Source organism: Molothrus ater, chromosome 10 (genome assembly GCF_012460135.2).
Source record: "Molothrus ater isolate BHLD 08-10-18 breed brown headed cowbird chromosome 10, BPBGC_Mater_1.1, whole genome shotgun sequence".
In the NCBI taxonomy this organism is placed as follows: Eukaryota; Metazoa; Chordata; class Aves; order Passeriformes; family Icteridae; genus Molothrus; species Molothrus ater.
The window spans coordinates 21598981-21885224 of NC_050487.2; the positions used below are offsets into that span (position 1 = coordinate 21598981).

A 286244-nucleotide genomic window follows, 5' to 3' on the forward strand; every position below is an offset into this window, starting at 1 on the left:
CTGGGAGCATTGAAAGAACCAAAGGATAAGATAACAGACAGTCCCATGCAGGAAGATTACTCATATTTTAAATATTCTTCATTTAATGCCAGAGCAGAGTGGTTTTTATCCTGAGCTGCTATAAAACTAGAAAATCTTCAAAATCATTGGCAGTCCCTGTCATGGAAAAACTGGCTATGGAAACACACAGGAAGGAAGGAAAAAAAAAGTAGTCAGGGCTTGCAGGTACTCTGTTATTTATTGTACAGTATTTCACTGAAAGTACAAAGGCATCATCAGTACTCACCAGAATTGTATTGTAACGGGTACATTATACTGTATGTTAAAATGTGCTGCTTTAACGAGGCAAGACAGAACACAAACTTAGAGGAAGAAAGAAAGGAGTTTAAAAAAATGTAAAAATACATTTTTTAGTAACTGATCTGTACAAAAGAAAAAAACAAAAAGAAGAAACTGAACCAGAGGGCAGGGATTAGAGCCCCCAAAGTCATTTATAACTATTTAAAAAGGCACTGTTATCTACCATGTCATTAGGACCTTTGGGTTCTGTTTCCTTCATACTGATGACTGTGGGGGTGGGGGAAACACTGTTACTAAAATGATCAGACTTGTACAAAAGTATTTACAGAGAAAGGCAGAAAAATCCCCTCCTCTTGTTCCAAAAGAGAAACATTTGCCCGGTGGGAGAGGACAGCCTTTCTCCCTATCCTCTCTCCCCAGCCGTGCCAGACCTGTGACCTTGAGTGGGGGAAATCAAACAGTGAGGATGAGGGAGAAGCTGTCAGAGTCCTCCTAACAATGGGAAAGTGTCTCTCTCATTTCTGTTTTATTGCTTTAAACTCCTCTACAATCAGGGGAGCTAGAAGATAAACTAAAATCCCTAAACCCCACACCACATCCCCAAACCATCCTGGCTGCAAGAAGAAGATGGGGCAGGCGGTCAGGACAAAACGGTGAGGACCAAGAGGTAGGGCTGGCTGGAGCTGTCTTTCTAGAGAAAGGGGGGGAAGAGACGGGGAGAATAATGCTTCAAACTACCAGACATTTGTGCTGCTTTTCTAAATCTCCCCCTGGGAGCCTGACAGCGCGTCAGCAGAAGCAAACCCAGGGCGCACGAACCCACCAGCCAAAGCATCCGACGGCAGCCGTGGGGCGTCCCTGCGGTGTCTACACGTGAGCGCTCTTGGCGTGGGTGGGCGAGCTGGAGCCCGAGCCGTAGTAGAAGCGGTTCTCGCCGAAGGTCTGCGCGTCCCCCGAGCAGCAGACGATGACACAGCCGCCGAAGAGGCAGAGGGCAGAGCCGATCCAGCCCGTGTAGAGCGAGTAGCCGAAGCTCATGATGGTGGTCTCGCGGTGCGCGCACACCGGGAACCAGATGGTGGCCACCACGCCGCACATGGCTGGGGACAGGGGGGAAGGACAGAGTTAGGGCTCTGAACTGGAGGGAGGGACAGCAGAGTGTCACACGCGTCTGGGGACAGGGGGAAAGCCATCCCTGCTCCCTTCCAGTCCCGCAGTGGGGTCCAGAAGCAGCAGCATCAGGGCTGGGTCCAGGAGATCTCCAAGCAGGAGGCAACATGGGAGCTTCAGGAGTGAGAGATGGAGAGAGAACAGCCATTGCTCTCAGGCACCAGCGAGAAGGAAACACAACTACTGCCTGACACAATATAATGTATTTGTTAGAAGGGAAACAGATTTGTTCCCTAGAAATATCTTTAGAGGGAAAAATAAGAGTTATCCCTGAAATGGATATGCTGGAGAACTGCAGAATTAGGAATAGATTAGATATGAAGAGGCCATGAAAACCATATGGATCAGCAAGAGAATAAAACCTGTGGACCTGTGTGAACTGGTTTAAATCCCTATTTCCACATGACTCACATGCTGTGTCCTCAGCCCATGTCCCTCCTCATCATTGCAATGGCTCTACTGAGTGGTCACATAAACTTCACCAAAATCTCCCAGAAATTTAACGCAGAGTTGGGTTTATAAAATACAAGCAGAAAATGAGCAGGGACAAAATAAGCAGCAGTTAGGATTGCTGGGGTTTTTTCATGGAAAAGGAAATGTCTCGCAGCTCTGGAAAACAGATTCAGCTTCCCTGTGGAAAATTTCTATCAAGCGATGGGGGACAAACGCGGCAAGGCTCTCCAGACATTTACTGAATTGAATAAAAATGGGACCTGAAGAGTCTGCAGAAGCAAAAATGGGATCCCACCTAGGGACTACAGCGGGTCAAAAAATGACTGCAGGCTTCACCTTTTACTTGATATTCCATAGGGGTTTTTTCCACAAAAAGCCAGAGGCAGCTGCAGTGGTGCTGTGAGGTGGCATGTGAGGGAGACAGTCCCCACAGAGTCCCCACATGCACCGAGGGCAACGGGAGTTGATGGTGTTAATCACCTCCCAGGAGCAGGTCCTAAAACAATACTCCTTGATGGCCTGTACATCTGAGAAGAATTAATCTGTCAATATTTACTTGCCTCTGGGACAAGCTGTGCAGGACTCCATCCTTGTGGCTATCAGAGAATCAGAGCAAAACAATAACAGGACCATGGCAGCGTTACAGATTTCCACCGACCGTGTTAAAAGGTATCTGGAGGCAGTGTCAGAAAGTTAAGGTTGCAAGAGGGAAAAAGAAAGGGGTGAGAGTAAAAATAAAATTGTTTAGTTAAAGCAGAGAACAAACTGTAGCTCCTGGCCGGTACAGCAAAAAACCCATCTCCAAAGCTGCAGTTATTGTGAGAGAAAATATTTTCTTATGGAAAAGAGAAGAACATTTGAAGGATGCTTATAAAGCCAGAAATAATTTTGGGCCTCCTCAAAGGAAAGGCCCCGCAGCTTTGGAAGGAATTTTGGAGAAGGCAGGGAGGGGAGAAGAGCATTTCTCCTGCATGTGGAGTGGTCCTGCAAACAGCTCATGAACCTCCAAGGCTTTAAAACAAGAATGTATCAGTTGGGAATCCACAAAGCATTCTAATGGGCTCTGGGAACAAAGCTGCTTTGTTGTCCGAAAAAACACAATCATCTTTTCTTTCTCTGTCAGCAGTAAATATATATATATATATTTGTCTATAGACTATAAGAGCCTTATCTCTCCAGACCCTCCCCCACAAGACAGGACCGAAGAAAACACTTGCACTGGGGTGAGAAGAGCTCTCAGGGATGCTCACACAATAGCATCTCTTGTGCATGTGGCCCCACTACATGTAAAACCACCTTATTTTAATGCTGACAATAGCAGAAAGCTGTGAAACACAAGCCAAGGGCTTTGCATGGGTTCACTTGACCTCTCTGTGCTCAGAGGCTGCCAGCTGCCAGTGACCCTGCTGCTGAGCAAGAGGAATGCCCTGGAACAGGACTGGGCTTCATCGCCCTGCATAGATTAGGTTGAGCTGTAAATCCTCCGAGGGGATGGGAAAAGGACACTCAGCAATTGCAACGTCTTTCTGTGGGCTCAGATTTTATTCTGGTTGTGCCACAGGGAAAGGCTGAAAAAAAAGGTGATTTGACAGGAAACCCAAAGAGATTGGAAAAGGAATTTTAGGGCAAGTTTCAAGTTCTAAAATGGCTGCCCTTGTGGAAAAGATAGAAGTTGTTATCCTTTCTCTTGTGCTAATGTCAGGACACCCTCTGCCTCTCTCTAAACAAGAAATCCTCAGACTCCAGAGCTGCCGTAGCCAATATAGTCCAGCAGAAAATTAAAAGAAGGTCTGAAAAGAGAAGGAATATTTTATATTAGAGCAACCAATTTAGTTGGGAAAACAGACCTGTTTTTGTGTGGGAATCCTGCCTCCTTTTTGCAGCTGGAGTAGGCAATCTTGTAAAAGCCACTGTCTCTACCCAAAAAATCCTCTCAGCACTTCATGGCATGAATGTCCTTGCTCCATCAGATTGCTGTGAATCCACAGGGATACATCCCAGCTCCCATTGTTTCCAAGGCTTTTTAACTGTGGATTTGCAGTAGCTCAGTCTGCTGAGCTGAAAGCCTCAATACTCAACATTAGAGATGTGTTGGAGTCAGAAGGACGTGCTCAGAGACAAGAAGCACAGAAGGTGCTTGGGGAAGTGGGAGAGAGGGAACAGGATTGTTCTAAATCAAGGGACAGTGAGTCCCTGCCAAATTCCTTAACAGTAAGTTAAAGGCTTTTTGCAGAAGAAAGAATACTTTTATTTCACATCTAAATTTAACTATTCCGAATTGCTGACTCAAAGTCACACGGATTGCTCTTTCAAAGCATTTAGTTGAAAAAAATAGATACTATATTTTTTCTGTGTTCAAGGCAATCTTTTTATCTATGGTTTCACAAGTAAGCCTCATGCAGTTTTCAGAAAAACTCATTAACATCCTTTATTTAGTACACAATGGCTCATTTTGTAGTAGCAATTCCCACTAACATATATTTAATCTATTTTCCAGTGTCTGACTCCTTCTCCTCCATTGGGAAAATGCCCCCTTGGTTACCAGCAAGGGGTGCTCCAAATTAGTATCAACAACACGGGCTGGGCCAGGGTTTTTCCATCGACACCAAAGTGTGAAATGTTTTCATACCAGCTCAGAGCAAACCTCTGCTGACGGTTGTTTTCAGCCATAAATCAATTCTCTCAGTCAGATAGGATCAAACAAAGCCATAAACACATCAGCAGCTGAATAGCAGGGTGTGCACACAGGTTGCACTCCGGCAGCCTGTGATTATCAGTGGAGAGAAAAATCAATGGAATATCTGAGCCCATTGTTTTCCTGGCAACTTTTCAGCTTTTTATATATATATATTTTTTTTTTTTCTTTTTGGCTCTGAGCTGTGTTTCAGTCCCTGTTTTCCCTTATACCAAATCTCAATGACAAACTGCTATCCCTTCCCTGAGCAGCAAAGTGAAGTTTGCTTTGGGGCCAACACTCCTGTTTGCATCCCCACTCCCTATTTCTGCTGCATTAGGGAGTGTTTTGGGGGCCATTTTCTTTTAACCAGAGCTCTGGGTGTTGCTTTCCCCTAAGAGGAAAAATCTAGAGCCTGTGAACTTGTGGAAACCATGAGTGAGAGTTCAGTGGCTGAAGGGTGAATAAAAACAGTCCAGGGCATGTTACTTCTAGAATATAATGGATTTTAACTCAGCATTGTATCTTTCAGAGCCTGATCCATGCTTGTTAAATGCTCTGGAATGGTGACACCTCATCTTGCAGCTAACAGATCATTAATCAGCTTAAATAATGTCAAAGTCCTAAACTCTGTACATTATTCTTCTTCCAAATGGACTGTCTTGCTGATGAGCCTGGAAAAAAATGGGCTTTGTAAATATAAATGTGGGTTGGTTTACTCTTTCTTTTTTTTTAAAAAAAAGCAACCTAGGAGCAAAAGAAGCTTATTTATTCTTCATTTGTGATCTGACAAAAAGAGCATTATTGTAATTGTGACTAAAACATTGTGACCAGGCTGCTGATCCCAGCCCAGATCATTCAGGACATCAGTGACACCAGTAAATCATTCACCTGTAGGTGCTTTGGAGCTCACAGAGGTGAAAAATCAATAAGCTGTGGTACAAATCTGACCCAAAGATCATTTGTCTGCCAATGTCTCCGTGACACAAATGTGAGAGATGTGATCTCTCACACTTCCTTTCCTCACAGATCTTACCTAGTTGGAAAACTGTTCTGAGGCAAAGGGCATCCTGGTTTGTGGAGCACCACAACTCCCCATCATCCCCTCACATCTGCTGTCCTCCCTGGTGTCCCACTGCAGCATGACTGGGGTGGGATAGTGGCACACCAGACACCATACCCTGGTGGGGACACTGCAGCATAAAGGATTTCACTTGTTCCAACACAGTGATACCCAACACTGTCACTGCAATTTGTCATCTGTAAGCTGGTCCTGTCATCCTTCTGCCCTTTGGAATTTTTAGGGACAGTCCTCCTGCCTCCACACCTGCAGCCATGCAAGCAGGGCTGACCTGCAGCATATCTCTCCTCGACTGGAACCAAAATCTTGTGGCTTTTGTGGCAAAGTGCAGCTCTGCTGGGCAGGGCAAATCCGCCAGAGCAGACTACTCTGGCACTAAACTTTCATTCACAGGCAGAAAACCTCCACCTTCTCTTTCACTTCCCCAAGCCCAAATACGTGACTCAAGGTTCCAGGACAGGGATGAAGATCACATTCCTGTTCATGATTGGGATGTCCTAGACCAGCCCTATAAAGCTGATGTTAGGAATTCCAGCTGTGCTTTTAAACTTTATAGGCACCGATAGGGCCCCTTGGACCAAATCCTCAGATTCGGGATGTATGGACTTGTGCTAACCACAGGGTGAAGGAGGAGGGCTGACTTGCATGGAAGGAGCATCCAGAGGACAGCCCTTCTGAGTGCGCAGCTATATTCAGTGCCCACTTGAAAAAAAAGAAGAAGAAGAAGAAAGAAGACGGGCATGATGTCAGTGCTGGCTGCCAGCGAGCAGCAGAGCCACACAAAGAGGTCACTTTGCCTCTCCCCTCCTCCTCTGCCACAGACGGGTGAAAACAAGGCCCCGCAGGCTGGTGCTGAGATGACGAGGCCTCAAGAACATGCAGGTGTTGCATGGGGGACAATGAGCTCCACAGTCTGTGCTGCTCAAAACAATCTCCTCCACAAGCACCAAGGACGGGAAGAAATTCCCAGGGGAGCTTGGAGGCCAAGGGGGAGGCTGGCCATGCCAGTCCTCTCCCCGTGCCAGTGCCATCCCTCTTCCCATGTCTGTGCCACCTCCACGCTCCTTCCCCTCTGGAGGCCACAGCACCAGCCCCATTCAGCAAGGGCTTCCCCTCCCACATGCCTCAGCTTACTTTCCCTGGATGTCCAGGGAAAATTTGGAGGCTCTGCCTTCCCTATAAGTAGCTTGGAAGCTTAGACCCTTTCCCAAAAAATCACTTCCACAGTGAACCAGGATGATCCATGCCTGCAGGCACTGCCCGTGTGCGATGGCCTGCCAAGAGAAGCTGTGACTGAGAACTCCACAAGGCAAAGACAGAGGGATTCACAAAGGCAAAGACAGAGGGATTCCCTCTAACCCTGCTTCATCCCTGCCTCCTGTCCTTGTCCTCCCACTCCTGTCCCTGCCTTTTGCCCACTCACAGGCTGCAGCAATGCTGGAGAGCTCCAGGCCAGCCCAGCACAAACCCTTCCAGGAGAACGCGCCCCACCAGCCCGCAGGGGACGGGCTGCAGCCCCCCAGCTTGGCAGGTTCCTTACCCAGGAGGATGATGAGGATCCCTCCCAGCTGGGAGCGCCGGTACTTGGCTGCCCCGGGCTCGTGGCCCATGCGGATGCAGGGCAGCACCGTGATCAGCAGGAAGATGGCGGGCAGGCCCAGGACCGAGGCGGCGATCATCAGCGCTCGACACGCCTGGACATACCCTGCAGCAAGGCAAGGAGGAGGATTTTGTTATTTGGCACAAGAAAAGGAGAATTTGGAGGAAAGCTCGTGTTTGGTCAGAGCCCAAGACGTGCACAGAGTATGGGAAATGGGTTCATGCCTGTGTAAACTTTAAATCTTCACCAGGCACAAGGCAGTGAGGCTGCAGTGCAGTGGGGAGTGCGTGGACAGGATGGGATGTGCAGGCTCAAAGTTTCCCAACAAACAAACAGCACTGCCTGGAAAACACAAGCTCTTCCCAGAGAGACACTGAGAAATCGTGGAGCTGGAAAATACGGAAAGGGAAAGCAGGAGAAATTTCCTCTAGGAGGGAGTTTCAGTTTCCCTTTATCTTTCCATGGTGACAGTTTGACTAAAGAACAAGATTTTAAAATCTTCAAAATTAAATCATTTTTTAAAGTAATTTAAAGCCTCAAAGACTCTCCCATCATTCAGAGGGCTAGACCCACTACTGACACTGGAGGTCCATGGGATGCTGCCAGCAGCTGCCCCAAGGCAATGAGTACTGTTGACCTGGGAGGAGGAGGAGGAGGAAGAGGAAGGACATTCCTCACCCACAGCCACACCTCAGCACGGCACCCCAGGAGCTCCCATTCCTCCCTTACCTGTCCCTGTGCACAAAGCAACAGGAAACAAGGACCAGGGGCTGTGGGGGTGGTGGGCAGGACCATGATATTTCTGCCTCTGGGAGGGTCTATGTATCACAAGATATGATTTTAAAAATATTTTTATACCACATGTATACCTAAATTTTAAAATATATAATTTATATGTAATGTATATATACTATACAAAAATTGCATATAAGTAAATTATACCAGGTCATTATTAGCATGCAAAAGGAAAAGGACAAATGTCAGATTTGCCCCAGTGCCTGGTGACCTCCCCCAGTTTTCAGGACAGTCTCAGCACAGTGAGTGTGCTGGCTCTCTGTCCCCTCTTGCTAACAAAAAGAAGCTGTCAGATGCAGGCACAGAATTCCAAGATGCTTCAACCAACACCAGCAAAGAGGGGCCTTGAGCACACACATCCCACAGACATACAGGTATAACACCAGGAATGAGGATTTTACTATTTCTGGAAATGCAGAACTTATGTATTGTGTGTTGAACCATGTGTATTGAATATTTTCTTAATATTTTTCAAGAGGAAACTTAAAAAAAATGTTACCTGAGGCATTGAGGTCATAAAAGCAGACCCTAAGCAAAGGAGATGGCTGTACCTAGTGTGGATTCTGTGCAACCAATCCCAAGTAAATGAGAATAAAACCAATTCATTTTAAAGACTTGACTCAGACAAAGAAAGGCTCTAATTATATTGCAGCTATTGGGCACACCAGGATGAATTTCCTTTCATGTCAAGCTGTGGGTCTCACATAGGCTACAAGCAGAAACATCTTGGTCTGTGATTTGCTTCTGCTTGAGGGAAGCTTTGCTCTCTGCCACTGCAAGACCCATTCACTTATTTACTCAGTTGCATTCACTGATGTTTCTTTGGGGCAAAACCTTCCTCTGTTTTCTCTCCTGGATCAGATTTAACAACAGTAGCAGTAAGGAAGGCAAGCTTACTAAAATAAAAGTACACACAGAGAAGGGGAGAATGAGAGACTCAACATTCCTAAGCACTATGTGTCCCAGATCAAGCTCTGTAATGGAGAGAAATTCAGGAATTATCTTTCTAACCTCTTGTAAAATTATTTTCACGACAATTTAAACCAGTAAACAAGGAAACATGAAGGAAAATGACAAGGAATGGTCATTTCTATCCTGTCAGCTTTGAGAGAGGCACCTTTGACACGGCAGAGGAATTGCAACCTAAAACACAGCAGAATGAAGCGCTACAGATGGAACAGTGGTTGAAACTGGCAAGCTCACAAACTAAACTTACAGGGACCAGACCTCACAAGACTTTGGCAGGTTTCATTAGCCCAGAAGATGTATTAATGCTGATAAAACACCTTGCTTAATTTTTGCTTTTCAGTAAACTAGATGAAAGCTACTATATCATTAAAAAGTTTAATGTATCATATCAGGTTAAATGTAGTTACATCTGTTTGCTGTGTAAAAGTTCTGTCTTGCCTCGGAATCTGTGGGAAGCACAAGACCATCAAGACTAATGATGATCTTCTGAAAGATTAAAAAGCCATAGCAGCATTAATAATAGATGCTGAAAGATTCATTATGCTCCAAATCACTTTAAGGAATCAAACCTTAATATTTGTAATAGTTCACCATCCCCTTGAAGTGCTCTATTACACCTCAGCGTGCTCTGTACGTTTTGCAGTGCAATCCAGAGACAAGATGTGAGAGGAGCAGTGAGATTTTACTAAGAGCAATGATTAAACATTAACTGGGTTTTAGCAGCCACAGAAAACACGAGACCTGGCTACGATTAAAACCAGGTGTAAATCAATCAGAATCATGGTAAGAGCTATCAGTCAACTTCTTTAGCATTTAATGGACCATGTCCTGTGCTGATGAAGCTGAGGGAGCTTCCCCATCACCTCCTGTGACAGCAGCACCTGTGCTGCTCTGGGCAAGGCTTCAGCCCTCACTCGGGGTGAGAAGGGAGGGTGGGACACACTCACCTGGCAGTATGAGGATGTCCACGAGGGGTTTGCAGTGGTAGAGACCTGTTGCCATGACACAGTCTGCCCACAGCCCCTTGGATCCCAGCTCATCCATCTTCCTGCAGGTGGTGATGGTGTAGCCGCAAGTCACCACCCAGTCGTTGGTGGCCGTGGCCACAACCACCCCGATCCACCCCACGAAGCTGCAGACAAATCCAGCCAGGTGCAGGCAGGTGGCCACCATCTCCGTCCTGTGGTGGGGACAGTGACAGGACAGAGCCCACGGGGGTCAGCGGAGCCGCCCGGCGAGGTCGCGGCTGCTGCAGCGGGAGGATGGGATGGGCAGGAGCGGGTCCCTGGTCGGGCTCTGCTGCAAACACCCGGCTGCCTCTGCCCAGCTCCCTCCCTGGGAGGGGTCAGAGCCGCCTCCAGCCCCACGGCGCAGGGGAGGAGCGAGGGGGGAGCCCCAACTTCTGCCAGAGCATCCGGAGCGACCCGTCCGAGGGGAAGGAGGCTGTGCGGAGGAGGAGATGCACGATCGCACCCAAGCGTGCTTGAGAAACGAGCCGGAGGGGTTTATTCAAATCTGAAATAACAGCCTGAATATTCGAAATTTAGCAGAGAGGGAGAAAAATCAAGGCGGTGTCTGCCAGCAAACTTTAATAGTCTCACTGGTACATCCTCGTGGAAAGGTAAGGGGAGAAATGTGGTGGACAGAGTTACTCAAGAGGTGGAATTGATCACCTCATCAAAGCCACCAGCACAGCTGCAGTAAAGGGACAAAATCAGTCTTGAGTCTTTCCTGATGTTTCCAGTAATTGTAAAAATATAAAAGACCCACCACTGCCTCCTCTGCTGTGCTTGGGCTTTCAGAACTATTAACTAACACTCACTGAGTACTAAATATGTGTTTAACAGCACCACAGTCCCCATTTGAATCCCCAAATTAAAACGAGCAGCTTTTAACTCAGATTTTTAGTCCGAGTGAATTTACTATATGAATTTTAGTCCATTTTCTAAAACAGGAGCAGCTCACTTCAAAACGCCAGAGGTGGAGAAACTTCACATCCTCCCGTTGTGCATCAGGGGAAACAGGCAGGCAGGACATTTTCCTAGCTTCGCTCTGTATTTTCACTGCTCATACGCATGTTTTCTCGTGCCAGCACATCCCTGAGGATATTTCATGGCTGTGTCCTCCTCCAGCGAGGCTGGTTTTGGGAAGGGAGGGTTGGAACCAGGCGGATGCCGCATGCCTGGAGAGACCACTAGTGGAGAGCTGTCTGCGGTGCACGGGCAGGGAACGGGGACAAGAAAGGGACAACAAAGAATTCCATTCACTCCCAGAGCTGTCAGTGAGAAACAAATACGGGAAACGCCACTCCGAGTTTAAAGTGCTAGGAATTAAATGTATCCTGCTCCTCATCCAAGGGTGTTTTTTGCCGTTCTTTAACAGCTAAGAAGCAAAACACGAACAAGAGCATCCTATCATTTGTCTCCTGCTCCTTGGATCAAAATTCAAGGACATGAGGTCACAGTTTTCTGTCAAAGCTTCATCTGAATGCTGGAGCACTACCAGTATAGTTGAAAGTTCTTTTTCAAGAGAAGCTTTCCTAGTAAATATAATTGTTGTTTTCACATTTGTTTTATATTGTTGATTATTCTTAGGTTTTTTCTATACCTGGTTTATGGTATTTCTGTGAAGCCAAGCTGCCAGCTGGCCTTCCATGAAATTTCCTGATGTGATTCCACCTTCCTGCATGGCCTATCCTTCTACTGCACCCACCTCAGGGGGAGTGTGCTGTTACTGATATCCAGACACAAATTTATGTTGTCTAGGGCTCAATTCTAGATGGATTTAATCTTCCTCTAAAAACCATTCCTTCTTATTTATTATTCAGGAGATAAACTTGTAATCTCTTGGGTGAAAGTGGTATTCCACTTCTTGGACTGAGCAATTGTATTGGACAGACAAAGTGTCACCTCCTGAATTCAAAAGTACATGAGAGATTTCACCCCAAAGCTGAGGTTTGGAATCATTTTACACAGTGATAGTGCAGGCACATCCTAATGCACAATATAAGTATTTTTTAAATGCTAGAAGGTATTCATTGGCGTATACATCCTTCTGTAATTCAGTCTCCTACATTTTTGGTTTCCTTAACCACAAAACCTTCTTAACTCCATGCTTTCCTTCACAAATGTATTTATCAAGGAACGTGCAGGAGCAAGGAGTAAATCTGACACTTTGGTAACCAGCACTGTTCAACAGAACTCGAGCTGGTGCCCACAGGGCGCAGTGTGAATTATTTCATTAATGTCAATAGAGACAGGAGGCATTTACCATTTTGTCAGTGTTATAAATCACACCACCAACAGTTAAGTGAATTTAAGTTCATACAAGGCAAGTGGACAATGATTTACAAGATCAATAAAAGAAGGAACAAGAATGACTTGCCAGCTATATGCCAAATAAACTGATACACTTTGGGCAATAGTCTCAAAAGCTGCCTTTTTAAAAGCAAGTGTTACACAGGCATTTATTCCAGCAACAGTGTGAGCTCCTTAAAAATCAATCTTTTACCCTTCAGTCCCAGAGCTTTTCCTTAACCTGCATTGTTCTCTCTGACAAAAGACAGGCGTTGCAATTAGTCACAGCTACCCAAGCTATCAACACCCAGGGCTTTCTCATCCAAATGACTCACCTTGAACTTTTTCTTTACATTTTCAGCCTCATTGATTCCTCCCTGTTTGGAAATACAGCAGTATACAAAAGCAAGATGGGATGCAGAAATAAACAAGTTTAAGTGATACAGTCAGTTCTTAATTTTGTTCTATATTGAAGGCTGAGTTCATCATTGTAATTTTCATCTTTATCCTGGTTCATACTGCTCCTTTCTCTCTTTATCTGTAAAATACAGGTTTGCAATTATCTGAAACATCATCAGGATTTTCTGTATTGGAGAGAAGTTCCTTAATACAAGGACAAAGTATTTATGCACTGATTTGAGGGGAAGAAAAAATACCAAAAGGTGTGTGAATGTGCTTTCTTATGCATCAAGAAAATCTTCTCAGTATGAATAAAATCCCCCAGAAAATCTTCAAAATATTAGTTGTAGCAAAAGTTAAGGTAATATAATCACATGGTTTACAAAAACTAAGAACTCCTGAGAGTCACTCACCATCAGCAGTAACTATTTTTTCAGCAAATACAGCAAAATTCTCATTTCTAATTTTAACTTTGGATAATCTCAGCATTTGATCTGGCAATGTGTGTTTTTAATCTCATTTATTATTGGGCTATGGAAGAGAGTTGTGAACAACTCACACATTGCTTGAGCAGTGAAGCAGCAACAAAGCTGGGCACCAGAGAACTTGCCAAGTATGCAAGGAGTTCTATTTTCAGGTATAAACACCAAATTTATGCCAAGATACATAAAAAGCTTGGTGCCAATACTTTTACAGAATCTTAAGAGCTTTAGAAAGTGGATCCACGGAGAGGGATGGTTTTGATCTTGTAGATTTTGCTTAAAATACCTTTTAGAGAACTGGGGACCTGCCACAGGCTGTGGGAGCTCTAACAAGTTTTGGTGTAATCAGATTTTAATTTACTGTAATCAAAGCAAGGAAGGCTCTGTCCTTGGAAAAGCAGAGTTAAACACCCTCAAAGAGCCAAGTTTAGAAGTCAGTGCTCAAAAATACAACAGAGAAAAGTGTTCTGACATTGCAGTTCTTTATTTGTTTTTGAGTCCACGATCTATACAGGTATTTACAAGGCATGGAAATGGATAACAGCACAAAATACAATTGAGGTATAAGCTAAGAGCACAGTATGTCATGTTTCAATAAATATAATTCAAAATTTGTAAACTAAGTGACCAGATAGATGCATCTTGTCTACTAAAACCATATAAAATATCTGTTAAATCTCACGTGAGGTAGAGGACAGTTTTGTGTGTCATGTGATGCAACCACAGCAACGCTGACAATAAGACTGTACATCATTGGCAAAGTATTAAAAATTGTTGAATGCACTGATCATTTTTCACAGGCTTTTCTATGGTTTCAGAATTGTCACTCAACCTGTTGCCTCGAGCTAACACGGACTCAGCTGTTTTGCAGCTACTTTCTGTCATTTGAGAGAATTATACTGGCATGTCAACAGCAATAAATACTTTAGAGAGTGAGGATGAAAACACAAAAAACGTTCTGTCAATCACAGAAAGCAACGTGATGGCAACGAAATATTTCAGACCAACTTTTTATTATTTCCTAGAATTCGTTTAAATACAGTACAGCTGTGCTTTCCTTTAAGTGAGGTATCTCTTAGAAGAAAAAAAAATTCAATTGATATCGTTACACTTAATTAATTTTCAAATAGCAAAATTTTATACCGTGTTTGCTGTGCTTGATGAAGTGCTTAAAACTCATTTTTCAAGCATTTTCCAACTGAACCACTAACCCTGAAAAAACCAATTTGCTAAGTAATGGAGACACACTATAAAATCATCGTGCAATTCATAAGCAATAACTGCTTTCACAAAAGCTAAAAAAATGACTGCATTTTTTAAATAGATATATGCAGCAAATAGAAAATTCTACAAGCTTTCTGTAAAGAAAACCAATGAACACTCACACTACAAATGTAATGAGCAAAAAGAAAATTGAAATTTGCAGCTTTCTGCTGCTTACTATCAATGGCTTAAATAAAATTACCGAAATATTGCAAGCACAGGTTAATAGGTAGGAGAAATTACGTCTTTTGTAGACTTCACCATGTTATAGAAAACTCTGTTGTGTGGATTAATTACACAAATTAAGTGCAGAAAAAATACAAAGTTGTTATCTTTACTGACAATCAAAATATATACTCTACAAACAAGTGAATTCTAGGAAGCTGACCACAACAGCATTTCGAGGCCAACTTCCCAACTAATGCTAGGAAAGGTTTCCAAAAATTCCATAACACATTCTAGCTACCCCCTCCCCCAGTACAAAACAAGAATGTATGAATAAAACATTGTGACTTCTAAAATTCAGGCCAAGACTTATTTCTTTTCAGGCCACCAGTAGCTTTATGCTCCCACCCAACTTTTCCTACATCACTAATTGCATTTTGCCTTTACTATGTACAGATGGTTTTACATCTAAGCTATCAATATATTAAATACAGAATAAAATTAGTTTAAGAATGTGAAACATAACTACATTCATCTAAATACTCCAACTGAACGATATGTTTTACAAAAACTAAAACACAGACTTAACTAAGTTTGGAGATTTAGATAAAAATCTCTTTTGTTGAGGGACACCTGGTTACACTGTGAATGAAGTGTTTCCAGACTGCCAAAATTACAAGAGTTTTACCCTCTAAGTTCTCATATTTTATTGATTAAAATATACAAAGCATGTTAAATTTCTCTTTTATAAAAGTATAGGAGCAAATCAGGTATTCACTCCCAATCCTACTAATTCCAAAAGGTGCACTAGGCAACTTCCATCTTGGTGTAGGTGTTTAAGAACACAACTTTCAAATTATAGACAATTTTAGGGCTTTGTTCTACAGGTTTCATGTCACAACTACCTGGGAAAATTACTTCTTGCCTGAAAAGGTTAGCAAGCAATGACTGAAGGCAAACCAAATAATACATAAAATGAGCATGCTGTGACTAAAAGCAAAGATCTAATGACTGATTTAGTCTCTACCATTAAGTGTGCACTTAAGTGAGGGCCCTCAAGTGTGCATTCCAAGTTCCTATGTCAGGCTGTAAAATGAACCATTCAACAGAATTAGGATAAGGTAGCAAACAGAAGGTCAACATGTATTTTTTCTAAAACTTAAGAGCATTATTTACAATTTACTAGAAAACTATCTTTCAGAGACTGTGAGCACACAAAGGTCTATGGCACATTTATGTATACATTATTACTTAAAATCAGTATAAAATTAAGTCTACACATATGAAAATTGTTTATGTTACGTCAAGAGCCTGAAAGTAGTATTTAAGAATTTTAAGAGGATTACAATAATTTAAAATGCATTCTAACTTTAGATTAACTAAATGGAATATTTACAAAGCTACTTTTAAGGTCGTTTTAATAAATGTTCCATTGGCTTTACCAGCCAGATGTTCAAAAATAATTAGGAGGGCCTTATCTGCAATTGGAATTGGTGAAACTTCCTATAGCTGATGGAGTTCTTGCAACAGTGAAAATTTTGGTAAAAAGGATGGCCACCTTTTCATTGGTACAAAGGACGGCCACAGCATCTCCAGAGCCTCCAGCAGTGACCCAAGTGCTGGCTGAGGCACAGGAGCCTGGGCTGCACCAGCCCTCCATGGCCACTGCTGGCCAAGGGGAACATCTGAGCAGGACAAGAACACAGACAAGACCTGAATGGAAATGGAATATTCACTATCCTACTAATAGAACAATCCCAGCAGGGTTCCAAACACCCAACAGCCCAGCCATGAATACTGTGGTGCATCAGCTGTGAGAACGAGCTGTGGCTTTACCCACACCCACAGCCTGAGCCGGCCCCACCACCCCGAGAGGCAGCACAAAGGGACTCTGTCCATCCCTCAGCAGCACCCAGGTGGGACTGCCCCAGTTCCCAGCTCATCCAACACAGGATCTGCCCATCCCACTGGGCAGGCTCAAGCTCTGCTCCCCAGCCATCACACCTCCAGCAATGCTGCTGCCTGCTCTCCCTGTGCCCACGGGTCTGGTGGCCGGACAACAAAACATTCCTGGTGCTTTTAAAGCAAGTGGTGCACACACAACCAGAACTATTGAGTCAGCTCCTTTCCCTCCAAACCAAGCTGCAAAGACACGCCTTTTCTTTCTAGTTTGTTTTTTTTCTTTTTTTTTCTTTCTTTTTTTTTTTTGTTGGTTTTCTTTCCAAAGAAAAAAATTTGGAGATGGGAGCTGAAGAAGAGAAAAATATAATCCTGGTATTCTTTTCCAGCAGGGGTTGGAAGATGATCTTTAAGATCCCTTCCAACCCAAACCATTCTATGATTCTCGACACTGACAAAGAAAAATTTTTTTTCATCTAACTTGCTTTACTTGTCAGTGTAAATATGACACAGAGCTCATAAACAAAATTGTACAGTTATTAAAAAAATCATCCTAATACTCCATGTCATTTAATTTACCACCTCATTTCTCATTCAATTTAAAGATATGTGCAATTTTATCTTTCTCTGTGATATTTAGTCTTGTTATATCACTAATAGAGAAACAAAAAAGAACAGGAGTTTTCAGTTTTACTAGTTGAGGGGAAAAAAAAAAGATCAGTGTAGGCTTTTACTAGTGGTTTCATCCAAAATTAACTGAATTATTAAGAGAATATTAAACTTAAGTACCTCAAACCAGAAACTAAAAGTACAAGTTAAAATTATGTTGTGAAACACTAGAATTACTAAAATATTCCTATCACTGACATGATCAGCTGACATCTGCCAGCTGCATCCAATTTTTTGGAGAGAAGTGCAAAAAAAGTTTTTGTTCATCCAACTTTAGCCATGCATTTAACCCACTAGGAACCAGACTTCAGAAGTACTCAGACATTATATATACATAAAACAGTAATTCTGTACAATTACACATTTCCCAATGTTATAGCTTAACAAACATGCTGTATTTTCTTAATTCATGGTAACCCTACCATGCCATTCAAATACAGAGACTATCAAAATGATTTTTCAAAGTGCCATACCTCAGAATTTTATATTTTAAGCTATGATCACAATGTCAGTTAAGGCCTGTTCTATGTGATGAAAGAAAAATCCACAAGTTGGCAAGAAGCTCCAAGTGTGGAGGCTTAGGGTACTGAAGAAATTAATACATATTCCTTTATAATAAATATTCTTTTTCTTGAAAGCGTTAATATCTGAAAAACAGTTAAGTCAAGCTTTCTCAGTTTCTAAAAGGAAAAGCCCCACCTTTAAGCTTTTTATTAATGTTTCTTTCATATGTACTAGACAGAAAACAACAGAAGAAAACTTGTGAATTTTTAACTTCTCAAGATTCCACTGTAACTGCAATTTTTTTTAATTCACAAAACCAAAACAAAACAAAAAACCAACCCCTAATGTTTTCCAGCAGAGCAAGCAAGTGCTGGCTCTAACACTCCTTAGACTGATAATGAGTTGTTAAATAGACAATACTGAAAAGATCAGCTGACTTCACACAATGAAATTATGGGAAAAACTCATGCTGGTAAATCACTTTTGATACTCAATCATCAATCAGTTGTGGCAATTTTGAGCTCTGTCTTACAGACAAAAAGCTGCCTTTACTTTCCTCAGTTCAAGAATATTTAATTCTCACTGAAACCCAAACTATTTAAGACCTTGAAGAATTGAGGATATTTTAATGTACTTTTATAACTGGATGTGCAATTGATAGCAAAATAAAGATAGCCACATATGTTTTAACAGACAATGTTAAAAGGTATAGAGTCCTTAAGACTGCATTAGAAATAGACAGAAACTGGTCACTCTAAATCAAGAGTTTCGTATTTTTCATCGTTTGAGAAAAACACCAGTACAAATCAATGCAGATTTTCATTGGCTAGGAAAATCTAAAAATGTCTATCTCTATTTATTTATATCTATGTATATGTTCATCTGGACCTGTCTGGAAATAGAAATCCAGAGAGAACACTTTTTCTCAGCACACAAAAATTGTTCACAATCATTAAAACCAAAACACCCTGTTTGAAGGACACAGTCATGCTTCCTCTTCCAGTTTCTATTTTCCTTTCCCGTTTTTTGAAGATTTCAGGATCTGTAGCTTCAATTCCTTTATCATCATCTCCAGCTTTTCCCGAGCCTCTCGTTCCTGTCTCAGTTCATCCTGAAGCTCTTGTCTATCTGCCTCTGCATGATCCAACCTCTGCCTCAGCTCTGCCAGCTGGGAAACACAAGACACACAGAGGCAGAGTCAATTTTAGCAAACATCAAAGGGTCACAGATGGCCACTCTATGCATCCAAATATTTCAGTCCACCAGACTTATGCAGTTATAGACATTTTAAATGCAGATAAGTTGTAGCTATATGAACTGTCACACCAGACTGTCAATAACACACAGAATCTGTTGGGAAAAATTGTGATGATGTTTGCATTGGATGTGCCACAAGTCCCAGAACAGACTGCATTTTTTCATTTCCCAGGTCCATTTCCCTTACCTGACAAAATATTACTTCCTTATTTCAAAGCCCGAGTGTATTTCTAGAAGAAACAAAATCACCAACACTGTTTTCTGATATTCCTTAGTATAAATGAAATCAGAAAATTTTGAGCATAACCATCTCTGTGTGTATGCGTTCAAATATAAACCTGAGTCCACACAAATGTTTTTGTGATATATTTTGTGTTTAAACACAAAAATTAAGTATTCTTTTCCTCTTTGGAATACATCAAGGTTCAAACTTGCTAGAATGTCACCAAAGTTATTTACAGTGACATCTAGGAACATCTTTTCAAGTCTGGGAAAGTTCCTTATTGCTTAGTATACTACTTAGTATACTACCAGCAGTTAAAACAGGGAGAAGACTGGAAAACAGCTATCCTCTCTCCCATTGATTCATGGGCTTATTTCTTACTAAAAGACCATCCAATTTATTTATATGTTTTTATAATTTCATTCCATCTAAATTTATTATAATTTAATTCCATCTAAAAAAACCCATCTGCCTTTATAATGATAGGTGTACATCTGGACCTGATGAACATTATGACTAAGCATCCATCTCACTGAGAATTAGGAAGACAACTCATTTAAAGCAAAGAGCAGGAACATACAGGGTATTAATGGTGTTCACCAAGTGCTACAGAATGTACTGGGTAAAGGGATGGCTGTGCTGGTTTTAGAGAAACACCACATTTCATCCCCACTTCTTTAATCAGAAATATTTCAGCAGTTCTTAGCCAACAACAGGCTGTTAGTGCAAGTGCTGACTGCACAAGTGCTGCAGTGAAGTGCTGCAGTGCAACAGTGCCCACTGCCTGCATGCTGCAACATGTCTCTGCCTTTGATTTCCAGCTCTAAGGAAAGGCTCCAGGACTGGTTATTCTGCCTTCCTGTGACTGACAGGGTGAAGCAAGTATTTCAATAAGGAAGTCAAAAAAGGGGGCAAGACGGTGCATATTCAGACAGGCCTAGAAAGGAGAAGAGACTTTTAAGCAAGCTGCAAATACCAAATTCTTAATTCTGTTTAGTGCACAAGGATTCCTCCCAGTCCACAGTTCTGAGACAGAAAAGGCAGCCTGGGCAACTGCTTCAAGAACACATCAGATTAAGGCTTTTTTGGAATGCTGTATACACAGCTTGGGAAAGTTCTCTGTTCTCAAGACCTCTGTTTAACTCTGGTGCTTCTTGGAACCAGAATCTACTGCAAGATGTGATAAATAGGAAAAAAAGGTTCAAATTATACATTGTGAATAGATCCACCACAGAGGTAATAACAGAGTAAACTTTTACACAAGGAATGTATGTAGTTTTCAAAGTCTAACCTCAAAAGGAACACACAACCAATCTCCTTGGGGAACAATTCACAGTTTTCACCCTCCAAAGGGAGTGAGCTGCACCAGCCCTATAAAACATGCTGTACATGATGATCTCCATAAATTAGAACACGTTGTTACTTGCACTAACAGGGCTTGTACCAGATGTTTAGTAAATCAGGCCTTAGTCAGAGAGGATTATTTCTGTCAGCAAAGGCCAGGAATCAGTGGAGTGGGACGTCATGAAATTAAATTCATGAGAAGGATTTACGATGCGAGTCTCTGCCCTACTCACCAAAAATACCAAAACCTGTCTCTCAAGTAGTGCCTGTTTCTCAGTTTGAGTCAGTCTGAACAGGAAATACACACAGTTGTGAACAAAGGACCACAGAACTTTACTGAGCTCAAGTTTTAGATTTTGTTCACTTTAAAAATGAGCCTGTTAGGATTAGTTTTCTGTGATATGGTGTGAAATTAAAAAAAATTAATCATAACTACATCTGATTTTTTAAAGGGGCATTCCAAGGTTCCCTTTGTCATTAACTATATTTTTTCCCTTTGGAATAACCTCCAACATAAAGAAGCAATAGTAAAAGCTAAAAGGAAAGTGAGAGAAAAAAACAACTCCATAGGTTTTGACATATGAATCTAAGAGGCTAGAATGAGAGACACCAATATGATTTTCACTTCCAAGAAAAGTCTTGGCCAAATGTTTTGTCACAGCCCAGAAGGGGCTCATCAGATACTGCAGAAGGTTCTACCACCAAGGAACATGAGGAGCAGCAAGGTATGCTGCTATTCTGACAAAAAGAAGGTTCAGAGGTTTGGAATTATTTTTTTTACATAAAGTAATGATAATGTTTAAGTCTGTATCACGGGCAAGCCCATATACATTAAAAACAGAATTTGTTTTAAATGAGGGTGTGACAGACCTCAGGTTTAAGTTTAATATTTCATCAGTAATATATATTTCTGTAAGTTACATTCTACCTCAGTTTCAATCAAGGAACAGGAACATAAATATTGCTGACACTGACCTATTTTGGTATCTGTCTGTGGTGTCAGAACAAACAGAGAAAACGAAACCTTAAGGTGGCTGAACAACACCTTCACAATTTCCTGATACACTAAACATGTTTTGTTTGAAACAAACCTTCCCTTCTCACCTGTGCTGCATATTCAGCTTCTTTATCTTTTTCCAAATTGGAGTCACAGCTACATTTTTGCTTCATCACTTGGTCCAGTTTCTTCTCCAAGTCTCTCTGCTCAAAATAAAATTCTTCCATTCTTTGTGCATGCTCTGCTTGCAAACATTCGAGTTCTTTTTGTAAATTCTGCTGCTCTTCAGTCAATTCCTTCATAGCTTTAGAGTTGCTTAACATTTCCACTTCCTGTAAAGAAAGATCAAGATCACATACTGCTTCCTTCTAACACCAGAAAAGTAAAAAAACCTCAATTTAAAAGTGTTTCTGGAACCAATGAGGCCAAAAAGACCATTTGTAACTACCAATAACAACAGCCTGATAATGGTATTTATCTACTTATCAATGACAGCATGGAATTCTGTAACATGTATTCTAATTTTTAAGAAATTACTTTTACTTCCAAGTACATGGAGCTTTCAGAAACAAATTTGCATTTCCAGCAGTGAACCTCAGGAAGCAGAAGCACTGATTCACTAAAATATACTTTGAAGATGCAAGAAGTGTAGCACCAGAAAACAAAATCAAGTGTTTGATTTCTTTGTCCACTGACATTTTGATATTTTTAAACTCGTATTTTTTTTAAACTTATCTACAAGCTTAACCTCCAACAGCAGAACAACTTTGAAGTAGCAAAGGGTCTAGGGCCTTATCTGAGCTCCTAGATTCTGAGATTAACATTTAAATTAAAATAAAATAAATTATAATATTAGCTCTGTTCCATGGATGTAAGAAGCAAAGACAGTACTGCACTGAATTCAGAAAACAGAAATGTCACAAATGAACACCAGCTTTTAAAATAATCCATTATTAAAGAAAAGACTAAAAATAAAATCCCTAAAAGCATGGCTTAGCAAATGGGAATAGGAAAGTGGTATTCTTTTTTATACAGGGCAGTGATAAGACCATTCCTAGAATACTGATATCTGCATCTTTAAAAACCTGAAACTGAGAAATTTCAGAAGATACAGCAAAAGCAGGAGCTCCTTGGACCCAGCAGCTGCAAACTGAAGAGGCACCACTTATTAGTGGGCTCAAAACTCATGAACATAAGGGACACTGAAGATCTGGTGTCTGGATTTAAGCTGAGACAAAGATGATCAGTGTGCTCTGGTGTTTCTAAATGATGCAATCTGACTGAGGAGCCAGCCAGCCCACAGCAGCTCCCTGCTGCCCAGGGGGAAAGGCACTCGGACTGCCACGGTACCATTTGGAGCTGCTGCTTCCTCCGCAAAATCGTGTTCAGCTTCTCCTGCTGCTTGATGTAGGTTTTCATGACTTCTTCCATGATCCTTCCCTTGTCATCCTCACAGCTGATGTCCTTCATGAGCGTGGGGGACAAGGTTGGTGCATCAGCACCTCCCTCAGCACGGCCAGAGTCCCTGGTGATTTTGGAAGAAACGCGCTCACACTTTGCACCTCTCGCAGCACGAGCTGACACGGGAGGATCTACACAGGAGAAAACAAGAGAACAAGAATCACACGAAGTTCAAATTCCAGAGTGAAACAAATGCAAAGAAAACTGAGATTACAAAAAGGTGGTGGGAATTTTTGGAAACCTGAAGTGACATCACAAAATTCTAGCTCGGTGTAAAGCTTTTCAAAATTCTGTGGTATAAAAATCAAAGCCCTCAATATAATTCTCACTACTCACCTAAACGTTTATTTGGCTGCTCCACCCCAGTTTTCAAGTCAATTTTTTCCTGTTCTTCAAGAGAAAGCTCTGGATAGGAGGCAGCTTTTTTGTGCTTTCCACTACTGAGCTTCTTCTCTGACTGCCCAGGTGAGGATTTATTAACTTCTGAAGCTTTTACTGATGTTTTTGCAACATCCTTATATTGAGATGCAAGAGACACATTCGGGGCAACCACTTTATCACACATATAAAGGTAGTAACTGAAAAAAACAGCAGAAAAGTAAAATTCAGAGGTAAGACATAATAAAAGATGGCTGGTTGAGAGCAGAAAGTTTAATTGAACATGAGTTCAAACTGTGAAAGCATCAATGAAAAAGAAGCACGTAGTTTTTAATTTTTCCTATGCAAAAGGAAAGCCTAACAACCCACTTAAACTTTACTGAGTAGATTATCTAGATAAGGTTTTGAGGTTATCAAACAAGTAGATTTTTCAAAATGGCTTATTTAAAAAAAATTACAGTAAATCATATGAAGGCTTCATTTAAATGCCAAGAGTGAAATTAGAATGCCACTGAATCCAGACTCTCCAGCATTTTCCTAATCCTTATATCAGCAATGGAGGATGGGGAGGTGATCAGTGAAGAGGGAGTGAGCACCCCACTTAAGTAACAAAGCTGTGTTCTGCCAGTGCTGGGGCACATCTGAGACCAATGCTGGACCTTCCTTCCCAGTATAGTGAGCTGCCCATTTGGATTTTCACAGCTCCTGGGAGCATCTCTGTGTCCCACCTTCACTTCAGCCTAGTACAGAGGGAAGAGAGCCCCAGGTGTGCTCAGGTCAGTGCCAAGATCACCAGTGTCACTGGAGTTCCAAGTGATGTCTTCAACATTTCCCTTTCTCCTGGTTCTGAAGGAAGGCACTGGCAGAAACAGAACAGGAGGGCCCATCACAGAAGTTCCTCCTCTCCCCTCTCTGTGTGGGAACCAGTGTGATGTGTGTGCACCAAAAAGGGTCTGCTCTGACCCAAATTCAGGACCTGTGCAACCACAGGGGGTGAGGGCAAGAGGAGCATCAAGAAAAACCATTTCCCTCACTGCTGCAGGTGACAAATTGGGTAAGAAGTCAAGGAAATGCACTTGGTTTCTAAAACTAGGAAACCAGCCCACAGACAATGCAGCTGCAGTCCTTGTTCCACAGTGGGAGAAAGCCTTCAAACACCTCTTGGAAGTCTTTTCTGGAAGGAAATTAAGTGGTCCTCACGGTAAATACGCCCTGTGCAGCTTTTCCACATGTATGTATTGTATTACCATATGAAAGATACAGGTTACCTCTGTCATTTCTACTAAGAAAGGGGAAATTTTAATTACATTTCAATTGTATTGCCTGCTGAAGAACACCCACAGGTCACAGCTTGAGTCTTATAACAAAAAACACTCATAAGCAGTTCTTTAGTATTTACACTAAGAAATGCATAAAAATTTAGGGTTAAACTATTCCCGTGTGATACCTGAAGAGTTTTCCTAACAGTTCAGGTTGCAAATACATTTTTTCTGTTTGAATTATACTTAAATAGCCAAAAGTATTTGAACACTTCACAGTGCTTATTGTTCTATATAGGAAACTCAGTTACCTGGGGTGGAAAAAGGAAGGTGGTTGAGGATCAGTTTCTGCTTCTTGCTTTATAACTGGATACCACTGCGATAATTCCAGGTTCTGCTGTGGCTCTGCCTAAAGGAAGTAAAATAAACTGGTAATTGAAACATGGATACAGATTATTTACATTTTCATAAGCACTCCTCAGAGAAATGGCATTTACACCATTAATACAGGTACACCAGAGAAACTGGAGCACTGGGAAATGGGGTGTCTTTGGCAAAGGTGCAGGGTGATGCAACCCACAGAATTCTTTGATCTCCAATTTACCACTGTGGGCAAAAGAGCAATGAAATGAAAGAAAAACGTCTTTACAGATCTATCTAAAAGCTCTGCTGAGTTTCCAAAACTCTTCTAAACAAGCCTGGGAGAAAAGCAGAAACTAGGATTCCCAAAAGGTTGTAGGAGCCTTTTGTAATAATGTGTCTATATAAAGTAAGCAACTGCCAGATACTTTATTTCAAAATTAAATGGAACAGTGTGCTGGTGTTTCCAGGGACAGAACTTTCTTCAGTCATCACAAATTTTTATTACACAAGTAGGCAAAGCTGCTCCCAGTAGCATGAAAATGCCATTCCCTTTGCAGTAGCAAACAAAATTTACTCAGGTGCATCAGAATATATAATCTTAAAAACTTCTGTGTATTTTGCATTTGGAAAGCAATTCTTGTTCTGTGTGTCTCGAGAAATATTTTTGGAACTACTCTTTACTAGAAATTCCTGGTGATACTTTGTGTTCCCCTGCAAAGTTGCTCTTAATTTCAAGTGAAAGGTGTCTCACCATATATTTACAATATTCTCAGAGCTAAGAAATTGATTGGTAATTTCAGTGTATTAGAACAGCCTTGGGACATGGGGGTTTTGGGGTCGGGTGGTAGCAGCCTGTGGTTGGCTGACCCCAGGCAGCTGCCAGGCACCCACAGAGCTGCTCCCTCAGCACCATCCCCGGGGCACGGAAGGGAAAAGAGCAAGAGAGCTCCTGGATGAAGATAAAGCTGGTTTAAGAGGTGAAGGAAAGAGAAAAACACAAGTGAAGCAAAGGGCATGGCTCAGTCCCTCCCTCAGACAACTGCCCAGCCACCCTCCAACAGCCTCCACCTTGGATGCCAAACCCTCTTTCTCCTCCTTCTATCCCAGGTTTTATTGCAGTAGCCAGAACATTGGTATGTTAGCCACAGTTTTAGCCACAAATCCAAAGCCCAGCACCACACAGGCTGCTAAAAAGTAAGTCAACACCATTCCAGCCAGATCCAGTACCTTCCACAAGCTGCTCAATTAAAAAACAGCCCATAAAGCTAAAAAAAGTTAAATAATCTTGTATTGAAACCTTTATGTAGTGTTCTAATATCTTCACAACTTCTTATGTGCTATATAATCAGAGAAGTTTGTATTTTCCCACCCTGGAATAGACCTTTAGAGAACTTCATCCCTGGCAGTGACACCAGTGTGAGCTGAGCCAGGGTCTGCAGAATCCAACATCCCCAACCCTGGCAGGGACCAAGCCCCACCTGCCCCATCCTGACCAGAACTCCCACCCCAGGAAACTCAGCTCTCACAATGAAACTGAAATTCAAGCCCTGCAGCTCCTCAAATCACTTCCAACACAGACAGAAAGGAGGGAGGGAACAAGGAAGAGAAGCTCTGGAGTTGTAAAGTCATAAAAAGGCTTTAAATAAAAAAAGATTTGAATAATCTCTAGAAAAACGGCCTCATCCTGACACTTGGCAAGTTTTTTCTACTTACTCAGATCATTCCAATAATTTAAATAATCACATATAATCTACTTATACTGCAGCTAGTATGCAGTGATCTGATTTGAGCTTCAGATCACATTTGTCCATATTTCAGGACTCACATTTTAACATGCTTATATACTTACATATGAAATTATCAGGTCATCTCTATTTTCAAATTACTAGGTCAGATTTTTGCTTTTTTTTTTTTTACCTATTTCAAGTGGAAACTGAATTTACTATCTACCCATTAGGTGAATCTTGCAAATGAATTTCACAGCATGCAATCAAATTTTTTACTTAGGAAAGAAAATGAAATGTTAACATAAATAAATGAAGTCTTTTTCTAACAGGATTTTTCCCTCACCATTCAGGTAAATGAAATAAGGCATCTATTTATATATATATATATATCCATTTCATTACCCAACAATTTGTTTATTTTAGATGCTCTTAAATAATTCTATGAACACAATAAGTTGAATTGAATTGCTTCTACTCAAACTGTTAAAATGGTTACATGAAAAATTACTTGTTTTTCTTTAAGGTTAATTGGAGATAGCTGTTCTTTAAGGAAAAAAAAATACATAGTTAAGTAATGTTTCAGTGTAATCATTAAGCCAGTAGTTTTAGCAGAGATTGGATTTATAAAACCCCCACACTGTGACCAGCTCAAGGAATCAGCCTGAGAAGGAAAGCAAAGTTTTAGTGCAGAGATGATGAGAAACTGTCGCAAAGTCAAAGGGAACAAGGATCTGTCAGTGCAGGAATCAGCAGAGACTCGGTGACAGCTGTTCCATGAAGAGCAGGTGGATGTTGCACTGCAGCCTAGAACTCCACAGAAAATTGTGACAATCAAGCACAGATTACAGCTTTCTTGTTAGCACAAAGAACAGAAAGGAATTAATCTCAAGAGTACTTTGCTCTTAAAATATTGAAACAAAAGTGTATTTGCACTGTGAGGTGAATAAACTCAGAGTGAAATGCTAAGGAGGAAGGCAAAGCATGGCATCCAGGATGCTCCAAGGACTGTGGGATTTAATTAATTCATTATTACTAGATGGGGAAAGACCTAGCCAAGGGCAACTGTTCTTCCTGGGTCCTCCAAGACAAGCACAAAGGATGTGTCAGCACTTTTGAGGACTGACTCAGCAAAGGTGGTGAGGAGGTGACAGAACAGCAAACAGAACATCCTGCAATAAATTCCCTTAGGAGTGTAAGGAAAGGGAATGTCTGCATGTTGTACCTGATACCTGAAATGAGGAAAAGAAGTGGTGGCTGCTCCATCCCTGGAGCTGTTCAAGGTCAGGCTGGATGGAGCTGTGAGCAATCTGGTCTAGTGGAAGGTGTCCCTGTCCAGGCCAGGGGGGTGGAATGAGATGATCTTTAAGGTCCCTTCTAACCTAAACCATTCTGTGCTTCTCTGAAGCAGCCTAAGCTCCCCCAGGGCAAGGAAAGGGAAACTTTATCCACCACTGCCCTCTTAAACTTTTTTACTCTTTTCTACTTCCCACATGAATATCCACAGGATGAAAAAAACCCAAAACCTCCCTCACCATTGTACTTTGCTCAGGTTTTCACAGCTTCTGACCCTGTTTTCACACGTTGCTTTGTAAGAAAGAACTACAAAGGTCTGCAATGAAGACCTGCAGAAAGTTTTACAATTTCATGTGCACTAATCCAGTCCAAATTACTGCCACTACTCATTTCAGCTGGGTTTTTTTCATCTCTACAGATGAAACTGAAAGATCTCATTGTCTGAAATCTGCTGCTGTGGGAAGAAAAGCAGCATTTATAGGTGTGAACACAGAAGAGTATTTCCACTGCTGCATCCACCATGCTGTAGCTCCTTTCTTACACTGGCACTGCAAGAATAAAGACTGACATGTCTTTATCAGTTGAAAAGCAAAGTCTCTTTGCTAGGAGACTGCATCTTCAAATAATTCAGCATGTGGAAGCATGCCATACTGCAGACTTCCATGGGAATCTGCTGGTAAAATCTCTTCCTGCAGACTGGCACCACTGTAACAATACCTGTTACTACAGTCAGCCTTCCTGCAACACCAACTTTTCAGAAATTTGTGCTGAAAGGTGTCAGCTCACAGCACCCCTTTTTGGGCTCAACCATCTGTGCTGCTCTTGCTGCTATTTTGAAATCCACCACAAAACATCCAACAGGCAACATGGATTTATCAAACCAGCAGCCGTCAAACAGACAGAAACACTGAATACACGGAAAAGAAACTGTCATGGGGCAGAAACCATTAAAAGCCTATTAAAGTCTATACCCCAAAACTGTGTTTTCTATGAACATCTATGATATTAATGTTTCTCTGCTGCTTGTCCTATTATTTAAAGTAGCAGCTCTCCAAGGGACAAATAAGCTCTGTATTTTGGAACCACAGCACAGACTTGCAGCAGTATTTTAGGAAAAAATAAGATGTCTATTATTAACTATTGTCAAGATACCGGCCCACAGCTCATTACTTGGGCTGCTTAAAACCCCCTCTTTTTGGCATATTTCACTGCACAAGTGGTTTAAACAGAAAGCTCTTGCTGAACAAGCAGACTTTGGGCTTCTAAATAGCCATTTAGCAAAGCACCATTACCCTGCACACAAGTCATGAGATGGGTGGCCAGCAAGCCAGGTTGCCATCCAGCCTACGTTGCATGCTGGAGTACAAATAACAAATGAAGAATTCATTTGTAACACTTGATTTTCAAGCTCCTTTCTGCTTTGCTCAGCTGCTGCAGCACACGCTGCATAAAACCTACTCAAAGGTCAAATGGGAGAACAAAAATTTTCACAATAGCCTGAATTTTCCAGAGTCTGTACACCTTAGGACAGAACAAGAACCAACAAAGCCAAGCCAGCTCGAATGGTTACTTGCAGCCCAAAGAGGAAAGAAATTACCACCCCTCTTAATGAGAAATGTTATTTCCATGGTGAAGCTCTCACAAATTTAACTTAGGCTTGATGTGACAAGTATTCCCACTTAGAAAAGCCAAGTAATGTGCTTCTAAAACAAGTACTTATGTATGAGCAGAAAGAGATCTGGGAGTTTTACACCAGGTGAACTTACTTTGGACCGAGTTCTTTTCTGATTTTTCTCACTGAATTTCTCCTTCATTTCCTCCAAGAGGTGCTTCAGCTCTCTCTCCTCGGAAGTGCCCAGGTATTTTTGGTTAATGTGCAGGTAGCAGTGCCACTTGGCCGACTCAAACCCCCAGTGGCAGGTCCTCTTGTCAGGGGATCTGTGTGAATGCATCACGAAGGTCTGGGGTGAGAACATCCCGTAGCATTCCAAGCACTGGATACACGGGTCATCCGGGGCAAGGTAGAACTGAGGTGCAAACAACCCCTGGCACTTGCCCAGGCATTCGTGCTCTACTTCAAAGGCACTGCCAGTCTCTTTCAGCTGGGCCAAGGTGTTCTTACCAGGGAGGAAGCTGCCACTTTGGGGAAAAGTGCGAGGGCGCAGTAAAGCGTTGCATAGTCTCTGAGCGTCCGTCAGCGTGATGAGCCCGCAGGACGGAGCGTTGAACGGAAGAATTCCCAAAACCTTCAGAATGTGAAGCTGGTCAGAAGTGCACCTGGAGCAGTAGATGTACAGCTCATCACACACCGTGTTGATCTGCTGCAAGGAGAAGTCTCGGAGAACCGAATTCAACACTTGAGGCAGGCAAAGTCTTTTTTCCCCTCCGACTTTGAAACAAGAGATGGATTCCCCCTCCAGCAGGGTCTGCGTGAGTTCCGTTGAGCTGTCTGGAGGGATGAGCAGCGGACCAGAGAGGATTTGTGGTGATGGGAGAGGCAGGAAGACAGTGGGTGACATACTCTCCTGGGAATACCGAGCTGAAAAAGCTGCAGGGTCCACCCAGCGAACTCTGGCTGCTTAGGTGGAACTGTGCCAACGTGTGTTTCAAACCTGGATTTAAACTCAAAGGCTCAGATAGTGAAGCACTGTTTGCCTTGGTGGTTTCCCCATCAGCCTCCACCGGAGTTTCGCCATAGTCATCCAGGTTTTCCTTCTTTATTGTTGGCAACTTATTTATTACTACCTGTACTTTGTTATTTACATGCATTTCTGTCATTGCTTTTTTCAGTGGAGGACTCCCATCCTCTTGGATCCTGCTCCTTTTTTGGTCTGAGACCAGACCTAGAGGGAAGTTTATCTGTGGGCTTTCCATTGCTTAACACTGAGCTTTAATTAAGCCAGTCCTGAATGTGCATTTTCTTGCTTTTTCATATAAAAAATAGTTTCATGGGATCTTGGATTACCTCAGGTACACCAAGCTGCACGCTCCTTTCATTAAAACATTACTTCTTCAGCATCCAACAGTAAAAACTGTAACCCATTTTGCATGTACTACTGTAAAATTACTAATGGAGAGGTTACACTATTTTCTTAAGTTATTTGCTCAATTTTATAATATAAAAACCCCAATGCACTATGTATACAAAAGGTTTTCTTCAAAGCCTAGCCACTACTTTACACAGTAGTCTTGTCCAGCAATTCAATAAAAAACGATGCGCTGATGCATGTTCATCCTCGTTTTTTTCCTTTAAAAAATATACTGTCTTTTCAAATAAGTCTCTATTTAAATATTAAAATAGAAAAATGGGCTCAGTTAGAAGAATGTCAATCTTAACGAAACGTACTTTAAGTTGTGTGAAAATTTTATTCAGCACTTTCAGCTTCCAGAGATCAAACACAATCTTAAGGGCTTGCTTTATTGTGCTGCCAGCTTTATGATTTCACCACCACCACTGTGACAGCTACTATGGCAGTTCACAAATAAATCCTGAAATTAAAGGCTGATCCAGAGCGACGGCAAAAACTGAACGTCCCTAGAGAGTCACCTTTCGCACAGATGTCACTGGAGTGTGTCACAATTTTCCCAGCCCAAGTTATTAGCAATAGAGGTGAGATCCAGGCCATGGGCTGAATGCATGCCGTGTGCTAGCACAGAGTTCTGCCCGTCCTTCCTGATAACCTGTGAAAGAGAGAGAGGCCATCACAAGCAATCCCAGAGTCTGCTCTGTACCTAAAGGGGCTTCAAGAGAGCTGGAGAGGGATTTTGACAAGGGCAGAAGCGTGACCGGAGTCACAGGACAAGAAGGAATGGCTTTAAACGGAGAGAAGGGAAGATTTTGATTTGACACAAGGAAGAAATTATTCTCTGTGACAGCAGTGAGGTACTGGCACAGGTTGCCCAGAGAAGCTGTGGCTGCCCCATCCCTGGAAGTGTCCAAGGCCACGCTGGACAGGGCTTGGAGCAGCCTGGGATAGTGGAAGGCGTCCCTGCCCATGGCGGGGTGGGGGTGTCGGAAGAAGATGAGCTTTAAGGCCCCCCTGCAACCATCCGGGATTCCCTGCCAGAGGCAGGGTGCGTTCCCCAGTAACTCGCGGAACACCGCGACAAGCCCCGACCGACGGGCGCTACCGGCGGGGGAGGGGGCGGTCCGGAGCGGCTCTCCCGGCGTGCACACCCGAAAGGACGGGCGCTCCGGCGAGCCGCGGGCCGGGCACCGGCCCCCGCATCCCGGGCACCGACCCCTCGCCCCGCAGCCCCTCCCGGGACGCCGCACGCCGCCGCTCCCTCCCGCGCCGTGACTCACCCCGGCCCCGCCGGCACCGCTCCGGGCACGGCTCAGCCCTTCCCCCTCCCGCCGCCGGGCTCGCCCCTCCGCCCTGCCCGGCTCCCCGCTGTCCCCAGCCGTACCGCGCCGCTCCGCCGCCCCCGTGTCCCTGCCCCCCTCCCATCCCCGGTACCCCGCTCCCCCTCTCCCCACCGCCCCCGCGCCGCCTCTCCGCAGCCGCCGCTCCCTCCCATCCCATCCCCCGGCGGGCGCTCCCGCCCTTCCCCCCCGGCTCCGCCGCCCCGCTCCCCGCCGTTCGCAGTAAGTTCCCCGGCTGCTCACCCGGCGCCGCGGGGGCTCCGGCGGCCGCGGGGAGCGGAACAGGCGCCGCGCTCGCGCCGCCCACCCGTGACCTCACTGCGGAGACCGAGACGGCGGCGGCGGCGGCGCGCGGGCACGAACCCGCCGGCGGCGCGCGCCGGCCCCGCCCACTGTCTGGGGCAGCGGCGGGAGCGCCCGCCCGCCCCTCCCCCGCCCGCCGCCGCCTCAGCGCCGGGAAACCCGGCCCGGCCTTCCCCCCCCCCCCTCCACCGCCGCCGCCCGCGGGGAAAGAGCAGGAAGATAAATTAAAAATAAAATAAATAAATATATATTTGTAATATGCATTAAAAAGTGAATGTACATGGAAAAGTGTTCTTTCTGCCCGGGTTCCCCTCAGCCCGCCAGGTCAGAGCCTGCCCCGCGCCGCCCTGTCGCCGTTCCCTCGTCGGCGGCCGAGAGGGGCCGGCTGAGGGACAGGGACGGGGACGGGGCATCTGGGGCGGGGGAGGGAGAGCGGCCATGGCAGAAGGGGAAAAAGCCGGACTGGAGGAGGGCCAGGCGCTGTCGGGGAGCTGTCGGGCGTGTCGCTCGCCTGAGGCGCGACGGCGGCGGCGGCGGGCAGAGGCCGCCAGCGAGGGGCTCTCCGTGACCGTGCCTCAGTGACTGTCCCGCAGCGAGGCTCCCGCAAAGAGGGTCCCCCACTGTCTGTCCCTCAAAGAAGGTCCCTCAGTGAGAGTCCTTGAGTGCCTGTCCCCACGAGGGTGGGCTGTGCTCTGGCACCCCACTGCTGGGGACAGGGAGACGCGGGGAAGGCGGGACAGTGTGAGGGTGCCTGGCCCCGCAGCAGTGTCCTTCGCAGTGTCCTCAGACCGCTTCCTCCAGTCACGGGCTCGCAGGAGATGCTGAAGCGCAGGAGATGTTTTGGGAAGCGAAATGATCAAACCGCGGAGAGGCGGGGAAGATGCTCTTCAGGGACAGCTTAGTCGCTGTACAACTCGTTCATGTATTACAAGTTTCTTCTGCCTGCAAGAAGCCCAAAGCTTTTCAGTTTACATCTTTGTGAAGACAGCGCTTCAGCTGGGATTACGGCGCAATCCAATTTGCCGTTTCCTTTCATCCCACACAGTTACATATTTTGATGTGAGCACAAAAGCACAGCACATGAAAATGGGGCAGTTGTACAATCACCAGGCACCGCTTAGCACCGGCCAGCGCTGCCCTAAAGCCGTCCCAGGAGGATTATGGCACAGCCACAGAACCTGCCTCGCTGCTGAGCGAGGCGTTTGGTGCTCTTTAATCCTTGACTTCACACCTTTGATATGCTCAGGTTTCCTCCGGGCTGGCTCGCTGATGGAGAGGCCCTTGAGCATCACTGCAAAGCTGCTGCACGAGTCACCTCTTAACTCGCCACATCAGTTGCACTATCTGCAACAATATCTACAATTTCTTTGGATCCGAGTGATCTTTAAGGTCTCTTCCAACCCAAGTCATCAGGGTTTTATAGAAAAGCAAACATTTTTGCAAAGAATACTAACACCCACTACTTATTTATTAAGCAGATATAAGGGCTGCTTAAAAGCCACAACAATATGGCAGAATTAAACAAGGTTCCTGAATCCACCAGCTTTTGGAGCAGATTGTGAAAGATATGAACCTATGAGGGAATCGTCTAGACATTATAGACATTATAGACATTCCTGTCTGCTTCACCCTCTTGGACTTTATGACCTGATTAAAAAAAAAAAAAAGTCTTCAAATACCAATCAGTGAAATGCACTATGTCATAATCCCTTTCAAATTTACTGAAGAAAATGTAACGTCTAACATTGGAGCTGGACTGATCAATGTCTGTGAGGAAGGCAACATATGTAGGCAGATATTCCATCTTTTATTAGACCTCCTGATGTCATGGAAGCTTTGGATTCAGTGGCATTGTTTAATTTGTTGGGGTTTTTTTTTCAGGTTCTGCAGCAGAAATGTTCCATTTCAGGTTACAGATCTCGGTAACTATTGTGCTGTAATGATAGTGTTGCTATAGAGCTACAATAATCAGGCGGTGGAAGACAAAGTTTGTAGGTAGAGAATTGTCTAAAAAAAGGTGTTAGCTCTGCCTACAACTTCTACTGTGGACTGTGAAAAGCAGTTCTGAAGACACTGCACAATTAAAACCTGAGTTACAGACCTTTGCAAGAGGTAATAAAGTGCACTAATAGCACAGGAGGAATCTTGCTTTGATTAATAAAGTGTCTGAATTTTCAAGAAGTGCTGAGGCTCTGGGGAAGCTCACAAACTTCCCTGATACACAGTCCCTGAAGATACACAATTTAACTATAAACTATGCCCTCGAGAGCACAATTTAACTGTGAACAAAGATGTGCATTTTCTTCTCTGATGAGATTATATCGTGCTTTTTAAAGAAAAAAACGATCACTTTGGAAGTCATGTTTAATAGTAAGTTGTAACAGTTCAGACTCTCAGCTAATCTGTCATAGGAGGTTTCACTCTTGTAAAATAGATATCCTATTACAGGTTGTGTTTTAAGCACAGAAAGTTGATAGATTTTGGCAGACACCACACCCTGCAGGACAAGTCACAGTGGGGACAGTGCACAAAACACTTCAGCACCTGAAGGACTTGAACTATTCCTCTGGTGTAAGAGGAGATAAGCCCAGACACTTTACTCATCCTTAGAAGTCCAATGTGGACACAAGAGATTCCTGGTTTTATGCCTGAAAAAAAACACCTCTCACAAAAGCTGCACAGACCTGGGATGTAGATGCTGCTCTGCCTTCAAATATTCGTGGCTAAATGGTAAGAGTCCACCTTTCAAGCATTCAGTCCAGATGCCTTTATTATAAGCAGAAAAAAAAATTAAAATAAACCCATGGGGGATCTCTCTGCAAAAAAATGCAAGATGTGATAAAATCTGTTTTTTCTCAAAGGGGTTCCAGTGCCTACCTTCTCTCTTCCCAGGAAAACATCATTATTCTGTGGCCAGTTGCAGATACCTCTGTTGCTTCAACGCCTTACACCATCCATGCTGGAGCGAGGACGCCTGCTTAGCACTTACCAAGTGTATGTATAGATTATCCAAGCTATTAGCTTCCTCCATAGAGTGCCTCAGCATAAACAATTGCTCAGACTGAGGCAGGAGCAGCTGGGCACCCAACTGAACAGAAACAGGGAGCGTGCGTGGGGGGAGGTTAGCATGTAAGATATGCAGCCATCTGCAGCACTCGCCAGGACTGCCGACGCACAGCCGCGCTAACAGGCAAGACAAAATCTCTTTTAAAAGGTACTGAAATACAGACATTAAACCACTGCATCTGTGGCAGGGTATGAGCTAAGTGCCGTCACCCTCTGTGTCAGAAATGTGAGAATGCAGGGGAGGAGTTGCAGAAACAAAGAAATAAATCATGCAGAAGTAAGTGCAGCAGACGAGAGCATTGCTCTGAACTCCAAATCCCAGCTCTGGCAGTTAAGATGACGTTGTACGAGTTCCAGCTGAAAGAGCCCTTGGATGAACAGGCTGAAGTAGCATTTTGTATTTTCCTTTAAGATTTTTGTCTCTGTGCAGAGGACTGATGCCTCCCTGTCTCATCACTGGTGTTGGAAGGAAAGACAGAACCTACAAGGATGGTATTTTTCCAAAGGACAAGATGAGCATAAGGCTGAGGAATGACGCTGGAGCAAAACCTGAATTCTCAGGCATGTTTGGTAAATGCAGGGTGAAAAAGGCATTTCTTAGGTTGCTGTGGCCCATCCCAGTGCAATTTTCTACAAGAAATGAAAATATTAGAACAAGGCTCCCATGGGATATGGATAGTTTAAAAGGGTCAGATGATGATCCCAAGAAAAGACCAGCGTTTCACAGTATTTCTCTGAGATTTTAACACACAGAGGTCTAATATAAATGTTTTATTTAAAGTAAAAAGTGTGCACAAATAAAGGGAATGATTACACAACAACGTTCAAGACCATATTCCACATGAAACAGGAAAATAGTAGTGACAATATTAACTAGCAGAGCACCCATAGGAATCCAACTCGTGTACAAAAAAAGAGGTTACTCCACATAAATACATCATGCTTCTGATGCAGACATGTTCTCCAAAAAACAAAACCTACTGCACTGGAATGTTTACACCCAATGTCCCTTCTGAATATTTATGATAGTTGCTGTATGCTTAACAATGAAAAATAACAGTTAATATCATGGCACTTTGGAGAAAATTAAAGTGTAAAAATGGATTTACTGTAATTTAAGGTATTTGTCACTTTACAACGTTCTTAATGGTTAGATATGCAAATAGAAAATTTTTTTCTGTGACATTATTAAAAAAGTTAACTTTTGCTTTACTCTTCTGTGATGAATGGCAGAAATGTCCTTCCTTACATGAAGCCATTTCCCTTAATACCTTGTAGGAAATTATGCCACTGTAGAGACAAGGCTTTTCTTGTTTGCCTTAAATGATTCCCAGGTTTAGTATCAGTTATGCCCTGATGTCTAAACTGATCATGTGGGTACAGGAGTCAGAGGCCAAACAATCACCATTTTGAGCAGTTCACTTGACTCCATTAGCTACTCTTTAAAGGAAGGTTCACTCTGATATTTTACATTTGAAAAGATGCAACTTGAATTTAAAGAAACCTGATTTTTAGCAGTGAGGAGGTTACATGCTTTCCTGAAACTGAAGCCCCCCAAATCACTTCTCAGTTTTGGAAACTCAGCCCAATACTAAAGAGTCTCCCATTCACATTGCAAAGAAAAACATGAACTAAATCTCATACCATGACACCAGTGTGGATTTGTGCAATCTCTCTGCTTGCAGCTGACATGGAAGTGAACAGACATACACCAGAAAACTTGTGCTATGAAATTAGTGTTGCCATACAAGGATTTTCACAGAAAGACACTGGCCAAGCAAAAGTCTACTAAAAGCTTCAGATAACGTTTGCCAGCTTGGGCTTACAGATTCTCAGATCTGCTTTCAGTGACGCTTATCTTCTCTTACAGCTCTTACAGAACAGAGATTCCTTCCCTCAGTGTCTCTTAATCCCTTTTCCCCAAAATAATAATAAAAAAAAAGTGGTACATTTGGCATTTCTTCAGCTCAACACATTCATAACTATTGCTTTAGCATTAAAAATAAGAATTATCTGTGCTGTATATTACACTGCTTACTAACATGAAATGTAAGAAACACACCTCTTAGTCCTAGTTCCACCCATTCTTTCAATTGCTTTCCTTGAGCCTGCTACCAACATTTCAGGTCTGATTGTGAGTACAGATCACCATCTCTAAGGGCAGAAGTAAGGGAGTCATTGTGGACAGCACCTATTTTATTCTAGATATGCTTTTTCCACTGGCAAAGTGGAACTCATTCTCAGCAGAGTGGCAGTAAGATAAAAAAGGAACCAATGCCCTTTTCCAGGCTGTGGCTGTACCGTGTGCACTTCTGATGCAGTTAAGACAGCAAGTATAAAAGCAATAAATAGGGTGAGGTTCAGTATTAGCTGCCCATTACTGCTGAATTACTCTGTACAGATTTTAACTTCTCAAAGAGTTAACAGAATTCTTTCATTAAACTGACACTTGATGCCGTGTCCAACCCTGCTGGAAGGGCCAGGCTAGGAAGGCACTCTCTGTATCAGTGTACAATTCCTAGTGTGAGTGCTGGAGCAAAGTCTACCAATTCTGATATGGAGTTAATAGTCTCCTTCAGGGTAGGATCAATATTCCCCACGAAAGCAGCCAGTCTTGACCTATCCAGTGTAAATATCTGCTCTCCTTGCTGTCATTTCAGTCTGAAGGGCACAAATAAAGCTCTAATTTCTATGTCTAGAACAGGGAAATCAGATGTTCAGAGAGAAGAGATTTGGAACTACAGAAGTGATAAGTTCTTACTCATCTTGCTGAAAAATCTGAAATCCTTAAAGGATAATTTATTACATCACCTGATGCAATTTGTTTTCATTAAGCACTGAAAACCTTTCCTTGCTCAGAACACTGTACTGGCAAACTATACAGTCAGACCCTTTTTTCACTCAGGAGCCCCAGAGACCAACTCCTGTATTACAATTCAAATTTGGCAAAATTGTTAGAAAGTTCTAACATTTTAAATCTGGCAGCTGAAGGTTCAGCCTAACAACTGTCCTGGACAATAACCAATACAAAAAGAAAATTCACACTAGGTGGTGGCAAGGGCAGGATATTGAGTTACTCATTTTATGCAAGTGCATCCAAATGGAGAGATGTTTATCCATGCAGAAACAAACGGAGTAACAATTGGCACAGTTCAGAAATGGAGAATTCAGACACATTCCTCAGCTGACATCAAAAGAGGATTTATGTATTCAAAGCCTTCAAATTCAGACTGGTCAATCTTCTTCACAATATCACTATTAGGATTAAAAAACAATCATTAGTTGAGCAAAATTAAAAAGATAACATTAACTGATAGTTTGACTTAAAATTTAAACTGCTCAGTAGACTGCAATTGAGAAAATTTCCCTTCCCTCTTTTGTCCCTCTCTACCTTTACAGTTACCACTGGTTCTTTTAACCCCAGTAATGGTACCAAAACACAAAACCCCTCAAAAGCAGTGACTGGGCTTCACTCACTAACTCACAAAGCAGTCTGCAAGGTTTGCAGTTTCAAAACTTGCCCTAAACAGTCAGTTTTGTAAGGACCTGAAAACATTAGGATGTGATTGATGCTGCACCTGCATCAGCAACTTTTCTAAACATAACTTGTACAGTCTGCATTTAGAAAGGGATTAGGAAGAAGTTGGATTTCAGACCTGATTAAGGTGCATAGGCAACATTTAATATACACGGTTTATGTTTATATACTATATATTTATATGCTATGTTATATAAAACCCTATAAAAATTCCTAAAATGTGAACAACAAGCAGCTCAATCAAACTAGAAAGGTCCTTCCCTCCCCATCCAAATCAGGGCCTCTCAAGAGTAAGGAACCACAAATCCACTACCAAAATCAAGCACATTATCATGCATTTTATAAAGGCTTTTCAGCCAGGATAATCTCACCTGACTACTATCAATATAAAACACCCAAACAAGTTTAAAAAAAAGCTTCTTCTCCTCTCTGAACTTCTTCAATTCTACATTACTTACTCATCATCTGGAGTGAGCTGCACAGGTTCATTGGTGAATTGGGAATCAAAGTTATCCAGACCAAATTCTCCAGATATATTTGGTTTAAATGGAGGCACCACTTGCTTTTGCTCCATCTAAGAATAAATGCACTTAGTCACACTGAGCAATGAATTACAACCTATTGAATTATTTTTAAATAAGGCTGGAAATTACTATTAAGTTTATTTTTTATACTTTCTACAATCATTCTAATAATCTACTGCACTTATTGTGTGTAAAAGGGAAAAAAGATTGTGTATTGTAATTTTGGTACAATATAAATTAAGAGCTTAATGTTTTTGAGCTTAAGGTCCTCTCTTAGGCTCAAAACAACTTTGTCAAGCTCAAAACAACTTTGTCACTGCGTGCAAAGAACCTCAGGCAAGGCAGGGGCATTCACATACCAGATCCCAGTCAACGTTGCGGAAGAAGGGATGGCCCTGGATATCTGCAAACCCTGTCTGAGGATGGCAGCCCAAGCGTTCCTTTGGATCCTGTGCAAGGAGAAAATATTTCCAAATGAATGCCACAGCCTACACATGAATAAAATGCCAATGTTACAAATCCCATGAGAAATGAAACACCAGAGTTACAAGGAATGCTGAAGAACTAAATTAGCATTATTTATTTTGGAAACTGCTCAAATTTACCCTTTGAAATAGGGAGGAATATATGGAAGCCCTTAACTGAATTTTATATAACTGACTATGCTGATTTTCTTCATTTTCATTCAGACCTGATAAACATGCCATAGGTTTTAGAGCAGGCTTGGTTAGATTACTAACAAATTTCATTCTTTCCCTCCACCTTCCCTTGCTCTTCCCTGAACAGATTATGCCAGGAGATCACACTGCAGCTCCTGGTAAATACTGTGGAAAGAAGCTTATTTTAACAAGACAATTCCATCTCCAGGTACAAACATGCACACACTACCAGGGAGCTGTAACAGTGTGCAGTGAATGGTGTGACTTCCTTAGAATAATTTATCCAAAACTGGTTTCTCCTGTATCTCTTTCTTCCCACTCACATAACACTCACTAAAAGCCAGCAAGTGCACATCATCCACTACCACACGTGCACCTTCTGGCTCTCAGGCTAGAGAGGCCCCTGCAAGCAGTGAGCACATCCTGCCTCTGCATCTCCCTCCAGGTAGTCATCAGAAGCTGTCCAAGTGATTTGCTCAGCTGCTTCTCTCAGAACCAAACTAAATCTGGTAAATTTGTTCAATTCTCCAGGTTGAAGAAATCACTTGGAGCATTTCTATGCCTTTCACTTTCGAATTTACTTATAATCCCAGCTTGAGAACCAGGAGCTTCAGATTTTATGAGAAGTATCTAGAATAGGGCCCCCAACCCCACTAAAATTCTGCTTTAGGCTCTCACCTTTTCTACCCTGTTTCTGTATATGGCAGATAAAGTACATCAGCTCTTACCTTGTTAAGGAAACTCTTTAGAACACCTGCTGCTTTCACAGAGAGGGATCGTGGAATTCGGATCTGTTTTTCCAAAATCACTGCAAGAAAACAAGGTTCCTATCAGCCTTTGCATCTTTGAAGTTAGTTTAAAGGCTAAGTAGAAGCAAAGCACTGAAGTGTAGGAACACTGATGGAACTTACCTTGGAAGAGATAATCCTCTGTGTTCTGGTCAGGGTTATCAGAACTCCCGACGATGTCAAATGGTGACCGGCCCGCCATCATCTCAAACATCAGCACACCAAGGGCCCACCAGTCCACGCTGAAGCCTGGAATTCAAGAGAGAAAACACCACTGGAGATATTGCACAATGAAAATACCAACACCTCTGGGGCTAAAAACAGAGAAGAATAAGTTAAAAATGTAAGTGTTGCCAGTCTTTCCAATTAGCTGAATAAAGGAGATAAGGACTGCAGCAGACATTACGTGGATCATTATGTACACAACAGGAGGAGATGCTCTGCAGAGAAAATGCAAAGAGGTTAAAGGTTGGTGTTAAGCCCTTAACCAAGGTTTAGATAATATTTAAGCCTAATCATTACTAACCAACAGTGCATTATCCAGGGTGAGAGATAAGGCCAAGGAGGAACTGTGTGAGTCTTAATAGCAGCAAGTCAGTCATTCATGGAGCAAAGCATATCTCCCCTACTATTCACTGCTAAAGGAAATCCCCAGTAGCCAGGCTGGGGCTGATATAGCCTGGCTGGCCTAGAAAGCTTGTGATAAGCAGGAGTATCTGAAGGCAGCATGAAAGAAATATTTGATTGAAATAAGATGGTAAATTAAAAAAAAAAAAAAAAAAAAACGTAAAGGGACATCTACTATCTAGGCCTTTTTGCAATGAATTTGTATCTAATCTATCATCGCTGTCAAATGTAAAGCTCCAAAACCAAATACAATTCCAGACTGCAAGTATATCATCAGTAGTATCTAAAATAGTTATAAACAATAATAAATTTGGAAGACTCAAGCTATTCTTCAAGACTGTTCAAAAGAATTTAAAATGTGCAATGCAGAGTATCTCATTTGCTTTGTGTGATGTTTTCCGCTCTTCCTTTGAAGGCTTTATTTACTTTTTCAGACAGGATGTGGAATCAAGACTGATCATGTGTCTAATGGAGATTTTTACTTTCTACTGCTGAAACAACTCCAATAAGAAGAGATAAGGTGAAAGTTAGAAAGTAGCTACAAGAAATTCCATTTACCGTAATCCTCTCCCCGGAGAATTTCAGGTGCAATATAGTTTGGAGTCCCACAGAATGTGCTGGTTGTGTCACCAGGCCTCAGGCCCTCCTTTAGGAAAACATGGGGAGAAAATACTTTACAGTTAACTGAAGATCCCACACTCCTCTGCTAAGAGCTTCACTTTGAATTAATTAAGTCTTGAATAACCAGCATTATGGCAATTCCCTGGCAAAGTCAAAGCCGTGCTCCAGTGTCTTTGTAGTGACAAAAGTTTTCCCAGGGGAAATGGGCAGTGCCACAGAATCCAAACAGGAGCAAGTGACTGATCATTTCAACCTCTTTTGAAATCACCTTATCCTGACTATTTCAGCCAACCCCTCCCAGACAAGTTGATCCAGGAGCTTTATGTAAGTGTAGCCTCTGCACTCTGGCATTTGCCTTTTCTCCACATGTGGAAGTGAAATGAATATACACAGCCTGTGTGCACTGTGTACGAAGAGAGATATTGAAATTTCACTTTAAAAGGCTCCTCACCTTTTAATTTATAACAATTTCTTAATTATTATTTTTCTTGTTAGCAAGAAACTAGATCTTACCTTGCACATGCCATAATCTGTGAGTTTAATATGCCCTTCAGAATCTAAGAGCACATTATCCAGTTTTAAATCCCTGTAGATTATCCCTCGCTCATGTAAATAGTTCAGTGCTAGACTGATTTCAGCAGAATAAAACCTAGTGTAGAAAGAAATACTGATTAAGTAATCAAAACCCAAAAGCACAATAACACAGTCTTGGTAGTGTGATATTTTCTATACACAATCTTAAGTATTTTATTCTTCTTACACAGAGAAGTGGCAAATTGTTTATAATCATACAAATGTTTCTATGCACTTCAAAAGTTGTCTTTAGTTAATAGTAATGTCTCCTGCAATCATCCCTTTTATCTCACCATCTGAGATTAAGCATATGCACCAAGAACTCAGCATTTGCCTGGACAGCTGGTAGTGGTTGTTGTACAAGAAACACATTGATATCATTAGATATGAAAAAAAAAATACCACAGAACTGTTCTTCTAGAAAAAAATAGCAGACTGAAGTCATACAGAATAATGCCAATGCAAACAGCATCTAAATGCTTCCTACTACAGTTCCTTCTTGAAACAAAAACATGGTGGCTTGCAGCAGCAAAAGGAGGATGCAGTTTCACATTTCTTAAATCCTTAACATCTGGAGAGGATTTGCTGGCTCATCCCTTATAATCTCTGCACTGCTGCACTCTGTCAGAAAACCACTGTTTTGATGCAAGAAATCTGGAATGAGACACACCTGGCATGTTCCTCTGGCAGCTTCCTCTGCCTCTGCATATGGAACATCAGATCTCCTCCATTGACATACTCTATAACAAAGAATAACCTGGAACACACAGGATTGTTACCAATGATTGTGTGCACAGCTGAAAGAGGTGGGAGATGTTACAGGTCTGCTATAGAACAATGCCCATTCCACTCCTCCCATCTCTGGCACCACAGCTGGTTTTACCTTTGAATAAATTCCCAAGGTTAAAAATCAAGTATACAAAGCTTCTCTAGGTAATTCCTTCATTGCTAAAGGAATGTAATGTTCCCATATTCCTTATCCATTGCAGGTACTGCTTGTCATTACTACACACATGGCTGTATGGAGCCACATCAGTTTCTATTACTGTACAAAATAGAAAAATAATAATTTTCATCTCTATTGCTTGGTTTTCCTTTTGAAAACTCAGTCTATTTTCTGGGTCTTGCTCACAGATTTGTCTTCAAAGAATCCAGGCAAGTTTGAGACAATTATTCCTTGGTTTTTGTACTTTTGATTTTCATCTCCTCAAGCCTTTTTTTCCTTCCATTCTACATTCTCTTCTATCACATATTCTCAATCCCTTTTTTCCTACTAGGTGCACTTCTCTTCCTGTCCAGAATCCTTCCCACCACATCTACCTGTACTGTACATTTTCCCCATCTGAAAACCTCAGATGCACATGACACTTGGATCACAAAATACTACCAAGATTTACAAAACATCGACTTTGCTACCTAACACTTTATGCTGTAAATTTAGGCCTTTGAAGTGCCTGATAGGATGAAATGTTTTTAATAAGACTAATTTATTATTAATTTATGACCTTTACCTGCTTTCTGTCTGGAAGCAAGAGTGCAGTCCGACCAGAAAGGGATGATTTGAGGCCTGTTCGAAGACGTGTTTCTCTGTCTGAACCCAATCAATATCCTATTTTTTGAAGAAAAGTGACATTCAGAAAAGGATTGTTGCACTTCTTAGGCCAAGTATTAATGAAAATTAGCAGAAAGACATTCAAGGGCTTTGCTGTCCTTGTTTTACTTGCAAGAAATTAAGTATTCTACAGTTCTGAAATGTGAAGCAATAGCTGATAGCATACTTTTTATTTCCTGGATGTCCTCTACTCTTAGCCTCACTGTGGAAGCCCCTTGGGAATGAAAACACTGATCTATAAACAATAAACTGGCGCAGGGAAATGTAAAGTAGTACCAAGAAATACAGAAAGAATTAATGGTAGACTGAGAAATAAATGCAGAAGCTCTTGGACAGCAAGCCATAGTCACTCCAATGTTTTCAGAGTAGTCTAAAGAAACCCAAGGGAAATCCTCAATAACAAGAAGTTTTTAGCAGTTTAATAGTGCAATTTCTGACATGTTTGCACTAATCACTGTGCAAAAATTGCTAAGATAGGGGTCTTACTTAACAAGCAACTAAAATAACATGGTGAGATTCCTTTGTGACAAAAACCCAGACTTGAACATATGAAAATCAGACTCCACCTGGTGACCTGCCTCGGGAACCTCCTACAGAGCAGTACAAGAAGCCACATGTAGAATTCCCACTGAGGGCTGCAGCCCAGACCTGGCTCCCACCTCCTGGGGGACACTGGAGCTGTCTGGAAGAGTTGCCCAATTGACTGAGAACACCTTGCCCACCTCATCATCGTTGACGAGCTCTTTCTTCACCACCTTCATGGCATAAATGCGCTCGGTTTTCTTCAGCCGCACCAGCAGCACTTTGGCATAGCTGCCCCTTCCAATGACCCGGAGCAAATCAAAATCCTGCAGGCCCAGACTGGAGGAAGCTTTGCCACTTTCCCTAATGCTCATTGCCTGTGGATAAAGATGCATTGAAATGAGGAAGCAGCCTTGCTAGTGTCAGCAACTGCGAAAGTCAGCATTTCAAACAACATTTCAGAATTAAAATAAACAAGTAATTCAATTAACACTTGTTATCTTAAGACTGTACTGTCCTGGAAAGGAATGTGCTGGGAAACAAAGGAGGCAAAGGAGTCTTGGCAGATAAGAAATAAACCAAACGGAGAGAATTTAGAACACTTTCTCAATCAAAGCACATCTCAACTCAACTTTATTTTATTTCAAAATAAAGCAGCATGCAAGTCACACATGCACACATCTCAGGAGCAACCCAAATGTGCCCTCTGTGCTAATTTTCAGTTTGTGGCAAATTAAACTACTAAAATGTTGAAATTGAGACACACAGGCTTTAAGATCTCTGAAAATGCTCATGGGTTCCTTCCAACTTCAGATACTTTGTGATTCCATGTACAGAGTTAGCTTGGATAAGATATTTTACCTCTTTTTCTTCACCAACGTGGTCCAGGCTCTCATGACTTGAGGGATTGTATGGTATCACTGGAAGTGCAAGAAAAATTTATTGGACTGATGCAACACAACAGGATTTTCTTCTGCCTTAAAATTTCCACAGTCAAAGAAACAGTTTAAATGCTTCCATTAGTCAGAGAAACACAGTTAAAATGCTTCTATTGCAAGTATTCAAAATGGAAGGGTTGGCATTAGGACAATCACTCTGACTGCCACAAGAATACACGTTTGGTGTTTAGGTTTTTTTGCCTGATCATGGCATTTTAATGCTTACTAAATATAACTGACAGCATAAATTCTTCTTTGTTTAGTCAAGTTTCTGAAACTGGTAAGATGTGGAAAACTGGAATTTTTTATTTATATCCCCCTTATGATTAAGAAGCTGTCTTACTTTTCTTATTCTATGAAAAAGCAAAAAAGGGCTTTTAAAATAATTTTATTTCAAAATTCACTTTTCAGCAACTTATAGTAATTTAAAGAAAAACATTATTGATCTTACCTGTTTCTACACTATCTGAATGCACTGATGATGGATCCATAGGCATTATTGGTTCCTGCAAACATAAACAGGATTTTTGTAATAGACTGTCCAAGTATCAGACACATTATTTTAGAATCAAAAAATGAAATTAATGAGCCCTGAGGAATATAATCTAGCTACTTTTAAACTTGATTAGTCAACATAGTTACTAAAACATACACAATGAAATAAACAACCACATTCTTTATTTTCCCTTTTTTCTAGAAGTCATGATATGTTTCCAGAAGCTGCAGAAGAGACAAAAGAGAAAGAAATACAGCATATGAGAAGTGAGATCGAAAAACTCAAGTCCTTCAGCAGTATATATATTAGTCAAACAAATTCCCAAAATACAGACTTAGATCTGTTTGCTTTATTAAACCAGGAGTAGTAATAATCTCAACTTTTCTCAGAACTTAAGAATTGAAAATGATTTAATTTCTTGGGAGAAAAGTCAAAATTTCTGCTCTTCCTATTCTTTTGCTGTAAATGGGAAATAGTCCAATAATCTATATTTAGAGAATTTAATCCACCTATCCATTTTGAAGATGCAAAATAGCGTGTACATATATACAGGCTATGCAACATCCCTGTGAAGGATGGGATAAATGTCCCTTATATGTGACAAGGGAAATAATGTCAGACTTGCAGATTAGGCTCCTGTCTTGCTAGAAGTTGCAATTTTGCTTGGTGAACACCAAACTTTCTTGCAAAAGTCATGGTAACCATAAAAATTCTGTTTCAACTACTGTGGTTATTTGCAGGCTGCAGTTTGACAATCAACAGTATAAAATGAGGGGAGGGGGTTATTTGTTTGATTGGTTGGTTGCTTCTTTTTTGAGACAATTTATCAGGTCAGTTTTACTTACTGGCTGTAGTGTGTGTCGGCCACATTCAATGTTGACAAGTTTGTGACACTTCTTGTGAACGAGGAGTTTGCAGTTGATGCACTTGTAGCCCTGGCGCCCCAGGCCCCAAATCCGGTCAGTGCAGATGGCACAGTGAGCTCTCTGCAACCAGAAACCAACCAAACTCACTCAAGAGCAAAACTGAAGAATAAAAATATCCAGCCACATGTGCATTAACCAAGCTCATCTCCTGTTTTCTCTGTAGTGAGTCCTTACAGAGGAAGGCAGAAGAGGAGAAGCTTCAACAACCAGCCAATGCGAATGGGAAGGTCACCACTCGCTGAAGGACACTCACAAAACAACTCCAAAGATCCATGAAAACAGGGTGCCTATGGAGGCAAGAGTAGATTTAACTGATTTAACTGTGGTGCCTTGACAGCCTTTAACCCAGATGAGGTCAAAAAACAAGAACAAAAAAGCTGAAGTTAGACATGAGGATGCTCAAGATGAAGTTTAGTGGAGACGATCTCAAGCATTAAGCACACAATACACTAAGCTTAGAGAAGAAGGAAAGATTATTGAAGCTGTCAAGGGACCTGACTTACTCAAATATTTTGGGTTTGGTTTTTGCTGATGATGTTTTTAAACACAGCAGAGCCTTCTTGGTCCTTAGCTAATTATATTTGACCCTTGCTTCCTGAAAACATTCTGAATGGTTTGTTATTTTCAGTTGATTACATGGCACCAGGAACAGGCTGCCTGGAGAAACATCTCAGCATTCTCCTTTAAAAGTCATGAAAGAAAAGTCCATGCATCATAAGCAAGTTCAGACCATTTTACTCCTAGAAGCTGAAAAACTGAGTATCTACTTTTAGCCATCTAATACATTCCAGTTTGCCCTCTGGGAAGGTTTTAATGGAACACAGGAGCTTTGACATTATGCTTTCAGAGTATATGTAAAGTGAATTGCAACCAATTTCTTTTGTTTTTTTTTTCAAATTCAAGTTCCCGATGATTTAATATTGCTTAAGTTTTCTAAAGATACAGAATTACCAGAATTGTATAGACAAACAACAAAAAATGAGAATAAACTACCTGATAACTTTTCAAGGCAGTGGCATCATCGTTATGAAAATAAGACATCCCTGTATCATGGCTTTAAGTACCCAACAAGAGTCTCACCCTGTTAAATCGTTTGGCTTGGAAAGTGTGACCATTTGCACAATAGAGCTTTCGCCACCGGCGGGCGCCTCGGCGATAAATGGACTCTAAGAGGAAAAACACAGGATTATATCCAGACAAATACAAACACAGAGCTACAGCATCTTCTCCTGGAGGTTTCTGTGCAGACTAACTCACAGACTAAAGTTTCACTCCTGCTCCTTACAGAAACAGAGGAATGCTCCAAGTATCTTTTTCCTGGTTTTTTTTTAAAGATTTGGAGAACATTTGAAGTAGAATATCCTGATCAACTCAAAATTAACTCTGATTTTTCTGAAGTTAAAAGAACAGTGAGTCAAAAGAAGGTAAATTATCCAAACAATACAAGCACTTGTGTGCAAAGAATACACATACCTCAGCTCACCTTGGGGAGAAGCTGTGGGGAAGGGAAAGGAGGAAGGGAGGTGAATTGGGAGCATGTCCTGATTTATGAGATTGCTTGACAAATCCTCCAGTGTTTTAAATCCACAGCTGCCACTAATAATTTTTTTCTTTTTTTAGCTATTACTTTATTTTTCATTACTTGAGGCATGTCAGAAACCAAAACTGAAAACTGAGATATGAAAAACTACACTGAGCTGTAAATATCTTTCTGATTTTGTCTGCAACCTCATTTTTTAAATAACCAGCATTACCCATTCTGCCCAAGTTAACTTTTGAACATGCATTTGTAGATTGGATTGGTCAGAGATTTGGACACCAAGCTGACAGATGCTTGTGTGCATAACAGACACACCCTTTCTTATGAAACTTTAAGAGTGGGGGGAAATAACCTCTATAATGTCTAGAACAGTTAACACACTAGCAGTTTTTGGAGAATCCTCCTGATAACACCTAAACATCAATTTCAAATGAATTAACCACAGATGTGTAAATAGTGACATGACAAGTCATTACTATTGGTTACAAGCCTCTGCTCACAACTGTCAGCCAGCAATCTGGCAAATCCCCAAAAGACAGGAATAGGATAAAAAACTGTCATGAATGAAGAGGCAAGAGCAAGGAAAGCAGAGTGACATGGATAGTTAACAGGAATGTGAAATGCTTATTAACAATGATTCAGAAGTGAAAAACGTTATGTTTAGCAAGATTTCCTCTTCCTTTTAAATATTTGATTTTTACAGATTTGCAGTATTAATATTCATAAGTCTGGGATGCCAAACCAAAGAACGTCAAAATCTGCTAAGACAGGAAATCTGAACTGATTTTCTGTATTTCTTAGCTGAAATGTCTACTTACTATCTTCTCCTGGACAAGGCATGCCAGGCCTCTCTGGGACACAAGGAAACACTGCAAGAAAGACATTAACTTCTGATTAGCTTTCATTTCAGATAGAAAATATATATTTGGGTTCAATACAACACTCCTGAAAGGCATTCAACCATCTTGAGAACAGCACTGACTGCACTTCAACAAAACCTTCTTTAAGAACAGGTGAGCTGCAAACCACCACAAATCCTTTTTGCTGGGCATAGCAGTGACATACATGAGAAATACACTCAAATAACAGAATAAATGAAGCTATTTCTTGAAGACAGTAACTAGAAAATGTAATGATTTTGGTTTTTCATGTGGCCAATGTACACAGTTAGTCAAGATTTCTAAATACTATAAATGTCTTATATGACAGTGTCCTAACTGTTACAGAGGATGTTGACTATGTAAGTATTTTTTTTTTTCACAATTTATTTAGCTTCAGTAACACTACCCATCTTCTACAATTTATTTGGCTTCAGCAGCCATCAGAGAGAAGTATAAATGTGGACAGACAGCTCTGGTGCCAGTTTAATCAGAAGCTTATCAACACAAAAATTAACTGAGAAAGGGCAGATGAAAAATTCGACCTGCACAGAAGCAGGTGAAATCTATCTACAAATGGATTATATTCTTCCCCTTTTTAAAACTCTCTGTGGAAAGCTGGAAAACTGTCTTTTCCTTTCAAATGGGCTGATGATAAACTAGATATTTGGTATATTTTTAAGAACAGGAGCCTGTTGAGATTCTGTAGTGTAACACACCAACACTTCATAATGATGAATTTTCTGCTCTCATTTCTGATAAACCAAGATCAACCTTCTACTGCTAAAAAGTTACAAATAGCTAGAAAAATATTCTGGAGAAGCTGCCAAAATAGGGCATATAACCCTGAACAACGAAAATTGAGCAACTACACATTAAACAGGGGCATGACATTATTAAGTTTAAAACTGAAGTACTTAATTTTAGAAAAGTTGAACTTTTGATTAATCTGCCATCACAAATTGAGCTCATTAACGTTTTTCCCTAATAGAGATGCTGCTCTAAAGCACTTATTCATAATCAACTTCAGGATAATGTATAACTCTAATAAATAAACAAATTGTACTTTATCACTTCTACCATTCACTGCCAGTAAGTGTCTGAAGGCTGAATGAATGAAGAAACAGAGACTGGATTTCATGAATAAACTAACAGCGAATTATTTTTTTCTCCCTTAATTTAAAAAAGCAGAGCTAAAAGCACAGTGAATGGTTGTCAGCATCACTTGACAGGATGGCCACAGGCCTGAGGGGAGAACGGTGTGAAAGGCACAGAATGGAAGGCAAGAATTCCACTCATTCACAGGTACAAACATGAGCAGCAGTAAACTTCAGTAAATTTCACCTACCATGGATCAGAAGCTCTGAATCCTTGTTTAGTTCATACAACCTAAAGGCCTCTTCTAACTCCAGCTGAGAGGAAACAGTACATGGATCTCCTGTGGAAAGAAAATAGCACAAAACTCAACCCAGGTAATTCCATACCATTCAGTAGTTCCCAGTAGTTCACAGTTGGTTCCAGGATAATTGTTGTAGAAAAAATCCAATATTCTCAAATGTCTTAGTATTTATTCTTAACACTGTTCAAAGATATATCTGAAAATAGAGTAATATTGAATTGTTTCAGGGAAAATAAAAATATGGGATATTCCCAAGAGGCAAGCAGATCATAAGAAGAAAACATCATTGCTACAAGAATGGTTACACATTGTTTCAGTACAGGAGGTGCAGGCTGTATTCCAGCACCTAAAAGCCTTCTAAGATTACCTTTTATTTCTTGGATTTTTAATTAAAACTGAGTCAATTCTATTTTCACAGCTGCTTCAGCACTGCCAAGACTTGCACCAGGAGCTGCAAAAGCAGTTAGAGCTCAAGTCTCTCCTCAAACCTCAATGGAAACTTTTGACAAATAACATAATCTAAGTGCAGCACCCTGTTTTTCTCATTTGTAACTACTACTTTCACACTCACACAACTATTTGAAATAAAATTCCTTAAAGAAAGGACACCAAGGCAAAACAAAGGTGGGAGTTGGCTGGCTTTGTTTCTTATTTTTTTAATAAAAGAACTGCAGTTTTGTTGACCATTTGTGATGGTGCAGACTAAATGACATACCAAATCCTTGATGATAAAGTTTCTCAAACTTTTCTGTTTTCTTTGGTGCCGGATGCAGATTAGTAACATTATTAAAAAATTAGCCCCCTAAAAGAATAAGCCTTTTCCAAAATAATACTCTAACTGAAACATTTGAAAAACAATGTTGAGTCTCAATCATCACTGCCCCAAAGAAAGAAAATACTTCTAGTTATTAGTTTAACTTTTTCTCCCCCTTCACCTACACAAGATGTTCTATGTAAGAACAAGAGATTTATCTCTGCCTGCTTGTCCTCCAGCACGAGCAGTTCATTTTTAGCCCAAATACCATACAGCAAGTCTGCCTTTCCATATTCCTAATTTTCAACAGAAATAGTACTTTCCATGTCTTTAAGTGGCAAACTGGCTATGGGTAACCAAACTGGAGGAAGGCAGAATCATTTCCATCCCAGCTAAACTGGATCCAGTCTGGAAGTTTTACTGCTTTGAGTCCTCAGTCAATACCACAGTCAGAAAGTTCACAAGCAACAGACCATTAACTATTCTCTTTGTGTTTTATACTGCAAGGCATCTAAATTAATACAGCCACAGCTAAAGCTTTTCAGTGCAACCACACACCCAGCAGCAGGAAGTATTTCAACTCACCCCACAGAAGCTTTTCCAGAGAATTTGTTTTGTTTCTAATGTATCACAATGCATTTGGTCCAATGTATCTTCCCTCAGAACAGAAAGGACATGGACCTGTTGGAGCCAGCCCAGTGGAGGTCACCGAGTTGATTACAGGGATGGAGGACTCAGCTATGAGGAAAGGCTGGGACAGCTGGGACTGCTCAGCCTGGAGCAGCTTTGGGGTGACCTAATTGTGGCCTTCCAAGACCTGAAGGAGCCAACAAGGAATGTGAAGAGAGAGACTGTCTACAAGGGATGGACTGACAGGACAGGGGGAATGGCTTCACACTGACAGAGAATGGGTTTAGATCAGATATTGGGAAAAAATTCTTCCCTGTGAGGGTGGGGAGGCCCTGGCACAGGGTGCCCACAGAAGCTGTGGCCTCCCCATCTCTGAAGTGTCCAAGACCAGACAGGATGGGGCTCTGGGCAACCTGGGATTGTGGAAGGGGTCCCTGCTCATGGCAAGGGGTGGAATGAGATGATCTGTAACATCCTTCCAACCCAAACCATTCTGTGGTTCTGTGCATTCTATGCTATTGCAAAAAAATTATAAATAATAAATGCAAATGGTCCATTTTCAGAGTTCTGTCTTTATTGTTTCCTGCACATCAAACTCCTCCAGATGAGTTTTGAAGCCACCAGTCATTTTCCACCAAACCACTTCCCCCTAGAGCTGGACACCTGGACACCACAGTGCCCACCCACAGCACAAACTTACACTGTGCAGAGCAGGATGGGAGGAGAAGGAACAATTGTGTTTACTCAGACTCACTATGAGAATCAACAAACCAGTTTTTCTTCATTTGTTTCCGACACCTGTGCAAACAGTTCTGTGTTTCCTTTTGGCAGAAGCAAAAGAGGGTCTCAAGAACAAGCAAACTCAGAACAGAAGGTTTACAGACATCTCTCTCAACAGGCTCGAGTAGTACAAATTTTGTAGTCAAAGACAGCTGGGATACATAGGAAAATATTTACTTTTGAGTTATATAGTGAGAAACAACAGACTGAAGACACACACAAGGCCAGTGTCCAACCCACAGGATGTTTCAGAAGGCAGAGTGAAGCTGAACTGACCATATATGGAAGAAATAGAAATTTGTCTAAAATCAAATGAAGTTCATTGTATTTTCCAGTTGTATCTGAAGATCTGGAAATGACTCCACTCAATTAAATTAAATCTTTGTGTGCCATTACCTCTATGAAATCAGAGTAGCTACATGTGAAGCCCTCATCTTGCAAAGCCATTTACTATTTGACGAAATCGAAACCTCAGTGTCCAGGTAAATCCAGTTTAGTCAGGAAGGAGTGATGCCCCAGACCCCTTATCTTCTCTCAGCCTATAAAAACCATGAGTAACAGTTGTGTAACAAGTACCAGCCTACAGCACACATTTCCTCATGCTACTGTTAAACAGTGAACCTCAGGTTGGTGGAGAGGATGTGATAGAGGCATTTTCCAGTAAAGCAAAACAAGTTTCTAGAAAGAATATCAACTGAAAACACTACAGAGTGGTGCTGAGAGAAGAGGCAGGGAGCTTGGCAAGAAGCCATGTATTGTACATGCAGGAATTATTCACAATAAAGACAGGAGGATTTGCTTTAAACACATTCCTCATTGGCAGATTAACTTTTTCTCCACTAACATTAAACAGTAAGTCAATGATTAAAGCAAACATGGATTGCTTGTGAAAATCAAATCCTACACATGAAAATAGTTCAGGCAAACCACAACCTTCCTTTTTTAAATTAACCAATCTCTAATTAAAGAGCCGAAATTGAGACAGAACAAACTGTGACTTCAAGTAAATTACTAAATCAGTACAAAATGTTTATTAAATATATATATATATTTCCTGCTATGACTGACACTTCAGACTCCTCCACTGCAGTGAGGAGTCCATTATCTTCCTGATGATAAAACAACACAGCCAGTATATTATAAAGTAAATGTTCAACTCCCAGTAGCTCTGCTGCACAGTTCACCCATAAACACTGTTCATTTTACTGTACTGCATCTGCCTGGCATAAATAACTTTGGAATGACGAGGAGAAGAAAAAACCCCACCTGCTCAGACTCCCAAGACCATATAATCTTCAACACACCTGCCTATATGGCACTTCCAAAAGTCAACTTTGCTCCACGTTTAGCTTTAGGCTGAATGAACTGGCAGTGGCCCAATTTGAAACGGGAGGAAACAGTTCCATAAGCACCATTTATGCTGATGGCTGCATGCAAACACCAACCACAGCCAACAAATCACTGCACACTGCAGCCTTTTATGTACTGCATCAGCTAAAATAACTCCACAGCAATCTCATAATTCAGAGGGCTCTTCCTTGTAGCTGTAGCTCAAAACCTATGTGTGGGATGAACTAATTCCACTGAGAAAACAGAACCTACAAATAACCTTCAAAAAAAATTACTACTGTACACAGACAGCTCAGTGGATGACATCTGTTAACAGGGAGAACAGACTCTGGACATTTTTCATCCAAGGTAAACTTTAAGATGGATTATGTAAGCACTAAAGATGAGTTCTCAGTCAAGGCTGTCACTGCACTTTGATGAAAAGTTACCACACATCATTAGTATTTGGAAGAAGTTTTATTATTAGCTATATGTTAATAGATTTTAGGTTGCTAAAGTAACAGCTGATAATAACACTTGAGATATGATGTTTTTGGTTACACATACAACTCAACTATACATTAAATTATATCAATATTTTAGATAAAGACTGCAATTTGTATAACTTAATGTCCATTTAACTCTTTCAAAAATATAGGATATAAAGGGGATCTTCATCATTATAAAGGAGTACTTTCTGTTGCCTTCATAAGAAATCTAACATTGAATTAACATTTTCGTAGTCACTGAGGTCTTGTTTGGTTTATAAAGACAAGAGAGCAAGCTACGCACTAAGTAGTGTGAAACAAATACCTCTTCATTAAGCTCTACTTAAGAAGGCATTGGATAACTTATTTTTGGAGTCAATTCTGTGTTTTATAAGCTTATCTTATGAAGGCAGAGGGAAAGGAAAAGATGAAAGGCACAGAAAAGCTGGGAAGCTGAGCAATGTGCTGATGAGCACTGATTTACCTTCCTCATCAATCCACTTCATGGTGAAAAGCTGCTCGTTGTCAAAGGAGCACATGTCTCGAACTTCACTGCACAGGCCCTCAAAGGAGATGGAAGGCTCAAAATAGGTTATCATGATGTCCCTGGGAAAGAGAAAAATAAACTTCAGAAACTATTCCACTAAACATAACACTGATCATCATCTCCAACACCTTCCATACACCACTAATATTAACCCCATCCCTGATGCATTTTCCTCCAAAAAATAAAGTACCTAAGTTCCCTTATAGCAAAGTCGGGCTCCAAGTGATTTTTATTACTTGACATTTAACCTCCAGGTATCTGCTTCAGAAAAACTCAGATTTTATGCCCATACATAACTATGGAGTGAGTGCAGCAGACATTAACCACACAGAGAAATTAGATCTCTTAGACCAGTGGAAACTCAAGAATGAAATGCTGCAAATGTTTAACATATTTCTGGTTTTACTTCCTCTTTAACAGTTATTTAGTTATTAGTAGCAAAATGTAAAAACACATACATCTACTCCAACTAAATTTTGATTGTGTAGATGTTATGAAGAATTAATGACAAATACTAAACAGATTTCCTAGCAGATTTGGGGGCATGTGCAAATATTCAAAGTGCCTTTAAAAAAAGAGTGGTGTTTCACACTATGAAGGGGAAGGCTGACAGAGAGCCATATACTTAGAATTGAAATGTACTGCTTTACTGATATGCAGAATGGGTATTTCTGTGATAACTAAAAGTGAGTTAACCTGGTTTTAGTATGTTAGCAAAAAATGCTGGCCCACTGTATTGGCTGGGCCTTAAAGGGGTACAGGTGACAGGGCTCAGAGCCTTAACCAAAGGAGTTGGGAGACACAGTTAGAGGAAGGAGGAAGGCTGTTTACAACATACTCCTCAAACACAGCATAAAAGCTCCATATTTGAGCTACCAGTTCAATCTTCCCATGAAAACCTCCCCCAGCTGGATTTGCTCTGGTGGGTGCCAGTGTCCAGGATTACTTGGGGGAGCTAAAAAAAATAATTGAAACAACAGAGTTTTTATCTGGTCAGAAATCCCATCAAGGTTCCTACCAGACTGAAGTGTAGCATGCAGCAAGTTAAGTATCTTTAAATCATTGTGTGCATGGGCAGATTGAGATCAAGAAGGTGACTTAACATAAAATGCTGTGGTTATGGAACCGGAACAGTGCTCAGGAGGGGCAGAGAGCACACAAAAACCAAACTGCTTGCCTGAGGCTTCTCTGAGAGCAGCAGCAGGAATAAAATCAACTGGTAATTTCTAAGCACTGTGGAAGAACAGAGAGCCAGCTTCTGGATTTATGAGAATCATCAGTTGGGCTAGGTTTAGTTAGGGGACAGACTCCAGGAAATACAGCAGATGTGTGCCCAGGATAAACACAGCATCTCTTCAATAATCTGAATAAAGCAGTCAAAAAGCTGCTACGGATTTGGGAGAGGAATCGCTCCTCTCCACGTGAGACAAAATGCAAAACAAACAACAAGTGGACCCTGGTATTTAGACACAGCACAGTCACTTACAGCAAATGGGGCTTTATTTGAAAGACCCAGTCACATCCATCCAACCCAGCCAACTCTTCTCTCAGACCCAAAGGCCTCCCTTTGCATCTTTTACTAAAACACCAGCTGGGAGCCCAATGCCAACAAGGTGGATCTGACAGGATCTGACAGTGTGTCACTGTCACAGACACACAGCAGCCACCTCACAGCAAGCCTGGATTAGCAGGCAAAGCCTTAACCTGTATTTCCTGTTTTTCCGGGAAGGAAATCAGGCACTGCTTAGTTAGCAGCTTCACTAAGTTTACCATCCCTTCCTTGATTCATATTTTAGCACAGATATATTCACTGTAGAATATGTTCTTAAATAAAAAAATTAGTTCTGAAGAGTGCTGAGAAGCCAAAGTATTTATATTTATATATATTTACATTGCAGGGCTTTCTGGGATTGAACTAGCCAGTAGAGTTTGTTAAATGACTGCTACTGCCAGAAAAGCAGAAAGTTACAGACCACACTTTTTGAGATTAATCACTGATGCTTCAGCAAAAACTGAAGATTAAATTATATATATATATTAGGAAAATCTGTTCAGCACATTTTCAAATGTGATGATTCAAGCTCACTTAAAATAGACTTATTTGTACTGCAGCAAAAAGGAAAAATCACAATGTTAAGATGTACTGAACAGCCTTGGAATCTCTTCATATCTCTAAAGTAAAAGCCAGTACCAAATGAAAAAAAAACCCAAACTCTTACTCCTTGTTGGCAATTTAAGTAGCACACCAGTTTTCCTTCAGAAAAAGAGAAGAGTTTAATTATGTCAGAATTTTGAGCATGTTCTCTAAATTACTACTCTAATACCTCTAGCAGGCTATGTATCAAGAGTTAAAAAGCAATTTGGAATATCTCTTCTGCTATAGCAGACAGTAATCAGTCTTTCAGAGAACTCTAGCCAACAGCAATATTAAAAGAGAAAGATGATGTCAAGTATAAACAAGGTTCCACAAGCAGTATCTACATAACACAGGAACTGAAAGGTCACAGGTCTCTCTATTGCTTTATTTTGCCATTTGAACTCCCCTGATGACCCTGACACTTCTGCTGACACAGGTCTCACTTCCACAATGGTTCTGCTGTCACACTTTGGTGTCTCCACACTTCTTGCCCCCAACACAGCACTGGTGATGCCTTCCTTAGAAAAAAGCTGCATTCACACAAGCCAAGAAGAAGCTAAACTGTATTGAGAAAAAAGTTTGCATTTTAAATTAAAGTTAGTTGGCCAAATGAAGGGACAAAGGAAAGTGAATATGCACCATAGCCTGCTGACTTGCATTAAAGATACAAAATGTTTTCTGTTACTGAGATGTGAGGAAAATGTTCTTGACAATATCTTTCCTTGTGATGAAGATAAGGTTATACACTGCTTGGAATAAGCATGTTTGTCACAAAGCTATCCCAAGATGAAATAAATATCTTTGTTTGTCCCCTCTTGGCACACATAGGAAATCAGAAGAAAATCTGATTCAAGCACACCTTTTGCACCACCACATCTGGAGGTGCCAATTAACTCTTACTATGGAAGCACCAGACATTTTACAATTTGTTTTAGCACTATTGTAATTGGTCTTAATCAGGGACCTGTGAGTGGGAAACATGCAAATATACAAGACAGAACTTGTCCTGAATTACTTTCACTGCATATGCTATCACTTCTATCTTTCATAACTATTAATAAAGATCATTTATTCATACTACTAGAAGGCCTGTTGGAGTCAATATCCTGCAAAAACCAGAATCAGTAAAACATAAATCTTAGGAAGACTGAGAAAAGGCAAATGGTAAACCTAAATACACAAGAGAACATATTTTAAATACATATAGAAGACCATATTTTCCACCTTTCCTGAGATCAAACAGCTTTCCTCACTTTCTTTTACAAATCATCCAAGATCTGAAACATCCCTCAACAAAAAAAAGAGAACCATCCAACACAAAAATCTCAAAACTAATGCCAACAATTAAACACAATTCAATATCTGTACCTCATTTTTCACTCTGATCTTGAACTCCTGTGAGAGAACAACCCTGTAAGAACAGACACTACTGCTTTAGACTTTTCCACCGACAGCCTCACGTATCCCATATTATGTATGGGGGAATGTACAGACACATTACACATGTTACCTACATATCCACACATGCATCACACACCTGGGCCAGTCATTATGGCTTTGAAAAGGTCTAATTAGAGCTCCCCACAATGAGCCCCCACAGGACTCCTGGGAAATTCTGCTGTGTCAGGGTCATTTCTGTACCGTGAGGTGCAGCCACTGCCATTCACAGCCATTTTAAGTATTGCTTTCCCCTGTGCAAGTCTGCTTTTCTGGAAAAAAATATATTGTCAGAAAGCTAAATAAATAAATATTGAAACAGTAAGAGGGGAAAATGTATTCACAGGCTTAATTCAAAGTTTTCTTAAACTGAATGCTCTCCTACAAAGAACTTGATTGCCAACAGACAACAGAAGATGCTGTACTGAAAAACTGATCAAAAACAGTGCCCAAGATAATGAAAAATAAAAAGAAATTATGCAAGAATTCAAGAATCCTTAAGAAATTAATACCCTGGAAATCTTCATGGAGGTATATTTTGATTTTACAATTAAAATATATTTTCTCCTCACACTTTTTCCACTCATGTAATAAAAGTAATTAAATAATTAAAATTAAGAAAAGAAGCAGGTTTACCATGTATCATGAGAGGACAGTCAGGTGTGTTCTTCATTGAGCCAAATCAAACTGAAGGTGAGCAAAGCATTGGTATCAACCCCTTTTTATTAAAAATCTAACCTACATTACAGCCTACACAGCTAGAACCAGCATAAAATCTATGTCAGGCACTGAAACAACACATGCTGGCAGATCTAATCGTGACAGAAAAATGGTTATTGTAGCTGTTTGGTTTTTTAAATCAGCATGAATTCTGCAGGATTCCTTGAGCACGAGCAGTGAATTATTCCTACCTGTTCCCTACTCCTACAACAGACTTATGAATGATATAACAATTCTTGTAGTGACCTGAAAAGCATCTCCAGCAAACGAGGTAAGACAAAAGGTAAACTTTGAATATCATCAGAGTGCCGAAATGGTTGTAATTACAGATGCTGATTAGTGCCATACACTCGGAGCTGCTCTATTTTGTTATTGTATCAACAAAAATCCACCTCTGGAGTAACAAAGTGAATTCCTAAAACCCCCCCACGAATCTCTGTTACACACACTGCACAGATCACAGTAACTCTCCAAAATATGTAACACTATTTTAAGAATTTTAAACAACCAATCCTATGTGGAAGATAAGCACAGTTTAACTGAGAGAACAAAATACCTGGAAAAGCTCAGCTTAATGCCCTAATTCCCAAGTCTCTGGGAATTCCCCATCCCCTTATTCTCATGATCTGTGTTCATTTTTAGGAAAATTTCCCGTCTTATTTTAACATATTTCATGAATTTAAGATAAAGAATTACCACTGCAAGGTTCAATGAAACAAAGACTCTTCAAAGGGTCCTGTGTGAAGTCTTTGTCTTGGCTGAGAAAAGCAATTGGGCTCCCGGCCAGACCCAGCCGAGTTTTGGGGATTCAGGCTGGGCTCTTGGCCCCAGGGAAGTATCCCGACTATCAGATTCCCAAACGTTTCAAGAACAAATCTGTGCTTCTAAGTGGCTGGGTTGGGTAGGCTTGGTGGTTTTTTGTTTCTTTCTCTTTTTAACCAGAAACTCTTTTTGGAAGATGAAAAGACCTTCATAGCCAGACTTTCCCAATAACTTCTACAACCCACTTAAATGCTTCCATTAAAAGGAAATTAGGAGAGATTAACGCTTCCTGATTAACACTGTTTCCCATTAATTCCTCGACCCAGCTCTGAGACAGTTTATTTGAAGAACGGGGAAAAAGCTGCCTTTGGTATCAGCATTCAGTTCTCAGTCTCAGAGTCATTTCAGGGTAAGTGCTGGTAAAATGTTTGGCTTTGATATCCACTTGATAGTGCAAGTCTGAGAAGGGGCTTGAGACTTTCTGTTGTAAGAAAGTGGAGAGAATAATTTGCCTACATCTCAAAATAAATCACGACTAAGGCATTCAGCTTGTTAGTTTGTGGTATTCACAATGGTTAACCAACACCCTCTATGACTCAATGCCATTATTAAACTGATAACTGCATTAACAGATAAAAAGTCAATGGACAGACTCAAAAGAAACATTCCAGTGCCTGTGAAATTATTACCAGTGTCATGAGCCAGCATTCCTGCCCAATGCAGCAGATTTTTTTCCTCACTCCCACAACCCTGGGCTGATTCCTCCCTGTGCTAAAGCAAGAATCCATGTGATTGCATGTCGAAATGATCAAGATTAAAACTGACCCAGCAGAAGAAAAATAAATGGTTTTCACCCAGAGGAGTTCCGGTTTTAGTTCACTGTCTGACCAAATGAACACCTTTACCAGCTGATAGCCAGGGGCATCTTTGCTTCCTTAAGAAAAAGTGGATTAAAGGGACTGTGAAACAAAGAGCTCAGAATTTCACATACTTTGACAGTGTCTCACATGTCCTTTAAAGCCACCGACTGCGCCAGTCTCTACAGTAACTTCTACAGACTTCTGTCAAGAAAAGCCCTAAAGCAGACACAAGCCAGAAACCAAACACAGCAGCAAATACCAGATGCTCAGCATAGTTTCTCTACCTCTCCTTAAAGTTACACACCTAGAGATAGCAGAGAGTAAATACTGAAAATTATTACACCTCTTCTTGTGCTTAACACATATAACTGGAAGGAAGCTATTAAGAGCATCGTGTTCACACTTAAACCAAAAATGCAACCTACATTGTTTTCTGCTTAGATCACCTCCCCTCAAACTTAATGGCCCAATGAACTACTGGCAACCCCTGCACTGAAACTTATTAAGTCCTGTAACTGTTACTATTTAATAGCTGGCTGTGAATCCAAGCCAGAAACGTTTCTTTTGCTCTGTGTGTTATTGCTGGAGAGACACTGAATTAGGCACAAAAAATTCAGATTTCCATTTCACAGCCGTCTAGTATTTTGGGGGTTTTTTTAAGAGCAGAAGTATAATTGACAGTAGAGGCATCTGAGTTACCATTCACAGACTCCCCTGGAAATCGCTCGGTCCCTGGCAAACGGCCTAAAAACCCATGAAACAAATTTTCATACAAACATCCTCTTCCTTTAGTCCTGAACATCACTTAACATAGAAAGACCAGGACGAAAGCTGGATCCCAAACATCCTGGCGTGTGTTATGAAGGGATATGTACTTATTACGGGCAGCCAAGGCCTGGGGGTGAAGGGAAGCAGGGTGAGCAGGGCAGAGGCTGCTCCAGCAGCACATCCTTGCTCACCGGGACGGCCACTCCAGGAGAAGGGAAGCTCCGACTTCCCCCCGAACCCTGACACCAGCCCTGCACTTGACACCCATTTCAGCACGGCCGGTTGGTCGTGGAGTGCTTTTCCTCCGCTCTTTCCCTCCTCCCCTACAAGTCAGGGCATAGCCAGGGCTTGAGCCAGGAGCATTCCCGGGTGCCCTGAACAAACGCTGCTCTCCGCCCGGCCGTCCCCGGGGGCTGGGCGCCCGCACTCACCCCTTGTAGTAGGCTTTCACCCGGACCTGGTGGGCGCTGTCTCCGCCGAGGCTGCCCCCAAGGCCGCCCGGAGCCGACATGGTGCTCCCGGCGCCGCCGTCCCGCTGTGTCGGCATCGCCCCCGAGGCGGGCCGGGGCAGCCGCAGGCTCGGAGCGGGGGAGCCGCAGGGTCGGAGCGGGCCGGGGCGGCGGCTGCGCGACCCCCGCGCCTCCAGCGCGCCCCGCCCGCGCCGGGCGGCACCACGCGCGGGGGCGGGAGGGGACCGCGCTGAAGGAGAGGGTGAGCGGAGCGGTGCGAGGCGGCGCGGGAGGGCAGCGCAGGATTTCTCCCGACGGGGCGGAGCAGGCGCCCGGAGAGCGGCCGGGCGGCAGCTCCGCCGCCCCGGGATGCGGCTGTCAGTCCCGCGTGTGTCCCCCTGCGCTCTACATGGGCTCTCTCCGACGGGACTCCACACCTGTGGAGCGGGATGCTCCACGCCGCAACGGAGGGGGGGCAGCGGCGGCGGTGGCACCCAAGTAACCGGCAGCCCCGTAGCGGAGCCGCCGCAGCGGCCGCTCCCGGTCAGGCGGGTGAGAGGGCGCACGCAGGTCCCTCCGCTCCCGCCGCCGCGTCCGGAACCGGGGCAACACCGCGGTGTGTGTCACTCCCCCACCCACAGTTGGTACGGCCCAGCGCGAAGCATGGCGGGGCTGCGGGCGGCCGCGGCGCCGGCGCGGCGGGAGCGGAGCGGGATTCGGGCTGCGCGGTGCCTCAGCCACGGGTGGCTGCCGTGATAGGGAGCCAAGGAGGGAAACTTGTTCTACCCAAGTAGCGATGGGGCTGCTCCCCAGCAGCGTGGGCAGCAGGGGATTCTCCACCTCATACTGAGCACCTGCAGTGCTGGGGTCCTGCTCTGCGGTCTGCTCCATCCACAGAAAAATGTGCTGCTGCTGCTGGAGCGAGTCCAGAGGAGGCAAAGGAGAGGGTCCAAGAATCGGAGCTCCTCTGCTCTGGAGACAGGCTGAGAGGTTGTTCAGCCCAGAGACAGCAAGGCTCCAGGGAAACCTTAGAGCCCCCTCCAGTGCCTAAAGTTGTCTCCAAGAGAGCCGGCGAGGGACTTGGACAAGGACATGGAGTGACAGAACAAGAAAGAATGGCTTTAAATTTAAAGAGAGAATTGTTAGATTAGATATTAGGAAGAAATTATTCCCTATGAGGATGATGAGGCCCTGACACACATTACCCAGAGAAGCTGTGGCTGCCCCATCCCTTGAAGCACCCAGACTCACCAGGTTGGACGGGGCTTGGGGAGTGGAAGGTGCCCCTGCCTATGGCAGGGGGTTGGAAGTGGATGGCATCTGGGGCCCTTCCAGGTCCAGCCATTCTGGAACTGCCCTTGTTCTAAGGCTTAAAGAACCAGAGATGCCCATTGTGGTTGTTCTTAGGAAGCAGATGCTGTCCACCCAAGGACCAGGCTCTGCATCTGAGCTGTTAGAAAAAACCAAACCCATCCCAGCATTAGGAAAAACAGCACCAGACACATCCAACTATGCACCTTGGCAATCTGTTCACACCATGACTCCTCCACTGTTGTGGTTGCTGCCAAGCTAATTTGGGAGGTGACAGAAAATTCAGGATTTTAACACAAATCCATGGCAAAGGCAGAACACTGCCCTTTAGCAGCCAGCACAGAGCCGAGGGGCAAGAGGAGCTGTTCAGAGGCAATGGCAATGCCTTCCTTACAAAGACTGCTGACCAAAGTGTTTTCTGTGGGAATTCTGGAGACTTCCTGTGATGTGCACTGTCCACAAGACAATGTGTTAATTTCAGGCAAAGCTTTAATTCCCTTTTATCTAATGGCTGAGATGTTTTTAAAGAAAGTAACATGAAGGATGTGTTTCAACTAGGGGTGAAGCAGGATGGTTAACAAAAGGTATTTTATTAAAGCTGCAAATCATAAGCCACCTTATCACTGCAAGCAATCCTAGAGGATTTCCAAGACTAATTCAAAATGGGTCATCATTCTCCCCACACTTTTAACCTATGAAAAGTCTCCATTTTCTCCTGCTGAATTATGTCATATTTTACAGAAAGAAGGCATCCTCATTATACCTGTTGTCACTACTTGTCACAGGCATCTCACCTGTGCTCAGTGCAACTGTTTCACCTGTAAATAGTTTAAGCTCATCTCTAATGCCTTGGCAGGTATTTGAGTTTTGTTAGACAGTGCTGAGTCTCTTTTCTTTGCAAAGAACTTAGCTATCTCAACTGTTAGGGATCCTAGAACCAAAGAATCATTTAGGCTGGAAAAGACCTCCAAGATCACTGAGTTCCAACTTTTGATCAATTCCCACCTTGTCAACCAGAACAGAGTCCTGAATGTCATGTCCAGTTGTTCCTTGAACGCTTTCAGGGATGGGGACTCCACCGCTTCTCTGTGTAGACTCCATCAAATGGGCTTCCATTCCAAATGGAATTCCTAAAGTCCATTCTGGGATCCCCCGGTGTGGCCTCCACAGCCCTGACCCTTCCATGGGGATCCCGCAGCTGGCTTCTGTGGTGATGGCCTAAGAAATATCAGGATCATCAGGTGCAACTTTTAACCCTCCACAGGACATCTCCAAGAGCCACACCATGTGCATGAGTGCATTGTCCAGACACTTCTTGAACTCTCTCAGGCATGGCACGGAGGATTTAGCCTGAAGGCACCTCCCAAAGTCATCCAAATACAGACTTTCTGTACTTACAGTAAAGACTTGTAGGTGTGTATGTATCAGGTGCTAAAACAACAAGGCATGATGCAAGAGAGACCAGAGGTAGTTAACTCATATTCACACAATGCCTTGAGCTGGTGAGTGGCAGGAAGGATGGAAGGAAGCAAAGCCTCAGAAAGGAAAGAGATGCTCACACCGTGATTAGGATGGATGCACTGCTAACAGTGTCTGAGCAACAGCTGCTAAGTGTAGGAGGCACTTGAAAGAGGTTCCCTGTTTTGTTACGCAGGTAAATCGATAGGTTATTTGGGCTGAAAACACCGCACATTTCAATTCCCCGTCTCCGCCGCGGGTCTCCCTCAGCCCCGGCCCCTCACGGGCGCCGCCAACATGGCGGCGGGTCCCGTCACGTGCGCGGCGGCGGCCGCGCCCCGCGCGCGCGCGGCACCTCCCCCGTGAGGGAGGCGAGAAAATGGCGGCGGCGGCGGCGCCTTGAGCGGCGCGTCCCAGGCGAGTGTCCCGGCGGGGCGCGCGGAGCGCGGGCAGCGGCAGCCGCGGGGCCCCGGCCGGGCCGCGGGGGCGGGGAACCTGCGCCCTGACCGCGCCCCGGCGCCGGGCCGGGCCGGCCCCTCCCGCCCGCCTGCCTTTGCTCTCCTGAGGGGGCGGTGGCGGGGCCGGGCTGGGCGAGGCGGGGGCTGAGGGTGGGTCAGCCCGGCCTGGGCGGGGGGCGGCCGGCCAGGGGGCACCGGGGCCCCTGAGCGCGGGGCCGCTGCTCCGCGTGCCGTGGGGTGTATTCCCACAGAGCAAACCTTCGTTATTATTATTATTATTATTATTTTATTATTATTTCGGAGCTGTCTGTCAAATACCGGAATACATGTAGGGGTTAGGCTTGGTGGAAAATTTTATTTAATTTGGGTTTTTTGTGGTTTGTTCCCTTGGAGTTGCAGGGAGAGGTTGTGAATTGAAAAAAAAAAAAAAAGAAGAATAAACCATGTGGTGTGGATGGTTGTGGTTGTGGATGTGGGTTGTCAGCGGGGTTTGTTATTACCATGGCATTTACTGAAACTTTCCAAAACATGAGTAATGACATTCGTGTGTCCACTATGAGGGTAGTTTGTTAATTGGTATAGGACAGCAGGTATTTTTTTTACTTCAGGTGGTGTTTTGACCCAGAAAAATATAAAGAAACAAAACTTTGGACTATCTACCTTATGCACAATGTAACTTGAAGTTATGTGGTGTCTTGTACTGTTACTGCTTGAATAAATACACATTTTCAATAGAGTTTTCTGTTGTGCTTTGTATTTTGGGCTCACTTAAATGTGTAGTGATTGTTTTAAGTTAGTGTGTTTTCTTAAACTTACTTTGCATTATGGAGATTGTTTTGAGTTAACGTTGCTCAGGGAGCATCATTGCAAGGTCTTCATCATTAAACAAAATTAATTTTCTTACAATTTAGCATCTGATGCCTGCGCAAGGTGAGGTGTCAGAGGAGAGATGGAGCTGCTGAGCAAAAATTTAGGAGCTCCTTACTATACATCCTTTTTTCATTGTACATCTTTTGTGAGAACAACCTGAGCAATGACAATACTATTTTTTAAAATAATTTTGAGCAAAAGGATTAACAGCTCTCATGGAGTAAACTTGTGATGGAATAGTTATAAGTGGGATATGTTACACATCTTGCTTATAAGACACCAAAAACGTGGCTGAGAATGAAGGAAATGAGACATCTAATGTTGTTTTAAGCTAATTTAACTGATTGTATAACTCTGCAAAAACTAGCTAGACTAGTTGTAGGTGTAAGTATTTTGAGGTGCTTTTAATGTCCACTGAAGGAGACAGGATTTTTTTTTAATATATTTTCATTATGTGAAATTAATGTAAAGTGGTTTTAGAAATGATGCTGTGTTTATTGCAGTTGGAGTGGGAACCCAAGTATGTTAACTTGTGCCCTGATGTAGGTGCACGAGTGGCATCAGCAATGCACAACAGACCTGCATTTTTAACAGCAAATCCTATTTTTTCTTCAGTTCTAATAGCAGGCATCTCTGTGTTTAAAGCATCCTTGATTGCCACAAATTTTCTTTCATGGCAAAGTCCATGCGAGTGTCCAATACAAGGGTAGGCAAGAGGTGTTTATGTGGCCGTGTGTGTGTTACAGTTTAGTTGTTGCAGGTCCCCAGGAGCTGCAGCATCATGTGCAGCGCTCTGCTTGCAGAGCAGTTGTGTTTTGGGAGGTGAGGGTGGCAGCCTGGCAGTGTCCTGTTCTGCTTCCAGCTGCGTGAGTTGAAACTCCTGATTATATTCCCATTTGATGCAGCGTCCAATGGGCGGTTTGTTAAGAACTTGTCAAAGCTGCTTTTTTTCTAGGACATTGCAGCTTTCTCTTGATTATTTCTCTGAGCCCCTCTTTATGGTAAGAAGGAAACATCTTCTCAACCCTCCCTTTTTTTGGCATCCTTGGGAAAGCAATAAACAGCTACTATGTGATTTCCTGTTAATCGTAATACAAAGACTGAAAAAGAAACTGCAGTAAACACCCCCGTAACATACATTGAGGTTTGTGATTCATTTCAGTTATAAAGATGACATTTTGTGCTTTGCAACAGAGGGAAGCTGCATAAGGCTGGGGAGGATCATTTGAGGTGCTTAAATAGGTAATTTCTTCCTTGATTCTTGCCGTATTGTGTGAGGTATTGCTGTTAAAAGGATTTTTTCCTGTATCCTTTCCCTCTCTCCCCAGACACAGCATTTCAGTGGTGATTTTTGCCAAGAGCAGGTTTTGCTCAGTGTCCAGGGTCAGTCAGCATATTCATTCCTGGGCTGTGGGGGTGAGCAAGGTGCTACTTGTCCTGTGCAGCTGGCTGGAAATCTTGGATGTATTCCTAAATTGGTTCTTTATTGCTACTTTTGATGGATCTTAGATTATAACTACATCTCTTGAGATTGCATCAAGTAATAGCAAATGCTACAAACTAAGATTAGTTATTAAGAAATTCTTTACTATAGGATTGGTGAGGCCCTATGGAGGTTGTGGCTGCCTCATCTCTGCAAGTGTTCAAGGCCAGGTTGGATGGGGCTTGAAGCAACCTGGTGTGTTGAAAGGTGACCCTGCTGTGGCAGGGGGTGGGACAAAATGGTCTTTAAGGTCCCTCCAACCCAAACCACTCTGTGATTCTGTGACACTTGCCTTTGGAAATAGTCCTCTCAGCAAAACATTTTTTGCATTAAAATCAGCACGTTGTGGCCTTGCTTGTGAACCAGTTCTGTGTGACTCCCAGCAGGCTGGACAAACGCTGCACAGCTATGGAGAATGAAGCCAACACAACGACATGTTCCGCACCCACCACGACCGTCACCACCACCTCCACCTCGCGCACGCCGCTGCCGCAGATCTCCGTCTACAGCGGCTCTGACAGACATGCTGTCCAGGTACTGGGCCTGGGGCTGCCTCCCTGTCCTGCACAGAGCTCTGAGCACTGAGGGCACTTCACAGGGTTAACTTGTCATTCCTTACTGCTGTTGTCCTTCTCCATAGCTGGCTTGCTGGTTTTCAGGAGATGTTTACTGGAGGGCCTCAGACCACTTAGGGATAGTTCAGGGTAGGCCTGTCTCCCAAATAAGGGTAGGGGAAATGCTGTGATAGAAAGTTGAGTTTGTTCACCATTTGCTGAGGGGCAGATTATTAACATAAACCTTTGCAAAATAAAGCTGTTTGTTTGACTGACTTTGATTAGAGGGATCCAAGGTATTTGTGTGGATACGTCCTGCTTGGGATCCAGCTCCTTCTTGCTGTTCTTTAAATTATGTCTCCTTGAACTCCGTACAGTCCATTCTGTTGTGTTTGATAATTGGGTTTCTCACACACTACTCTGATCTCTTAAAAAGCAGAACATGATGTAGGATGTGTTGACAAGCAGCTGAGAGGCTGAGATGATGTGTTCGGGATGATGCTGTATTGTCAGGCTGTCCTTGAGAATGGGAATATGTTGATGTTGACAATATTCTGTGACTTGGTCAAGAACAGTGAGGGAGCAAGATCAGTATGACCTAATTGATGTGAAAAAATTTATTTGGCTTTATTTCCTTGTAAGGATAAAGTTAAATATCATGTCAGGATGGTGAGTGCTTTGTAATTGTAATTAATTACCTACTGATTCATCACAGGTTATTCAGCAGGCCTTGCATCGTCCTCCTAGCTCAGCTGCTCAGTACCTCCAGCAGATGTACGCAGCCCAGCAGCAGCATCTAATGCTGCAGACTGCTGCTCTGCAGCAGCAGCACTTAAGCAGTACCCAATTTCAGAGTCTGGCAACTGTTCCACAGGTGAGAGTGAAGATTGCTGAAAAAGAATCATGAATTGTCTAGAGCAGGACTACAGTCATTGTCAAACATTATAACAGCTTAAGTGCCTGAGCTTAATGCCTCGTGATAATTCACTGTTATATTTTAATGATGTTGTTACTTTAAATTGTATCATCCTCCAAACTGTTTGGAGGATTTTGTCCAGCGGTATAGATGCTCCAGTAGGCAACCATTCCATGCTTTATTGCATACATTATAATGCATCATGTAAATCATCAAGCAGTAATAAAATAAATATTAAAAATAGACTACTTCAATCTTCATCCCATGATTTTCTCTAAAAGTTGGTGGGGGAAGCAATGAATGGCATTCTATCTTAGTGAAATAAAAAATAATGAACATCTGGCATCTTAGTGTGTTTTGCCTCACATCTGGCTGCATTATAAGTAATGGCAAAATTAAATTTTAACCCTGAGTGTGAAAATGTAGGAGGTAAATGACATTACATATCTGAAACCCAGCTTTTAACATTAGTGATCACTGGAGGAGACCCATTTTGAATTAAATCAGTGGCAAGATTTCCTTTGACCTCAGTTTGCCTTGGATTGAGAGTATGATCTTGCAGAGAGGTGGTTGTTAATGATTTTACACAGGGAAATGCTAAATGGAGTTATGGACCTCAGGGATATGGCTGTTTGGTGTCAGAGCTGGACTGACTCATTTTTGCTCCTGGCTTTTTCTTCTATACCTTTTTCATTCGATTGTGGTAATATGTTGATTTGTCTTTTTTTGTTGTGATGGATTTCTATGTGGATATACAGTTACTGAGACAGAGCAAAGAAAATCAGGTCAGGAAAGGCTGAGAAGTTTTGGTTCTGTTCATACAGAAACCTAAATCACTGTCCCTGTTATTCATCTGAAGGGCTGGAATAGCATCCTGTGACAGACACTTGATGTGCATACATAAGTTACCATTCCAGAATATGAGGCTGTTCTGTACAGCATTTATATATTTTTAGAAGATTCTAATCACAATAAAATTATGACATGAGATCTAGATATTGCATTTTAAGTTCTGAGCACCACAGGTAGTGAAGTGATCACTTAGCTCCATCGTTAGCAGTTTGGCAGACTTTACCTCTGATCATTTTTCTTCAGGTCTTGATCTGAAAGAATTACATGTCTGAAATTTGGTAGGACTTCAAGGAACTTAGCACGTTGCAGGTAGCATTCCATAGTGCAGAGTGCACTCTATTTCCACTGAGTAAAGCATCTTACTGTTAACTCACAGAAAGGTAAGGGTAGAGAGGGCTGTTTCTGATGGTTTATGCAATAAAATGAACATCACTTAAGCACTTTCTGATTTCACTGTTTGACACATATTCTTGCTATTTAGGCAAGCCTGTCAGGTGGGAGGCAATGTACTTCCCCCACTGGGAGTGTCACTCAGCAGTCAAGCATGTCGCAGACCTCGGTACGTAACTGCACCAAGCCCTCCCTCCATTCCCAACCCTGCTTGGTTGTTCTATGGCTACAGGGAAAACCAGAAAATATGAGTAGCATTTCAGTTTGTATTGTTAAAATTAATGCTACAGACACAGTGAGCAGGATGATGACTCTGTAGTAAGTGCTGGGTGCTGTGTGTGATTGTTGGTGGCCAGTGTTGGCTTCCCAAGTCCCAGACCCCTCCTGATGCTCTGAGGGGCAGCTGCTCACTCCAGAAGCACCAGTGGCTGTACAAACTCCTGCAGAAATCACTCCCTGAGCTCTCATCTCTTACATGATTTCTTACTGGATTTTCTACGTTAGTTTCTTTATTCAGGGCACTACTGTAGGTGAAAATCATAACTATGTATCAGGGATTAAATAGCAGTAAATCTAAAGAATCCAAGTCAATGCTCACATATGTTTATGATAGAGATTAAATGTTTATAGTATTCATTCTTTTATTGATTATCATCTTTTATCATTCATCTTTTTTGCAGTTTCACTTCCCATGTTCTAGGCATGTGCTCAGGTTTCAGTTGTGAGCAGCTCTGTGTTCAGTTCATGCTGTATTTCTTTAAGTGCCATTGTCAGACATGCACGGTATCTTCTGTACAGTTTTACAGCTGTCTGAAGTAGGATTTTTTAGTCCTACAGACATCCTGCTTATTAATCACACCCTCAAGCTGTTCATGACTTCAGTGCATAGCTTCAGTGATTTAACTGTGTATTTTTTTAAGCTCTCATAGCTTGGCTTGGCTTACAGTTGTTAAAAGTAAAACCATTATTCATTGAATTTTGGAGGTAAATTCTATTAAGATGTCTGATGTTAAACTAACAAACTAATTGGGCTGGGGTTTTTCAAGGAAATCTTTTAAGTAAGTGATGAAAAAGAGCTGGGCACTTAACTCTGTTAGACTCGTTAGAGAAAAAGAGAAAAAGCAAAGACACAACAGCTTCTTTTTTTAAGAAGATGCTAAAGAGTGGTTCTTGAGCATTTAATAGGAAATTGGAGAAGGTTTTAGTCTTCAGTCGTTTTTCAGTGTGCATATGTGAAATGAGGATTGAAAGTCCATAGGTGGTGGCACAAAGTGTCCTGATTAGGTTGTATAATAGAAGATACCAGTCCAGGCAGTTAATATAAACACTTAAAGATCTTAAATATTAAAGTTCAGGTGTTTTTTTCTTAAAATATTGAAATCTCATTCTACATATTCAGTAAATGTGTATTTCTATGAGACATATTTTTCAGACTTCATATCAGTGTTTATACTTGTAACTGCTTATTATTATTTACTGCAAAGTGGTTGCTTGCAGTTTAAGAATAAAAACGTACAAGCTTGCCAGAATCCAATTTTGTGATGATTAGCTCAATATATTTTTGATATCTTCACAGTTCAGAGACTCCAACTGCCCCTGCCATTTTTGTCAAGGCTTTCTGGCTTTAGCCCTTAGGGTGATGGAATTTCCATGACAGAAGCAATATTTTTGTTTCCTTAGATTAACCTCTCCACCTCTCCTACACCTGCACAGATAATAAGCCGTTCTCAGACCTCCAACACCACCAGCAGCAGCATCACCCAACAGACGATGTTGCTGGGCAGCACCTCTCCCACCCTGAGTGCCAGCCAGGCTCAAATGTATCTCCGAGCTCAGATGGTAAGTTTTGATTACAGTTCTTGCAAAGTTTGCCTTTGATCTGTCCCTGTTGGAAGATCTAAGCTCTCTTTCTTAAGTATAGTAGATATTGGGCTGCTCTTTTGTCTTTTATTTTTCCACTAATTTGTAGTATTGAAGGGAAAGTCCTCTTATGTGCTTGTATGAAAGTTCATAGATGTGTTTATTTATCTCAAAGATTTTCTCGACATGCAGAACAAATATATTATATATATATTATTATATATAATTATTATGTATAATTATTATATTATATATAATATATTATATTATAACAAATATAAATTATATTATATATATTATATTATAACAAATATATTATTATATATATTATATTCTCTTTTGTTTTCTTTGTTTCTATTCTCTATTATTTTCTTGGTTTACTAAAATTACCATGATAAATAGTTCTTTAAATGAATTAATCTAAAAGTAAAAAAGTCAATCTTAGAAGCTGTACATCAGTATGTGGAAGTATGTATCTCTTTAAGATACATACATTTCTTTCACAGATTTTTAACATTTTAGTCTGTTAATGTGTATTTTTTTCTTGCTTAACAGCTTATTTTTACTCCTGCGACCACTGTGGCTGCTGTCCAGTCTGACATTCCTGTTGTCTCCTCATCCTCCTCATCTTCCTGTCAGTCTGCAGCTACTCAGGTGAGCTTGTCTAAACTTATTAAAGGTCTGCCCCGTCAAGTGGGACAAAACTGAAAAGTAAGGAAATGTTGTGCTTTAGTTTTTCTTGCTTTACTTTCACCCCAGACCAGAGAGCAGATGGGCTGCTGGGGTGGCTCTGCCAAACTCCAGCTGAGTGACCTTACCTTGGAAGGTGTGCTGAAGGATTTGTCCTCACTGTGGCAGGATGGCTGTAAATGCCTCCTGAATGCCAGTGAGGAAGCAGGCACTGTTGTCTTGGGTTTGAGTGTGCCCTGTGGTGACACACAGAGCAGTGAGAAGTGAAATGTAAACTGGCTGTTCATTACACAGGTACTAACTGTTGAGTGCAGCAGGGATTACGTAATCAAAATAGGGAATAGTGATAATAATTAGTCCTCTTTTTTTTGTAAAAGATGATGTAAATTAGTGCTACAAGGGTAGACATTACCCTTGAAAATGAAATTTTAGCTCAGCACATAGCATTGGAGATCTGGGATCATTATGTGCAGAATCTGGGTGTGGTAACAGCCTTCAGTGAAAATGATCCCTGACTGATAATACATTTCAAAAAGCAAACCTTTTGTTTCATGTTACATTGGAGGTGTCTTGAAAAAAAGAAAGGTCTCAGTTTTGTTAGCACACAGATAGCAGAGAAGACTCTGGTCCCACTGACCACCAAAGGCTCTGGTTTATGGTGGTGTCTGGAAGCTCACTCACAAACCACTGCACTTCTGCAGTGTCTGTAAAAATAAATTTGCCTTTGCTTAAGATGCCTTGTGTTACTTACTTTGAAGGCACAATAAAAGAGAAAAATGAAAGTTTTAATTCAAATTAATTAACAATTTCCATTTCTTTTAAAAATCCAAAAAGGGAAAAAAGACTTCTGTATTTATCACTGAAGTAATAAAGATCGCTATCCTCTAAATTTTATGGCTTTAAAGATACTTTGATATGCAGATTTTTAGCTTCTTGTGATCACATAGGATGAGAAGCATTACAAAATGTAATTTTTTTTTGGCTGGTTTTGCCTGATAATTATCACAGCTATTTATAGAGTTCGGGTCTTTTCGCGTTTTGCTCATTTCCCAGGTTCAGAACTTGACGGTGCGCAGTCAGAAGCTGGGTGTGTTGTCAAGTTCACAGAATGGCCCACCAAAGAGCAGCAGCCAAAGCCAGTCGCTGTGCCCCAGTAAGGCTGCCAGCAGCTCCAAGGGCAGCTCAGATCCCTCAGAGAGCAATAGGAAAGGGGAGAGCCCCGCCCCAGAGTGCCGCAGCACGCCCGTCACACGGACATCCAGCATCCACCACCTCATTGCACCAGGTGGGATCAGTGTGGAGCTGTGGGAAGCTATGGTTCTGTCAGAGTTCAGTGTTCTCTGACCGTGGTATTGTAGGTGTTCCACATGAACAGAGTCAAATTTTATTAGTAAATTCACTTATTTGTTGGTATTGGATGTTGCATAGGATTTTGATTAAGCAGAAGCAGGAATGTTCTTAAATCACAATAGAAGCACAATATAGCAACTGCAATACCCTGTTGAGTCACAGCACAGACATGATTCTCATTCCTGGTCTCTCTCTGTACGTTTATTGTCAGGACATGCCATCCCATCTCTGGGCAGCAAAATGTGGGCTGAAACCACCTCAAGCCTCTTGCTCCCATCTAAATCCATTTTATTAGTGGTTTGTTTCTTTTTTCTGTGTTGTCTGTGTCATGAGAATGTTCTTATATCAAGTATTTTTATAAACACAGAGGTAACGATGCTAAAATTTCAGTATTTTGTATCAAGATAAATCAAAATAACCTGTACTTGGTTAGAGAGGCACTTACACTGCATGCAGCATATTTGCATCTTAGCTTTCTTATTTTGAAAAAGTGATGGTAGCCTAGACCATTGGTCTGAATTCTGTGGAATGTAGCTTGGCTTAATGACAGCTTTTAGAGAAAGAGTGGGACTTGGAGGCAGACATTCTGGAGGTATTGAGCTCTAATGCTCTCAGAACTCATGTTGGTAAGAAAAAGCCCCATACTTAATAGCAGAACAAAAAAAAAAAAACCTACATAAATGAGTTGTTTCTCAAGTGGACAAAACAAAGCAAGAAGAGGTTTGCATGTGGAGGAAAATGTGTGTGTGCTGTAAGAAATGGCTGGTGAGTCACTGGTTCGCTTAAAGGTGATGATTTCTCTGGAAGCTGCACTATTTTTAGGTTTGTGCCTCTCAGTTGCTGTGTTCAAGTTCAGGCAAATGCTTTCAAATGGTTTAAATTTATACTAAACTCTTGGAATTTTATTTAGTCTCTTAGCATGGTATTATCTGAGTTTTAACCTAAAACTCAAATCAGCAAATCCTGTTGTACTTATCATTTCTCTTCCAGTCTGTTTCAAAGCAAAGGTTAAATCCATTTAAAGTTGTGTGAAATTCTTAAATAAGGCTGGATCAGCAATAATATTAGACCTAGCAGCAAAAAGCTAAATTTAGATACTTCTTTATAGAAAGTGTCTTTCTATATGTAAAAAGCATGGCCATATTCATTTGTTCATTGCTGCATTTTGCTTTGGAAATTGATATACTACCCTAATAAATTGTTCTTGTGTGCTGTCAAAGAAGATATTTTTAAACAAATATTGGAAGTATTAAAAATATTGTGCTGATCTTTAGGGTGAGAATTTTTGAGGTATTTTACAATATTTTCAGAATTTGAAGAAATAAATACTAATTTTAATAAATACTTTTTTCCCTTCCCTCGCAGCTTCATATTCTCCATTGCAACCTCATTCTCTAGTAAAACATCAGCAGATCCCACTTCATTCACCACCTCCAAAGATTTCCCATCATCAGCTGATCCTGCAGCAGCAGCAGCAGCAAGTCCAGCCGATTGCACTTCAGACTCCTCCGGGCCAGGAGCCGCCTCCATCCCAGCACTGTCTGCCCCTGCCCAGCCATGCGCTGCCTCCGGCGCCCAGCAGCGCCCAGTCCCACTGCTCCCCTATCCACATCCATCCTCCCCCTCTCACGCTCTCCCCTACGCCGTCCCAGTCAGCTCAGCAGTCAGTGGTGGTGTCCCCTCCGCCGTCCCACTCCCCGAGTCAGTCACCCACCATAATTATTCACCCTCAAGCCCTTATCCAGTCCCAGGCCAGCTCGCTGGTGCCAGCGGCTCTGCAGCCCGAGCCGGCCGCTCCCCAGGCGGCCGCCGCCAACCCCGCGCGGCCATCGCAGCCGCTGAGCCTCCCGCAGCACCTGCCGCTGCCGCCCTCGCCCGCCGTGCACATCGGGGCCGTGGAGCCGCCCAGCCTGGTTTCCCCGGGCCAGCAGCTCGTGTCCTCCACGCCACACCAGCAGTATCCAGCCCTGCAATCCGCTCCCATCCCTCTGGCAGCTCCGCCTCAGCTCTCAGCACCCTCGACTCAGATTCAACCGCTGCCCCTGCAGTCTGTGCAGTCTTTACAAGTGCAGCCTGAAATTCTGTCCCAGGGCCAGGTTTTGGTTCAAAACACTTTGGTTTCTGAGGAGGAACTTCCTGCTGCAGAGGCTTTGGTCCAGCTGCCATTTCAAACTCTTCCACCGCCACAGACCGTCGCAGTAAATCTGCAGGTGCAGCCGTCAGTTCCGATTGAAACTCCAGTGGTGAGTGCTAACATTGCATCCTTTATTCTTTCCCTGAGTCAGGCCCATTGACTTCAAAGCGACCTAAATCAGGTGCTAGACAGGGGACAAGAAACCTATTGATTACAGAACAGAGTTTTAAGAAAATCATAGACATTTTCCTTCTGTTTCATGTTTTGGTTTGGGGTTTTTTTGTTGGCTTTTTTGTAATGGATCATCAGTCAAGAATATAAACCAGGAATCATGAAAATGTAAATTTAAGATCTAAAATCTTGTTTCTTAATGAAATTGCAATGTATTTGAAGTTTAAAAAAGTAAGTAAACATGACAATGCTTACATAAAGAATTTTGGTAAATGTGACATGAGGACTGTAAACTTTTACCTCAATACAAATAGATTTTGATTAGAACAATCTATACTAGGTGGAAGGTGCATATCAGGTTATTAAGATGATAGGTTTCTGGATTATTTATTTTTTACTAACATAAAAATATCCTCTTCATAAAAGAATAGGGGAATTTTGATGCTGTTTTGGCAATTCTCATCACCACCATTTAATTTGGTCCGGTATTTGTCTCAGATGTCTGCAATTTGTAATTGAGGGTTTTGCCTTCAATCACTAGATTAAAATGATGTACAGGAAAATAAAATGTTTTGCAAATAAGGCTGACATTTAAGATGGTGTTGCTGGGCTTTAGTGGTAAATTGCTAATGAGATTAAGATGAGCAAAAGAATCAGCAGCTCTTGTAGGCTTTTTTGAGGCTATCAACAGGTTAAGGAAGGAGGTGTGCTGTTCATTTTCAATTTATTTAAAGAGGGTAATAATCTCAACTCTGGTATTTCATGGAGAAATTGGACAAAAGAGTAGGAGCCAGGTTTGCTTTTGACAGGGTGATGTTTTACATTTTAATCTGCTGTCAGGAATTTATGTAAATTTATTTCAATACTTCTGAGGGAAAGACCTTAAAACCTCTTATAACCACTAATGCTTGATAGTCTTGGTGTACTCTTCTGAAATACTCAGCTTGATTACACTGCTGTATAAGATAGAACGATCTGCAGACTTATTATTAAACTTGCATTTTGCAGATGTATTTAAATAGCATCAAATGTATGTGTAAATAAAAAGAACAGTAAACTATACACATAAGATATTGAAACAGGTTCTCTGCTCTGTTTGATTGGAGAACTGTGCTTCTTTATGTATTGCTGTTCGTAACAAAATACTTCCATTTTGCTGTCGTAGATATTGTGATGTCCTCAGAGTTTATTGTTTGGTATGCATTTTGGGAACTAGTATTTTATTAGAAGATGAACATATTTGACCTGGTAATTTATTTTTAAAACTGTATTTATGCAACTCTTTTAAGGTGTTAAGATAGAATGGAAATCTCTCTAAAGCAATAGTTTGTTGGATGCAGATTTACCAAGTGGAGAATGTGTGTGAAGAGGAGATGCCCGAGGACTCAGATTGTGTCCACATGGCAAGAACACCTACACCACCCACCTTGTCCCCACCAGCCATAACCTTGGGCAATGGAGAGGCTCTTAATTCAGAAGATCCTTTGTCAGGTGAGGACAAATGCCAGACTAAGATAGCTTTTGCTTTTGTGATTTGTGTGAGTAATTAATGGCCAACTTTGTTTGTAGCTAGCAGGTACTGAGTGAAGGAAAATGTTTGCATGAGGAGGGTGTGTTTGTGGAATAGTCTGTTGAGATAAACCATCTTGTTTTAAAAGTGGAATCTATACAGCCTAGGAAAGAGCCTGTATTAGGGGTTGATGGGTGCAGAGATGGGTCTTGGGGATTTATCACCTCTTACTTCCTGATTCTGAGCCAATGGTTGGACATAAGTGATAAAACATAACATATTTTGTTATTTTTTGCAGAACATGGGGGACTGCCTTCAGTGACATCATCAGTCAGTGCCTCAGTAATTAAATCTCCATCTGATCCTTCCCATGCCTCTATTCCACCACCCCCTCTTTTGCTTCCAGCAGCAACCACAAGGAGCAACAGCACAACCATGCCCAATAGCATTCCCAGCCTAGAAAACAAACCTCCACAGGCTATTGTTAAACCCCAGATCCTGACCCACGTCATCGAAGGCTTTGTGATTCAGGAGGGGTTGGAGCCATTCCCTGTAAGTCTAAATTTGCTAGGAATTTTTTCCTACTAATCTTTGAAATTAACTCTTGTAAGAATGATGTTATTTGTGGCTAGTTGATATTTAGATCTGGAATTATGTTTCAGATGTTGGTTTTGACCTTTTCTCCACTGATGGGTGACTTGAGTAGTAGGCTATATCTGGAGATAACTACAGCGAGTGGATTTAGGCTACCATTTGGAATAACTTTTTTACATTTGTCTGCCTCTTAGATCCCTCTATTTAAGTGATACCTTAATTTGAACCTCAGAGCTGAGTCTGTTAAAATTTTAAAATGCTACAATTTGTTGTTTCAAGCACTGGCAAGCTCTTAACTGGGCTAGGTGTAATTAGTGTGGTGGCTGGTAAGAAGTACTGTTGAAAATTTTAAATCACAAACTGACAATTTAAAGCCTGTCTTTCTAATTTAATGTGTGTCTCATTTCCCCATTCCTTCATTTCTGTAGATATAATGTGTTTCTCCCTTTGTTAAATATAATTGCAAACTGCAGAGCAGGAGTGAGTCTTAATTTGAAATTAGCTTTGTTATGACATAATTACACTTCATTGATATGAGGTAGAAACTGATCATCTTCTACTGAGAAGATTGAAAACAAATATTGTTTTTAATAATTCATTCTTGTGAATAATGTTAATTACCCACTGTTGCTTTGCCTTTATTGCACTAGGTCAGTCGTTCATCTTTGCTGGTGGAACAGCCTGCAGAGAAGAGATTGCTGGTGGAGGGTCAGATCATGAGTGTGGTGTGTGTTGAATCAGACTTGCAGAACACAAAACATGCAGACAACTCATCAGACACAGAGATAGAGGATATGATTGCAGAAGGTTTGTAGTTTTTGCTTAAATGCCCATTTCCCCCCTCCAGTTCTGTGTGCTATGAAATGGGAATCAAACTGTGGCCTGGCCCAGAAAAACCAAGTTATTCTGTGAACACACATTTTTGTATAAAATCATCTAAGATTTGAAAGTTCAGAATTTTTTAGCCACCCCTGGGTTTTCTTTCCCACAGCTTGTATCCTTATAGCATCAGAGCTGTTTTTGGTGATCTGCTTAAATTTAGTCTCAATGCAAGTCTTTCTTTAATTCTCTTGAAAGATTTCTATTCCTTCTTCCATATCAAAACTCTTTGCAGCAGTCATTTTGTCCATAATTTGTTTCATTAGATGTTAATTCAGTATGAGCATTATGCTGAGTCTCAGATTTCAGACAGCTGTCTGTTCTGTGGAATTATCCAAACACTCATAGTTTTGGGTTTAGTATTGGTTTAGCTCCTTACAGCAGGTGCTAGGTTTATGTAGAGAATTTGTAACTACTCATTGGATGAGCTGGTAGGTAACATCCAACATTGTGACACATCCACGTACACATCACGTGAGTAGAGGAGATTTTCTGATAGTAAGTCAGGGTATGATTGTGTGTGTGGCAGAAATCCCCTTCTCAGTATTTGCAGCTCTTTGCTGCACTAGTGCTTTTTGTAGAGCAGGAAAAGGGCCATCTCATCTCATCAGTAAGAGAAAAATACTCTGGAACAATGAGCTGTAAATTCGCAGATGCAATAATCCTTTTCTTTGTTGCACGCAGCTTTTTCATAGATTCAATAGATTCAATTCATAGATTTCAATCTTTTTCATAGATTGAATGTTACATATATACAGCATTCAATGTTTTCTTTGCTTTCACAAGTCCCTTTGGTTGTTAGCAGCTGTTTCTTCAAAGAAAGTACTTTAAAAGGTTAATTCATTATGCTGTTACAGAGAGTTTGCATTTTTGCTGTGAAGGCCTGATTCTCTTAATGAACTCTTTATGAAGCAATTCATGAGCAATGTTACCCTTCTTTTTTAATTGCTTGCTATGTTTGAGGGCAGACCTGCTCATGGGTGGCTTGAAATGCAACAAAAAACTGATTAGGTTCGTTGAAAAACTTAATTGAGGGTTCATTAAGGTTCAGTTTGCTCAAGATCTTTTCTAGACAGAATGAAATCTATGACTTGCTTAGCTTTGCATAATTGTCTGTTAATCAAAGTATTTAATTGAATGTGTTAAATATTTGAAGATCTTTTGCCTACTTGAGGTGAGAGATGTGAACATAATTTTGTGTCATTGAAACTGACTTTATTCCTCATTCCTTCTTTAGAGGGACTGGAGGAAATTGAAAATGATCTTCTGAAGTGTGAATTTTGTGGAAAAATGGGATATCCCAATAAGTTTCTGCGGTCAAAAAGATTCTGCTCCACATCCTGTGCCAAAAGGTAACTTTATGTAGTTATTGTTTATAATTATCTGGCTAATGGATTAATCTCTCCTGGTTAAGAGAGCAAGAATTCAGAGTCAACATCTGAATGCAAAATCTTCCATTATAACAACTGGAAAGTTGATGTTTAATACCATAAGTTTTAGAAATGGGGAATAGTTTCCCATTTCTAGTCACCACTTAGCTCTTTTTTGGCATCAGTGTGTCTGGACATGATCTTTCTCATATATCTGCTATGTTCCCATTTAGGTAGTGGGAATATATATGTTTGATTTGGTATTTCTTGGGACACCACCAGCAAAACAAAGAGATTTAGTCCTTTAATCTTAACATGGGATTTTTGCTTCTATCCTCCTTTGACTGGGTATCAGCTAGGTAGAGAAAATGGAACCAGAAAATACAATGTGATTTTAGGTTTTTGGTGGACATTTCAGAGCAGAACTGTACTATGCAATAAAATGTAAATGGGAAGGACAGACATCTTCCAGGGGTAATCTGGATGAACTTGATCCCACAAGGAGATGAGGGTTTTGATGAAATGGCCTTTGAGATACCTTTCTCTTGTATTTCTGTGACAGCTGTTGCTGTAATTAAGCAGCATTTCTACAACACTGTGATTTTATGGTTACTTTATTAAATTCAGTCCAAAAAACTACTAGTGCATTATTGAATATATCTTACTTCTTTAGGCACAGCCTTAGTTGCACTAAGAAATTTGGGCTGTTTCCATCAGACAAGACCAGTCGTTGGAATCGGAAGTCAGATAGCCAAAGTCTTGGGCGACGCGGGCGTCGGCCGAGCGGCCCTGAGGGGGCGTCACGAGATCATTTTCTTAGACAGGTCTGTGGAACATTTGCTTAAAACTATGGCACTGCTTTGGGAATTGCAAATAAAGCCTAATACTGGAGTTGCTACATTTTCCAGCTTCCAATTACTTATCCATCTGCAGAAGAAGATCTGGCTCCTCATGAAGACGCTGTTCCAACGGCCATGACCACGCGCCTGCGGAGGCAGAGTGAGAGGGAGAGGGAGCGGGAGCTTCGGGAGCTGAGGATGAGGAAGATGCCAGAGAGCATCGACCTCTTACCAGTGGTGCAGACTGACCCCTCAGTATGGACTGTCGATGAAGTTTGGGCCTTTATACATTCTCTGCCTGGTATGGAAGGGGCAATAACTTGTTCTGTTGGTTTTAACAGTGAAGTTCCTTGTTTTATAGCAGCACTGTGATGAGGAGGTGGTGTGGTAACAGGAGCAGTGTTAGCTGGTGATAGAGACTGGAATGTGATTTGTTTCCTCTTGCTTGTTCCTTCAGCACAAATCCCATGTTGATAGAACTAGTCCCACTTCTGCTGTTGCATCCCACCTGATGGAGATTAGAGCTGTTCCTTCCTTCAGTCTGACTTCTCTCAAGAGGTCAGTAGAGAGATCAGACACGCCTCCTCCCTGTTACACTGCTTTCTTCTCTTCCTTTCTCACTTCCTTCTTCTCTTTCTTCCTTCCTTGCTGCTTATTCAGTAGAAAAAGCAAGAGTAGTGTTCCTTCCCTTGATACAACTGAAAAGTTTGAAACACCTGTCATGATACAAGCCATTAAAAAAGAATAAGCAAGTTTCTGCTATAAAGTTAAAATTTGTTTTGCAGCTTTGCTCAGAGGTCTTCTACCTAGAAACTCAGCATACTGCTAGTCTCAGTTTGTTCTCAGAAAAAATAATATGGTTTTCCTTGTTCACAAACCTTTCCTCTAGATCAATATTCACCGTTACCTTTATGTCATCTTCAGGTTATTTGACATTTATAATTTCCTAACTCTCATAACCTTTAAAGCTTCACTCCCCACCTTTTCCCAAGGATGCCATTTTATGCAATCAGACACTGTAACCCCTACAGTTAACAAGGCAGATCTCCACAGTAGCAGTCATACCAGAATTTTTGTTGCTTACCCATTAAAACCTAGGCTATGTTTGTTTCTAGTTTTCTACTTTTTCTGGGATGCTATATCATTTTTTGTGAATCCATTAGACTATTAGCATGTAAGGAATATATATATCTTCACTGCTAAGTCATACACATGCATTATGACAGACAGTCTTTTGTAGTAGGTCAGGAAAAGAATTGTGTAAGAGATGTTTAAAATTGGCAAAAGTCATCCTTGAAGTATTTTTCTTCTGATAGTTTATTGCAATTCAGTAACACTGCTTCTGGGAGCCTGCAGTGATGGCTGTAGAAACAAGCAAAGCTCCTTAGGTTTGGGATGTGGTGATTCCTGTTTCTGTACTTGAGCTGTGTTACAGAGTGTAGCTCTGCCACTGCTGTTTTCAGTTACTGTTTTTATGGATTCAAGACTCTGGTTAATTCAATAACTAATCCTAGGCTCTCAATAAATGGTACTTCCTGTGCTTGAATAACTGAAGTGCCACATAAACACAATTCACTTGCAAGTATGAAACCAAAACTTTTATTCTTAAAATGTGGTTTCTGTTTTGAAACCATTACTTTTACAATATTTCACCAGCTGCTGGATCTGGTTTCATTTTTTGGATTCTATAGACAAGGTGATCTTTGATTTTAAACAAACTTATAGTTATTTGTATGTAATGGAAGTTTATTATAATTACTTATTCCTCTCCATATAAAGGCCTAGTTTCTCAAATACCTTTTTAAAAAAGAAGTTCAATAGATATTTAAAGTTATATTCAGAACCTGCCAGAATTTTTGTTGCTATGTTGCTGCATTTGGGTTTTTGGCTAATTTTGGGGTTTATTCTTTCCAGTATATTCTCAAGTCACTCTCTTGAAAAAATATTTTATGATATACTTCCACGATTGATTAATGCAGGAAATAATACAGATGATTTTCATTATGGCATTTTATATTATATGTCTACTTGGTGCAGTCTGTGCAGACCATCTGCCATGCTGCAGGAAATGGTGATTCGTCACTTTTCCATAAACATTAGGAACATCTGTTTTCATTTACAGCTTTCTGCACAGTCTGTAGCTGAAATGAACTTGTGTCCTTGTCAGGCTTTTCTGAGTTCCTCTGCAGCCTTTTGGAGAAGTCAATGTCCAGGACACTTTTTTGCCCTGTTGGCTGCTTCTTCTGGGGGAAGAGACAGAGCAACTTAAGCTGAGCAGAACTGTTCTCCTTTCTGTCTTCAGTTGCAAGATAAATGACCTTTCACCCGCTCTCCGCCCTTTTCTTTTGGCCAAGTTATTGCACAACAAGCAATTGCAAAAGTGCTTAAGAATATACCCAGATGGGCTTGGATGTGGGAACTGCAATACCTTCAACTTCCATGCTCTACTTTTCCAAAAATGACTTTGATAAAAAGTATTTAAGAAGTCGCACAGAAATTGCTTAAAGGAAAAAAGCTGGCAACAACAAACATCCAGTTTCCTATTTCAGTAGGACCAGTTTTGTTCCTAAATGTAAGAACTTCTCATGATCTCTCAGAGATCTGACAATCATGATATTCAGGTCTCAAATCAGACATGCCATGATACCTTTCCCAGAAATACTCAATACTTGACTTACAGATCGTTTATCTGTTGTCAGCACTTCAATAAGGAAACCTTTATGATGGTGTCAGAGCTGATTGTTGCATGAGGTCTGTTTAACAAATCATTAAGGAAAAAAATGTGCCTTGTTTGTGAAAAGCTAACTTTTTCCAACCTTGAATGTTACAACCTTCACACAGTAAGAATCCAAATGAATTCATTTTTGGATGTTGATACTTCCTTCCACATTTCCTTTTCATTTGCCTTGTGTACATTTGTAAATCCATCAGGAAATTAGGCTATCTGTTCTTTATGGAATTTAAATCTGAACACATAAGAGAATATTAAATGAGTTGCTGTCATCTAGGTAGAAAAGTTCTTCACAGTAATTTTATATCTCTATAATAGTGTGCTTTTTAAAGGAAAAATGTAGAAATGCCAAAAAATAAGCTTACTTGAGGAATAATTGACATCAGGAATGGAAGATGGAGCACAAATTCAAGTGTGTCTGAAAGGCTCTGAGACAGATGGACAGACTGCTGGGTTGAGAACACAAATGTATTAAAAAACCCCATTAAAAGCATGGCTGGGGGAATGAAGCTTCAAATAAACAACTGACAATGAGTGCTCTCATGGACGTTGTGAGAAGACATTTATCCATCTAACAGAGCTGCCATAGAGCCAGGCATAACTGGCTGATCCTGCTCAGCACATATCCAGAACATCTTTGGAGGAACCTTTATTTCCACAGTGTTCTTCAGTGGCAAGGGGCCCTCAGTTACCTGGGACAGTCCAACCCATGTAGAGTCTTTTTTTTAATGTTGTGATCTTCAGTAACCTGAAACTGGTATTTCATGATGAGAAAATGAGTTTAACTTGGGGAAAAAAGATCCAACTAGTTTCAAGTTGCACTTGTGAAGTCAGTTACTGCTGTGTGTAGAATATTCACTCTGATAACTAATGATAAATATCTTAATGAGATGGTTGTGCCAAATCCCATACATCAAAACTTTGTTTCCTTAGCTCAGTGGTGTAACACACAGATGGAATTAACTCCTTTTGGAAATTGTAGCTATTTGGATGTTCTCACTGTACAGAGCAGTATAATATAGTTATCATTTATAGCATTAGATAATAGTATCTTTTTATTGCTGGAAAGAACCCACTTGAATTATGTTCCTGATTGCTATTTCAGTGCTGTTTTCCCAATCTCTTCCAATGATGAGAGGTTGTTCCTCTTAATGAAATGAAAATTCTGTCTTTGCTGGGTCTTGAAATTCCCAATGAGTAGTTCTCCAGTAAATACAGTGTAATTAGAGGCTGTAGTAAAAATTATTTTCATATTATTTCAGAATTCCCATCATGATACTGAACTCTTGCATGTAATTTAAGTTCAACAAGCTTAAGGGATGAGCACTGGAAAATGTGTTGCTGAAAGGCTCTGGTGTGGACAAAATCTGCTGTGGACATTGGATCTAAGAATGGACATTTCTAAACCAGTAATCATATTTTTTATTGCCTTTAGGTTGTCAAGATATTGCAGATGAATTTAGAGCACAAGAAATTGATGGACAAGCTCTCCTTTTGTTGAAGGAGGATCACCTTATGAGTGCAATGAATATTAAGCTTGGACCTGCATTGAAAATCTGTGCACGTATCAATTCCTTGAAAGAATCCTAGGAGGTGAACATGAAGGTTTAACCAACAGTTTCTCACTGACAGAACCAACAGTAATATGCCAACATCTTCACTGTGGCATGAGTGTTACTGTGATGTTTTGTTAAGTAGGTGGGACTCTCCCCACATAAAGACTTTAAAATGTTCCTTTGATTATACCAGGAGTCCTCTGTAGTTTTCAACAACTAATAAGTTTGTAGTAAAGCCTGAGTAATGCTTTGAGTTAAAATTTTTCATGGAAAAACATGAAGTGAAATATGCTGTGGTAGGTTAGATATTCCCCAACATGTACTTCATTTTATGAGTTATGATTAGCACCCCAGTCCCCACCCCCATCTAGACACCATTTAAATCGTGTTGCTGTATTCTGAAAGATTTTGCCACATACAGCAGTGTTTGGACTGAACTAACAGAAGTGTCCACAGGCCCTGTGGAAGCACTAGTACCAGTAAAATGCTATGCATTTAGTTGTGCTCTCTGAGTTTGTTTTAGTCTTGAGCAAATTGTTTGTAAGGGGTAGGTTGGCAGCTGGTTTTCCTCATGTAGGCTTACCCTCATCTCTGCCACTATAGTATTTTCTTGAAGTCTGTAAAATACTATAAACCATGTAGATGTCTCATCAAAATCCTCATGATCAGGCTACTGACACTCCTGCCAGAGGTAACTGAAGCACATGTTACTTTACTCTTTGAATGCTGCTATGCACTAAGGGGGCATTAAGTGTTAGATTTGTAGTTTCACATGCTGCTAGTTAAGCTAGACCAGCAGTTCTCAAATGGGGGTTCAGAGTGGACCCTGAGGAAGAGTGTGAGCTCTTGGGGTTCAGGTTCCCAAATGCCTGGGTGTGAGGGGCTGAAAACTGCAGCCAGGACCAGCTCATGTTGAGACAAGTTGCTTTAGAGACTGGGGGTAGAGAAGGGACAGCATAACTCAGATGTTCTTTTCCTTGATACCTCTTCTAACATCTTTTTCTGTAGTGCATTCCCATTGCCTCACTGGAAGCTTCCAAGCACCTTTTCCTTGTCAGTGGCCAGTGTGAGCTGTGCTTGCAGTACTCTGAGGAAGGAGCAGTGAGGCCCCCTCAGAGCTTCTGCAGGAGCAGCTGCTGCTGCCATGAGGGAGCCTGGAGCTGCAGGTCAGCAGGAGGAATGCCAAATGTTGGCAGCTCTGGGATAATGTCCTGGTTTAGGGCAAATTTGGGAGGACCAGGACAGAGAAATATCCAGGGGCCCTGCTTTGTCCCTCTGGCAGGAGATTTTGCCTTGGATGCTGCAGACCCAAGGGGTGGGATTTTAGTGTCTCCCCCCATCTTCCCTCTCTCACACTCTGTGGAACAAATACATTTCTCCAGTTACTGATGCTCTTGGAAGCTGCCTGGGCTCTGAGGCAGCAGCACCTTCTTGGCCTTTGCTTCCCCACCACCTGTGCACAGATGTTCATGGATGTATTTTGTCCTTCTGTTCCCTCCCTTTTGCAGCTCCACTCCCCTTATGTACAGACCTGGATCCTTAAGCTCTTGTTTAGGGAAAGAAGGGTACGTGTGCTGATAGTCATTGTGTATATTTGAATTAAATATGTGTATGTGTCTGCAAATAATGTATTTTTTTGTATTTTATGCAAATTAATGCATAATATATGATTGTGTAGGGAGGTATTCAGGGGGCTGTACAGTATTCCTGAAGTAAAGAGGAAATGACCTAAAGTTTGAGAACTGCTGCCCTAGATCAAAAGGAGTCAATGCACATACACTGGCTAAAAGGCAGGTTTGTGACAGACAGATTAATATGTATATTATTTAACTGATGACCTTAAAGAGTAGATTTGAATTACAGAAAAATCTGTGCTTCATTTTCCTTTAATTAGACTATTGCTTTGTTTCCACTAACAGATTTTCTACCATTACCTTCTGGAGATCAACCTTAGAATCATTGTTCTTAATTACAGCTGTTTGAGCTTGCTAATAGCAGATGTTATTAATGTTTTTATTAACCACTGAAGCTGCAAGTTAGGACAACACATTGCAGTTGCACGCTGGTATGTGGTGAGAACCCCTACCCAAATGGCACCAAAGCTTTAGAGGATGAATTGATGCCTGGGTTTATTTTGGAGGGAAGTTGCTAAGCACTTTCTAATTTGGTTTTGGTTTTTTTTCTTTTTCTATTTTCGGTTACTGTTGTAAAATAAACTTCTTAGTTGAAGTTCCAATGTTTGCTAATGTTCATTTGAAAGACACTCAAATGATGGAGACAGTGAGTTCCCATTTGTAGCATTTCTGTAAGATACACAGTGTAGCATATCTGTAACATATGTTCTAAAGGATATGTTCTGTTTTGATGAGCTAACTGAAGACTAAAGATATCTTAGATATTTATCCTTTGGCTTTTGTCTTAAAGTTTTATTATTTTTATACAGAAATCTCACTGGCTAATTTTTAATCTGTCTTCTGATTGTACTGTTCTTAGGCAATGTAAAAAGTAGGGATACATAAATGTGGTTTGATAATGGCTTAAGGTGTACTAGAAAATGTGGACTTAGGGGTCTTGTTCAGACCTGTAGTTAATCAGTGTTACATGCATGAGAATTTCATGGCTGCTTCCATTTTGCTTTATTAGACAGTTTTCAGGAGAGCTTCTCCAGCTAGTGTTTGTGTCCAGCTCAGCCAGAATCACTGCCAGGTGCCAGGAGCCCAGAGCAGACCCCAGTAAGGCACATCTGGTCCTGTTCATCTGGTATGTAACATTCCCTGTGGGTTTGGGAGAGCCACAAATAATGAGTTATGCTTTAAATATTCATAAGTGCAACAGCTTAGAATGTGGGCCTTATGCATATTGAAAGTTTTGTTTTTTATTCTTCAGCGACTTTGGCAATTAACTGGAACTTAAAAGTGGACATAGCTATACCATCCTCTACTGATAGAAGTGCACTTGTGCAGGAGTGTTTGCCAGTGTAGCTGTGTCAATAAAATAATTTTTTTTTTAAAAATCACACTTGTATGTGAAAGTAGGCTGAAAAATTTCCAAGTGCAGCTGAAGTCTACTTGGGAAGCTTATGAATTTTCTCCAGAAAGCAATATAATACTTAGAGTAACAGTCCTCCAGAACCATTTTATGTACTGGCCACTTGCTGTTCAGATAGGTGAGGTTTTCCCAGGCTTATACTGCTATTTCCCATGGCTTTCCTACATGTTAGTACCCTGTACCCTCTTGCAAAATAAGAAGTTTTAAAGATTTGAAGTGTATTTTAACACTTGTTCCCCAGGATATGTCTACAAGAAATCTTTTTTATTCTCTTTATTTCCTGGGATTTTGCTCTCTGTATTCAGACTTCTGGTGTTGCAGGCTACCCCTCACAGTGATGTTTGCAGTATTTCAGCTTCTGTAGGAATAGGTCAGAAGGGAGATACATTCCATGGCTTTTTCCCTTCCATTTTCTCCATCTCTCTCCATCCTACCCTACTCCTTAATGCAAATTGCAGCACTAGCTCAGGGCAAGGCCCTTTTGCAGAGCACTGGGCTGAAGGTGTCTGTCAAGAGTTCATCCAATAGAATAGAACTGTGACGCTTGTCTCAGCTTCAGGGTTTGTTTAGAGTTTGAAAGAATGGCACATGAATGATCAGAAGGGGTGTGCAGCCTCCCCTGATCCATCTGGCTTGTACCAGCATCCCTGCTTTGCAGCAGGAGTGGGGCACTCCCCTGAGGAAGCTTGGCTGCCTCCACTGACTTAAAGTGCCAGTTGTTCTGGCTCCCCAGAGAGTGTCTGAAGGGGTTTTAAACAAGCTGCATTGTAAATCTATTCTTTACCCATTAACCCATCATATTTTTTTCCAGAAATGAAGTTCTTGATGGAGGGTAAACCTTTGCTAGATTTTTGTCAATGAGACATTTCAAATACAAGATTTGAGTCCTGCAAGCATCTATTTCCTCATTTTTTTCCTGTGAAAGCAGGTATTTACCCCTTGACTTCCACCTGTGCTTTGTCCAAAAAGGAATCGAGCCTTTTGGATAGAACTGATTGAATTCCTTTGTAACTGCAGATGTGGCAGGAAGAGGAAAGGATTAAAGGGTAAAACCACCTGTTTAGGCAGATCTGTGATAGCTTCTCCAATATTTCTGTATCTTGAAGAGGAAGGAAATATTCAGGTACAAAACCACTGAAGTGTAATTTGAATGGAAGTTCATTGTGAGACTGGGCTGGGTGTGGTGTGTCACTGCCTGGCATGGCAGCTACAGCTAATGCCAGTTTCAGATGGATATTGTCATTCTAATATCACAATATCCATGCAGAAACTTCCACCTCAAGAGCTCAACAGATTTCTTACACAGTGACAAATCCACAGCTCTGAGTGATCAAAGAATTCAGTGACAGCTGTGTTGAGTCCTGGTTTTGCAAATAATTAGACATCCCCATAATTTAGAACATGAGTAGTTCTGATTGTACTGAGACTGCTCATATTAAAACTCAGCATGTATAAAAGCTTGCAGTGTTATTTTCTCACCAGTATTGTATAGAAATGTCCTGTTAGCATATACTTAGAAATAGATTTGTCATCATTAACCAGGTATTTCTCATTGATTGTTCTAGTCTGCCAGATAATGACTGTGCAAAACAATCAGTCTAGGGTAGTTTTTTAATATGTACCTGAATTAGTTTATTAGAGATGAAGAGAAGCTAATATTTTAGTATTTTGTTTTAAATACCCTGTTCCTATTCAATGCTGAGTTGAACAGGTATGAGCAGAGCTATCAATGAATAATTTCACTGTAAAGTGTTAATTGTTCATAGTGAATTAATTTTCAAGTCACTCTTGCATAGTGAGCTGTAGTTTCAGACAGGAAATGCTGTAAGGAGAAAGAAATTTCAAATTCATTTAATGCTTAGTTCATTTAAGATGAGCCTAAATTAAATTAATTTTAAAAGAATTTGCCTTTAGTCATGAGAGGTTATTTAGACCTGAAAGGTTCTATGTAGTTACGTACCTGGATGGCTTTGCAAATGGTGACATTTGAAAAAGAGACAGTAGTGATGCTCCAGTGCCAGCTGTGTGGGTTTTTCAGGAAGCTGTGCCTGGTCTGAGCTGATGGAGTCAGGGCCTGGGCCACAGACTGAGCACCAAGGCAGTGAGCACACAGTTCCCTAACCCATGAGAATCAGCCTGGTTTGTTTTCACCATCTTCATCTCCTGGGAAATCTGACATTTCCTTCCCCACTTCTGAAAGTGGCATTTTGCTCCCTTGGGTGTCAGCTCTGGGGGCTGGGGAGTTTTGATCCTGCCTTATCCCTGGCTCTCAAGGTCAGCACTTCCACGTGTGCTCCAGGCCCCACCCTAAGCTGCTGTGCATGTTTGTGTAACTCCTGCATTAAAACACACACCTGCTCATTCACTTGAAGGTTGCATAGTATTTTCTAATCTCTTACAGCAAAGTGGAATCAAAAAAGCAAAGTTCAGAGATATGAATATGCTGGTAATTGCAGGTATATGGAGTAAGCTCACAGTCCAGCTTTTGTAGCCATGGATTTAACTTTTCTGAAGCACAGTTCTGGGAGCCAGTGTAATGAACAGATTTCAAGTTAAAGTTTTTTACATTTCCAGCAAGTATTCCTGTTAAATTATCCAGATAACTCTGTAGAGTAAGGAGCTAGAAAAACAAGATTTTAAAGGATTTTTTTTTCCGTCTAGAAGTAATTGTAACTTGAGCACAGTTGTGCATTTGTAGAATTGTGATCATAAACACTGTTTAAGTGCAATGCATAACACTGAAGGAGCATTTAATTGTGTTTATGAAGCACTGCTTGGGTACGTGGGGTTGTTGACAGGCTTGTGGTGTTGTTGCTGGGTAATAATCAGGGTATCTGTGCTGATTATGGGATTAGGCTTGAAGCACAAATGTCTTTGATTCATGAGGTGGATCTGCTTTGTGAGTGAAGCAGCTGGAGCCTGTGGTGTCCTCCACCACCCAGCCAGCACGCTTCCATCCTCTGGGAGCTTTTTGCAAATTCAATTTTGGAAAGAACAATGAGGGATTCTGCACACCCAACTTCCTTTCCAAGTGGTCTTTGTGTTATAGAATGAACAAGCCAGTACTGATGTGTGTAAAGATGAAGGGTTTTAGCATTGAGTGCCAAATACTCTGTTCAGAGTTGAAAACACATAGAATATCTCATTAAAATCAATGTTGACTTGTAAGAGATTCTTTAAATGATAAAAGTACAGAAGTCTCCCATAAAAGTTTAACACTTTAGCTGCTGTTAGCATTAGTATCAATACTGTAAGGTATTTGAATGGTGTAATGCCATTAGTTGCTGGCACAGCACAAGAAGTGATGTACAGAGGAGATGTAGCAGTGGTTATCTGTAGTTCTTTTATTTCAGGTATTTCCAGCTTCCTGGCACAGCTTCTGTCCTCTCTGGCAGTGAAACTGTCACAGTGTTCTAGAGAGGGATGGTTCAGGCACCAGTGTTGGGACTGTCCAGAAGCACCAGATTAAAAAAATGCAGAGGAAGAGACACAATTGCTAGGAAGGCAGTAGGATGGAGGTCACTGCACAGCTGGTGTCTCCCTCCATGAATGCCAAGGATAAAAGTGGGCAAAGAGAGTTACCATTAATATATTTTCAGTCATTTTGGCAGGCTCAGGCACCACAGCTGGATGTTGCTGGAGACCTGCAGTGCCACTGTTGCCCCCTTGATGGAGGTGATAGCCTAAAAGTTGATGCTTTTTGGCACTTTTCCACAAAAAGTAAGAATAAATTTGACAAGTGATACAGTGATGTAACATCAATCCATTAATATTTGCTTTGGCTCCATGTTGTGGGTTCCCTGTAAAAAATGTTAAAAACTTCAAGTGGCTTTAGGAGCACTGCAGCAGCTACAGGAATTCTGGCACGTTAGGGCAGATGGGGTTGTGTAAACTTTAATTAGGCCTTGGGAAGCTGAACCACACTGATAAATAAAACATGTCAGCAGCCTCACCCAACTGGTTGCAGTTCCAGCTCTTTGCATGTTAGAGATTCAGAAGGGTGAGACTTATCATGCAAAACACACCTGAAATGAACTTGAAAATAGCTTTTCCTTCATCTGCTGTTGAATGAACTTTAAAAGAGGAATTTCCCCCTGCCTGCCGAGTCAGTAGGAATTAGTTATTTCATGATTCTGAAATGCCTGGTGCATTCCTATAGTTGATGTATTTGCTGATTTTTAAATGGAATTAGGTTTTGTAAATATTTTTTCAGCCCCATTTCAGTGGGTGTCCAGTTTCTATAAAACCTGAAGAAATGCTGTGTCAAACCCCTGTGTTTAGCCATGGTTTATCCTATAGCATCTCCAGCACTAACTAACAGCAATTACAGTTTGAGGGAGCAGGAAGAGACTGCTTAGGGCTGTTTTCCAGTTAACATTGCATGTGTTTTCCTACTTTTAACATGGAAATAGAATTTCCTCCAAGTACATTTTCCAGCATAAAAAATGAAATAATTTGTGGTGCCAAACACTTCAAACTATATTGCTAAGCATTGCCTCCTCTTATTGCACTAGTTTTAAAATTCAGTTTTCGATCATTTACTGTGCTTTTGATGGCCTTTTAACCAGGATTTCCCCCAAAACCATTTTCTACTGCTGAAAAATGCTTGTCCCCTTTTGATCACAGAAACCTCAAAGAAATTTACCACAGATTGTGGGTGAAAGAAGCACTATGTGGGGTGAAGTAATAAATCAAAATAATCAGATTTGGTATGTTTCAGAAATCAAAGATTAATTTATGATCGAGATGTTATTGTGTATTCTTATGGAGTGAAATACTGGAATATTCTTTTATAAGAAAATTTAACCCATGTAGTATTAAATTCTGCAATTAAATCTATCTCTGTAATTGATATATAATAAAATAAATTATTACCCAAAATTTAAATTTTACAGTTGAAGAGCACACAATGAGCTATGTAAAACTATGATCTTCACTTTGTGAATCATTTTTTAAGAAGCACTTTCCTATTACCAACTAGCATGTGAATGAATTTTAGATTCTCTCATTTATGATCTGTAAAAGTGACATTTCTTCAATCTGTCTGTTAATGGGTGAATCCATCCTACAAATGCTGAAACAAAGCACCTTATACTATGCTGCTTAAACTTGCTTGTAATTGCACCTTTTGTTATCTGCAGAGTTTTCTTAATGAGTATTCTTGTGTGAAATCATTGTTCCCTGTGGGTCTGGGGGACAGTTAACCAACCTACAGCATCATTTACTTAGTTTCTCTTTCAATACAACATTGTATTGTGAGTTTAGTGCTTCAGAAATAAATGCTAATTTCATTTGTCTGCTTTGGTTGTGTATCATTTATTTATCTTATACAAAATCAAATCAAGTCCGTTGTAAAACTCTAAGAATTTGAAAATTGAGAGTATTTTTGCTAGAAGCCTGACTAATTCTTTCCTTGCTGAAGTAGTCCCACTTCATATTTAACTATTTTAAAGTAATTTTGGCATCAAAATAAGCTATTTTTTAATTTGAAACATTCTTGAACCTTGGGCATGCATTTATGTCTAGCAGCTAACCTTGATGCTTGTTGCTTCAATTATTTAATATGTTCATGTATCTTAGAGGAGCAGCAGCAAAGAAACAATGAAACAGCACCTCTTCTGAGGTTGTGGAAGGTGCACATCTTGCACTGGTTTTGTACAATTTTATAAAAATTTCTATTCCTGTAGGAGTCGTAACTTTAACTAAAACAAGTTATTTCTTGTTAAACAGACAGCAAATCTTACCTTCCATCCAGCTGACAAAAATCCACATTTTAACCACAAAACACACTTCTAAAAGTCATTTGAACCTTAGGTCAGCATCTGTATCTAACTCCAGCCTTCAAGCCGTTACTGCATTTTGTACTGTAAAACCTGAGATAATTCCATTTAAAGGAAGTGTAGAATTCTAGTCAGAAAAATGACTGAAAACTTGTCCCTATATAAGCAGTGTTTTTTTAAACATGTAATTTGAAGTTGAATTCCCTGGCCTGGCAGTGCTTGCAGTACAATATTCACTGGAGTATTGCTGGACACTGGACTTGTTTCTATGGAGTGAAGTTCTGCAGATGTTTCCTTGTGTTGTCTGCAAGGACCTGGCCACCCAACATCAGAGTTCTGCTTCTTTGCAGCCCTTTCATCAACAGATGACAATTACTGTGCCTGGCTTATCAGCTGGCTTTGTGCTTTCATTGTTGAACGGCATAAAGCAGAATTTCCAGCTGACAAAGGGGTCTGTGCACCACCCCTCCTCTGTCAGCTCCACATCGTGGCACCGGCACCAGTAGGCTGCTGCCAGGAGGAAGCTGTTGATGAAGCACAGCCAGGGCACGTTCATCTCCACATAGGCTGGGATCTGCACACCCAGGAGCAGAACCACCACCTGCAGAACAACAAGCGGTGCCCAAGTGCCAAGGAAGCACAGGAGGAGCCTGCTCAGGAGCTGCCACTTACAGCAAGTGCTGGTGTTGGGCTCGTAGGGGAACATCAGCACAGGCTGGCTGGAAAAGGAGAGGAGCCTGGCAGACAGCAGCATGGTTGTCACCTCCTTCCAGCAAGCCAGGAGAGCCGTGCCCAGCAGCAGCACCATGACCCACGACACCAAGGAGCTCTGCCAGCTGCCAGAGACAGGGCACTGGGAAGGGGAAACACTGTTCTGCATCTGCAGCTCTTCAGAGACAGCAGGAACTCGGACAGTGCAAAAAAACCCAGAAATCCATATAACCACCACGGCAAATCCATAAAGTAACTTCCGAGCTCTTGTAGGGAGCTGGGATGTGTGGGAGACAGTGCTGTAATAATCCAGAGCAGCCAGCAGGTACACTGGGAAAGGCACAAGGCCGTAGGTCAGAGAGCAGATCTGGGTGAAGAGGCAGATGTGGTACTCGGTGAATCGCACGCCCCAGAGCGCAAAGTCCTCAAAACAGAAAATGAAACACAGGCTCAGCAGCAGTGTGAAATCAAGAAGTGCCACTGAAACGCAGAAGTATCCCATAAAACTGACTTTCACAGCTCTTGGCTTAATTTGCAACATGAAGAAATCAAGGAAGACTTTTCCAAGCATAATCAGGACCAGTATGTAGCTGATTTCAAGACGTTGGCTGGTGTGGGTGCAGTGGTACTGACCAGAGCCATTTTCACAGGGCCTGGCAGCCATCCTCCAGTGGTGAAAACAGCAAAAATAAATATCACAGGGCACAGTGATTCATCTCTGAAAAGAAAAAAAAACATTTGTAGAAATTTATTTCTGTGTAGCTCTACCAATTAGTTCCATCATAGCAACTACCCAATTTGTCTGAATTTTTCAGGCTCCTGAATGAAGAGTAAAGAGCATCACTAACTCATCATTAAATTATCAACAACTGCCTAAATTTTGTTTTCTTTGAATTACATTATTGAGAGCTAAAAGGTCAACATAATTTACTTTCTAGCTAATGACCCAAGGAAAGGTTTAGGAAAAAAGGTTGACGATGTTCCTTTCCTTTCGAAGGCATGGAGAGGTCTTTCTGTCCAGCTGGCCAGAGGGATGGGGGTTTCAGAGCTCCTGCAGATTCTGAAAAAATTACAGGACAGAAATCGCACAAGACACTGCAGGAGATGCTGCAGCACAGCCACACAGTTCATTATGCTCATAGAATCTGTAGGAAATCAAGACCGCAGAAATATCTTGAAAGCAGAAAAAGCATCGAGAATCACCTCCTTTTTTGGTGGAAAAATCCTGGAACTCCGAGGCAATCCAAAGCACAAGGGCTTCATCAGTGAATTGGGCTTTTTTGTTCATCTCTAAGTACTACAATGACAGAGACCTCAGAGCAGCTGGTTTTCCCTTCAGACCTCCACAAGTTTCTTTATGATAACTCTTTTCCAAATATTAATTCCTAAGGAAAACGAGCACTGGGTGGTTCTGTGTATGTCAGCAAGACAGCATGGACAGTTTCATCTGATTTCTCTCTCTTTCCTTAAAGAATCAGGATGGTGTCTGTGCTCCCAGTGAGAGCAAAGAAGAGTTGAGGAGCCAAGGCAGCTGTAAAAGGGAACTGACTCTTGGGCTCTGTGTTAACAGCAAATTGTTTCCGTTTAAGCAGACACCTTGTGTTAGTGCACGTTTGAGTTCGTGTGTCCTGAGAGCAGAGTTAGAGCAGCTACAGGTCCTTGGCAGCACAACCTGAGAAGCATCCATGGAGTTTGTTTACGAGCCTACCTGGGCTGGGCGCTTCACTCTTCATTTGCACAATGCATCCTCTGAAACCTGATCTGTCTTTACAGTACGGCTTAATTCCGGTGTTTTGTCTTCATGTGCTGGATGCTGCACTCGGGCACGCAGAGAGGAGGGAGCCTGCACGCAAACAGGGTCCCATTCAGTAGGAATAATTACTACTACTACTACTAATAATAATAACAATAATAATAATAGTAAGGCGGAATCACCTGTCCTGGGCCGTGCGGGCGCAGCCCCCATCCTGCGCATGGACGACCCCGCGGCTGCCGGTCCCTCCCGCTCCTCGTCCCGGCCGCTCCCGGCGCGGCTCCCGGCGGGTTCCTGCTCCTCTCCGGAGCCGGAGGGAGGGAGGCGGCCCGGGGGGCTCCGAGGGGACGCCCGGGCTGTCCCCGCCCGGGCCCGGCACCCACCTGCGGCCGCCGCTCCGCGCTCCCGCCCGGCGGGGCCGCCACCTCCCAGCGCGGGGACCGGGCGGGACCGGGCGGGACCGGGCGGGCGGGGAGCGGCGGTGCGGGCTCGTGTGGAGGGAAACAGGGCGTAACACTGGTAACACGGCATATGTATAACGCATATAGCACACGTAACAGTGGGCTGTATACAATTAGGACTGTTGCACAAACTGGAGTATAATAAGAAAATGTTTACACCTTAAACGGAGGTATTGCAACTTCTGAGCACACAGTCCACCCACAAGTATCTGAATACTGATGCTTTCATAGTTGTTTTCTTCTTAGAGAAAAAAACAGACCATATATAATATGTAACAGCTATTAAGAAAATATATAATACAATAACATATAACACATAACACATAACGTTTAGCACCCATAAGTAACACATATAACACACATAGCACATGTAACACTTAACATTTAGCACACATAAATAACACATATAACACACAGAGCACGTATGGCACACAGTACATATAACACAAAATAACTGCCCTGGGGAGCAGGTTCTGTGTGTTGTGTTTGATCCCCTAGCAATGGGAGCTGAAGCAGCCTCGTGGTGCCCCAGTGCTGAGAGCAGCACGGTGGGATGCCCAGATCCTTATAAAAGTGGCAGATAAATATTTGGGTCCTAAATGCACGATGTGTGTGGGGAGAAAAGGTGATGGAGGGGCATGATGGCGATTCAGCAGGAGCCCTTGGGTCCCCCAGCATGGCAGGGAACACAGGATGCTCCCTCTGGGAAGCCCTGTGCCCACACAGTGGGTGTTGTTTGATGTAGCTGTGTGTACAAAAGAATCAAGTGGCTGGCAGGATTTCCGAAAGCAACTAACTCTGTAGACTGAAATTCAGATGTAAGCTGTGATTTTTTTTCCCCCCTATGTTTTTTTCTTGTCCTTCTCCTCTCCCCTTCCATGGTTCATCTTCAGGTTTAAAGAACTTGAGAGGGAAAAAAGTTCTGCAGTTTGTTAGGTTTGGGGTTTTTTATGGAAAAACAAGATGATCAGTACTCTGTAAAACCTGACATCTTAAAGTAATCTTCAGCAGCATTCATGCTGACCATAGTTGTTTATCCACACAGTGTTTATTAGGACTGTTGCACAAATTGGAGTATAATAAGAAAATGTTTACACCTGACAGAGGTATTGCAACTTCTGAGCACCCAGTCTACCCACAAGTATCTGAACACTGATGCTTTCATAGTTGTTTTCTTCTTAGCTCTAACCCAGGGCAAAGCAATGAAAGTGATTTTCCCAGTGGGAGCAAATGAACTGTTTGGATGTCTGGGTGTGTTTCTGTTCATGTCTCTTTCTGACTGCAGAATCTGCTGCACAGGCCTGTGTGAGGAGATGCCTGGATGTTGGGAAGGGGGAACCAGGAGGGACAGGGACAGTTTAGCCATTTTTCCTGCTGATAAAAATTCTAATGAGTGCGTGACCTCCAGACTGTGTCAGCTCTGTGCTCAGTGAACCTTCTGGGAGAGTTCCTCAGTGGGGACCACAGAGCACAGTTCTGCCCACATTACATCCCCTTTTTGTGTTGTGTCTCCTTCTCAGCTTCCCTTTTCTCCTCCACCACCTTGGGCTTGCTAGAAAGTTTGCTTGTAACTCACTGATGACTCTTGTTTTCTGCTCCTGAGTGCTGTATCTCATCTTCCATCCCAGAGAAATGATGCTACAAGATGGGATATCCTGGAAATCAAATACAGGGCTTGGTGCTGGCAGGTCCTTGCTAAGTCAGGAGCTCACTTCACGTTGGATAATGGCTGCCTCTTCATTCACAGGAAAACTTGCAGGTACTTGACAAGCACCATGTGCTAAATAATGTCTTGAGCCATCCTGCTTGGTTAAAGAGGCTGCATTTCTCTCCATGAGCAGCAATACAAAGCTTTAAGGAATTAGTTTTTATTTGCATGGAGGCAGCTGTGTGTAAAAACAAGACAGGAGATTCCTCCTTGAGGAGGGGGGTACATGAAATAATACAGAGAATCTCGTGTAAAAGCTGTGTGTTAAAAGCTCATGCAGTGGTTCTGTGTTGTGTGTTCAAGATATTTCCATCGAGGCTTCCTTCCTTCTTCAGGGCTGTTTCCTGCTGCTGATTGCTCACATTTTGGGTTCTGTTGTTCAACTCAATGGAAAGAAGCTTTCCTGTTTCCTGCTGGTCCTTTCCTTAGGGGAAAGCAACAAGAAAAAAGATCACCTCTTGTCTCGGTCCCTCTGGGAGCCTCTCAGGAGCCCTGGGCCAGTCCCGAGTGGGCAAACACCGGGGGGCAGCCCCAACACAGCGGGGAGACACTCTCTGTGTGTGCCCTGAGGGTGCTGAGGGCACCTGGGCTGGGGGGAGACACTCTCTGTGCCCCGAGGGTACTGAGGGCACCTGGGCTGGGGGCAGACACTCTCTGTGTGTGCCCTGAGGGTGCTGAGGGCACCTGGGCTGGGGGCAGACACTCTCTGTGTGTGCCCCGAGGGTGCTGAGGGCACCTGGGCTGACAGCAGGCAGACACTCTCTGTGTGTGCCCCGAGGGTGCTGAGGGCACCTGGGCTGACAGCAGGCAGACACTCTCTGTGTGCCCTGAGGGTGCTGAGGGCACCTGGGCTGGGGGGAGACACTCTCTGTGTGCCCCGAGGGTGCTGAGGGCACCTGGGCTGGGGGGAGACACTCTCTGTGTGTGCCCTGAGGGTGCTGAGGGCACCTGGGCTGGCAGGGAGACACTCTCTGTGTGTGCCCCGAGGGTGCTGAGGGCACCTGGGCTGACAGCGGGAGACACTCTCTGTGTGTGCCCCGAGGGTGCTGAGGGCACCTGGGCTGGGCGCCTGTGCAGCAGAAGAGACACCAGAGACATCGGTAGAAGAGAAAGGGCCGACTCTTAGCAGGGGTTAATCCAAGGTTTTATTAGGATCCCAAAGGAGCTCCTGCACCTCAGGGCCCTCCTGCCGAGAGACCCGGGAGATGTGCCAAGGTCACCTTTAAAGGGAGGTGGAAACCAAAAGTAGATAACACCCTACCAACCATTAAGTGACCCTAAGGGATGGGTACTGGGGGATGGACATTTAGGACAGCGTATGGGGCAAGGCTTGGGGGGCTCACCCCTGGCCTCTGGACAATCACTCGATGACTTGGACAGAAACTTCTGGATGGAGGGGATGGGATTCTGAGTGATTGACAGAGAGCCAGGGTGGGGGTTTGGGGATGATCTCAGCAAGGGAGAGGGATAACACAGGTAAAGGGAGGGGAGTACAGTCTGGGATAAACCATTTGGGAAAAATATGGGAATACAAAACAAAACTACTTCAAAATATTACAAAATATAAAAACACACTACAACAACCTCTAATTTCAAATCTAACAATAATTTTCTGAAAGAAGCAGTGACTGAACAAACTCTCCTCACTGAGCGGGTGTTGGGCTCTACCCTGTCCTCCCTGCTGTGCTGGAGCTCAGCACTGCAGCCCCATGGGTCTCTGAAGTCTCTGAGGAAGAGCAGCAGGGACCAGCAGAGTCCCCACATGTTGATGTTGCTGCTGCCTGAAACAGGAGGTTTCCTTCAGACAGGGGTAGGTGCAAATAATGAATAAACGCCTTTTCAAGGAGGTGTGGGCTGTGCTTCCTGTGCGCAGCTAGAGCTCAGGCTTTACTTTCCCCCTGCTCTTCCTGTTTGAGATGTGCTGGGCTTTAGAAGTTCATTGTCACCAGTCCCTTTATTGTGTTGAGCAGAGGAGGAAATTTAAACCTCACCTCTGTTCATTTCAAGCAATTTATGTTGGCATCTTGGACACCTTAGGCCCTGTGGGCAAAGACAGGGAGATAAATGCATCTTTATGCATTTTGGTGTCAGGTGTGGGGAAAGCTGCACACTGTGAACTCCTGCAGAGATGATGGTGATGATGATGATGATGAACATTCCCACTCCCAGTGAGGGGCTGGGGGTGACTCTCTCTGGAGGAGCATGGCCCCACGGCCGGGGGCACTGGGATGTCCCTTTGGAATGCTCTCTGGGGCACGTTTGTCTGTGGGGTGAGTGCCAGTCTGCCAGCCTGGCCTGCAGGCTCCCCTTTCCCTGGCTGTGCCTTTAACTGGGTGGAGCCCAGCTGAGCCTGTTTGATGCCCTGGTCGGGTTTGTGCCTTGTCAGCACTGGATTAGCAACCCGAGTTTTGCAGTGGTTGTGGGGCTGCTGGTCCTGAAAGGCTGCGTGGCTCAGAGAGACAGAGTTTATGAAGATTTTATAATTTTAATAGAATATTTAACTAATAGAATATGTAACACTAAACTGTTTAACCAACTTTATTTTTAACAAACTTTACTTTTAAAGAGAAAAATGCTTTACTGATGTACCATTTGCAAGATGTTTTATTTTTCCAGAACCTTTTAAAAGAATAGACAGTATGTGGTGGACCTTCATTTTGATCACTTGAGGTGCTCATCTTAAAAGCAACAAGTTTGTTCTTAGGAAGATCTTGTTGAGGAACAACAAACACATTTCCATAGTAATTTTAATTTGAAGGCTTTTTAAAAACAGAATTTTAATTGTGCTTATTCAGAGAAAATCCAGAAAATGCAGTACAGAGCTGGTGTCAGCCCTGCTGGATTTTCAAGGAGTGATGTTTCCTTGGTTTATGTCCCTGCTGTGTGCTGTCACTGCACAAGGTGTCCCCTTTCCTGCTGCTCATGATGTCACTGCAGTGTAGGTGGGTTTTTGTCTTTGACACAAATGTTTTTTCAAGGAACTGAAAAAAAGATGGTAAAAACAAGGCCCTAAAAACTGCATTGCATGGACCAGTAATTAAAAAAAAACAGTTTGTGGTTTACTGGTCACTGTAACACAAAACTAAAATTAAGACTGAAGCAAACGTGGAGTGCAGGGCATGATCAAACTCTCTTTGTGTTGCTCACAAACACCAAAGCAGAGCTAAAAATCTTTTGTAACCTTTTAGTATATTAGTATTTCTTGGTAGACTTCAATTTTAAGCAAATTTTGTTGTGGCACTTAAATTTAAAAGGAAGCTAAAAAGGGGGGAAATGTAATTTCAATCTCACCTTCAGTGTGAAGAATTCAAAACTCCCATCTTCTGACCCCCTACAAACAATCTAATTACTGGTTGAATACTCACAGGTCAGAAAGAGAAAATAAGAATTTACTGTGAAGGCCAGTGAGAGTCACCTGGGGCACTGTTCTGTGTTTTTATTGATTAGCAAAGATAAACTGCCAGTTTCTCCCTCCTAAGCACCTCCATCCCTCACTAGATCCAGGCTCCAGGGGACTTCCAGGGATCACAGGCTGAGCCTTTTCTGTGTTTGCCTGTTGTACATGATGAGGATTAATGGTTGTTACCACCTGCAGAAAATCTTTGATCTTTATCTGAAGCAGGATCAATGTTTACCCAGGACTGTTCCCTCCTTACTTCAACTTGCACTGAAACCGTTTGCACAGTGCTGTTGCTAACTCTAAAGTAATTTGTCTCTCAAAAGTCTTTTATCACAAAACATTTCTTTTTTCTGTGATCATTATTTTCCCATACAAAAAAAAAACTACACATGGCAAAGCAAATGCCTCTGTGTCAGGCAGGCAGTAATGGACTCTTTGTGGACACTATCAGGAAATGTTCCTTTTGTTTTCCTGCACCTGTTGCTGAATTACAAATAAAATAATCCACTGCTTTATTAAATAAAATGAGAAGCCCTAATGAAATTGTACCAGCCATTACCAGGAAGTCTATTGAAAACATTCAGCAGCTGCTTCAGTCTCAGTTCACTTACACTGACAGGATTGTTCCCCCCTTCTCCTTGTGCTCTGAGTGAGAAGGGCACAGTGCCTTGGACCACCTCACACCACCCTGCTCTCTCTCCCTGGGGAGGATTTGGTCAGTCAGTAATGAATGATGCTCAACAATTCAGTACCTTGGACTTGAAGAAGTTTGTTAGAAACCAGAGTCCCAAGCCTTGCATCTGAGTGTTTTGCAAACATCAGCTTGTCCTGAAAGTAATAAACCAGCTAAAAATCTCCTGGTTTATTCTGATTCTGTAGAGAGGGGTTGATTAGAAAGGTTGGGAATCAAATCAGTGAGTCCTTCTCATTAGACAAAATACCTCAGCAGCCTGAGGAACGCCCTGGAGTGAGCTGGGCTCAGCCTGGCTGCAGAGTTAAATGTCACCAACTCCTTCACTAAAGGTCTCCATGAGAATTGATCTGTCTCTGCTGTATTTAAAAGTCAACACATCTATCACAGCAGTGCTGGCGAGTAGGTGGAGACTCTTTCCCAGGACAGACTGTAATTCCTAGCAAGAGCTAAAAGGTGAGTCCAGCACTATTGTCTGTGCTAAGCCTTGCATGAAAACCACTGTAAAGTTGCATCTCAACTGCTTTGGATCTTGGGAAATGTTTGATACAGACTTTCTTATACAAAGAATGCAATAAAGAATGGTGTTCAAACATGCACGATTCAAGGTTTGGTTTTAAAAATGGTTCAGAAGTAGCTGGATGAAATGTCAGCCAAGGAGTAAGGGATACAGCCCTCCCTTCCCACTGCAGCTGGGAAAGGAATAGCTGGGAAAGGGTAGAAGGAGCAGAGGGTGGACATGCAGGTCCTGAGCACTGAGTGTGAGCAGGAAATTATCTCCAGATTCTGTCTCCTGCTCTGGTTTTGTGGTGGCTCAGATTTGTGAATCTACTCTGAATTTATCCCAGTACAACTCCTAGAAGAGTCTAGATTCAAATATAAGTAAGGCAAACACAACCTTTCTAGAACTCAAGGGAATCCTACAGATAGAACTCCCCTGTTGGAAGATTTGAGCTAAGTCAGGATAAGGCAAATTTTGGGGATGTGAGGGAGGGGAAGGATCAGTCCCCGTTTCAGACACCTGGGCTGTGTCATCTATAGTCCAGCCTATCAGGACCAAGAGCTCATTGAGGTGTCCCAGAGCCTAAAAGGTGTCTTTGTCCTCACCATGGCCTCTCCAGGGAGGGAAACAGGTGTGCACATACTGACACTCTTTCCACAGTTGTATTTTTTCCAGGTGTTCTTTTTTAGGTGTATTTTATTTCGTAAATTGCTTATGTTTGGAGTGGGATATAGAAATTTTGGCAAGGAGACTGCAAGGGGTGGCCAGCTCAGCAGCTGCCTGAGGGAGGTAAGGAGAGGAAATGGGATTGTTCTTCAAACTGAGCTGACTCGAACTGATTCTGCCAACAGGTCCAGGAGAGATTCTGGCAGGACTTCTAACTGCTGCCAGTCAATCACCTGCAGCTGGAAGAGGATGTTTTTCTGTTGCCCAGGGCTTTCTATGCCAGCTGTGAGGCTGGAACATTGCTTTGCTGTCCCTGTGACCCCATTAGGAGAGAATTACATCCTCAGAGGAGCTGCAGAGAGCCCTGGCAAGGCTCTGAGGGCTCAGTGCCACAGTGAGAACTGCCGGGGGTTGCAGGAAGGAACATAAACCTAAGACTGGCAGGTGTTTTCCATGTCTCCATTTCATTTTACATTGTCTACATTTAGTGTTTACATGGGGCAGATGCTTCTGCCACCCCTCCTGAGTCCTGGGAAAGTGTAATGAGAGCAAACTGAGGAACTGAGACATCTCCAGTTCTCTTTATCTGCCCTTCTTCCTGCAGCATGACGCTCCAAGAGCTTCACCCAGTGTTATTCCAAACAGAAAAAGGCCTAAATGAACTATTATCTATCTATCTATCTATCTATCTATCTATCTATCTATCTATCTATCTATCTATCTATCTATCTATCTATCTATCTATCTATCCTATTTTTATATGAAACACCAGAAAAATCTGCTGCATGATCCAGTAGGAGAACAGAAATTCTTCCCCTGATCTGCTGCTATGAACAAACTTTACTGTTTGAGAATTGTTTATCATCTCCCCAGTACTGTAACTTTTCCACAGATGGAGAAATAAGCAAGTTCATCAAACAATAATTTTTACTTGTTTCTTAATTGCTAGAGAAAGATCTGCTGTTTAAGGACCCCAGAACCCAACAGGTAAGCTGAGGTTCCTGTACCTGTACCAGAGCAGAGCACACTTGAGTGTAACATCTCTACTAAATACTGATCTGCATTAATACTCATTTGTGTTTTATTTATTTTTTAAATTATTTAGTTTTAAAGAATATATAGGAGTAATCATACCCTCTTGCAAAGAAAAAAACCCAGAAAATTATACTGGGAGGAATATCAGTAAGACCACTATTAAATTTTATTGCAGGAAGGACATTTTGGTAGTGTAGTTATTTGAGTAATTTTTCATTAAATATATGTTAATTTGTTCTCATGAGGTCACCATAGACTCTCAAAGTTAAAAATCAAAATTATTAAGAACTTTGAAATGCCTGATACAAAAATCTAAAGGTGGCCAAGTTTTGTGATTTCCTCTTTGGACAGGAAGTGTTTGTCGTGATACCTTGAGCACACTCATAATTTTACTGGCATGTTGTTCTGTCATAATGTTCTTTCATTAAGTTATTCCAAATTGCTTCAGAAGTACTTGGGGGATATTTCTAGGAAGACAAGTACAGTAATGAGTCATGAAGTTCTTTCCTTAACCACTGAGCAGATCTCTCTTACCCCACCTCAGTGATCAAAGCTGTTCACAGCAGATCAAGTGAGGAGTTAAGGCCAATTCGATTTCTAGGCTGCAGGAGCCTGGAACTCTGTTGAGGTGACAGCACAAGTGTCTGATGGTTAATTCTGAGACCCAGACACCTCTCTCCAGGTGGGCAGTGCTGGCACGTGGCACACACCCCATGAACAGGGAGCAAATAGCAACATTAGAGTTTTTATTTGACCATTTCCAATTGATTTGCTCAGCATGGCCCTGTTATTTCACTTGGAGGAGGAAACATACTTGAAATAACTGAAAACCACTGCATTAACTTCTTAAAATCCTGCTGAGGGCTTGGCTGCCCTGTCATGCCCCAGTGCAGGCTCTGCTCTCCCCATGACATTGTGCACGCCCCACTCAGGTACAACAGCACTTTGTTAGCTCTTAATCAGTGATAACACATAAGTGGCCAGGAGTCAATCTGTTTAGTTAATGGGTCCTTTAATTTTTTTGCTATATTAATAAAAAAGTGATCCAATTTATCTGTTTCCTTATGGAGTAACTATTCAGGATTTAAGAAGTAAATACACCGTATCCATGAACTGTTTGTCAATGCAACCATGATGATGTATGTATTTGCACAATCTGAAAAATTGGTATCTTCATCCAAAATGCCGACGCTGGAAGGATGGGAAGCAATTTAGGATAGGAAAAAAAAATTCTCTTACCCTCATCTTCTCTGAGTGGGCTGGGAAGACAATCAAATCTATAAAGTCCTTGAGAGGAAAGAGGCTGAGTTGTAACTTCTTCCATGCTCAGTGAGCCAAGAGCTCCAGTCCATCCTGCCCAGAGGCAGCGGCTCCTCCGAGGGATTTACAAACATTAATGGTCATTTCACAGCAGCTCTGTGAGCAGAGCAACACTCTCCTGCCTCTTCTGCTTAAAACTACTCCAGTTCCAGAGTACAGAGAGGTTTAACATTAAGGCATCCATACAGCTCTGGTGTTTGCTTTCATTTAATAAAGATCAATTTACTCAAATACATGGAATGTTGGCACAAAACTAAAGCTTCTGTGGAACAGCTACCAATCATACACAAATACTCTGTGAGGTCCTCTCGACTTGCATTTCTCTGATAGATACACCACAACATGGCTTCAATAATACAAACTGAATGCTGGATCAAATCTCTAAATAATAAGTAGCAGTTAAAGTAAATGGTTTGCTTTATTTGTAAATTATGTACAGAATACATTTGTTTTTAAATTATGATGGAGCAGGAGAAAGAAAACAGCCATCATTTCCAAACCATGCTGCTTCCTTCACCTGCTGGAGATGACATCTCTCTCTGCACTGGATGAACAAAACCAGTTTGGATTTCCTCAGTTGCTGGCACACAGGCTGGAGAAACAGAGAACACTGCAGCCAAATTCAGCACTACCAGCTCCTCTACTGTCAGCAAAATACTTCTGCTAAAACTAGTTTTCTCAGGAAAGTTCTCACAATCTTTTGAAAACAAAATCAAGAAAAATATCAAGAAGGCTGTGGGCTAAGAAGGGCTTTACCTAACTATCAGATGAGGATAACCAGGAATAATCTGAGATTTGGTCATTCAACTTTTACCTGGTTTACAAAAGCAAGTTTGAGAAGCTAAACTAATTGACCAGTTATGCAAGTACCAGAAAATGATGTTGTTCAGTATGGTTGAGGACAATCTGGGCAACCTATCAATCAATAAAAAACCTGTCAAATTGATAAAACTTCCGTAAATGGATATTAATGATTAACATAGTACCGAGTAATCGAGTTAATGGTTAAAAAAATGAAGGAACTAGATAAAAAACTGGTAACACGGATATTTCAGCAAACAAAGATGCTACTGTATGGTCTATGTTTTGGTGATCAGCCAACAAAGAAAATCCAACCATTTGCACATACTTAGTCCCAAACCACAGTGAGTTATGATTTTCCATGTGAAGGCCCACTTTCGGTATCTTCCTCCTCTTCCTCCTCACAATCCCCTTCATCTGTTTGCTGTTCCAGTTCCTCTTTTGTGATCATTTCAAAGTCGTTTCCATTGCCACTACTGTGCTGGGACCTGTCATCTTCGCGCCTGTCACTGTCAGTGTCTGAATGTCGCTCTCCTCCTGAGCCGTCTGTTCCTGAGTTCCTTGTGCCTTCTGTCTTTCCATCCTCCTCTTCCTTCTTCTCACTGTCTGATTTCTCCTCGCTGTCGTATTTTTGCTGCTTTTTGGATTCTGCTTTTTCCTCTTTCTTTAAGTCTGCTTTTGGTCCTTTGTATTCGTGTGTGTACAGGGGCCTGAAGGAGTCAATGAATCCCACATCTGCTGTAAGGTTTGGCAGGAACCAGAAGTGATGCCTTCCTCCAGTGATGAGCCAGATGATAAGGAAAAGGATGCAGCGAGCTGTGTGAAAACAAGGGAAAGTTTGGATTTTGTTACAGACACATACAGTGTACAACCATGCTGTAAGAGATGGTCACTGCTAATGCCCACCCCCAGCCAGGGACTGGGGGATGCTGGGGGGAAACCCCTCATTCCACAATAGCTCTGTGGAGTAGTTTGTTCTTCCCACCTCTCCTCCACCCCACTAACCATGGATCTTATCTCACATTTAACTTTTAAACCCTCTGCCACAGAAAGCTTTAAAATCCTGGTGACACCATTCTCACCTCTTAGTATCTGTGTGCAGTTGTTCCGCACTTATTTGCTTAAACACAGGCAGTAAACGAATCTGCACTACACAGGGAACACCGACAGGTGACACGAGCCTGAGCTCTCTCTCTCTTCCCGCGGCACAACCGTGACACCCGCTGGCCGCAGGGAAGCGCACACAGGACCCGCCCGGCTGCGGCCGAACAGCGTCCCGGGAAGCGGCACCGCCCAGCCCGAGCTCGGGGAGGAGCTGGGCTGCGCCTCCGGCCTCTCGGACCCGCCTGCCCACACTCACCGACGGCGAGGAGCAGAATACTGGCGACAAAGCAGCCGGCGCCCACGCTGAGGTAATAAACACCGACGCGCATCTCGGCTGGCCACAGCGGGAACAGGGTGGCGGCGATAACGGCAATCACTGGGCAGGGAGGGCAGGACAGAGGCATGAGAAGCATCATTAGTTTCTCCTGGTACATGTACAGAGGTTCCAGGCTTACTGCTCATTCAAAGTAGTGCCTTAGATTCAGTTAACATCTATACTATTTTAGATTTTCAAAAATAAAATTAGCTGATTTGTCTTATTCTACACAAGTTCCAGGGTTAGAAATGCATCACTCGTAACATATTTCTTATTTTACATAACCCACATTTGCCCACTGGACAACTCACTGGTTAGCTTAAAGGCAACAGAAATAAACAACTTGTGTATACTCTGACTTACCGAGTACGAGTCCCATGGCAAAAGTCTTAAAGTGAACAGGGTCATAGATCCACACGTAGACCTACAACAGAAATGACGTGGTTTACACTCAGAACAAGCTCTCTGATAAACATCTCGTGTATTCCCTCCCCAAACACTCACTGCCAGGCTGCAATGCTTGGTGCTGAGCAAAAGGCCTCCTGGTCAGCACCCGGGCAGGGCAAGGGCTCCTGATTCCTAGGAAGGGTAACTGACAGGTGATGTAATCCTGAGGAAAACAATCAGACAGCAGAACTGATGGGAAAATGAAAGATTCTGGAATCAAGGTTTGGTTGTATCTTTCTTTATTCATTAATGTTTTTCAGCATGAAGCCAAAAAAAAGGCAAAAAAATAAAAAGTTTCCCAAGTCCACTAAGTGGAAACAAAAAGTCTTTTGAGTTTTGAAAGGAAAACAGAGAAACTGCACACCTGGAACAAAGGAGGCAGCTGGAATGCTCACTGCAGGCCCTGTGCTGGGCTCAGATCAGTGGCCCTGCACCCTCTGTCCCACAGCACTGTTAGCTCTACATCTACAGTTGCAACTCTCAAAGCCAAATGTTTGTGTGAGAGCTGTGGATCCATTTGAATCTGAGCTGCTCAGCCATAAATGAAAAACTCCTTGGTAAAGTGCAGGGTTTTCTGAACTAGAAAATCTGTGATTTTTTTCTTAGCAAACTAAAGAGTTTGAATCTGAGCTTTAACTATGAAAAGAAGCTGCTGGTTACTAGAAACCAGCAACCCTCATTGCAGATGTGTCAATACCAACTACCAGAAGGGCACCTGGGAGGCAGCAGTGGTTCCCTGTGATGCAATAAATATTTCACATTCTGCTTCCCACAGGGTGCCAAAGCTGACTGTATTCAGGTGCAGCTGCTGCCAGACAGCTGTTCTGGGAGCCCAGGCAAGCTGAAGATGGTGACTGGTAATAAGTGTGTGATATCCACGTTTGTAAGTGCAAAATAATGAGGGAAAGGGAAAAACCCAGCTCTAATGCAAATACACAAGAATTGGCTCTAAATTAGCTACTACTTAAAAAAAAGCTTTTGTGAATTACAGGTGCTAAAAAATGCCAGCTCATTAATAAACAGAGAAGTAACTGATGTCAGGACAAGCAGTAAATACTGTGGTATTGCAGATACTGTGCTGCAGCCTCATTTGGAATGGGCACCTCATGTGAGACAACAGGGAGGATCAGAGCTGGATGTGATTCCACATGAGATGGGATGAAACAGAGCAAAGTAAGTGTAGAAGAACTGAGAAAGGTAAAACCAAGATACAAAGGAGAAACACATTTTCTGTACAAGTGATTTATTTACAGAATTTGCTGCCATGTATGTTTTATAACCAAAGGAACACAAGAACCCTGGGGAGATTCCAGTACAGCCACACACAGCATCAACACAGCACAGTAGAACTTACCACTTATCCCAAACTTGAGAAGCACAAATGTGACTCTGTACATTACAGAGCTGGTAAGTGATTAAATTCTTGGTCTTCCAGAGCAGCAAAGCACACAGAAGTATTTAAGGCCACAATTTCAGTGGTAAAGCCAGGATGAGCATTCAGGAATGCCAAAGGGTCGCCTGTCTGCTCAGATCACAGAGCCAGGCAGGTATTTTTTATTTCCCCTCCTGTCTCTGAACATGGTGTCCTGGAAGGACTGGTTTGGCTTAGAACAATTTTGGCATGGCAGTGGCTGTGGGATAAGCTGGGCTGGAGGGACTTCAGGAGTCTTTGTCCCACCCTCCTGTCCCAGGCAGGGTCAGCTCCACCAGCCCCTGAATCCACCCTGAGGACAAACACTTCACCTCATGGCTACCAAAGCCTCAACTACTGGTAAGGAAGTTTTCTTTGGTTTTTTTTTAAAGTTACTATCCTCTATTTACCTGTCTTTTACCTCCTTGAAGTATCTGAAAATCTGCTTTCAAGATCAGCCATCACATTGCCATTAATTTTTCTTTCAACATGTCAAGAAGGAGTTTGCAGAAATCCAGTGAATTACAGTATTGTCTGACAATAGCAGGGTGACACCTAAAGTTGAAAAGCACCTCTAAATCTTACCTCATTTCCATCCAAGAAAACCTGGTCTTCATGTGGCTCAAGTTTAAATTTCCTCTTAGTTTCCTTTTTCTTGGGTGTTCCTGGGGTGTCATCCTGAGGACAAACATAGATATTTTATCTATATTTTATATTTAAAAAATATATACAAACCATTATATATAAAAATTACAAAAATCTAATGTTTTAATTTTTATATTTCATATTGTACATGATCTTTACAACATATTTTAATTTAATTTATAGTATCTGTTAATATATTTAATCTGGTAACTTTTCACAAACTTAACATCATGTTCACACTTCTTGGGTTTTTTTTAAAGTAAAGATACTTTAATTCCTCCTGTTCTTATTTCACTGGTACCTTAAAAATCAAGGAAAATTGTAAGTAAAGAGAAATCTCATTTTTAGTGCCTAAGGACTAGACTATGACTTCAGGATTACACTGTGGCATCAGATGCCTGGCAAAGCTGGGCTGATACAGAAAGTCTGTACAGGGATCAAGAACAGGGAACAACACTTCACCATCACTGACTTTGGTAGAATTATTTGCTATTTTAGTGCCATATTTACCAAATGGACATCCTGGCAGAATCAGTTTCTGCCCATTTATTCTTTGTCCTCCTCAATCTCTTTTTGGGTCTTTTGCTTCCTCTTCTGTCTCCTGTTTGCTTCTCTTTGCTTACTTCGTTGTGAGAAATTAACTTTGTGGTTTTGGTCCTGTGTTTCATTCAAGTTCCTACCCACTGGCTTACATAATACACTAAATATCTGTTCAATAAATAATGATTAGTTTAAAAATTAACATACATTTAATAATGTACCTCCCCTGATGACAGTGGAATGGAGGAGTTTGTTACTTTCATAATCAGCATTTTGCAGTACCTCAGGGGTTGGGTTATCTTACACTGGGCTGGGACTGCAGTGGGATTGTCCTGTTTATAACCCTTTTTTTCACCATTTATGCTTCTCTGGACAGCCAAACCTTTGTAGACAGACTGTAACTCTCACTAGATGTGCCATTATTTCACTTAGGAATGTTTGAATGGGAGTTACTTTGGCCCACTATCCTACTAACTCTCACTATTCAGAGCACTGATTGTAGAAGAAACACCATATTCACTCATCAAGTTTCTCCTCAGCTTGCCAACATTTTAGAAATTCTGTTCTGGTAAATAATAAATAAGTAATAAAACCAATCAGCAGTGAGAACAAACCCAAACCACATTGAAACCTGTACCACAGTTGTAGTTTAAACTTGGAAGCTCAAGTGCAAGGAAGCAGGATGCAGGCAGTCATGGAGGCTGTTACACAGCCAGTTACAGGCCCCACATACCGAATGTGACATTCCAAACATTCCTGTTACCAAACTCTGCAAAACTCTTTTGTTTCACTGCTGCAGCTGCACTGCTTTGGATGTTTGGTCACATGTACATGTGTCATTCTATGGTGGCTGATGTACACAGCCTCCCTGCCTGCTGCCCCTGGAGACAAACAGGTTTTGATTAACTCAGCCCACATTCAAAGATGACAAGGTACACAAAGGCCAGCTGAAGCCTCTTTTTTGATCCAGACCAAGATAAGACAAATTCAAAAGGTAACAAAAAAAAAAAAAAAAGCAGCATAATTTAGAGATGGAAACAGGAAAATATGGCATGGCATATTTTAGAATAATCAACTTCTGAGCCAGTGCAATGTTAAAAATCTGCTGATGTATTTGTTACAGGTCTGTCTCTTCTCTTGCACACAGTACTTACCTTCTTACACTCATCTTTTTCACCATCCTTTTTCTTTTCCTTTTCTTTCTCCTTCTTTGTTTTTTCATCTTTGCCACTTTCCTTCTTGCTCTTTTTCTCCTCTTCTTTTCCACTCTCAGCCTTTCCTTTTTCCTTTTCTTTCTTTGTATCCTTGTCAGGTTTCATTTTCATCACTTTCAAGGCTCGATGAAAGAACTGTTTTTTCAGGAGTCTTAAAATGAAATAAGTTAAATGATTCATTTAAGTGCAGCTGGGAGAACAACATTTACACTCAATTATGTTATCAGACACCATTCTAGATTATCTTTCTAACATGATCATGACCAGCATGACTGAAAGGCAAGGTCACAATCATCTGCTCCATTTACAGCTACACACACCAGACCTACTTATCCCATGTCTTGCCTGTTGCTTTGCTTTTTTTGGTTCATCTGTTCAAAACTGGGTAAAAACTGTACTTTTTTGAGGCAGCATTTTGCAGATTTAAATGAACACACAAGATGTAGGATACAGCAACCCACCAGATCCATTTATTATCTTTCCCATTAATGCAATTCCTGCACTATTTATTTTCAAGTACATGTCAATGTATTTCCTAACAAAAATAAGGAAGTGGACATACAGCCCATCAAGATCCCTGGTAAGTGATGCACAATGAACAGAATGACTCTGTTGAAATTGTGGTACCTATGCCAAGGCTTCCCTTCCTGTCAGCTACAAACAGACCTTCTTGCAAGTGCATGTAGTATCTATTTATGTATGGAGATATAAAGATATAAATATATGGCAAGCAGGGCACCAGGATGTAGTACTTGGTATTCTTAAGGTTGTCAGCAACTAGAAACATCCTTGAAAGGAGCACAGCCAAATTCCCAACAGGAAGAGCAGCAGAGAATCCTGCTCCTCAGACAGCAGGGACAGAGATTTGAGAGCTCTGACCCTACTCACTTCAAATATTGGCAAAATTCAGGAAATTGCTTTGGTTCACCTTGCTGCCCCAAGCAGCGCAGTGAAAGCCTGGGAGAGTTCTGGGAACAAAAATAATGAAACTGCATCATTTCCACCCTCAAACACAGCAATATAAATCATTACAATCATTGTTTTTGTATACATCCTGAAGTTCTAGGATGCACAAAGCCCAAGCTACATTGGTTCCTAAGTAAGTGTGACATCTGGACAACTGCAGCCATTAATGACACTGAAGAAGCAGCCTGGGTCGTACCTGTTGCAGTAATCAACTACAGACTCCCGGGTTGTAAAGAGAGCCTCCTCTCCTTTCTTTGCCTTCGCCCATTTAGAATCCAGGAGGCAATCCACAGCTTTGGAAGCTAGAGGGGAAAAATGAATTAAAAATGCATTCAAATTAACGTTATTTTTAACATTTAGTCTATATTCCTTGAACAACAATGAGCAGTCTGTTCTGGTGATGTTCCACATCCTTTTAATCTTTCAAGTAAAACTAGTCACTATTCTGAAATATATTCCTCTTGACATCACACACCTTTAAACCACAGTGTGAAAAGTTGATTGCATTTACTCCAGGCTAGTAAGATTAATTTTATGGCTTCCTAATACCTAGCTAAGTTTTCAAAACCAAACTGTAGGATCAGTACTTATTAGATAAAGTACTATTAATAAAAATAAAACAGCCTCTCCCACCCTCCAAGTGCAATGTTAGAAGAAACCAGAATTCTCTGGTTAAAAGCAACCCTACCAATAAAATAATCAACTCGGTGGCCCATCATGTTGGTGGATTTTGTTGGACAGTTGAAGCGCAAGTATTTAGCAACAGCCTTCTCCTCCTTGAATGGCTCACCAACTTCCTACAGTGGGAGAAGTCAAAAGTTGTTAATACAGTTTTGAACACATAAGAAAATCACCCATTTGGGCTTAAAAAATCAGATACTGCAAAGTCTTGTCTTCATTATTTAATGGCACATTAAACAAATAAAACATAAAGGATGTGAAAATAGGTCAAGTCATTTTTCTGAGAACTTTCTGTCTACAGGCAGCAAAAAAGCAGCAAATCTCAAGTTGGATGAACTGAAGGTAAGGAGGACAAACTCCTTTAGCAGACCTGTAGAAAGAGCAAACTAAAGGAAGGCCTAAGAGGAAAGCAGCACATGGGAAGCTGCTTAAGGTACACAGCTGGGATGGAAACAGTTGTGAAGCTGGGAACAAAGAAACAGCAGAGTGAGGAATGAGTGTGTATGAAATGACAGCAATGTAGGCACTCTGACAGAGCAGCTCAGATTTCATGTGAGAAGGAGAAAACCAAGTTGAAAAGAAGCTGAAAGATTTGGCTAGAAAATTTCTTTGCCCACTTTGACTACAGCATGAGACTTCAGAGTACCCTTGAGGAGATTCTGCCCATCTACAGAGTAGAACATCAGGATGAAAGCACAGCAGGATGAAATTTAAACACCAAAACCAATGTTTTATGAGAAGGGAGCCCTTAGTCTGCACACATTCACAAATTCTGTGCTTTTACCACCTTGCAGAGAGGTAAGAGGACTCTGAGATGTGTAAGGCAGAAGGATGGAGATGGGCATTTTCATTATGTAAAATTTAGATCTAATATTTGCAAGCAGGGAAAGGAAGAACTTCCTAATGTTCATGCTTCACAAAAACATATCTATAGAAACCCATAGTTTGGGATATTAAACTGACTTATGCTAACTTCCTCAAAATACTTTTCTGTAAATTCTTTTAATCCATAAGGTTTGTCCAACCCCCCCCTGCTACTTGTGGCTCAGGAGCACAGGAGCACGGGACAGCTTTCCACACTGCAGAGCCTTTCCTGTGCCTGTTCCTCTGGTGTTGCCTGAAGAAATAGATTGTATCACCCACAAATCAGACTGGTCATTTACAGGAATAAAAGTTTCAGAGTCTATTTAAAGACCTAATATTCCTAAAGGTCAGTAAACATATACAACCTCCATGACTGCTTTTAAGATGTATAATCATAATATCACAAGCAGCATGTTAAATGGAAATGCAAGGTGAAATAGCTGTGTTTACACCAGAATAAAAGCTTCAGACGGTAAGAGTTGTTAATTTTCAACAGCAAACTTTCAAAACCAACTGGTTAATGAGTATCCCTCTAGAGGAGATTGTTGCTTTTCCTGTCTGAGGAGAATTTTAAAGAGAATAATGCAGACACAAGGTATCCAAATGACCAAAAGACTCCGTAGCCCTTAGTTCTGAGACTTTTTAAAAAATCCTCCATATGAAGAAGAAATATGCTCACTCACCAGGTAGTTTCAAAAATGTACCCAAATTAGGCCAGATGATCCTAACAGTCCTCAAGTGGATATTACCTCCTGCTGCATGTTCAATCCATTTTCTTAATTTTTAAATTTTAAAAATCTGCATTGAACATCAGATAAGAAAACTATTCCCTGACAGTGCCATGTATGCAGATAATTTATGTTCTGTGGTTTCAGGTCCTCTTACACTGTACAGCTGTACCAGTAACTGTAAATCAAACCAAGCCACCAAACTTGGTACCAGAGTAATTGAACAGCAACAAAAGGGGCTCCAGTGCACTGAAATAAAACAAGTGACTGTGTCCCATCATTGCCAATGGGATAAGGCACCAGCAGACTGGGAACTGCAGGCAGCAGCTGTGTGTGAAACGCTGCTTTTCTAGTAATTCCTGTCAGCAAATGAAATTTGGAACAGTTCACAGGGCAAATGCTCTTCACAGCACAGACAGTGAGACAGAGAAACTGCAGATATTCTCATCAGTGCTAATTCCTCTGCTAAGGTGGTTTTTCTCCTTCTTCCTAAAATATTTATGATCCTGCTGGGTCATGTGATGCACTACACAGGCAGGGGCTGGCACCAGGAGACTTTTTTTTATTGCTCCTTTCTCTCTATTGCTTAGTGAGGGGTAGTTTCATAACAGCCAAACAAAAAAAGCTTCCCAGTGAGAGAGACTGCCACAGTTTAACTGAGCTCATTCTGAGAAAGTGTCCCCTGCAATTTAATCCCCATTTTTCATCGCTTTGTTTGCAGAGCCAGGCTTCCATTAAAATGTGAAAATAAATGACTGACAGAAAATAACATATTCCATCAATAAATGAAATCAACCAAAGCAATGGTAAGTTCATTACCCTAGGCACAACTTTTAAAAGTTGCAGTTCAACCAAATGTTGTATTCATTTTTAAAAGTAGCCCGTGTTGTCACCAGACAGCATGTAAGATTTAGAGATTTACAATCCGTGGTGATTTACAAACTCTGGCCATTAAAAATAAAATCAAACCAAATTTCTTACTTGTCTAGACAGAACTCCACCTACTGACAGGAAAAGCAGTGCTCAGCCTAGTTACTTGCTAGAAATGCAAAGACATTTTAAATTTTTAAGAATAATTCTCAATCACAATTCTGTCCTATATGAATTCATAAAAGGACAATCAAACCCAGGGACCTTCCAGACTCACTGAAGTGAAGGGAAAGTCCTAATCAAACTTACCATTATCTCCCAAATCAAAGTACAGCACAGTCCCTGCTGGACTTCAGTGCATGGATGCAGTTCCCAGTTAATTCAACCCCCAGCTGGGACTGCAGCACCAGAGAGGCCTGAACACATCAGAATAACATCTGAACTGAGCCATTGAATTCTCCTCCTCAGCTCTACCCAAGCATGATTTATTCAGGTTTTCCTACTCCTGGAACACTCAGTGGATGACAAAAGGGCAGAGCACATTTCTGGTTTGAAAACTGCTATCATTTTATCCCCTCTTTGCATCACAGTTGCAAGAAGACAGGTATGACCCAAGACAGGCCAATTTCCTTCCACAACCTGGTAACATAAGCAGGGTTTCTGGAAAATCAGAAGAGAGTAAATGATGAGTGTCATTAGCAAGATAAGTTATTCCATATGCAGCCAAATGCTTTACAAGGACTTATGCTCCTCTGTTTCAAAAAGGTCATCAAAATTCTTTTATTTCAATGAAACAATATCTAGTTGATTTCTTTGCTCTTAGATTTTCAGAACACCATCCCTCAAAGCAGGCTGCTGAAGCCTAATAGTTGATACAGTTTTCAGATAAAGAACAGAAGAAATTTAAGCACATTTATCATGTGGTGCCTGATTTTCAAGCTGAGAGGCTACATCGAAAAGTGCCACTGTGTCAGGCCAGGTTCCATTCCATACCCCTCATTATAGAGACCCTACAGCTGCATCAGCCTACTCTTCTCTGACAGTGCTGAGCACATCACAGCTTGGGCTGAACTGCAGGATTATCTTTTCCCCTGCCCTGTGGACTGTCAGGATCTCAGAGTGGCTGTTCTGTGGCAGGTTACTGGGTGCTGCTGAGATATTTGTACTTTGCCTGAAATAAACCAACGCGCCATAGACAAAGAAAAAGCAGAGATTGGCATGATGGGAGTGGGGAGGGGGAAACAAACACACCAGGGTGCTAGGACTTGCTCTTAGGACATCCCAGCTTTCTTCAGTGACTAACAAACACAGACTAGTCCGACTCCTGCACTGATGACCAGTACAAGGACAGCCCCAGGTCTCTTAAAAGAAACTGTGGCAGAGCCATGTGGAGAAACCAGTTCTTCTGGATTACCGTGGCCATGCGCTGGCCACAAAACATTAACTTTTCTTTACAGAAAAAGATTAGCAGATGTTTTGCAGTCCATATCCTATGAAAACAGAAGTATCTGTTTTCTTCCCTCTTTTTTTTTAACCACTAATTTTTTTGAGCAAAACATACAGAACTCTGTAAGCATACAGAGTTCTAAAACAGATCCAAGGAGCAATGTACAGTGTTTTAAAGCCAAAACACACCAGCTTCAGTCCCCTTCCAACCCCAGGCCAGCTGTTCTGACTTTTTCCCTTCCCACCTCCAAAAATGTAACTCAAGATTTCCAAAAGACTGATTCTTGTTTTAATGACAACTCAGGCTGCTGCTTTTCATTCCCATTTTTCAGCTTTGTTTTGCCCCTTTGATCTTTGTTTCTTCCTCCTCTATCAGCTGATACCACCCAGCTTTCAAAGACATAATTTAACCAGTCTCCTTTGTTATCATCCCACTCATCTTTACTAGAATTTATGAAGAAAATCAAGCCAAATGACCAAGCTGGAGTAAAATATGCGTTACTGGAAAACCATTGCATTGTCCTTCTGCAGATCCTTTTCAGAGTCATTCACACAAAACTGCAGCACAGGAGCAGCAGTGCAGCTCTGCAGCTGTGCATTTTCCTTCCAGCAGAACCCAAATCATAACAGGAGCCAGCTGTAGGCTACAAGAGTTAATGATTAGTAGATGTCCTTCATCAGGAGAATCTCAGAACTCGAATCAAAGAAAAAAGTCAACAAGGAAAGTACCTGTCATTAATGACACCGACGCCACCTCAGCCATCAATCTGCAGCGAGACATTGACCCCCAAAGTGCCCAGGAGCTGTTTTCTCTCCTTCCAGGAGCAGTATTTACGTGCATTAACATTTCTGGAGTGCAGGACATAGCAACAAGGTGCGATGCCAAGCGCTGTTAATCCCAACGCAAAGATCAGCCCAAAACCTGACACGGGCAGACTAAAACCGTGCCCGTGGAATGCAGCCAAGGAAATGAAAACTTAATGCCTATTTAACAGTCAAACTGCAGAGCTGCCAGCACAGTGCCACGTGTTACCCGGCCCAAAGGAAACAACACTGAACCTTCTGTGGGTTAAGTGAATATTTCAGGACACATATGGAAAAAAATATAGTTCCAAGACATGAAGTAGTTTTGATCAGGTTGCTGGAGTAGCAGGCATTCAAAGGCATCTCCCATCTTTTGAGATGTATTTTGTCCAAAATAAAAAGATTAAACTAGCCATTAGACAACATATGTTGTTTTTCTGTCAGTAAGTCCTTTATACACAGCAAGCATTCTTGATTTCAGACATCTGAATCACGTGGGAGCCACTGGGAAGCAATCTGCATCCTACAGACCAGCCTCCCTTCACTCCTGCATGTCTGAATTAATCTCCCTGTTGATTACAGTTAAATTACCATCAGGAATGACACTTGGAGAATTTTACCTCTGAAATATCTTTGTTCAAACTTCTGAAGTTAAAATTTTTGCAACTTTTGTAACTTTCAGAGGAAGAGTCTAAGCTATGCAACACGCATTGGGTAATGTGTCTTTTGTTGAAAGTGCATTCCATGAAACACATCCTTCCTGTGACTGCTTCCGATGGGAAACGTGGAGCAGCCTAGACAGAACTTTGAACTATTTTTGAGCCTTTTTTCATGTCTAGCTATCTGACATAACTACCATGATTCTAATCTTGATGGCAGGCAGGAAATCCTACAAAAATTCATTCCGAACCCAGGCTCTGTGCCCATGGTTTTTCTAATTGAACTCCATTACATCAGCCTCATCTACAGCTAAAACCACTGATTTTTTTCCAAGAACCTCACTCCTGTCAAGAAATACAGGGTATTCTGATGTCAGACTTGTGTGCAGCACAATAAATAATCTCTTTAGGGGGGCAACATCACCTTAAATTAAGTACACACTGCTAAAACACTTGAAGCACCTACGAATAAAAATCCCACACTTGATTTTAAAAGAAGACACTTGCAGCATGAGCCTGAAAAACGTGATAATCATACTGCAAATATGCCAGTAAAGTTCAAAAAGCTTAAGAAAAATTAAATCCAAAACCCATGAGTTGTTTTATTCACTGACCACTTAAGAACACCCCTTGGGCATTCACCAGTATTCTTTGTCCACTGTCTTGTCTCCCATTGTTGTTGACCTGCACTAGGAACCTATGATGGTACACATTTATTTGCATAATTATATCACAAATTTAGGCCACGACTTTAAGTTTTAAAACCCAGACATCGATTTAATTACTAACAATCTGGGAAATACTTTTACTGCTAACAGGCTGGAAGTTAAGTATGTGCTTAACTACCTGCAAGACCACGGCTTTGGGTGTTATACAAACATTAAATTACGTTTAAATTTGGTTTGATGGGTGCTTTGTCATTCTTGGAAAGGGACAACCTATAAAAATCTTAAAAGGAGAATAATTATGTGATGTTTTGCAATAATTCATTGAATGCTGTGATGGATAGGGCTCGTTCAACAAGATTTTGATAATGACTCCTTGCATTTCTCCCCCTGCCTCGCTAATTGGAATTAAAGGGAAAAAAGGAACTTTTACAGGTATAGGCAGATCTCCATCTTCCTGGGGGAAGGGAAAGTGGGCTGGGAAAGGAAAGGCTGAGAAAGGAGAGGGGGCAGCCAAATAGAAGGGTGACATATGAAGCTTGCATTGTTGAATGGCTCTGTGATCTCTCCCGTGAATATTATCTGCTCTTACAGCAGAGCAATAAAGCCCAAACAAACACTATCTAGGCCGAGTGTTGATAACACATAACAGTAACGAGTGTTATGGTCACCGATACTGTAAGTACGCCCCAAACATGCATTTAAAAACTCTGTAAAACTCCATGTAAAAATTACACCTCGACATACCAGGCTCCCAGGTAAGTGAAAACACCAAAGCAGCCCTCAGTTTGTCTCTCAGTGCCACCACACAATTATCACTACATTTTAACACGATCTCAAAGCTGATTAGGTCTATTTATAGGTGTGCCTGTTTATGTTTTCCAGACACAAATTTCCTTTCCTTCCCGCATCATTTCCTGCTTGGGGCACGTTTGCTTTTAAGATGCTTTTACCATCTGTCCCACGTCTTCTGCTTACGATCCCCGGGCCGGACACGCCGGGTGAAGGAGCAGCTCCCGGGTGGTTTTGGTGTTACCCTCGCTAAGCTATTGTTCGACACTGGTAACCGGGAAGATTCTGAGTATAACACGGCGATGAAAAACTGGGAACAGCTCCATGTATAATTTTTTGGCCATGGAGAGACGAAGAACTTCTGAGGGCGCAGAGCCCATGGGGATGAAGCGGGGGCGCCTCTGATGTGCCGGGGGCCCCGCTGGCTGCCCCTCAGCCCCGAAACGCTCCTACTTGAGCTCCACCATTCTGCTTTCATAGTGTTTACCAATCTGCTAGAAAATTCTGAGGAGAACCTGCCAGCCCGGGCTCCGGCCCCGGCCTGAGGGGCTCCCGGCGCCCCGAGACTGAGGCGCTCTCACCGCGGGCCGCCCGCAGCCGCCACCTCGCAACAGCGTCGGGCGGGAAGGCCGCAGGGGAAGCCGCTCTGAGCACGGAGACGGGGAGCCACCGGGCGGGGAGGGAGAGATAGAGAGGAGGGGGAGTCTCGGGTACCTGGACGCGCTTCCTGTGCCTCCGCCGCTCCGCCATGTTGTCCCCGTCCGCTCCGCCGGTGACGCGCGCGGGGGGGGGGCGGCGGCCTCGCGAGAGGCGGCGGGAGCGAGCGGAGGGGCGGGAAGGGGGCGCGCCCGCAGCGCCTCAGCCCGTCACCGCCCCCCGCCCCTCGGCCCCCCGCCTCGGTCCCTCGCCGAGCCGTCTGCGTGCCTCGGCGAGCCCCTCGGTGCCTCACAGTGCCCTCTCCGTCTCTCAGCTCCTCGGCGAGCCCCTCGGTGCCTCACAGTGCCCTCTCCGTCTCAGCTCCTCAGCGACCCGCCTCGGTCCCTCAGCGACCCGTCTTGGCTCCCCTCTGTCCCCTTAAAGCCTCATTCTACCCCGGTCCCTCAGCGCCTTATCACGCCTCAGCGCCTCGGTCCATCACCGCCCCGCAGCGCCCCGACTCTGTCCCTCAGTCCCCTCCATCCCTCCTCGGTCCCTCGTTCTCTTCATGCCGCCTCAGCGCCTCCCCCAGCCCTAATCCCGCCTCAACCCCCCGCCACCTCCCTCAGCCCGCCCCAGCCCCTCAGCCCTCACCGCCTCCCCTCGGTTCCTCAGCCCCTCACCGACCCCCCTTCACTCAACCACAGGATTGTTAGAGCCGAAAGGGACTCTGGAGATCCTCCAGTCCAACTCCCCTGCCAAGGCACGGCCACCCAGAGCAGGTGACACAGGAACGTGTCCAGGTGAGTTTGGAATGTCTCTAGAGAGGGAGACTCCACAAACTGCCCGGACAGCCTGTTCGAGTGTTCTGCCACCTTCAATGTGAAGAAATTAATCCTCAGGTTGAGGTAGAACTTCTCGTGTTTTACTTGATGGCCATTGCTCCTTGTCCTGTCACAGGGCACCACTGAGAGCCCCTCAGTCCCTCTCCCCCCTCAGCCCTTGGCCTTGCTCCAGCTCTGGCTGTAAAAATCTGTTTAAGTTTTGATACACTGAAATAGGATGTAAAGCCTTAAAGATACTCAATACAGCACCTTTGTTAACTGGTACTTATTTAAACTCATTACTCAGACCCCATATCCTTACAGAATTAGATTCAGAAAGCAACCTATATAAAGCAGAAGGGCCTTTTGCCAGAGGTTGTCCCACATACTTGTGCTATGAGGTCACTGGAGTTAGCAAAGCGTATAATCATTTATCCTGGCTCTTGTTTCCAAACCACACCCTGGCACTTTGGGATGGAAAAGTATGTACAGTGCTGCATTGTCTTGTCCAGTCCCCTCAAACCTTGTTGCCCCTTTCTGTTCCTGTGATTTGGAACTCTCAGATTGAAAACTGGGCAACTAAGAACCTAAAAAAGCTTCCAGCAGCATATTTGCCCCTCAGTTTCAGTGCTAGGTTTTGTGCTCTTTCTGGTACGACATCTTTTTCTGTTGAATGTTTTCCTTTTGCTGTTGCTGGGCAGAAAATCTATACAAGTTACAAATTAAGCTGACTGACTGCAGAGTAAGTGAACTGGAAAAGTGTAATTCAAAAGATGAACTTCTAGGTAGAGGGAATTGAAGTTTTTATGGTTACAATAAAACAATGCCTCATAAAAAGCAGGCAGACTGCATTTATTAAAAAATACATGCTTTAAGTTGGCAATAATTTTAACAGTGATTTCATGTGCTTGACTTACAGTAATACAAAGCACATCTGACATGGAGGCTTTCTTGCAGAAGAAGTTTTAGCCATCTGTAACTTACAGATGCTAATCTTACACGATGGCTGCAGTAAGGGCTTTGGCATGGTGCAGCTCTGACCCCTCTGCTCTCCCTGCACAGGCACAAGCAGAGCCTCAGCTGTGAAACTCTCCCTGCTCCATGGGAGATGCACTCTGGCCTCCTACTGAAGGCTGCAATCACCTGATGGGTCATCATCCCTCATACTTCTACTCTTGGGCTCTTTTAAAGTCTTAGGTCTTACTCCTCTATGCCCTCTGTCTCTTTGAATCTATTGCTGATTCACAAACCCACCTTTAATGCTCAGCTATTCATTTTGCAGGGTTTTTTTTTGGCATGGTATGTTATCTGCAGTACATCAGGCTATTTGCTGCCAGAAAAGCACCTTGGATATCTGGTTAATGTCTCTTTTTTTTTTTCTCTATAGAAATTTTAATTCACTTTTGTGAAACACTAAATTGCAGGAGCTCTTCCCAGGACAGCTGGGCATGGAGCAGCACAGGGAGCAAACCCATCACTTCAAGCAGATCTCTAAGAAAGGACTGAGGGATGGAAAATGGGCAAGGGAACGTGTAAGGCTCTGGATGGTGAATTTTAACCACTCTGGAGTACAGAGCAGATCATGACTGAGTCACACATGGAACAAGTTTATTCTTTCAGTCATCAGAATGGCAGAGCAGGAGAGAAGCAAGTGGCTGAATTCCAAGAAAGCCATGGAGTGGAAGTGAAGGTTCTTACAGCTTGTGTTTAATGTTAGTGTGTCTGTCAGCTGTGGGGCAGGCTGCAAAAAGAAACATTGCAGAACTAGGCAGTGAAGACACAGCCCATAAAAGGCCAACTGCCATTGTGATGATCACAGATTCAGAATTACTGTTGAGAAGGATGTTGCATACAAGTGGAGTGGTTTCCTCTTTCAACTGAAGCCAAACCAACAGAATTTCATTAACTCCTTTTCCCTCTTCTTCACCCCAGCTGTGTGATCTAATACAACAGGATGGATGCTGGAAGCTTGGCTCAAAAACCAGCTGGATACACTGATGGAACAAAAATACTTAATGAACTACCATTAAATATAGACATCACCTCTGTTTGCCTGGGAGATAGAAGCCTGGAAATAAAGGAATTATCCTAAATTCATTATTGCTTTGTTCCTGTGCTCTAATTTAGGTATCTTCTCTTGGCCTCTGGGGCAGGACACTGAGTTAGGTTTTATTCTTTGTGGTACATATTTTCTTATACCCTTATATTCACTTCTGTCAATTTTCTGGCCTTTGTGCTATGTCTGATTGCTTTGGGTTCAATCATCCTGGATCCAGAAAATGATGTGGGGTTACCACAGCTACAGCTGCAGCAGAAAGACAAGGCCATGTGCTGGCAATGGAATTACTGGTAAGCATGTCACTAATTACAGGGCAAAACAGACTGGAGGGACATTCAAAGGCAAAGCAAGTGTCAGTTCTGAACAAACAAACTTGCAAGGAGCTTCTCCTCTGGACACACAGATAATCCTTAAGGATTTGGAGGAGGGAGGGGAGAATGCACATTGGAAAGGAAGGAAAGAAGGACAGGAAGGAAAGGAAGGAAGGAAGGAAGGAAAGGAGAAGGAAGGAAATTCCCCAGCAATCTGTTAGGAGCCTTTTCCTCAATTGTCTACAGATGGTAGCATCCTGCAGGCTCTGGAGTGACCTCCCTTTTCATCCAGTCAGCTTCAACACTGAATGGGCTCAAAATATGAAGAATATGGGCTTTGTACTGCACAGCATCACATACTGTCAAGAAAGGTTCAGATAAAATCCACCCACAAATACATGAGTCATAACTCAGAAACATATTCCAATGTAGACATATCTTGAGTCACTTCCATCTCAAAAGCTTATAAATATTTAGTTAGCCACTTTGTTTTTAATTTAGCAGAACAACAAAGGTTTATTAGACAAATGTCCATAATTATCTTTCACTAAGAAAGTTCTTAAATACTTCCACTCTTGCAAGTTCCTTCTCCTTTCTGTACAACCCAGAATTATTAGGTGCATATAACTGACAAAAATTCTAATTGAACTAAAAACTAATTTCTCTGGTTCTTTGTAATTTGCACCTATTTCTAATATCAGATTTGTTCACTGTAAGAATATAATTTCATTTAAGCAGTAACTGGTGAGTACCTGGATACGTCTCTCCTGATATGGGCTGGCACATCAGCTCTTTCTAAAGACCATTGTCAATCAGACCCTGCTGGAGTCAGTGAGGATGTACATGGACACATGAATGAAAAATACATCAGTACATTTTCTGGAAGAACCAGCTTATATCTGTGTTTGCCAGTGGCAGGAGGAGAAGATAAGAATTACAATATTTAAGGTATAGCCTTAAAAAACCTACCTGTTATTGTCTTATAAAATCATAAATTTGTTGTTATGATTGCAAGTGTTTGAGTTAAAAATATTTTTTATGTAAGGATGCAAGTTTTGAGTTTACATCCCTCCATTTAACAGGCTGAACTGGAAGCCAGTGAGTGCTTTACAGACCACCTTCCACTGCAGAGTGCTCAGGGACTGCTGGAGTCCCACAAATCCCAGCTGCTCCTCCAGCAAAGCTGTTGGAACCTTGGAATAGAAAGATTATCAGCAAAGATTGGCTGATGAGCCAAGGCTGCAGCAAAGAACCAGGTTGGTTTGGTGCTTTCTTTTTTTTCCATGGTCAGTGGTGCTTTTTCTGTTTTGCCATTTTGGTTGGTTGATCTGTATGTCAGTAATTCACACACACAGACACTGTATGTGGTTTTAAATTTTGATAAATCAAAATGTCTATTCAAGCCTTTGCTGTGCTGTAGGGAAAAATACTGCATGATTCTCCATATAACATAGACAACAGGTTCTTTACTCTGGACTGAATTAAAGATTTGCATCCTTATCCACAGGGAAATTAGTAGTTCAGGAAGTTTGGGAATAGTAGCAGAACTAATGTCTGTCTGGAAAAACCAGACTTGGGTAAACTTGGGAATGGACAAAGGAAAGGACAGCATAAGGGCCAAATCAACAGAGTCATTCTTGTGGCCTCAGTACAGGTGATAGGAGGAGCAAAGCCTTCCCAAAGAAAGAGAGGAGCCTGGCAACTGCAATAACCCCCCAAAGCCTAAACAAATGAGAAAGGAGAGGTGAGCTTTTCTCTCAATATAGCAAATAATATTATACTGAAATTGCCATAGCAATAAAGCTACAGCTATTTATTATAGCATGGAGAGCTAATCAAAACCAACCATCAGAGGCAGCTGAACCCTGATGAACACTGGAGTTTGGAACTGGATGATCTTTAAGGTCGCTTTCAACTCAAACCATTCTGTAATTCTATGAACACTCAGCCTCATAAAGTAGACTTGTTATTTTCCAGTGAATAATAAAGGGCTTGGGTAGAACATTACCGTGGCAAGGTACCAAAACAAGAGCTGTATCTAGTTTTGGATGATTTCCTGTAAAAATTCTGATGTTGAAGGTGACTCAAAACACTGCACAACCAATCAACATTGTATGAGGGTAATTGGGAAGTTGAAAATACAAAGAATTTTTAGAGAGTTTAAAAACTAGAGTTGATTTTAAAAACCAAAGCGGGTTATTTTTTTCTGTTTCACATTCAAAGGATAATTTAACATTCTGAAAACTGTCCTTTGGCAGAATCACAATTGTATAAAGTCTTGGAATATAAACTTTTATAAAGTAGCTGGTGGCATGGGCATGGGTCAGTTTGAAATACCATCACCCTGGGAAACTATGTGCCTGTTCTTTTGTTTGTGTGCTGGATTAAAGTGACTGTCTGACTTGGACCTGGTGAGAATTCTGCATGACTTTTATAATATTATAGAATTTTTTAGAGATTATTCACCTGGGAAATTGATCAGAGAATTATCTATTTAGGTCCCTGTGAGTTGTATTCCACGTCATAATCATCTGCAACCTACATGAGACCAGAAACCCAGGTTGTTGTAGGAAAGACAAGCCATTTCTTCCTCTTCAGGAATTTTCTAAATCTGTTTTTATGATACAGGACCATTTTGCAATATGTTTGTTATACCTTTTTATTAATCTTGTCTTTAACGTTGGCACTATTAAAAAAATAAATTTAAATTGAAGTCTCTATCAGGAACTTCTACAATACCTCTTCAAAACATTCTCTTCTCTGTTAACTGCATCACTGCTATGGACTAATACAGCAATAGATGTTAAATGAAACATTCCTAATGATGCAACATGTATTAAAACACATCATCTGCATCCCATTGTGATTTTAGTTGCATTGCAGAAAAAATTAATGCAGTGGTGGCACAGGCACCAGAAAGGTATTAGGAAGCAGAGTTCTGCTAGCTTTTTTAGGTACTTGTGATTGCTACCTGAACCCCCTTGCAGCTGGAATAAACAATAAATGTCCAAAAAGAACATGAGAATCAGTAAGGCTTCAATGTTTACTTATAAACACAATTCCTGAAAACACATCAACCTCTGGAAATATTGCTCTGTCTACTGATTCTGTGTACTTTTAAATTATTTTTACCTTTTATTTTCATTCTCTCTGAAGTGTTTGTAGGGGAGGAAACATTCATTACCAGTGGTATTTCCTCCATTAGAAATAGACTTATGTCTGTTTAGGCAAATCCCTTTCCTTCCTATTTCACTTCACAGCTGTTTACCGTTCAGGGCTTATTGCATTTTGGCTGCTGCAGCACATCTCCCCCAGTACAGGAAGCTATGAAGTAATTCCTTTTGTCATTTTGGGCAGTATGTGCAAAGGATCGTATGTTTGGTGTGTTTTTTGTTTTTTTTTTTTAATTGCAGAAGTAATGCAAGACTGCAAACTTTTCATTCCAACTTGCTCAATTTTTGGCATTGTTCATGTCTGGCCCATTTACAAAAATAATCACACCCTTCAGAACCACATTTCAATCCTTCCTCCCTGGCATATGGGACTTGAAGTCAATATTTTCTGCTGTTACTTTAGAAAAACAAGTAAAGTTTCTTCATATCGTTGCCCTTAACACGTCCCTGGTACTTCAGGTGTGCTGCGTTTCCCTTCAGGGGGACAGCGGGTGACCGAGTGGCTTTGCAGCGACATCTCCTGGCCTGATTCCCCTGAACAGTGTCAGAGATTCCTCTCCCAGGGGGAGAAGCTCTCCTGTGGATTGAGTCGAATATTTCACACAGAGAGGAGGTAGGATGCCATTAGAAAACCAAGTCATTACCTCTGTTTAATCAGATAAGTGACATTGTCAGCATGATTGTCAATTGTACAAAAGATAAGTTAGAAATTGTTTTCATATGCTAAAAAGAATATAGATATTTGCCATTTCTCCAAAGGCTGCAAAGTCTGGACAGCATGGTAAGATGGACATCTAAGGCTGCTGTTGCAAACATCACACATTATCTAGTGCACAAATATAACAAAGACATAAAACAATTCCTCTCTGGCTAAAGTAAAAAAAAATAGAATTTGGAAATAATTCCCCTCCTTGTGTTTAGCCACTCACCATCTAAACAGCTTCATACCTCTTGGAGTTTCAGTACTTGAGGCCACACAATCTAAACTAAGGGGAGAGAATCTAAAGTAGCAACATACAGCAGGTCCACAATCTACCAACCCTCAATTTCAGAACGAGATTTTGTCAAAGATATTTGTGTGTCCTCTGGAGTAAAGAAGAGTTCTTGAGGGAAGAGAGTGGAAGTGTACCAACTTCCAAAGCCTGCGTGGAAAACCAGTGTAGGACCAAACGCCTAAAAAGAGAGCAAGGATAGGTCACAACAGGAATCACAATAAATGCTGGGGATTTGTCCTTAGCTAAAAGCTCTATTTCATGTCCTTGTTTGCTGTGAGATAATGACTCATCAGTAGCAGAAGTGAGAGGAAACCATATTCTTCCAGAGAACAGGGAGCTCTCAGGCTAAACTGATGGCCTCTCTCAAAGTGAAGAACACTGAAGGTGCTGCTGAGGGAAGGGCTTTCCATGCTCACCCAGGTGAGCCGATGGGAAGGGTGCTCTGGCAGGTGGCTTTGAGCCTGCTGCCTGCAGGGAGTGTCACTGTCCCAGTGACTGGCCTTGGTGGCTGAGGCTGGTGACTCTTCTCAGCTTGCAGTCACGAAAAGCAAATTCCAGCCTTGGTGATAAGAGTGCTTTGGAATAATTAAAATTGCTGTCACACATGGTATTTTCATGTTCAATCTGTGTATCTTTATAAGCTGTATACCCTTGCCAGGCACTTCAAAAGGCTTAGTTCTGGAGCAGCAATGGATTAACTCAAACTGCTGAGTCTGGGGTATATTTGTCTATATTCTGTAGGCAGTTCCATACTGTCCCAATGAATTCCATATGAATGTTCTGTATAAATTTTGTTCAACAGAAGCAGAAGTCAGATATGTTTGGAAGCTGTGACCTTTCTCAGCAGTTTCTCAGCTGCCCACTGGAACACATTGTACAACATACAGTGCACTCTGAGTCTCTGACATCTTTCAGTGATAACCCTGGACTTCAATGAAAAAATCAATTTACCTGTTAACTCTATTGGTATTCTTTTCAATGAATTGCACTTGAAAGTAATTGCACTAACCTATAGCTGCACTTCTGAATGCCTTTCAGATACAACAGTTGCAGGCTGCATTGGCAACTTATTTCCTTCAGCCCCAGCCTTACAGAGGTTTCAGGCTGTAGCTTCTTCTTAAACACTTTGTAACTAGAGGTTCCTGGATTATTAAAAACATGTTATGTCCTGGATTTAGCTCAACTTTTCTGGAAAGCAATCATCTGGAAGTCAGCCTGGGATCCAGCTGTGTCACATGGATTTTCCCTGCTTTCTGAAACCATCTGTTCCACTGCTTGGGAGGTTTCTGGGTCCTGGGAGCAGGGACTGTCCAGGGTGTCACCGCTGCTGTTGCAGTGCAGAGGGGAGGCCATGTCAGAAGGCTGCTCTGAGGGTTTCCCTGCAGCAGGAGGCAGGGACACGGACAGAGGGACATTCATCATGTAGAACACATTGCCCAGACGTCGGGACACCTTTAAAGACAAAGGCACGATTGCAGCAATTACTTCTTGCTGTTAAAGCCATTAACATCAGGCCTGACTCTGGTGCAGCAGCACCAGGGACATCCCAGGCATGCCAAAGGGTTAGCAAATTCTTGTGAAAAAAATCTTTTCCATTTTCACTCTCTTATATTTTTCTAGGCCCAGGTTGTGGAAGGAGCTTGTCAATACCCAGCTTAGGGCTGTTGGGCCTGCCAGCAGGATCCTCCTGCTCCCAGGGTGCTGCAGCATCCAGGGGCAGAGGGGAGGCAAACTGCCAGCCAGGAGTGGGGCAGGTGGTTGGAATGAGAGAAGAGTGAGAGAGTACAAGGGGTTAAGAAAAAGAAAAAGAACGAGCAACAACAGAAACACAGAGAGAGTTTATATTAGTGGATGAAATTAAGGGCAGAAAACTGCAAACAGCAAGGGAGAGTCTGTTACTGAAAAATGTCATATTCCTTACTGTCTCTCTGTGTGCCATGGTAACATGCAAGGAAGCAAAAGAAAACTTTGCTGGAGTGATTTATTTTCTCCCAATATTGTGGCAATTACCAGTGGGAAAAAAAAGTGCTTTAATTTGCAAAAATTAAATCTGCCATCTTCTGGCACTTCTATGCCTCTGTGACTCACCATCTTGGCATACATTTAATGATCGTACCTGAGAGCGGATTTTTAATGCTGGTCCGAGTTTTAATCCCATTGTATCCAGGAGATGTTCCTCTGTTAGCAGTGGAAGGGTTTCTCCATCAATAGCATGGTCTTTAAATATCTGATGAAATGATAAAACACATCAACACGTGTGCTAAAATAGACTTTGATTGTTATTTTTCATACTTAACCCTGAGGCATAAACAATAAAAAGAAGAAATAATTTTATTGCTTTTCTTTGTATTTATCTTCTAATGCACAAAGAAAACTATACTCGTAATTTTAGGGACAATCAACTACCCTCCTACATTTACATTTCCTTGCTGACATTTAAATCTAGATGGTCCTAAAGACCTGAAAATGTGGTGAATGTTTATAATCACCTGGGCATAATCTGAGCAGCCTGGGAGGCTGACAATGAAGTTGTGCACATCATCAACTGTCCACTTGCGAATGTCTTCGACAGAAGAAATGTCTTCTCCATTCAGGATCAGGCCATGGGCTCCTTTTTAGGAAGAAACACAGAAGTAATCTTGGAAAAATTTTGCTGGCAAATGAGGAGGAAATTATTGTTGTCATGATAATTTTTACACCTTTTCAGAACCTAATGTATTAACAGCAGGGTGTAGCCACTTGCAGATACAGGAGTCCTAGACACAAAATCACCAGGTAATGAGAAGAATCTGGTTCTGAAGGGGCTTTTTATGTGGCTTCTTTTGTTTACTGCTGGCACTGTACCTACCAGTCACTACACATACAAATCACGCTGCAGGACTTCCTCTAATGGGTGCATTATCCAGTGCTTTTTCTTCTTTGGACTTTACTGTTACTATAATCTGACTAATATTTCAGTAGAACAGATCCAAGTCTTTGCTAGTCTGTGGTGCCTACTGTGAGTTAGGACATAGAGAATAGTTGTGGGCTGAAGAGACAGGCTAACTCACAACTTCATTCAGCAATTTTGATTTTTTTTAATTGAAATTCCTTTTTAAGACATAAATACAGATATTACTGTTTGCAGCATTAGAATTCTACTTTTAGTTGCAATGACTCTACAAAAATTCACTTAAAACAGAGGGAAGAATTGAGAGACCAAATCAATAAAACCAGATTATATCAACATATGACTCTGATTTGGAGATTTGACAAACCTGAAGGTAGCAATGGGTTGTTGGGCACTGGAAATCCATATGGTAATGCTGAGAATGGGATTGCAGAAGGGTACAGGTACTTGTCATCAAAAGCAGCACAGGAGCTGTTGGCTTCCTTCTCATTTGTGTTGCTGCAGCTGGTGGTTTCAGTAGGAATGTCATGAGTAGCACAGTTTTTTCTCAAGCCTTGTTCAAACTCTTTGCAGTTCTTGGCAACTACTGCTGGCTCAGTCTGGTTTTTGCTCTGCTCGTGTTTGTTTGGTGTCTCCACCTCTACTTCCTTCTTGTCCTCTTTCTCCTCATCCACTGCAGCTGAGGCAGAGTCGGTGGATTTGTCATCTGCCTGGTTCTTTGTGCCGTTGGCGCTGCCCTCGGCAGTTTTGTGATTTCCAGCTCTCCTCCCTGGGCGGCGCCCCCTCTCCCTTTGCAGGGTGGTGACCGGCGGGTAGGGGCTGCCTGCCATCAGCATGCTGTTGCCATGGATCTCATCCAGGGTGGTCCTGTGGACGTACAGGTCGTTGGCAAGGTGCCCTTCGGGGAGTCTGTGCCTGCCACGGAAAGCAATGGGACTCGCTGGCATCCCGTGGTAAAGGAAAGGGGCTTCCAGGCCCAGGAGTCCTTTCCGATGGGCTTTCTCCATTTCCTTTTGCTGAAAAATAGCACTCATCTCCATTTCCATTCTAAGAGACACACAGAGCATGAGCAGTTAGGGCAGCTCGGTTCCTTCATCACCTTATTTTATTTCAGCAGCAGAATAAAACTCAGATAAATGAATAGGCAAGAGTACTGCTTGTTCTGTCTCTCCCCTATATTGCTGTGTGTTAGAGGGTACAAACTGCAGATGGAATGGCAAACCTGGCTGTATTTAATGTGCTGTCAGATACAGATATTAAGCTAAAAGAAAGGGAAAATACATCTTCCATGTCATGGCTCTGGAAAACACTTCAGACAAAAAAGTGTTATTTGCATATTGGCAATCCAGACATGAGGATTATATTCACATTTGGAAAATAGTCTCCAGAGTCTAGGGGTTGAAGACTAAAGAAAATAATTGATTTATATTATCACTCAGAAATTTGTACCGAAAACTGCAGAATCCCAGTGATATTGTAAATTATAAAGAGCAAGAATGACATTATCTATGGAACCTATGCATCTATTCAGAGTAAGCTAATGCTAAGTCTCTTGAGTAACCCTCCACAGTGCCTGGCACCTGAGCATGGTGCCTGAGAGTGTGAAAGGGTGAGATCCTGGTGGGAAGTGTTCAACTGATCTCCTTCCTTCTGGATGAACGCTCCAGAGTCTGTGCCAGCTTCCTGCTCCTGTCATAGTGGATGGGAGGGCTTGCCAGTGGGATACAAAGAATACAAGTATTTGTATTGTATTTGTAATAGTAGTATTTGTCTCTGCTGTAGCAACCTTTGCTGGCATCACCTTTCTCTGGAGCCAGGCCAGTGATCAAACAGAAAGGTAAAGCTCCTAGAGGAGCTTTGAGGAGCTTTCAGTGGGATTTCTGCATCTTTGGAAAAGAGCCTGTGAAGTAAAGCACTTTAAAGTGCATTAAGATAGCTTTCTTAACACTGCAATGAGTATAACAGGTCACAGAGAGCCTGATCTTCAGGAGAGTGTAAATTTGTCAGGAAAACAATTTGGGCAAAAGCTATCTATACAGATTTTTGGTATGAGGAGGAATTATTTGATCACACCATTCAGGGCTTTTTCTCTGTCTTCTTTTAATCTTTGAAACAACCTCCAACTCATTGACTTTCTGCTTTCAGAGATACAGAGGAAGTGTTTTGTCTATGTACCGTGTCCTTGTACGTTTTGCCTATTGTCATTACTCCCACCCAGCTTTTGAGGTGACAATAAACAGCAGAAAGCATTACATTCCTGCCTCCTCCTCCAGCTGAGATAGTGTGTTCCTGTCAGGACCAGCAAAAAGAGCTTTGGGATGAGGCAGAGTCCCTTGGAGAACAAGAATTTGAACCCAGGTGCTCAGCAACACAGCTGCACCAAGTGCAGGAGCACTGGAACAGCTGAAAGGAGCAAGTGCAGCCCTAAAGGGGACCTGTGGTTCAGAGAGGACATTGTCAAAGTGGCAGAAAGCTGGGGTAAAAAGTTTTTAAGTTGTAGGTGAGCTGTTTCGTGTTGGAGTTTTGCTGTTTAGTGGGCTGAGGGAAGAGCTTGAACAGGTAGGACCAGCTCTGATGTGGCTGTGGGTGTATGACATGGCCATGTTTGCTGCTTGTGGTTTCACTTGTTTTTCTCAGGGTTTTTGCCAAGTGGCAAGAGCTATGGGAAATGCATTGCTGATGCAAATCTTGTGCTTGGAGGAGTTCAGTAATCAAGCTTTGCTGACTAAAGAGCTCAAAACACTTCCGTCATAATTTTTTTCAGATGAATGTACAGAACTTGGCTGTTCTTTGCTCTTACTCTCACTGTGTGAGGGACACTTCCACTGGGTAGTGTAGCTCAGTGCAAGGAGGGGCTGAGGTTAGAGCTCCTCTGTGGAAATGGTGTGGCCATGAGGAAGGGCACTGCTGGTCTTTTAACCAGCTACAGACTACCCTGAAACTGGTACAAATAACTGGACTTTCTACAGTCACTCTGCTATTCCAACTCTTTGGTCAAACTAGGGAAGCTGCCCACCCTGCTTGGGTGGAGACACAGCTGCTTGTCCCAAGGGCCCAGCTACAGGCCTGAAGTGTTGTGTGTGATATCACACAGCTGCAAAGTTTGAATTTGTTTCTGAACTTTTGTAACTTCAGGATGTTTGGATCTGCACTTCAAGGGCTGTGGCTGTGGCTTGTTCTTTTCCTTAACCAAGCCGAGGGGTTTGTTTATTTTTGTTACATCGTTTTAAGAATAAAAGCAAAATAAGGTGAGCAGAAAGTAGTAGCTTCAGGCCTTAATTGATAAGGGCCCTCTGCTTCTTTGGGTGACTTGAAAAACAATCTCAATCACTTTGCTGCTTTAATCCTGGCATGCACCTCAGAGCAAAGCTTGCTATTGATTACCTGGCAATATTTTGCTTTTGAACCAGTTCTTGTCTTCTGGCCACAGCTTCCATGGATTCTGGCTGCAGAAAGCTGTATCCTTAGAGGGAAGTGGAATAAAAAAATCTTTAAAATTCATTGGTTTCCTCATACAAATGCACAACCCCCAAAGCCGTGCAGAGACACTTTTAAAAACTTTGTAAATCTTCAACTGTGGGCTTCACCAGGAAATTGATAGGATTTCAAATTAAATCCTATTTGTTGTCATTGTTTTGGTGGCAATATGTAGAAAGAACATGAAGTCCATCATCAGGTGTTTTAAGCATCAGATCTGTAGTTAGGAATACCTGCCATTAACCACAAAGGGTGGTTTTATTTGGTGCCATATGCCTTTGAAGTACATATAACTACCCAGAAAATAATAGCCCTCTGTTGAGCAAAGCAAACCTGCTCCTTCAAGACTGCTTTGCCTGGAGGCTGTGTAATTTTAAATTACATTTCCTCTTGAGATCCATGTTAAGGCAGGGAAAGAAGGTGAAATCAGAAATTTTTCTTGGTGTATTGATGTGACATTGAAAATACATTCACTCATCTCAAAGAAAAACTCTTGAGCTCATTATGTATAAAGTAATATGTAAATTTTTGTGCAGCATGACATGAATGCCATTGTGATGTCCAGCCTTCCCCTTGGAGTTGTGCCCTCTAATTTTGAGCCTTTATTTGAAAGGACTTGTACTTGCCCTACATAAATTAAATGGCATGTGGTATTATCATTAGAGAATATGATCAGTATAAAGCAGCCAATACTCATATAGGAGCAAGAGTAAACTGTAGTGTAAGGTGTTGATGAGGAGCTATTTTTTTAGCTATAGCCTTTTGTTTGGGTGTTAAAGTGCTTAGAAAATATAAAAATAAAAGGAGGGAACAAAAACATGCAAAAGACTGAGAACTGTATTTAACAAAGGATAAAATGGACATGCTTAGACCTAAACTGGCACAGGCTGCCTCCTTTTAGTGAGACTTCTAAATAAAATAAACTGTTATTGACTCTACCAATAAACCTATGGAAAACTAGCAGGTACAGCCAGCTTTCTGATCCACATGGTCCCACTTTTCAGGATGCAGAGGGTGCTTTGTTACCTGGGCCTGGGTAGACACGGTTGGACAGCAGGTTTGGCATGTTGGGGTGCTGTGGGACTGTGGGCTCCCAGGTGGGATGCTATGTGGATTTGTCTGGGGTCAGCTGAGGCCATCATTTCAGTCGAAGGTAGCAGATCTCTGAGAGGAAGAAAACCCATTCAGATATGCAGAGGATATCGTTTAGTTAAGAATAACCAAAGGTCTTTACAACCTCGGGGACAGCACACCGCGATTAACTGCAGTGCTGGAACAGAAACCGGTGCCCGGTACCTGTCCACCAGTCGCGGCTCAAACTGGGCGGGGATCGCCTGCATCCTCTGCTGGCCCGGCCCCATCAGCTGCGGGTTTACTGCCATCAGCTGGTTCCTCATCAGCATCTCCTGCCGCTGCCGCAGTTCTGCAAAGCACACACGGTTCTGCTCTCAGAGGGGTAGGTTAGGAAGTGATTCTGGCTGCGGTATAACCTTACCAGAAAAAAAATGTTTTGTTTTGTTTCCTCTAGTGCAATTCACACCTTTTTTAATAGCAGCAACTGAAAACATGTTTTCACTGGCACCTGAACGACTTTGTTTAAATAATGTAGATTTATTCAATCAAACTGCAGTAAAAATAAATAGGATGTGCTCAGTCAAGTGTATCAAAGGACAAATTACAATGAATAATAATTTACATAATACTGTGAAACAGAAGATAGCCATGGATGTTCAGTTCTCTGCTTGAGAGGGTTTTAATTTCTAATATGGGTTCATTTTGAGAAAAATCATACTAGGTGGAACCTGTGTTGTCATGAGAAAGCAGCTCTGGAAAAAAAAGCCCACAGTGGTGAACCAGAACATCATAATGTCCAGCTGTGGCTTTTGTTCTGAGTTCTTGTGTGCCATTTACTTGTCTTCCAGATGCTCAACATCTCTTAATCAAATACTGAATTCCAAGAGCCCTGTGTGTTAATTTTAATTACCTTAACCAAATACTTCTGCAGTTACTCCTAAGATAAATTTGAAATAACCTTTTAAAGACATGAAACGTGCTGCTGGCTGTTTCTTGTACGTGGTAGATGCCAGCAATGCTGTAGCCACAGTCAGTGGGGCTCCTTGCTGCTCACCTCCTGCTGCCATGCCGCCTGCCAGCCGGTACAGGTGCTTTTCCTCCAGGGATCCCTGTTCCCCCAGGATGGACATCTTCCTCATGTGCTCCCGGGGAGTCATGCTGCAGGGAGACAGCAACAACTCTGCTGCTGGAAAGAACCAAAGCAGCAGCACCAAAGACAGGAATAAGACATTCAACAATGAGAAGCAGAGAAGGTTATGCAGGTTGTTTCCCAGCTGAGCAGGTCACTGCTGGGTCCTTCCATGCCCGTGGGTTGTTTTCCATGTAGAAATTTCCAGTTTTCAGGACAAGGCAAATATTGCCCTTGCTTACACTGACTTGTTGGATCCTACAATGCAAGGAAAATCAGGATGCTGGAAAATCATACCTGCTTAAAAGAAGGTAATTAAGCCCAAGCCTTTTCCTTTAGCCCCTGGTGTGTCTGAGAGCAATGATGTGCTCATACTTAGGAAGGCAGGTGTCTTTGGTTTAATTTCAGAATTGTAGCAGTTTGGAGCCCTGTGTACTGTAAACTAAGTGAAGCAGATGGAAATAAATTGTAGAAATTATCTGTTCCAAATGACATCAGCCCCTTAAGGCTGCCAAATTGAAGTTAAAAAGGTAAAAGAACATGCTTTGTAGTGATGAAAACAGTGATAAAACCAGTAACACTCAGATTGATTATATGTTTATATTAATTATTAAATTAATATATGTAATCAATATATACATAATTAATAATTGTAAAGGAAGCAAGTCCTGTAACCCAGAGCCAAGATGTTAAAAAGCTATCCTGTATGGAATGCTTTGAGTTGAGGAGTTGGCAGAAGGAGCAGGCTGGCTCCAAAGGCAGCATCAGGAGCATCTGCACATTCATCTCACACTAGACTTGCACAGCAAATGATTAGATTTAATTTTTTTTTTTAGTAAGGAGTTGAATTTCCATCCCCATTTAGCTCTGATGAAGTGGATTCTTTCTGTCTTCTGAAAGAAGAAAAATGTACTGCTGAAGTGTTCTCATCCTGCAGATAGAGAGTTACAGCTCCAGGAGTTCAGCCAGCATTTGGTAGAGGTAACAGTGAGGGAAATGCAAAGACAGAAACAATGTTCCTTATCCAAAAATGAGATAAAAGTGAAGTCCTGTGTTTCATTACCTAGGCCATTTATAAATTAGATGTATCATTATAACTTTGTTTATTGCCTTTGACCTATGGATGAGTTTAAAATAACTTAAGTGATAGATATCAATCTAATTCACGTGCCTAAGAAATTTACCATTTCTGTGGTGTGAGGGAGATGCTTGGTCTCAGAATGAGTTTACCAAAAGCTAACAAGTGAGTAATTTCAGCCGTTTACACTGAAAGCAGAGGCTGAACTTGGACTATACCAGCGGTGTTCCCTCAAAATAAAAAGTGCTTAGCATTTGTAAGAGTAGATGTTGGATTCTGTGCTGGCCAAGACTCAGGTCTTCCTGGCAACAGACAAGTCTGTCAAATCCCAGACTAGCACCATGGCCTTTGTTCTTGACATTTGTATCTGAACATGTTTCCATTGGCTTTTTTTTTAGGACACTTTAGACTTAAAGCGATTTAGGCTGCTGGGTGCCTCATGAAGAGCATTTGAGCTGCCAAAGTGCTTCTGAGCTGCTAAAGCATTTTAAAGCTCAGGACTAAAGCGATTTAGTGCTGGACTAAACTTTTCAACAGCTCAAAAAAATAGGTAACTGGGATGATGGTATTTGCCATACCATATTGTTCAGTGAGCCATTTAGGTGTTTTTCTTTTTTGGATAGAGACTCTGTATTGAATAAGCTGCAAAACAAACTGCAATGTTAAACTTCATGCTGCCCTTCTTACTGCCTGGCCTTTGGCCTTTATCTGGCCCTTTTTATCTGGAGAAACCTGGTCTACTTGAAGATGTCAGTGCTTATTGCAGGGGCACTGGACTAGATGGCCTTAAAGGTCCCTTCCATTCCAAACTGTTCTGTGATTCTGTGAAGGTGCAAAGAAACCATTAGAGGTTCAGATAGCATAATGGAAAAAAGACCCAGGAAGTTTTAACCTTTTTATTCTAGTAGATCAGGGAAAAAATAAAATTAATAGCGAGTTTTAATACCGACACATTTTTGTCTCTCGGATGATTGACACATTGTACCACTTTTGCATTTTAGGAACTGCTAGAATGTGCCAGTTTCCTGTTTAAATCAAAGTCATGAATGTGGTTTCTTTTCCAGAGAAGTGTCCCTTTGTGGGAAAAAGACACACAAGTAAAAGACACTTTCTTCATCAGGCCTTCCAGAACTTCTCTGCTTCCCCCTAAAATCACACTGGTGACTGAAATTATATGATGCAACTTTAAATTGTAGAATCATGGAAAACCTGGTGGGAAAAGAGCCATCTGTTCTGGCCCAAATCCCTCCTGTGGGATCCCATATACCCTGCCTGTTCTGACAGGCATCCATCCAAAAGCAAGCAGCAGCAAGTGGTTAGAAACCAGTAGCACCAGTATCACTGTGGTGTGCTCTGTGTAGTCTGTTGTTCCCAAAATAAGTTTGGATTTTGTGTTGGATGTGAAGGATGATACAGTGGCTGTTGACAGGCAGTCTAACACTGCCTCCTTTGTAACAACTTTCTTTAAAACTTCTATTTAAATATGAGGTTTTCTTTTAAATGTTGGCATTTTCCCCAGAATGTAGGGTACTGATAACAGCAGCATCCCCAGCAAAGTGATCCATATTTACTGATAATCATTATCCACCAGATGATCAAGATTCACAGGCCACCATTTCAGACAATGTGTATCAGATAAACAACTTATCCTTGCAAAGGGGTAGACAATGTGGTCTTTTGGTTTCACAAGGAAAAGATCTAGTATTGAAAAACTCATGGAATAATATGATTTAAAAGTTCTTTGAGATCTTCTTCTACTAAAGCTGTAGCTTACTGCTTCCACTGACCCAAGTTTTGAATCATCATAAGCCAAAAGGAAGGTTTGATTCCTTTGTGAGGTTTTCACTGGAGCTGCTTCATGAAATCATTCTGGTTTTTTCATTAGTGTGCCAATCAATCTTATCTAACTTATCTTGAACTTCTTCTCAGATACATAAAAATAACTGTGGTATTTGTGATGTAAAGCTGAGATATTATTTCCACCAAAATTCTAATCTTTCTGCAATTGAATGGCAAAATATCCATATGGTTCAAACTTAGTTTAAAGGACATGTTTTGTATGTGTGTGTGTTATCTGTATTAAATTACTTCTTTATTTCCCTGAATTTCCTGTTAGTGAAGTATTGAAATGATCAGGTGGGATAAATAGCTTAATAACCTAATATAAAGATTTGGATGTAACTCTGTGTCAGGAGGAAGTACTGAACCTGGCTAATCCATGTTAGTCCATTTGGAACAACATCTTTTTCAGTTACTTAGCTGAGGTTCTGACCTGCAGGTCAAATTTAGGGTAGTTTAGGTTCATACTATTTTCATAACAAGTCACATATTAGAAACCACACCAGCTGAGGAGGATCTGTGAGGGAACAGGGAAAGTACACTTCTGATACATTTATTAGCTGGGATTTGAGAGGAGCTCAAAATCTGGCATCAGGGTTCATATAAATTCATACACACCAGCTGTCCAGCGTTAGATTCATATATGGCTCTGCTCTGATCCTATTGCACAAATCCTGGCTGTACAGCACATTACAGGGATGAAGACAAGTTAATCTCTGCCTTTAGAGTCTTACCCTTAGCAAACCCTTCTTGACAGCAGGCAGAACCACTCACCCAGGACTAATTCTGTCTCAATTTATTAGATGAGAAGTGGCAAGACACGAACTTTATGAACCAGGAGCATTTGCAAATCTAATCATGCAACAATTTCAAAATGTCTATAGCAGTCTATGTGTTGATGTTATCAATTGCATTGGCAAAATATGGTTTAGTCATATATAATATAGACTTGTTGGAAGACTTGTTTTTTTAGTTAAATGCATTGAGATTTCATTTGCAAATACTGCTTTTATTTACATCAAACACGTGGAATTATCATTCTTTAAAGTCCATGTTTAGTGAACTACAGCAGTGTCTCCACAGATGGGAAGAAGCTGAGTATTGTCTAAAATGCTCAGGTAAGTTTGTGTCAGCTAAATCAGTCAAACACACAATATGAACATGTATTCATGCTTATGAGAGAAACCTGTGAATGAAGACATACATAATCTCATTTGCATTTTCATTGGCTTCCCTTTTAGAAAAAGCTGACCTGATTGCTTGAGAAATGAGGTACTGTTTTAAAAAATGGATAAATATTCCAATATTTATAATAATCTTAATGTTATTAGTTATTGGATCAAGGGTTCTTGCTCTGAATCTATGCTGAGGGTCATAAAACTAGAGATTGTAATTGTTCCAGAATCCACAGTCAGCAAAATAAATAACTTTTGGAAAGGAAAAAAGCAATTATGCTGGCATTACATCATATAGGAGCATGAAATATGTCTTAATTGGAGTAAGGTGCCGTTGGAGAGGCTGTGGGGCTGAATTCTAATCCTAGATATGTGGGCACAGACTGCTCAGAGACTGAGATTAGAGTGTAATCCTAAAACTGGATTGAGAACGATACATTCCCTAAAGAAAGGAAAATAACTCTATTTATACAGTGTGTGTCAGCCAGCAGTTTGTGTTGCATGCCTTCACAGTGGCTGGGAGACACAGACCTGCCTGTTCTTGAGCCACTGATTGGTAAAATGGTGAGCAGCAAGTCACTCTTTTTTTTAAACACACTCTTCTCAGGCAGTAGTCAAGGCTTAGTGCTGGCAAACTCAATCCTTCAGGAACTAAGCTGGGTTCATAACAAAAGCTCATCTTGTTCCCTTGGAATGGCTGTGGGCAAGGGGAGACTTATTCTGTGTGCCACTAAGGCAGCACTCAGGCTGAGCATGGGCTAAACCCAGAGGTGGAGGTGCTTTGTGCTGAGCACAAACACACAGGGAGGGCCTGCAAAGCCTCAGAGGGGACAGAGACAGACGGTGGAGGAAAAGGGAGCTGAATTCCTGCTCTTTGATGTGGCACTGGGGGCACAGAGGTCCAGGACAGTCCACAGCTGAGGTGGGAACCGTGCCGGGCGCTTCTCCCTCCCAGCTCAGCACTGTGACCACGGGACTGCTCGCTGCACAGCACAGGGCTGACATTTATTTGTGTTTGTGGCAGCACCCAAAGGATCCTCTGGGATCATTCTGAGGGCTTTAACAACTCCTGTTGAAAAACTAAGTACAACAGCTAAGCAAGAACGAATGAAAATAGTGTAGAAAGTGTGTGCATGCACTCAGAACGCTGTGCACCCACCCTGGATCCTGGCAAACTGGCACAGGGAGATGTTTACAAGGGATGGGTCTTCCTATTACATCAGTTATATACACAGAGATAAAACCATGATGTCATTTGTTTTCCTTGTGGATTTATTTCATAATTAGGGATGACACTTGAAACATTATCCTCTTTCTTAGACTCTTTCAAAAGCCTAGAGATTGCAAAATATGGCAAAAGCGGGGTCAGTTAAAAGGAAACTAAACTCTATGTTTTTTTACTTTTTGATAATTATTACTTTTAAAGCATTACAAATAAATGTGTTGCTTTTTAATTTTATTTTTGAATACTAGAAATGGAAACTGTGGGACAGAAAGCTTTCTCATCATTGGAGGGCCAGGCTGGTATTTCCAAATGAAACACAGTTGAATTTTAGTGGGATTTGTGTCTCACTTTTACATGAAATGTCAGTGCAAATGACAACTCTCTCAGTGCCAAAAGTAACCAGATAGTGGAAAGAGGAACGAGTTTTAGTTAGACTATTTAAAACTATTTTAATTTAGGCCATTCTTTAACTTAACTGGCTAACTCAAAGTTTGAATCTAGAAACTTTATACTGAATCATTGGTACCTGCCCTTTTCAGTTAGGATATTAAATACTGCAGCAATATCCCTTTCATTTTCCAAAACCTTACATTTGATGAGCCTTCCCATTAAGGTAAATCAAGATGATGTGGGTTTCCATCATTAACAATTTCAGGTCAGGTTGCTTTATTAAAAAGCAAAATACAGCCTATACACATCTTAAAAAATATTTGCCAGTATGTTAGAATATATATATGTAACAGATGTCAGATACTAAACCCACTATTATTAGCCAAATTCAGGTATAAAGTCACAGGTTTTAATACCAACTTCTGCCCCTTGTGAGATTAGCATGCAAAATTGCACACCTGACCCTGTGAACAGGCTCAGAAGTCAGCATCTCAAGCAGACTGAACATCTTCAGCTCCAGTCTGAAGTTTCAGACCATGAGAGAATTACTTGGGTTAGGATTGCCTCCCTCTCTTACTCTTTCCATGTTCTGCTGCACTGTGGAGGACTGGAAATTTACATGTTCTCTAACTGAGGAACTTGAATTTTTCAGTCCATACACAATGCAATAGTGCCCAAGCCTTTCTCAGTCTACAGCTAATTCTACCCACATAGTCAGATAATAACAAAATGTAAGGAACCCTTATTACCTTAAGATATTTTTTAAAAATCTGTCCCACTGTGTACATTGGCGTTCCACAAAGCTGCCAGCACTGGAGTTTGTTATGATGTCTACACACATATAGCCAAAATTTTCACTGGCTAAATCTAATATTGTTACATCAGACTAAAGCAGCCAAATATATCTTGTGATGATGGCCTTGATTACTTCTGATTGCGTGCTAATTAGGAAAATCTGCTGCACCAGGAAATAACTATAAAATATTGAGATTTTTCTGTTTCACTTTAAAAGATAAGTTAGCACAAAGATTAGGATAAATATATTAACAACCACTTAGCTTTTAAGAATATTTCGTCTTTATGGACAGACAAGACAGGGAAACATTTGTACATATATAACAAGCAATGCAATCTGAATCTAAAGTCTTCTAGAAAAATATTGAGTATGCAAGGACAAGCCTTCCCAAAATAAAATCCTCTGTTTGTGAAACAGATCTTAAAATATTTCTAAAATTTTCAAGTTATGTCATAAAAAATATGGTATTTGCACCTGAACACGCAGAATTATTTACCCATAAGAATACCTCTAGCAGATTGCTGAGAAACCAGAATAGACTTGATCACATATTTACACTTCTGTACCACCCTACCTATTCCTAACTTTACTCTGTGCGCTCAAGTGCTGCTCTTCAATTAAGTCACCACAAAGAAGTTTGCTTTGATCTGCTCCATTTCTGCTGTGAGAAATCTTTCCTATTTAATCTGAAAAATCACGCACCTTTTAGTATTATTTAGCAGGTGTTCCATCACCATTTACATAAAAACCCCAGCACTTTGTATTTCATATATACTTACATCTATTGTGCAGACGTTAGTTTTGGGTACAGTGAAGCCACCATGAACATCCAAGTGTGTCCCCTCTCTATGAGCCTTCCTTCCAGGCTGCTTCACTAATGTGTTTGGCAGCTTTTAAAACATCAAGATTAACATGTCAAAAACTGCCTTAACTAACGCTGACTTTACTTTAAATACAAACTGAACTTGTCTTGATTAGTCTCATCCCTGCTCCTAAGCCCTCCCCACTCTGACATCACAAGCTCTTCTCCAATACCATCCCCTAACCAGGCTGTAAAAACATAATTACACGAAGAGCACTACACTGAGCTGATAAACCTATTTCACATTTAACCTGCTAAGCTGTTGTTAGCTTTTAAGATGCTTGCTGCATTCACTTAAAATCTTCCTGTTCCAACAAGAAATACAAGACGAGGATTGGAATTGCATGGCTCTCCCCTGTTGTGTTGCCTATTTATACTGATTTTTAGAAAGGGTGCACTTCTGACTTGGCAAGGAGTCATCCCAGAAGTGTGATACCCCAGAGCTGTGTGCCTGATGGGATTGGGGGGAGCTGCAAGGTGGAAATCCTGTTAAGCATATTGTGAGGCTAACACAGGGATCAGTTGGTTATACTGCTCAAGCCGGCAATTTACTCTTTAATTCTCACTGGCCATCAGCTGGCTCTCAGAACCAATGCCTGGAAATGGCAAGTTTGGAAATGTCAGGGAGTGCTTGATTTCTTCCAATATCTGTGTCAATTGGTGGGTCTTTGTTAATTCTTAATCACCTGCCTAAAATTCATCAGGTGCTTGCTGCAACAACAAAATATTGCCCCTCTCTAAAACACTAACATAGTGCCTGAACCTGGGGCAAATGGGCTCATTCCTACAGAAAATCACTCTCAGGGAGGTGTTATCATTAGCAAAGGGACGTAATTCGGCTCTACCTCTGCACAACATCACAGAAAACAAATTCTTTTTTATAACACAAAATATATTGCTTTTAATATGTTATTATTTAAAATTTTTGAAGTGACTGTGACTCTAAATATTTTTGTTGCAAATCCCATTGTGACTATTTTGTTGCTGCCTGGACTTTATAGAGAAGAAAATCATCAGAAATATTGCTTTAGAAATCCACTACTGGGTTTTACAAAAGAATTTTAGGTCTTCTTTGAAAAAATTAAATTATTAGAGACCAGTTAAAATTAACTGAGAATACTTTTCATGTGATTGTCCAAATCTTTGCATGCGCAGGCAGACAAGGAAGCAAAGGAGCATTTTAGGTTTAAAGACCATTTTCATCTTGTGTTCAGTCTACTCAATTTGTAGCTGCCTGTGACTTGAAATGTAATGAGTAGATAGTCTTGAAAAAAGTTTTTTTTACTGGAATTTTTTCAGGATTGTCTGGGTGAGGCTGAAGCGAATGCTGTGTAAGGTGTGGAGTTGGCCAAATAAATAAAAGTAAAAACTTGCCTCAGCACCCATTTTTCATCAGATGTTTTAGTCCATGTGAATCCCATTTCAGGAAAACCACAAAAAGTTCATTATCAGAAAAAGTTACTTCCTGAGGTAGAAACAAACTCAGCAATATAATAAGGTTATATATTTATTTTTTCCTGTTTTACCTAGTGAGGGAATTTGGAGAGAGAAACACTGCTTCACAAGATCTCTGGCATGTAGCCCTTGGATTCTGGCACAGAAGCAGGATTGCTGCATGCTGTAGTGAACTGTGACAAACACAGTTCATGAAGATGCTTCAGTGGTTCCTCTCCAGGGAAGAGCAAGTTGTTCTTGCCTGGATGTTGCAGGCATCAGGCAGGAGAGCATTTCTGTATCACACCGTGGTCTGTGTGTCCCTCAGCATTCCTGCTCCTGCTGGGCATCTTCACCTGAGGAAAAATGGCACAGCACCAAAGGAGGGACAGAGAGACATGGAGGAAATTAGTTATGAACAGAAATTAATGAGTTTGGGGCAGTTTGGGTACTACTCTAAAGCTGAATTAAGAACAAGGAGATTCTCTCAATTAATTTCCATCGAAATGTCAACTGCTACCCATCTTTCTCAATTCCTGAAGTACCAGGATGTGCCCTTTGGTTCCCTTTTGACAAAATCTATGGCAGACATAGCTCAGCTGATGAGATTTATGGTCTTCAAAAATGGAAAGTAAAAATTGTATTAGACAATTTTATTGTCTTATAATTAATAATTGTCTAATAATTAATAGTTCAAGAATTATGTTGGTTACTAAAATGCAGTGCTGGAATGGATTTGTAGAAGTAGAGAACCTGCTAAACTAGAACCTAAGCAGGTTTTAATCCATTCTTTCTAAATGCTGTCTATCCAAAGTGAGGAATCTGTGGAAGAGTGATAATCCCTGTTTCTTCTTATCAAGTTTATTGGAGCAAGATGAAAATCTACTTATCTCCACTTTAATAGAGATATACCATGAAATGGACAGAGACAGAACTTGATAAATGGCTTATTTATCACAGGTCAGCCTTTTTCCAACCTAAAATCTATGTTCAGACATCAGATTCTTTAGCTAAACCTCACTTCCTTCCATGTTTCCTCTAGAAAGGTCTAATCTAGAAGAGCACAGTTGTCACAAGCAAAGTAAGGAGGGGGTGGTCTGATGGATGGGTTAGAGAGTCTGGGACCAGTTCAAGAATGAACTTGAACAGAAGCTGTGTGCTAGGATTAGAAACAAACACCAGACTTTACCTTCACACACTGCCTTAGAAATGGGGTCTTGGTCCACAAGAAATTGAAAACCAGAGAAGAGAACAGGCAAAGCTGTGTGAGTGTCACTGTAATGGACTGGCTGTGCAGAATGTCCTTCAGGCTGGAACACTCCTTGGGAGTTAATTTTTCCCCCAACCTCTTGGCTGCAGGGTATTTTGCTCTGTCCTGAGTTGCAGGACATTGAAAAGTGCCCACCTTTGGTGTTGCCCTGTACTGAATTCACACTGACAAGGTCAACAGACACTGCAAAGGGACCAGGTTGCAACATGATTGGTTGTTCAGTGGAAAAGCATTACATTTACTACTGTTCTTGAGAGAATTTGGAGAGACAAGGTGGATTACATAGCATTCTCATTCCCAAGGGAAATCTGGGAATTAATCAGGGAGAACTGGAGCCAAACTTTGGACAAAACTACTCAATTTTACTTAGTGTGGCTAATCTCAATTCCAATGAGTGAACCTCAGGGGTGAAATATAGCTAACTCTTGAAAATTTCATTTGAATTCCTTTGAAAAGTCAATTGACCAAACATTGTTTCTGGAAAGAATACTGGATTTTATGTGACCTTGGTTCAAAATAGTTTCGAAGGTCTGGATGTAAACCCATACAATTTGAGATTTCAAAGACCTGAATTTTTGTATGGCTACATGGTATAAAATGAGATTGATAGGTTTTGGTCAAAACTTTCAAACTGACCATTTGCTGAAAGAGAAAATGTATTGGTAAAATTAAATTTTAATAGAGGCTGCACTGTGCCATGTTCCTGTCATTTTTGGAATTTCTGGATATAGCTTTTAAATTAGAGTAATAATTGGTGAAGCAAATCACAGTACACATAATACCTTTAATGAAAGCTTTTTATGGTAGACATGTTTTCATATTTTCTTGTTTAGTGATTTTTTTCATTACCTTTTGTATGGATTTAGGGTATTTTTGGATGTAGAAAGGCAAGTTATGACAGCATTGGTATCACATTCAAAAAGAAAAGTGTTGAACAAATACTTTTTTGGAAGTAACTTTTGAAACAGCAACCAGAATACAGGGATTGGATGCTGTCATTAAGATGGCCCTAAAAATGCTTTATAACCAGCTCTTATATCTGTATAAATTTGCTCTCTCTGGCAACACACATTCAGGTTGAGGTTCCACAGAATGGAGTGGGGAGTTTTGCTGAACTATCCAGCTCCATTGTACCAGATGGTACCGTATGGAGGTAACACTGATCCTATGACTCTGTTGATTTGTAATTAGGTTTCTAGCAATTAATATAGTTTGCAGGCCTTGCATGAACTCTGCAGATTGTCCATTCATGTAAATGATTAACTGAAAGGGGATTAATCCTGGCAGAAGTTCAACCAAAAAGAATTTTTCAGGCTGAAAATCTTCTCTATCAGTCTAGTATCTTGTAATAGAGACTGAAAGTTGTTTGCATTTGTGTAGCTCCATTTTAAAAGGAGTATCCTGTAATAGAGACTGAAAGTTAAGTTTGCATTTGTGTAGCTCCATTTTAAAAGGAGTAACTTGATATCTGAGTGTTAAAAGTATCTGCACTGTGTGTATAAATGTACATTTTGTGCAAGAGATCTATAAGTCTTGCTTTTTATGGAATTCAAAATGCATATTCAATATGACTTAGTAGTCGGAAAAATCTACTTGTTGTCACTACTATTTAATAGGAGGTAATGTAAATTTTGGCTTTGAAAAAAAGAATATGGTTTAGAATTCTACAGTTCATGTTTAGCTGCTCATGCTGGAATATGCAGAGGTTGGAATTCTTACAGCTATAATAAATCAGTGACAACAGGGGCTGTCACACAGCTCTGCACACAACCAGCTCATCCAGCACTAGCCCTTGCAAGACTATCACACAATCCTAGAGTGATTTGGGTTCAAAGGGTCTTTAAAGCTCATCCAGTTCCAGCCCCCTGCCTTCCCCTCTCCCAGGTTGCTCCAAGCCCTGTCCAACCTGGCTTTGAACCTGGCCTTGTCCTGCCAAGTGTGCAGCCCCTCCAGGTCAGGCAGGCATTCCCTGGGGAATGGTCCTTCCAGCCCATTGTGTGTGCAGTCTGTTCTGAAGGATTTTGTCTGGCCCTAAAGCCAGTCCCTGTGGCTCTGTGGATCACCTGGCTATAAAGAAAGTCAACATCAAATTAGTGGGTGACACAGATGTTTGGCACAAACAGCACAGCATCAGTGCCAGCTGAGGGATTCCCAGCTGCGTGGGCAAGGCTGAATTCCCTTGCCTCAGATATGAGGAGTCAAAGTCAAAGGATGAATGGAAGGGACAGAGCAGGAGAGAGAGGATGGAGAGAGCTGTGGAGAGCACGGTGTGTTGCATGTGGCTGGGAAAGATGAGGGCAGCAAACCTGGTGCTGGACCAGGCCACTCTTCCCTTACCTTCCCTTGGCAGCAGCTCCTGGCACGAGTGTTCTGAGTCAGCACAGCCCAAGAATGTGACACCTGGAACTGCCAAAGTCACCATGGGGCAATGAACACTTTTCCAGCCCCACCAATTCCTTGCTCCATGCAACTTCCCCCAGTAAATCAGGCCAGGCAAGAGAATCCTGCAGAGGCAAAGCTGGGGAAGGGAACTGCCATGGAAGCAAAGAAGGCTCACAGTGTTGTTAAGTGCTGCAGCACTCAGACTATCAAAAATCTCTAACAGATAGATATCCCAAATCATTACATTCTATATAAATATTGGGCTGAGTGCCTCCCTGATGTAACTGTGATTGTATGACAGCAAGGATGGGCTTAGTCCAGTGTGTTTAGACTCTCTATTATTTTAACCAGATGCTTGGGGCTTTGTTTTCCTTTAGTGGATAACAAGGGCCATCCAAAACAGAGTTGCTGATTTGCTTGGGTTTCATCGAAAGAGACACTACTAAAGGGAGAGGAAATCCCCAAAATGATACTCAGTGATTAAGCACATAGAATATAGGATTTCAGTGTTTGCAAATCCTTTTTTTCAAATGAACTTGTGCCACTAATCCTCTAATGGCATTATTTCTTTGGAATATATGCCGGATTAAGGAGTCACAATGAGGCAAAGTACAAAAATCCACATTAATCTCTCCCCGATGGATGCTGTGTGGGATGCAACTTAAACTATTTTGTTCCAAAATTGGTTCTGTTCCTAACCTTGCCCCAGGTCTAGACAGAGGGAAGAGTAGATATAAACAAGTGTGACACTGAGCACTTGGCAGATGGTCACAGGCCATTTAACTGGATAGAAAGGGGAAGGCATCTATTATTTTTAAACTCCAAAAGCTAAGCCTGCCCTGTGCTGTCCATGACATGCTGTAGGAAGCAGACACAGGGCTCTGACAGGAGCAGGACACCTGTTCAGAAGTGTGGCAGGGAGGAGAGGAGCAGAGCAGCAAACAGTGCGTGGCTGGGCCTGGCTGTTGTAATGTTCACGTGTTCACAGCACAGCCCGGGCCCATTGCAAAGTGCTGCTCATGTTTGCAGCCTAGTGCAGCCACCTCGCTCTCCTCAGCCTGCTTTTTTGGGGGGATAATCCTGTTAGCACCTCTTCTCTCATAGCTGATGTAAAAAAATATAAGGATTTGCTTTTTAGGAAGTGGAGACCTGTTCACTGTGTTTCCCTTCTGACTGAATTACAGGGATGCTGTCAGAGTGCCCTGGGGTATTTGTCACTGTCATTCAACAGCCTCAAGGGGTGAAAGAACTTCTGAATTGGCAGCACATCACCTGAAATACTGATGTCAGAGCATGTGAGTTAGCCTGGCCTAACCACTGTAATCAGTGCTTAACATGCCTAAAGATTTCCCCAGTTTCACAGGACAGAGATCATCAAATATTCCCATTCCTTGTTCTCATTGAACTGCAGTGGGCATTGAGAAGTCTTGGGCCAGGAGAGCCCAGGACATGCTCACAAACACAGGGTGCTTGGTGTCTGCCTCATTCCCAGTCACTCTGCTGTTAAGCACAAGAAAAGAACTGTCAAATTAATTTCTTCACCAACAGAAATACTGGGATTTTCCATTGTCTGCATAGCTGAGATGCCTGGACACCTGAATTAGCACAAATTTTTGATGTGGATACACTCTGTAGTGAGATGCTGATTTCAGAAACAGAGACAAGACAGCCACTCCTCCTGTCAGAAAACCATAAAGTCAATTTGGAGATCCTTTTTGTTTGGATAGAAATGCGCTCTCCTTTTCTACAGAGAAAGATAGTTTATCACAATGCTTTTGTGCATTTCTAGCTGCTGTAAATGTTTCCCAGAGTGGTACCTCTCATGGGCAAGAGGATTTTCCTGCTGTTAACTTTTTCTTCTCATCTTGAGAAGAAAGATCCTGTTGACTCCTTGCAGCACCCTGTGCCTCATTCCACCCTGTCTGAATCCTTTGTCTAGTTTCACCCTGAGTCAAGCTCTTCCTCAGGGGCTGATGTCTGCTCAGCTGCTTGCAAAGGAATTGTTGGTTTTGTTTACCAGCTTTATCATTCCCCACCAAAATCACTCCAGTTTGCATATGTCTTTAGTGTATACAGACAGTGGATGGTCCCTTGTGTTTAAGGAAGTAGAAATTATATTGCACCAGGTGCAGACAAAGGTGAGCAGGAAATGATAAGGGAAATGGAGAGTTTGCCACAGGAGGGGAGAAGGATTTGCCTGGTTTAGCCTGCAAAGGCAAGACCCCATAGACTGAAAAAGATTATCAAGGCTAAAGAGATTCAGCAGAAATGGCTGTGAGTAGGATAAAAACAGAAATTGTGATATTCGCCATTGAGGAAATCAGAATTTAGGACAGACAGACAAAAAAAAAAAAAAAAAAAAGATGTAGTAGAGTTTGAAGTATACATAAGGTGTGTCCAATGATTGCATTGTAATGTTGTACCGTGGTGTTGCCCAGAAGATGGTTGTGACTTCTCTTGTGTCTCCTAAAATGATCAGGAGTGTCCGTCCTCCCTTTTTCTGACTGAGCTGTGCCTCCAGCACTTTGCTGACCAGTATGGACAAAAGGGGTGGGAAAACAAAGAGCTTTTCTTCAGGTACTCTTGTAATCTGATCTCTGCGGTGACTCAGCCTCTCCTAACAACAGCTGTCTCGGGGGCATGCAGTGGTTTGTGAGCAGTAGCGAAGATTTTGCTGCCACTTCCTGATTTCTGCCTTGAGAGCGATCGAAGCTGGGACATGATCGGAGCATTTAAATGGACTTGTCAGCCCCAAGACCGGCAGACTTTGGGGTAGAGTACAGAGGAATAGAGGCATCAGGAAAGAGCCAACAAACCACTTGTGCAGAGCTGCTGCTGCTGTCAAACTGATGAAAACAGAAACTTGTGAGAGAAAACTGCATGGAAAGTTCCTATTAAGGAAATGAGTGAGGTTTTGTTTGCATGCCATGGCTCACCTATCCCACAAAGCCTGAAAGTGCTGTAAAAACTGAAAAGTGTGAAAGGGAACCGCAGGTGTAGCCATGGAAAAGACAGGTATGTTCTTTGTTTAAAATAATGTCTCTCTACAGAAGGAAATCACAGCCATGGAAAGCAGGATTGCTCTACAGCTCAGTAACAGTGCATGTACATCAAGGTACATTGGCTTGTACCATTTTTGTATTTCTAAGGAATACAACTGTGACAACAGTTAATGCCAGATTTTCAACATTGCCTCAGCTTTTTGTGATTGTAAGTGCTCTGCTCCTGAACACTTGTGTCATGGCTATGATACATGGTTGGGTGGAGGAACGGTGGCAAATTCTCAGTGCATCTGCCATTATGAAAAAAGGTAAGCAAGAGTAAACATTACTAAATTCTAATTCTAATTCACACTTATTCTGTCTGCTGATCCCCTGAAAGATGACCAGAACTGCCAGGATAGACATGAAGAGGACAACCTGAAGAGTTCCCCATTTGATTTTGTTATAAAACAGTTCCAAGGAAAGAAATGTGCTCCTGAAAAAAGGAAAGAGCAGCCTTCAGCCATCAAACAGTTCTTCAAAGGCTTTGAGTTTGGGAAATCTGAAGGCAAGGACAGAAGGGAAATTGAAGAAACAGAAATAAGCAATGGTAGAAGTGATGATCAGAGTGAAAAGCAAGATCCCTCTGTAGAAGGTAATGCTGGTACAATAATGAAACACGTGTATTGTAAATATTTTAATTTCATAGCAAATCAGCTGTTTTCTTGCTAGCCAAAGTCCTGTATTTGCTGCCTACAGTTTATCCTCTAGCCAGGGTTTACTTCTGATTGGAACATTATCAAAGATGTACCCTCTGATTTGATAGGTGCTAAGCAAGGAGTTAGATCCACATTGCTGAGGAAGGGTAAAGCTTTTGGGTGACTTCTCTCTTGGTCTGCAATGTAAGAGTCAGTGCTGAAGTCAGCTCATTAGTTCCAGAGCTTATTTGTATTCAGAGCCAAGCTTTGAGCAGTAGCTTGGCCTGTTGTATTTAAGATGGGTCAGTGTCCTGCTGTCCTGCTAAAGCAGTCTGAAGAGAGCAGGAGCAGATATTTCCTATCACTTGGCACTGGGCAGGAGGAGAGGAAGGGAATGGGAATCCCTAATGGATGCTATTTTGCACACACAAGGATACTTTTTACATCCACTCCAGAGAAAATGGAACTATTTTTCAAAAGGAGATGGAAGGTGAAGCCTAGAACCCCGTCCTTTGTCCTAAGGGGTCTGGGTCAGTTTGGGGAAATGATAAGAGGGCAGCTACTGAGAGTGGATTGCTATTTTCTGTACTTTTTTGCTTTGCAAAGCTCAGAAAAGCAGGAACTACCTTACACAGATGTTGTATGAAAATGCAGGAGGACTTTTGTATTGATTTGATCTATAATGATCTTATCAGTCAGGTTGTTGGTCCACATTGATGAAAAATAGAGCCTGCTTCATTGTCAGATTTAATTAATTTCCTAAAGTCTTCACCTGGCAGCCTCAGGCAGGTTTTACACCTTGTGTTTATTAGCAGAGGTAACCAGGGCCCTATTTCTTTGTGGCTCAGATGGACTTTCACATCTCACTTCTGAAGCAGAGTCACCATCTGGTGAGCAGAGATTTAACCAGTTCATGGAGAAACTGGGGAAGAAACCCAGCAGCAAGAATCTGGATCTAAATAATTGTGCACTGAGTGCAGCAGATATAACAGAGTTGGGTAAATGCACATTTTATTCAACTAATCACTTCATGTATTTCTTTAATTTTTATTTGCCTGTTCTATTATTGCCTCTCCTCTTTTCCCTTCCCTTTCTTTTATACAGGCCATTTTAACATTTCATCTAATGGTCCCAGGTCCCTGAGAAATATTAATTAATAAATTATGTCAATTATGTTATGCATATAAATATAGAAATCATGCAGGTCTGTGAAGAAGATTATTGTCCTTACAGGGAAGATAAGAAAAGTGAGGTACAAATTGTCATGGCTTTATAATTCTGTATTGGTTGTAGAAAACATCTCAATATTAAGATGTAGTGATATCCAGGGTGTGCAAACAGAAAACCTTTTTCTTTTCTTTCCTTACAGCTTCTTTACTGCCATTTCTCCCAGAGCTGGAAGAGCTCAGCCTGGCCTGGAATGGTGGTGTTGGAGGGACTTTGAAAGCTCTCACTGTCCATCTTCAGCACGTGAGCCTGTTAAAAGTCCTCCGACTTAACAACTGCAGGCTGACAGCTGAGGATGTCATCTCCTTAGGTACAGGATTGCATTTACATTTACTTCTAGACAGCTTGGGGCTAATGTAATCCATCTCATCTCTTCCTACATCCTACTCCTGCTGCTTCCACACTGGGCAAAGTAAACTCCTGCTGTGAAACAGTAGAAACTTGGGCTTATGGGTGACCTTACACCTTTAGGTAACTGCAGAGTTCATTCCTCAGGGTGTGAAGCTTTCATACTCAGAAGGGAAGAGAATCCAGTCCTATCTGCAGGAAAGAATATTTTTAATTTGGATTGCATTTTTTTTTTGCCTAGAAGCAGAGTCAATCACAATAGGGTCAGCTTAGGTCTTGGAGCTGCAGGACAGGTGAGTGCTCATCATGAAAACCCCAATGGTCCTTTGGGAGAAGACTTAAAACCAGAAGTGCTGCCTCAGAGCTTTATGATTTGGTGTTTTTTCAACTCTGGGAGAAATTTATTCCTCTGCTTACTTCTTTGCTTGGAGTGCCTGCACCCTGCTTTCTGCAAAGTGTGAGGTAGAAAGGTTTTTAAGGTGGTGTTGCACAGTCAGTTTCTGGCACGGAGTCACCTCTGGGCCTGGAGTTTACTTCGGAGTAGATCTGTGGTTTGTATTTAAAAGAAGGACAAACACAATCAATTAGAAATTATAAAAGTCATTGCTTATTTTGAAAGTTCTAAAATGGGTCTGAGTTATAAAGCTGGGCTTTGTTTATGTCATTCGTATCCAAGCCTTTTCCAGGAAAGGTTCAGAAATAAAATTACATTTATGATGGTAGTTCAAAAGTGAGTCATGCAATCTCCTGGGGAGGAAATAAGCATCTCTACAAAAGCTGGTGAAAATAACTGTTCTGTTTCTGATGAGTTGGAAATCTGTATTTAATTTTCAATTATTTTTTCAAATTTATTTCATTCTTTTCCGAACCCTTCTCATAGATTTGGTTTTTGTTCGTTGGTGTTCTTTTTCTCCTTCTGAATTTTATTGGTTATTTTTGCAATTGATTCTTTCTGCCAGGTTCTTCAATGCTGTTTCCTTCCCAGTTCAGTTTAGCTTCTGCTGGGACAGACAGAAAATTGATCACAGAACTTGAATTTCCAGACAAAATGTGATGCCCTTGACACGTGGAATAGCAACAGTCAGTTTGCATTGATTTTGCCTGTGATTTTGAAAACAACTTGTGTATTTAGGCCAATCCTGGCTGTGTGACCTTGTCCACATCTCTCTGCAGAAATGTGGCCTCTTGTGGACTCAGCACATCCTGCTTAGAAATCAATGTCTGAAATATAACCATAATATCAACCTATTCTATGTAGTTGCTCAGAGCTTGACTGTGAAAGGTGACAGGAAACAATTCCTGGAGTTATATTCCTTTATTTATCTTCTGGGAGGAAAATGTGTCTGGAAATCTATGGTACTCATGTCAAACAGAAACAGGCAATGCTGCACTTCTCAACTGTAGAGCATTGCTCAGTATTCAACACCGAGGCAATAATTTAAAATAAATGCAAAAATAAGAATTAAAATGTGGCCTTTCCTCTCAAACCCGGATATTCACTTATGGAACTAATTATTTTTCTATTATAAATCTTTTGTGAAAAATTAATTATGAAAACCACACAGACATGAAAGGATGTTACTATTGAAATACAATTCTCAATTATTAGACTTTAGATCAAAAAAATGTGTATGACACTTTGAAATTGCATTTGCATATGGTCTGATTAATTGATCTTTCTTGGGAATGAGTTTATGCAAATATGCTCTCCCTCCCTCCTCTACAAAGGAAGTTAGGAAGCTGTATTTTACAGTGAGATGTCAGTATTTCAAATAAGCACTAACGCAGTTCACACTGACAGGTGTGCCAAGCCTTGAAAACGCTGATTTTTCTAAATGTAGTAAAAGTCAGTTCTGTCTGCCTTGAAATTATGGAAAAGTTAGTTTGAGTCAAAACAGTGCTCATCTTGGTTTCTTATGAAGTGATTCAGAAATTCCTGTCAGAAATGAAACTTTCATGTTTCAGAAATAGTTGTGAGAGGAATTCTTTCATTCCCTCCAAAATGACCTGTGGATGCAGTACAGAGGATGTTGGAAATCTGCCAGATAAAACAGAGCAGAACTCTACAGGACAGTAAATTCAGACTTGTCACTTGTACTGATTTCCCTCTAGACTGGACTTTCTGGTCCCAGCACAGGCCAAACAGCCTGAGTAGGGTTTGGGAACCTGAATAAATTTCTGGTTTGTGTGCACTGTGACAATGACTTGTGATCTATGTTGCTCCTTAGACAATGTGAGATTTTATACAACATTGCTGCAGAAGCAATAATTCATTTATTTAACAATTTTCCTGGCAAGACATTAATCATAAAGTAACTTGAGTATTAAGTAGCTAACCTTCCTCTTTAATATATTCCAAACCTGTATTTTGTTTGCACTGAAATTGATACATGGAATGACTCATTCTAGACTTCTGTTGTAGGAGAGGCATTTGAAATTGTTTCTCAGCTTGAAGAACTGGATTTATCATGGAACAGTAACATTGGTGGTAAACTATCACTGCTGACAAAAAAACTTCAGGAAGGATGCAAATTAAAATGTCTGAAAATGACGGACTGCAACCTGACAGCAAAGGATGGAGAATCCCTTGGTATGTGTGTCCATGGAGCTGGGCTAAGGCTGGCTTCACAAAAATTAAACTTATTTGACTTAGATAATGGCTGTACTGAGCTCAATATCAGTGAAAAGTTAATTTATTTCCAGCTCTGCGTTGTAACAGTATTTATGATGTGGGGATTTAGTGCACTTGCTTCCAAAGAAGAAAGTTGTTCTCTCTAATCATATGAGAGAGGGTTGAGAAGACCTAAACCACAGTCTGGCTGCCTCAGTGGTCCGGGGTTTCTGGATCTTTTGTGACCTTCAGCAAAAAATGTGTGCCAGAATTTCCAACACTAATTGCTCAAAATTAAGCAGCTGAATATGTAATTAGCCATAGGATTGGAAAGAAGGTCTGAGGACTGGGAATTTAGGCTGAGTTGGCAACCACTGACCATTCTGTCCTCTCACCATAGCAGCTTAATCCTGTGTGGTCTTTTTATCTCATTGTATGTTTTAAAAGGTGTTTACTGAGTAAAGAGAAGCCCCATGACTCTCATCTCCACTGCAGGAGGATCCCCATATGTAACAGACATTCCTATGTATTTTCATTAGAAAATTTAACTTCTGTTTGTGTTTCTGCTTTTTATTCCTCCGTATTTTTCTAACAGTCCCTGTATTTTTTCCACTTTTATTTTTATAAATGTTTTTCACAGATTTTTATGATTCCTACCCAGTCTTTATTTACAGTGTTGTTTAGGTAGAACAGGAACTTAGCAAGTCTAAACCACACTGACAGGCAAACCCTGGCCACGTCTTCCTGTTTATCATGGTGCTGTATTTTTCTAGGGTTCATCTTGTATGTATTCCAAACAATTACCAATTCTTGTTTTCTTTTCTTTTCTTTTTTTTTCCCAGCTGAACTTCTAAATGTGATCCCAAACCTCGAAGTATTAGATATCTCTATCAACAAAAACATTGGCTGCAGCATGAAGCTTATTGCTCAGGATCTGAGAAATGTGCCAGGCTTGAAAGAGTTAAACTTGCACATGTGTGGATTAAAGCAAGACAGCCTCCAGGGCTTAGGTTAGACCTTACCTTCAGAAAACTTTCATTCTGAATATATTGTACATCTGAAAACCATTTAAGAAAGGCAATGAGGTGGGATTTTGCTGATGGTTTGGCAGTATTAATGGGCAATCATGATTTGCTCTTTGAGGATTGGTAAAAGACTACAGGGCCTTTCAGCAGGAGCTGAATTTATCTCCCCTGAGCTCAAGCTTGTGAAAGTCAGTGGGGAGAGTCACCCTCCACACCATTTATCTGAGACACATCTGGAGCTGTGGCTCTCAGGACGTGCTTCCTCTTTCCCCAGACAGAACATAGACAAGGACACAGACAGGACAGCTAACTTTTAACAAGCTAATCCTGCTTTCCAAAGGAAATCCAAATTCACCATTACCACTTAAAGTGTCCAGTGAAGCCACATGAAATGGTCTTGTTATCTGTGTCTCTCCCTGGTGGATGTGGCAAAACACCTGGCATTAATGAGAACATCCAGCAGTAATTTCTGCAAAAGGCTGAGGATTGACTGGATGTAGGGGATGAGCTGGCCTCACCTTCACCTGCTCTCCCAGAGAAGAATGGAGCTGCATGGACAGGGAGGCTTTGCTGCATTACTGAATGTCTGCTGTGATTATACACTGCAGCTTAGCCCAGGAGCTTTGCCTGCAATACCTTGTGCAAACTTTGACGTTAAGTAAATAAATGCCAAAGCCCTGACCTGGCTGTTGTGGCAGACAGTGACCAGCCTGTTCCCTTTTGCATTTCAGACACTGCTTTACAGCACCTTGCAGAGCTAAGGAAATTAGACATCTCATGTAACAGAGAGATTGGTGGTGGCTTTAAAGCCTCAACAGCTCACTTGGCCAGCTTGAAAAATCTGGAAGTCCTTGATCTTCACCAGTGCTGTGTCACAGAAGAGGACATGACTGTTTTGTGTAAGGACACGTTGAGGAAACTTTTTAAGAATCTTGGTTTTGTCTTCTGAAAATATCTCAAAGACATAAAAGATTCTGCCTGGCAGAAGAGCTGAGCTCAGTACTTTTTTTCATTAGGCAGCTCTGAAAATGCAGTGTGGGGGAGAGCTTTCTTTGTCAATATGGAATGGTTTTTTTGCTGAACAAAAGGAAATCTCAGAGTGTCTGATCCCATGTGGAACTAAGAACCTGAATCTGCCATGATTCAGACCCACAGTGGGAATGTGGAAACTGCCACCAAACACTGCTTTTTTTTGATAATCAGTAATTTAGGAGATATCCAGGGACAGAGCCCCCAGGGGTATAAGTTGGATGGATCCATGGTGGGTATGTGCATGGAAATATAACTGCCTAAAACCCATTGGTGAGCTGCACACCAAGAAGAGGGTGATTTTAGGAGATGTTGCATTGCTGCTGCTGTGTGCTTTCTCCAGGCTGAATTGATGCAACTATAAACACTACTATGAAGAAAAAGGCATTTCCCAATCAATTTGTGAGACGGTTTATTTCTCTCTCTCCGTTATCATAACTTTGTTTCTACTCTTAACAAAAAAATCCCATGACTCAAAACCTATATTGCCCACATCCTATTTTCCATGACAAAGAAGGTAACTTGAAGATTTGATGATGATGACAATGAAGCTTTAGGAAATAATCAGTATTAGTAATATCAATTGTGATTTATTTTTAATTTATTTATAATAGAGAAAAATAACATTAAGACAAAGAAGTTTCACTTAGCAATGAAGACATTTGGAAATTCTCTACTTCACCCAGAAAATTTTCAGAAAGCCATGTTCTAACAACCTTCCATATAGTATGGAATACTTAACTGCTGAAACAGTTTTACTGAAAATGACAAGGCTATTTATGGTCTAAAACATTACTCACCATGAACTTGGGTGTAAAAACTTGGCTGGCTTGATCCAAACTTTTGGATTGATTTATAAAGAAAAGAAATTATGTCAGGCTACACAACAATTATGTCAGGCTATGCAACTACACAGTTGTTATGGATCAGTGACTATCTAATAAATATTTCATTTTATTGTAGCCCAGGTGATACCTTTACTCTCCAATCTTCAAGAGCTGAATTTATCCTCGAATAAAAATGTAGGACTCTCATCAGAACCTCTTCTGGGCAGGCTCAGGTTTTTACCAAAGCTGAGATCTGTGACTATCAGCAATTGTGGCTTAGGTGAAGAGTCACTTTCATCACTAGGTAGGAATGTTTCTTTAAAGTGTTCCCATTCTCTGTGTATCCCTGTAGGTCAAAGCATTCCCTTCTCCTTTGGCTGAACTCCAAGGATCATGGTTACCTTATACCTCAGGTCCTGAGTGAAAAAGCCTGTGATGAAACCACTGCTTTGTGGGACCAGTTTGCAAGGGAAGAGAATTGTATGACTTCCTCTACTATACCTGAGGGGATGAAGTTCTTTTATTGCTTTGTCTGATAGTGAGCTTTTATATACCCCTTCATTTTGGAGAAAAAGAAAAACATGTATTATGCTGTAATCATAGTTTGGATGTAACACTTCACTCAGTGTGGTGAAGTTTTGACTGAGAGTATTTAACCTTGCTGCAGGTGAAAATTTCAGTAGAAACTTTCTGGGGTAGAGTTCAGCATGGGGCAGTGGAGGAAATGACTGCAGGGGTGGAAAAGATATTGCACAGCTGTGAAGAAAAGTCCAGTCTAACACAGGATATGTAAATTCAGCCTCTTTTACCTACTTATTGCAAATCTCTGGATTAGTGGCCTTTGATAGGTGTTCCATATGGCACATGAAATCTTAGTACAGAGGGATCTCTCAGTTACTGTGTCTTGTGCACTTGTATTTCATACTGTGTACTCGTGACATTAAACCTGGAGTAAGACTTGACTGCCTCCAGCAGAAGCAGTAGCAAGCTAAGCTGGTCAGAGGTCCTTGCAGAAAGAGTATTATGTTTATATCACTGCAGTTATGTAAGAGTGACACCATGGAAATCAGAACTGTCAAAAGATACAAAGCATCTCACCTTAAACAGTGAGTTCACAGCAAAAAGAATTGCTGTCTTTAAATTGATATTAAATGGTTTAAAAGCAAGCTGTTAAATTAAATTAATTCAGTGCAACAAGGCCAAGGCAATAATGTGAATAGAAAGACAAAACCCCCTCTCCATAGAGTCCTGATAGATTCTATAGGCAGAGCCTTCTTATTTTCTTTTGTCTGACTTTTATTGAGATAAAAGAATTCATTTTAAGCACAAACATTCAGGCTGTTAGGATCTTACTTATGGGTGAATTGCAGGTGAGGTGTCTGTTGAGGCCATGTTGTTTTCTCTTAGTAAGCAGAAGTTGCTGGTCTTAATCTTTTCAGCTGAGGCTGCCCTTCACCTTCCTGAACTGGAGATATTAGACCTTTCTTGGAATAAGTGCGTTGGTGGGAACCTAAAGCTGCTTTTGGGAGCACTAAATCTTGCAACGGAGATTCGAGTGTTAAGACTGAGCAGCTGTAACCTGGTGGCTGAAGATTTGGCACTTCTAAGTAAGTATAACATGGTATTTACTAGCACTCAAAGAACTAGGGTGTTTAGACCACAATTCAGAAGGGGCTTGTTCCATGGGCTAAGCATGTTTTTGCATAAATCAAATGAAAACATGGAAAATACAGGAGTATTTTTCCCACTAAGGGCTTTCATTTTTCTGTGTGTCCTGGACATGCCCAATGGAAAAGCTGAAAAGGCTAAAATGCAAAGAATATTTAAGCACTTCTATCTATGAAAAAAAAAAAAAAAAAGCAGCATAACTTAGAAAATGTAGAAAATGTAGGGTTTGCATCTGTTTTTTATATCAAATATTTAAAGCTGCATCTGAGGAGTTTTATTTTGCTCAGATGCTGTTTTATGGCTCAGTTCTTTAGAGAAAATATCAGTGCTGACAGCCAGGAATACAGACACTACCAGCTCCCAGTCATTAGGTGGGTTTCTGGAGTCAGACTACTGGGGAAGAAGTAAACCAGAAATGTTTTCACCCACCTCTTAGCAGCTGCTAAGAAATACTGGAAAATGGGAACCTATAAAGGAATAAATTCTAGGATCCTTTTAAAAACTTGCTAATTTTGTACTCTTCCTTCTGAGTCTGTGGACCTGAGTCAGGGGTTTGTGTCTGACATTGGCAATAGCTGTGTGACAACTGTAAGGCCCTGGAATGTAAAATCTGGTGAAGTGAAGCCCAAATACTTTTGACTTCAAAAACCATCACCTTTGATGGGTGTCTCCTTTGCCAATCATGTGTTAAGGACCCCTTTAGGGTATATTTGGCCCTTCCACAGTGAGAGGTGGCTGTTGTAGTCAGTCACCTAGTTTTGCTTTCCTCTTTCTAAATCTCCCTGTAAAGCCTGTCTGCCTCTTACAATTGGCACTTGATGTAACCTCCTTCCATCTGACTCCAAGGTTTTCAGGTTACCACACACTTTTAACTCAGTACTTTGTTCCTTTTGAACATTTAAAGCCTGTGCTTTAAATGTTGTAAACTCCTTCAGCTGTCATAAAACTGTCTCAGATCAGCAGCAAGTGGTTTTATGTTGCTGAGGAGTTAAATCTTGCTGTTTGACTGCTGAAATGAGGTAATAAAATACAATTCCCTATTCTGAGAAGCTTTTAAAGCAGTTACCAGGATTTATTAATTGTGTTTGTGTCTGTCATCTCTCACAGCATCCCTGAGGCAAGATGGCCACTTGGCCAGATTGCAGAAGCTGGATTTGAGTTATAACAACACCATCTCTGATGAAGGCTGGGCTGTTTTCTGCCAAGGTTTAGGAGCATTTAAGGAACTCTCAGAGCTGGATGTGAGCCTCAGTCCATCGACCTGCCGGGACTGTGGGCCATGGTTTGGGGAGTTGTTGGCAGCACTGACACAGCTTCCAGCCTTGGCAGAGCTGGCCATGCAAAGATGGGCCCTTTCAGAGTCCCAGAGGAAGCAAATGGAAGGCTTTAATCAAGACAACAAAAGATACATTCGTTTTGACTGTTGATGAAGGTTGGAAGTGTGTGGAAGGCCTTTTGGGAGCAGCACATGAACCATTATGTGTCTGAGAAAACTGCAGTTTTTAATAATCTCTTGAAATAGTTTCACAGCTACAGAAAACTGTTATTTGACCTTCTGCAACATAGATCATTCCATTTCATAATGTTCTTTCAGATTCTCTGGGCCATGCTTACACTATTCAATCTTCATGTTGTGAATATTGCCAAGGCCACTGCCCACAGAGCAGGGCTGGCTCAGAGGGACCTGCTGCAGGTTTGGCCATGGAGGGAAGGGCTGGGGTTTCTGTCAATACAGGTGGGTGGACAGTGTGAATGTGGCCTCAGAAAATACCTCTAATGTGAAAATACTTGAAACCTCCATGTTTTATATGTTAATTTCTTCTCCCCTCAAAATTTGCCTCTTTGTGAATTAATTAAAACGTAAGTGAGAGATTTGGCATCCATCCCAACAACTCAACATTATAGATTAGTCCAGGAAGGAGAATACAGAAGGAGCTGGTCTGCTTCTGCTCTGGCCCTTGATGCCATCTCATAGTGTAGCTGAGTCCTGTGTAGAGAATCAGCATAAAATCAAGGTAAGAAACAATTAATTGGTGTCTTTGCAAGTCTTAGGGGAAAGGAAAAAGCTATGGTACTTTAAATCAGAGATATGTCCTGCTGCTTTAACAAGAATTTTGGTTGCAGAGCAGTCAATAAGTGCCAAATTCTGGCACAGTCACTTGTGTCATGGAGCATGTTAACCCACACGTGAGCTCCAGCACTGCAGTGGGATTATTCATTGGTAAGGTATTTTAGGAAGTAAAGATATTAGATCTGACCACTGAGTGAGGAGTCTTAGAGAAATCCTGAGGCAGCTTGAGGGATAAAGTACTGCTCAATTAGCTCTGAGCATCTCTACATGCTGCAGCAATCTCCTGGAGGAGAGGCACAACAGGATCATTCCTAACTTGCTAAGGCCCCCTCAGCAAGTTCTCCCCTGCAGATGCTGATCAATATTCAGCTTTCAGTCCATGCAACCCTTCCAACATCAGCTTTTTCCTGTTCAGGGCTATAACCAGCAGCTGAGTGTGCTGATATCTATAGATCATTTAATCCATAATTTCATGTAAGAGTCACCCTGGAGTTCCTGGTTCCACTTTCAGCTCCACTCGAGAAGCGCACTTGGCTCCCCTAGGTTTGAGAAATGTGAGTTGAACTGGAGTCTCTTGGTCAGGGGCAGCAGGGAATTGCTGTGTGGGATCCTAAACCTCTGAAATAAAGCAAAGAACCCCTGCTTCATTTAGGCCTAACAAGAGAGATTTTCAAGCAGTGAGTTAAGCTAGGACAGTTCTAATGAGGAAAAACCATCATGTCTGTTTAATAGCATCTCACCAACCTGTTCTATTTATCACTTGTCTTCATGCAGTTTTCCTCCTCAAATCCACCTTTGATCCAACTGGAAATTTTATCTTTTATCTGTTCTGTGAGAATTTCTCTGAATTAATCCTTTCCCTCTTAAACCTTTCTCTCCAGTTTATGTTTAATGTCCACTTTCTGTTGAAATCTTCCTAACTGAACTCAAGTTCAGTGTTGGGGTTTCCTGTTCTTTCATAGCTGGATTCCTCATTCTCAGCTCCAGAGCCCAGGACAGACCCACTGCTGGCAAACTCTCCCCTGCCCCCGATCCCCCTGCTCAGTCTTTGCCCTCTTATTATTCTGTCATGCCAATTGTGCCCCTAAAAAGCTTTTGTTCCTTTATCACCACTACTAAAAATCTTGTTAATCTGCCAATCTGCCCAGAAATCTCTCTTCCAATGGTTTCCTCCTTGGCAGTTTCTGATTCATCCTTCTCTCTGTCCCTCTTTGCCTTCATTTAGGGTGAAAAAATTTCAGTAGATGTTTCCAAACAATCAAAACAGCCTCAGTTACCCAGCAAAATGGAAAATCAGAACAGAGCCGTCCCACTTTGCTGCAGTCCCAGCTCTCTCCTGCCAGTGAGCATATTAATGAGATTTCAGTATCAATCAAGAGCCAAACAGAAATGAGTCCCATGCCCTGGATGCAGATTCAGAGAGCACTACCTGCAGATGGAACTCTGGTTCCTCATCAGCTCCCTCAGGATGCACCAGCTTCCCTGAGGCAAGGGGAGGGAGGGCAGCACTGCAGTTCTGACCAGCCAGTTGAACTGAACAAAGGGTTCTGCTCCCACCCACTCTGCATTTTCAACCTGCACAGTCTAGCTCGATGCTCTGTGTATACTGCAGATGAAACTCTGGGGCTTAAAGGGTATCTGAGCAGTACAGAATAAAAACTAGACAAGGACATCTTGTGTCTAGGACAAGCAGCTGTCTGCCTGTCAAGTGCTGTGGAAAGACATGGTTGCACATAGATTTGGCATGCAAGAATTGTAGCAATATTATGTTTGTCATGGTTCTTTTTAATAACAAAGGAGTTATGATGTGTCAGAACCAGAATCATGGCAGAAATTGCATCCTGCAGACCCACTGCTTTCAAATAAGCCTGCCATACACAGACACATCCCAAATGTCACCAAGCCATGTCAGAGATGAGCAGTACCACTAAGGCACTGCCAGCTTGCAGCCATTCAAAGTGCTGTAACTGCAGATTGTCAAAACATCAGTGAACAGTTTTGCCAAAGTGTGGAGATACTTTTAAACAGCTTTTTACAGCTCTGTAAGACAGGATGGTAATGCAGGTTCTGGTAGAAGTGTGTGGCCTGTCTGGAATCCTACTCCATATTTCCAAACATATTTCCAAGGTACTGATCGTTTCTGGAGGTAAAGTGCATAAGTAAGGTTTATAAACTGTGATGTTGTTGGGATCATTACTAAACACAGAGACAACAGGAGTTTTAGTTGCTGAGCTTTGATATTATTCCTGTTCTGACAGTTCTGGCCTGATGCTGCACCAGGTACCTAAAGAGATTAAGAGTGCCTTCAGTCCTGCATTTGGGAGCAGTTAGTCTGTGGAATTTCCATATAGCAGCAGAACAAGGTCTTGGCCCTTCTATTGTTCCTGTCTGCAATTTGCTTATGTCTTCTGGCAGATATTTAATTCCTTTATCTTGTCCCAGCTATAATCTTTCCAATGACTCCAGGAGAAACATCTCCTCTGGAAAGATACTGAATTTATTTTCAGAAAGGTTAAGGTATTTAAAATTTTCAGTTCCTTCACCTCCACAGGTATCTAGACACAGTCTTTAAAAAGATATATTATGTCAATTAAATAGTAATCTTTGGAATTTTGTTTTTAGGGAAGAAATCTCCTAAGAAAATTCTGTGGAGCTGCATTACTGTTGATAGATGAACACAGAATATTCTGCTCATTAATGTCACATTATACCTCACAGTATGGTGGAAATTTTGGCAAAGACATCGATGTTGTTTCCTGTGCTGGAAAGATTTCTTATGGGTTTAATTTTATTTCTTAGCAGAAACATTAGTTTGCTTTTTCATTTCCTTTGTATGCACAGTGCAGCAGAGAGCAATTTAAATTAATGAAATCTGAAAGTGAGTCTTTTGCATAAATTGCTACTTCTGTAAATGTAACCTTCAAGAAGAAAACTGCATCAGTGAAAAAAAAAATCTTTGGGAAAAAAGCATTGCATTACATAAAAAGGAAAGTGTATTCTGAGGCCCAAAATAAGGATGTCCATGAATACTCTTACACTTACCTTAGCCCAAGAGTGCATAATTGTTCATTATCAAATGAACAGCAAATGTTCATGGAGTTAAAGACATGAACAATATCACATCCATTTTTAAATTGCCCTTTGCTCACTTTGTGACATATGGATTCTGTGCAAATGCAGCTCCTATTTACCCAGCGTACACAGAAAAAAATGATGCAAAAACTGCAGCAGTCCCTCCAGTCAGGATTCCATCTTTATGATTCAACACAAAGGTCAGTGTTTCCATGTTCTTGCTTTTTTCTGCCTGAATTCTGAGATGCCAGCAATAATGAGGAACCCAGGCTTGGGCATGTACCAGTGCAATGTCCCTTCCCACTGTGGTAGGGAAAAGTGACACTTGGTTGTAATGGAGAACTTGGATTGTGCAAAAGGAGGTATCGATAAAATATAAAGTGAAACAAAGGAACAAATACATTTTTTATAGTGCACATTCCTTTAGGAATAGCATCCAAGCGTTTTTCAGTCAGATCTAGCATCCTGACACTGATTAACCTGGTGGAGGATGCAGGTGCAGTTTGTAACGTGGTGTTCCTCACATAAACACGGGAAAGGGAGGCCCAGCAGCAGAGCTGGTTGTGGGATCTCCCCCAGGCTGTCCAGACAGTCTGAGCGCCCTGTGTCAGGGAGATTCTTCAAACCTGGGGGAAGTTTGTGCAGGAGATTACGAGACAGACCCAGCACAGACAGCTCCTGGCAGTGCTGCAGTGCAGAATAATGGAACCCACCCCCTCCTGCCCAGGAGGGCAGCGGTGAAATCACCAGAGGGATTTATTTGCTGGAAAGGGCCAGCACAAGAATCTTTGAAGGAGCAGCTGATCCGTGTAACCATGGACAGCTTTACAAAGGTTTCTCGGAGACCAACTCCGTGCTCAGGGTCTGAGCAGCACCGGGGGCTCAGCCCCGCACAGGGGAGGGACCCGGGGGGCTCCGGGACACCCTCCCTGGGAGAGAGCAAGGGAGACCCTCCCTGGGAACACGCTGGGGACACCCTCGCTGGGAACGAGCAAGAGAGACCCTCCCTGGGACCGAGCAAGGGAGACCCTCCCTGGGAGCGGGCTGGGAACACCCTCGCTGGGAACGAGCAAGAGAGACCCTCCCTGGGAACACGCTGGGGACACCCTCGCTGGGAACGGGCAAGGGACACCCTCGCTGGGAGCGGGCTGGGGACACCGTCCCTGGGAGCGGGCTGGGGACACCCTCGCTGGGAGCGGGCTGGGGACACCGTCCCTGGGAGCGGGCTGGGGACACCCTCGCTGGGAGCGGGCAAGGGAGACCCTCCCTGGGAGCGGGCTGGGGACACCCTCGCTGGGAACGGGCTGGGGACACCGTCCCTGGGAACGGGCAAGGGAGACCCTCCCTGGGAACGGGCTGGGGACACCGTCCCTGGGAACGGGCTGGGGACACCGTCCCTGGGAACGGGCTCCAGGACACCCTCGCTGGCAACGGGCTCCGTTACCGAGCTCAGCTCGGAGCAGCCCGGTTACCGAACTCACGGCGGGCCGGTCAGCGCAGACTGAGCTGGGGACACGGGAGAGGTGGGCATGGCTCAGGTAAGGCCTGCGGGGCTCAGCTGCCACAGGGATTGCTTCTCTGTTAGCTCAGATATTTTTATCTCTGAGTTTATTACAGAGTACGCTGAGCTGGAAGAAGAATAATCAATTTAAACTCTGAAGTGAATGGCCCGCCTCGGTATAATTAGCACGGTGCTCTAACCAACTACAGCACATCGAAAACACACCCACGGTTTTCCTCATGCTTTTCCTGTATCTGTTACTCCAAAGCACAAGCTGTAACCCTTTCCAGACCGAGCCCACTTGTATTGCTATGCAGATCCCTCCTGGTTGCCAGGCTGCCAAAATGATACAATAACACTTGGTTTTGTTTTCCAGCAGGTCATGTCGGTTGTTGCAGATCTTCACCTGCATTACGTGCAGGCCTGTCAAAATTTGAGCCAGCCTGAAAACCCCTTCATTGCTCGTGTGCTTCAAGAAGCTGATAAAAAGGATGAAATGTAAGAAAATAACAAATGGGGTGTTTCAGATGGTTCTGAAAGCCTTAAATGGGGTAGCGGGATGAGGAATTGAAATATGACAAAGTTCATGCAGTTTCAGGCTTAAACACAAATCAAAATTAACATTTACTGCTGAAGTTCTGGTTTGACTCATCTTGACACCATCTTGGCAGAAGTTTGTAGCTATATATCCTTTCTGGGCAGCTTTACAAGCAGTGAAATCAAAAAAAGTGAAAAATGTACAGGACGGTGCCTTTCTGTCCCCTAAAGAAGCCAAATCCAGTGTTTAGTCAGCCTAACTCCCTTCTTTGTGTCTCACTCCTGTTTAAAAAGCCTCAGCTGCATCCAGTTACCTTCCAGCTGGTCATGCTTCCCTGAGTTGTCTCTGAATCCTGCCAAGTTATTAACCACCTAAATTCTCTCTCTTAAAGGGTCTGGGTACTGCTTCTTCTCATGGATGGTGCTGGGATTAAAGTTAATTGTCCTTTTTGAGGAAAAAACTGAGAAAATGAAATGGTTTGTGTCAAGTTTTGATTCTGAGGGCAGGATAAAGTAAATAAAGGAAAGAGGGCAATTAAAAAGAAGATGATGAGGTAACCTCTGAGATAATCTTTATTTCCATCTGCCTTCCCCTCATCGTGGTTATTCCTGTTTTCAGTGCTGAGCAGTGCCTTCAGAAAGGGCAGTGCTGAGGTGCTGCCTGGACCACATCACCTGTGGTGGTGTCACCAAAGCAGAGGCAGCAGATAACCCTGTGCAAGAGCTCCAGGGAGGGCAGGCAGGGGCACACCTCTGATCTGGAGAGAGAATTCATTTCTCTCTATCATTTTACTTCTCCCCATGTGCTTACATTTTTATGTTGTTGCAGAAGTACAAAAGGAATCACATTAAAATTAGCTGGAAATAATCACCTGGTGCCTGTGCCGAGAGTTACAGATGATGATCTTGCAGTTCTTGTCTCTGTCTTGGGCCAAGCTCCCTTAGTCACAGGTAAGGCTTTTCCCTGTGTGTTTGACATTGCTGTGCTAGTACAAGAAAACATCATCAGTCTTGATTTCAGCCTTAGTTCATCTTTTTTTTTTTTTGTTCAGAAATCAATGTAGATACGCATCTGTCACGTTCCTTATTCTTCATCTTTTTCAGGTTTGGATCTTGCCTATAATTTATTGACTGATGTTGGAGCAAAGACCATGGCAGTATTCCTCCAGGTGCCAAGAGATGTTTATCTTTCAGCAACTTGTAATTTATTTGTCCATAGTAATATTTATATTGGGGACAAGAATGAGCTGGTTCGGCAAAATTCCAATAACTTTGACTATCACTAGAACCTCAGATTGTATTCTCTGTGGAGATTTTTAATTTCTGGTAGAAGGCCTTTGGATATTTGGCTTTGGATATTTGGCTGTGGATATTTTCCTGAGAAAAGAATGATGGAATAAACTATGGGGCTTTTAGGCTCACAGTTCAATTCAACAAAGGGGGTAATGGTTGTGTCACGTGTGCCAGGGCCTTTGCTTCAGCTATTTTATAATCTCTGTTAGCTTTTTTATGGACCTAAACATAGGGAATTTTAATGCAGCCTTTTTCTCATTGTAAGCACTGGGATACAGGTGGAAAATAGTGAGTTGTCACCCGGTGCCTGTGTTCCTAGAATTTGAGGGGCACTGTTAGGTTCACAAAATGCCTGAATTTGTGCATCTGAGCTTGGCCACCTGCTTCATGCACAGGGTTCCTGAGTGGCTCCTCAGGCCCATGAGGGCTCTCCCCATGACAGAGTTTATGCCTTGCCCTCATCACCTGACATAATTTGGATTCTTTAACTACTTCTCCAACTCACGAACTGCCTGAAATGCTGCAAAGGGCAGAGTTTTGTATGTGTATCTCCTTTTTGGAAAATACAGCTGTGTTTTGGGAAAAACCTCTTATTGCTTCCTGCTTTGTTTGCTCCCAAGGAAAACTCCACTCTGCAGTATCTGAACCTGATGTTCAATGACATTGGCACAAGTGGGGCAGAGCTGATAGCAGGAGCACTCCATGTGAGTATTTGCCTGGGAGATTTAGGCAATGGCATCTCCTTTAATCTTTTTGCTTTTGATGACCAGTACTGGCTGTGCTGCCAACATCAGAGCTGGCTGAAAGAGCCTCTGTCTTTGCTCCATTCAGCATGTTGCTGTGTCACAGGGATTGCCTGGTTTCCCAAGGCACACTACAGAAATCAGATTTCACACAAGAGAAAGTTGCACTGTGCTGCCATTAACAATTCATTATCTAGAAAAAGACATAATTGTCTATAAAAAGCACAACTATTGTAGCTGGGTTTTTCTGTGTGAAAAATGCTATGCTACAGGATATATAATGCCATCATTTTTTCTTTTTTTTCCTCCAAAAATTAAATTAAATTTGCCTGTACTTTGACATCAATATTTGTCTTGATTCAAGATGTCTGAGACATGTTTTCAAAACTTTGCCTTACAGCAGCACCGCAAACTCAAGTTTGTTATTTTTAATGTGGTTTCCCAAGGAAATGAGGCTTGTTTGTAAGATTTGTTGTGTTTGTGAAAGGAGACTCACATGAGCTCTTTCTTCCTCCTTCACAGTCTTTGAACCCTGAACTGATTTCAACTAAATTTGACAGGCTTCCAAAACACTAAGGCTGTGCAGTAGATGTACAATGCTGGGCTCATACAAGGCTTACCAGATTTAAATTAGTATTAAGGCAATTTGCATTTCAGATGCCAATTTAGGAAGAAATATTTGCCTGGATTATTTTCATGAGTGTGATGAAATTCATGAACTTGGGAGAAACAGAAGTTTTCAAATAGAGGGGTTTTGCTTGCAGACTCTCATATTTGGTGCCCCTGAGGGGAGCCTGAGCCAAGAGCTGAGCCAGTGTTATCACTTGGACACAATTCTTCCAGAAGGTTGTTTTGTCTCTGTGTGATAACCAGCAAAATTCACATTAAAAAACAGGACAGTGTTGTTTTCCAGGCCATCTTAAAGGAATATATGCATTTTTAAAATTTTGTCTAGAGCAATCAAAGTCTTGTGCACCTGAGAATGACTGGAAACAGAATAGGAAACCAAGGTGGGATGTTTTTTGCTTCAATGCTAAAAATCAACTCAACCTTAAAGAAGTTGGATCTTGGAGACTGTGATGTGGTGAGTAACCCAGTAAAATTATCAGCAATAAGACATAAGTCCTTCAAGGGTATTACAAGGGTCCTGCAGTGCTTAATTAGGGGGAAATGCCATCTGTTGTCATTGATTTTGTGACAGCCAGAGGTAACAGAATATATAATATTGCACTGTGTGCTGGGAAAGGCACATTGCATAAAGCACCTGTGAAGTCAGAACTGGGGATATTTTAGAGCCACTGTGTCTCTCTAGGAACTCAAGTGCTTGGCTTGCACATTTTCTGAGGTTTTTTTCTGCTGTTCCTTTCTGTTGAGCTAAGTCCTATACAATTCATTTTGAAGAATGGACTTCTCATTCCCTGGAGAATCTTTTCCTTCTAAAGTGAGCAGTGCTGCAACCCCTGAAAGTCACTCATCCCATAGCTCTGCTGCTCCTCTCAGAGCTTGCCCATAAAGGACATAAGGACAGCAGTGCTGAATTGAATAGAAAAGCACCCAGTTTACTCTTGGACAGTGTGGTTCCTCCTGGTGCTGGGCACTGAGACTTCCTATACCGTGCACAGGGAGACTCACAAGGTTGTGGCTTCCTTTTAAAAGCCTACATTTGTCTCCTGGAAATTCAGAATTTGCTTCTGAGCCAGAAGGGGGAATAACCCTCAGAAAGTGTGAAGGTGTTATGAATACATGAACAAGGGAAGTGTAGGCAGTGTAGGATTTATTCAAAAGCTTGGTAGGGAATTGATAGAGTTAGTTTAAAATGAGATGGCTTTGGGTACAGCCCAGCCTACTTGAAAAGTAGCATAAATATAAAATAGATGGAAAATTAAAAGGATAGTAAAAAAATATCTGAATTTGCCCGATTCATATTAAATATGAATTTACATGGTGGATAAATATTAGGGTAACACACATTGCTTCATAAATCAGGGAAATCAAAATATAGGATCAATTGAGTGGACAAGGATTTTTCAGATCCATTATTCTTGCCTTTTATTCTCTGAGTTGCTGAGTCATTTGTGCTGCTTAGTCTAATTTCACTCTGCTATTCCATAGGCAGTTGGCATTGGTATTATCAGAAAATCTGTTATGTGTCTGTAAGCAGTTGCCTGCAGTAGTCCCATCTCTCTACCTCCAGAGTAGATGAAGGCAGAAATAATAGTAATAGCAATTTGGTAGCTTGATCTATACACTGAACATGTTTCTCTAAAGAATTTATTTTCATTTCTAGGGCCTGCGGTGTCTGATAGCGACAGCCATAGCCCTGACTCAGAACAAATCACTCAAAGCCATAAACCTCAATCGTCCTTTGCTATCCAGCCAACAGGTGTGTGAGTGACTGTGGAGTCAGCTCAGAGAGAGGGGCATAAGTCAACTCAGTCCTGATGTATTTATGGACATTTTTTTCTGAACTAAACAGGACAACTTTGAACAAACTTCCTTTGTCTTAGAGTGGCAGGACATATTTTTTCCCATAGAAGTCCTGTTTCTTTTGCATACAATTAACAGAACCTTTAAGGTTGGAAAAGATCTCCAAGATCAAGTAAAAACTGTGACCAATTAATTCTTGTATGAAATAATTAGCATCATTACAAAATACTTTCAAATGTTAGGAAAGATTGACTCAGTTTTTTAAGAGCAATAGCAGGGAGGGAAACTGATTAGACATAATTAAATGTTGATGCTTCACTGATATTTGCAGGGATGTGGACAGTACTGTAAAACTGCAAATATCTCTATAGTATTTTTCTTTTTTTGTTTTTAATTTTTAGCTTTAACATGTTGTTTTGTGGTTATTTTTATACAATATACAGAATAGAAGGATCAACACTACTTATGACCAGATCTTGCAGTTAGTTGCATAACTCCCTTTTACTGAGGCACAACTGTAGTATCTTACCCTAAAGTCCAGATTAATAAAATTGGGTGTATGTTTCTAGGAAGAGACCACAGTTCATATAGCTCGGATGCTGAGGAGTAATTCTTCTCTTGTGGAACTACATTTGGGCAAACATGAAATGAAAAACTTTGGTGTAGAGCGACTGTGTGATGCCCTGTATGAAAACTCCACCCTGAGATACCTTGACCTTAGCTGGTGAGAGTGATTAAATGTGGCACATTAGAAACTCATTTTCTTAGCAATTTGAAAAAAAAAAATTAAAACGTGCATCTTCTTTCAGTAATAACATAATCTGTGATGGTGCTAAATTTTTGGGAGAGCTACTAAGAAAGAACCAAACCCTGGAGATCCTGGATCTTGATGCAAACAGAATAGAGGATGTTGGAGCCATTTACCTGAGTGAGGCCTTGGCCATGCGGAACAGGACTCTGAAGGCGTAAGTACTGACACAGCTCCCCCAGAGACTGCAGGTAAGAAACCTGCACTTTGCACTGCCTGAAATGCATCACAGCTCTGTGTCTTCATGTTGATCAAAACAGGAAAGTCAGGAAGTCCCAAATGTTTTAGACAATTTTTCCTTCTTGGGGAAAAAAAGCCCGTGAGAGATTGGGTGGGATTTCTTTACTTAAGCATTGTGTCTGCTGCCGTTTGAGCTGCTCCAAGACCTGTGAGACACCCTGGGGTGCTGGAGGTGAGCCCCACGTGTGCTCAGAGCTCTCACAGCTTTCACAGTCACTCTGAGAGGGTGAGGCGATTGATCTGCTCATTCTTTCTGCGTCTTTGAAGCACAGGTCCCGGTGGTGCGCAAACAAAAACAAGAGCTGCAGGCCTTCAGAATTTTGAGATAATCAGATTCCACGCTGGGATAAGGCACTATATTTGTTGGTTCTGATCTTCCAACACTTAAGAAAATCCTCTGTTTAAGTTCGCTTCCGGGTGAACCTAGAAGAGCTGTAATCTCTCCATCAGGGTGTCTTTTGCAGCCGTGTTAAACCCCCGCCGGCAGGACATGAAAGCTGATCAAAGGTGTTACCTGAAGCCATTAGTTTTAAGTAGCAGACTGAGGAGGTGGCGGCTGCGAGGTGCCTCTGAAAGCCTCGCAGGTTCACTAATATAAAAATAACTGCCACTGCACAAAGATCAAAGCTTAGCCTGGATAAATGCCAAGGCTTGGGCTTCAAAGCAGACTAGAGATGAGACCTGGCCACCATGCAGCAAAGTCACTGACACTGAAGATCTCAGTAGTGAACAACCTGGCTGCAAGAGTCAGGAAAGTGCTTTGAGAAATAGAACAAGTCCAGAGGCCAGCTGCCTTTGGCAACCTGAAAAGGATATTAGAGTAGGACTGGCTTTGATACAAATAAATTATTATATTATAAATAAAAAGTTCTCTCTATATATTATATATAACAATAAGACTAATTCATTGTTAAATTCTTATTTTTTAACCCAGAGATGGGAATTCTATGGTTTGGCACACATTTTCTCTGTTTTCTAGGTTGTCCATTGTAAACAACAATATAACTGGCAAAGGACTTGTAGCTCTTGCACAGGCAATGCATTCCAACATGACACTTTCCCATATTTACATCTGGGGGAACAAACTTGACAGAAGCACCTGTGCAGTAAGTGTTTGGCTCTGAACTCATCTGAAAAGGCTGGGCTTCAATTGTTCTAATTTGTCTTTCTATTGTTGGGATGACTCCAGCAATTAGTGAACGAGACACTTGATTTATCTGGGCTTTTTAATGTGGTTATGATATGGTGGTGCTGGGATGAGCCTCTGGGAGGACGAAGTGCCATGTGAGAGCCTTCACCGCAGCCCAAAGGGAGCCCCGCTTGTTAAATCCCCGGTTTCCTCCATTCCAGGCATTCTCGGAGCTGCTCGCGGTGGAGCGCCTGCAGCCGGACTGCACGGACGTGGCTCCCTACAAGGTGGACGGGGAGATTCTCCTGGCAGAGCTGTCCCACGGGCTGGCCAAGCACCGCTACTGGAGCCCGCGCTGCGCTGCCGTGGCCCCCGGCGCCGCCAACGCCAGCCTGGAAATCGTCCCTGTCTCGGAGTATTTGTGAGCGATCCTGCACCCCGGGCACCCCTGGAACCCTCCCGGAGCCCTCCTGGAGCCTGAGCTTTCCCTACCTGGTTTCTAGTAAAGTAGGTTATATCAGTATCACACTTGCTGCATGTTGTTTCTTTTGAGTTTGAGTCTAGGAGGAATCTACACCTGCTTGAAATGGCAACAGAGAGAAAGTATCAAAGAAATGACCTCAAATTTGTTACTAAGTCATGCTCCTTCTATTAAAAGTCTGTAACTATGAAAAGGTTTGTACCCAGGCAGAGCAGACTGACAAAAGCAACACCCAGGACTGCTGCTGGGCAGCAGATCAGGTATCCTGCAGAGTCAGATTCCTGCTGAAGCTGAGAGCTTTGGGTAAATCCACTTGTTAGCACTGTTCTCCATGAACTCTTTCCTTTTCCTTAGCAATTGCATCCTTTTGATCTTCCAGTAGTGACATTTTTGAAATCCAGGTAAGTGAACTTAAGCACTAAGCCACGGCCATGCTAGAACTTTGAGCTGGGGAACCCACTTTGCTGGGATATACATAGAAACTTGATTAAATTGTAGCACGTACTTGTTTATTACACTACACATAGAAACCACCACCAAATCTGATGTCATCATTTCTTCTCATCTCATGAAAACTGCCTAAAAACATTTGTATCATTATAGCCCTGTGACAATTCCTACACGAGTAAGACAACACATGCATGTAATGGTAAACATTGTGTAATGGCTTGGACAGACTTTGTGTAAGTTTGGGAACCACTCTGCTGGTTTCCTTTTTCCATTCACTCTGCTCATTCCTGTAGAAGTGATTTAATTTATGTTCCTAAACAGAAAAAGTCACCAAACAGGGCAGCAGAGGTTTGCTCCAAGCCTTTCATGAATGCAATTCTCTGCCCCCCTAAATGTGCCTGTTAAATATTAGCATAAAGTACCAGAATGATCTGTGAGTGTATGTACAAGAGCAAAGCACAAGGAGAAAAATGTAAGAAAGTAATTTCAGTACAAATAACTGGGAAGCAGCAGTGTAAGTGCTGCTGTTCTGACTCTGCATTATCACTGTGGTAATGTAGGAAGACATTTGGACACCTCTTCCCCAGCTGAAATGACCAGGGCAATTCTGAGAGCTGGTGCAGTTGGAGGTTTGTTGTTGTTTGGTCGGTTTGTTGTTTTTTTTTTTCCATTGCCCCCACCCCAAACACAAATTACTCAGGCTCTTGCTCCAAGAGCCTGTGGTATCCTCAGGGATAAGCCCAGAGCAGGAATGTTTGTTCTGCACACCTGCACAGGGCCCTCCCAGCCTGCAGTCACTGTGTTGAGCACAAAGTCCATACATCACCCTGTGAACACCCAGCTCTAGAGAGGAGCTTGTATTTTAACTCTTGTTCAGCAGGAAGGATGCAGCAACAAGAACTAAAGTTGGGCATACACCAAACATGGTGGCTTGAGAAGAATCTCTGCTATGAGCAGATTTTTCCTAAATTCATAAAATAATTCCAAATTCCTAAATTTTGAAATAATTAGATAAGCCTGTGTTGGTACCTTTCTGTGTGCTGTTGCTCTGGATCATTGCAGGTGCCACTCTGACAGTGTCAGTACTGACACACTAGTGACAGAATTTCTTGCTAAAAACACCACTACAAGACTCAGACAGGTATTTTTTTCTATGTATCTTTCCTTCCCTTGTCAGGTATATGAAGTTCAGTCTAATTTCACTACTCAAATTAAGTCTTAATTTACTTGCATGAATGACATCTGTTAATCTGAGGTGGTAACAGGTACCCAACTCTACCAACAGCAGTATTTTGGTTTTAGTGATGTGATAAGATGGCAAAAATATCACAGTCAAAATATATCAGGTAAAATGGCATCTAAAAGTGCTGGTATATGTGTTTGAAGTATTTGCACTCTATCTGAACCCTTGTTTAACAGCAGCTTGTTCAGCACATAAAGCCCTCTTCATTACTGACAATATCCATAAAAACAGCTCATGTGTTACAGTTTTGATATTCCTTTGTAAGAAAGGGCTGCAGAGTTATTCCTACCAAGTTCTGTATAAACAGCTTCCTGCAAACTAAAACAATTATTTGTGCAAAACCCTGTATTGCTTAAAGAAGCCTGTGCCAGAGACTTTTATTTCTTCCTTCCTCTGACCCTGAAATTCTTAGAAGATGTATCTTGTGTTCTTTGGAATGAGAGAATTTGCATAGGCTAGATTCTTTTTGCCACATTCTTCTGAGTTATTCAAAGGCTAAAGCAAGCATAATCCTGCTCTGAAAACCAATTTTTCAGCTTTTAGACCTCGCTGTACCTTGCTGAAAGGCAGCATTTTCCCTCCAGTTTCAGAGGGGAGGCAAATGAAGGCAAGTGACTGATCCAGCAGGGCAGGGGTGCAGCAGAGGTCCCCCAAATTCTAATGTGGGCTCCAGGGGCCCCCCATGGTCCTCGTGCCAGGGTGGGGACAAGGGTTGTGTCTGACTGGTTCCCTCCTGCTTTTGTTGCTACCCTTTGCATTATAAACAGGAGACACAAGGTGAGGGAAAATTATAAAACAAGTTTATTAAAGTCTAACATAAAACACTTCAGGCTAAATATGTACAACTCCCTCCCTTCCCAGGGGATTATAAAATTGAGAGTTGAGGTATATACAAATAACAGAGGAAAAATTGTATATACATGGCAGATACTTTAAAAATAATTTAACCAAAAAAAAAATCAGTTATTAGTCCTTATCTGAACTTAGTTCTGCAAGGCTTATTGAGCCTCTCTGGGATCACAGCCCTGAAATCCTTCATGTGGGACTTGTCTGTACTTGAAAATTGTTTTGTAGCACATGATTTCAGAATGTGTGTCATTTGTGCCCACTTGGAGGCACTAATTTAGAAGTAAATGTGATACAAGGAGCTATTCTCACCTAAGTACTTCCAAACAGTCAATTTAGAGACTTAGAGATGCAGATAAGCTATTCAGGCAAAACTTGCACCAACTTCAGTGCAAAATTGACTGAAACAGCAGTGTGGCAAAACATGTCATATTCTTTCTATTACTCTTCATTGAATTATTGAAGTTCCTTCTTTTCTTTTGCAAGGATACATGCCTAAAAAGATTCCATGCTCTCCCATATGAATCCCTTACAGAAATTGCCAATACTGTTATAAGCCTTGTACTTCAAAATGAACCCAGAACCCTTAAGCCTAGGACTTACATGTGCAGCTGATTTCCATGCATCTATTGGCAAAAGGTACAGGTGTAGGTTCAGACCTACAGCCTGAACACACCTACAAATATATATATATATATATATTTATATATATTTATTTATTTAAAATCTATATTCTAGTAAATGAATACAGTTGGTAGAGATCATACCTCAGCAGCTGAGATATCTTCATGAAAGATGAGGATAAAAATCAAGATTTTCAGATGGGGACTCAAGAGTGCAGGGTCACTAAATTATTGCTCCAAGACAAAACTACAAGCCTGTGTATTCTATTAAGAAAGGTTAAAATTGTTGTCTTGTAAAAAATAATGAATATCTTCTTGTCTATAAAGAAAACTAAATGACTAATAAAGCAACTGTTACTGTTATAAGTATCTAAACAAATCCTGTATAAATCTAAGCACTGTATTTTTTAAAAAAGTCTGAAATCTAAGAATACAGTAATAAGCTATAATTTTAGAAATATAAAACCAGTCTAAACAAACACTGTTATGGAATGCATTTTCTATGTAGGAATGTAGTTATTGTTTAGGTTTCTCTCCAGAGCTATTCTCTCTCTTGGTCATTTATCCTGGATGTTTATCCTGAGCTGCTTTTCCTCAGGTATCAGCAGCATATCATTAGTTTGTCTTCCAAAGCTGTTTAAATATGCAAGTTATCAGTTGTACAGCTTTTTCTTTCTCAGTATTCATACTAAACCTATGTCTATCCCAAGATTTCTGCTCTACTTTCAGAGAGAGACAGCAAGGAGGAAGCTTAGTACAAGCTACACACAGTCAAGATCCCAATTTTGTGGTTCTTCAGTCTTAAAAGGCTGAGGAATCCCTCAGGGGCTACACCAACAACAGAAGTGAAAGAGACAAGAGGGAAGACAAAGGGAAATGCCAAAAATAAAATACCAGAGAACTTTATCCTTTGTCTTTTGCCAGCATTATGAACATCAGCTGTTCATAAGTGCTGTGGGACAGACAAGCAGGGGAATTAAAGGCCCTGCAATAACTATCTCCAGTGGGGACAGTGGGAGTGACTCCTCCATTAGGGATGTTCCTGTCGAACATGGCTGTACTCCTGCTGGCCATGGTAGGCTTCATCAGCAAATCTACCATATATTAAAGCATAAAATGTGACCAAGCAGCAGGTTATAGACATGCCCCATACAAAAATGATCAACACAAAGCAGCAAAAGGTCTATTACTTTACAAATACAAACATGGAGGAAGAGAAAAAAATTACAGTCACACTCAGGAGTCAAGGGACAATTTTCAGACTCTTTAAATGAGATCCTTCAAGAAATTTTTCACAAGTCTGTTTAATTAAGGTGCAAATTAATTATTACTCCACGTAGAATGGAATCAGTTAAGAGGTATCTTCTACGCTCTTCTATTTATCAGCGTCTGGACAAAGGCATCGGTGGAAATAAATGCTAGCACCAAGTAAATAACCAACAAAGGACAGCTTTAAATGCATTGTTGGTACAGTATCACGACTGTTTCATTACTGTCTGATGATTACATAAATAATGCTTACAACTGTTAATGGCACAAACTGGCAAAATGGAGTAGAAAAGTACTTCTATTGTCACCTAGTCTTTTATGACCCTACCAAGACATTAAAATGTTGCTTTTTAAATATGTCTGTTGCTAGTAATAAAGCCTGTCTTTACCTGGGCCTTGCTAGGTATCAGTTTTGTGCAGTTACTGTGGGCAAGTGACATGAGAGGTAAAACAACACAAAAGATTTTAATGAAAACAAATCGGTCAAACTCTAACAAAATCTTTCCTGGAAGAATATCAATCTGCTCTGTTGTATTATTCTTCAATGCCTCCTCATTTAGTGTTCACTTATTATTTTCACAGTGAAGGGTGGGATTTATCTCCTCTTTTGTACCTCTTGTCTAGCACAAGAAGCAGCACTACAGCAAAAAAAAAAAAAAAAAAGGATCATCAGCCTCTGATTCATGCCTCACTAATTAACTCACTGCATCTTTTCGCCTCATCTACTACATGCATGTCCCAGTTCTCCTTTTGTTGCTATTTGTGCCAAACCCACAGTGTTTTAAGGATGTGAAAAATAAATCTGGGACAAGATACAACAATATTGGATTCACTTCAAACAAAGAAACAAAGGCAATTTGTTGTAAAGAAGACCCAGAAGTATCCATGCCATTAGGACCCTCCCACTTGCCACACTTCAGACAAAAATTAACCCTCCTTTACTTTTCTTGTCAGGAAAATACACCCAAACCTTTCCCTCTGGTCAGGCTCCACCTGAAGATGGCACTTCTGGCAGCCAGCAGCAAACCTATGCAAGCACCTCAGCAGAGCACTGCCCTGCCTTCACCATGGACCACTCCAGCACCTTGCAGTGCAGGCTTACTAATACATCCAAATTATGATTTCTCCCTACACCTCTGGGTTACTCTCCCTAAACTATCAACTATGGCTTAAAATATCTGTTCTCAAATGACACTGTGACACATCAAATCAGCAGGAACATGGGAAGAGAACTCCAAAGTACATTAACATATGTAACAGAGAATTCTTAAGGCAGGTGTGTTGCCGGAATCATCTCCTGGAAATCAGTGTTAATCACAAATAGAAATCTGATTGTAGATTAGCACAGTCCAGCACTGCACAATGGAAATGCCTTACAGGTGTCTTTACACACAGGAAAACAAAGAACATGTCCAATTCAGAGAGCATGACTGGTTGTTTGTGTTCATCTTACCAAACATTTCCAAGTTCACTACCAAACTACCTGGATGGCTCTGCACTGCTCTGTCAGTACAACTGCTGCAGGAAAATGAACTGAGGTTCTGAATATCCTGTCACAGCAGATCTCAGTAATGTTTCTGATGAAGGGGACTGGCTCCCTGTCACGGGGAGCAGCATCTGATGGTCTTCAGTCCCAATGGGGAGAGGAAGTGCTAAAGACATCTCAGAGGGTTTCACATCTATGGACTCTGATAAAGGACTTTTCTGGCTCTGAATGGATTCTTGTTCGTTGAAAGAATTGTCAAGTGCAGTAGAATCAGGAGAAGTTTCAGGTCCTGTGGAAACAACAACAAAAAAAAAAACCCAGAAAGAAATGTTCAAAAGCTTGTGCAGAGATGCTGTGAATTCCCTTTCCAATGACTGTCAGAGCCAACACCTGGTGTGTCACAGGCTGCCTGGGCAGCTGGGATATTGGTGCTTCCATGTGCTGCAAAGCCAGGCCAGCTGTAAGTACAGTGTAAACATTGGCAATCACATCTGCTGCTGCTTGTAGTGTTACAGCTGGAAGGATGATGCATTCCAACCTGATCTCTACTTGGCATGATACAGAAGATAACAAACCCTAAACATCACAGTGAACAAAATATCTTTGGAGAAAATGTAATCATGGAAGTTTCCTGGAGATGTTCCTTCCACCCCAGAAAGTCTCCGAACCAGAGCCACATCCAAGCATTCTCCTTTAACTGAAACAGCAGTGTACAAAGTATCATTTGTCTGTAAGCTTCTTTGGAAGACAACATTTCTTAACTCCATGCCAGCTGGATGCATTACAGATTTTATCCAGTCACTTAAAAAATTACCTTCTACTCCTAATTGAAACCCTTTTAGTGGGTTCCTTGCTGCCTTTCTGCTGGAATGCAGCCAGCCACTGCTCCTGGATGGCTCTGTGACTAAGCCACATCAGATATCTGACCCTTCCTCTACCAAAGCATGCTCCAAAGCTGGTATTCCAGGGCTGAGGCACTCCTGGCTGCCTGCTGTCTCTCCACAAGAGCTGGCCTGCCCTGGCAGCTCTCCCAGATCACCCCTCCAGCTCTGCCAGGCCCTCTCCACACTCAGTGCTGCCCTGCCCTCAGCACTGGCTTCCTGCTGCACTGGGGCTTTCCTAAATTCCACACTGTCTCTGCACAGGGATCATTTTCTCACCCTCTCCCTCCCGGTCCAGATGTACACAGACACCATTTATTCCCTGTTCCATATGACACAGGCAAGGCATTTATGGTCAATACACAAGGATGGACAGAGAACAAGGAGTATGGAGCCAGTGCTGAACAAGGCTGGATATAGATGCTTTTGGCCCTAAAAACAATTACTATCCAAAATTCCTTTGTTTTCTAACTTTAGACTTGGATGAGCAAAAATATTTATTCAGCATGGAAGGAAAAAGAGCTGATGTGGTTTCTTAACCTTTCTTTGCACAAGGAACTCACCTGTGTGAACTTTTGTTTTGTGCTTCTTAAGATTTTTTATATCTGTGTAGGAATTTCCACACATTTCACAGATAAATGGTCTTTCACCTGAAAAAAATTGATTTGGCAGTGAGAACAATCTTGATGTTGAAAAAAAAAAACCAGTTAGAGACATAGGATAACAGGTTTCAATGTTCTACTTTGAAATACAACTTTGTAACTTTTAATTTGTTTGTGTCTCTATTAAAATAAAATTATTTCCAAAATAATAGTTTAAAAAAAAGCAAGAGGACACAAACATTTTAAGTAAAGCCTCAACCATACATCAACACCTACGCTGTGGCACAGATACTACTCTGAAGGCAATTAAAAAAGTTAATGAATATTTTCTTTACATTATGTTAACCCAGAGATACATAAATTAAGAAACTGTTCTACTTTCAAGTACAGACCAATACAGTGTATTTTAAAGGAAAAAGTGTAAAAGCGGATTATAATTTATGGTGCAGGAAGCAGCTTGTCTGAAAACTGACCTGTATGGGACCGAAAATGTTTATTGAGCTCTCCAGAGGAAATAAAACTCTTTTCACAAATGCCACAGATATATGGCTTCTCTCCTAAAGGAAACACAAGCACATTGTTATTTCAATACTGTCATGGTTTGACCCCCTGTGTTCTCAGAGGTGTATCCATGTCCTCAGTGGCCACACCAGGTGACAATATTCAAATCTGAGCACTGATTGGTTTGACCACAACCTCCCAAAAAACTCACTTCCTTATCAAACTTGAACAAATACATAAACCAGAACACACGTCAAGAACAAAACGAAACGAAACAGAGATAATGTCCAATGGGACAAAAACTGGAATCAGAGGAAAAACAACATGAGGAAGGAGCTGGGTGACAATGCCAAGGTGGATTTCTGGCTCGTGCCCCTCTCCAGGAGCCCTTGGTACCTGTGTGTTTGCGGGAGTGGGTGATGAGCGAGCTGGACACGGCGAAGGCTTTGCCGCAGCTGTCACACACGTAGGGCTTCTCCCCGGTGTGCCGCCGCACGTGGTACGTCAGCGTGCTGGCCTGGGCAAAGCGCTGCCCGCAGCGGTCACACACGTACGGCTTCTCCCCGCTGTGCTTCCTGCAACGACACGGAACGTGGCTGGGAGTAAAAATGTGGCAGTGGAAGTGGTGGGTGCTGCTGCCCATCTCTTGTCCCCAGCAAGCCTCTCCTGTCAAAAGGCTGAGTGAACATTCAGGCAATGCAGTCAAATCTCCACTCAACACTCACCGCAGCTTGCTCAGCCATAGAGGCAAGAAAGGCTCTTTTGCAAGGGTTTATTCCAGCAGGGTAACAGGACAAAGGACAAACCCAGGGAAAGAGGAAAACCCCATGGAGCAGGCAGTTTATAAAGGGGAAGGGGTGGGCAGAGGGGCCTGGACTCCAGGGGTAGCAGGGAGCCACCAGGGGTACCAAGCATTGACAGGGGAAGGAGAAACCCGAGGAAATTGCGACACCAAGTCCATGGGGAGACTGTTTTTCCCTTTGGGAGGGATGACTCCATGGTGAGGAGTTAATGTTTCCAGGGTTGAGGGCTTGGGGATTGACCAAGGGGAGAGAGTTCATGGGATGCTACACATGAGCAGCACCCAGCCTGAGGGACGGCTGCAGGGAGGGCTCTGTCCCCTGCTCCTCCTGCCACTGCTCTGGGGTACGGCAAACAGGTGACAAGTGAGCTTGGTGTGAGCGCGCCAGGTCCTGGGAGCAGAACTCACGGCACATCCGTGGCTCCCACAGCAGCTGAACTGAACCAAGGCCCTGCTCAGGTGACAGGAACTCAGCATGCTCTGCACTTTAGGGTACTGAAATGTAAGATGATGATTCCTAACATGGGAATATCATTCCTGCTCCTGCCAAAACTGCCAAAAGGCCCACACAGACAGCAGTGAGAACTTCCCTCACTTCCCACCACAGAACTCTCTCCTCTCTGGGGCTACAAGTGGTTTAAAAGAAGGATGCCAGACTCAGGCTGTACATTCATCCAGCATAAATCTCCTCCTTAATGAGCAACTACATCCATACAATTATTCTGTTAGGCATTGTAAGAGAAGTCCCATGAGAAAAGAAGCAGAAATCACACTGGAGTAAATGTTTCTGTTTAAATAAACCCAAGGATAAGCACTTGCAGGATCTCACTTGTGCCTACCTGGCGTGGATCTTCAGGTTGCTCGAGGTTGCAAACTGCAGGTTGCAGACATCACATTTGTAAGGCTTCTCCTCTCCATGGTGCATCCGGCTGTGGAACACCAGCTGGCACTTCTGGGCAAAGCCTTTGTCACACAGTTCACACTTGTATGGCTTCTCCCCTGGTGAAAAACAACACCCTCGTGCTCTCTGTATTTACATAAGAAAGCTTTGCAATCCATGACCTGACCAAAGCTCAGGTGTCTGTTCTAATACTTCTTACAAACAACATCTTGGAAAATCCTGTAATCAGTCCACTGAAGTGGAACGTGCTAGAACACAGAGGATAACAGGACTATTTTTTAACACGTTATGTTTGGGGGGGGGGAAAAAAGTAGTAATGTTTTTAATAGTGACAGCTTCTCCACATTATTTTAAGAATGCTGCCACTTCAGTTTCAGAGTCTTTGCTGGTTCTGTCTGTTTAACATTCTGAATATTTAAAATTAACAAATCATCTGCTTTTTCTTGCTTGTCCAACAGCAACAGGTCTTCAACATACAGTCTAGTGCTCCCTAATTTCTCATTAGTGTCTGGTGCAGAATGGTACTATTTATGGACTATTTATGTCCTCTTAGAGGTGAATTGTCTCCTGTAAGGGCTTGTGCAACTCTACAGTCCTGGAAAGTATAAAAATGCCTTTCTCTGCCACTCTGTGCAGTGCCCAATCAAATCTCATGAGTAAATAGGGTACATAATAACTTCAAAAGTAAAAGTGTAAGACATCTAGCATGCCATTGAGCAACCAACACCATGGAATTCTCTCCCCACTCTTGCAAAAGTTCCCAGGACAATACCCTCAGAGGTACAAAGTACAGCCAGCACTCCTACCAGCACTGTCCCTGAATCCTGCAATCAAGCTCCCCCTCGTGTGTGAATCTTTGCTTAGACCCTGTCTGACAGAATTTGAAACTCTCTCCCTAGGTCACAGGAAGAGCAGGATGTTCTCCTGCAGCTGTTCCTCAACATTTTCACAGCTTCCTGGAAAAACTGTGACCTCTGCTCAGAGCTTTCCAACATACAGAACATATGGAAAGACAAGCACAGGACTTCTCCCCTGCATCTTCCCAATTAATTGTTCATCACCTTTTTAAGTCAGACATACTGGATTAAAATATTTAAGTGCTCCTAAGTGATTTCTCTTGGATGCTTGATATGACATAAGCTCCTGGTAATGTCACTGAATGCAGAGAATATAACACCATCACACATTTCAGCTGCACATCTATGAAATAAAATCCCAAATGTTGTAGCAATTCAGCCAACCTCCTACCTTTCTGAAGACCCTATGGGACAAGTTATAAGACCGAATTTTTTCCCCACTCTTGTTCACAAACATATATTAAGTTTTCAAGTTTAAAAAAAAGCAACAGAAAATCTTGTATCAAGTACAGCTCACTTTTCACGCTCTACTGACAGTGGTTTTTGGGCATTCCACCACTCTACAGAGCTAAAGGGCAGCCAGCTCTCCTAAGTCTTTCCAGAAATCAAAATGTTCAGACTAATGAAGTCCTCTCCAGCTATTGAAACTATGATTTAGTACTGAAAAATGCTGAAACATTTCATGTTATTTGGGTCTACCCCTGCATGCACAGCGACAGCAGACAAGATTTCAAGAGGAAGAAGTCAGAATCTTTCTAGTCCTGCATTCCCAGGCTGTGTGTGATCCCAGGCCTCCACAGCCCACGAGACACGGCCAGTGGCTTACCTGTGTGAGTTCTTACATGTGTTTTCAACTGATTGCACTGGGTGAAGGCCTTCCCACAGAGCTGGCACACGTAGGGCTTCACCCCCTTGTGTATCCTCATGTGCCGCCGGAGGCTGCTGGCTTCGGAGAACACCTTCCCACATGTGTTGCACACCGGCTTGGCTTTGGAGAACTTCTGCTCCAGCTCCTCCCCTGAGCTCTCCAGCTGGTAAGTGCTCTTGTCACTGGCTATGTTGGACATGCAGTGCTCCTTCAGGGCACAGCTCTGCTGAGGCTTCCCCCGTTTCTGTTTGGCTGCCATGCTCTGGGCCAGGATGTCCTGTGCCGCCAGCGTTTCGCTCTCCACCACCGCTGCCAGCTGCAGCTCTGAGTTATCACTGCCCTGGGCAGCCTGCTCTGTTATGTGGGTGGCCAGCTTATTTGCATCTAAAAACATCTCAAAGGATGTGTTCTCAGCCACCTCGTTCTGATAGTGTAGGGATTTATTCTCCGTGCTTTTGGGGGGGCTGAAATTCTTCTTTCGCTTTTTGGCTTGAGGAGATTTCTTTTCTAAAGCTGCTTTCTTTGCCTGGGGTGGAACCAGCTCCGTAGCAGCAGCATCTTCCTTCTCCTCCCGATTGTTGTAATCTCGGAGAGTCAGGAGGCAGGTCTGCTGGTTCATTTCAACATTCCCAGTGATACTGGATGTCTCTGTGGAAGAGGGATTAGCAATAAAAGCAAAGTCTTCCATCTTGATCTTGCATTTAGTGACCACTTCTTCTACTTTGAGATAGTCGGCAGCCTGGTGAATCTCTTTAACATTCCAGCTGCAAGGAAACAAGACTAGGGTGAAACATTCTGGACAAAGTAAACATTTGTTCTGCACCAAGTGGATCACAAACAGACACAGAGCTGCAGAAGAGTTATACTGTCAGAAAACGTAACTTTGAGAACACATAGCAACATTTAATTTAATTTCTCGGTGCTGTGGTGTCACAAGGCTCTAAACTGTCAGTTATTCCTGAACTGCAGGTCTGTGTCTAGTGGGGTCTGCAGACCCTCAAACTGGGCATTTTATTTTAGTTACAAGCCTCTTGTAGAATTTTAAGTTAAAAGTCAACTTGTAAGGTGGTGAGGCCAAACATGGGCTTGTTGGTCCAAACAGCTCAGAATTAACAGAACAAAGGGACAAAACACTGGAAAATAAAATACATAAAACATCATTTCATAAATCTTCTGGCCAAGGTCTCAGGTAATTCACTGGCAGTGCATTCACCTCAGCAGTTCCATGGTAGGTATTAATCTTGTTTTATAAAACGATTTGCAAACAGCCTTAATTCTGTATCAGCTGCACACAGAAACCAGTAATACAAGGAAATCCTCATTTAAACCACTACACTCTGTTTTTCAGTTCCTGCCACACATGCCTTGATGGTTTAGGAAAAAATGATCTGGAAAAGGTGGCAACATGTACCATGAGTGCATTTATGGATTTACAGCCCTCTAAAGAGAGATTTGTGGTAAACAACCTCATTCTAACAATAAACAACTTGCCACAATTACTCCCCATATGAGTACAACTGTTTCAGTATCTTGTACTATGTGAGTGCAAGATGGACAGATGGACATCAAGAACCCTGCACAGTTCTGCTCACATGTAACTGGCAAAGCACCAATCACTAACTTCAGCTCTGCTGCTGTTAATGCCTGTATTAAAATTAAAACACCAATTAAAAACTAAAAAATTAAAACACTAATTAAAAACACCACCCTGCATCTGTGTACTTAAATTACTGAGTGTGAGTTTCCACACTTCAGAAATGAAAAGTTTTTAAGCCTACATTTGACACCAGACATTGAGAAAGAAGTAAAAAATCCTGGACTGGTTACTTCTACACAGCCACACCTCCCTCATGAGAGACATCTCTTTTGCTGAGAAAAAGGCACTCCAAAGAAAAATCATCCTCACTGTATGTGAAGCAACACAACAGGCACAAAGTCAATGCAGTAATGAGGGCAAACACTTTTTCTGTGACTCCTTTTGGGCAATGTAATATAAAATTTTAAGTAACAGATCATGCAAATTTTAACAAATGTGACTCTTAAAACCTTGCCTATCCTTATCCATCCCTCAGACTTAGGTCTCTACCACATTCACAGTTCCTGTGTGTTTTTGGAAAAAAAGGACTACTGTAATTCACCCCCACACAACACTTGTCCTTCCCTCTCCTGGTTATCATGCAGGATGTTTAATCTCCCCCAAAGCAGACAGAAACAGCAGGAGACTGAAACTGTCAGTTAGTGAAATATCAGACAACATACCTTTATTTTGGCACTCACATATCATAGGGTATTTTAAAGCATACAAACAGGTGAACTTCAAGTTGTTAATATTCATCACATCCACTGCTATTTCTTTCTCCAGACCTCATTACAAAAAATCCAGTTTTGCCTTACCACAAAGTTCATTTCCCTATTCCCCTTAAAGAGCATGTTACCTGTCAAGGTTTAGGTTTCCCGTGTAAATAAATTCCAGGAGCTTTTGGAATCCATCAGCTTTCACTTGAGTCTGATCCAAGACAACGTTGTTGTCAGATGCGTCTCTGTAAAAGGCCCCAAAATACTCGCTGAAGGAGGCAAGCACATTCCTGTGTGCTTTGAACTGGAATTCCCCGATGACCACGGTGCAGTCGCAGAGGAATCCGGCCTCTCGCTGCTTGTTCAGCCTCTCCAGCAGGTGCTCACAGTGATGGGAATACTGCATCTTGACAACGCGCTGCAGACACTTCCTGATCTGCGAAAGCAAAAGGAAAAAAGAAATCAATTTATATGCAAGATTTCACCATTTACCCCTTAACAGAGTCAGTGTCCGGACCTGCCCGCGCTCACTCAGGACAGCCCGGCAGCAGCAGGGGCAGCGCGATGGTGGCTGCTGCTCGAGCCGGGGCGCCGCGGTTCCAGCGGGGAACGCGGGCAGAGCCCGTGTGCTCCCGGCCCCCCCGGGATTAGCTCGGCTAAGCCCGGTTCTTGTCACACCGTGTCACACCCGGGCCCCGAGGAGCGGCCCGCGGCTCGGACCGGCCAGCGCTCAGTGCGCGGGGCGGTCGCTCCTGGGCAGCGGCACCGGGGCTGTGGAGCGCTCCCCGCTCGGTGCCGGCGCGGCCCCAGGCCCGGAGTTTGGCCACCTCGGCAGCGGACGGGGAGCGGTCCCCGCACCCTCGCGGCGCCCCCGGCCCGGCCCCGCCGCCGGACGGGACGGAGCGCGCAGCGTCCGCAGCGCCCTCCCCGGCTCGGCCGGCCCGGCCCCGCTGCCCCCGCGCCCCCCGGCCCGGCCCGGCCCGAGCGCCGCGGCCCCCGCGCACCTGCGGAGCGGAGAGAGGGCTGAGCGCTGCGCTCAGGCCGCCATGTCCCGCTGACGCCGCCGCCGCTTCCGGGACGCGAGTTCCGGCCTCCGCGCCGGGGGCGGCCGGCGAAATTGCGGAATAAAACGGGTTTAACATTCCTGCTAGGCCGCGCCGCGGCTTTAAATAAAACAACTCTGGCGCGGAGATTGAGAAGGCGAGAGCAGTGCGCACTGCGGCCCGGCAGGAAGAGGAAAAAAAGAGCCACCTCGGCTGGTGTTTCCGCCCGGTTTCGAACCGGGGACCTTTCGCGTGTTAGGCGAACGTGATAACCACTACACTACGGAAACGCCGCTGGAAACCTGTTCTCCAGTTACGAGTGTAATGCTATCCCATCCGCCCGTCCCTGCTTTCCCCCCACTGTCTGTCCCGCTGTCCCCTCCTGTCTGTCCCTGCTGTCCCAGCTGTCCCCTCCCCTCCTGCCCCGCACCGTGCCCGGAGCCCCGCACCCCACGGGCCCCACCACACGCCCCCGGGACCCGCAGCCTCCCCCTGGCCCCTGCCCCGGCCCCAGCGCCGGCAGGGCACCCCCTGTGCGGGGCTCTCCAAGTGTGCCAGGTGCTCTCCACGCACATCAGGAGTGACAGCACCGGTGGGAACCAGACATTTCAAGGAAAAGGGAATGTTTGGCACTGCTGGCAGGGCAGGGCAGTGATGAACCAGCGGACTGGAGAGCCGGGAGCTGGGCATGGAGTGTGTGACATCTGGCAGCATCTGCTCTGCAGGCCTCTCGCCACAGCTGGATCTGGAGAATGGGGAAGTGACTAATCCTTCTGGATTTTCTAGTGCACCAGGAACTGAAATAACAGCAGAAGCTACAGAAGGGAATGTAGTTTTGCCACTTTTTGCAGAGGTTAATATAAGCCAAACTCCAAGTGGTGGAAAGATGCATCCTATAACCTTCTCTGAGGAGCTGAAGTTGCCTGGATTGTGAACAGGTCAAATGCATTCCCAGAATTTCTTTCAAAACAAAACACATAATTGAAGTGTACACATTCCCAATGTCATTTACCTGGGACATCCCCAATATTCCTTGACCAAAGATGTTGGTGAGAGGCCAGAGATGCTGGTGTTGCCATGGAGACCAGGCTGGAAAAGTGCTTGTCCAATACCACTGCATTTTCTTTGATTCCTGTACTTATCCAGAAAAGCGTGGGATTGTCGTGTCCTGGGGAAATGGGAGGCTGTGGGGCAGAAATGGCAGAGCTCTCCCCTGAGCAGGCTGCTGTGCCAGCTCTGTGTGTCAGCCCAGCTGTGCCCCCACTCTGTCTCCAGTCTCAGCACAGGCTGTGTGACAGACTCAAACCACAGTGTCACCCACAGTGACAATCAGTGACACCAATCCCTGAAGGCTACTGCTTTGCTCCTGGTATTTTCCAGTTTTTGGACAGCTGTGAGCTCTCAGATTGTGTAACATGGATTGTGAAAGTGGCACTTCACGAGTCACAGGAGTTCAGGAGCTGCTTGTACAAGGCAGTAAAAAAAAATTATGTGTGCCTCAGGCTTAAGAAGGGATGACTAAGAATCCCAGCAATGTGGAAAAAACTTTCCACCTTCCATGACATTATGGCTCAGAATCAAAGGTTTAATTGTCCTGAAAGCCTCTTCCACCCTCCTGATTTTGGCACAGAGTTGCCAGGGATTAGCAAGTTCTGCTCCAAATCTATCATGAATGAATCATCATCATGTTGGCTTAAGGACTTCCACTCCAGTCCTGTCTTGTATTTTCTGGCAGGCCTCTCCCCTGGAATTTAGCTGAATACATGGTCCCAGGTGTTGAGGTGAAAGTAAGAGTTTCTCCTAGGAAGATTTCAATTTGGATTTCAGAAGGCTGCTTGTGCTGAGCCTAACACAGTGCACAGAAAATGTTTCTAAAATAGGTGTATTTTTAGAACAGATTTTCCTTAACACTTCCTGAAAAAGAATCCAAGATTACAGCTACCTGGGAGCAAGCAGGGAGAAGCCTGTGTCTGTAGCAAATCAGTAAAAATCATAGCATCTAGCACAATTTATTCCTTCTTGGTCAGTGAACACATCTTTCTGAATAGATATAAAATACATTTTTAAAGAGGCTCTTTACCAGACCAATCTTGCACAGCATATGTACAAGATCTCTACACTATTATTTCACACTCCTTTGCACTTGCAAAACTCCTTGCTTTTCCATGGAAATCGCAGGGTGAAAAAGCAAACACACAAAAGCCTCTCTGAGGAACAGGAGGCAGCAGAGGGGTCCGAAGTGAATGCTCCAGGGAGCACCGCAGGGAGCATCCGCCCTGCACAAAGAGAGGTCAGGCAGAGATGAATAAAGATGAATAAAAACCATCATCCAACACAGCATGGGACGGGGAGGAGGGGGATGCTGGGGTTGGCACAGCCCTCCTTTGGGGAACGGTGCGAGAGGACTGGCCTGGCTCCTCATTCAGGGATGCTCTTGTGGGACGGCATGAACCCGAACTGGGTACCAGCCCCTAAATCCTGATACCAGCCTCCAGATCCCGGCACGATCCCGGCACCCGCCCCCGAACTGCAAGCACCACTTTCCAAACCCCAGGCACCAGCCCCCAGATCCTGCTGCAAGCCCCGGGCCCGGGTCGCCGGTCTTGTCCCAGCCCCAGCCCGCGTCTCCCGGGTCCCGAGCCGCGGCGGGGAACGCGCGCTCCCTCCCAGGGCGCGCTCCCTCCCAGGGCGCGCTCCCTCCCAGGCGCGCTCCCTCCCAGGCGCGCTCCCTCCCAGGCGCGCTCCCGCGAGCACGCGGCGCGTTCCAAACTCCCGCCACCCACCGCGCCCCTCCCCTTAATCCCATTATGGCCAATGGCAGCGGAGGAGGGCGCCCCTCTGACCAATGGGAACGTGGAGGGCGTGACCGCGGGGTATAAGAGTGCGAGCGCGGCGCTTTACGGCCTGTGCCGGGGTGGGCAGGCCCTATGGCCCACTAACCCTAATGGCGGCCGCGCCCCTCACGCTCGCCCGCTGTTTTACTCGCTGACTTTCAGCGGGCGAAGGAAGCGGCCCAGGGGAAAGGGGGTGGGGGAAAAGAGTTCCGGTCTCAAAAAAAGCCAGCGAGGGGGATCCACACCCCGGCCCACCCTGGGGTCCCTGTCCCTTCTCCGAAACCGGGGATGCTCCCGCCCTCGCCCCTCGTGGAGGCCGCGGTCGGCGGGCTCAGCGCCGCTGCCGCCGCGAAGAGTTCGGCTCTGTCAGCCTCGGCGGCGGCCGGGAGCAGAGGGCCGGCGCGCCCACCCTGGGCAGCCGGGGGACCCCAGCAGAACAAAACGGGCGCGGCGCCGCTGGGCGCTGAGCAGCCGCCGCCCCCCGAGACGTGGGGTGCGCGGCCGGCGCCGCCCCGACACCCCCAAACCGCTCCGGCCCCCCGGGGTCGGGGCATCCAGGCGGCCCCCGGCTCTGCTGGGCCGGCCGGGGATGCAAAGGGAGCCCCCGAAACGTCGGTCCCCGCCGAGATTTGCCGTGCGCTGCCCTCGGAGTGCGGGCGGCGGGAGGGATGCGCCCACCGCAGCCCAGATCTTATCTAGGAGAGCCCTGCGGTGATGGAAGCTCAGGAATGCTGAATTTTATTCATCGAGTTCAAGAAATGTTGGGTTTTACTCATCGATTTCGGCGGCGAGGAGCTGAATTTGTGAAAACTGAAAGACAGCGTGGAGAGCTAGGGACAAATACTTCGCTGCAGTGAGGAGCAAGGATTGTGAGGGGAAGGTGCTGTGGCTTGTCCTCCCTTAGCAACTCCTCTTCCTGCGCTCGGGCTTTGGCACTGCCGTGAAGAAACACTGCAATGTGTGCCAGGGGCACAGCACCGAACCTGCCTTTTTAGTGCCAGGGGCACAGCACCGAACCTGCCTGCAGAGTGCTGAGCCCCAGCACTGTCTGCCTGATGGAGAAATGCCCAGAGCCCATCCTGTGCCATCACCATCACAGCAACTGGTTGCTCAGTTACCTCTGCTGTTAGTTTTGACCATAGCGAAACCTTCTTGCTGTTTCTGGCATCAAGCACTTACAGAAGGTACACCAGACATGCGGGCACGTGCGGGATGCAGACACAGCCCTACGAACTGGGCTTGGGCATCATCAGTGCTCATTTACCAATGCTCCGTTAATATCCTGAGCGTTTGACCAGTGCCATCTTGTGGCCTTCTGCTTTTTTTTTTTTTCCTTGCACAGAGGATGGAAGTGAACTTGGGTACTCAATTTTTTTATTCTGTTTGAAAGAAACATTCCGCGGCCAGAATAAACAGAAACAGAAGAGGCCGACCCCACACACTTGAAGATATGTAGGGCTTTTCTGGTACTGGAATCTGACTTTGCTTAATAAATCTGATCCAGCTAAAACTAGTGTTGGCTCTGCTAATGGTAATGTTCTTTCTTAGTTCAAACAATTGTGTTTTCACTGTTTTATCTTGTTTCCAAGCAACAGCTTTCGCTTAGCATCAAATACTTCATTTCAGACTCTCAACTAAACATGCAGAGCCAAGATATTTAGTGTGCTTAGGACACGGTTTTTCAAATGAAACTCTACTTGACTTACAATTGTCTCTCTGAAAAAAAAAAAAGTCTTCTAAATATACCTGGTTTAGTGGCATTTTAAATGATTTTTTTAGCTGCCCCTTCTAAAAGGGATGGCAAGCTGAAACTGCCAAATTTCTATAGTCATAATAAAGTATGTGCTCTGCAGAACCACATGTCGGAGAGGAAATGTTAATGAACTCAGAACATGGTATACTTTTGTTTCCATTTGTTTATGTAGCAAGGAAAACTGCAACACGACATTGTTGCAGACAGGGCAACAAATGGAGCTGTAGGTACAGCTTGCTACTGCTTCTGACAGCCTGCCCTACCTGCCCCAGTGAAACAGGCCAAAAACGTGCTAATGTGGCATTTTAGGAATGCAAACAGAAGCTCTCAGCTCTTTCACTCCTGAATTGTTTCAAACCGTTTGCAAGTGTGTCAAAGGAATTGTATTCAATGTCTCTCCTCGGAGCAGACAAGAAAAAAAGTTGCCTGGCAGCTAGCAGTAATTATCTGCCCCAGCAGCAGCTCCGTCTTCTATCATCTGGCATTAAGTCAATTTTCTTCCCCCAGGATACAAGTGCTCCTCTTAATATCTCCGGATATGTTAAATTTCAACATATTTTTAAAATCCTGTTTATGTTTGGGAGAAGAGGCGGTGTTATGCTCAGTAGAGTTCCGAAAGGGCGTTCTTGAGGGTCGCATTCTGTCAGTTTGGGGTTTAGGGTCGCACATCCTGGGTGACTTGTGGAGTGCCAGATGCTCAGGAATCAGCACCGAGTGTTCAGGAGGTTCTGTAGCAGATGTTTAGGCTGAGCTTTCAAGGCCAGCTGGCTCAGGTGTGTTTAAGGCGGCATTGCTGCCGTTCGAGGTCAGTCACACGACATTTGCTCTGTCAGGCTGACCATTGCTCTGTCAGGCTGACCATGCTCTGGCCAAAGGTGACCAGCCCTGCGTGTCCTCCAGCAGGATGAAGTGGCCTGGCTGCACTCCTGTGTGCCTGGGGCTGCCTTCCTTTTGCATGGTCATCTTCTGGTGTGCTGTTTCTGAACTCCCCAGAGCTTTCTGTCCCTGTGGGAAAACGGATCCTCTTCTGTGGAGAGCCTAGGAAAAAAAATCAGCCGAGCACGGATGCAATCCTTTAGGGGATCCCATAGGACTGGTGGGCTAGCAGGAGGGGTAGCATTACAGTGCTGTGCAAGCAGCTCTGGGGGCGTTTTGGGAGCTGACAGAGCTGGGGCCCCCGAGGGGACGAGCACTCCCCCCCATGAGTGCATTTCCAAGGCCCATTTCCAGCTGTGGGGCTGTGGCAGGCGCAGTCCTGAGCTGTGCTCCGCTCCTGCCTCCACCTTGACCTCTGCTTTCAGCCTCCTCTCAATGCCTTGCCCTTTTTCACTCCCTGCACATGAAAGCAGCAGGATTTTCTCTTACACTGCTTTCATTAATCTGTTCCCAGTGCAGGTTTTAGCTTTCTTGCATTAGTTTAAAAACAATCATGGTTGTTTGGGCTGGATGCGATGTGTCAGTGCATAACAAACAAAGCAAGGAAGATTTAAGATTTAAATCAGTGTAAGAGGATTGTAAAGATGGACAAGTATAGATTCACAAGTTGCTGTGACTTTGTGTGCAAATTTAAACCAGACTTTGCCATGTATTTGAAACAACCAACAGAAAAGCTGGAGTTTTTTCACTTTCTGAGAATTCTGCTAAACACTTCCCAAAGTTGTTGGCAGAGGTGACAGCACACACAGAGTCTGTAAGAACAGCAGGAGCAGAGTTAACATTGTACTGAGATACTGAGTCCAACAAAACAGTTCAAGTTGACCTTGCTTATGAGGCAACAAAAAGTGTCTTAAGGAAAAATAATAATAATTATCAAAGAGTAAAGAATGGTTTAATTCAAAGGCTGTTTAACCTCCGACAGGTCTGGCAAACATTAATAGATCCCTACTCTAATTCTGTTTCTAGATTGCCTCAACAAGGGGTACCTATAAAATGTGTTGGATGTAGTATCTAAGGATATTTGTCAGGAATTGGAATGGAAGAAGCATATATCTCAATTATCTATACATGAGTAATTCAATGTTAAAGTGAAGACATGCAATTAAATCTTTGTAAATACTAGAAACCATGGACTAAAGATTGTGTAAAAATGTAATAAACTTTTGTGCCTTTCTTTGCCCAGGTCTCTGCATTCAGCTCAACTCACCCAAGCTAGGAAGTTGTTTTGTCCAACAGAAGTTTGGAAAAACCAACCCCAGGAAGTGCCAAACCTCTGGCAGGAGATGCTGGGAGAGCCGCTCTGGCTCCTGGTGCTGTGCTGGGTGACTCTGCCCTGTCGGTGGGTCAGGTCAGGTCCATTTTCCAGGCAGAGCTTTGTATTGCATGGCTGTGCTCAGGCACCTGGGGCACGGCTTTTACCTCCTGAATTTACAGTTTTCAGGCTGCAGAGGCATGCTCGTAACTTGGGCCAATGGTATTTTTAAATTAAGCTATATTAGTTAATTTTTTAAAGTTTGTGTGTACTCAGCTCTAGCTGCAGTGCTGAGTGAAGCCTCCCAAACTGTCAGATCCGTACCCAATGAATTTGTCAAAGTCTGGATCCGTGTTTACTTCCCAGCTGGATCAGACCTGAAAATGACAGGGGCTCAGGAGCGAAAAGGACTTTTTTCCTCCTCTCTTCGGTCACTTGAGTTTTGTATTTCAAAGATTTCAGTCGGAAGAGCTGATCCTCTGTGGCTGCTGAAGCCTTTGTTCTGCACGTCTTATCTGTGCTGTTATCTCTTGCTGCTGATCCTATTTTTCCAACAGTAGATGGCAACAGCCATTCGTTTGTAAAACACTGGAGTGGAACTCGGTGCGTTACACAGTTTAATGTGCAAAGAGAGGAATTTAAGTGAAACTATGTGGAAATAGTTGGTTGTTTTGGGTTTTTTTTGGTGGTTTTTTTTCCCCTTTTTAAAAGTACAGACAAACTGCTATTAAATGGAAATGTTTGCAAATTAAATAAATTCTGATTATGGTATCCAATTCAAAGGAAAAATTTAAAAAATGTTATTTAAGCCTCACAGGAAGGCACTAAATTGAATTGTCATCCCTATGTAGAAAGTATTCTATATTTTATGTTCTATAAACTGAAGTGATTAAGAAATGTTGGTTAAAGCTAGATTTTTATTCCCTTTCAAATTTGCTCAAAACACTACTAATTTGCAGTTTATGTTTGGTTGAGAAAATAATTAAAACATATCTTTGTGCAAATTAAAGAATTTTATTTCCTGTCTATCCTGTTTAGGATTCACCTTGGCAAAGTATTTTGACAATTTGACCCCATTGAAAACAACGTCAGAGATCAGCATTTGCAGATATCAAGTTTTACTTTTGCCTCTAAAAATGCATTGTATGATTTGAAACTAGATGTGCAAACGTCAGGCTTTCCAGTACACAGCAATGTGTTCAAGGATAAATTGCTTTCCAAGTTTCTCATTTATTTAAATAAATTTACTGTTTGCTTTTGTGGAATATACACTTTGTTTCCCAGAAATGAACGTGGGAGCTGTGTGAGTGAGGAAGGTAATCATCTAAAACAAAGTTATAACCAAGTCACAGGACTTTTGGGAATTTTACAGCTGCAAACCGAAGTTCTCGTGCATTATCACAGCATTCTGCTTTGCCACGATAACGAGTTTAAAGGCTGGAATTTCTCTGTTTTTATTGAAAAGATAATCAGACTTTTGTACATTAATGATGGGCTATTGGCAGCTCTGATAATTTCATAGGAAGCATTTTAGTGTGGCAATTAGTATTTTAATAAGGCTTTTCCCTATTCCTGTATTTGGCATTATCTGAATTGTACAGTTGGGCTCTTCACTGCGCTCCGTGGGGGACAAAACCAGGGAGGAAGGATGAAAAGGGACTGAAATGAAGTGCTGAGAGGGGTTTGGTCCCAGGACTGCTACTGACTCCAGATGTGCCCTTCTGAGCAGAGCGGTGGGAAGGATCCCGGCGCCCTTTGGAGGCTGAGGATGGGAAATGCTGAGCAGAGCTCTCCTGCTCTCCCTGCCCGGGCCATCGAGCCCTATTGTTTCCGGAGAGCCCGGCCATAAACCTGTCCTCTAGCTCACGAACTTCCAGCATCAGCAACATTTACCAAATCACCGTGCTTCAACTTTTTCCTCGCCGGTTCTGAGCCTCCTAAAGAGCAGAATTCCATCACTTCTTTCATCACTCTAATATTCCTTTAAACAACTGTATCATGGGATCTATTGTACTTAGCTGTAGTATGTCTACCGTACAGCCCATGTTTTTCATCACAGGAAGCAGCTTGAACTTCTTATAACACATGGAGTAGATATTTGTCTTGTTTTAGAACAGCTTTATATCGTTCAGCTGCCTTCACAGCCTCTTCTGTGTCTGAAGATAAGTACGTTTAAGGATAATCCTGAAGTTTTTATCTTCTGCATCGCCAGCCCGCACTTTCGTTACCATTCCATATTGCTCTGCTCCAGGCAGCTTTGAACAGCCCTAGCTTGACAATTAAGGGAGTGAACAGGCAAAACTGCTAATTTCTCCCCCTTTCCTTCCACTCTTATCTCGTATTCTCTAAGGTACACCTCTTTATCTACGTGTTTCCAAGAAGGTGTTCAATTAATAACTCAGACAAGTCAGAGCTGATAGGATCTTTTGATGTATTAATTTAACCCTTCCTTTCAAACAGACTGCCAGAAAAATCACTGTTTTCATGTTTTCTCTATTTATTCTAGCTGGATTTTTTAATTGAAGTTGCATGCTGTAGTCCTTTGATTCTGCTCCCAAGAAATTATCAGGGATTACAGTAGTGGCCTTACAGGTAACGGGGGTTCTCACTGATGTCTTGAATAGTGGCTTTCTTCTCTATTAATGTTGATTTTAAATTGTTTTTATTTACAGCAAAAAGATAAACCCACAGACGTAGCCAGGCAGGATATAGAAGTGGTGGTGGTTGTTACTCAGTTTGCTGTGTTTGGGTTTTTCTCTGATAATAAGAATGCAGCTTAGCTGATGGGTAAAACAAAATTAATTTTCAGTGGACAATCACAAGACTTGTCCAAAGGCAGAGGTTTATGGGTGTGTATTTGTGAATGATTTAGCAGTTTAGAGAATGATGCTTAAAATTTCCAGTTCTTTCATTAGGCATGAAGGACAATATGTTCAGCTTCCACCAGTGCTGGTCTTGCAGCAGGTTTAAACTTGCAATAAGAACTAAGCTGATTTGATATTATCAAAAGAAATCCTATTATAGACTCTTATCTACAGTTCAAATTGATCTTGTCCTGAGAAGAAACTCCTCTCCTGTGGGCAGTGAGATGCAGAAAAACCACAGTCCCTGTTGGCTAGAACTGGAGATGAGGATGCCCCACTCCACAGAGCTGCAGGTTGTTCAGTGAACATGAAATGAATAAATTTCCCTGAGAAAACAGGCAACTAACTCACTAAAACATGATGCTCTATACTGAAAAAAATCTTTAAAATGTATCTCAGGGAGCCTTTTTTTTTCTGCTTTTTCTTTTTTTTCTATTGGAATTGAAGCTAATGATTCTTTATTGATGCTTTAATCCCAAAATATTATTTACAAAGTATTTTATAGCTTTCTATTCTTATGACTTACAAGTGAATTTTCTAATTGCTTTCAGAGAAAGTAGTCACTGTGAATTTGAAACTAAATTTTTGGCAAATTCTGAAAAATGGCAGTAGACTCTCCTGATTTTCCTTGTGAAATCACAGGAACATTTCAGTGAACAATTTCCCAGGAATAAATGTATAGAATCTATAAGTAGTGTTAGGCAATACAAAAATTGTTATGCAATACAGAAAAAAATTACACATTAATAAGCTTTTTGTCATAATTCATTTTTCTACCAAGTTGATTTTTCATTCTCCAATCACGAGGATTTTCCATAAGGATTTTTTTTCCTCAGAAATGTCATTTTTCATGTAGCAAACATACAGCACCAGGACAAAAAGGTGGTTTTCATCCAGTGAGGATCATAAACACAAATTGCTGTAGTCCTTTGGTACAGTGGTTTAGTTGTCAATCTATTTCAAGGAAATATTGTGAGTAGAAAGTTCAAGCTGAAAAGGCTCAGGGATACAGCAGTTCTGGAATATTTCCAGCACTTTGCTTCCATTTCCAGGTTTATCTTGGTAGTACCACCAAAGCAGGTGACACATGAAGCCACAGGTGACTTACTGGCTTGGCAATGCTACACTCCAAAATTCAGCTCAGTCTTGTAATAAAGCCTGTTCACATCCTATTTTAAGTGTGTTTCTCAACTGCAAGTTCTGGCCAACTGTTTCAGAGAGTTCAGGATTTTTCAGCTTAAAGTAAAAAAAATAGGTAAGAAGGAACAATATTTAAAAAGGTGGAAGTCTACTTTATCAAAGCCAAGCCCTGCAACATTTTATTCCCCTTAAAAAAAAAGTATAGTGAGGGCTTTGAGTGTTTTCCATCTTAAAGTTTGTGCAAGGGGAATCGAGCATTTTAAATGAGCCAAAGTTAAGAGATTTGTACATCATTGGTTGAAGGTTTGGGAACCAAATGTGAAATCCAAAGGAGATTTCACTGAGAGCTCATTGGTGTAAAAGCAGATCATGGGCTGTCCCCAGGCTGCTGCTGGACAAGGAGGGGTGTGTACTGACAGAGTTCCTTAGAGGAATGCTTCAAGGACAAAATGAAAACATTTCCATAGGGAGCAGCCATCAATCAGCAGAGGGATGTTCTTGTACACCAAGTACAACCCAGCAGAGCTTTCCACTGACCTTAAGGCACTGGCCAGCATAGGAGCTGCTCCAGTAATTACAGATTACATTAAGTAGCCAGTAAAAGCCAACAGCCAACTACCAGGCAAACCTTTTATACATTATTAAAATCATATCCTTCCCAGAAGATTCAAGCTAATAAAATTGAACTTGATAATGCAATCAGTAAAAGGCAGGTTTAAAAAAAAAAATCTCCTTTGTTGATATTGTCCCAAGAAATCCTATGTTTTATATAGTGCCTAATATACATAAGTGAGGAAATAATCCCTCAGGTATATTAACAGTTTCAGTTGCACATGCCCTGAGACCGCCTTGAATTTTTTATAATTACATTTTATTAAGATATAATTGTTATGTATCAACTGTGGCTTGCACTTAGATTAAAGATTAAAGGTTGCGCTTACATAATATTTCAGCAATTAAAATATAGAAAAATTTTAAAAGTATGAAATTAGAAGGATTTTTCTCATGTATCAAGAAGCTAGTTTGCCTTCCTGAGCAACTGCCTGGGACAGGCCCTAAAAATCAGAAATATTAGAGGTTTGACATCAAAAAAGGAAGAGGGAAGAAACACTTTCTAGGTAAGGAGACCAATATTTCCTGCTAACATTTTTAATAAATCACTTATGAGTGGGTATATTCTATGGACTCCTTAAAGGAATCCAGGTGTGCCTGATTCTCAGACCAAAAGTTTTTGAAAACTTGACATTTTTGACTGAATAAGAAATTTTCTTTTTGTTGGCCAAGACAGTATATTTCATTATATAATAGAACCAGGGTCACCTGGGTTTGAGAATTGACACTACACAGCAGCTGCTTTTCTGAGGTTATTGGTCAGACTTTGATTTCATATGACTCTTAAAATGTTAAAACAAGCTATATACTATTCCCTTATATCTTATACAAAGTTTAAGAAAAAGGTTAATATTGAAGAATATTCTACGACTGGATTAGTTTTCTGTTTCTGTGAGCCTAAAGGGTCTGAGACCCAGCTGTAAAACTGTCAGCAAATGAGTTGAGTGTGCACTGAACATCTACTACAGAGCTCGAAGCTGAATGTGGGCAGATTTTCTGTGTGATTAAAAATGAATATGACCAGGATAAATCAGTTTCATTATATATTTTACACACAGAACACTGTAGTTGCAAAAATCTCTCCCTTCAGTCGTTAGCTGGCATGGTAGAACAAGACCCAGCCATGCCAAATGAGAACCTACATGTTTACTGTTTCTTCAGGTCTCCCAAAGTAATTAGAATGTTTCAAATTTGTGAATTAGACCACAGCTATTACCTAAAGCAAGAAGTATTGCCTGGTCTGTTCCTGGGGAAGGAAATACTGTTTCCAGCAGGAGTTAACTGGGAGTTTGGCATTCTTAATTTGGGCAGTTTGTTTCTCCAGGTCTGGATATAGTCTTAGCTATAGCTTTTGAACGACAATTGCCCCAATTTTTGTTCAAAGTCTATTTTTGCTTTTTAAAATCAGATTGCTTATTTCAAAATCAAAGTGTAGGTTCCTATTTTTGCAAAAAACCCCAAAGCAAACCCTCCACCCCTGGCCTGAAGAAGTCTCAGAAAACTTGTATGAAGCAAAGACAGATCAAGGAGTAGCAGCACAGCAGACCCATGTGCAGGTCCAGTGCAGTCCTTGGAGCAGTGCCTGCTCAGCCTGGGGCTGAATTTCTTCTCTATCTTCACCATGTGAGTAGAGATTCTGTTTCAGTTCTTCAGAGGTGCCCAAGAAAACTTCGTAATTGATGTTTTCCACTCATTTTCTTTCTCTGCCGGTTCTGTATTTTGGTAGAGTCGTGTTTCCCCAGCTTTCAGATGTGTGCTAGGACACTGGAAAAACTCACTCTCATGCATAATGAAAGAGGAAAAGTTACAGCGGAGAAATTTCTTGGCTGGAGTCTCCATTCCTGCTCTGTATCTTGCTCTACAAGCTCCCACAGCAAGTGAGTGGTAGAGCCAAGAATAGAACACCACTTCTCTGACACCCAGCCCAGGGCCTTAACCCCTGTCTCCCGTGAGAAATTTTGTTTCGCTTCTCTGTGCACTGCAAAGATAAGATCATATTTTATTTTGGTGCCTAAATTGATCTCTGGGGTGGGTGAATAAAGTTGGGAAATAGCCAGAGAATAACACAATGTAAATAGTGAAACGTAAGGAGGTTATATATATAACACTACAGCTTCTCAGACTGCTGTGTGTCTAGATAGAATTAATTAAAAACTGCATGAAGCATTTGAGTTCTTTCAGGGTTGTTTTGAGCACATGAGGACTTCTTCAGTGAGAAAACAGGATTTATTTTGCTCAGCTGGATTTTGTTTGAGAGCAGCCAGTGGAGAAGTTCTTTGCTCTGTAACATAAAGTGCTTTTCCTCACTGGTAGCTCTTGCTTTGTTGGGATAACAGCAGGTGTTGTGTTGCCTGTTTGGGGATAGCAAAGGAAATTTGTGAAAAAGATGGAGTTAGTGTGGGCTGATTAGTTTGTCCTCCAGAAAGAGTTTGAGTTCTGACAGATCAGGGAGGTGTCACTTTGCACTCCATTTTGGGCAAAGTTAGAGCTTCTCCTTCCCTGCCTTTCCCAACATGTGAGCAAGAGGCAAGTGCTAAGTGCCAGAGGTGAAACCTGGATCCCACCTCTCTTTTAAAAGCATGTAGGTTTGAAGAGCAAATATTTTGGAAAGATTTATTTCCAAAGTCTCTTCATACATCATGAAGGGGTGTGTATGTATATATGCAGGGAAGAGAGATTGCTGTAAAAGGATAGAAAAGAGGTCACTGCAGCTTTCTGCCTGTGTTCTTTAGCCATGTTTGTTGTTTTTATACAGGCATTTGCAATACAAACTGCTGAAATGCACTAGGAAATAGCCCTGCATTATTCCAGGTACCTGGAATTGTGGGTGCACACACAAATTGCTGGGGACAAGATGAAGCGTGACCTTACAGCACCACAGGGACAGGGCTTCCTTCTCCACTGATGGCAAAATAACACATTTCCTTGCTCACTGGCTAGAAATGATTGGGAATTCTTTGGCAGGGCTTTACACTTGGGAACTCTTTACTTCTCACCACTGAAACATTTTGTGGGAACACGCCAGTTTCAGTGAAACTTCTGTAATAAAATGTTTCTTTTCAGGGTAGGATTTAGAGGGGGTGGGCTCTAACCCTCATCTGCTTCTCTGAGAAGAAAGATTTAACCCCCGAAGTCTTCACATTCCGAGAGAGCCCAAATTCTGAGTTATGATGATGTTGGAGTGCTTTTTTTTCCTCAGCTTCTGTAAAAACAAACAAAACCCCCAAACAACAAGCAAATCCCCCTTCTCAGGTCATCTCGTTGTGATTGAGAGTGCTTCTGAAATTCAGAAAGGATTTCTGGGATGGGAAAAAAATTATTTTCCTTCTCTTTCAACTTTGCACCTCACCACTCTGTCATGAACTTTGCATGTGAGATTTTGCTCTTGATGAATGAGCTCTCAGCCATAAAGGCTGCTGTGAACTAGGCTTAAGGACTTCCCTGAAAAATGAAAACCAAAAGGCTAAACCACATTTACCTTAGGAAATGTGAAGGAGAAAAATGAAATCTTTGCTCTCCTGCCTCTTCTGTAGGGTTTTGTCAGTCGTTGTTCACAGATTCTCCTGTGCAGAACCGGCTGTTCCTGCTCAAACACGAGACGTGGATGGAGCATTGCTGTGTGATCAGGGAGGGTCTGCTGGGATCTCTAGGGACTGGCAGGTGATGAGATGACTCTGCTGGAGCTGATCCCCTCATCAGCACCAGCCCTGATGCTCCATCTGAAGGAAATCACAAATTGGCTCTTCACCTTCATGGGCTTTTTAGTTTCCTGCAGTTAGGAATGCCAGCTGCAGTGTGAAATAAATGTAAATTCCATCATTGTTCTTGCTGGAATCTGATACCTATTGTTATTTACTGCTTGACGTGGTTGTGGCTATATTTTTTTTTTGTCATTATCTGTGTGACAATTGAAAGAAAAGAGCTGAATTTTGACCTCAGATAAGTGTGGATGACCAGTGCTTATACTCTGCCTTCGTCCAGGCAGCAGATACCAAGAGGCTTCAGAGCTGTCAGAGTGGTTATGTCTTCACACAGAGTTGTATCCAAGTGAAAAATTTAAATCTTACAAATTACTTCACATATTCTCATCCTCCTCTGGGGAAGAAAATTGCCTAAGAGCTGTTTAGTGTGCTCTTATTATGGTGATGAGTGCAGAATGAAAGAAGCAAATTGAAATATTTTAGAAAAATTTGCAAAGATATTTTAAAAAATAATTACTCTGTAGTCAAAGTATCATGACACTGCACTTGATGGGTTTTTAACATACATTGGGTTTAAGTGCCATGGGTTTCTTTGGGGATTCCCTATCTAGCAGAAAGCTCTGAGCAGTGCTGTCTGTACTGATGTCCTAAGCAGAAGTAGCAGCACAAAACAGCAAGGGAGCAATTCTGATCTGGTGAGGGAGGAGCTGAACAGCCTGGGCTGTTGTCAGCTGCAGGCTCTGTCTGTGTGTATTGATGGGAGGTGTGGGTCCATGTGTGCTCTCACAAAAGCCTCCACAAACTGAAGCAGCAGTGCTCTCAGGATGCTTTCCTTCTTCATGTCTCTCAGAAATCACTTCCAAATCAACTCTGAATGTAGCTGAATAAAGTCTGGCAGTGAACTCGTGCTTTAATAGCCATGATTGCTATGCACAAAGTGATTTGGAAACACTTTTCAAAGAGGAAAAGCATGGTTTGTCTCAGCCAGAGTGGAAGTGCTACGAAATTCCTAGTGAAGGATTGCAACAGAATGGAATATTTGCTGGGGGCTGGAGGGCAAAGGAAGTAAAAAAAAATTACAATTTTTCTAAGTGATTCTTGGGAATACCTCAAATTTGCTTCTGACAAACAATTTTATCCACTATTAATTTTAATAAATTGAAAGCATTTTTCATTTCTAGATAGTTTCTGCTCAGTCTTTGAATCTTGAGGCTGATTGTTTTAATTCCACAGGGTCTAGAGGATGGGGTTCTTTGTTTTGGTACAATAACCACACTATAACCAGCCATCGTTTTCTGTTCCTTGCTCTCTTGACTTTCATCCTTTATGTGACACTATTTGCATTTTAGCTCCAGCAGGCATCAAATGAGATGTTTAATTAAAAATGTTATTGGAGGTCCAATTTAAGATCAAAGATCACAAGCTATCAGAGATCCAATTCTTTGATACCACAATAATAGGTACCTTAGAAGTTGTCAGATGGGTTAGATTAGATAGTAATTTATTTTAGCTTGTTTCCTTTTCCTTAGTACTCATTCCAGATATCATAACCTGCTAGAAGTTTTAAGAAGCAGTAATTTTTAAAGTGAAAAGTAAAAGGCTTCCAGTTTAAACAAAACTGATCAAAAAATTATGGAAGTAGGAAATTGAGACCTTTAGAATATATAGGTCCAAAAGCATAATAAACATTGACTGGGAGCATAATCCTGAATGCTAACAGAAGTCTGTTTGTTGTAACAAACATTTTGTCTAATTTAATCTTCAAATGTGTTACTGCCAGAAAGAATAGAAATTTCAGGCTTTAATTGTTGGTTACTCTTGAACTTCAGCTTCAACTACTGGTGCTGGTTGTGTCTCCCACTGAAAAGAGCATTTTAATTACCTTTGCAATCCATCTCAGTGAAGTCCGTGCATGTTTATTATTTACAGATCATTCCTTAAACTGCTAAATAAGTTGTGTTCCCCAGATGGGGACAAGAGATAAAACCAGGCTCTGTTGCCATCAGAGCACAACACCGGTGTGTGGGCTTGAGCTCCTTGCAGAGCTCCTGACACAGAACTCCAAAGAAAGCAGAGGCCAGGTGAGTTCATTCCCTGGCTGTGCATCTGCACAGGTCTCACAGGACATTAATCACCTCTGCAGAGATGCAAGAACCCTCCGCTTCTAACACAGCCCAGGCGGTTAATGGAGCTGGCAGTGTGCTTTTACCTTTTGTTCTACTTCTGGATTACTTTGATTTGAGATTAAGTAATCTAAATGTCTGTTTGGTGGAGAACAGCACTTTTTTGTTTTGTTTTGTTTTATTCTTTCACATTTATAAATTATTCTAACAACTCTTCCGGCTAATAAATCATAACCAGGTTGGTTCTAACACATTTGAACTGTCAGCCAGTATGTGCAGAATGTTATCAGTTTTCATGTGTTACAGATAGCAGAGGTGGAAAAGTGGTTTTCGAATGGTGTTGAGCTACTACAAAGATTTTCCATTTGCTTCTGAGCCATTGCCTTTGTGCCGTCTCGGGGTTGGGTTGGAAGGGAGAGGCTACAATCTGCCAGGAGGGACTCTCCACAAAGCTTCCTTTGGCACCAATGAATCCAAAAATCCCTGAGCCGGGCAAAGTGCTGCCATTCCCCCAGACCGAGAGCGGAGCAGAACTCCGGCTCCTGCTTCCCAGCCCCCAAAGGACTTTAAACGACTTTCCTTTTTTTCTCCCCTTACCCCGAAGTGGCTTTGGAAACACGGCAGGAATGCAAATAAACGTGTAAAAGAGTCAGTCTAATCGGGCACACAGCTCTCAGAACTTCATTACTCTTCGTTATCTGAAAAACGGCAAATAACAAGGGAAACGCCAGCAGGGCAGAGATGCATTGTCACATTGCAGACTTGGTGTTAGGAGGGATAGTTGTGAACGCTAACAGAAAGCCTGACAACCAAAATTCAGTACTCGCGTTCAGCCCTGTGAATGGACACTGTTTTTGGAAATGAATTCAATTGAAAAAAATCCTTATTCTCCATGTAAATGGACAACTTGTTTAAATTCAGAGGTAAAAAAACCTGGGGTTAAGTGTAAGCCCCACAATTCGATTTGCATGTTGAGTAATTCAGACTGTAATAGAAGCTTTGTCATGTTAAGGTTAGGTCTTTCCTGTGGCTGTTCAAGTGGGCTCTAAAGACTTTTTAACGTGTTGCAGGATATTAAGGGGGGAAGGTTTGACCCGCATCCATTTTTTTCCAGACCCACTTCTGCAGGTTTCATCACACTCCCCGTGTCTCGCACGTGGGACATTGCTGAGGGCAGGATAGGTGCTCAATTGCCTACATACAATTTCATCAGGAAAGGTATATGATTTATTGCCCTGTAAAGGGTTTTGACATGAAGCCTGTGAAAAGCACTATATAAATGCCAATACAATATAAAACGTCACACAAATACTTTGCTCATTAATTCTGACCCTGTGCTTTTGTACTGGAGAGAAATGAGAGTGAAATATGAATGTGTTCCTTATGCTTTGAGGGGGAAAATGGGGCTGTGGATTTTATAAAGGCTGATGTGTTAACCTGCCTTTGTGGTTCCTTCACAGACAAGCAGCAAGAAGCCCACTCCTGCCTGGAAGCTACACCGTGAGTGAAAGCAGATAAAGCCCTAAAAAGGGGAGCCCACGTTTGTGATGACAGTCCCTGGTTATGACACAGCTTTCACCACACAAAGAGAGGATTTCGTTTTTTCATTTCAAAATTCTATTTATTTCAGCACTACCAGCTCTGAAAACTTGTCTGCTATCCTTCTATTATAATTTTACTCCTAACATTTTGTCATATTTTTAAACAGCTTTAAATATTTTTTAAGCATATCTTTAAACAGCTTAATATCCAAATCTTCCCAAGCCTTCATGGCCTGTTCAGAATGTGCCAAAGAAATTGGGCTTCACCAGAGTGTTTTAGTGACAGCCTAAAGCTGAGCAGCCCCTGCTGTTCATCTTCTTTGCTTTGGCCAAAGGGGACAACAGCCCCTCAAAGCTCAGATCTCACCAGTCCCCAGCTCCTTCCTTCTGGAAAATCACTGGGGAGGCCAGGGAGGAAGGGGAAGGTTATGGGACATACTGGAAAATCCCCTTTCATCCTCTGCAGGGATTTTCCAGCCTTGCCCAGTTCACTTTGCAGAATGGGAGCCAGCCTGGCCCAATGGTATCAATCACTGAACTCTCATGTCTGATCAGCTGAGGTTTTCTCTCACCTGCTGACACACCTTCATGGTGGGACTTCAGTTTTCTACAATATTCATGCATCAGCTTTCACTATCACTGTGTACTGAGTAAAACGTGTTCCATTCCTTTATTTTGATTTCAGGTTGCTTTTCAAATTCCTCTTCCCTTCTGTGTTTCACTGTGATTTCGATTGTTTCTATTTTTGCTTTAAATAGGATGTTCACTTTCTGTTGATCTTTCCTGACATTTTTCCCTTTTGATTTGTAGTACTATTAATTCCCCTCTGTTCAATGTTTTGTCTACATTCAGAACATGTTTGTTTTTCTCTAGTGGCCTGTAATTACTTTCCCCCTCCTACTCTTTAATTTTTCCAATTACGTTCTCCACTGAGGCTCCTTTAAGAAGTACTGGGGGTAACCTCCTGAGGATATGAGGATATGACATTTTTGGCCAGAAAATGCTTTCACTCTTGGAAAAGAGTTTGGAATATTGATTGATTGCACCTCTCTTTGGCACAGGGGTAAATGACTTTTTTGGTTGCAGTTAGATAATATGTGAGTGCTGTTGCCTGATCAGGGATGGTCCTGCATCGCCATCCTCTAGTGGGACTGAGGACAGAGGCAAACAACCCTGCTGTGCACCTTAAAACAGAGACCTCCAGCTTTTGGGTTTGGGGATGCCTCTGTCCATGTCAGGTGAGGGGTGGGGGAATGCAGCCAGACACCAAAGTAACACAGGAAATCTACCAGGCAGCAGAAAATCATGTTCAGTTCTCCAGTGTCCCCATTTACCACAGTGGCCTCCACGCCGTGCTTTCAATCTTGCCTCTGGCCTGTTCATTTCCCTCTATTTTTCTTTCAGTCTCAATGTTGTGGAAATCCAGGTCCTTCCTACAGGCAGAAACAAGACCTTCCTCACAGCCGGCGCCCTGCTCCACTTTCTCTGGGCAGCGTTTCTGGGGCGCGCTGGGCAGGGCTGGCCGCTGCACCGAGCGCGTCTCCCGTTCATTCCTGGCGGCCGCGCGTTTCCAGCGCCGCTTCCAGCGGGGACAGCCTCGCCCCGCGCCTGCTGCAAGCCCCGAGCAGCCGCCGGTAGCGGATCCCGAGCCCGCGTTCCCCCCAAACCCGGTTTTTGGGAGGTTTTTTGGGAGGTTTTTCTCTCCTTTCCCCAGCGCGGGGTGCGCACTCGCCCGCGCCCTGCAATGCGGCGCCGCGGCCGCGAGGGGGCGCCGCAGACCGCGGTGCGGCGCGCAGGGGCGCGCAAGGGGCGGGCGGGAGCGCGCAGGGGCGCGCAGGGGCTGCGGGAGCGCGCGGGGCTGCGCGGGGCCGCGCAAGGAGCGCGCAAGGAGCGCGCAAGGGCCGGGCGAGCCCCCGCGGCGGCGGCGGCTGCTCCGCGCTCATCTCTCCGCAGCCGCTCCCGCGGATCTCTCCGCAAGCGCGGCTCGAGCAGCGCTCCCGAGGGGCGGCGGGGGCTCCGCGGGCGCTCCCGCGCCTCTAAAGTCGTTTGGAGGCAGCAGCGCAGGGCGCAGACAGCGAGGCTTTGTGCCGGCGTGTGCGTGGAGCACAGCGCAAAGCAGGAAAAAAATAAAGAAAAGGGGGAGAGAAAAGAAAATAAAAAAGAAAAGAAAAAAATAAAAGTGGTCAGAGTAGGTTTGTTAAGGAATCCGGTAAGTTATAGGAAGCAAAATTAAATGTCTGGTGCTTACACGACGGCATGTTTTACAAGGGAGAAGGAAACTGTGCAGAAAATGCATGGGCTTTTATTGTTGGATTTCATTGCCTGTATTGTGGTGGATGCTTTATGCTACGGAGAGCAAGTTTAATTGAACCAGATCGCTGATTTCATATAGTAGGGGGCATGGGGTGGTTTTTTTTTTTTTTTGTTTTGTTTTCGGCGTTAACCCTTTCGAGGACTAGAGGCAGGCAGGGCTGAGCTCCACAGCTCCGAGTTTCAAGCCAGCAAATAAAAACACATTACATAAAAACAAACACGGAGCCCAGTTATCAAAGCCTCAATCTCTAGCTATTATTTTCCCTTGTATTTGGAACCTTTTTTTTTTTTTTTTTAATCACATCTGTCGTTCCCAGCCTTTCCCAGGACTGCAAAGCAAAGTGGACAGCTTCCATGTGACCACCTAGTACAGGAGGCGTTTTCTGCTGGGAAACTTTGCAGTGGTTTTCTCCTTCCCTTTCCTTCTGAGAGCTCGGAAAAGAAAATGTGCAATCTTCCCAGTGATTAAAGTCGCCGAATTTGTCTTCAGACTTATCGGGTTTATCCAAACTTTTGTGTGTGTGTGTCTATCCCCCCGCCCCCCCTCCTGTGCATTTGTAAAGTAGCCCCATCTAGCAATGATAAATATCCCTGTTGATCACTTGATTGATTACCTCTCGGAAAGGTCACGCGGGCTTGCAGTAATTTCCTTTTGCCTAAGGCTCCCTTTTCACTTTTACTCCCGCACGACAGCTCCAAGTATACAGGATCTTTATTTTTGATTTTTAACCCCTAAATAGCTCCCCGAAAACAATGCGTTGGTGAAAAGAAGGAGGGAAATCAGCCGGCGGCTCCGCGCTGCCCCAGCCCTGCCGCGCTCTCCCGGGGCGGGTTTGGGGAGGGAGAGCCTCCCTCCCCTGCTCTCCTGTGGACTGAGAATTCGGATTTAAACAACCAGACAAGCTATTAATTTACCCATGCTACCCAGGGTCCTGAACCCAATTAATTTCTAATAATTACAGCCCAAGGGGGCTGGAGAGATCCCTCTGCCTCTTTCTAGCCTTGCCACTTCGCGGCACCGAGGTCAGCATATAATAATAAAGTGTATATTTTGAAAGTGATCAGCAGAACAGTGAGTTATTGCAATGAATGAAAATTGTTTCCATTTTGGCTAATTGAGCCCGTGGCTGAAAGCTGGAGTTCTGAGACTAAATAAAGAGGACTGTTTTATTTCGACGTGGGCTGGAAATCCCTGCATAGCTTTTCGGTCACCCAGCAAGAAGCTTAATTTCTTACCAGCAAACCTGAAATCAAGCGTTGGGTAAACAGTATTAATAATTGCATTACAATGATTAAATTAATCTTACTGGTAGCTAGGAGAATATAGATTGAGATTGAATAACACGATGTAAAGTTCACTGCACAAAGACAATAGCACAACAAATACCTCGATAAAGAATTCCAACTTTTCTCCAAGTAGACTGCGGGTCTTGCTCAATTATAATGTAAGGAAGAGAAAATTTCCTGTTACGGGGAATGCCCTGAAACCTCTGTATGAGGGGGTGCCTTTGATCTCCCAGCCCGAATTAGAAATAGATTTGATTTGGGGAAAAATATTTCCCCAAATTTTAATCCCTGTTTCTGCGCGTGAATCCCTGTTTCACCCCGCATCCCCGCTGCCGGTCGCTTCCCACCGGGGAGGGAGCAGAGGCTGCGGAGCTTTCCCGCACGAACGAAACGGAATTCCCGGGGTGCTGCCCGGCACTTTCGGGGGAAGGGGGCGATCCTGGCGGGGCCGACCGGGCGATGCCGGGGCCGCCGGGCGGGCGGCGGGGGCGGCCGGGGCCGGCCCGGGACGGCGGCCGGAGCCCCGGGCGGGCGGCGCGGCACCTGCCGGGCTCGCGGGGCCGCTGGGACGGCGGGCAGGTGGCGGTGACAGGCGGGCACGGCCGGGGTCAGGGCTGCCCGTCCGGGAAAGCCGCATCTGTGCCCCCGGCCCCGCACGGGGCTCGGCCGCCCGGCTGGAGCGGCTCCCCGGGCACGGGGAAGGACGCGCATCTCTGCCCGGCCGGCGGCTTTGCGGGGTCTCCGCTTGAACCGGGGCCGCGGTTCGACTTCGCAACTTCACGGGCGTTCGCGTTTTTGCCGAGTGACCCGGCGCCGCAGGTCTGGGGTGTGTGAGGGGTGATCTGGGGACAGCTCGGTGCGGCCCCGCAAGGAAAGGCGCTGCTTGCGAGCGAGCTCGGGGGTCGGGCAGTGCCGGGACCCCGAGAGCAGCCCCGGCCCCGCGCATCCCCCGCGCATTCCCCGCACATCCTCCGCGCAGCCCGTGGCCGCTCCCCGGCTGTCCCGGGACAGAATGGTCCAGCTTCTCCCGGGACAGCCCGGACAGGGCACCCCGATGGGTGCAGGGGCTTGGGGGGGGGGGCCCTGTCCTCCTGTCCCTCCTGCTCCGGGGGCGCTGGGTGCTCCCCTGCCCGGCTGCGGGGGGATGTGGAGTGGGCGGACAGCAGCTGCGTGTCCTTAAAAAAAATTTAAAAACTCCAAGTTACAAATTAAAAAGAACGATTGGCATCAAAGGCGGCTCCGCAGTGCGGGTTCAAGCGCTTGCGCCTGTGTGCCGGGCGTGCGGGGCTCAGCGTGGGACCCGCGGGGCCCCCGCCCCACGCGCGGGGCTGTCACCGGTGGGTGCGGAGCGCGCCGGGCGGGGGGGGCTCCGCGGGCGGCCCCGATCCGCAGCACCGGCAGCCGGGGGGTGGGAGGTGGGATCGAAGGGGGAAGGGGCGATGCTGAGGATTTTATTAAAACAAAAAGTTGAGCAGCGTGTATGTACTGGCGCAGCCCCGAGTCTGAAAGATTGTAATTTTCTTTTATGGTGTCTGGCAGGATTTGCAACAGATATTAATGGGAACATAAATAGCGCATGGAAGGTATTGAACAAAACTGTTTAATGCAAGGAGGTTGTACCGGGGGAAAATCTATACGTAGTTTGGATTGATTCATACCTCGGACACAGCCATCCCCTAAAGGAGTTCCCAATTTCTGCGCGCTCCCTCTTTGATTGGCAAACCCTGTAATTAAAACAGATTAGAGCGGTCGGTGTTACTGTTTTTAAAACGCTTTTTTTCTGCCCAACTGGTGGTGGCTGAGCCGAGTTCAAGGTGGCGAAAAAGTGTGCGCGCCGGGAAAGTGTACGATTTCATGGTACGCATACATAATAAAACATGTAATCAAATTATATCTCTCTGCCTCTATATGCGGAAAGATCTACGGTAATTGCTGCCGGGTGAGAATAAACTATTTAAACCTTGCAAAGACTCCAGAACAGTATTAACATCCCATTAAAAAAAGGGGGAAAAAAGGCAGAAAAAAAGGTGTCGCTTCTCCCCCCAGCCCTAGCCCCGCGGGAGCGCGGGTCTCCCCCGCTGCAAGCCCTCCCGGGTGCGCAGGCGGCGGAGCGGCTGCCCCGCGGCCGCGGTGGCGCAGCCCGGCGGCGGCTGCGCGCCTCGTCCCGGCCCGTCCCGGCCCCGGTGCCGGCTGTCAGGGTCCCCACCGGCGGTGATGGATCGCTGCAAACTTTTTTTTGGCGGCGCTGAAATGTTGAAGAGCGGGGGGGAGCCGCCCGTGCGCATGTGCGAAGGTGTCCAAACTGACAATGCTGGAGAGATAGCGAGCCGGGATTGAGAGAAAGGGAGAGTGTGTGTGCGGGAGAGGGAGAGGAGAGAGGGAGAGGGGGAGCGAAAAAGGAGGAAAAGCTCCGGGAGGAAAAATAAAAAGCCCCCCCCCCTACCCCAAGCCCACGCCAGCATCGGCCGCGGGACTGGCAGCATGCGATCCAAGGGCAGGGCGAGGAAGCTGGCCGCAAGTAGGTGCAATACCCCTTTCTCTTGGCTTTTCACCCTCCCTCTCTGCCATGTTGCATAGACATGTCTGGTGCGGCGCGGAGCTCGCAGGCAACCTGCAGCATCCCCTCCCAGCCTCCCGGCCCGGCCCGGCCCGGCCCGGCTCGGCTCGGCGGCGGCGGCGGGGACCGGGGCGGGGGGTGCGGCGGCCGGAGCCGGGCCGGGGGCTGCGGGCGGCCGGCGGGAGGTGGGGAAGGAGTTGAGGAAAAGTTCAGTGGCGAGCGCTGGAAGTTGCTGCCGCCGCCGGGGGCTGGAGTGGGGGGGGTCGGGGGAGGGGGGTGCGGGAGGCTGCGGGCCCTATAGTGGGCGCTGTGCGCTGCCGCAGGGCCGGGGGCCGCGGGGGGAGCGGCAGCGCCGAGGGGCAGCGGCGGCTCCGCGGGGGAGGCGGCGAGCCGCGGGCGCAGGTAACCGGCGCGGAGCTGCCCCGCGGGTCCGTGCCCAAAAGCGGCTCCCGGCGGGCACGGAACCCCGAGCGGAGCGCCTGGGGCGGGCGGGGCCGCTCCGCGTGGCCGGGATGCCCCGCGCGGTTCCGCGGGGACAGCGGGGCCGCCGGGCAGCGCGGAGCGCCTCCCAGCCCGCTGGAGTCACCCGCGAAAAGTTGATGTAAATGTTGTAATTTCAGGCGCTTTTCCAGCACTTTTTTATACAGTTTGGCCGCCCGAAGGTCTGTGTTCCGCGAGGCGAGGGCTCGGCCGTCCACACGCAAAGCCCGACTTACTTAATTATTTGTCTTACGCTCACCCCATCTGTTTCTCCTTTATGATAGGGATCTCTGCTTTTAACTGCTGCAGTGTTGGGGCTCCTTTTTTTTTCTTTTTTTCTTTTTTTTTAATTTTTATTCTTTTTTTAAAAAAACTGAGAGATTCAACAACAAAACTTTGCCAGCTTTCGCGTCCTATTTTAAAAGCAACTGATGTCTTTATTTTCTCTGACACATGTGGGCAAGTTTCATTTGATATCCATGGCGATGGCAACTCACATTCCCGAGTGAAAAAAAAAATGCGCAGGAGGAAAAAAAGTCAGATGAAATGTTGCATAAGTTGAGTGACGTAAAAAGCAGATGCTTATTTACACTTTATTTGTGAAGGGGGAAAAAATAGAGAAGCATGGAAAAGGGGAAGTGAAAGATGTCTCTGGATCATCATCAGCTTTTCTCTGAACCTGAACAACAGCAGCAACCTGCGTTTGATTAGGTGATCTCAAAGTGGATAGTCCAGCGCCCTCAATTTGAAAACAAATACGTTTTTAAACCTCAAGGTTGCCTTCCGTCCTTTGGAGCTAATTATGGGGGGAAAAATCTCCCATCCCCGACAAAATCCGTCAGGTTTCCTCGCCTCTCCCTTGCTCTGCTGGCTGCGCAGCGATGCAGGGCTCCTGCTGCTGCTCCTGCTCCGGCTCCAGCTCCGCGGGCGAGATCCGATCGACTGCAAACTTTGCGCGTCTTGCAGCAGCAGCAGCAGCAGCACTTTCCCCTCCTAGACAGATGTGTTGCATTAAATAATCCTTCGGTTACAATCGACTCATAAAGGAAATCATATTTAAAAAGCCGGGATTTATTTCTTTTTTGTGTTCCGAAAAGCTGCTTCTTTCCCCCCCGAAGAGCGTCTCAGTTTCATGGCAAGTGGAAGGAGGGCTGGAGGCGACCTCTTTAATTTAGTCGTTCGAGAGAAAAAGGTTTTAGCTTTTCAGTTCTTTCTGTCTGAGTTAGGAATAGGAAAATACTTTGCAGCCTTCACTCTTTTGCGTGGAAAAAGATACAGATCGGGATAAAGCGCATTGTTTGTATTATTTCACTTTTATTGCTTTATGCGTGAAACAAAAAAATCGCCCCGACTGCGTGACTGCCTCCAATACCCAGGCAAGCTTTTCCCTCCTAATTAAGGAAGAATACCTGAAGGGTATTTTCTTGACCACAGTGTAAAATTGCTAAAAAATAATTTCGAGGCTTTGCCCCCCTCTTAAAAAAAAAAAAAAAACAGAAAAATAATTCAGAAGAAACAAAAAGAGCCACGCGGGGAACAGCCAGTGAATTTTTAAAATGTCCAGCTGTAAAAATAAGGGAAAGCACACGCTGCAGTCGGTCTGCCCGCCACGCTCTCGGGAGGCGGGCGGTGCGGAGCGGGGCGCGGGAGCGGCCCGGGGGTGCGGGCCCGGCCGGCCGCGGCCGCGCTGCACCTGCGCGGGCACCCGCGCCCCGGGACAGGCCCCGGCCCCCGGGGCAGCCGCGTTTCCACTCGGGTGGGTTCGTGCCCGCCTGGTGAAAGCGTATCCCCGAATAACCCCCGCCCCAGCACGGGCCGCCGCCGCCCTGCAGCCGGCCCGGGGTAGCCCCAGCCACCCAGTAGCCTCATAAAGAGACAGAAGGTGATCAGATTAGGGGAACACACGTGAATAAGGAGGCACTTGTTACTTTTACACTTTATCACCACTTTTTTACAGGCAATTTAGTGCAGTCAAGGTAGATCCAGATCCCTCTAACCATCTGAGATAGTAAAATAGCACTTTCCTAAGTTTCAGCAGGTTTTCCTGCGCCTGTAATTTGCCTCAGTCTAGTACTTAAAAGGCTTGATTGAAAAACAGAGCCGGCAAGTTTATTTGCCTGTTTAAGACTGTCCGGGAATTTGTTTTCGAGCGGGGAGATGTTTGCCGTGTCCCGGCTGCCGGCCCTCTCGGCGAGGCTGTTTATTTGCCATCGCTTTACCATCGCCTCCGCCTCCGGGCGCCTGCACCGCCGCGGGCACCGGCTGCCCATGCCCCGGGCCCGGCGCGGGGGCGGCAGCGCGGGCGGCCGGCGGTCCCTCTGTCCCTCGGTCCCTCTGTCCCTCGGTCCCTCTGTCTCTCTGTCTCTCTGTCCCTCTGTCTCTCTGTCCCTCTGTCCCTCGGTCCCTCGGTCCCTCGGTCCCTCTGTCCCTCTGTCCCTCGGTCCCTCGGTCCCTCTGTCCCTCGGTCCCTCTGTCCCTCTGTCCCTCTGTCCCTCTGTCTCTCGGTCCCTCTGTCCCTCGGTCCCTCGCACCCCGCCCCGCCCGGCCCGGCCCCGCCGCCGCTGCTGCCGCGGGCCGGCACCGCCCCGGCACCGGGCTCGGCACCGCCCGGCCCGGCCCGCGGCACCCCCGGCGCGGCGCTGTCCCCGGGCGGCTCCTGCGCGGGCACGGGGGCTGCGGGGACGGGCCAGACAATCCCATTATATGCCGGGCATATTTTCACCAGGCGCTTCATTAACCCTTTTCAGGGCGGAGAGTGCGCGTGTGGCTTTTCGCTCCCTTCCTTCATTCCTTCTCTCCTCCTCTGCTCTCTCTTACTTTCTTTTCTTTTCTTTTCTTTTCTTTTCTTTTCTTTTCTTTTCTTTTCTTTTCTTTTCTTTTCTTTTCTTTTCTTTTCTTTTCTTTTCTTTTCTTTTCTTTTCTTTTCTTTTCTTTTCTTTTCTTTTTTTTCTTTTTCTTTTTTCCTCCTCCTCCATTTTTTTCCCTCCTTTTCCATTTTTTCCCCTCCTTCCCTTTTTTCCCTCTCCTCCCTTTCTATCCTTCTCACTTACTCAGGGCTATCAGCCACCCCTGATTTGGGACCAGCTTTTCCGGCGGGGCTGAGCCCTGCGGTGCCTCCTGGCTGCTCCCGGGCCACCCCGGGCAGGGAAAGGACACAAAGGAAAAGGACGGTCCGAAAGGCGAGCCCGTTATTAATACAGCCCTGCTTGTAAATGAAAAATGTAACCCTTGTTAATTAACGCTGTTTACATGGGGTACAAGAAACTTAAGAAATGTTTCTACAAAGGGGAAGGAACTGTTTACAAAACTCTTTCAAAAGTGTGACATATTGCTGCAGTTCCAGCACTAAAAAGCCAAACACACTTACACGCCTTTGAAGTTGGCTGGCTGAGGCAACATTATTTGACTGGGATTCAGATATTGCTTGTGGGTATAACTAATGGCTTTTACCTAGTTAGTGGGCTGGGAGGGGCGAGGGCCTGGGCGCCGTGGCCATTGGGTCCCTCTGGAGAGCCGGGGCTGGCTCCCCGCCAGCTCTGTACAATGTCAACATTGAATATTTGAATTCCCAGACTCTATTTAACAACTTTCTAAATAAATAAACTCATTGTGTGTCTGTGTTTAAAATTATTTCACCTCTTTCATGAAAGCTACAGCATCTTATTACACCGGCCTCTCGGGCTGCTTTTCCCCCTTTTCTTTCTAAACAAACACAAACGGAGCTGAGCACTTTTGGTTTTTGTTTTTTTGTTTTTCACTGTCTCCTATCTCTCCCCTTCTCACTTTCTGTCTGTCTTCTCACAAAGCACGACTGGCAGCTGCTCGGACATCCCACCACGTCCTCAGAGGGACAGCTCTGTGCACCCTGTTATCTAATCATAACTAAAACCAAAGCCAGGTTCACCAAGCCGGTTAAATATTAATCATTTCTAAAAGGAGGCCCAAGTGAGTGCCATTGCTGCAGCAGTGCCCTGTACATACTCAATCATTTTGGCTGCCCTACCCTAGGCGGGCTCCAGGGACAGCTTTCATTGTTGTTTGCCATAAATGGCTATTAGTGTTCATATTCACCTATTCACCTACTTATTTCAGTAAGTGTGGATGTGGCTGTGCTTATGGAGAGGTGTGCACACACGTGTGTTCAGAACATATTTTTCTGCTTATGCCACAGAGATATATTTATTTATGTGCCTAATATCTGTGTCTGTGTTTGCACATACAGAGAAAAGAAGGCAAATCCATTTGATATTTGTAATTGTAATTAATATAGGTACAGTGCATAGTTTAGAGAGAGATTGTGGTATGCACAGGCTGCTGGGGTACTTGTAGTCCTGACACCAATATCTGTACACCCACAAAGGCTCTGAAATTCTCTGTAGGGAGCACAGAACTGATATGCAGGAGCCTGGGTGTTGGTCCCTGGGATGCTTCCCAAATACACTAATTGTGTGCTTCCGTGGCAGGAATATCCATTGTAAAATATTTATTGCCTTCCCATGGAAGTAAAGGTAGCTGGACAGAGCAGGCATTTCTGCCTGTCCTGGGGAGCACAGCTCCCTGATAAAGCTGTCTGAGTTGCTGAAGAAGAAATTGGAATGAATTTTCTGCCAGGACAGGTATTTGGTGGGAGAAAGAAAATGTTGGTGGTTGCTCCTGCCCCAGGTGGATGAGGAAAGGGCAGTAGGGAAGCAGATGGAGTTTTATAAATCTCAGCTAATGAAACCTTGTCCACAGAAATTGCCTTGCTTTGCAGTAAACCACTTTTTAAACAAATGTACTTTAGCTTTGGAAAGGCTTGTTCAGACACTTAGGTTTCCAACCAAGAATTCATAATATTTGTTTATTTAAAATTTAACTAGGTTTGCTGTCATTTTTGGAGCAAGTCAGTGTTCTTTTGCTGTAATTTAATACAATCAGTTTTACATCATTTCAGTTTAGTTAGGCAAGAAGTGGCTTATGAAGAGCAGAAAGAGGTTTAATCCCACATGGTTTTCAAACTAGCAAACTAGCAGATGCAAGTGTCATTTTATTCAGGAGACAGAGCTAGAACTGGACAAATGCAGATTAGAAATGAGGTTTATATTTTAAGTAGTGAAGGTATTTAACCAGTAAAACTATTTACTGAGAGCTGGGTGGGTTTCAACATCAGTGGAATTCCTTTGTCTTAATTAAGGTTGGCTGTTTTTCTAAAAAGATATGAGCTAATCCAAACAGGAATTAATTTAGGGAATTCCTGTAGCCTGTGCTGTACAGGGGTAGCAGACCAGACCACTCTTCCTGGTTTTATAATCTATGCACCCAGTTAAAGCAGTGCAGTTTCATATGGAGACATAAGCTCAAGGCTGGGATCACAGGAATGCACTTAAAAACGAAATGGTCATTAAAAAACCCAGGTTCAGCTCTGACGACACAGAACCAACATCTGGCACAAAGTGTTTTCCATCCTCAGCACTGCTTACCTGGATCACAGGCACCCTCACAAGTGCCCAGCTCTGAGGGCAGAGGCAATGATGGGTTTTTCAAAGATGGGCAGGAGGAACAGGGTGTAGGAGCTGAGGTTTGGGTGTGGAGAGCAGGGTCTGGGCTCGGTGGTTTGATCACTGCTCTGTGATGGATTTCCAGTGGGTTCCTACCTTGCTCCTGTGCAACAGGTTACTGCTGCTGCTGTTCTTAACACCCAGCCAAGACCAGTAGAGATCATGATATAGACCAGTAAGCATCAGGAAGCACCTCCAGGACCCCTTTGCTGCAGGATCTGCTGGAGGGAGGTGTTCGCTGGCAGAGAAGCAGCAAGGTGGGGAAGGGGATGGAGAATCTAAGGAGAAGTGGGTGGAGTTGTCCCCAGGACTCTGTCTCTTTGCACTAACATTTTAAATAAAAAAATCAAAATTCTCAGGGTATAAAGAAACCCTGTCTGATCACTGATTGACTTTCTGTTCCCTCCCTTTTGTTTGCATTTCCAGGCTGTGCCGAGGCATTGCCTTCTCCAGTGCTGCTGGAAGAAAGGGCAGCCACGGATACGTGTGGGAGGAGGGAAGCTAGCCTGCAATGAATATTGTATTTGGTGCTAAATATGTAACAAAGAGAAAGAAATGTGAGTTAATCCAGCAATAAGAGTTGGGAAGTGAAATACAATTCGTTTTATTTCAGGGTTTAATGCTGTGGTCTGTTTCAGTGAAGCATTATCTTTTAAACTGGGATATACACAACGACATAACCCCCACTACCTTGAGGGAATGTCAGAGTTTGATCTCTGAATAAAGGAAATTCAGAGTTAAGGCTGAAATGTACCACATGGCCTCCAAGTCCCAGGAACAACAGGAGGCAAGGAAGTAGCTAAAGCTATGGGCTGCACTTTAAAATGAGTCCAGCAACTACCAAGCCGCCAGGGCTCATTGCAGATCCACAGCACGGCTTGAGCTGGGATTTGTATTGGCTGGAGAGAGATCTGGGATGATCTCGAGTCTTTTTGGAAATCTTGCTGGTCTGTGATGAGCATGAGAGTTTTATGGTGGAAGGATTACAGTTCTGGGCTTAATTTATGCAACAGAAGCACTGTTGTCTCCTTTGACACCGATAGCTTTTGTTTAGAAAATCTTATATTGGAGTGAAATTTTGGTTCAGCAAAGAAATATACCCAAGTTACAGCTTTGTTTCTTTTCTGAAGAACTGCTTTTATGTCTGAATGGGTGCACTACATTTTAGCCCTGTTTAAACTCCAAACTAAATTTAAATTGCCTGTAAAATAATCCACAGAATGGAAACTGCCACACAATCGTAGCCCTTGCTCCCTGACCCAAACCCATATTCCATTGCAAAGCAGCGCGCTGCTCTGTTCCGTGATTACAGTAAGTTAGAAACCAGAAGAGCAAGACTTCTATGAATAGGTTATTTTTGGCAATTGCATCACCAATTATGTATAAAATTTCAAAAAATATGGGTTCTGCCAGTTTGATCTCTGAGAAGGATACAGAAAATGAAAGCTTTGAGACTGCTGTAACATCATACTATTTTGTCTATTAGATATCATTAGATTACCAGAATACTGAGACCTTCATATCAACCAGGCTAACAAAAATTTCCCAGGTGGTTTAAATTAAAAAATTAGCCATAAATATATTTTGTATAATGTAATTTATTATGGATGTTTATTGTGTGCAGTGGGAAAATGTTTGGTTTCGGATGATCTTACCGTATAACATGTGCCTTACTGAAACTGTTTATACTGAGACAGCCTGGAAAAGCCCCAGTTTAATTCTGAGACTGGCTGGGCTACATGCTCTGAAAGCCACAGGAAGGCAGAGCCCTTCGCCTGGAAAGCCAAAGGGGCAACAGCATCTTGTGTGGGACATGTGCAACATAAAACTCGGCAGTGGGGGAAGTGCTGAGTGGCAGAGAAAGCTGAAGGGTGGCTCAGGGCAGGGCTGTTTTATAGGGAAAATGGGATAAAAATGATACCAGCTTGCAGCAGGTCCTGTTATACTGGGATGGCAGGCTCACTGGTGTCCAAGGAATACTTTTCTCCCACATCCTGTGGTTATCAGCTCTCCTTTTGTTTCAGCTGGGTGTGGTGAGCAGGGCTCTGTGCTGATGCCCACCCATGACTCCTGATTTGCCCTTCTGCAGCACAGAGAGGGGGATTAAGCTGGCCTTAGGGACCCAGGGGCTCCTGTGATGGGTACATCCACCTGGGATGCTGCAGCAGGGAGCTGATGGCTTCAGGAAAAAGTTCTCCCGCCTCCTCTCCCGCTCTTTTGCACAAAGTCCACATGCTGGCAAGGGTGAAATCATTCCTCAGTTAAAGAAAAAACAAACCCTCAAAAACTTCCTCCCCTGCCCCAAGCTCCTTCACACATGTATTAACACCAAACTGGCAAAGCCAATGGAAAAGGATTTTGCGTTTTGGCAGCAGAGCTGGCCCAGAGCTCGCTGCGGGCCTTGTCCCAAACCCACTGGAGCTGAAGGAGCTTGTACCGACTTCAACGGGCCTTGGACTGGCTCTGGCTGGGAGGAATCTGCTTCCCCTCCTCCTTGGGGGAGGGGGGTTATCAGCAGCTTTTGCTCTGCGGTGAGCCCCAACATGTGATGCTGTAACAGATACCTGGATTTACATCAGTCTAAGTGAATTAGGTTGGCCCTATAATCTGGCCTCATTTAAGAGTCATTTTAGCCATTAGGATGAAATATGAACGCTGCTGATGGGGGGACTGTGGTGGCTCTGAATCCTTGTTTCCCACCGTGCTCCATCTCTCCCGTGGGTTGAGGACCTCTGAGGGCTGAGGTGGTCACTTGGGGGGTGTGGGAGGGGTCCAGCACCCCTGGCTTGCACTGCAGGGCTCTCCATTCCAAGGGCTGTGGTTCTCCAAACAGCCTGGATTTGTACCTTCTGAACAAATAGCTCTGCTGCTGAAGGTACCTGGTTCCTCCAGTAAGTGCTCCATTTATTGCCTCCCGATTTCATCTCAGACAAACAGAAGGTGTGTGAGGGACAAGCACTGACTGCTGGAAAAAAATCACCCCAAACATGTCTAAAGCACAGCTTGGTGGTGGTGCCTATATTTTTGATTTAAAAACCATTTAACATTTCCAGCGTTTGACAGAAATGATTCACCTTCCCCTCTCGAAAACTCTTTGCGATTTGAACTTAGCGTGGCACGTTTTATTTACTTGCACCTTGGTGAGGAATTAAGCAATGCTTTTGGTGAGTTTTAATCTTTCCCATTCTCTTTGTGGCTCTGTATAAAGGAAAAAAAAAAAAAGGAAATATGTTGTTTGAAATAATTTTGAAGTGATGTTTCTATTTTACTTTTTTTAGGCTCTTGATGTATTTTTGGCTACAGGGACTGGCATGGAGCATTGGTCTAAGAATATACAACACTGAAAAGCAAAGTGATATCAGCTGTATCTGAGCTAACTGCACTGCTTTTTAGTTTTGCTGTTTCATTGTTACTGTGACATGATGATGACTTTCAGCAATAATGAAGACTTCTTAATTGTAAAATATAAACAGCATGAGACATTCGTCCTGATTCTTTCAGTTCATATAGAAAGCAATATTTCAGTAGTCACTGGCTGCCTGTGAAAATGCTATTAAGCAGCTATGCTCTGCCTGAATAATTACTGTCCAGGAGTTTGTGCTTCCTGGTAAATCTAAGGTAACTGGGAAATGAAGAAATGATGCACTAGGTCACTCCAGATGATGCAGATCAGAGAGATCTGAGTGAACAAACCTGTGCAATGTCTTTAATATCAGTGACCAACCTCAGAATGAGAGGAAAGGTGAAATTATCTGTACTGTAGCAATGCTCTGAGTGAGAACTGAGCTGAGACAGAGCCAGAAGGGGTGGTGAGAGTCAGACCTAGGACGGGATGCAGCAAACCTTCCCAGGGCTTCTACCATGCACCAAGCTGAAGGATCAAGTCATGGACCAAACACAGAAGATTTATTTCCAACCTGACATTATTATTTATTATAACTTGAATTAAAAGAGCAACCACAGAATGCAGCCAGCCTGTTGTGCTGAGCTCTGTGCAAACACGGGCAGCCCGCACGGAGCTTAGGCCCTGAGAAATGCAGATTAAACTTGGGGCCTGCTGCCCTACACATGCAATTACAGCATCACTGGAGGCAGTAATAAAATCCCGAGGAGAAATGGATGCTTTAAGGAAAATCCACAGAGTCAGGACTCCATGGCTTGCACACGGGTGGACGTGCTCCAGCTTTAATCACATCAGCCCTTTCCCCCTACCAGCAAACGGCCCCCCTGGCTCTGTTTTAACTGACCCTATTATTTTTGGCCGTGTCCATAATCTTGGGTGATCAAGCTGCATTAAGCTATGAGTATCCTTGCAGCATCACCTGCTTGCTTTCAAAGAAAACAGCTCTGAGATTCTCAGGGAAGGAAGAAGGCAACGCCGGCAGGTAATCCAGCCCTATAAAACCCCTGGGCTGTGGTTCCAGCCCGCCTTCCATGCGGGCTCTGCCAGAGGGACCTGAGCGGTGGGGCTGGCAAGAGCCAGCAACCAAAAAGTCCCTCAAGCCTATAAGGTTTATTAAGGTTCTTTTCAAGTCCCTGCCAATAAAAAGGGTCCACACAACCTCTGAGTGAGGCTCCATAAGCTCAGTTTTATGTTCGGATAATTTGGAGCCAAACTGTCACGGAGTTCACATAGCGAAATACCCCATGGAGCATCGCAAACTGCGAAGAAAATATATCGAGGAAAGGGAGGACTGATAATTTTATGGTTTTCCTTGAAGTTAAGCAGTAAAATGGGCTTTATTTAGCAATTTCCGGACTTCTGATTGCAATTTTGTTACCAGCGTAACGATTTTCAATACAACGTTTTGTAAATAGGGAGAAATGTTAGAAGCCAAGGTCCTCCAGTGCTTGGATCTGCCATGGGAAGCAGTGCCACACAATCCAGGTTCCCAAAATGGATCAGACCTGGACTGACTTTTGGATCAGACCACTGGGCAAGACATGGCAACAGCTCTCAGCTCTGCTGTGGAAGGCTGGAGGTTGAGCCCAGCCTGGCTGGGTATTCCTTGGAAGGGATAGTCCTTTAAAAAAACAGGAATAACTTGACCCAGGTCCAGGGATGAGCAACATGCAGTTCTTTTTGTAGGGTGAAGCATTTCTAATTTGAAATAAATTTAAGATGTATTTAAAATTAGAAATACACCTGGTTACAAGCTAATAATACACCTGGTTTTTACAGGTGAGGTGATCATCGCAATCTCCAGGCTCATTTTCTAAACCAGGCTATTAAAATCACTTGTCCCTCAGCCTTTTGGCTATGTGTAAACCTAGGTGCAGAATTCACAAGATAAACCTCCACTATGTTTGCTCCTCACACAATAACTATTTTACGCTTGGCATGGCCCATCTTTAAAAATCTATTTTACAATGTAATAATTCACACCCACTTCTCTTTGGGAAGTCATTTATAGAAGGGAAATTAAACATGGCTGGGCTCTGGAGGGAGTACTGCTGATACATGCAACAGCTGAAAATGTTGAGGGAAGTGGTTCTGGATATGGGAGAAGATGCCATCTTGACCTTGGTGGTTTGTTTATCAGACACTAAATCACAGACATTTCTTCCAGTTCTAACTGGTCTGAGGACTCAGATATAACCTTAAAAGCCCTTTCTGGGGTTTTAAACAGAATTTAGACCTCATCATTGCTCAGTGCTATTTATGCAGCTTGAATGAAACAAGGGAAAGCAGAGACCACCGTGGGAAAGAAAAAAGGTGAAGAAACTAGAGAAAAAAAAGGAATATTCATTCCAATGACAGGATTTCCTTTTCATAGGTTGCACTTCCTGGTTCCACAGAGTAGAGAGAGTAAGAAAATATTTGATGCCTTTTTACCCACTCTGTTTATGCACCTTGCACATATGACAGCCAGTAACCAACAAACTCATCCTGCCAGTGTTCCTAGACCGAAGGGCTGTGTCTCATTGTCAGCAGCGAAGGAAGCACTGGGAGTAAGGTGGAGGTGACCAGAGAGTAGGCAGGGGTGGTGGGGGGAAGAGGACTGGGAAATGGAACGTGTCTGATGGATTGCTCTCAGACCCCTGAGCAGAAGGAGCCAAACAAATTGACTCTGCTGGCACTTTCTGCACAGGAATAATTTGGGACATCTGTTTTAAGAGATGATTGGTGCTTTTCATATATGAAATAGGCCCTGAATATGCTGTTCTCCTGCTTGCCTCTGCTTCCCCAGTGCTTCACCAGTTATATACAAATAAATAAAAATATATTTATACAGGATCTCAGCAAGCTAACATGGCTAAATCACCTCTGTGCATCTTGACCTCCTTCTTAGCCTCCCGTTTCAGAGGCTCGGTGTAAATTAAGGTGCTGGTCTTACTCTTCAGGTCCACACATTCCCTCTGTGCTCCTGCTGCAGAAATAGCTGTGCTCCATGGGTTGGTGAGGATCCAGCTGAAGCCTGCGAGGGCTGGAGGGAGCAGTGTTGCTTTAGGCTCCCTGCCTGAGGAGTGACATATCAGAAGTAATAAGTCTGAGCCTGAGCTGATGTCTAACAGCATCGGAGAGCGGGCTGGAAGGCTGAACTCCTGCAAAAATGAAAGCAAGGAATTTAACAGCAGTAAAAAAGAGGTTAAGGAAAGAACAAAAAAGGAAAGGAAATAAAAGTGATATGAATGGCTAGAAAAACAGCTACGTCCAAATATTAACCTCTACCGCTGTATTTTGACACTGGGCTGAGTTAATAGAAGTACATGGCTAATACACATTAAGCTGGAAGAAGGTACTTAATTTCAGAAAGTATCTGGATCAACTTAACGTGAAAATGTATTAGCAGAAGATATTTTATGTACGTCCAAATCTGCCAATAGCTTGAAGACATATTCTGCAGGAGGCTAGCAAGAGAAAGTGTGTTTCACTGGTGGGGTTTTCAGCCAAACTCTCATTCTTGAGGCTTCTTTTCCCTTTCTTCTCCATGATACCTTTTCCTCAACCATCAGAGGAGCAGGAGCAGACAGACCTTTTCCCCAGCCTGTGCCTTCTGTCAGCTGCTGGAGCCTCACAGACAGCACTGGCTCAAAGGGGTTTTTTTTCCTCTTAGAATGCTAAAGGAGCAACCCCAGAGCACAGGAGGTAAACTGGTGTAAAACTGGTGTGAGAGCAGAGCCCACTTTGGCAGGGGATGGACTCAGTGCTGGCTGCTCCTCCTGGGATCCATCCAGAGGTGGAGAAAGCAGATACAGGGCAATCTTCACTCTGTCAAGGTCTTTAGTGTATAGTGCTTAGAAGTGGAAAATAGTTTCAATTCTTTAAAATAAAGATTTTTCTCTTATTTCTCTTCCTTCTCTTCAATTCTCTTCTAAAGAATTGAAAATAGTTTCAATTCTTTAAAATAAGGATTTTTCCCTTCAATTCTTTAAAATAAGATTTTTTTTCTTCTTTTGTATTTCAGTGTGTCCTTGGGGTTTGCATTCTTCCATAGGTATCATTTATTTCACAGCAAAGAGTCGTGGTGAGACAGCCTGGACTTTAATTTCTGGGAATATCTTTATAGGCTTGTTTTTGTGGCTATATAACAACATTATGTTATCTATCCATCTCTCATTCCACTTCCTGATATACAGAATTATCAGGACTACCCATCAGTCACTCTTGTGTTTTCTAGCCCTTGGTGCTGTGTCAGTTCTTAGGAGATTTTTCCAGTATTACAGCTACACTGATCTTGGTGATTATAAAAAATTATATAATATCTTTAAAAACTCTGTTGAGATGTGGAACACCTATCTGAGGAAAAGAAAATTTTAGATTGGAGTTATATAATTTCTGGTTTCCTGAATGTTCAAGTGAAGAAAGGCAGTTAACTAAGGTACAATTTTTTTTGAGGGGAAAAAAAAAAAAAAGCAAAAAGCAATATAGAAGAGCAGATCTGCTTTTGCAATTATGTACTAATGAACTGGGACTGTGCCCCACCTAATGTTGTCCTCCCCAGCCTTTCATGTACCCTGGCTGTCCAGCTGATTTCTTTCCATGATTGCTACAGGATTTCTCAGGTTTTCAGAAGCTCTCACGGAGTTTTTGTGCACCTGATGTGTCAGATGGCCTGAGAGGGGAAGGGACAGAGGGGTGGTGGGAGGTACAGGGGTGAAGATCACACAGTATAAAGAGAAAATGAAGATTTTAAGGGTGATTGTGCATCTCCTGAACTTCACCTCCACACAGCTGTGCCAAATCATGGTGAAATGGACTCCCCTATTTTACACTTGTTTGCAAGGTAATTAAGGCACAGAAAGGTCAGCTCTGTGCTGGATATGAGATTTGGGTGGGGGTCTCTCTTCCAAGAGTTTTGCTGTTTGTCCTGTAGGACACCATGCAATGTCTTGTACCCTGCTCTGGATGGAGCTCTGTGTTGGAGCCATGATCTCAGGTACTGCTCATGTAGTGGTGGGTTTGGGCCAGGGGGTGATTTTGGGCTTTGGCAAAGTGAACTGCTGCTTTTTGCTGCCTGCAGCCAAAATTGGGAGTGTTTCCATCTCCTGGATGTAAGCACATGCTATAACAGGAGTCTCAAGGTGTCATCCCAGACCTGGTGTCAAAAATGTTATTTCTCTTGTAATTTGGGCAGAGGCTACAAAAAATGGTTTGATGTTTCCTTGAGACTTAGCTACTTTTCTTTTTTTTTTTTCCTGCAAAGTTTTCACTTGTTTAGTATTGTTTCCACTGGTGCTGCTTTTCTTTTCAGTGTTGGTTACAAAATCCCAAAGCAATGGGAGGAAGAGGTTTTTTTCCTCCCCTGCGTGCTTTTTCAGATCATGTTGGAGATTAGCTCAGGGGAATGACAAACCACTCTGTTCCCAGCACAGTCTCCCCATCCAAAGCTAAAACATTATGGGAACTGGTGTTGGATACCGTGTGTAGTTTCACTTTGTGTTGCAGCCTTTAATGCCAGCCCTTCTGCTGTTTCTTCTTCCAGCACTGTGATTCTGCCATGTTGTCTGTACTTTCCTTGATGTACAGAAACACTTATAAAAAAAGGGAAAAGTTAAATAATTTCTGGCTGCATGTTTGGGTGACCATCAGTCAGCAGCAGAATCCAGTGTGTTTCTCAGTTTCCTGCTGCCCTGGTCAGCTGTGTGAGAAGGGAGATGGTTTTAAGGGTGCTCAGGGCCTGCCTTTCTCTTGAACACTCACAGTGTGCTGTGGCAGCTTTGCCTGTTGCATTTGCAGTGGTGGAGATGATTGAATAGCACCACCTTGCTCTGGTTTTGGTTAACAAGCAAGAAAAGGTGTGCTAATCTTATAAGAGTGTCTGATAAAACCAGCAGAGCTGTCTCACAGGGGCTTTGCTGACCACAGCCAGGGTGAAGGGTTTGTTGGAGGCTGTTGCTGATAAGGAGCATCCTCTAGAGAGGGCAGGAATTACTGAAAGGGCTCTCCAGCTTCTTGTGCTGGGCTAGGGGGATTTCCCATGTTGGTGCTGGTGTTTCCCACATTTATGGGAACCACAGGCTTCCTGAAGCCAGCAGCCACCTCTGCTTTGAGCAATACCAGCAGCAGGAACCTGCTGATCTGTGCAGAGAGTGCTAGAGCTACAGAGTAGGGGGTGAAAACTTCTGTTCCTGATGCTTTGAAGATTTATTTTTTTTTTCCCATGTAGAAAGGGACTTGCATGTCTGATGCTCCGGGTGAAAAATCCAGCCATGTTAGAGGCTGGTGTGTGCACATGGGTGAAAATGTGTCAGTGTTCTAGCACTTCTTAGCTGGCTTATTCATGGATTGGGGTTCAGTGTGTGGGGGTTCAGTGGCACCCACATTGTGACTGGACCTGTGGATTCTGTGAGAAACCTGTAAATTAATTTCTGACCAGACTGAGGCATCATTCACTGTTTAAAAATTGTAAATCTGTGTTTATCCAGCGTTAACAGATGTAACATAAATGAGTTCCTGTGCTGTCTGCTGGTCCACTAATGGCACTTGTTTGTAAGTGCTTTATGTTAACAGCTATTTGATGGTGCCCATTAGTTTTTCCTAGGTTAATGTTATATAATAAAGTGAATGCTGGCCAAAAGCAATAGTAATACGATAAACAAAAAATCCAAATGCTGGGTGAGAAATGTAATGGAGCGAAGGCTGAACTCTGGTGGGAGTTTGGTTTAATCTAAAGGTTAAAAAATGTTATAATTTGGGTTTAAGTAAATTGGCTCTTTAGTCCCAGAGGTCTTGCTCTTGTACTTCTTGTGCCTCCAAAGCTCCCACTAATGCCGATGGGAGTCCTGGGCGCACAAGAAAAGCGGGTTCAGGTACTAAAGTTACAGATTGGCTTGGACCAAAACCCCTAATCCAAATACCTCCGGCTTTTGAAAGCATTTGCCAATTGGATTTGAATCTGGACACAAACATTGTGGCTTGAGCTCATCTGAGCTCACTTACATCTGTGTAAATCTGTAGTATGGCCCCGATCCAGCAAAGCACGTAAATATGTGCTTAATTTGACTTCAAGGGGACTATTGTGCGCTTAAAGCTGAGCATGTGTTTAAGTGCTTTGCTGGACTCAAGTCCAAATACATGGGAGTCAATGAAATGACACCAAATAGTGCAGTGTAAGTGAGATCTGAAATGAACCAAAATGTTTGCGTTTCTACCTGGGAATGAACACCCCTGCTCACATCCTACGTATTCTGCGTGCACTTTGTATTTTCATCCATCTGCACATAATGTATTCTTTACAGTAACCTGTCCATTCAGTACAGTAAAAAAAGAAATATACTTTGAATTTTCCTGCTCTATTACTCATATTTCATGAAATGTGTTCTTATGCCAAGTGTCTGTTTATATATATTTATACATGTTGTTTCTTTATTGATATTGGCAAGATACAAGAAGAAAAGAAATATTTTATAGTTAAAAACTTGTAAACAGTTTTATCCCTCATTTAAAACCTTTTTTTAAAGAGTTTACCTGATGTGGTCAAATTACTTTAACTTGTTTTTGGTTTTGCCAGTCTGACCAATATGAAAAGTATTTGTTAAACATACAGGTTTGTTTTTAGCTGGAAATACACTTTTTAAACATGTTTGCAATTAACTGACACATGAACATGCCCTTACACTCAACTACTAAATGCCACTTTTGTACTTTAAATCCCACTTTTAGTGATTGCCACGCTACATAAAGCTGTCAATGAATATTTTCACATGACTACATTAATGCTGTTAAAAGATCATGGATTGCTTGTCAGCTGCTGCAGCTCACTGCAAAGAGAACACAAAAGGGTTAATTGAGCTCAGCCCTGCAAAGGTGGCAGAAGCATAGACTAGAACTGGGAATTAAACCCAAAACAAATACAACAAGATATAGCCCCTGTGCCTCGGTATGACAACCACAATGCAGACATAAAGAAGTGTAAGCTGCAAATGTCTGTAGGTTATTAATGAGGTAATAGAAGCAAAATTAGGTATCAGCAGGGTTTGGCTCTGTTTGAATAAAACTGAGATCTTTTATCTCAGAATATGCTAGGAAAGACTCATAAGCTGTGATTTGGTGGTCTAGGCTGTGCCCTTCTTGGTTGTGGGAGTTGACTCATGCCATTTAAACTCACCAGTGTTTTCCACTCAGGGCAAACAGATGTGGGATCAGATACAGAGAAGGGCTGGCAGGGAAAAGGTTTGCCTGGCAGTTTATGAGGAAAAATGCTTTCGTGTGCTTACTTCTGAATAAAAAGGATACTTTGCACTTCAGCTTTGTGTGTCTGGAGAGAGGATACCACTTTCTTGCAAAGCCAGTGTGGGGGAAACACATAATGGCAGTGCTAAAATACCTCTGTGTCCAGCTGACCTCTGCCTAGGCTGAGTGTGGGTCTCTGCTGATTTCAGCAGCTTCCCTCAGGATTTACTTCAGCCTGGATGAGAGCAAAGTGTGGTCACAGACTCCTGATCAAGTCTTGGCGTTTGTGCCTTGTAAGAATAAACCTTTCTCCGAAATTATGGCAAAAGACTCCTTTCCTGAGTCTTGGGGAAGCTGAGAGGCAGACCTGCAGCCGATGCATTGAGAGTGGAGTGATCTGCTCTGCCCCAATCCCTTCTCAGCCCCGCTGTCTCTGAAGTAAGTGACAAAACTCCTATTAACTTTAATGATGCAAATCGACCCTAAATGGATAAGGTTTGTCTTTAAGAAAAATCCCTGGGGGATTCAATTACATCATAAATATATTCAGTGGTTGTGAAGTGATTCTGGTGTACGCACAGCCAAACCCTGAATTCCTTCTCGAGTAAGTGTCTGGGTGAGGATTGATTACAAATCCTGCTCTGAGTTCCACCCGTACAGCAGCTCCCCCGGAGCTGATGGCATTCCTCCCTCTTTCCCTTGCATGGACATTGCAGAGGCTGAGCTGCACAGAGCCTAACACATCCTGCTCCCCTTGGACAGGCGCTGGGAGGGATGGAGTCTGTCCCTATGGATCTGCAACGCTCCTCGTGACCTGGAGCGGCACCTGCGGGGTGGTGGAGGCTGCACCAAGGGCGGTTTTGGCCCCTCAGCCTTTGAAGAGCTCTGGCATGATGTAATCCCAACCCTGCAAGCTGCTGCGGGACCCTGGGGTTGAGAGATGCCCTATAAATCTCCGTGGCTGGGTTTTGTTACCTGCCCGCTCTGTTACATGACTAATGACTTCAGGTAAAGAATGGGCAGTGGAGAAACAGGTAATTAACAAAAACATCCTTCTGTGTTTTCTGCTCAGCTTCCGTGACTGCTGTTTTCAGAAGCTGGGCAGATATGATTTGTAGCCTCTCTCTTTCACCAGAGCAGAGGCAGGGCTGGTTTGAAACCTGGCAATCCCTGAATGCTTCCCCAGTTTCCTGCCCTTGCATTTGATGCAGCCAGGGCTGGTTTGCCAGTCACTGGTATCCGCCTTGATGTGATGTTTTTGTGCTGCAGTTAAGTTGTTGGGGTTTTTTAATTTTATTTTTTTTTTCTGGAGCGTGGGTTGCTTTGAAAGTGGCCTGGTGCAAGTGCATTAGCAAAGTGAGCCTGCTGTAAAATATTGCTGCATCCAGCTGCCCTGTCAATAGGTCAAGCTATTTGTCCGATCCAGACAGGGTGTCTAGTTCTCCTGGCAGCACCCCTTGCTTTGGCATGGGAAAACCTGTTTTGTTTAGCACTAGGGAAACAATACGTATAAATAGTAATGCTTGAACCTAAACACTCCTGTTGTCTTTATGCATGGGCTGCTGTGTTACTGGTTATTTTATGATAGATTTCTTTCCCCCCTCCCCCCTTCCAAAGGACTTGAGTCCCAGCCTGCAGAATAGCTGCCGTTGAGTGGAAGCATTCCTGCTATTTTTCCCTCAATTCAGAGGAAGCAATGCACTTGTTGTGTTACCTTGGTGAATCGAAAGTGGTTTTTACTTCCCTTAATTAAGCCTGCTTTGGTGCTGGCCCCTCCAAGATGGAGAGCGCAGCGCACTCAGGAGCGCTGCCGCTGATTTGAATTCCTAAATTCCTCTCCTTGCAAACTTCAAAGGCAAGTATATTGCTCTAAGAGGCACCAATTATGTAAACCCTGGGCTATTCAGTATGTTCCATAATTATTTATTTTCAGCGAAAGAGGTTTTAACCCAAACTAGACAGAAAACTGGCATTTCTCCAGTTATTAGATTCTATTGAAAAAGGTATTAAACAATGGGCAGGGTAACATGGTAGATTAGTGTCCCTTCATCTTCCTGACCTGGGCATGTGTCACAGCTGTACTGAGCTGACCAAAATTACTTTGATTTGATGGCCATTAAAGGTCAGGAGCAGAATGGGATCAGACGCCTTGGTTGAGGCTGAAGTACACAACATTATATATTGATAGTAATTAAGTTGTTTCATTTAATAAGCACCATCAGATTTAAAGGCATTGTTACAGTATCGGGGCACTGGGAGGGAGGGAGGCAGCCAGGATATGGGCTGGGGGAGAGAGGGAGAGAGAAAGGGTTCTGGAATGAGTGAAATGTGTCCCTGGAGTAATTTTTTATTTTATAAACTGAATGCAAACCTGATGGAGAACTATGGAAATGAGCAGTCATGCTGGATACATACACACACTCTCTCAATATTCCTATACTGTGGGTAATGAAAAGTGCCTTCAGGGATGGGGTGGCCTTACCATTCATCAGTGCCATAGCCTTAAGTGGGTAATAACTAAGAGCTCCCATATCTAGTGTGTATATAAATTCTAGCTCCTCAGTATATTTGCTTCAGACTGTGTTTAATTTATACAATTCCTTAGCTTTAAAGCTGTCAATTGATAACATTCAATCTGTGAGCCTGACTGATAAAAGGGAAGGGAAGAAGTATTCTCTAGTGACTAGAGCAGGGGAAGGGGGCCAAAGATGCAAGTGGTGCTTCTTCTAGGCTTTGCTCCAAGGCCAAATGACACCCCCCTGCCCTCCCTCCCTACCCAGTTTTTTTCTTTACCCTCTTGGGACACAAGCTCGTCCCTCTGCTTGGCAGGTGTTGGCTGTATCTGCAGCAGGCAGCCACCTGCCATGAGGGTGGAGGTATCTCTCTTATCTCCAACAGTGGTGAGAATCTGCCTCTGGCCCTTGTGAGTTTGGGAGATGCTGTCAGTGGTGGCTCCTCTGCCATCCATATTCCAGAGATGCCTGCAGGGTCAATCACTGTGTTTGGGAGGGTTGGTGATAGAGCCAGCTGGCTTTTGGAAGGAGCAAGGTAGCAGAGAAGCTTGCAGCACAGCAAAATAAAAGGACACTGATAAGTGAGGGCTCAGCAGGAATTAACTGTCCTGTGGATACACAGGTAGATGTTGAACCTGTGCTCATGCCAGAGTTGGCTCTGCCCTGGGACACAGAGGGGATGGGGGATGTGAGTCTCCATGACTGAGTGCTGCATCAGTCACTTAAACACTATAAAGAGGGCCAAGCTCTCACACTACAATAAATTTGGAAAGTTGAAGGGAAAATGGTCAGGCAGTTTGGAATTCAGCTTGTGAACCAGATATTGCACATTTTTCACTGCACGAGACAAACTGTTAGTAACAGGACGCTTTGTTCTTGACCCATATTTCAAATGCTCCTGTGTCAGGAAGGGACTGGTCCAGAGCTTGGCTCAGTTTCCCTTCATTGTAAGATGTACTGGTTCCTCCTGACCCCAAGCTGCTGCTGGGCTGCAAAGACTTCCCAGCACCTGTCTGTCCCACAGGTGGCTTTTCTTGTGGCACAGTGACATCTCCTGCATGGGTGGCTGCAGACACCACTGGGACTCTCAGAGCTGAAACTCTGCAGACCCTGGTGATTCCCACTGGTCATCTTGGTGCTGGTCCTGGGGTGAGGCACACAGGGTTTTGCATCCCAGTTTTGGCTCTTTGGTCTGGAGGAAGTGAAATCAAATGGTGCTGCTGGGGGGTTTGGCCAAGGCATTGGCCAGAGGTGTCCATTGGGATCCATCACAGGGGGGAGGTGCAGCAGAGCAGCTCCTGGTCAGGGCAGATCTTGAGGAGAGCTGGAGTCTGTTTCCCTGGTTCAGGGTTACACATCTTGCTGATGGAGAGACCAGGAGGTTAACCTGGCTTTCAGAGTAATTTCTTCCACTATATGGGACTTTGAGAAATGTCATGTCTTGCATGTGGAAGGTTTTTAAAAGTAATTTAATATATTGATTAGAAAGGAACAATAACGAGAGTGGACTGGTTGGGCACTTTGTAGATGAGGCATGCAGAGATTTCTTGTTATGAAAGAGTTGTGCTGGTGTGGACTTGTGTGTTTGTTGGTTTGTGTGAGAGGAAATCCCAGTTCCCATGGTGGTCAGCCAGTTCACTGAAGACTATCTATGCAACCTGGCTTCCAGGATTCACCTGAAATTCCATGTAGTGCCTTGAAATGCAGTTTGATAAGATTCCCTTTAATTCTGAGCTGCTCCACTAGAAGCCACTCGATGCTCAGGCTGTAGTGCTGTAATTTGAATAAAAGGAAGAGGAGTAACCTACTAGTAGTGCCTGTGGGAGCAGGACAAATATTCTTACGATTGTGTAGGATGGTCTGAACCCAGATGATGTTTTATAAGTTCAGCTGACGTTTTAAAAGGCTGGAACGTTGATGTTACTGTTGATGGGGGCCATGGAGCATAGCTCCCACAAAGTTTGCTGGCTTCAGGCAGCCGAGAGTGGAAATGATTGCGTGAACTGGGAGGTGCTGGATCTGGCCGAGAGCAGTGTGGGATGAGCAGGAAGCGTGGCGTGGGGCAGGCAGCCAGGAAGAGGATGTGAGGAAGAGTGGGCACCACGTTCCTGGAAAGCTGAGGTCGTGAGGAAGCGCTCCTGGCCGTGGGTGGACACGGGTGTGGAGGCAGGGTGCTTGTTTCGAGATGCACATCTAAGCAGAAATGTACCGTCCGGGCTGGGTTTGGGTTTCCTTTGGGCTCAGATTCAGGAATTAAATTGGTTTTTGGCTTAGCAGTGCCCCATCCATGCTCCTCACTGGAGACACTGCGTTTCTTTGTGAAATGGAGAAGCTGGCTCTTGTGTCCACTGCCTACTTCTACAAAACTCTTGTTGCTCCCTGCATCCATGATCTAGCCTCTCCAACAGCCCATTTTTCAGTCACCACTGAGCACATTACTTGAGCAAAATAACTGCACTAGATGAGGGTTCCAGCACAATCAATAAAAAATCATTGAGTAGAGATAAATAAACTTGAAATAGGCATCATAATTAACCCGCTGTGGAGGAGAGCAAAACAATTTAGCAACGTTTGAACATTTGGCAAAGGCGTTTTCAGCTGGCACCTGCATGGCCCAAACTCTTTGGATGGCAGAAAAATCTGCTAAAAAATTACTCGAAATGGCCCAAATGGCACTTCAGAGCTTGTGATTGCCCAAGATAGGAAACAAAAAGAGGCAACGTTTGCCAAAGAAGGGCTGCAAGGTCTTGGAGAGCCACGATGGAAATAAACCTGTTGAAAGCTAAACAAAACCACGCATCCCCGGTACAAAAGAAGGAAGGAAGGTGATCATGGCTAAGCTGGTGCTCTCTGTGAAACCCCTCTCCCCTTCTAAGAATACCCTTTCAGTATATGGGTCAGGAAGCTTCAGCCTGGCTGCCTGGCGAAAAACAAAGCGATTGTTCGGTGGTATGTTAATGTAGCAGGTGCAGTTTTATTTAAACAAGAGGTGGCTATTGTTTTCTGGAAGTGTGGTGATTTACAGGCTCATAGCTTATCCTGGAGGATCAGGGTGTTAAGTCATGTGCGTGTATGTGTGTTTTAGCCCAGGGTGGCCCTTCTCCCGTGTCTGCATCCCTGAGCCAGGAGGAACTTAAAGGGAACAGTGCTGGTAAAGTCAGGGATGTAAAGCCAGGAGAGACTGGGGTCAAACAGGTAAATTACTGAATGTGGGGACCCGGATTTGGAATGAGAGGTGTGGTCTCCAGCACATGTGATGGTCTGGGAGGCTTGTGTAGTACTCTAGCTGATCTCAGTGGGATTTGTGTGAGGATTTGTGAAAGGAACCTGGTCTTATAAACACTGCTTTGCCTAGCAAGCCATGGGAGAGAACAGGAATTAAAAAAATCTTCATTCCTGGCAATTATTTCAATGTTTTACCTCTGTGGCTGAGGACAGAATAATTAAAAATGCAGCATGTGATCTGGCATCTACCCTCTTCCTGTCCTTATTGATTTTGCTTTTCTTGAGCTTCATCCAGAGCAGACCGAGAACAGAGAAGCCCCTTGTCCCATAGCAGAGACACCGAGCTAGGTGGGTTGGAGAATGGTCCACTTGCAGCAGGAAAGCCCAGCTGGTTTCCCTTCCATGGGGCTTTAACACTGTGGCAAGAGGCTCTTGCTGATCCTTGCTCTTGTCGTTGTTCTATACGGTCTGGGCTTAATTTTTAAATTTTACTCCACATAACTTCATTGGCTACATACAGTTGTACCAAAGTGGAAGTACTTTACAGAAACATTTAAATGAAGCCAAAAATTGTGGTTGATCCACTTACACTGATTATCTTTGTCGATACTGATGTTCTGGAGCAAAAAACCCTCTTGTTTGCCCTTCCTTTTTAGCATTAGGGTTGAACATGATGCAAGTGTGATGTTGATGATAACACCAGACTTGCCCAGCAGCAGGATCTGCCCTGAGCAAGCCATGGCCAAACCCTTGGGAAAATCCTGGCCAGGTTGTCAGGGGCTATTTTGGGATGCTTCGGAGGTCAGGTGGGATCTCAGCTCTGTGTCCTGTGCCTGTTGGGCTGAGCCCCTGCGCCTCCCTCCCTGCCCTATTCCTCACTTGGCTCGTAGCCAGAGACTTTGGAACAGCAGCTGGGTGCTGCACTTTCACTCATGGTGATTAATATTGCTCTCATATTTGTCTGATGTAGCTCCCACCACTGGGCAGGGCAGTGCCCTGTTGAGCTGCTCATTGTACGAGCTGTAGTAAATGACTGTCCCTTCCTCCCTGAGATCACGGGCTAAAATTAATTGTGATTTTGACATGCAGGGTATTTTCTGGCTAAGGGCTGTTGTTATTATTTTAATTTTTTTTTCCATAGAAACAGAACATTTTATTACTTTTGCTGAAGAACTCCACGTTATCAGTTTCCTTTCACGCAACAAAACACCCTCCCAGTCTTTAATAAACACTAAACGCTTGAAGCTCATTCTGTGCTTTGCATGTAGAAAACACTGCAGAAATGCCAAGTATCCTTCTTATTATTTTTCCTCATGGAGCTTCCAATTCACTGAATTCACCAAGCCAAGATAACACCATCTCGGAGGGCCAGTGCTGCGATAAATTTACAGTCTGGGAGCTTATATCTTTCCAGGCAATTGTCTTCAAACAGACAGTGAATTTCTGCATGTTGGAGTCTCAGAGCTGGAGTTTCTTCTGAGAAATGGCCGACTCTGCCACCACTGAACCCCTGAGTGACAGCAAGTGCTTTTCAGCTTCTGTTGTGAATTTTTTTTTTTTTTTTTTTAAGGAGGGTTGGCAGCCTGAGCTATTCTCAAGGATTTGGAAAAGAGCCACAAACAGGAATTATTGAACAATTGCTCTGTGAAACTTAAGATAACAGTTTGTTCCACCACAGTGGAATTGCTTTGTGGTAGAAGGAAATTATCTTTTTAGCTCTTGATTAACATTATGTGAGAAAAATAAAATTAAAGCCTGATTGTATCTGTGATTGAATGGAATGCGTGTTCGTGTGAAGGGAAGAGGGGACAGATGTTTGTGGGTGACACATACGGAGATGAATGTATGTGACACCTCAGATTGTAGGTGATTCATGGATTAGGAATGTTTTTAATGTTTGGAAAATTCCTTATTGCTTCTTTATTGTCAGACTAAGGCTCACCCTGTGCTCAATGTGAGTGTAAATACTAGATCATTAATGACAGTAAGCACATACCATGATTTGGAAGTTGGAAAGCGTGTTTTCTTTTGGTGCAAATTAATATTTTTGCTGTTATGAATTTTGGTGCTTTTGGTTGGTTCACAGAAGCAAACAATAACTTGCATCTCCATAGTTACTCCATAAAATAGTACACTTGGCCATGAGTTTATCACGCATGCTTATTAAAAGTAAATAATATTACTGGGAGCCCAAGTACATTTTTAACATACCAGCTCAATCTGGCTGCCTTGGAAGTCACTGGGAGATTTTTCTCCTGTTGGAGAAGCAGATGCTGAGGAGAAGGTGTGGGGCATTGATGGCAGAGGCTGCACCTGTAGAGCAACCTCATCATGCGAGAGCAAGATTTTGGTTCAGCAAGCTCTGTGTTGGATCTCTCACACCTTCAACTGGGAGAAATGCACTGAGGGGTGGCCCAAAACGGCCATACTCAGGTATTTTTCATTAAAACCTCATGGCCATAGGTAGGAGTTGCCCTTTTATATTGGGGGAGTGGCTGCCTGGAATGAGTGCCCTGAAGGAGGGAAGCCCAGGGACGTGCAGGAAGGTGATTTGTGGGGTTTTGGAGAGCTGTGGCTCCCCAAGCCCCACAGCTCAGCTCTGCAGTCCCAGTTTCCTGCTCGCCCCGGGAGCTCCCCGCTCCCCACTGCGGCAGCTCTGACACCCTGCGACTCAGGGGGAAGCTCTGAGGATGCCGAGTTCCAAACATGAACTTTCTGAGCAGGCCAAATTTCTGCTGTGATCTCCCAGCTCAGTGCCTGTGCTTATCTGTGTTTGCAAGACACGCTGGGAGATCAAAATATGCCCCTTTTGAGGCAATAGGAAAGAGACAAGATGCTTCTTTAATCATGTCTGATAAATTCTCACTTGTAATGAGAGCCCTAATTAAGGGAAATTACCTATTGGAAAAGAGTTAAAAGGGGCCCCGTACTCCTTCCAGCAAACTTAAAGACAAAAGGAAGTTTCTAACAATGGGTCACTGGAGATGCATTTCCGCCCAGCTTTAAAAAACAAGGTACTGTCTAGCTGATGAGCGGTGAAGGCGAGCAACGAGGCTTTGATGAGCCTTCTCCTGCTTCCTGATATTGTGACCCTCTTAACAAACACTGCAGACAAAAATCAGCATGCCTTCGGTATGCTGTAAGTGCAGGCAGGCTATCTGAAGAGATGCCTCACTCTCAGGATATGGTTTAAATCCTGTTTTGAATAAGGTTTACATCCTTGTCACTGAAATAATATTTTTGTACTTTAAAAATCAATGTGAAGAGACGAGCAGACAGGTCCCCCAATATGTAAACAACCTATCTTTGATGTCACTTCTTACTTTTTTCTTGTCCCAAGGAATACCCAAGGGTTTAGCAGTTTAATTTTACTTTCACGTATCTGTTTATGATGCCAGAAGGTGTGCACTGTTCTTGATTCCAAAACCCCAGAATGAGAGGTGCATGATCTGGGTTCTGTTTTGCCCTTATTGCTGTGAAATCAGCACTTTTGCTTCCACTTGGGTGGCTGGGGAAATTTCTGGTTTTCCAGTCTGTGATTAGAATAAAAACAACAGGGATTCTCTCTGGGTGCAGGGGGAAAAAAGAAATAAGAGTCTGTAGGTCCAAGAGTTTTGGTCACTGTGATCATCTGGAATGAGCTTTCCACGTATCATTAATTTCTCCTTGATGGCGGCATGCTGGAGTGAGCTGAATGTGGTGCTCCAGACATACTTTACATAGTGATCTCTCCTTGGGCTGCTTTGCAGTCTGATCTCAGAGTGTCTTGCAGGGAGCATCAGTCCCTGTATCCACTCTCCTTTTAGTGCACAAACTTCAAATCCTGTTTGCAGAAAAGCAACAGAAAGCTGAATGTGCAATAAAAATATGAGGGTTTGCTTGCAAATACAGTGAGTCTCAGTTCCAGTATCAGATGTTGGCACCTAGAGTGCATGAACATGAGCTGTTTGCAATCCTCCTGTCAGGACATTCAGCATGCAGAGCTCTACCTTCCATCTCTAAGACCTGAAAACATTTGAACTGACATCCAAATTTTCCAGCCTGCATCAGTTATTAATGTAAAGAGCATTGCTGATCAAACTGTAACTTTGTTCCACGTTATACCGTACTTGTTTATTTTTTCTTTCTGTGAAGCAAATCATCAGCAATTTTCCCCATCAGTAAGATTTTTTTGTTTCACAAAACCACAACCACAACCAGCAGTGGCTTGAGTCATGTTATTTCTTTATTGTTAGGCATTTGTAATGTATTTTTATTACTTGTGATATGAATGTGGCTTAGGCGTGTTTAACCACCTCATTCAATTCCCAACACCTCTGTGGGATGGGTGTTGCTGTTAGCTCTTGTAAAATAAGAGTAAATTGGGTAGCACATAAATGAAACTATTTTCCTAGAGATCATGGAGGAACACAGGGGGCTGAAATGGGGATACAGAATGCGGTTTGGCCAGTCCTTGTCTTAACCACGAGCTCCTCTGAGCTCTCTGGAGTGAAACACGTGAAGGGATTGGGACTGTGGGGAGGGATGGGGCATGGGCGCTGCTCCAGCTTGGAGCTCCTCAAGTGGTTTGCATTGGCATGCCAGGAGCTTTGGAAGGACACTGGCCTTTCAAATTAATAGCACACTTGAGGATTTTCCAGGTACTGCTAGAAAATTACGTGAGCACACTCCCAAACATAAAACCAGATGTGCCGGGTCAGACCACAGGTCCCTCCGGCCCAGCAGTTTGTCTCCTGCAGTGGGTGGCCAGAGCAGGGCAGAAGGTCAGGAGATGTGAGTCATGGGATGTCCCAGAAAACTCTCCTGTGTTTGGCACTGACACCTCCCTGGTGGGGAGGTGATAACTGCACACACTGACTCGTCACCAGGAAACTGCTCTGCAGCCTTGGATGTTTATGCAGCTCCAGGAGCAGCTCAGCTGAGTTCCAGATACCTTCTGAAAACATTTGCCTGTTTCATGATTTGTTGGCATTGGGGTCCAGGTTTTAGTTGAAGCGTGGAGGAGCTGGGTGGAGTGCTGGCTGTGTTTGTGGGCTGGGAGATGGTGAGCTTTGCTGACACAGAGCCCTGCCTCTGGTGTGTGATGGGCATATGTGACACCTCACCTGCTGAGCTATATCTGAACTACCCCTGGAGTTGGTCCAGGTCAAGCAAAATCCCCTTAAATGTGCTATTGAAATAATTCTCCTGAAATGTAGTTTTGGTGACACTGGCAAACCCTGTGAATGCAAGTTGATGGTGTCACAATGTTCTAATTTTGTTTGGTGTAATCCAAGCAGGGGCTGTTTGGGGTGCAGTCCTGCTGGCATCCTGTGCAGGCTTATTCTAATGGTCTGGAAATACATTGTCTCCAGGCAAGCAGGCAGAGCTGAGGGGCAGCAGAGGCTGCTGCCACCCTGGTGGCACCTACACCTCTGCTGCCTTTTGGAGATCACCTGATCCCTGCCTTCTGGCACCTGGATGCCTGTGGTGTCTGTGATGGGATCTGTGTCTGTGAAGGATCTCTGCCTTCTGGTGCTTGTGATGGTCCCATTTCACTGATTGATAAAATGGGAGAAGCATCACAGACAGCTATGAGTCCTTGTTCTGCTTTTATTTAATTATAATAATAAAAATAACAAAAATTAAAAACCTTAAATCCTTTGCTCTTTCAGAGCTGCTGTCTGAGCAGTGGAAGAGTATGCTGCATACATGGAAATGTGGGAGGTGTGAGAGTGTGTGAGCAATGTGTATTTAGATGGACTTTTGGTCTAATTTGAAAATTGGTTTGTTTTATACTGGCTTCAGTTGTAAAAAGGAATGATTAACCCAAACAGGAGCACCCGCGTTACTCACCTTTAATTATGTTTGCAATACATCATGGTGATACGGGGGAGCAGAAAGCCTTTCTGCATCCAGCACATTTGCCTCGTAGCATATGGTCCTATGGAAACAGTTTTGATTCAGAGCCCCCAGTAGCATATGGTGAAAAATCTGCCCCTGAAGTCAAATTTAAAGTAGAGGCTGGTCCCAGGCCCCAGAGGACCCCGTGTCTCCTGCCAGCCAGCAGGACCGGAGTTGGAGTATGTGTCACTGTTTCACTCATCATGGAGATTTTATATTTGGTTTGGGATGCTGGTGCATGAGGTTCTGGATGTAAAAGTCAGAAGAGATATAGTTCCTGTAATGTCTGCAGAGATCCTTGTGTCGATAAGGTCAGCAGCAAGTTAATAGATTTTTATCTTCTCATCACATGAACTTAATATAGTGCAACTGTTGGAGGGGAGGGGAGAAACCTTCCTGCCATTATTTTCTGATGTGTTTCAGGGGGTTTTAAAAGATGGTGTGTGCCTTAAAGCCCCTCTTTGCTTAAAATGAATATCAACAGCTCAAAATTATGAATAAAAATATTTAAATATGAACCGAAGGCTAAACATTGTATAGTAACACAGCTAAAACTAATTAGAGCTGGGTGAAGAGAGATGTGTTTCTCCATGGCAGTGATGGAATGGATGAGAAGGGGGATGGAGATTTCCTACTCCGTGCTCCCAACAGCATCAGACTGAGTTTACTTAAATGATGCCAAAGCAACACTCAGCTCTGTGCTCCTGCCATGTAGTGACGCAAAAGCAGAAGCAGAGGCTTTATACTATAAAAATAACCATAAATTCCACTCCACGTTATTCTTAAATCAATGCACTGATGGAAATGAAGACCCTGATTGAGCCCTGGGCTCCTCACAAAAGCTTTGATAAAAGGGGTGAACAGTGCTGATAAATGTGGGTGCTCCTGCCAAGCAGCAGTGAAGAAGAATCAGAAGCAGGAACAGCAAGATGGGGAGGTAGAAGGATGCTCCATGGCCATAAATACCTGTCATCACCAAAATGTGGTGTTGCTCACATTCCAGCCACTGTGGTGGAGGAGAGATTCTGTGGTGGCAGGGGAGGGAGCTGCTCCTGCACCAGCAGTGGAAACCCAGGGCTGAAATACGGCATCTCTGTCAGGGGCAGAATCCATGGAGGGACACCGCCGGGTCACGCTGACTAGTAGGGCTCAGCGATCAAACGTGTCACACCTGTCTTGGCCACGGGTGCAGGTGTTCTAGGTCAGCTCTCGCTGTGGTTATCAATCGCTGACAGTTGACAGTTTAATTTTACACCACAAGTACCTCATTACTTGTGTAGGCACTTGAAGAACATGTGGGCACTGGGTTGGATCAGTGATCAATGACAAAGGTTGCGCAGGGTGCAAGTGGTAGCAGTAAAAGTGAAGGTCTCCGTGCATGAGTTGGCAGTGGTGGGGATACATGACAAGGGGAGTTTAGCTGACAAACAGTCTGTCAGGGCTGGAAGAATGGAGGCTCGCCGGAGAGCTGGCGCTCCATTATAAAATACAGCTCGCCATTTAAAAGAGGAGGGGGGGGGGTGGAAAAAAGAAAGATAAAAAAAGGCTCTTGCTTTGAAAAACTGTTTAAACAAATTTAATGCATGTGAGGGACTGTAAATTTTTATTCTACGAGCATTTATTTCACGACATGGAAGCATCCAGGTGTTCAGGAATTTTGTATTAAAGGAAAGTGGAGGTGCTGCTTTCATAGATGTACACACATGTGGTGCTGCTGGTTCAGGTTGCCCAATGGGTGCAGATTTGAGATGCTCTATGTATTAACCAAACCTTTCCCCGTGAGATTCCTCCTCTCTGTGCATTGATAGGACGATTTACTAAATCTGTTGTGATGGATTTCTTCTGCCACAGTAAGGAAAAATTTGTTTCAACACACTTAAAAGTGTTGCTTTAATCAATCCCATCCAACTTTCTCTTTTTCTGCTTGTTTTCCTTTGCGGAGTTTCCGACATTCTTTTCCATGTCGAATCTACCCGGCAGATTTTGTCACTGGGGCGATCACGGAAAGAAAGAGACATATGGCACTAGTTTGGTAGAGCCGTGGATCTTGCACAAGGATGTAAATCTTGTTTGCTTGAGAGACTGCACTGAAAGACACTTTGCTCGAGGTATAACGTAGCTGCGTTATTGAGTGCACCTTATAATAATTGATATGGCTGGAACGGTATTAATGGAAATAATGGGAATTTCACCCAAACCGTAGTAAATAAGGAAAAGACTAATAGTCTTTGCCCTCTGCTGAATTGAACACGTCTTAAAAAAAGATTCTTGATTATGTTTCACGTGCTGATTAGGTGCAGGCTAACTTTGATCATATCACCTACGGTTCCCACCGAAAGGACACGTGCGGCGCGGGTCGTGGTTTTAGAAATTGTTAAAATGATTGAATAAGCAGCTCGGAAAACACACGGCTCTAAAAAATGAGATGCACGCTCTGTGTTGGTGTTTTGTATTGATTTAGTAACAGTGCTGGGAAGCCCTCGTGGTGCTTGGTGTGCAGGCAAAGATGTCCCTCTCCTACCACTCCCCTGCCAAGCCAAGACACCATCATCTTTGCTCTCTTTTAGCCCCAAGGTATGTCCAGTCTTTAGTAAATGACAATGGAAATGAATCAACCTCATGTTGAAGATGGAAAAAACTTATTTATAAGTCATAACAAAGGATCCAAAGGTCAAAACTGGGATTCAGATAGCTCATAAATATTAGTTAACTTTCAAACCAAATCTGGATTTCTGGAGAGTCTGGTAGTATTATGGTCTTTTTTTTTTTTTTTTCTTATTCTGTGTCCTCTAATATTTATTTTAAATTTACTCTAGATGGCAAAGAGAGAAGTTTTGGAGATATGTTTTTACTATAGTGATGAAATGAACTTTATAAAATACTAGTGGTGTATAACATCACAGCCATCAGAATGGTGATCCTGATTTCAGCTCCGAATTAGTCAGTGTTCAAACAGGCAATTAAGATTATTTTAATTATTTTTTCTATTACTGTGCACAAGTTAATATTAGAAATTTCCTTGCCACATCCATTTTCTTTTTAGTGAAAATAATCTCCTGTAAAATTTGGAATAGGGCCATCCATGATAAAAGATCACATCTGATGGATAAATGTAGTACATTTTTGGTGGCCTGGTAGGTGTTGTAACTATCACTCATCAGATGTCTTGTTGGGACTAGACTAGCTGTAAATTTGATTACTTGAAAAGAAATATTCAAGTCTCTGGCTTATGAACCAAAAATGCTGTGTTGGGTCGTTATGTTGACTTGAAAAATCCCATCAACTGTAGTGGGATGAAGAATTGCCCACAGGGCTGTCTTCATATGGTAACTTGCCAAACACACTTTAAATTGTCTTGAAATCAATAGATCCATGAACCCTCTTACTGTATATAGATCTACATTATCTAACCAGCCACATGCTGGAGGAGTTGTGGGTGTGTTGAACCATTTAAATGCTGGGCACCACAGATGTGAGAGTGAGAAGGAAACGTGGACAATGGCAGGAGAATAAGGGCAGCTGGGAGGAGAAAGGAGGTGGGAGAGATGAGAAGTCTTCTCTGTCTCTGCTGAAAGGATAATATTTCAAGGATCTGATGGGACACAAAGGCCTGGAAGGGTTGTGATTGGCAAATGAAAGAAAAAAATACCTTGAGAGAGGGAGGAATTTCTGGGCTGTGAGGAGGAGTATTTTGGGTCACATTTAGGCCAAGTTAGAGAAAATGAACTCTGGAGCAGTAGTGGAGAGGAGCAAACACTCGAGCAGAGAGGGAAGAAGCAAAGAGAGGGGAACCAACTGAATTAAAATAGTTCTGATAGCACAAAGGTCTTTTCTTACAAGACTTTGGAAAACCAAGAGTTTTCTGACTTGTAGGCCCAGCCTGCACCAGACAGGTGTCAAGGGAGCATCCAGCAAGATTGCTGTTGTGTAAAGGAAAGGCAAACTTTGCCAGAAATATCCAGTATCAGAAAATATCTAGCAGAAAAGAAATTGCCAGAACCTGTGGTGATCTCCAGCGTGTGCAATGCCATTGCCTTCACTGAAGTTTGAGTCGCTGGAGTCAGGGAAACAACCACCTTGCATTTTTAAGGAGTTGTTGGGCCATGTGTTTCCCCTGGCGACACTGGTGCAAATCCAGGGCAATCCCACCAAAGCTGGAGATTGCTCTGGCTTTCTGCCAGGTACAGAGGCTTGGGTTTGGCCAACAGAGGTCACTTACACAAGTGTGACCTCACTGCAGTTGGTGCTGCTCCACACTTGAGGTGATTGAGTGAAGAAGTTGGCTCAGTTGCTGCTGAGGAAACTCAGTGTTCATGTTTCTAAATGTTACTTTAAATATCAGGGATTTTCTTTTCACATTTGTTATTCAGAGCTAAAAGTGGGCTGGTCTTTTCTAGCTAAATCGAAATGTTAGTGTAGGTTTGTTTGGTTTTTTTTTTTTTTCTCCTTTACCACAACCCATCTACTTCTACATTTCCTAAAAGCTTTTTGGATTTAACAGGGAGAAATTCTGTGCTCTCCTGCAAGTAGGTTTAGCTTTGCTACCCGTTAATCAGCAGTGCCCATTGTCACCAGTCAAGAAATGGGTCCAGTGAATTCAGATTTCATATAATACATGACCAAGACAGGGAGGGACAGATGGGCCCCCTTCATCCCCCCACCTGCTTGGTGGCTTCTTCTCTTTTGGTTTCTTTTCTGCTGACTCTCACTCTGTCTTACTGCTGGGTGAGGTGTATCCCTGTGTCACACTGCTCTTAAGAGGGAGAGATGTAAAATTTTTCAACCACTAATTTTTTAAGAAAAGGTTTTGAAATGAAGAGTTTTCAGCAGCATTGATGGGACAAAACTCATCCCCTTTGTCCATGAGCTGAAGGAGCACGGGGCAGAGTGCTTGGGTTATTTAAAAGAAGATTTCCTCAATGTTTTTAGGGCAAAATGCATTCATTTTTGCATAGGACTAAATAATGGGGGATGAGTGGCTGTTGCTGTGTTGCAGCAGGGATGGTGGGAGTGTCTGTCCCTGCTCAGGGCTCATCCTTCTTGCTGGGTCCTGGAGCCAGAGGCTGGGTAAGCTGAGGAGCATGGGCTGTCAAAGGCAGAGATGGGACACAAATCAAGGCACATGTAAGGCCTTCCTCTGCTCTCATTTGGATTATTTGCAGATTTTTTTTTTTTTTTTGCTGATTTGCATGAAAGCAGAGTTGTGACTTTATTTAGCACTGCTATAATGACTTCAGAACAGCTCAGGAACATCATGTGGTGTCATCTCCTCTGTGCAGGGCCCTGTAGGGAGAGGGTGGCAGTGTAAGAATGACAAATGGGATCAGGATGCTTTTCATATGAGTGGAGAGTACAGACAGGATGCTCCAGGGGACAGGCAGGGAAATCTGGGACAAGGTGCCATGCAAAGCAAACCCTGCCTGATTTGAAAGGTGGAGAGGATGTGCTGTGATTTTACCAGTGGGAAAGGATGAGCTGGTGGGAGAAGAATGACAAACACCTACACTTTGATTCTGGAACACTGTGGTGGTTGGGCACGAGGAGTTTGCTGCTTGTTCTTGCCTTGCTGGTCAGATCACGAGCCATGTGCTTTGTGTGAGGGGGAGCTGCAAAGATTGCCCCTTGCTAAAGTCCTGTGAGTCCTCCAAAGACAGGAATAAATACACTATCTATCCCAAAATACAAAGAAGGAATGATGCTGGAAAGCCAGGCAGGATTGGGTATGGGGCAGGTGAGGAGGTGACAGCTCAGCCCCGTGTCAGGATGTTCCAATGGGAGCTGCAGGTCGTCACCCTCTCCACTAGCAGGTTAACACTGCTAACATACAGCCAGACTGCAGAAAACGGTTTTAAAAAATGCATTTTGTTTTCTTTTGTGGGTAAATGAGCCACAAGTCCCCGTGGGGGAGGCACAGTGCACTGCCCCGGGATGCTGGGCTCTCTGCAGGGGATGGGATGGGGTGGAAGGAAGCACCGGGCGATGCCCTGGCCCACACCAGGAGCGCGTCCGCCCCAGTGCTGCTCCAGTGCTCCCCATATTTGGTGGTCTTTAATTTGGCATTACATACTCGGGGCTTGTCTGCAGCTCGTATGATTCAAAGTTCTCCATGGGGTCTAATGTACAAGGCCTGGCCTGTTTTCATTAGGTTTCCTGAGCTCTCCTCCCTTCTCCCCAGTGTTGCAGCACAAAGACACTTTTGTCAGGCTATGTTGGACTCTCCTCAAAATCCAAGCACTTTCAGGAAAGGACTTGGAAGTCTATCTTCTCAGTTTCCATATCCCTTTGCCCTCTGCTCTGGCATTTGGTTTGATTGGTTGTAGAGTTGTCCTTTTCCCCCCCCCCCCCACTTCTTTTTGTTGATCTGTCTGTGCTGGAGTCTATCTTGCAAAGCAAAAAGTGTATTGCAAATCGTGCAAGCCAGCTCTCTGAATTATTGCACATTGTAAAGTATTAACTCCTTCAGTCCTCGGCTGGTTTAGGTGTTAGGACCAAAATCATGATAGGAATGCTAAAGGAGTATTATTATATTTTATGTTCACTGCCACAAGTTTAGTAAGAAATTTAATCCCCCCCTCTCTCGCTCACACTCTCTCTCTTTCTCTGCCTCACGAGGAAAAAAAAAAAGAAAAAAGGAGGAAGACTGGCACCAAACTTCCATTTGACTTGGCAACTTTTTCAGTAATATGATTTGATATGCTTTACTAGAAAGGGTAACATGCTAATGTTTCAGAAGAAGCCGATTTTCTATTAGTGAAAGTATGGTATATAAAAGATCAGGCATTGCTATTAAACTCTTCAATCAATGAATTTATAGCCTATTCTAAGTGGTAATGATATAATGGAATGCAATAATTTAGTATTGAAAAATATGTTTGGTTTGACGTTTTGGGGATTCCAGGAAATGCTGCTATTTATATAGCTGCATCTGTGCAAAAATTAAAAACAGGGGAGAAAGAAGATTATAAAAGGAAGCACAGCCAAATAGTTTGAAATCAATCTATCCAAGATGCTTTCATAACATATTATATAAAGATCATGTTTGCTCTTTTCATGTATCTGTTTCCTCAGACTATGATTTTATCATGATTTATGCACCCAAGTACTGATAATATGAGTAGAGTGGTGGGTACTACTTTGTTTCACACATTTCTAAGCCAGTTTGTATATTACTTTTTCAGAGGCAGAGGTGGAAATAGTATTTCTGCCTATGGGATATAATTATATTACAGTTCCTACAGAAGAGGGCTAAGTAAAGCCCCAATGTTTCAATTAATAATGCACTGTCAGCTCTGAGGGATGATATGAAACTGTATTGGATCAAAGATTACCAGCCTCAGACAGGGTTGCTGCTCTCTCTGCTTTTCTTTTTTCTTTTTCTGATTTTTTTTTTATTTGCCTGATTGACTCTCTGCAGTTTTTGAAGAATAATATTTTGCTTAAAAGTAAAATATTACATTCTTGCAAGCCTGATTAGGTTACTTTTAGGGGTGGGAGTTGGTTCCTTGCCGTATATGAGCAGATGTTAAGCTCCTTCCATTATATTTTAACATCCAACATCTTGCATATACCTTTTAATTGTTAATGTGGTCAGGCAATAAATTCACTGTCTATGGGGAACTAAGAATAATTTTCTAAATTTCATTCTCTCTAGCCAGTTGCTAGGAAATGAAGTGCTTTGGTTAATAATGCATTTAAGATATTTGCAAGATCTCAGTTTAATATTTGTTCTGTATTTACATGAAATTCTGACCAAAAGAGAAAGGGTAATTAAAATCTATTTAATTTTTGGTAGCATTTAGCACCAGCTTGAAGCGTACTACTAAAAATTATGAAATCATTTTGCAGATGAATAGGAAAATATTCTTTGAAATCTGACAAGATTTATTTGAAATAATGCTTACTTTAAAAAATAACTCCTTTTAGGTCTTACAATTCTACACTTCTTACTGAAAAATGGTTTCCCAGTAGCGTACATATCCTATATCAATGTAACTAAATTTATATCGTTATAAATTTTTGAGGTTGGATTCTTGAGTTTTGAAATTAAATAACCACAGTTAACTGTATTAAATGTAGACTTGAATTTGATCGAAAATAAGTAAAGCACTTATGACAACCTCTGTAAATGCTTAAATACTTTAGTTGTGTTTGTGAGCATTAAATTGTATTATAAGGAGCCAACACTGAGTATACAAGCTCCTGTGGGACATCTTGGACTTTTGGGAGATTAAAAAATCGTGCATTAATGAAATTTTGCAAGTTTTTTATTTAATAGATAGTGCTTTTCAGGGTATGCAAAATAATTGGTAGCGGAACGCTATATGCATCTTTACACTCATGCCACATAATGTATATAATTACTTGGAGAAACTGCTTAACTTTAATGGGGCGTTTCTTGATCATATAATAGGAAAACTAACAGCTTTAATTAAGATTTATGAAGCAGAGAGGTAATATATTCTGCTAAATTAGGTAACTATTGGTGGGTAGTGTATTTTTAAGCAATTAAAGGCCTGATCCTGCAGCTCTTTTGCTGTGTAAGCCATTGCCAGCTCATGCAAGGAGTCCTGCTGCCACGTGAGGGAGGGCTGCAGGAATGGGGCTGCATCTCATGTTTTACAGTCCCTAGGGCATGGCAGAAAAGAGCTGTGGGTATAGGCTGGGTTTATCCCTGGTTTTAGGCCCAGCTTTGAGTAGATTTTCCTACTCCAAGTGTAGCAATCACCAGAAGGAAGCAGTTGGCATCGCCCTTGGTGACTCGTGTGAGTGGTGGATCAGCTCCAAGAGGGTTCATTGCAGGAGGGAAGTCAAGCAAGGCTGTTTGGGGATAAACTGGAGTGAGGAGCAGGCAAGGGATTGTTTCCATCTGGAAAACTATCCATCAGAAGAGAGGTGCAAGGGGCTGTGATGTGTGGGTTGCCATGTGCTGGAAAACCCCACAGATACGTGCAGAAAATGGGATTGGATGAGAATATTTTGAATTTTCATGGTGCAGACTTCCATTCTGTTTTTTTTTCATATGTTCTATGATGAATTTGATTTTTTCCCCCCTCATTAAATCACAGGTGAATGGGCCCCAGGTCTGATCATGGCCAATTCTACATTTCTGCTGTACCCTTGCATGTCTGTGAAACTGGAGGAAGAATCCCATGCATAGTCCTTTATTTCAAAAAATGATCCCAATTTTAAACCACACCTGTACACAACCAGTCTTCTCTAGATGGTTAATTTCCACCCAAGCACATCTGAGGAGAAATCACTGCTTTTCTGAAATACAAACACCTGATTGAGAGAGATCCTGTGAACTAAGTATGAGGAATATCTGAATTAGACAGGGATTGATTTATTCTTTAAAAGTGGGCTAGTCACTTTCATGCAGTTTAATGCCTGGTAGAAATTAAAAGTTCACCTGCACAGATTTCGTTGGAAATCTTTATAATTGCAAAATGAGGAAACTTGACTAAGACCATTGACTGGCCACTCTTTCTGCAGGGCTGTGAACTCTTTTTTGGTTTTTCTTATGCAAGTGCCCTTTGAATCCAATGGTAGCCATGTTACTTGGAAGTTGCTTGGACTACCAAGAATAAATTTGTTTTATGGTTGGGTTTAGTTTGTTTTGTTTTCCCTTTGCTCAGGCTAGTTCCCCATTTAAACTGGAGGAACTTGCACTATCTGAATCAAGTAGAAGCAGAACTGCTAAGGAAATAAGTGGTCCTTGAGCTCTAGGATGTGGTAGGAATTGAATACATTTTATATCCCTCAAATATATTCAGTTCCTCTGTGTTGCTGCCCTGTATTTTGCCTCAGTTCCTCAGCTCAAGTCTTGTTTTTTCCCTGGTGCTCATTGTGCCTCTCTGATTAAAAGAAGAAACCTCCCAAATTTTCATGTAGGCTGCAAGCATCAGCTCGTGACACCTCCCAGTTTAAACCTTATAGGGAAAGCAACTGGAGCAACCCCAATTTTCATCTAAAATACAGTGAGTTTCCAGCAGCATTTGTGGAAAAGCAGCACTTGAAAACATTGGCTGGAGTACCAAGCCCAGTATCTCATTAAACAAAAACTATCTCAGGATTTTCAGGTCCTCCTTCTCCTAATTCAGGACTTTTGTATCCTGTATGTTGGCAGTGTGCAGTTTTGGGGTCAGTCAGACATACTGGCCCCAAACTTGGTCCATTGGTGCCCGTGCTTGCTCTGCATGCCACGTTTGAAAGCTCACATATCATCCAGGCCATAATTCTAATGAATCTGGCTTGGGAAAAATATGAGCACTGAACAGGAGAGTAGGGCCGTGGGAAGTACATTTTTAAAAGTATGCCCAACCAGATAAATAGACTTTTTAAACCCAAAATAAACAGATAGAGAAAACTCACTTAGGCAAAGGATGCATAAATTATCTTTACCCTGAGGATGCAGTAAGTTATTCCCTCTTTACATTCAAAACCTCTGTTTTCCAAGTCTGTATTTCATGTCTAATCACTAAGAATGCCCTCTTTGACTTCACCCGTGCCTGCAATCATGCCCTTTCCTGAGAAGGGCCCATTTGTCATGTGGGGAAAGAGGGTTTAATTAAGTAGGGAAAATGTACCTAGGGTGGAAACTGAGCTCTAGCCATGTTTCCATAGAAAACATGAAAAAACATCTGTAGATGAGTCTAACCTTTTTTTTTTTCTTCATGCAAAGACATTTTTTTGGTTCCCCACTTTTCTCTTCAAAACCTGAAGAGTTTCTGGGTAAGAGAGAGGAGAGTCCTATATAAAAGAACAAGGGTGGAATGTGCATTTATCCCCCCCCCCCCCAAAAATACATTTTTCAAATTCACTTTTTTTTTCTCCATTTTCCTTTTCCCTCTGGGAATCCAGCAAATGTCTCTGTTGTGCACTCCAAAGCGAGTCAAGGTTTTAATAGGGAGGGGTCAAAGAAAAAAGGCGACTTGCAGATCTCCTGCTAAAATTCCAAGTATTCCTTTAAAACAAAAATATTGAGAGAAACAAAGGGAAAAACTATCAAGGGAAGCATATCAATTACTGGAAGGCAAGGGAAATCTTAATTTTCATGCCAGCAAAAAGGTTACATGGGTTTTATATCTGAGCTTTACTTACTGTTGTGCTTAATTGCATGTGATCGCTTACTATGAAAAATGCAGCAACCTGCAGAACCTGTACCTTGTCCTTGAGTTGCAATACATGCAAAAAGGATCTGCCTGTAGTTTTCCCTAAATTATCAGGACAAACAGGGTGTTTTTTAAGCAAATCTATGGCCACAGTTCAGCTCCAGTCTGTAACTCTGGGTCCTCAGCAGCCCAGTGGGTCTCTCTGTTCCCACATGTTTGTTTTCCGTGTGACTCTTTGCACCCTTAGGCCATTGTGACAATCTTTTTGATTTCTTTAAGGTGGTACTCAGTTAAAGTTTTGCCAGGCAAGGACAAACAGTTGCTCTGATGGAGCAGTACAGCTGGGCACTGGAAGACAGGCTGGTACTTGGCCAGTCCTTGAATTTCCATGCTGTCACCTTGTTCCCACTGACAAAACATGCCCCAAAGTGACTTTTCAGGTGCTGGTGCGCTGAGATAGTGCTTTGAAAGAGACACATTGTAAAGGACTGACTCTGCTTCTCTCAAAGTTGTGGCACAACTCACAAACTGGTGAAAAAAGAGATCTGAGCTCACGTTATCCCAGGCATGGTTACAGTCCAGGCTTTTCTTATGGAACTATTTCCTAGGAAATCTGGGTTTATCTTCTGAAGCCATGGATTATTCTTCTCCAAGCTGAAATAAGATGCTGTGGGGACAAAAGGACAAGGGGTAGCAGAGTGACAGAAATGGCAGGTCCTCTCACAGAGCTATGGAAATGTGTCGACACTTTTGCAGAAGGGATGAGAGAAGCCTTCTTTCTCTTTACATGAAAAGCATGGGGAGGAAAGGAAAAGGGCTGCTGCATTTCTATCATCTATAATCCTCCACTTAACCTATGAATTAGCCCTTGTGTGAGCAAAAAGGAAAGTTGGTGGCTAAACCATAACCCGCCCCCCAAGTGGGTACAAGTCTTCCTTTTCCCGTCCTGAGCACTATATATAATGGGCCCCTTGAATTAAGGAGATATATTAAAAAGAATCCTGGCTGGCTTGCCCCATTTTCTTCCTGGCTGTGCATATATTTATGTAATGTCCAATACCCCAGGACCAACCTCTTCAGAGCTGGTGTCAAGGTGTAAGGTGCAATTTTAACCTAGTAATTCCATACCTGCTTTAAACTGCTGGCACGAATGTTGGCAGGAGTAGATGCCTAATTACTCGTTTATACCCAAACTGCAAATTAGGTTTAGCTTCAGTGTGCACTGTGGTTCACAGGGAGGGTGAAAATATGTGCAGAGTTACCTACAAGGGAGCCTGAGCCAGCAAAAACAAAGACAGAGTTCAGAAAGTAGAAAATCCCACAGTGAGCTGTACAGTTTGGCCAAGGACCCTCGCTCTGCCATAGCTGATACCACGTACTTTAATGGAAAATATGAGAGCTTTTGAAACAGAAAGGATGAGAGGCGTTCTCTGTAGGTTGCCACAGATGCGGAACTTCAGTTGAGGTAGCCTCAGCTGTCTGAATGCTTGGCTCCACCTTGATGTGGCACTTAAAGCCCTCCCATGGGCGAGAGTGAGAAGACTTTAGCCAGTCCAGCCCCCTGGGGTGTGGCCTCCAGTCTTCCTCCATTGACTGCAGCAAGAGCCTGGGTGCTCAATGCTGAGAAGTGCCTTCCCTAAAGCTAGGTGAGATGCTTTCTGATCATAGAGTTTGATAGCTGTGTATACTAAAATGCCAGAGTTTGTGGTTATACTTTATTTTTTGTGAAGCTGGCACCCAGAGGAGCCCTCACCATCAGCCAGGTCTTCTTCCTACCTGGGGGTGAGGTGGGATCCTGAGTACTTTTGTGTTGGAATGCTCTTGTTCCAAGGCTGAGTTGCATCCCCACAGGCTGTGGGAGGATAGGAGCAAAGCAACTCAGTCTGGCTAAATGGGATTTACCAGTGAATCCATGAATGAAGACAGAAAAATGTGGACTCTGTGATTTCTGGTCTCTTGCTATTCCTGCCAAACCGTGTCCAATGTGTGAACCATTGATGGCAGCTGCTTGGGGCTGGAGGCAAGGAAATGTCAGTGACAAGTAGATGTGTTTGTTTATGCAGGCAAGAAGATGATGAAATGGGATGTGTGGCTCTTCCAAGGGAAGCTGTGTGTCCACTGAACAGAGTGGATCTGTGTTGTGAGCAATCTCCCCACCGAGAGACTGCTCTGTCTCTGGGCAACACCACCAACAAACCATTGTACCATCATGCTGGATATCCTCTTTACCTGAGTCCAGGAATGCTTTGTCCTGAAGGAGCAGCAGGCATTTAGCCGCGAGTAGCCTCTGTGTCTGACTGCTGCCGGCCCGCAGCCCGACTGGCCGTGGCGAGCGACGTGCCATTTTTTATTATGTAGAAGGAAATTTTGCAAATATGCCCAAGGGTGAGGCAACATCAATAAGCAGGGAATGAACGCTCTATTACATTCATTTGGTTTCGTAACTTCTGTTGGGTCACAGGGGAGCTGCTAAAGAAAACAAAACAAAATCTCTTGTATGCCGGCTATATTTAGTCGTACGGAGCTTTGCGTTTGTTCTGGGGCTGAAGAACAGCATGTCCAAACCTGGAGCTTGAGGTTGAGTGTGCACTTAAGCCCTGGTCCTGCAAAGGCTTATCCGTGTTCCTAACTTTGCACGTTTTTGAGTACAAATGAGCTTTGGTTTAATGACCCTGCTCATGGGATGTAACGGGAAATGTCTGTGACCCGTGTGGATTATTCCTTCCACACCTCCATAATGCTCCCACACATATGGGAGTACAATGTGTGCTTGTGCCTCTGTGGGCTACCTGGGCATCCTTGAACTGAAGGGAAAAAATGCTGGCCTTTGCCTTTCAATTGCCTATCCAAATGTGGCTAAAATAGTATCTTATATAAAATAACTTGATTGCGTGTTTCGGCATCAAACAAAACTCCCAGTGGTGGCTGGAGGTCCCTGCAGTGGTGGCTCCTTCTAGGCCACGTGGACTCTAAAACCAAACAATATGAACCCTTTTGCACCAGAGCATGTGAATACAGCCTCATCATACCTCTATTTCCCCCTTTATTTTAGGCAACAGATTTAGGCAGGGTGGTTTTGGAGGAGGGAATCAAAATAATTTTTATCTATCTATCTTAGAGAAAGTTGGGATCTGTATGGACCTGCTGTCAACAAACGGTGATCAGGATGAATTAAAATCAGAGTACTTTATGACAGGAATTTTCACAGTAATTGTAACAGGTTTTCCAGTTCTTGACAACCAAAACTCATGAATTAGGTGCCTTGGAAGCATGGAAGTTAAAGCATGTGGATTTCTTTATGTTTTTTTTCAAGGTTTTGAGTTTCCTAAGGTAACTTGAGTGGGAATTTGAGGCTATCTTCTGTCATGGTGTAAGCTGCTGCTTGTAATAGTTAAAATCCTCATATATTTGCATGACTCCAAGAGCTGAGGCTTAAAGAAAATCTCAAATATTCAGCACTGGTGCTAAAATTGGAAGAGCCAGTGGTACCTCCAGTTGTGCTATGACTATAGCATGGTTCATGAGCTTTCAGGGATTTCTGTTGTCATTGCAGTGTGTTATATATTCTAAATTGACTACCCAGGTGGTCAGATTCATGATGTACCTATTCAATTGAAGGAGAATTCAAACTTTGATGGTGGAGGATGACCCAAGGAGAGTTGTCTCCAAAATGCCCTTCTGTGATGAATCTGGGAGGTTCCTGGTTGCTGCATTCCCCCAGCCCACAAGGGTCTTACAGCAGGGATTAAAGGCAAGGCACAGCCTTGCAACAGGCATCACTCTCCTTTGTAGCTGATAAGAAAAAAGGTGAAAACAATACATAAGTTTTTTTGATTATTTGAAAGTTGCAGCACAAACTCATGCTTCTTCTTGCCTCCCCATTACTTTACATAAAATTGTTATGCATTCTAAGTAGTAGCAGCCTGGGCCTCTTGACCTCACAAGAAGAGCTGTTACTATACATTTAACAAAAACAAGGTATTATGTATTAGCCTACACATTTTGCAATAGCTCCAGCAATCTAGTAACTACAGTCCAATTTAAACCGTGCCTGGAGGCAACAAAAATTGCACAAAATGGCAGCTAATTTATAGAAGGGAGAGAGGAAATATTTGGGGGTCTATTCCTTCAAGCCATCTGATTCGTATTATTGACTCATTTAGAAAACAGAAAGTGAGCAGAGACAAGTTTTTAAGGAGTTTGGTTTCACACAAATGACTTGCAATTGCAGCCCATTATTTTTATACCAAGACTTCATTAGTCATATCCCCGTCAAACCTGTGAGCAGTGTCAAATGTTTTCAGAAAACACACCAGGACAGGTATGGAACTCATCAGCCCGTGGCAAAGGTCGCTCTCATTAAGGAGTCAAAAATGAAAACTTTCAGTGTCTCTAACACATTGCACAGACGTTCCTGCCCCCACTTCTGAAACGAGGGGCTGAGTGAGCACCTCCTGCTCCCCAGACATTCAAATAAGATCAAGATGACAGGGCAAGAAAATGAATAGGATTCTTAACTGGCTGTACTTTATAATACGGTACTGATTGGAAACAACCAGAAAGTTGTTTGCCATGTCTATAGTACCATTTCCTGAGGTTAAACATAACATCTGAAATGAAGCAATTAAGTCTCCTTAAAGCAAAAAAGGAAAAAAAAAAAAAAAGAAAGGAAAAAGATGGGGCGGGGGAAAGAAGGAGAAAAGGGGAGGACGCGGGTCTGACTCGGCACGCCAGCCATGCTCCGATGAGCAAAAGAAATGTCTGTGCAAACTTCTTCCCACCTGGGAGGTTGGAGGGGAGACAGGAGAGCTGTGACACCGGAGTTGTTCGGGGCTGGCTCTCAAGCTGTGCCGTGACAGATGTGTTTTGAGGAATTTTGAGGCGCGGAGATAAGAATAACAAAAAGCCATTCACTGAAGCACAGTTACACAGGCTTAGCACAAAAGGGTGAAGAGAAAATGTGTCAATACGCTCCTTATTTGTGGAAGGTTGGCCGTGTTTCTGCAGCACACTGCAGTCGGGTCTGAGGGCTGTTGCTAACAGCAGCAAGGGTTGCTGTCTTGCCCCTTAAAAGTTATTCAGAGTTGTCCTGGCAATGAAAGAGGATTCCCTTTAGCTGCTTCGTTCTGGGACACAACAAAGTCCTTCTGATGTAGAAAATGTTTGTCTTACAGCGGCTTTGCTTATTTAAAAATTGTGTCCATAGGGCTTTATATAAGATGGCAGAAATACTTTTAGCAAGTTTTTTGTTTTTTAACTGCTCAGCTTGTGTAGACTTGAGTTTGCTTGTTATGCTCTGAACACATCTTGGGCAGCCAGGGAATGGGGTCCCCAAAATGCCTCGGTCTTGGCTTTCTCAGTCTTTCCCAGTGGATTGCAACAGCCTTTGGTTATGGGTACAACTTTTGCTGGGTTGCCTGTCAAGTGGGGGCAAGAAACCTGGTTTCTGTGGGCTAGTCAGCATTTGCAACATTAATCAGTGAAGATTTAAGTTCTGTAGCAATTACTTGAAGGAAATAGTTGAAGTTGCAGGTTATTTTGTATGTAGGAAGATGTACGTATGGATAGCTTAATAATTATTTAAAGATCTCAGTGTCTTGTCCCATGCACCAGCATTTGTGCAATGTACTCATTCACATATGACAATATTTGTCTCTCCTGCTTCCTTGCCTGTTCCAGCCTGAAGTGCTGAAGTGCTTAAACCCTCTCCAGCCTGACAGCTGGAGGCACAGATCCTGGAAAAGCAGGGAAAATGCCCATGCTGTTGGGCAGGTTGTGGCTGCCCTGCTCTCATGTGCCCTCCTGGTAGCACATTTCTCCCAGTGGAGAGGTGGCTGAAGCTTCAGGTTGTTTCTTGAACATAGAAAATGATGTGATACACAAATAGGTTATAATTGTCTTTGACCATCATTACTGGAGAGTGCATGGGGTGAGCGGGCTCCCTGAGCTGGCTCCTGTCTCCTTTGGTTGTGTGTAGTTCACTGGGAGGCCATGTGGCAGAGGAGGAAGGCCAACATTTCTGGGTTCAATCATTCTACTGCTATGGTCTCAGGCAAATCTGATTCTCGGTTTCTTGGCTCCCCTCTCTGCAAAGCAAGATGAGTTTGACCCTCTTTGTGAGTGTTGGGAACTCTCCTGGGTGGAGCTGCTGGTGAGCAGAGCGGCTATCAGGGGTGAGCTGAGAAATGCCAATGCTTATCACTGATAAGCAACCCTTTGGCTAGACCCACTTAATAAAAAGATATTTCTGACACACATTGCCTACCCTGGGCTCACACCATGGAGTTTCCCCCTTTCCCAAATGCAAGACACATGGGGTTATGAACCTCCTTCTGCTGATCAAGTGTGTTTATCTGCAGAGATCAGGGCTGGGCTTTGCTGGAGTGTCCATGCCCTCACCTGCCAGCCCCCGGTCAGCCCCTGACCAGAGGCACATCCTGATGCCAGCCCTGTGATTGATGCACTTGGCCGAGAACTTCCCTCCTGCCCGCTCAGGAAACAGGAGGGCTGGGGAGATAGTGCTCGCCTTTCTTTCACAGCCCCTGCTTCCGAACTCTAATCACCTTCTGCTGTGGGAAAAGAGATGAGATGCTGCCTAAAAAACAGATCATTGTCCGCCTCCTAGATTAATGCAGAGAAAGCAGTATTGTCTGCTGAATGGATAAACCTTCCTCCTGTCACTCAAAACCTAAATTCAACGCTACTTCATTTCTAAGAGGCTTATCTTCCTTGAATAGACCCTTGCAGCTCAAGTAAGAGGCGATGTAATGAAGCGTGTTTTTTTCTTAAGTGAGAAACCTGCTGCAAAGAAGGGGTGAAGCCTGTGCAGCTGTTCTAAAGGGCCTTTGCAGACTCTCGAAATACTTGTCATTTATCTGGTCTTGCCTGACAGCAAATGAGAGAAGATCAAGTTCAAAATCTGCTGGCGCGGCTTTCAGGGCTTCTTCATCTGTTAATTAAATAATGGTCATTAGCGCACAATGCCCCCCAATAAGGGCGGATATGATGCTGAGGTGGAAATATGGCTTTGGGGGTTAGGAATAAGCAGATGGCCCCCAGGAATTTTGCTGCTTTGACCCCCCCCAGCGATGCCTTGGTATGCGGCTGGAGGGGCTGGCAGTGAAACAGGTGGCATCAGGCAGAAAAATAAATTCGTAGAAGCGTGCTGAAATCATTGTAGAATCCACTCCTTTTATGTGGGGCAGCAATTAATTCAGTGATTTCCCACAAACCAGCCTGTTTTTGGAAAATCACCCACACCACCATTGCCACAAATAATGTCCTGTTTGCTTTCCTGGAGCCTGCTGTACTAAAGACTTGCACTTTTAATGTATTTTGGGAAATGTACTCTCTAAATTAAGATTGGTGCTTAACATTAGAGGGCCAAATTCTGAGTTGTTTACTCAACTTCTGCTTGGTCAAAACTTACTCTGATGTCAAAGAACAACTCTGAGGGTTGCTGAGATGGGATGTAAGATCTGTCTCTGAACAACTACAGGTGATACAGGAATTTATTGTAGATGTGAGAGGTTAGTTCTTCTTTTTATGGTCAACATATGTTTAATATTCACATGTTTGAATTCATATTTTACCTAAATGCACTGCTCTTGTGAATACCTCTTTCTTTCATCACCAATAGCATGACTTTTCCAGTCTCACCATCACCATGTGGACTGTGGGCATCCAGCTTATGCCTCTGCAGTTACAGGCCATATCCTGAAAAATCCTTGGCCTTTTCAGACACTGAGGTGGATGTAGTTTTATTTCAGCTGTGACCATCTAGGAATTGTGTGACACTGAGTTACCCAGGATTATATCTGATTTTTCCCGTGAGTTGCTGTTTTTCTTCCTGGGGTTATTGGGTGGGACAAGAGGGGAGACCCAGCATGGTGCACACAGGGAGGGCAATGCAGGTTTGCTTGTGCCAGAGTTAAATGTGCCTGAATGTCCAGTCTGGCTTGGACAGGAAAATAAAAAGCTTTAAGCACTTGTGAAGATTGGCCATTGTCAGGGTGGTGGTCAGCTTGAGGGGCTTGGCAGGCCCCTGTGCTAAGCATAAAGCAGTTGGATGGTAATTTAAAGGGGTTTTTTGAGTAGTGTGGATGAAAACTCAAAGCTTGGAGTGCAGATACCTGTCATGGGATGGAGCATTTCCAATGCTGAAATGGGCGCTCAAATTCCCTCAGGGAAGTTGGTGTTACCAGGATGGGTCCCTGGATGTCATGGCATGGCCTGGACCAGTGTGGAGACCAAAAAAGTCAAGGAGAAGTGGGGATTGGCTGGGAAAAACATGAACTGCACAATAAATATGCTCATGCAACAAATCTGTGTTAAAGCAAACATTACGCTTGTGACAGAAAACAATAAAAGTAAGGAAATTTGCAGTTAATGGTAAAACATACCATATGTCCACAAATGCCTAGGCACACCAGGGCACCCCTGTAACTGCTTTCTTGATGTCAAGGTGTTGAAGGCCAGATGGCAGGTTTCACCCCAAATTACAGATTCTCAGACTGCTGCTATGTATTTTTGTCCTTGGTTGCCTTTTTCATCATGTCTGACCTATTCCCACCATATGCTGAGGTGAATGTTTCTGAAATGGGCATGACCTGCAGTTCTGCTTGGCAAATGTTGTTTTTCAGGTACTTTGGAGTGGGAAAACCTTGCTGATAGTAGACCAGTCAACACTGTTGCTAAATGTGCTGTAACGCTAAAATATGGCACGTGGCCTGGTGGAGAAAATGTTGACGTCACAAATCACAGGTTATCCCTCCAGCCCTACATCTGGAGATGCTCTTGACAAATATAATGCTATATTTCTTGGATTAATAGGCATCAATAGCCAAATTCCCTGGACTACGGAAAATTAACAAATGCTTTCATCTCTACTTTCATTACAGGGATTATTTATGGGGATGTTTTGGTAGTAGGTGCTGTTTGTTAACTGTTTAGGGAGCTGGCTGGAGGCTTGGTGTGTGCAGATACTGACCTTTTGCAGATTTTTTTTTGCCTTAGCTGGTGTCTTCGTCAGTGAGGAGACACCTGCATCCGTGCAACCCCGGCGAGCAGAGCAACACAGCACTTCAGTATTTCCCCTCCTTCGCCAGCTGGATGGGACCCCTGATACAAAACCTGAGAAATGTGCCAAAAGCCTCCAAAGTTCAGGCCAGAGGTGTTTGTGCAAGATAAAAATGGGACAATATAGCATCCCTGGACAACTCATCCGTTCACGCATGACACTTGTTGTGGTCTCTGATTAGCTTGTTAGTGAGGAGGCAGGAAGAAGTGCAATCAAGTTTTTATGATTCATCATTTCTGTTCCCTGTTTGGGAGACAATGTCAGTGCTCTTTGCCAATCATAGAAGGTGGCTTTCAAGTGCCTTAGGGAGAAGCTTTTTTTAAAGATGCTCTGTCTGTTTCTGAAGGCTGAGACACATTTCTAAATAATAGGGAAGTCCTGGAGTTTGTTTTGTGTTGTGCCTTTTTTTTTTCTAATTGTATCTACTAACAATGCTTTTATGTTTGCTGCACGTAAGCTAAAAGAAAACATGCTGCCAGTTTGTCTGTAATCCTGTTTTCACTCAGAAGTATTTGTGCAGAAATAAATTAGAAATGGTACCTGGAATATTTTCCACAATACAAAAGGCAAATGTAAGTTTTATGAAGTTGAAAAGGATACATTCTCTTCTCCTGACCTTGATTTTTTAGCTATATTCTCTATACCCTTGCTTTAGAAGTATTATTCTTCATCCCATCCAATTACCATTTCTATCAGCTCTTCTGAAAGATTATGCTTTTTGGGTGTTCTTCTGTAGATGTCTTTCCAGTGGCTTCACTTGATGAATGTGACAAGTTTTGTGTTTTCTCCCTCCCCTCATTGAATTGAAAAGTTTTTTGATAAATACAGGCCAATAAGTGCCCAAAGGCAGTGTTTCAATGGCTGCTAAATCTTTCAAGGTTAGGACTTAACCTCCGTTCTCCCTAATTCAACTGCAACCTTCAGTCTGGAGCCAATCAAGAATATCAGATGATACTTAAACAATGAAGGATTTCTGATATTCAGGTACAGCCTCTGTTCAATAGGATTGCAAATTCTTTGTGTGAAGAAAGTCGGTTTTGCTCTAAAGTACTGTCACAAAAAGTGAAATTACCATTTGCTTGGAATGATGCCATTCATCATTGTCAGAATACTAAGCATTGTAAGTAGCTAGGCCTCTCCAAATTAATGCCTTGTTTTGCATCGGCTAAATTTCCCAAATCCTCGAGGATGGGTCATACAAAACTCATCTCACCGTTTTAATTTATCAATCCAATATGAGTGCAGTGAAAGGGAGCTTCATTCGGTCTTAGCTCTTTTATTTACAGTCTAATTCTAAAAGAAAAGGAAATAAGATATGAAAATAAGTTGGAAAATAAGATAAATCTCTCAGTGAAATCACAAGATCTACTCAGTCCTGTAGCAAACCCTCTATAATTCATTTGTAGGTCAGCTCAAGGGATTAGCCATGACGTATTTGGAAATTCATTTATTTTTATTTTATTTTGCTGTTTCTTATGCATAAGGGTAATGCTGTCCCCAAGGCTTTTCAGGTAGCCCTCAAATCTTGACAACATTTGCTGTCTCTAAGGCCTAAGCCAAAATTAATTTTCAAATAAACAGCATAAAAATGTATGGAGTTGTATAAATTTGAATACAAAATGCATTTGTTTTGCTTGCTCCCATCCACACATACATACTGTTGGCTCAGCCAAAAATCATAACATGACATGGAAATTAACGGCCATATGTACATCATGAAAGTCAAAAAAGTTTCTTAGTTTATTAGAAACACTGTGGTGTGGGGTTTTTTTTTCCACACACTTTCTCCCTGATCTGCTCTGCTGGGGAAGCGCTGCATGTTAATTGTGCTTCTCTCTCTGGGTGCCTCTGAGCCCGTGGCTCTGCTCCTGGACCACTGGTTGCCTCCTGCTTCCCATTTGGGATTTGAGGTTGTGACACCTCGAGAAGTATCAAGATGTTTTCAGTGAAAGTGAAATTTAAAGGGACTTGGTATCTCTTGCAATTTGTTTTATCAGGGAAACAGTGGAAGTGAGAAAGCTGCTTGGACAGCCTGAAGCAGCCACACAGGCTTGGAAATGCTTCTGGTCCTGCAGGGAGCAGAGAATTGAACTGGAGGGCTGGAAACAAAGCTTGAGAAAAAAATCCCCAATTTTGGGTTGAACCAAAATGAAAAACCCAACCAGAAGCCCATGCTGAGGGATTGTAGAAACTACACAAACATTTTGCTGGTGTTTAAATATGGTATGGAGTAGAGTCTTCCATCAGACTCCAGTGCATCCTGAGGTGTGCAGGAGTTGCTCCTGCCCCAGGAGCCTGTGGCACCTGCAGGATCAGCCCCACAGCAGCTAAAAATAACTCTGTGCTCTTAAATTAAAACAATGCCTCTTTTCGGTCTCATTCCACAAGGGGGCTGCAGGCACGCTGGAAATTTAGCAGTTGGCAGGCTGGGGAGTACCTGGGAGAAGGGATGCCCGATGCCATGAGGAGATGCCCGAGCATGGGCCAAATCCAGAGGGAGATGGTCCCTGAGTCAGGGCAGAGCCTGTGCACGGCTTTTTCTGAAGGTGTGACCTCCCTGACGAGGGATGGTGGAAAGGAGGAGGAAAAGCCTGCAGGGGTGGGCTGGGATGCAGAGCTGCATCATTGCACTCCTGCTGCTCCTACCCCAAGGTTCTCCAAATTAATTGGGTTAACCAAAATATCCTTCCAGTTGTGCTTAATTAAGAGAAGTACATCTGTGTGAGATCTCACTGGTTCCTTGCCTGGAACTTTGTATCTGGGGCAGCATCAGCTGACCAATAAATAGTTGGTTAATTATTAATTTGCTAAAGATTGTTTGGAAGGGTAGATCACCTTGAAATGTTGCTTTCTATTATCTTTCCCAGCCAGGCAATGAAAGATTTCAATTTAATGTGACATGACAAACTACAAACAAGTGTGTTTTAGGCTTTGGCAGATGAGGACACTGGGGTCTGAAGGGGTGCTGCCAGGGGCTGATTTTCCACACCATGCCTACCCAGGATCAGGTGTCAGCCTCCTGCCTGGCATGTTTGGGTTGTGTACAGATCCTCTGTTTAGCAAATAATTTATATCCTGGGTCATCATGGGGTAACTTTACTAGTGAGTGATCATGCACATTTCAGTATTTTGAAGCTTTTCTTTTCAGCTATAGTAGCTCACCCTGCTGTGCACAGCACAGAGCCTTCTGTCCCAAAAGACATCAAAGTGTGCTTTATGGATTATTTTCCAACTTTATTTAACCCTCCACTGAAATGCTGTTATGCTGGACTTTGGGGTAAAGCACACGTGGGCAAGTTCTCACCCTGCCTCTGCCTCCACCAGGAGTGCTGCCCTTTCCCAGGCTGGAGCGTGTCCTTGATGTGGATGGTGCAGCTCAGACCTTCCCACCTGGCTCTTCCCAGCTGCTGTTTGCAGGAGTGAATTTTCCCTCCAGGCTGAGTGAAAAAGCTGAGGCCAGTTGTTAAATGGATGTTGTTCTTCCCATCCAGTGTGCAAGAGCTGCCCAGTGGCCCTGGCTGGGAGCAGCTCTGAGCCAAGCTTGGCCTTGGCTGGAGATGGAGCATCTACTTCAGCTTTTGGTCTCCTTCCAGAATCTCCTGGGCTTTGCTCAGCCTCTGTCACCTGGCAGATTTTGCCCACCAGGCTGCAAGAAATGCAGGTGGAGAACTGTTCACCTGAGCTCAGCCCTGGGTTGATTGGGAGTGGGGAGAGGGGCATGGACAGCAGTGGGGAACTGCTGCCATCACTGGGACCTGCTCTTACCAGCCCAAATCTGCTGTCATGGTTGCAGGTCAGAAAGAAAGAACAGAGGGAGAAAGACACCTTTACTTGCAAGTAAAAGATAACTTCAAAAACAGTGGCAGTCAACATGAATGCTGCCATACAGCATGTCTGAAGATTGGAAGGTGCATTTAAAAACTGAATAATCCCCTCAAATATAAAAAATAAAAAGTTTGGTTTGTATGTGTTTCTAAAAGTGAAAAACACAGATAGGATCATTGAATTACATGGTATAACTGATCTTCTGTTTGGTGTATCTTTTTTGAAAAAAAAATCACGGACTTTTTTTGGTTTGTTTTACATACTTGGAATCTCCTCAAGTCAAAATCCCAGAGGAACACAATGCCTTGCTCTTAATATACACCGAATACAAATTGCTTTTTAATTCATAACACTTCCTAATGGCTATTTTAGGCAGTGTTTGTAGCCCAGCAGAGCAGAGTAGTGTGCTTCTGGTTGAAAACATGTTCTTGACATGTGAACTGTGTGTCTTGCTGTCCTGAAACTCTGTCAAACCTGACACATCAATAATATGTTTAGCCCTGCAAATGTCTTTCCATTGTGCTCATCGCCCTGTTAAGGCAATTGCTTCTTAGGTGACTTTCATTCCTTGCCAAAGCGTAAAACACCCCCTGATGCATGAAATGTGGGATTTGCATTCCCATTTGAAGCCTCAGATTCAAAAGTATGCTGGTGACTGGTTCCTCAAGGATCTGTGTACGTCAGTGCAGGGTTCTGCAAGGCTTGGCAGAGTGGTGTGGGGGGAAGTGGCAATGTTGATTGTGTGGAAAAGTGGAGAAGCAGTGGATTTTAGTTTCTCTTAGGGGAAGGTGGCAATTGGTTTCCCTGGATGTGGGTGGCTGAGTGCTTGCAGCAGCAGCAGCTCTTTGCTTTACCTAAGCAGGGCACATGGTTTAATGAGTTCTTCCCTTCTGTCTCCCTCCCTTTTGCACTCCTGGAGAGCAAAACCCTTTGCCTTGTCCCCCTGCTGATGTGCCCCTGAGGGGACATGGCTTTGGCACTACTCCTGTGTCCCCATGCTGAGGCTGGTACCTCCCTGTGCTCCTGTTCTCCCCAGACTAAAGCAGGAAGTCTCCTCTGTTGGTTTCAGCAAGATGCAGGATTTTCTCTCCTTTTCTCCAACTCCTCTCTTTTACCCTGTGGTATTTACACTTCATATACATAAAGGAAAAGGGTTGTGTAGTCCTATACCTATATCTTAAGTAACTACATGCATTTCATGATATTATTGGGAAGTGAGAAAAGTTTCAGGGCTTTGGCTAAATCCATTATTTGGACTCCTACACAAAGTTTTCTGTAAACTCTTCCTGTTTATACCAGGTGAGGATCTGGCTCCTTTCTTTGCTTTCAGTTTGGCACGGCTATTAGCTCTAAACTCCATTTGCTGTTTCTGCTAGGAAGAGCACGGGAGGGAAGGAAACTTTGAGCAAAAACTCCAACTTCTACGTTTATGAGAGTGATTTTAATAACTTTGGGTTGCCCATGCTAATCCTTTAACAGGAAGGGGGTTTGAGAACTGACCCAACCTCCTTTCCTTTCATTCTATCCCAAAACACCTGCAACTCTCAGCAGAGTAATCTATGAATCACTGTGTCTGTCGTCTACTTATTGTCTTGTCTAGTGCACTCCACGGTGGAACTAATCAACAGCCCTGAATGAAGCATTGCTCCTGAGCTGAATTCCTTAAAGCTCCTGAAGTATTCAGCAAGGAGGAGAAATCTTTTAGTATGATTTGCTTCACATTCCAAATTCATTTATAGAAAGAGAATAGATGATTAACAATGGGTCGAGAGACACAGATTTAGCACTGCTTTGCCCTGACCTGCCCTGAGTTACTCCTTCCACTTCCCAGGCTGCTCTAATAAGATGGGTTCAAGGATTGCGATGGCAAAAGCTGCTTGAGTCCCCTGCACCCAGCCGTCTTAATTTGGTTTATTTGCCTTAATGAAGAAATCTGGTTCCTTAATCACAGGTGAACGGAAAAGGTCACTTGCCACTCTGACAAATGGGTTTACCCTGAGCTGTTTGTGTGGGGCTCTCAGATAGTGTGTCCTCCCCCTCTTCTCCCCTGCCACGAAATGCCAATGTCTCCGCGGCACCTCCTGTTGCGGCCATTACCTGTGGTGCCTGGGCTGCCTGCCAAGGAGCACCCTCGGTAGCAACAAAAGCATAATCATTTCCAGTTGGAAAAGGCTGAGCTGGAGTAATTTTCCTCTTTGAAAGCTGCAGCAGCCGGGCTCAGGTTAAGCAGGAGGACGCTCAGTCCTGGGACACAGCACAATGAGGGTGCGAAATTTGTCTGCGGCAGCCATTTGGGGGAGAGCGTTTGGGAGGTGCCCAAACATGTTCTTCATCCTCACCTTGTGGTGTCCAGCTGACCTTGGCAGTGGGGTCATCTTGCATCTTGCAAACACCTTTCTTTTGGCCAGGTATGGGTGGGAAATGCTAACTAAATGGGTGCAAAAGAAGGGATTAACATTTCCTAAGTGAACAGTTGGTCTGCAGAGGAATTCAGAAGAGTGAGAGGTACAAAAAGGACACCCTGCATCTCCCAGGACTGGGCAGCAGCATGCTTTGAGGGTGTGTTGCAGGCCCTTTCCCAAGCAGTGCAAGCCTTGGGCTCGCTGACCCTTGCTGTTGACTTTGGTAATAAACTGTAGCAATTAAGCCATGCCTCTCTCCCAACGGACCTCCTGGAAAAAGGCAGCTGAGTGGTCTCATGTAGCCCTGGTTAGTGGCTTACTCCAGGAAATCCTGCAGCTGGTACAAAAGGGAAACCATTCCAGAAAGCAGCTCAGGAGCTGTGTAGGTACATGCAGGGAAATCATTGTTTCTTTCAGGTAGAGATGAAAACCTCTGGATGTGTGTAGAAGACAGAGAGCACTTGGAGCATGTTCATGGTGATGTATGCTTGTCACCACGTGTGAGCTTTGTGGATGTGTGGGCTGTGGAAAATAAAACTTTTGAGGAATGGCTCGGGAGCTTTGCAGAAATGTTTCCCATGTGGAGTGGCGTTCAGCTGAAGATGAAGCTCATCTCCAGGTTCTGGGTGCTCACAGACTGGCAGCCTGCTCAGGTCACACAAAAAATGAGATGGGTCAAAGCCCAGATGTGCTGACTGAGCGTTGAGATGCACCGATGTTCACTTTGCTGGAAAAAGTGATGTCTCTTTTACTTCACACTTCTGTTTTGAACCAAAAAGAGAGGTGGGAAATGGTCCAAAACAGAGCTTTCCAATTTTATTTGGCATTTCAATTCTGCTATTTTTGAGTAATAGTCAGAGATAAAGATAAAGCTCTGTCTTGCAGGAATGTCCTTGGATGTGAAAAAATAAAGCAGACAGGTGACTGGCAGGAAGTGAGAGCTGCTCCCACACAGATGCAGATGGCTAAATAAGTTTTGAGATCATCATTCCTGTTCAGGTCTTTTCCTTTGATTCTTCAGATTATTTTTATGTCAGAGACAAATAAGAAACAAAGACAAATATGCAAAATGATGAGCTGGAGCTTATTGAGCAGGAAAATAAGCCATTCACGCCACTTCCCGGTTTGCCATGAAAGGCAAAATCATTCACAGTGGTGAATCATGGCAGATTGAGTGCCTGAAATTACTGCTTTCTGCAGTTAAAATGCTGCTGGCATACATGGACTAAACAAAGATGTTAGTTCAGTTCATTTAAAAGAGCAAGTTTTCTTTAGCTTTGATTTCACATGTGCTTTTGTAGTGCCATGGGATGGTCTGATTTTCTGATAGATGACATTTAAGAGCATTTGTGTATTTCCTTTGGGGAGCTGTGCAGTTTTAAAGAAAAAACCCATCAGAGATGATGGAGAAGTGTACTCACTCCTGTCTCCAAGAGACATCCCACGAAGAGGTCTGTGTTGTATCTCTTCAACAACCAAAACTGATGCTGGGTGAAAGTGCCTGATTCTTTTCACTGATACAAACATGGATTTTGGGAAGGAATCTGCTCCTTCTGCCTTCTGAGTGAAGGCATTAATTCATCTAAGTTTTCTATGAGAATCTCTTGTGCATGGACTTTCAGAGTCAGCCAGATACCTGTAACTTTTAGAGATATTAAAGGTACTGAATGTTACTTCTCTAGAATGTATTTTTTGACAGGTCTTAATCCTTCCCAGGTGCTGGTGACAGGAGATAAGTGGTTTATTTACAACAAAAATATAGCTGCTGAAATTAGACTATTTTGAGTAAGCTAGGTGGGAGAAAGCCTTTTGGAACCCAAATTTAACAACAAATGGGTGCTTCTCCAGTGTGGCAGTTCCTGCCCTTCTGGCTCCTCCTGGTCATGTTATTCCTTGGAGTTTCTTACCTTTCTCTGGCTGCCAGGGAGCAGAACTTGTTCCCTGCAACCCAAACAATTTTCTCACTTTGTTCTACCAAATTTAACCAGCATGTACATTGGTAAAACATCTGACCAGACCATCTGCTGTGATGTGTCCTTGTGCCAAACTTTCCACTCCTCCCAGTTCACAGGCTGGGATTTGTCTGCTGTGGGTGTCTATGAGCATGCCCACCTCTGAGCAGATGGTTCAGATTTCCTTTGTGCTTGACAGACAGCTCGAAGGATGGCATTTCACCTCAAACTGGGCATCTGAGCTGAGTGCTCTGGGAGTCTCTCCCAGGGTGTTTCTGCAGCCTGTGTGAGGCTGGTGTGGATGCTGTGAACGCCCAGCCTCGGGGGTGGTGGATCCTGGCGTAGGATGTGTGCAGACAGCAGAGGGTGCTGGAGTTTTTTCCCTTTCAATGCACCTCCAAGGTTGTGGGATCATTATAAACTAAAATCAATTGGCTCTTACTCTGATTGCTGAACACAAAAGCCAGGCACAGGTACAGCAAGAGAGGAGGTACTGAGCTTGAATTAAATGGATGCTGTCACCTTCAAATCACACCTCTGCCAGAACTTCTGCACCTATCAAACCAGTAAGTGAAAACTGAGATTTTCATGATAAAAATCAACAGATTTTAATTTTAATGACTTTTAAACTAAGATTTTTTCCTCTCTTAAACATTTTTATAACCTTTTTTTCCCCAGGAAATTGGAAACAAAAGCCTCTACAGTCCTTTATTTTAGAGACATCAGAGTGCAGAAATTTTTTTTTCTGTCAGAAGTACAATTTGCAGACATCATCCTCCTCCAGGAAGTTGCCAATATAGACTTTTATAGAGTAACAATGCTGTCAGCTGGCACCTTACAGCAGATCTGTACAACTAAAGAGCTTCACCCAGGACTGCCAGTCCCATGGGCCAGGGCTGTAGGAAGGGTTCCCCTGTAAATGTCAGTAGCAAGCCTTTTAAAAGCAGGATTTAAAAGAAGCAAGGGTAGCAAACCAGGCTTGCCAGGCTGTAAGACTGGAATAACTCCCTTAAGCTCAATAGAGCTTAAGCCACTTAAAATTCTCAGAGCCAAGTTTTCCCCATCAGGACATGGATGCGCTGGTTGGTTGCAGAATAATCTTGAAATTCAGACTTTACTCCTCAGGTCCAGCTGTGAGTGAGGAGCTTGAGGGTTGTGTCATGTGTGCTGTGGTTGGTGGTGATGCTCATGGCAGGGAATGGAAGTAGGTGTAGGGCAGTGGCTGCTTCACCTTCCAGTTAATGCATCCTTACATCCATCCCTGCTTAAAAGTGCAAATTTCACATCACGGGTTCCAACTCCAGCTGATGTCATAGCCAGGATTAAAACTTGGGAGTGACTGGCTCCTGGCCTATTTATTAATCTATTAAATCACACAGTCTCTCCTGCTAACTCTCGCTGGTTACTGGGATTGTTTGGCAGCAGCAAGCCCAGCCCAGTGTCCATTGCTGGCTCTGTTACCACTCCAGCTTGGTTGCCAGCTCAAGGGCATCCAGTCAATAAATGTCTTATTTTTGGATTCTCCCATTCTCCTGAGACCATTGCTATGAGGAATGACCTCCCTTACCTCATTCACCTTGTTTGCTGTTCCCATCCCAGAGAATGCTGTGGCCATTGCATGAGTCAATCCTCCCATGGAGGAGAGGTCTCACTGGGATGTTTTCCTTAGCAATTGAACCAGAGCTGGGGCTGGCATCCACAGGACAGTCCAGATGAACATAGACAAGTCTATATTTTAGTCATGTTAAAGCCATGGCTAAGCTAACAAAAGTCAGGAAATCCAAAGTGCAGATTGACAGGCTGTCCTTGGACTGCCCTGCCCCTTGTGGGCTTGGGATGGGGCTCTGCAGTCCATGGGGACGTGCTTCACTGTGCAGTGTGCTGAGGGTGGAAGAGCAGCTAGACCCATGATGGGCCCATTTCCCCTCTTTTTAAGCAGTTAATTTTTTAAGCAATTGATTTTTTTTTTGTTTGTTTGCAAAAAGTAACTGTGCAAAGGTATGTGGCTTCCTCACATTGAAGCAGAAGTCTGGTTTTTGCATGTGAACATCAGGTTGGTTTCTCCACCTCTGCAGGGTATGTCTATGGCTGGCTGTGGGTCATGGGTCTTTTTGCACTGCCACACACAGAAACCCCTTCCCTTTTTGGATGTGCCATTTCTCAGTTGTCTTTTTCTGTAACCAGCATCGCTTCTCAGTTTTGATTTTTTTAATGAACTTTTTTTCCCCTTATGTGTTTAAAAATGAGAGCCATCTTTAGGAAATGCATGATGGGAATCCAAAATCTTCCAGCTCACCTGCTATACAAAGGTTATGAAAAGTCATAAGAACTTAGATTCTTATGCTAAACTATGTTTTTTATGAGTAACTGGAAAGCCTCATCTACATTTCTTATTAGAAAAAATATTCAGATCAAGATAATTTTTATAATTAAAAAAATTCTGGTTCGGTTGCTCACAATTTAATTCTTTAAAAACTTCTTGCGTCTCCCATTATAAAATATACAAAATTATAAAATATACATTGTTATATCGATAAGCTTATATTTTATATTTTATTATTTTATATTTTATATTTTATATTTTATATTTTATATTTTATATTTTATATTTTGTAATTTTATTATTTTTTACATTTTATTATTTTGTCAATTTTATATTTTATCATTTTATAATTTTCATTTTAATTTTTATTCATATATTTATATTTATTAATATTTAAATATTTTATATTTATTAATTTTCAATATTTTATATTTTATTATTGTTTTTAGATTTTATATTTTATTATTGTTTTTAGATTTTACAATTTAAAATCTATTTTAATTTTATAGAATAAAATTGCAACACTGAACAGTGTGCAACATTCAATGTTTATAGCTTTTACTGAGCGGGCTTACCCAATTTTGGTGTGGAATCGCTGGGCTATTCGATGCAAAAAAAAAAAAAAAAAGCCATTTAAATATGGGATGGGATTGCAGCCCGATAAGCAGCAGCAGCAGCAGCAATCCCAACTCGAGCATTCCCGCTCCCTGCTGTCTCCGGGGGCGGCTGGGAGTCACAATCGCCCTGCAACTTCCTCCTCCCTCCTTGCGAGGAGGGGGTGGGAATTCGCTGAAGGCTTTTATCAGCAGCGTGCATCTGCCCCCATTCTCACTCGGCGCTCTCGCCAAGCAGTGGGAAAAGTCGGGCCAAGCTAATCTGCTCCCAGCTTGCTTCCTGCTGCCGAGCCCCAGGGATGGAGGAAGCAGACAAGTGGCCCTGCGTGCTCTCTCCTTGCCAGCCCCAAAAGTTCAAGAGGAGAGGCTCAGGGAGACAGAAGAGAGTTTCTTACTCTCTTGTTCAGGGGTATTGTGAATTTAATGCAGGAATATAGTGAAAGGCTGTAAAGATGAGACAAAAGCCAGATGAGGTTTGTGGCTTCAAGCTCTTTGGACACCTGCTGAGTGAATTTTGGCCGCTGTGCAGTCTGATGTGATATTAAGGTGCCATCTGAGGAGTCCTCCCCTTAGATGAGGTGTCATCTTCAGGTTTCAGTCTGTACTCCTGCTCCATCTGCAGTTTGAGTGCACCTGGGCTCGCCACTTGATTTATTTCTTAGCCTGTTCAAAAAAAGCTTCTGCATCAAGAATTCCTCTTGTGTCTACAAAATTTTGATGAAGTGTGAGGTGGAAGGGACTTTTCTGCTCCTGTTGCATGTAATTTAAGTAAGTTTGGTGGGAGCTTCTGGGTAAGAAAGACTGATGGATAAGGGCAGAGGGTGAGCACCGGGAGCGTGCTGGGGTCTGAGTGGAACGTGCTGGAAACCAGCAGCAAAATGCAGAGCAGAAACTGTGTAAAGGACCATAAGCCCTCCAGACATAGACAAAGGCAGCCTTTTCACTATTTACTGGTGCAGCAGGGTCTTTATCCCTAAATAAAGCCATGGGGTGAGACCCTGGTAAAAACATTCCCATGTGAGGAACATGTTCTTTCACCTTTGCTGGTGTAGGAGTGGGAGAAAACCCTGCTTGAGCCAGAAAAGCCATGTTTGCTCAGAACTAGACATTTGAACTAGAACTAGACATTCGTTTCTCTGTTTTTTGAAATATTTTTTCTTCCCCAAACAATGAAATTGGTGAAAATCTCGTTTCCATTTAAATCACAGGAGTTTTGTCATGGACTTTTATGGTGCCAAGATTTCCCACTGTGTGTTTTTCTTAGCACCTGAGCTTAGGTAGGGTTCAGGAGAACACATCTGCCATTAGAAGGTTGCTCCCAGCCTTCCTGTGTTGTATCAAGCTCTGGAGTTAACAGGGCAGTCTCTAAGCATGGCACATAATGCGTTTCTGCATTTAATACACCCACATTATCTTACATCCCGAGCAGCCCAGATTGTCAGTAGACAATTATGGGTTTTGCTGGGTTTATTTTGATTGGCCTGCTCTCAGTTTTCCATAGTGGTACTCTATTTGTAAAAACAGATCATTAATGATAACAACAGATGACATGTGTCTGAAATATGGGGTGGACGAGGGGAGTTAGTTTTTCTTCCTATTTTTTTTTTTTCCTGAGTGTCTGCACTTTGACAGCACATTTGCCAGGCTGTCACTTGCTTGAGAGATCCACAAGATTAGGACCTCATTGTGTGAATGTTTTCACAGCACTTGTTGCTATAAAGAATCTTCACACTTTGGTGGATGAAATCTGGACTCCTAGACACAAACTGTTAAGAAGCAATCATAACAATTAGCTAATGTGTCAACAATTAGCACTTTCCATCAACTGGCATTGAGTGGAACCTTCTTCTTATCCATATGCAGACAAAAATGCAATGATGTAGTAAAGAAAAGCAGTGAAGTTGGCTGCTCTGGTCCCTTGCTGTAGCCAGCAAGCTCCCATGGGCATTGTTTACAATGATTATTCTTCCATTATGATGTTATTGCACAGGTCAGGGGTGGTAGCTAGACTGAAAATAAGCTTTTTTTCCCCTTTTTTTTTCCCTTTAACTTTTGGCTCCTTTTACAAAAGTACAACAGAAACGACTGCTGTGAAAAGGTCAGCCAGTAACAGTACTTTAGTGTTTAACTGGTAAATATTTCAAAATAGTATTTCTAATATTTTACCATTTGGAAGTTTTTCAATGCATCTCCAGCCCAGTGCGACTCAATCATTGTAAGATTTCCACAGTCTCCACTGGGAATTCTTTACAATGGGTACATTATAATAGGTTACTGTATCTACCACCAGTTGGTCAGAATTTGTTTTAATATCGTTTTATATGGCATGTTACTGGCAGTAATATAAAAAGCCCTGTTTTCTCAAGTATTTTACTCATCTCCATATGTAAGCACTGAAGAGAACTGAAGGCAGATCTTCCTCTTAACCACACTAGCTTCTGAAGGGGCAATACATGTGGCTGGAGAGAAGATCAATGTCTTCTCCAAGGAAATGGCTTTTGGGAATGCTTCCTGTCACACAAAGTACTGCAGCATCAGTGAGGGTTTCTCTGGTTAATTGTGGAGCTGGAGCCAAAGTGAAGCCATGTTAAAAAGAAGCAGCACAGTTTCTAAAAGTAACACTCTGCTTGACTGGAAGCCAGAGCACTGATTTAAACCAGGGCACGGTGCTGGAGCACAGCCTCATCTGGTGCAGCGCCCTGGGAGCCACGTGTGCACCTTTGGGAATGGTTTGACAGCTCCATAAAGAAGGTGTGCTAATCTGAACAAAGAGGTGGTGGTAAGGATGCAAATAAAAACAACAGTAATCAAAGTTTACTGATTCCTCTAAGTTCAGCTTGTGCTGGAACAAGGATGAGTCTGTGTTTAGGGGAAGATGCACTTCCCAAATCTCCCTGAGATTTGTCTTTGGGTGTAAACCTAAGACCTTAACATACCTTGCTTGCCTCCTTTTAATCCCAGTTCTTCCCTGTCCCCTCCTTCCAGCCTGGGATATTGTGATACTAAACAAATGTTTGAGATTTTTGGAGTGGCAGGGAGTGAGGGTGGGGGGGTATAGTTACACTGAGGATTATTAATATGGGAAATATGGTCAATAAGTGTGAGAGGGGTTGAGTAATGCAGGAACATTCTTGACAAATTCTTTAGTAACAGAGTAGGCAGAGTGCCACAGACAAAGAAAATCCTCTGAATTGCAAGTGTGCTCTTATGGCTTTTGCCAAGATGATGACAAAACCCCCCCTTTCTTCCCGCATTAGGACTCCTATTCAATGATACACTTAAGCATGTTTTTAAATTCCGTTGACATTTGAAAGCACTGTTGACTTTAATAGGACTTAAGCACCTGTTCATGGTTAATTGTGTACTTTCAGGACTTTTCTCGAAGGAAGAAAAAAAGATGGATAGACTTAGGCATGTGCTTAAAGTTAAGCAGGTGCTTAAGTGCTTTGCAAAGCTGAGGCCTTGGAACTGAGTCTAATCCTCCCTGAAGTCTGGGGATGGCCTTTCCCTCTGTGCCTGGTGCAGAGAAACAAATTACTTAAGTGATAAAATGAAGACATGAGAAATATCTAAAAAAATATTTTTTTCGACAGCACCCACCAATGGCTATCGGTTGCTGATGCCTGAATTGAATTTATAACCAGAGTAAATGTGCTATACCAAAACCTCTTCCAAAATAATTTACAGCAATGGGTGCAGATAATTTTACCAGGTAACTCTAATTATACCCTGAGAAAAAGCTCACTTTTTCATTAATACAGGAGTTGTTCCCAGCCAGTGCAGAGCTTGATCCCTCAAATGAAGCAGGATCAACTACCCTAAACCTGTCCTGCTGGAAGGTGATGAGTAATTCTCAAATTCTCAGTGATGCACCATGCCACGGGCAAATCTGAAAACCCCAGTGCCTTGGGGAGTGAGCAGGTCCTCCAGCAGCACCTTGACCATGAGTCTGCCCATATTTGGTGGTTTTCTCAAAGCTCCGTTTCCTTCAGTACTGTGAGTAAGTGACAATGATGTCTTCTGTTTTAAGAAAAACAACCGAAAACATAGCAGAAAGAAGTTTCCAGCTTTTGTGGTGGTAGAGATAAGCTGGAAGGAGAGAGCCAACGCCATTCCCAAATAAGAAGGTGAATAATTGAAATTTGTAACAGCAACAAAACACCCCTAACCCAAAATAAACCCTAAATTCTGTATTCCTTGCCGAGTGAGTTTGGATGGTGGAGGTCAGCAGTGCTGTCTTGCTCACAGGAGGTGAGGGTTGCCCTGCCCATGAGTCTTGTTGAGATTTAACCCCTTCACCATAAAACTGATAAAATTAAATGCAGTTTAAGTGGTTCACAGGGAATTACAGGGCTGTGGCTGGAAAGATGAACTCCTTGCCTGGCTGTAAGGGTTTCTGGAGAGGATGTACATACAGAAGCTGGACAAGGAGGAGTTTTATCCTCGGTCAGGAATCTGGTAATCAGAGCAGAGTGTTTCACACAAGAGCTGCCAATTCCTGTCCACAGCATATTACAGATGAACAGGAAAATAAAAACCTTGAAAATTCTCTTTTTTTTTTTTCCCTTATTCAGCTTATTTACAAAATGTTCATATGGAAGAATGGCAAGCAATCCTCACCACTGCAGACAGCAGAGCAAAAACAAGGAGAGCCAGGTGCTCCAAATAAGAAAATGTCAGGAAGGCTCTACATCTCCGCTGAGCAGCCTGAGCTATAAATTTTGGCAATGCCACCACTGTGACCTGGAGCCTGGGGGAAGAGAATAGTATAAAAATGATAAATCACAGCCAGAGTTCCAGATCTTAATCAGACAAAGAAAGCTGGTTCCATTATCAGACAGATTTATATAATCGCTTACTAATAATGCTGTCTTCTTCCTCTGGTTTCTTGTAGCGAGACCCCAGATAACAATCCTGAGGTCACATCTATCCTGGTGTTGGAAGGGACCAGTGCTTTTCCAGCCTGGCATTCTGTGTCCTGCAGGCAGTGTTTCCTTGCATTAATACCTGCTTGAACTGGAGCACCCCTAGGGACACAGTGGATCCGGGTGCTGAGTGAGCACAGCACTGGGGGGGCTTTCCTAACAATTATTTTTGTTGTATTCCTCATTGCAGTGTCTCCAGCCACTGCTCTCACTGTGCATCCATTTATTCAGCTCCAGAGATTTCCATGGTCAGGCCACTGGGGTCTTCTTTCCCCTTACTCTCCCAACAAGCTACAGAGGCTCTTCCCCTCACTTTTTGCTACAAAGGCTTTTGGATTCTTTTTGCTCCTCTCTTCTCTTTGAATCCTCTCTAACATTTCACACTTTTTCTCAAAGTGGAGGTGCCAGACTTCACGGCAGTTTTCCAGGAATATTTTCTTTGGTATCACCACAGTGGCATCACAGCTGTGTCCCAGCTGCCCCCTTTTAGGGGAGTCTGATCCCTCTGCTGCCTTGGTGCTTTCCCTACTTGCAGCTCCTCACTTTTTGCATCTTCTGAACATTTGTCAGGTGTCTCTTCCTTGTCTTCAATTAAACACTGATTGTGGTAGTGCCAGAAAGTCGCTCCTGTGGGAGTCGTGGGAAATTATAGTTGCTTGATAATGATTTCTTTTTACAGCTGCAGATTTAAATTTGTCTTTTAGTTGTGTGTTAGTGTCATTCTGTTTCATTCTGTTATCAGAGAAAACATATTCATTTACAAGTAGTCTTTGCCATATTTCAGTCTCTAAAACATCATCCAAGGATTTTTACTGTAATATAAATTAATAATATTATCCAGTCAAATATTTTGAATAGTTTAAGAATGTTATGTGACCAGAACTACCTTTGCCAGAAAAATTAAAACTAAAAAAAACTATTTACTTTGATAGGGATCTATTATCTATACATGCATATTAATTAGCATGAACTCCAAGTCCATTAATTTCTAAGGAAGAAAACCTTGTTAAAGAAATAACATTAATATAATTTGCCTGCTCTGGTAGTGATTCAATTTGATTCTACCTGGCTGCTCCCTCTGCCTCATCTCAGATTCCAAAACAAGGCTGGGGCTCCTTCAGTCCCCTGAAACTGCCACTTCTTACAAATCCACAGTCACGGGTCAGGGGATGTCTCCTTCAGCTGCTGTGAAACCCTTGCATGCCAATTTTTTTGATAAGTTAATATAAAAAAAATAGTCTGACTTTCCAGCTGAAATTCAATTCCCTTCTGTGTTATTTTGAGATTAGGTCACTAAGTTGAGTGTGCATGTGCTGACATTTTCTCCCAAATATTTTGTAGAAGAATCTGTTTAAGCACTTCTTGCTTTTGTACCTTATTTTTGATAATTAGCCATAGTATCATAATTCAGATAATTTTTGTTCCTACTGAGCTTGAGTTTTTCTTGTGTCATTATTTTCCTCTGGCAAATGTCCGTAATTTATAGCTTGAAATTAACATTTATGGCTCTTAGCTTCCCTCTTTTCTGTTATATTTATATCAGCTCCCACTTCCCCTCTAAGTGACACTGTTTTATATGTTTTTCTCATTGTTTGGGTTTTTTTTTATTTTTCACTTTTGTGGCAACTTACTTTCCCAACTACAGAATAAAGCCCTGTAAACATCTTGTAAAATGTTAACTGATCCCAAGTATCATTCCTATACTTCAATTTAATTTGCCCCTTTCCACTGAATGCTCTGATAATTGCTTTCAGCTTAGTAAAACCATCCCTTAGAGCAGTAAGTGTGTTAACTGGTGGGACTTTTATTCTTATTACACATAATGAGCGTAATTAATGTGATTTCACGAGGACTGGGTGTCATCAGCAAACTGCTGTAATCCAGGTCATTGCAGTGTGTGAATCCCAGCTGAAAGTACATTTTCCCAAACCCCTGAATTCCTTTCTAATTCCATCTGGGAATCCTCTGGTTGCAAGTTTTTTTGTTGCTGAGGCTGTGTATTCATTCAGGGTAAGAGCATATATTTGTAGCAGCTCTGTAGCCATAAAAAAAAACACCACTAGAGAAGGATCAGGGTGTTGGGAGAGGTCTTGTGCACCATCCTGATTCTCCCTGGAGGAAGGAAAAGCAGCGTGGGGAAATGTGTGCCCCTGCGCTGTGAAGCGTGCTGTCCAGACACCTGTACATAACGTGGAGTTAAAGAGGGGAAATAATGGGGGAGCCCAGTTCTGTTGTCATTTCCATTTGGATCATCCTCATCATCACATTTCAGGGTGACAGGTACAGAAATAATGTGTGAAAGTCTCCTTCCATGGTGCACTCTGAAGGGCTGCACCTGCGTTTGAGCAGAGGCGTGAGATGAGGATTGGAGCTGTCTGTGG

General features: G+C 43.0%; 10 protein-coding genes and 1 non-coding gene across 16 annotated transcripts; 3 read left to right on the plus strand and 8 right to left on the minus strand.

Annotated features, from left to right (window-relative positions):
• Positions 1-219: 219 nt before the first annotated feature.
• Positions 220-10343, minus strand: CLDN11 (claudin 11). The gene is made up of 3 exons (XM_036389249.2): positions 9990-10343; positions 7219-7383; positions 220-1400 (listed from the first exon to the last, which is right to left on the minus strand). The coding sequence occupies exons 1-3, from the start codon at positions 10213-10215 to the stop codon at positions 1168-1170; spliced, it is 624 nt and encodes a 207-aa protein (XP_036245142.1). The 5' UTR covers positions 10216-10343; the 3' UTR covers positions 220-1167.
• Positions 10344-13684: 3341 nt separating this feature from the next.
• SKIL (SKI like proto-oncogene) lies at positions 13685-32711 on the minus strand. The gene is given in 8 exon segments (XM_036388848.2): positions 13685-18887; positions 21648-21872; positions 22891-23132; positions 23338-23579; positions 24950-25047; positions 29788-30576; positions 30578-31702; positions 32631-32711. Coding segments are annotated over 7 exon segments (2076 nt in total). The 5' UTR covers positions 30896-31702; positions 32631-32711; the 3' UTR covers positions 13685-18725.
• A 3801-nt stretch (positions 32712-36512) lies between these two features.
• On the minus strand, positions 36513-63449 carry PRKCI (protein kinase C iota). Of its 2 annotated transcripts, XM_036388778.2 has the most exons (18): positions 63041-63449; positions 55863-55984; positions 51347-51436; positions 49939-49989; positions 48661-48746; positions 47500-47640; positions 46610-46664; positions 46082-46140; positions 45421-45597; positions 44598-44695; positions 43757-43843; positions 43027-43162; positions 42451-42538; positions 41389-41514; positions 41206-41285; positions 40178-40267; positions 39753-39868; positions 36513-39011 (listed from the first exon to the last, which is right to left on the minus strand). In XM_036388778.2, the coding sequence occupies exons 1-18, from the start codon at positions 63154-63156 to the stop codon at positions 38924-38926; spliced, it is 1806 nt and encodes a 601-aa protein (XP_036244671.1). In that variant the 5' UTR covers positions 63157-63449; the 3' UTR covers positions 36513-38923. The 2 variants fall into 2 exon arrangements, with proteins under 2 accessions (XP_036244671.1, XP_036244672.1); XM_036388779.2 differs by lacking the exons at positions 48661-48746; positions 55863-55984; positions 63041-63449.
• A 2752-nt stretch (positions 63450-66201) lies between these two features.
• Positions 66202-95379, plus strand: PHC3 (polyhomeotic homolog 3). Of its 4 annotated transcripts, none has more exons than XM_036388606.2 (15): positions 66202-66244; positions 69025-69172; positions 69908-70066; positions 71442-71519; positions 73031-73189; positions 73766-73864; positions 74954-75185; positions 76616-77493; positions 78896-79046; positions 79364-79617; positions 80310-80466; positions 81776-81890; positions 82582-82732; positions 82817-83048; positions 86914-95379. In XM_036388606.2, the coding sequence occupies exons 2-15, from the start codon at positions 69047-69049 to the stop codon at positions 87066-87068; spliced, it is 2946 nt and encodes a 981-aa protein (XP_036244499.1). In that variant the 5' UTR covers positions 66202-66244; positions 69025-69046; the 3' UTR covers positions 87069-95379. The 4 variants fall into 4 exon arrangements, with proteins under 4 accessions (XP_036244499.1, XP_036244500.1, XP_036244501.1 ...); XM_036388607.2 differs by having other exon boundaries at positions 73064-73189; XM_036388608.2 differs by lacking the exon at positions 71442-71519.
• A 581-nt stretch (positions 95380-95960) lies between these two features.
• On the minus strand, positions 95961-98569 carry GPR160 (G protein-coupled receptor 160). Its single transcript, XM_036389147.2, has 3 exons — positions 98509-98569; positions 98282-98416; positions 95961-97291 (listed from the first exon to the last, which is right to left on the minus strand). Exon 3 carries the CDS (start codon positions 97235-97237, stop codon positions 96221-96223), a length of 1017 nt encoding a protein of 338 aa, XP_036245040.1. The 5' UTR covers positions 97238-97291; positions 98282-98416; positions 98509-98569; the 3' UTR covers positions 95961-96220.
• A 9215-nt stretch (positions 98570-107784) lies between these two features.
• On the minus strand, positions 107785-123885 carry SEC62 (SEC62 homolog, preprotein translocation factor). Its single transcript, XM_036388835.2, has 8 exons — positions 123777-123885; positions 116242-116350; positions 115750-115855; positions 114528-114738; positions 112774-112866; positions 110694-110754; positions 110271-110390; positions 107785-109726 (listed from the first exon to the last, which is right to left on the minus strand). Exons 1-8 carry the CDS (start codon positions 123810-123812, stop codon positions 109260-109262), a joined length of 1203 nt encoding a protein of 400 aa, XP_036244728.1. The 5' UTR covers positions 123813-123885; the 3' UTR covers positions 107785-109259.
• An 8354-nt stretch (positions 123886-132239) lies between these two features.
• SAMD7 (sterile alpha motif domain containing 7) lies at positions 132240-139658 on the minus strand. The gene is given in 9 exon segments (XM_036389234.1): positions 132240-132512; positions 133177-133287; positions 133550-133671; positions 134318-134997; positions 137335-137413; positions 138454-138517; positions 138519-138591; positions 138724-138850; positions 139556-139658. Coding segments are annotated over 9 exon segments (1632 nt in total).
• A 15375-nt stretch (positions 139659-155033) lies between these two features.
• LRRC31 (leucine rich repeat containing 31) lies at positions 155034-165922 on the plus strand. The gene is made up of 10 exons (XM_036389096.1): positions 155034-155096; positions 155463-155717; positions 156609-156758; positions 157130-157297; positions 159758-159925; positions 160789-160956; positions 161703-161870; positions 162964-163131; positions 164267-164434; positions 165603-165922. The coding sequence occupies exons 1-10, from the start codon at positions 155084-155086 to the stop codon at positions 165920-165922; spliced, it is 1746 nt and encodes a 581-aa protein (XP_036244989.1). The 5' UTR covers positions 155034-155083.
• A 5168-nt stretch (positions 165923-171090) lies between these two features.
• LRRC34 (leucine rich repeat containing 34) lies at positions 171091-183622 on the plus strand. 2 transcript variants are annotated; one of them, XM_036388813.2, is made up of 12 exons: positions 171091-171176; positions 171516-171637; positions 172506-172627; positions 172781-172845; positions 173590-173673; positions 174668-174796; positions 176000-176095; positions 176709-176863; positions 176949-177104; positions 178167-178293; positions 178538-178823; positions 182689-183622. In XM_036388813.2, exons 1-11 carry the CDS (start codon positions 171168-171170, stop codon positions 178739-178741), a joined length of 1269 nt encoding a protein of 422 aa, XP_036244706.1. In that variant the 5' UTR covers positions 171091-171167; the 3' UTR covers positions 178742-178823; positions 182689-183622. The 2 variants fall into 2 exon arrangements, with proteins under 2 accessions (XP_036244706.1, XP_054371885.1); XM_054515910.1 differs by having other exon boundaries at positions 171094-171176; positions 171519-171637.
• Positions 181269-193466, minus strand: MYNN (myoneurin). Its single transcript, XM_036388812.1, has 8 exons — positions 193426-193466; positions 192562-192857; positions 190085-190890; positions 188340-188499; positions 187095-187273; positions 186671-186754; positions 186159-186245; positions 181269-185003 (listed from the first exon to the last, which is right to left on the minus strand). The coding sequence occupies exons 2-8, from the start codon at positions 192825-192827 to the stop codon at positions 184735-184737; spliced, it is 1851 nt and encodes a 616-aa protein (XP_036244705.1). The 5' UTR covers positions 192828-192857; positions 193426-193466; the 3' UTR covers positions 181269-184734.
• A 215-nt stretch (positions 193467-193681) lies between these two features.
• Positions 193682-193754, minus strand: TRNAV-AAC (transfer RNA valine (anticodon AAC)). The gene has a single exon. It is a non-coding gene; the product is annotated as a tRNA-Val (tRNA).
• Positions 193755-286244: the final 92490 nt, after the last annotated feature.

What these genes read in the sequence shown, in the direction of transcription:
- LRRC34 (XM_036388813.2), top strand. An exon ending in CCAAGCTCCCTTAGTCACAG is followed by an intron (nt 172,628 to 172,780) that starts GTAAGGCTTTTC and finishes CATCTTTTTCAG; the next exon opens with GTTTGGATCTTGCCTATAAT. An exon ending in TTGACAGAAGCACCTGTGCA is followed by an intron (nt 178,294 to 178,537) that starts GTAAGTGTTTGG and finishes CCTCCATTCCAG; the next exon opens with GCATTCTCGGAGCTGCTCGC.
- PHC3 (XM_036388606.2), top strand. Translation starts at nt 69,047, where the DNA reads ATGGAGAATGAAGCCAACACAACGACATGTTCCGCACCCACCACGACC. An exon ending in TTCCGATTGAAACTCCAGTG is followed by an intron (nt 77,494 to 78,895) that starts GTGAGTGCTAAC and finishes TGTTGGATGCAG; the next exon opens with ATTTACCAAGTGGAGAATGT. An exon ending in TTCAGAAGATCCTTTGTCAG is followed by an intron (nt 79,047 to 79,363) that starts GTGAGGACAAAT and finishes TATTTTTTGCAG; the next exon opens with AACATGGGGGACTGCCTTCA.
- LRRC31 (XM_036389096.1), top strand. An exon ending in AGCAGATATAACAGAGTTGG is followed by an intron (nt 156,759 to 157,129) that starts GTAAATGCACAT and finishes CTTTCCTTACAG; the next exon opens with CTTCTTTACTGCCATTTCTC. An exon ending in AGACAGCCTCCAGGGCTTAG is followed by an intron (nt 160,957 to 161,702) that starts GTTAGACCTTAC and finishes TTTGCATTTCAG; the next exon opens with ACACTGCTTTACAGCACCTT.
- SEC62 (XM_036388835.2), bottom strand. Translation starts at nt 123,812, where the DNA reads ATGGCGGAGCGGCGGAGGCACAGGAAGCGCGTCCAG. An exon ending in AAAAAGATGAGTGTAAGAAG is followed by an intron (nt 112,867 to 114,527) that starts GTAAGTACTGTG and finishes GTTTGTCCTCAG; the next exon opens with GATGACACCCCAGGAACACC. An exon ending in TGCCATGGGACTCGTACTCG is followed by an intron (nt 110,391 to 110,693) that starts GTAAGTCAGAGT and finishes CTCCCTGCCCAG; the next exon opens with TGATTGCCGTTATCGCCGCC.
- MYNN (XM_036388812.1), bottom strand. Translation starts at nt 192,827, where the DNA reads ATGCAGTATTCCCATCACTGTGAGCACCTGCTGGAGAGGCTGAACAAG. An exon ending in AACCTGAAGATCCACGCCAG is followed by an intron (nt 187,274 to 188,339) that starts GTAGGCACAAGT and finishes GTGTCGTTGCAG; the next exon opens with GAAGCACAGCGGGGAGAAGC. An exon ending in CCACTCCCGCAAACACACAG is followed by an intron (nt 186,755 to 187,094) that starts GTACCAAGGGCT and finishes TGTTTCCTTTAG; the next exon opens with GAGAGAAGCCATATATCTGT.
- PRKCI (XM_036388778.2), bottom strand. Translation starts at nt 63,156, where the DNA reads ATGCCGACACAGCGGGACGGCGGCGCCGGGAGCACCATGTCGGCTCCG. An exon ending in TAAAGAGTTTCCTTAACAAG is followed by an intron (nt 40,268 to 41,205) that starts GTAAGAGCTGAT and finishes CTCCTTGCACAG; the next exon opens with GATCCAAAGGAACGCTTGGG. An exon ending in GCAACGTTGACTGGGATCTG is followed by an intron (nt 39,869 to 40,177) that starts GTATGTGAATGC and finishes ATTTATTCTTAG; the next exon opens with ATGGAGCAAAAGCAAGTGGT.
- CLDN11 (XM_036389249.2), bottom strand. Translation starts at nt 10,215, where the DNA reads ATGGTGGCCACCTGCCTGCACCTGGCTGGATTTGTCTGCAGCTTCGTG. An exon ending in GGACATCCTCATACTGCCAG is followed by an intron (nt 7,384 to 9,989) that starts GTGAGTGTGTCC and finishes GCCTTGCTGCAG; the next exon opens with GGTATGTCCAGGCGTGTCGA. An exon ending in GATCCTCATCATCCTCCTGG is followed by an intron (nt 1,401 to 7,218) that starts GTAAGGAACCTG and finishes CCCTGTCCCCAG; the next exon opens with CCATGTGCGGCGTGGTGGCC.
- GPR160 (XM_036389147.2), bottom strand. Translation starts at nt 97,237, where the DNA reads ATGGCTGCCAGGCCCTGTGAAAATGGCTCTGGTCAGTACCACTGCACC.